Here is a 288358-nt window from a genome sequence, read left to right on the forward strand (position 1 = left end):
AGAACTTTGGAGTGCAGGAAGACCTTAAACGAACAGGGATGTGAAGGCTGGCAGTTGAAATTCCAATAGGTACCAAGCCATGTTAATATATCTGGTAATGAAATGAATGACAAATTGGCAAAGCTGGGAACCTCTCTGCCGCAGCCATCCAGCACTCCTTCTCTTGACTCAGCCAAAGTGCAAATAAACTCTGCAGTCAGTAAATAGATTTGCAAAAACTGCAAAGAATCAGTTGCAGGCAAGAAGTGGGAGAGCCTTGTCACACATGGTCCTATAAGCTATAGCCTTCCTCAAGCAGTTGAGCATTGCTGCATTTAGATTAAAAATCGGACATGACTATCTGGCCTCACACCTATATTGAATTCAAGTTCTGACTTCTCCAGCATGCCAACTCTGCGGCCATGAAACTATGGATGCAATGGATGCTGACCATCTGGGGACCTGCAGAGCTCTGGACCACTCGCAGAGGGATCATGAAGGCCCCATTTACATGGAAGCTCGACTACTGGTCAGTGTGTCACAAAATAGCTCAACACCCAAGAGTGGGCGTTGGCTAGTAAGCAGTATCAAGTATAAACTTATCATTGTGTCTTTTGCTGCTTTAAAACTTGAGTGATAAACTACCTTCCTCACTCATTCTTTTAATGAAAAGATCAGGTTTATAGGGAAAATATGTAAACATTTCTTTCAATGTGGTTTTCATATATAATAAATTTTAGGAAATATTACTCAGGATGCTCCTTGCCATGTGTTTTAAGTTCTACTTTTTCTAATCAATATGTATTCTACAATATAAAAACAAAAGATAACAGTTGAAAAGATGTAAGTGAACTTTAAGTTGAAATTATTTTATGTTTTAGAAAATATTAATAGGAGTTAAAAAATATTTTGTTTGTGCAAGACAACTAAATATGACTTTTTTTAATTCTTAAATAAAAGAATCAAATGTGTTAATGTTTTAAAAATCAAATGTTTATTTATAAAAGTACTTCTTACAATAAATAAATACAATATACATATACCTAAATTATATTAATATTTTATATATATCGTTTTATTGAAGTTTTTCTTGTGTGATTAAATAATTTTAATTCATTTTTTATATCTTACCTTTTACATTGTTCGCTTAATTAATTAAAATAAATGTGCATGAATTTTCTTTTGTTGGTGTTTTAAAAATTACTCTAGTATTGTCCATTATGAAAATAAAGCACATCACTAAACTAAAACTTTATTGGCAGTTCTTTTGCATAAAGGAAATTATATATTACAATATTTTGATTTTCAAATAAAAATGAGTAAAAAAAATCACATAAAAATTAAAAAAAAATTACACTTTGGCTCAGAGGCGGATGCCACGATTTGTAGATGCAATATAATTGAGCAGTTCTTCGCTGTCTTCACAGATGAATGGTTTTTCATGATAACAAGCGACATCATGCCATGCGATACCGTCATTGTATACATTGTTAAGAACACTCAAACAAGATTCATTTGTTCCATTGATGTCAAATTCTGCATTATCAGGTTGACGAATCTTCTTGTGTCCAGTTTGTGACCATGGATTGTATCCCCATCCGGCTGGGACTTGGGTTGTAGGAGACATCTTTACTCTGTTTGCAGACCAAAACCATCCATACACACTCTTTGGTTCCAAATCTTTCCTGTTCTCGCAGCCCTTGAAGTCACACAATCTTCCACTTGTCCAGATGTATGGGACATCATCTGCAACAATAAAAATAAAGATTTAGTTTCATACTTCTACTGATGATTAAAAAAAATCTGAATAAAAAAATGTTTAAATATATCTATATGTAACAATCAAATTAATTTTTCAGTTTCTTGACTATACCACAATGATGCAAAACAATGTTCATCAAAAGGCAGAGAACATTGCTGTGATGTATTTGCTACTTTATAAGTTGTACCTTGGCAAATATTCATTATATTTTAGTACAAGTTTCATGTTTACTTGTGTAAATTATTTCACCATCAAACCTTTTTTATAGCTTAGATAATATTTAGCTGTTTTAGCAGTAACTGAAGCTAACAACTAGGATATAATTTTTTTTTTAATTTAAATAATTATCTAATTATAAATAATACTTTGTAACTATAATAATTCTGTAAGTGAATTAAATAATTTTCACAGATAAAACAACAAATTTAAATCACTTGTGTTTTAATAATCTTAATTTACCGTTACTTGTGATTATATTCTTTACCAATAAAAATTATTTATTTAAATAATAAATCCTATTTTTTATTGTAGTTTATTTCTTGCTAAAATGAAACATTTTATATCCCTTTAAAACTCTAAAAAAAATAATTTTTTTTTAATATTTTTATATTTCTACATGGTAATGATTGTTTCTTCAGTTGTGGAATTTTTACTTTATTCAACTACACTCACTAATAAAAAAGTTGTTTAATATTTGTGAACAATTTATTTAAGCAAAAAATTCAAAGAATAACTTTAATACTGGTTTTACAAAAAAAAAAGAAAAGCTGACAACACAAATGTTGGTTATTTCTAATACATGGCTTACACACGTATACACAGACAGCAATTTAAAATATCATTTTATTTAAATATAATATTTTTTCATTTTTTTACCTTAATGATTATAACTAAAGCACATGCTCATATCTTATTAATACCGCGCGTATGGCGGTACTAGCGGTGACGGTCAGCACTAACTAAATTAATGTAATTTCACAACTTACATAAAACAAATTTCACTTGTAAAATCAGCAGACTGGTGTAGCCACAAGGCTTAACGCACCAGGTACTGAGTCGACCGGGCAATTGAGTTCGAGAACCAGCTAGATCGAGTTACTTTCTTACACTTTAAATATTATTCATTTATTTAATTCTACCGCTCAGCTGTGACATCACTATGTAGCATTAGTTTAGAGCAATTTTTGTGATATGAGTGTGATTTTGCAAAAAAATTTATTTTCAAATATTGTTATTTTTTGAACGTTAACAAATGTGCCTAAGAAAAATATGACCTTAATTAGGCAAAATCTTCAGGTACTGAGGGTGACCTTGCTCTACAACCTAACCCCTAGACCTTTTAAGTTGATAATTTAATGGCATCAATTCTTCATATACAGAAGTAATCTGACGAAATTTGGTCAAAATTGTTCCAGTAGTTCTGAAGGTGATTTAGTAGAGGCCAACACCGAACACATTAACACCTGGAAAATTTGTCATTAGGTTTTTTGGGTTCCTTAGGTGTCAAATTGTCAATATCTGGTGAAAACCACATATGTCCAAATTTGACTGATAACAATATTTTCCCTTGCAGATCTACAGCTCTGCTGTAGCGCTATCTAGATGGGAAAGTAAAAGTAAATAATAAAAACTACATAACAAACAAAATTCATCAAATAAAAAATTAAGGAAAATTATTAAATATGAATAAAAATCAAATTTTTGCCTCTGAACTAACTTTCCTGGCTTTTATTAAGGGGTTGAAGTTTATTGTTGCAAGGATAATTTGCTATTTAAATATCATGCACAAAAAGAATTTTTATGCCGTTTAATTTGCATATGCATAGATTTTTGACAGTAATGTTATGTTTGGTAAAATAGATTATTTTACATGCATTTAGAAAATGGTAAGGTAACAATGGTGAATTACTGTCCACTACTTTCTGGTATATTTTCTTATGAGAAAAATAAATAGGTATAAAATAATAAATTTTTTAATTTATTTCAAGTTATATCAACAGCTACTAATGTTACTAGCAACTACATTGATGATTGTAAATTTCCCATACACTTGCTGGGAATTGTACCAAGGACATTTGGTGTATCAATTGACTGTGCTACGATCATAATTCTTCATTTTCTTGTAATTAATTTAACCACTAAAAATGATAAATAGTATATATACATATATATACTGTTATCATTTTTCTTAAAAATAAATTGAATATGAGTAGGTAATATAAATATTACCTGGACTATTATTGTACAGCATTTATTAATATTATAAAACTGTGTTGATAACTTCATGGTAGAATGGTGTTGTCTATATTATTACCCAGAAGGTTCTGGTTCAAATACCAGCTAGGCTTTTGGCATTTTTCACATGTTACAAAATTCATCTCTAATTATCAGTAATTATATTTGGGTTCTAATACTTGTAGTTAATACTTGAGGAATAATAATAAATTTTACTTTTATTATTATTAGAGTTTGTCTAATAATGTGTATTTGAAACAGAATTGTTTTGTTTGACAAGTATATCTTTTATGTTGTGTAGATCTAGGAAAAATTGATCTAGATCTTTTATTATTAAAAAGAAATATATATATATGGAAGCAACCCAATTTTTACAGGTCTCAGTTGAAAAAATGTTCAAATAAAATTATAATTAATTTAATGAATAAAATAGGTTGTATAAAAATGTAATATATCTTGAATTTTGAATTCTTTAGTGTTTACACCGATAGTTAGATTATTAATCTAAATTATTAAAAACACTTATTGCTACAGCTCTTAGTTGTACTTGATGAACAAAATCATTTCATTCTGGTTATTTGACTATTTTGAATTTTCTAACTTGTGCTACACGTGTTTTTATTAATTTACATTTTTAATGACATTTATAGTTAAAAAATTACCATCTATACAAAGTACAGTAGAAATTTTTTATGGGTGGTGGAATAGCATTGGTAGTAGGGGCTGAATTATTTGGATAGTTATTTTTTTTTTAAATAACTATTATTTTTTTAATAAAGAATGTTTTAATAAAGAATTTTTTAATAATAAATTTTCCTTGTTTGGTTCTTAGATTTATTCATTATATGTTTGCTATTTAATTAAAATGTTATTTATTATTTTTCATTCAATGTAGCATTTGGAGGAAAGCTGAATTCATTTCTTGTTAGATATTGTAAATATTTATGAAAATAATTTTACTGTACTTATAATAGAATGGTGCAGGATAAATAAAAGCCACAGGAGCTGAAATATGATTAACTCCTTAAATGCAGTAAACGAACTGAGTTGTTTGCTGCTGGGGACTGCTTACAATTACTCATAAATGATGTAAAAAAATATATATACATATATTTTGTTTTGTTTTTCCACTCCCTGATTTAAATAAATGAAATTAGTTCAATTCTTGTACTTTTCACAAGCTACATCTGTAGATAATTATCAGAATTTTATTACTTAGAAAAGCAATAATTCAAAAAGAAATATTTTTAATTAAAATGTAACAAATTCAGAAATATTTTTAGCTTAATGAAAGTGTTGTTGTTATGTTCTGACAGTAGCTAATGAATTCATAAAAAAATATTGTTATCATGTGGTAATAAACTTTACTAGTCATCGAATCAGTGATTCATTATTTGAGTTAATTCCAAACTTGTCTTGTCACTATTACACTTATCAAATATTCACTTTATAATCCTGTTTGAATCCATTCTTGTCAGATGTAATTAAAATGCCAGTCTTTGCTTATGTATTGCTTCCATGATTCTAACTCCCGGTGAATTTCCTCATTCTTCCTAAATTCCTAAAAAAAGAAATTATCTAAAAAAAAAATTCCTTACTTTGTTGAATCAACCTGAAGACAAGATTATTTTCTTCTTGTGTCTCCATTGAAACAAGATCCATGCAGAATTCTCTGCATATATTTCTTGCATCTAACCAATCAACTCTTGTGTTTCTAAATTGTGGTAAATGGCCACTGAAGAAATAATTGTGTCCACGATAAAAGAATTCTTTTGGTCCTGAAAAACAAAAAAAGTATATATTAAAAATTAGAGCATTCTAATTTCTTAAAATTATATAAATTTAGAAGAATGTAGGTATAGAAGAAAATGAAAACGTTATTAAAAAATCTGTAAACCTTCTATTTTGAAAATCGTTTGGTAGTTTTCTGTAATATAAATAGAAATGATTTTCTGAATAGAAAGTAAGATGTATAAACTTGCTAATGAATTAGTTATTAATCAGTTTGTACAGCATAGTACTGTTTGAAATTATTTCATATATTTCTGCTATGAAAAAAGGGGTACATTAATACATCACCTAATATTAACTGTCCAAGTGTGTTATGGTTACGACATACATAAATCATCTGAGATACAAGAGACATCAGTTACAGTTGCTTTCTCTGTGGGTAAAGGTATATAATCAATTCTTCTTATGAATAGAGTGAAAATTTGGTTTGTTGAATTGAAAGTAAATTGTAATTTGACAAATTTGATATGTTGATGTCTACAGTATATCTAATTCATTGAGTGAGCCAAAACACCATAAGGAAGCTATTTTATTCATTTTATAACTAGTCAAAATATTAGTACACGTGGCACGGGTTGCTTTTTGTTCTTTAGAATCTATATCCATTTACAGAAATTATTTGTTTCTCATGTTACACCTACATATCTGTGTGTTGTTTTGGTTCCTAAAAGATAAAGTACTATTTTTGTACAATGGCTGTCTTTCATCTGGAAGGAAAGTTTTGAGTTTAAATCTGGTTAGGCTTAATTTTTCTCAAACTACAAAAATTTTACATCATGTTCCTATACTCAAGAGAACATTGTAATCAAATTATAAAAAAGATCGATACTAATTTTATTTAAATGGTTTATAAAGGAATGTTTGACAAAGTTGTTTCTTACAATTCCAAAGATTATAATTATTAATTGAAGTTAATGGATAAAAAGTTTGAGTTACATAAGTACTTACGCTCATCACATGGTAAAAAATTAACCTTTGTATTAATTTAATAGCTGTTTTATTTTTTTTTAATACAAATGTTTTAATATCAATCATATTTGACAGCAAAGTTTTCTTCAAAAATAAATAAAATAAAATTATAATTTAACAATAATAACGTAAAGGAAAATTTGTACAATTAAATTTTTTTCTTGTTTAGCCTCCAGGAATCACCATCAGGTATTACTCGGATGAATGACTGGAGTAATGATTACTTGGAGGATGAATGAGGATGATATGTGAGTGTAAGTGAAGTGTAGTCTTGTGTACTCTCAGGTCGACCATTTCTGAGATGTGTGGTTAATTGAAACCCAACCACCAAAGAACACCGGTATCCGTGATATAGTATTCAAACCCACATAAAGTGTATAATTAAATCTAATTTTATTGAGCCTCATGAAAAACTCATGAATCTTATTATAGTATAACATATATTAGGAGGAAAAAGCAATGTGAGATCAAGTAAGTATTACAAAATGCCTATCTTACTTTTTGAAGGCAGTAAAAGATAATAAGGCAGAAGGGGTTAAAGAATAATAATACAAAAAAATTTTCCAAGTATTTGTTAAATTTCAGTAACGTAATTAACAGATTAACCATCATCGTCTAGTAATAAAACTGGTTATCGTAAATTAGCTGATTTCGAAATCAAGATTTCTCGGGTTCGAATCCTAGTAAAGGATGTATTTTTTTTTTAATAGTCGCATCAGCAATTCATTGTCTGATTCAATATCTGATTCGATCTGATAACGATTCAATATCTGTGTGAATATACTGATAAACGTGTAGACTTGAACAGACTCAGGCTGACCATTTCTAAGATGTGTTAATTGAAACCCAACCAACAAAGAACACCGGTATCCACGATCTAGTATTCAAAACCGAATTAAAAACAATTACCTTTATTAGAATTTAAACCTTAGAACTCTCGCTTCGAAATCAGCTGATTTACGATGACGAGTTTTACTAATAGACCAACCTGGAGAGTTAAAAGTTTGTGCATGGGATTAAAGAAATGAAACTTTGTAGCGTATGAAATATGTAACGCCTGACTGGGATTCGAACCCGGGGCTCCGGATGAAAGGCCGAGACGCTACTACTGTGGTAGCGTCTACACCTCACTCACACGTATGAACAGGGGATGCGGCTGCCTATAGGCCCGAATCCAGAAAGCTTTCTTTAGAAAGCTTTCTGGATTCTAAGCCGGTAGAATCAACTAAGCTGATACTAGGACTTGAACGCTGGAACTCTCGACTTCCAAATCAACTGATTTGGGAAGACGCGTTAACCACTAGACCAACCCGGTGGGTTTGTTCATTATATTTAAATAACATTTAGTATACATTTTTTTTATTTACATAAATAAATAAAATTGATTTCAATTAAACTTAATTGAAATCTGATTGTATGAAAAGAAAATACTGAAATCGGTAATAAAATAACTAATTTCAATAATATTTTTTTCAGATAATGACAATTAATTCTTTTCAAATACTAAAAAAAAATAGTTTTAAAAGAAACGGAAGGACTTTCAGATTATTTGTCATAAGTGAAAATGAAGATAAAAGTTTTTTCGTCCAATTCATTACTTCATCAATCTCCATAAAAAAAATTAATGTGGACATCACATGACTTCCTTGTACGCCTATTAAATTACATGTACACATTTTTTTAAAATGAAAAGTACATAAAATCTTATTTCATTAATAACTTCTTATATTTTTTTTATTTTTATTGCATTATTATTTACTGTAAAAAAAATTTACAATCAGAGGTTAATAATTATTAATAAATCAATATATTTAAATTAAAAAAAAAGGAGATGAAGTCGGATTTGAACCGATGTGCCTTCCTCTTGTAAGATCCAAATATTTCATTAATAAAAATTTTATTTTGGTATAACTCTGGAACCAATGAAAATAAGTATCACTTATGATAGATATATCGTTGAAAATCTCTCAAAGAGGGCTTATTACTACAGTTAAGAAAAAGTTCAAAATCCAAATCTTTTGGAGATACATACGTAAATCTTATGCGAGATACATACGTTTGTACAGACGTCACGCCGAAACTAGTAAAAATGGATATTTCCGTTGAAATCTGAAAACTGAAATTTTTCGCGATCACAATACTTCCTTTACTTCGTACAAGGAAGTAAATAGTAAACTCGTTACTTTTCGTCATTCGATTAAGGGGATCAAAATGACCAAAATTTTTTTTATTATAATTTTTTATCTTTTTCTCAATATTATATTGTAAATATTGCATAGATAAGTCAATAATATTTACAAAAAATCTTGGTTTATTTGAAGTATATATCTGCCTAGGACAAAGCCGAGACCATTTCCCGGTTTTTTAAATTTAATTTTTACTTTCTTGTACGAAGTAAAGGAAGTATTGTGATCGCGAAAAATTTCGGTTTCCAGATTTCAACAGAAATATCCATTTTCACCATCCCTGAATTTGATTCGTTTCGACGTGACGTCTGCACGTATGTATCTCGCATAACTCAAGAAGGATTAGCCGTAGAATGTTGAAATTTTGGATTTAGGACTGTTGTAACAACTAATTGTGCACCTCCCGTTTTGATTGCAATCGACTGAACGAAGAATGTCCAAAAAAGCCCAAAATCCTAAACAATTTTGATTTTGGAGTTTTTTTAATTGCAGTAATATGCCCTTATTGAGAGCTTTTCAACGACATATTATAAGTGGTACTTATTTCATTGGTTCCAGAGTTATAGCCAAATAAAATTTTAATTAATAAAATACTATGATCTTACAAAGGGAAGGCACATCGGTTCGATTTCGATATTTCCTTTTTTTTAACTTAAATATATTGATTTATTAATAATTTTTAACCTGCGATTATAAAAAAAAATAAATTAAATTATAATTTAACGTAAAATTATAAAATTCAATAATCGTAACAATAAAAAAAAAGAAAAAATCAGAATAATAGAAATGTGTATATGTAATTTAATAGGCATACTAGGAAATCATGTGGTGTCCACATTAGAGTTTTTTAATTATTCTCTTTTTAATATTACTGTCAGATATTCTATTGTTTATTATGACTTTATCATTACAGACTTTGTGTCATAAAACAATTAAATATGTAATTATATTACTACTGAGAAAAATATTTATATATTGAAAATAAAATGTAATTTGATCCTATAATTATTTTAAGTAGCAGAACGTTAAAAATAAATTTTTAATTCGCCTCTAATGTAATCTAATCAGTGATATTGTGCAGATATTGCACTGCAATTATGTCTGTTAAAAGAGTATTAGTGAGAGAATTATTTAAAAGTTTTATATCTCACGCTTATTATAATTATTGGCGGCTATATAACTATATATATATATATATATATATATATTGTTTTATTCTAATTACTGTTGTTAGTAATTTTGTATTTTCGCGGAGTTTTAATATTACCTTAAGAAAAGAAGTACAGAAAATAAAAATTCTTTAGTCTTTATTATTGGCTCTTAAGTTTTAGAAAATTTGTGTGATTTAAATGGTATGTATTAAAGTATAACCATTATTTCTGTAAGATTGTGCAGTGGAATAATGTAAAAGTACATTTATAATACGCATTGGAAAATAAATAAGAATTCATTAAATTTATTATTTTTTTTATTGTGTGCTGTACACAGAATAATGTTTTTGATGTAACAAGTGTATGCTGGTATCTCCTATACAGGTTGTCCTTAGATCCCACCTGGTTGGTCTAGTAGTGAACGCGTCTTCCCAAATCAGCTGATTTGGAGAGCCGAGAGTTCCAGCGTTCAAGTCCTAGTAAAGCCAGAGTTATTTTTACACAGATTTGAATAGTAGATCGTAGATACCCCGGTGTTCTTTGGTGGTTGGGTTTCAATTAACCACACATCTCTGAAATGGTCGAACTGAGACTGTACAAGACTACACTTCATTTACACTCATACATTTCATCCTCTGAAGTATTATCTAAACGGTAGTTACCGTAGGCTAAACAGGAAAAGAGAGAGAAAGAGGCTGTCCTTAGAAGTAGCTAATTTCTCGCTCTCTGTTCTAGTTTTTAGCTTCAATAAATCAAATAATCTTAAGGGTTGTTTCAATAAAAAATATTACAACGTAGATATCCCTTTTGGATATAACTTCAAATTTCTAATTTCAAATTTTGTAAAGCAGTATTAAGCTTGATTTAAATTATTTTACGAGAAATAAAATCCTTCATTTATTCATTTAAGAGAATTATTTATGTATTTAATACTTCTTGAAATAAAATTCGTGAAGTATTATTACATTTACTAAGTACAGAAGCTTTTAATTATTTTGATGAGAGATTTTTCTTACAAACTATTTTTAAACGATTACACTGATTATATATCAATTTGAATAGAAGATATTGTGTCAGAGATGGAAATTAATTTAACTTTTTTTCCTCGGGGTGAGAATACCTACAATATAGAGCAGTGTTACCCTATGATGCAAGGCGGTTTTAAAGTCACGAGTGATAGGTCTCACGGTTTCTATGAAGTAACACTCGGTATATCAGTTGACGCAACTTCCGTCTAAATATCTACTCACGCAGAGCCCAAGGACTTAACTTCTTCTATCAGGGCATTCACCTGATTCTACTCTCTTCCTGAATCTTCCTTCCCTTAATTTACATTATATTTTTAATCTAAATGCATTCTAGTGATAAACATTTGTTTACATGAAATTTACGTCTTAATAATTCACGATTATTTTACCGCATAATATCGACGAAGTTCTAAAAAATAAAATTTTCTCTTTTATAAATCCAACAAATATAACATCCAAATATACACACATTTTTATGAAATTATATAACTTAAAGTTCGAAATATTTTTTTACAACACTGATTATTTTTAAAGAAATAGCGTTCACTTATTACACAAAACCTATTTTAGAGATAAACTGTTTCTAAAAGTACATAAAAAGTGTATTTATACATTTTTGACCAAAAATTTTACTACTGCTCTGTTGAAAAGTTTCCTTCAACACCAATTTTACAGCCCAGATTTTTTTTTTAATAATATCATAAGCAGTGCAGGTACTATGGGATCAACGCCGATAAAAAATTATTTTTTACCTGATTAAATTTATGTAGCGACAATGTGATAACAAATATAACAATATAATAATGCTCTATTTTTTTTATAATAAAAAAATAAATAATACGGAATTTATTCCTTATCAGTAAATTTATTCAGAATGTCCTACGAGGAAACTGACATACTTCACACGATTATTTTTCTCATAAAAATAGTGAAAAAACGTTATGTATAAACATTGGGAAAACGCTTTATTAGGAAGTTACGGCTAGCGAAAGATTTCAAAGGAATTCAGCTCACCCGGTGAAATGAGGTCGTACTGAAATTTTAAGTACGTTAATTTAGGTGTGAAATTAATGGCTTCCTATGGTTTTTGACTTGAAAAATTGAAAAAAAAAAAATAGATTTAAAAACGGTATCTTCAGTAGTTTTAATGATATCCGAAGTAAAACTGAAAACCGTTTTTTTTAGGTTTGCAATACAATAACTTTGTTAAGTGACCAATAAATGCGTAAAATTTATCAAAAGCCTCGTAGAGAATTTAATCCTAAAAGTAAATAAGTCCGATAAAAAAAAATAAAGTTTTTAAAAAATCAAATTTTACTGAAGAAGAAACAGAAAAAAATAAATGAAAAGACTTATTCTGGAATTTTTTCCAATCCATTCATTTGTTTGTTTTAAAAAGACAGTTAATAAATAACCAAACACGGTATAATGAAGTATTTAGTTAACTAAATAGTCACAAAAAAGTTTTAAAACATTCTACAAAAACCGGAATAACTATATTAATTGAATACTATATTAATTGGAATTCTTTAACTTTATTGCAAACCTAAAGTTGGCAACACTGATCTTTTCAGAATTTAAATCGAAGTTATTGTACAGCTCTTCAACAATTAACTTCTTAATAATCGTAACTAGCCTCTTATCTGCGATTTGTGAGTGTGTTCGTGCGCTTTTTATGATTTATTTGTAATGTTTAAAGATTCGTGCTTATTTAAAAAAATGTATACCCTATCTAGTGCTAGTCGTTTCATTTCAGTATACCCTCTACATCCTACATCTCTAACAATTTGTTTTACATATTCCAAAACGTGGCCTGCCTACACATTTTTTTCCTTCTACCTGTCCTTCCAATATTAAAGCGACTATTCCAGGATGCCTTAGTATGTGGCCTATAAGTCTGTCTCTTCTTTTAACTGTATTTTTCCAAATGCTTCTTTCTTCATCTATTTGCCGCAATACCTCTTCATTTGTCACTTTATCCACCCGTCTGATTTTTAACATTCTCCTATAGCACCGCATTTCAAAAGCTTCTAATCTTTTCTTCTCAGATACTCCGATCGTCCAAGTTTCACTTCCATATAAAGCGACACTTTAATTAAAATATATGTTCTGTTTACAAGAAAATTACATTATCATAATCGTAATATGATGAATTAATTAAAAATAACGAGTAGACCCTACACGCAAGCATCGAGTACAAACTCGCTTACTAGTGTGGCTCACTGCATAAGCAGTATGAAAAATACTCCATACAAAGTCAATACATAGTCAAAGTCAGCATAACTTCAAATTGAGGTTATGTTGTCTGTTTTGTCCTTAAATTAAACCTAACTCAAGAACGGCTTAACCAATATTCAACAAATTTTCACACACACAACTTCAGAGACACTACTACAGCATGTATAAATTTTAATGAAATTGATCGAGTAGTTTTGGATATTTTCTAGCGTAAAGTTTTACCATATGCTTTTTTTTACCATATGCCTATAAATATATAAGAAATTTAAGTGAATGCATCCCCTCACTCTCACCATGCGACCGAAAGTAATACTATACTTTTCTTCCAAAAGTCGTTAAAAAATAAATAAATAAATGATTTTAATAAATATTTTAACATCGTATTTAAATAAGAAATATTAATTAGTAGCATTTAAATAGTACATCGTATTTTATTTGGTATTACTACAATAAACGAGGTTAGATATGAGTTATGAGCCGGCCTGCTTGGCGCAAGTGGTAGCGTCTTGGCTTTCATCCGGATGTCCCGGGTGTTTGAATCCCAGACAGGAATGGCATTTTCACACGCTAAAAAATTGGCATTTCATTTCATCCTCTAAACCAACACCTAACGGTGATTCCAGAGGTTAAAAAAAAGAAATAGACATGAGTTTTTGTGACCTTTCGAGTCGTGATCTCCCCGAAATAAATAAAATTCAATTTCTATTCGTTTTTAACGCAACTCACAGTTCAGGTCTTACTTTCTATACTGCAATTCATTAATGAATGATAATTATTTACCCATATTTACGTAAAATTGAATATTTATTTACTTTCTTTTGACGTGAAACGTCTTTAAAATCATACCGAAACGTACGGGTACCAGAACAGAAATTTGTACGTAACGAAAAGATCTATATCGTACGAGAACAGAACGGGTACCAGAACAGAAATTTGTACGTAAGGAAAAGATCTATATCGTTCTGCCTTAATAACTCCCTAACTATTAGCTTCAGAGGCGTAAAGTTGGTGTTATCTTATTAATTACGTGGTCAGCTCGCCGATACGACTTTGAGTTTACGTCACTGGTGAGTCGGTTGGTGGGAGGGGGTACAGCGCAGATCGGCCGAAATTGGCGCTCTCGTTCATTTCCATTCGGGTAGCTTACAACTTAGACGTGATAACGCGGTGATTCGTATGTTTGTTTTTAGAATTTGTCGAGATAGATCGATTTAAGTAATAATAAGTGTATTTAGACAATATTTACGTGTAAAAAATTAAAATAAACATTAAAAAGGTATAAAAATTCAATATGTCAGCCTCAGCCCGCGCAAAAGCCAGCCGGAAATATAAATTGCGCATATCGTTGGAATGTGGAGGTACGGTACACACAGGTACCCCAATGTCCGATGCTGACCGAGCGGGAATGTTTCGGGAGCGTCGCAAAGCTGGCAGCACGGCGCGCGCAGTGAACGACTCCGACGGCGCGAACTAACGGACATAATGAGTGAAGATAATACCCGTACATCTGTCGAAGACGTCCCCGGACTGATGAATATTAACATCAGTCGAATTGATGCGATGCAGGATCATTGGCTTGCAGCGGACAAACGCTTCAAAACGGTATTTGAAAACAATCTGTTTAGTCTATCTTGCAGCGTTTGTGATCGACTTTGGTTCGACAAAGAGTTAAAGCAGGCGAAAGCTTGCAGTATTCCTGTTCTTCAGAATAAATTCCCCGGCGAAAATGTAGCGGTATTTCGTTTATGTAGTACTTGTAGCAAAACGAAAAATGATTTTCAATTTTGTTCAAAAAATACGATGGTGGCTCTCCCATCGGTCGGTCTGTAGCTCGGAGGAACTTCATCCAAGGTCTGTAACGTTTCACGTTAAACTAACGGCCGTGAACGAACACAGTTCCACCCGATTTTTTAAAGATATATTTTCTACTAAAGTTATTTAAATAAAATTCTTATTCAATACTCACGTACGGTCATTATTAATTAGTTATGTTAATTATAATTCAACTTATTAATTAAATTAATTAAACATTGTATTTTAAAGTTTTTTTTTGTAATATATATATATATATATATATATATAAATTACACGAATTAAAATAATTATTTTGTGAAATCGTTTTCATAAAATAAAACAGAAAGGATTGATTCACGTAACAAAAATAAAAAAAGCCACAATAAATTAATTGGTTTTTACACACTTTTATTATTATGCTGTTTGATAAATAATTTTATGTTCGTATAATAATAAAATTACGTATTATTTACTGAGTTTCACGTAAAGTTAATAAATTATTGTTTAATAATATTGATGATAGAAGATTATAATATGCAACTTGTTTCAAACCTTTACATGCTGCTTATAATTAATTACAAATGAGAAACTCTTCCATATTAAGATTTAATGTACGTAATGTGCTGTAAAATAATAATTATGTTTTTATTAGAGTTAAATAAATAAATATATATAGTTGTTACTCGTGATTTATTAATAAAATAATATAAAAAAATTACGGTTATTCGTTTGTAATTTTGATCGTTAATAAAATTTTTACTATTGAAGATTGGATTTGCTTAATACATATCACTGAAGTTTGATTTGAGTAATTCAGTGTCACTTATTTTATATTTTTCAGAAGTAATAAGTAAAATAAGTAATTTAATTTTTGAACGTGAAGTATGTTGGTAAATTAAGAGATGAAGAGATCTTAAAATGAATAACTGAAGAAAATATGTTTACGGGTTATAAATTAAGTCATTCTGATTTCGTCAATTTGTTGATAAAGAGATGTGTAGAAGATAAATTTGTAGAGGAAGATAACAGCAGATGGTAATAATAATTTGAGGTTGAAAGATTAGCTTAGTGTAGGAAGAATTAGAGAATACCATCGATCTAATCAAATGACTAAAAAAATTGTTCAGTTTTAGTTTCCTTTAAAATAATAATAATAAAAAAAACAAAACAGCACAGTTGTAGGACTCCCCCGTCACGCGGCTAAAGCTTACACATACAATTTAAAATATTTATAATTTTATTTAAATATAATATTTTTTCGTTTATATAATTCAATGATTCTAACTAAAGCGCTCGCGCATGCTGTATTTAATTCGCGCGGGTGTCGCGGCACTAGCGACGACGGTCGACACTAACTAAAATAATGTAATTTCACAACTTACATAGAATAAATTTCGTTTGTACGGTCGGCAGACTGGTGTAGCCGCGAGGCTTAACGCACTAGGTAACGAACCAACCAGGTGATCGAGTTCGAGACCCAGCCAGACCTAGTTACGTTTTTAAACTTTAAATATAATTCATTTATTTAAGTCTACTGCTCACCCGTGACGTCAAAACATAGCAGACGACTACAAGAGGATTTTTTGGGGTGGGGGTGCGATTTTTTAAAAGTTTTTTTGTAAATATTGCTTTTTTTTTAATTGTTAACAAACGTGCCTAACAAAAATGTGAACTTAATTAGGCGAGATATCGAGATACTGAGGGTGACCTTGCTCTACAGCCTCACTTCCTTGACCTTTTAAGTTGAAAATTTAATGGCATCAACGCTTAAAATACACAAGTAATCTGACCAGGTTTGGTCAAAATCAGTTTAGTAGTTATGGAGATATAAGGTGATTTAGAGGGCAACACCGAACAGACGTAAATACGAATAGTAACATCCGGAAAATTTCCATCCGGTTTGTTGGTTTCCTTGTGTTAAAATGTCAAGATCCGGTGAAAATATCATATGCCCAAATTTGACCGATTATAATACTTTTTATTCTAGAGTTGTGGTTCTGCTATATACCGCTATCTTGACGGAAAATTAAAAATTAAGTATAGAATCTTACAATTATAAATAACAGTAACTGTGTAATGCGTATATAGTATTGTAAAGAGAGAATTTCGAAAAATATAGAAATTAGGTTTTAGGTATTTATATGAAAATTACACACACCAAAATTCAAATCTCATATCTTCATATATTACCTAGAGATTAAAAAAATTATAGTCGGGTTTCAAAAAAAAATTCAAAATCCATTTTAATCTCTTTTAACATGAAATTTCAAAAAATCTAGAAATTAGTTTTTAGATATTCACATGAAGATTACACACACCAAAAATCAAACTGATATCTTTATTTGTTACCCAGCAATTAAGAAAATAGTAAATTTCATTGTTATTCTATTTTCCCCTTTAAACTCGGAATTTCAAAAAATCTTTTCTTAGTGCGCAGTTACATCGTAAGAACATGTACAAATTTCCATCAATTTATTTTCAGTAATATCTGCTGGGCGTTGATGAACCAGTCATTCAGTCAGGACAAGCTGCTTTATAAGTATAGACGTATTTTAGAATAACACTTAAAATAAAAACAAAATATCATTTCAGTATAAAACTTTATTGATTAATTACTTATCTGTTTCTAAATTCTGATAATGTTTAACTATTCTTTTGAACATTTAATGTTGCACGCCTATGCCTATTTTTAGGTATAATGGGTGTTTACATCCACGCATAATAAAATGTGTAAAATATAAAATATACAATGCGATAAAACATTTTATAGAATTTGCAATAAAAATATTTATTACTTTTATTATGGTATTTGGTCGTTAATAGTGTTTGGAATAACACTCGTAAATTTATACAAAAGGAAACCGGAATTTTTTATTATATAATAAAAAAAAACATTTAATAAGATTTTCTTTTTTAAAGTTACTTAAAATATTCTAACACATTATTTTAAAGGTGGGTATTCATAATAAATATTCATTCATAAATAAGTTGTTAGGATATGCAACAAAGATTTAAGTATAATATTTTTGAACGGTTGTTGTTATGATAATTCTGACTGTATTTCTTTTCGAAGAAAGATATTACTTGGGCACTCTTTTTTAATATTAATTAAATTTTGCTGTAGGAAAGTAAATTTATCAACAGATAATTTTCCTCGTTTCATAAAAACACATAAATTCTTAAATTTTATTGTTAATACCAAGGGGATTAAATTTAATAATTTTTTTATAGATTCCATTTTTCTTTTTTTTTAGAGTTCTGTTAATTATAATATTTTGGTTGAAAATTTTTTGTTGTCTACTTCATATATTTATCTGCTACTAACAATCTTTTACAAGTGTCTATTTGTCATTGGAAAATTGAAGCGATTTACCAAATATTGTACGTATGATGAAAAAAATTATTATCAAAGTGTACTAAAATGTTTTTAACCTAAATTTATTATGGTAAGATATTTCATTAGATAATTTTTTTCTTTTTTGATTTATCATATAAGCTGAAAGCATGAGCATGGATACACACACACACACACACACACACACACACACACATACTAGCCGGCCCATCTAGCCAGAACCTGGACCCTTGGGGCTCAGGTCAGTCCAGGCAAATCGCAGAGCCATCTCAGGGGCTTCTCAGGGCCAATTATAAATTACACTTAACACCAGTAGTACAACAGAAAGCAAAGTAAGATATAGTAAGTAGAAGTAAAAAGAACAGGATTAACCACTGAAAAAAAAGAAACTTATACACTCATACGTAACAATTTGAAATTAAAAATTGAATAGATAATGCACAATACTCACATCTGAGTTAACTATGGACATATTAAGACACTATAGGGACACTTAGGTCTAGAATGTGCAGTTGTTTCAACTATCATCATCCTTATTGTCTAATAGGTTTACTGCCAAGTGATTTTACTCTTCATGCATGAACCACCTAAATAACTTTGGATCTCAACTTTCCTTGCAATCCTAGGTGCCTCTGTTATGCACCTCGTTGCTTTTTTCTGAAACTGCTATAAGATGTCAACATTGCTTCTTCTTGCGGTGTCCTGTAGTTTGATCCCATAGGTTCAGAATTGTTGAGTATATCAGCAGCTTACTAGATAAGGACAAATGAGAACATTTGCCCAACGATCAGAACATTTCTTTGAACTTTATCTCAAGTTGACTGCTCTTCTCTTTTGCATGAACTTTCAACATTAGTTGATGGTTGAAGTATAGACCTTAGTACCTCCCGCTCTCAGTTTGCAAAATTAAAATGAACATGGAAATATGGAATGGAAATTTTATATCTTATAAAAAATACTATAACTGACTGGATTCAAATCCAAGACTTTCCTGATGAGATTCTTCAATTCTGTCATGAAGGTCGCGGGGTGGCGGATTGATACAAAAAGTTTATTACATCGCTAATTAATATCTTATTGGAGTTTCTGAACCTAAATTTTACGTTTTATATTAAAATTATCTCATCAAGGAGGTAGCAATAAGATACATGACAACATAATATGGTAAAAAATATTTGGGGAATTAACATCTCAGTTAATTTTTTTATAAATAAATATTACTTTATGTTTAAAATTTAGTAAAATTTTATATTTAAGTTGTATTATTTGAATATAGAGTTTTTAAAGGGTAACAGATATTATATATTAAATAACTAATCAACCGAATTGTTTTTCTGCAGAAAGTTTTACATTCAGGTATAAAATCCACCGGTGGGATACCGGTTACACAATATTTCTAAGGTAGTTGGTTTATCCCAATCAGACATAATTCTGGAGTCGGGAAAAATTTTCATTAACAAAGTCTAAGCCTGTTTTCAATCTTTAATATATGATTTTTCTTTAGGATCTAGAAGAAACATTATTTTTTACATATTTTAAACTGGGCTAAGTAAGATTATTGATTGATATTATAATCGGCTAATACTATACTCAGGCTAAATCTACATAAATCTTTTCCAGAATTGTTTTAAGGTGCTATTGAGTGCATATGTTTTTATCTTTTCATTATCCTTTTTTCTATGGAAATCATCCCTTTATCATCATTCATCTTGTTTTCCTTATCTTTAATTTTTTTCTTTCCTGGTAATGTTTTGTTTGATCCTATTAGATCCACTGTCAAGTTTGTGGAAATTTCTTTGAATTATTAGAATTTGTGTAGTATTTGTTTAGTTGAATGTTGTTAGTCTTAATGGAGTTGAATGGTGGTGTAGTTCTGCCTGTAGACTTTGTCACCAAGGACTTTTTCCTAAAAACTATGAACTAAAGTTTAATATAAACTTTAAAATTATAAACTTTGAAACTGTAAACTAAAGTTTCCTATAAATTAAAGAGGATATGTAAAAGTCTAAATTAAGGTCAAGCCTACTGAGTTTTAAAAAATAAAATCCAATATACTACGTTTTCATATATCTTGATGTATGGAAATTAAACTGTTTTAAATTATACTGAAAGAATCCTGATTTTATATTCAATGATATGTATAAAAATGTAGTTTGCATTATAATTAGCTCGTTTTATTCTTCATTTGTAAATATAAATCCGTTCAGTTGAGTTGGCTGAACTGTTAGCATGGAAAATCTGGCACTTTAATGTTAAATTATCTAGCCCTTTCTCTTTTTCTTCTCCCTCTCTCTCACTCTCTCTCTCTCTCTCTCTCTCACTCTATATATATATATATATATATATATATATATATATTTAAATTAATCTTTTTATAATCCAGTACTGTAATGTACTGTACTGTGTGTTTGTGTGTGACAGTACTATATTAACATTAAATAGAGCAACCATTGATGGAAATTTTAAATAATTTTAGTAAAAAAAAAATGTTAATTTTAATTGCAATTTTAGTAGATGTTTTTAAATTTTTTTACTGAGCAACTGTATGTTCTGTAAATGTTTAAAGTTTTTTCTATTTTTTTCGATAACTAAAGATATATAAAGTAATTAAGTATAAAAATGTTGAATGGTAATTTTACGTCTAGATCGAGATAAAGATAAATCAGAAAACATTACTGAGGATGGCTTATGCCCGAAAGCGCTATAATGAAAAGGAAATAAAGGTAATAATCTTTCTTTAATTCTGTAATTGGCGGATTACTGAAATGCAATATATTACTAATATTATATACTAATTACTATATATATATTATATTACTAATATTACTAACTAGCGGCGACCCGCGACTTCGCGAGCGTTTGTAATGTGTAGCTTGTGCTCTTCGACGCTCGTTTGATTTTCAGTTTTCGGCAGCTCTGGATGCTGCTTGAAATTTAGCTTCCGGGATCTTTTGTAGCCAAACGGTGAGCGAGTGTGGTGAAAACCGTGTAAGAAAGAGGTAGCAGATGAAATGTTGTTATGCACACAACGGTGCAAAGAACAAAACAGCTGTGCACTAATTTTTAACTTTAATTCTTAATAATTCTGGAGATAAGAAAGCTATCAGAGCAGGTAAAATTGAATTTTGTAGCAAATTTTTTGGGCTTTCAAAAACTTACCTACACTTTGGTCGATTTCTTCACCGTTTTTAAGATAACAGTTCGCAACGCGATAATAGTTTTCTTAAGGGGTGGAAAGGAGGGGTGGGGATAGTCTTTTCAAAATGAAATTTCCTTTTATTTGGAACTGTTATTGTGCAAAATTTCATTAAGATCGGAATAAAATTGTAGGTCTGTATGAAAGACACACAAACATTCTTTATAAAGAAAAAGAGTGAGAGAGAGGGTGAGAGAACGTTTGTACATTCTTCAGTTGAAAATAGATAAAATGTTATTGAATAATGTAGGTAAACTATACTTTAATGAGTTTATATGTAATGACTATTGAGTAAGATTAAAATAAAATTCGAGAGTTGTATCATATTAAAATTAGTAGTACAATAATTTAAATTTTAATGGTTTATTAAAAAAAAATGTACCACTAAGGGAAAGTAAATCGACTAATTGTTTTTTTGAAGCGTGTTTGAAGCGAGCGTAGATATAATCTACTTTTAAAGTAGCACTCTTTCTATGCGGGTAATTCAGTAATTAACACGTATTTCATTCTGTTCCCTAGACAGAACAGTTGTTAGATTAAAGCGAGTCCAAAAGAGATAAGCGCAAATTTCCTGTTTTATTTTATCTTTTAAACGGTTAACATACATAAAACTTTATTATATTCTAAACATTTTTTAACTCGTTTTAATGATGACTTTAATTTTTAACCAAATATAATTATGAATAATTTTATTATAAAAATATGGAGTATACATAATAGGGAGCTAAAGTTTTCTCTTGGTTAATAAAAAAATATTTAGCAGAAAAGCCTCGACTGTCTTTCCAAATGTTCTTGAAATACATTTTGAAAACATATTGAATTTATAGACTAAAGCCGTGCTTGATCTAAGCGAAGAAAATATTATGCAGTGAATAGAAGAAATTGGTAAAGTTGCATTTATATAAAAGAAAAATATTATTCAAACTAAAAAAAAATATTAATTTGATAAGTATATCTCATTCTATGTCTTATGTACTATTAAATTTTATATCTAGTTAATATAAATGTAGCAAAAATTTATATTATAAAACTAAACCCATCGGGTTGGTCTAGTGGTGAACTCGTTATCGCAAATCTGTTGATTTCGAAGTCGAGGGTTGTAAGGTTCAAATTCTAGTAAAGGCAGTTTATACGGATTTGAATACTAGAAATTAATTACACATCTCAAGAATGGTCGACCTAAGACTGCATAAGACTAATTTCATTTACATTCATACATATATCATCCTCATTCATCCTCTGAAATTAGACCTTACGGTGGTTCCGGAGTCTAAAAAAAAAAGATATATGGTAAAAAAAAACATCTTTTTTTAATTAATAAATACACTATTTATATTCAGCAGAGGCATCTAAAAATTTCATCACAGTTTTTAACAAAGAATTTTTAGAAAGTTTAATAAAAAAAAATATGTTAATAATATCAAATATAAACAAATCTTAAAAAATCTTTTAGTTATCATAATATTTTATATTAATTCAAATAACTTCTACTTGTCATACATGTAATTTAATCTAAATAGACAAAATTATCTAACTCTCCTGTAAATAATTTAATCTTGTACTAATTTATTATTATATATATATATATTTGTTTTTTTTTTTAGTGACTAACCTACAAAAGTTATTTTTTATAGTTTCTTTTAAAATTTAAATCACACATTTAATGGATCATACACTACATTTAGAGTCACTGAATTAAACTTTCTACATGAATTATCTTATTACAAACCAACTCAACCAGTTTTATTTTCTGGATTGCGGGATATAAATATAATTTAGGGTACAGGAGAATCTAAATTGTAAGCTTTATAGGAAGAAGTGAAAGGTACAAATAAATAAATATTTTTTATTTTTGTTTTTTTTATTTTTATTTCTGTCATTAACTTGATTGGTGGAATTTGGTAGCGTATGAAGAGATGTCCCATGTCTGACCGGGATTCGAACCCGGTACCTCCGCACAGAATGCCGAGACACTCCCTTTTATTGATTTTAAAATATATTGAGGGATTAAAAAACGTAATTATGTAATCTTATATATTTTAGAATATATATATATATAGATGAGAATGACAATGGAATAGAATAATATAACCTAAATAACTGTAATCTGTAATAGATGTGTTCTGTTTTTGCTTATGAGATTGAAGAAGTTTAGTAACGCGATTCATAATTAAGTATAATAAAGGTAAAACAAATCAACGGTGAATTATTTTCTTATACAATCATTTTAATTCTAATTTATATAATTTCATTCTATAACTGAACTTTATCTTTAAAAAAGTGACGAAAAAGAAACAAAATAAATCTGTTTTAACTACTTTAACGTAACTCGATTTTTCATCCTGTAAAACAATGACAAAATTACATTTTTAATTCCAAATATACTCCGATTAAATATTTTATATTTTAAATCTAAAAGTTAAAAATATTATTGTGTATTGTTTCATCACAAAAAATACGAATACATGTATTAATTTGTTATTTTATAAAGCTGTTGAATTAATAAGTAATTTTAATTACTTTACGAATTATCATCCATCATCAATCGCCAGCCTTAGATCCTCATCCGTCCAAGCTATGTTCTGCCGCAGGCCCCCGTCCGGTGTCTGTGAGGCTATATCCGTGGTGATGAAGTAAGTCTGTGTGGCCTCATCCACCATATCCGGTTGTGCAGGCCGCCGTGGCTGAGGTTTCACAGTGTAACGTCAAGTACGTCTTTAAACATTTCCACCATATCGGCAATACCTTCCATATTACAGAAGCGCTCCTTTACTTCCAGCTTAGCGGTCGCGTTTTGGAGGACAAGTAAGCCCAGTTCCTTGATATAACGGAGTATAAAACTCCACCGTTCTGGGCCGGTCATGATTCAAAGCAAATTAAAAGGAACCAAAATTAAAACGAAACTCAACCTAACCGCTATGAAATTTTGTTAACCAAAATCAAGTAAACTTTCCTAGATATATCAATTATTTAATAGAATATTTTATTGTATCGGTAAAATTTAACATATAATGGACAGTAGTTCTACCTGGAGTGTAGTACTGGCATTGCTAATAGTACAGAGGATGGGATGATATAACACGACAGGACTTAGTAGTTAGCAAGAAGCCAGTCACCGATCCTGCAATCCATTCTCTCCCTACGCGTCAATTGAGATTTCTAAATTTTATCGAATAATATCACAATTATCGTAGTTTGATGTTATTTGTATATTATCTATAGAAACCTGAAAATAATTGATAAACTTCGTTTTATTTTTTACTTTTATTTGCGTTCCATACAAAATTAAAGTAAATAGAATTTTACTAAATGTCTGTTTTTACTTAAATGTACGAAGTAAAGGAAATATTGTGATCGGGAAAAATTTCGGTTATCAGATTTCAACGGAAATATCCATTTTGACTATCCATCTCTGAATCCATTTTGACTAGTTTCGGTGTGACGTCTGTACGTACGAACGTATGTATCTCGCATAACTCAAAAACGATTAGCCGTACGATGTTGAAATTTTGGATTTAGGACTGTTGTAACATCTAGTTGTGCACCTCTCGTTTTAATTGCAATCAATTGGGACAAAAGTGTCCAAAAAAGCCCAAAATCCAAAAAATTCAGGTTTTGGACTTTTATTTAATTGCAGTTATAAGCCCTCATTGAGAGATTTTCGACGATATATCATAAGTGGTACTTATTTTCATTGGTTCCAGAGTTATAGCCAAATAAAAATTTAATTAATTGGTTCGAATTTTAATACATTGCTAGAATCCGACTTCTCCTTTTTTTAAATTTAAAAAAAATTAAATATTGATTTATTAATAATTATTAACCTCTGATTATAAAAAAAAATACAATAAATAATAATAATAATAATAATAATAATAATAATTTTTTTTTTTTTTTTTTTTTTTTTTTTTTTTTTTTATTGTGCAACAGAACAGTTACAAAACCTTTGTATGCCACACAATATCACATAAAGAACATCCAAAAACAAAAAGACAACATTACTAATACATTCCAAGTAAAACAAGTTATAAGCAATAATCCTTAAAAAAAACAACAATAATTTTAAAATCATGAAAGTGAGCATCACACCAAGGACAATGATCCATCGCCACGTAACCCTCTCAAATTTTTAACAAAGGCTGCCTCATCTTCCCAAAAGCTTAGCTTATCCTGGAACTCCACTGCAACACTGGTACACCGCTCAATCGGAGACACGGTGGAACCAACCGGCGTCACAAACTGCCTAAAAGACCTCACTGACCTGGCCTGGTTCCGCAAGACAACATGATAACGCGTCGGAAGTCTGTTGTGCAGAGCTTTATAAAAGAAAACCAAGTCAAAGTACGTTCTTCTATCAGATAACCTGGAAAGGCCTAATTGCCTCAACATATCCTCTCTATTAGCACCAACAAAACAATCTCCAAACTTAAAACGCATCCAGTTCAAGAACCTATCCTGAACACCCTCAACCAGATCAGAGGCAAAACGTCGTGTACTATTCCACACCACGGTCGAGTACTCCAAGCGACTCCTCACCAAAGACTTGTACAGCAGGTTACAAGTGGAAATATTGCTAAACCGTCCACAAATCCAAAGGACAAGACCAAGGTCCCGGCGTGCTTTACTGACAATCCGAGCAACGTATTCGTGAAAATACAACTTCGCATCAAATAAAACCCCGAGGTCCTCAACCAATGTCTCAGCGACAATAACGTGCGTACCAATCCTATAGCTGAAAACAGAGCTCGACGTCTTACGAGACAAAGTCAAATGTTTGGTCTTCCGAAAATTCAAGGGCATACAATTGCGGTCAGCCCACTCAACAACCTTGTTAATATTCCATTGTAGCAACAGGTGATCCATACTATTTCTGATCGGACAATATATTTTGACGTCATCCGCAAACATCTGAAAATTGCACGTCAAAAGTTGCCCGATATCATTTATAAAAATAATAAAAAGAAGGGGACCCAAAACCGAGCCTTGCGGCACTCCAGACTTAGCCAAGAAGGATTCCTCAGACATCTGTCCACCAAAACGAACCGAAAAACGCCTGTCACGAAGATAAGAGGATAGCCAATCATTAAAACGATCGCTGAAGCCGAAGCCCTTGGTCTTTGCTAACAACAAATGATGGGGTATCTTGTCAAAAGCTTTGGTAAAATCAAAATATATCACATCCACTTGACCCCTATGCTCAATTGCATTAACTGAATCCTGCAAAAAGGCGGCCAAATTAGAAGCTGGTGAACGACCTTTAATAAATCCATGCTGAAATGACGACAACATCGGGAGAACATGGTCATAAACATGTCTAAATAGAATCCTCTCGAAGACTTTGGAAAAAGTACCGATGATAGAAATAGGCCTGAAATTATCCAGGGAAGGGACACCAGGCTTAGGTATAGGAGTAACAACTGCGTGTTTCCATAGGGACGGAAAAGAAGAAGACGACAAGCTCCAATTAAACAGGGAAGCAAGGATAGGAGAAACAATCTCATTCAAACCCTTGACAACAAACGCAGGAATCCGATCCAAGCCGACCGCCGATCTAGCGTTAAGAATTCCTATAGCACCGGATACGTCAGAAGATGAAACCATCGGAATGTCAAGAATCCGCTGGTTGTTGATACAGGCGCCACCAGACGTAGTCTGCGTAGGAAAGTCCTGGTATACTGATTGAAAAAATTCACCAAAATGCTGACAACTCAACCGAGGATCAGAAATAGTCCGCCCATCGACATATTATAATAATAATAATAATAATAATAATAATAATAATAATAATAATAAAAATGAAAAAAATATCAGAAGTTACGAGTATTAATGAAATAAAGTTTTCTGTACTTTTCATTTAACAAAGTATGTATATGTAATTTAATAGGCGTACAAGGAAGTCATGTGGTGTCCACATCAAATTTTTTCCTTTAATTTTTACGCATTATATTAATTTGTATATATATTATTCTTTATACTGGATTAAGTTTTTCGAGATATCGATTTTAACGAAAATAATTTTACTGGACATAACAATTTATACGATTGAAATCTTAGTAAGATTGCTATTTTGTGTTTTTTTTTACTAGAGATAAAGGTTCTCCTAAAATTAGCTGACAATTTCATTTTTAAACAAAATAAATTTTTTTATTCTATAACTGATAATATTTTTGCTTTGTTAGAAAGTAGTGACATGGTGGTTATGTATGTTAAAAAAACATCTGACAAATGAGTCCCCCAGCTTTGGCTGTACATGATAAAATTTTCTAAAATAAGTTGACATAATTTCCGGGAAATGTCGGCGGTGTTGGTCGAATTTCTTCTTTGAGGTGTTCAAATTGTGACTCCAAATTAAATAATTCAACGGTGTCAAGTCAAATGATCTTGGCGACCAGTTCACATCACCTCACCGAGAGATAACATGACCAATAAATTTTTCTTGCAATAATTGTATGGTTTCAACGACAGTGTGGCATGTTGCAGCGTCTTGTTGAAGGCACACGTCTTCAGATCCATATTATTAATTTTAGGCTATAAAAAGATTAATTTATCTCACGATATCATCTCCATTTTCCATTTTCATTTACCGTGCCGGTAATGATATTTTTTCATTTTTTCTTACAAGAAGTAAGATCCAATCTCCCAGCCCAAAACCTGACCAAATCGTGACTTGTCGAAGATACATAGGAATCCTCCGTGACGCGAGTGGTAACGTCTCGGCCTTTCACCCGGAGGTCCTGGGTTTGAACCCCAGTCAGGCACGGCATTTTTTGATACGCTAAATTTCCATATCCCACGCACAGGCTTCGAACTTATTGTGGGGATGTCATAAAACAACCAAAAAAAAAAATTTGTTCAATATTTTTTTTTTCTGATGCACAAATTTGACAATCTTGTTTATTGACAAAGCCGGCAAGAAGAAAATCTGTTTCATCGCTAAAGATGATTATTTTTTCGAAAACTCATTATCAACTTCTTGATTTCCAAAACTCAATTTGTGAACGTCTGACGACTTGCATGATCTTGTAGATTCAGCACTTGTGTCAACTGAACCTTGTGCAAATCTTTTGTCAAAATTCGTTGAAGAGAGCTTCCAGAAATGCTTAATTGACTGCGATAACGGGTAGATTGGAAGGATTTTCTTCAACACTTTCTTTAACATCGGCTATGATTTCATTCAAACGAGCTGTATGACGGCTACTGCTTTTATTGTTTTGAACTGGACCAGTTGACTCTATCGATTAAATTTACCACGGTTTTATGAGAAGGTGCGTTATGATGTTAAAAACAGTACGTCATTTGCAAAGTTTTCATAAAATTGTGAATTTTTACAATTTTTATTCAAATTTTTTTAAGTGCGTATTTTCCCATAAGTTAACCTCAATGTTTACCGATAACATTATATAAAAATCTCTACTCTGGTTTTACCGCGAAAAGAATGGCGGGAAATTTAAAATATCAATTTATTTTGGGACACCCTTTATTATTAAGCCACCTTCTCCTCTTGAAAAATAGATTATTAGCATTTAATCACGAAGAATTTATAGTTTATAATATTAAAAAATATAAAATAATAGGATAAAAAATTAGACCCGTTCCTTTTTTTTTTAATAAAACATCCTTTTAAATTACAGGCTCTGGTGATTAATTTTAGTAAAATCATTCAAGTCGTGTAAATAAAAGGAATTAAATAATATTCAACTTTCACAAAGCGTTTTTCCGTTTTCAAAAAAGGATAATAAATAAAATTTTATACCTGGAAGTACAATGAAAAACTAAGCTTATAAGAAATATTTTTCGAATTTTTTGCTCGTTTCACGCGGGTTTAAATTCGATTTAAAAAAAATGTATTAAAAGAAGATATATATTTTTATTGCCCTTATTTTTTTTAAAGAAAAATCTAAAAAATAAAATGAAATGATAAGGAAATAAAATAAGATCAACTTTGATTGTTTATCGTTATTAAAAAAGGAACAGTTATTTAGAATTTAACAATTCATCAAGCCCCAATCTTATTAGAATTAAGAAACCTTTATGTACAATTATTCTATTTTCCTTTTATAATATGTAATAAAAATCTATTAGAGAATTTCCTTTCTAGGACATATTTTCAGAATGGAAGAGACCAGACTTAACACACGGATAATCGAACTTTTCTGGAACAAGAAAAGCAGACCGAACTGGTTATACGAAGTACAGAAAGAGATGGAGGAATTAGACATAACCCGTGAAAACCTAAAAACGAAAACCGGAAACTATGAGAAATTAAAAAATAAAGAAACAAGATTCCTATCAAAACCCAAGAAAACAATAAGCCGGGTGTACTCTGAACAAGAAAGGGCAACAAGATCTGAAACCCTTAGAAATTACTGGCAAAAAAGAAAAGCTGAAAAACAACAAATCAGCAGGAAAAGAAAGAACTTGCAAAAAAAAAAAATTAACTAAAAAGTGACCCATTATGGTCTTAAAAGTAAAAAAAAAAATCTATTATATATTCTTTTGTTATGAAAAAAACGAGTATCATCAACAGCTACGGTCATTAGTTCGGTTGAAATTGATAGCTTATAAAAAGATGTCATGACTGACCGGGATTCGAACCCGGGATCTCCGCACGAAATGTCGAGACGCTATCTACTTAGACAAGAAGCTCGGCATAAAGGCATTTTAGCTTTCAATACAAAAAGAAGCCTACAAAATATTATACAGCTAAAGTTATTTTTTTTTTATTACGTATTTTAAAAATTATAGTAAATACCGAATACGCAAAAGAGTGATAAACTAAATGTCAATTGTGAGTTGTGATTTCTTCCTAGTATCAATAACATCATGTTTCTTTTAGGCCATCATCTAACCACTTGCAATATAATCTTTGCCAAGTGAAAGTGTAATAAATATTAACTTATAAAATAAATTTCAAACAAATATAATTATCTTCACTTTTTTTTGCTTATGTTAAGTAATGATTATTACATTTTTATAAAAAAACAATATTATATAATAACAAAAATATAAAAACAAACATGACAGTAATTATATGTACATTAAGGAACATTAAAATAAAATATAAATTAATATATATATATATATATATATAATTTCATTTATTATTATCAATATAAATTGATTTGTTGTAAATATCTGACTGGAATATTTTTGGTATTATACAGAAATACAAGCTATTATATATAAGTAAGTTATTCGAATAACTCCCTAAATCGAATATTTACTTTTCCCCTTGAAAACTCCTTTTTAAATCGAATTAAATCACCTTTATTTGAAAATTTCGAGCACTTGATATACATATTATTTTTCTGATGGAATCGTTTTTCAATAAAAAATTTACATACTGTGCATAATTTTCAAGGAAGCATAGATAGCAGTAAATTCAGTTTAATAGTGTTTAGCGGTCGTAAGGGTGGACTGTGAATTTTATCCGGCAGTATATGCCTAATGTTAATCAACTTGCGACTTTTTAATTTCCGTCGCCGGTCGTCGAAGTAGTCGATAATAAAACTACGTGCACGGTGAGTAATATCTGATCTTATTCCTTACAGCAGGCTATGCGTAACATAACCAGTCAGATTTTACTACAGTACGCGTTGTAATTTTACGTAGTTAACATTAAAATTGTGTTTGCCGATTGTGTTTTACAATTTACATTTACACAGTGCACTAGTTTTTCTCGCGGAATTCAATTTTTATTTCATTTTGAAATTCACAATTCTATTACGTACATTTTTGTGTCTTTTCGTTTAAACTTTGATACGTAGGTTTTCTGTACATTCTTAATAGTCGAGTTTTATAACGAGCGTACAGCGGAAACATAAAGCATTATCTATCGGAGATAAAAATTATAAAAGAGGTAAAAAAGTTAACAAAAAAAAAAGAAGAAAGTCATCGTTCATGAATTTGGAATTACATCAAGTACTTTATCGGTAATTTAAAAAAATGAAAATTCGATCCTTCCACAAGAATATTCTTCGAATGCGGACCGCAAAAGAATGAGAGGTAGAATTCGTCGATATTGATGAACGCGTGATAAAATGGTTCAAACAGTGTAGATATTACTGTAAGTTTACGGAGTCCAATCGTAAAAAAAGAACAGCTGTTTGCAGAGGCGTTTGGGAATAAAGAATTTAAAGCCGGCAACGGATAGTTAGAAAAATTCCAAAAAAAGACATGATTTGCGTTCTATAAAGTTAGAGGTGAAAGTGCTAGTGTTTCTTTTTTTCAAGAAATAATTAAAAGTATTGTACTGAATTTAATTTTTTTATTATTTTTACATAATACACATATTTTATTTTCTAACGTAATTTAATACTGTAGTATATTATATTGTAATTAACGTAAATTTTTGTTAAATTGTGAAATTTTATCGTACGATTTTTGAGTTTCATTATTTTACCCCTCTAAATAGAAAACTCCCTAAATCGAAAAAAATATTGCTCCCTTGAGATTCGAATTAGAGAGGTTTGACTGGCACATGAATTTGCTTCTCAGAGTAAGTTTTAAAATACTGGGAAGAGTATTGTACTATTTTCTATATTCACTTTCTTTTATACAACAGGATGCGTGTAATTATAAATTAATGAAGTCCCATTATGATAATTATAGATAATAAACCTTTTTTTATGCACCGATAAGCTTTTTTTATCTAGATAAATATTTTAAATTTACATTTTCATTGTTATTAATATTGACGTCTTCCTCTACACTCTCTTCATTTAAATTGCCGAATATAACCGATTTGGTTTTAACGGTAACGTTATTAACTTTCTCTATACCAAACTTTTTCATGCTTTCCTCTTTTTTTAAATTTTAACTTTAAGATAGACAACTTCGATAATATTTTTTTCGATTATAAATATAATCGATCGTAAAGTACGCTAAATGTTGTTCAACTAAGATTAGGTTAGTAATAAATGTATTTCACCATTAAGTTGTTTAGAATTAAGTAATAAAGGTAATTTTTACTCCGTAAATTAAATTTAATTAAACTTAAAAAGGATTTCAGTTGTTAAATCAAAAAATTTTAAAATAAAAATAATTTATTAATCTTTAAACGGATCGGGTATAAAAATATATCGAAATTTAAATAACAGAAAATCTATAGTTTTTACTTTACTGGCGCATAAGATCTAAGGCCAAAGACATACAGAAACTTACTGCGACCAAATAATTAAATAAACAAAATCAGAACTAATATTAGTTTTTGATAAGTTATTTTAATTTGTTAAAGGATTATTTAAATTTCGTAATATAATATTACTTTATTTTATGCTCTACATTAAGCAATACTATAATTACATTATTTTACATTTACATTATTATTAAATAATAACAAATAAATAACATAGGTGTTAAATTACTGAAAATACACATACGTTACGTATATAGGATTTGATTTATAATTTAGGAACCCCAAAATACATATATTTAAATTTTATTTTATTATTTAAAGATTTTAGTTTTATCTTTAATCTTTATATATATATATATATATTTAATAAAAACAAATAGTGAATGTATAAATGAAATCAATTCCCAAGAAACATAACGAGGAGAAACTTGTGTTCTGAAAAATTAAAACGAGTGCGTCGGTGCGTGGACACACCACGGAATTGAAGCTTCTTACGCTGTATTATATGAATTATTATAGCACGCGGTAGGCATAGTAGGGGAATCAGCTAGCGCGTGACGAATTTTCGTGACGATAGGGTTTTCTCAGTTGAATCCCCATCTCGAAACCTGCATTAAGAAACTTTACTAAAAAATAAGCGAGTGAAAGCAAGAAGGGACGTAAGAGATCACTACCGAGTGTGAACTAAGGCTTTCTATTGTAATCTGAAAATATATTATATTTTTACCCTTAGTTTTTTCTACAAGTTTTAAAAAAATTTTCATACGAGAATATTTTGAATAATAAAATGATATCAGACTATGTATGTCGTAGAGAAATGATGAAAACGGAGATTTGATCAAATCCCTAAGGTAGATGATCGGGTTCACGGAAGATGTTATCATGACAACTCTGTAGGATAATTTCCCTAAAGAAAGTAAATGATCTGATGAAATCCCTTAACTGTTTTAGTGAAAAGATGAAATAATATTGTTTAGATATTAAAAGTATTTATTTATAAACCGTGCATTAATTACAATCAAAGTTAAGTTAAATTAAGTAATAAGTTTTTTCATACTTTTTTCCGATTAGTTTAAATAATTAATTAAATAATTTGAATTTCAATGACCGTTGTTGTATTAGCTACTCTACATTTAATAATGCACGGTTCACTAAATAAATAAGTCGTGACACCTTCTACCTTTCGTTATTTGAGTCCTGACTTATTTATTTCATCTTTTCACTAAAACAGTTAAGGGATTTGATCAGATCACTTACTTTCTTTAGGGAAATCACTCCACAGAGTTGTAATTTTAACATCTTCCGTGAATCGATCAATCTACCTTAGGGATTTGATCAAATCTTCGGTTTTATCATCTCCCGGCGACATATATAATTACAACAATCCGATATTCATGATTGTAATTACTTGAAATAATAACTGAAACATTATTTATCCAGAACAACTACATTTGAAGACAGAGGAAAAATAAGAAAAAATTGGATATTAAATAGTTAATCAGACTAATTAAAAAATTTTTTTGGCGATTTAATACTGGTGTGAATTTGAGTAAGGTTAAAAAATTTTCAAAAAAACACTTTTCTTTGTTACTTTTTTTTAAAAGAAAAATGTAATAAACTGCACAGCTTAACAAAAAAGTAATCGGAAATAAAATAAGAACATTTTCATTTTTTTACCGATATTATGAAGCGCGTTGTTAAATTTCAAGCTTATCGACAAAGATATATTTCGATTAATATTATTTTATCTACATATTATACAAACGTTTATAAGAGTACTAGTATCCCCCGTTGCGGCTTCGCTAGCGTCATACGGTTATTTGGGTTTCCTGTCGCGTTTAGGAGATGTTTAGTAACCAAAGTTCGCTTCGCTCGCCCTTCCCGTCTAGCTAGGGCCTCTGGTCCCTGGACCCCTGTGTTCATCAAATTTATACTTGTGAGAATAATAATAATAAAAAAAATTAAATCCCGTTCAATTTATTAAAACTATCAGTGCATTGCAATTTCTTCAGAGGAATAATTTGGCCAGTACGGGACCCGAAACGTTTTTAGTCCGCTAACATTAAAGAGTGGGGGAGGGGTTCGGGACTCCCCGATGATGGCATAAAGAACCCTCAAGGTACGAGTGGGTCGCGAAGTGAAGGATGTGTGAAACGCATATCTTGAACTGTTAGAGTAGGGACGGGATGGGTAGCTTTTTAGCGGAAGGGCATATCGGTTATCCGGAAGAGGAAGTCGGTGTATCCTAGTGAAGTTGGGGAGACCCCGGTGGGAATGCCCCAGAAGTGGGCTAGCTGGGGTGAGCAGAGACTGCTTCCACGACACTTCGAGATGACTGTGTTTTGCTTAACGGCGAGGACCGGTTGCCTTGGGGATGTTTAAAGGAAAAAAGATAAAAACAAAAAGAAAGGACCCGAAACTCTGAGTAATCTAAAGAATGCGGGTTTCAAAACGGTTTGTCTTCATCTTAAAAATAATAGTTTATAGCTAGCTGTTTAACCGTCCTTCGAAAAATTAAACATTTATTTTACCAGGTTCTTAGCGTTACCCGACAAACACAACCAGATGACCGTACTTCGTTTCTAATTAAAAAAAAAAAAAGTTTAATTACTTTCATTTTATGTTTTTTATTTAAGTTACCGGAGCCTAAGTGCATCCAATCAAATCCTAGAAAAGATAGTTACTTTTATACCGATTTGAATACTACATCGTGGATTCCGGTATTCTTTGGTAGTTAGATTTCAATTAATCACACTTCATTTACATTCATACATATCATCCTGATTCATCCCCTGAAGTATACCTTACAGCGGTTCCGGAGGCTAAACAGAAAAAGAAAAAGGTGCATCCAATCGCATCGCATGTACAGTAGCAGTGTCTGTCTTGGTTGAGCCTCCAACCCGTACACCGTCAAAAATAAAAACCCCAAAATTGTTTTTTAAATATTTATCTGAAGAGTATTTACAAACCTATATCTAGTTTATTATAGTCGGAAATCGGGAAAATTTGTAATCATTATTATTCAACATTTTTTATCTTTCTTCACGCCTTTGAATGTCGAATTTCGAATTACCTAGAAAGTGGGCTTTAGATATTCATATAAACATTACTCACACAAAAAATCAAGTTGATATCTTCATTTTTTATCGAGAAATTAAAAAAATAATAAATTTCATTATTACTTTATTTTAATCCGTTAAACTTGGAATTTCAAAAATTTATTTGTTAATTAAACTTACACCATAAGAAGAACGTGTATGCAAATTCTCATCAATTTATCTTCAGCAGTTTTTACTGGGCGTTGATTATGAATCACTCACGACACGCTGTTTTATATATATATATATATATATATCTATAGATGTATAGGTTAATGTGTAATTAAATAAAAATATTAAATCTATTACGTAAATACGTCTTGGTGGATTATAATTTAATAACACAATCACGCAATTTGAAATTTAGTTCATTAAAATAAATTCAACTCGAGTTATTTGTTATATAATCTGATATTAGCTTTATTATGAATGAATGTTATTTTATTATTTTAAAATGGCGAATAAAATAAATAATAACATATTGTCAATTAATTAATTGTATAAACATTTTAAATTATAATTATTTCACAGAATCTTGAATTAATTTATTATAATTTATATATCAAGCTTGTTACGTAATATTATTTGGATAATAAATTATGTATTTATTTTCCTTATATGATTTTGCTAATACGTATAGAAAAATAATATATAGTATTGATTTATTAATTAATTAATTTCTCAATAAAAATCTATTAACTTTTTATTTAATTATTACTACAGATGTACCTATTTTTACAAATAATATTTATTATATATACGTATTTATAAATCTGTATAATAGAAAAAATTCAGTGAAGTAGGTTAAAAAAAAAATAAATTTAAAAACAAAAACAAGCAAAACGTACGAACGTTTTTTTTTGTTAACTTGTTTTATGCACCTTGAATTATGCAACAATTCGTTTACTTTTATCATGGCGAAATTCGTAGTTCAATGACAAAAGGCTAAGTAAATTATGTTCATGAAAACATGTCAAAACATAGTATTATAATAAAAAAAAAAAAAATACAAAAAAAAACTGTCATAAATTCAAATTTAATTTTACGTAACGGATGAAGCGTGAGATAACTATTTGTACAAGGTAAAAAAAATCTTTATTTTTATTTTGTATTACTTATCTCATATTTTTTGTATTGTTGTTCATTTCATTAAGAAGTTATCGGTATTTCATCTTTTATGAATTATAAATTTAAATTTTAAGGTTTTTTTAATTTAAATTTTTTTACACCGTTTTTGTTAGATCATGCCATATACATTTATTGAGATCAGGTAAAGAAAAAATACAAGTTTGTGGAGGGAGATGCATAGACTGATGTCTGAAAATCAAATAACTTAACACCATTTGGACGTCCATCTTTGCCGTATTGAAGAAAACATTATTTCTAAAAAAAAAATCACCATGACAAGTAACAGCTTCTAGTTCCTCTGGAGCAGCAAAAGCGTTAAGAATTTTATTGAATCTTCGTAATTTCCAAGGAATTTTTTCAAAAGATTTCGGAGTTATTTCTCTCAGTTAAAAGTATCATTCCTTTGCACACGCAATCTAAACATATCTTTCCAAGTTCTAATGAAATTATCATCCCATTTGCTCAGTTTTTTTTTGTCTTCAGTCATTTGACTGGTTTGATGCAGCTCTCCAAGATTCCCTATCTAGTGCTAGTCGTTTCATTTCAGTATACCCTCTACATCCTACATCCCCCAACAATTTGTTTTACATACTCCAAACGTAGCCTGCCTACACAATTTTTCCCTTCTACCTGTCCTTCCAATATTAAAGCGACTATTCCAGGATGCCTTAGTATGTGGCCTATAAGTCTGTCTCTTCTTTTAACTATATTTTTCCAAATGCTTCTTTCTTCATCTATTTGCCGCAATACCTCTTCATTTGTCACTTTATCCACCCGTCTGATTTTTAACATTCTCCTATAGCACCGCATTTCAAAAGCTTCTAATCTTTTTTTCTCAGATACTCCGATCGTCCAAGTTTCACTTTCATATAAAGCGACACTCCAAACGTACACTTTCAAAAATCTTTTCCTGACATTTAAATTAATTTTTGATGTAAACAAATTATATTTCTTACTGAAGGCTCGTTTAGCTTGTGCTATTCGGCATTTTATATCGCTCCTGCTTCGTCCATCTTTAGTAATTTTACTTCCCAGATAACAAAATTCTTCTACCTCCATAATCTTTTCTCCTCCTATTTTCATATTCAGCGGTCCATCTTTGTTATTTCTACTACATTTCATTACTTTTGTTTTGTTCTTGTTTATTTTCATGCGATAGTTCTTGCGTAGGAGTTCATCTATGCCGTTCATTTCTTCTAAATCCTTTTTACTCTCGGCTAGAATTACTATATCATCAGCAAATCGTAGGATCTTTATCTTTTCACCTTGTACTGTTACTCCGAATCTAAATTGTTCTTTAACATCATTAACTGCTAGTTCCATGTAAAGATTAAAAAGTAACGGAGATAGGGAACATCCTTGTCGGACTCCCTTTCTTATTAGGGCTTCTTTCTTATGTTCTTCAATTGTTATTGTTGCTGTTTGGTTCCTGTACATGTTAGCAATTGTTCTTCTATCTCTGTATTTGAACCCTAATTTTTTTAAAATGCTGAACATTTTATTCCAATCTACGTTATCGAAAGCCTTTTCTAGGTTTATAAACGCCAAGTATATCGGTTTGTTTTTCTTTAATCTTCCTTCTACTATTAATCTGAGGCCTAAATTTACTTCCCTTGTCCCTATACTTTTCCTGAAACCAAATCGGTCTTCTCCTAACACTTCTTCCACTCTCCTCTCAATTCTTTTGTATAAAATTCTAGTTAAGATTTTTGATGCATGACTAGTTAAACTAATTGTTCTATATTCTTCACATTTATCTGCCCCTGCTTTATTTGGTATCATAACTATAACACTTTTTTTGAAGTCTGACGGAAATTCCCCTTTTTCATAAATATTACACACCAGTTTGTATAATCTATCAATCGCTTCCTCACCTGCACTGCGCAGTAATTCTACTGGTATTCCGTCTATTCCAGGAGCCTTTCTGCCATTTAAATCTTTTAATGCTCTCTTAAATTCAGATCTCAGTATTGTTTCTCCCATTTCATCCTCCTCAACTTCCTCTTCTTCCTCTATAACACCATTTTCTAATTCATTTCCTCCGTATAACTCTTCAATATATTCCACCCATCTATCGACTTTACCTTTCGTATTATATATTGGTGTACCATCTTTGTTTAACACATTATTAGATTTTAATTTATGTACCCCAAAATTTTCCTTAACTTTCCTGTATGCTCTATCTACTTTACCAATGTTCATTTCTCTTTCCACTTCTGAACACTTTTCTTTAATCCACTCTTCTTTCACCAGTTTGCACTTCCTGTTTATAGCATTTCTTAATTTCCGATAGTTCCTTTTACTTTCTTCATCACTAGCATTCTTATATTTTCTACGTTCATCCATCAGCTGCAATATATCGTCTGAAACCCAAGGTTTTCTACCGGTTCTCTTTATTCCGCCTAAGTTTGCTTCTGCTGATTTAAGAATTTCCTTTTTAACATTCTCCCATTCTTCTTCTACATTTTCTACCTTATCTTTTTTACTCAGACCTCTTGCGATGTCCTCCTCAAAAATCTTCTTTACCTCCTCTTCCTCAAGCTTCTCTAAATTCCACCGATTCATCTGACAACTTTTCTTCAGGTTTTTAAACCCCTTTTGCTCAGTAATTTACTGATAAAATCATGCTGTTTAGCTTTATAAAGAAAAAGTCATGAAATTTTCCAATAGCTTTCATTGCCAAAGCACAGTGATAGTAATCAAGAAAAACCTTTTCAGAATTAATTTTATAACCCCGGTCATTTAGATTCTCCAGAACAATAAAATCGTTGTCCAAACCGGCTCGGCGACTGTTTCGGAAATGACTAAATAATAATTGCAGCATAATTCTTTTATAATTTCATTTTTTTAATTTTTTAATTTTTTTGAAAGTAGTAGAGGAATGAATAAACATTTTGTGCGCACGTTTTATTTTTTATTTTTCCATTTATCGAGCTTTCCTGAATTAAAAAAATATACTAGGATAAGTTCTGTAATTACAGGTAACAGTGTTCGTGTTGGTTTCTATTTTGTTTAATATTTTTAGAATTTGTGATGGTGCAATCATGAATTATTTTGGTGGCTCATGATATGTTTAATTAATACTATAAAATTTTTAGAAAAACACCAGACACTCATTTTTGAAAAAAACCTTACGCCAGAAAATTTTTTCGATTCAATCATTCCAAACTTTGATTGATCTTTTTGGTAAAAAATCCCTTTTATTAAAAAAACAATAAAAAAAATTATGAAATATTCTTTTCATCACATTTTTATGTAAAAATGATTTATTTATAATTTTATGATATGTAGTTAAATAAATTTAAAAAAATTGATCGATTATTTCTATATTTGTGGAGAATTTAATGAAAGTAGAACGGTGGGACTATTGGTTTGTCTTCTTGTTCTTTTTTTAAGAGGTATAAAAGTTGTACATTTTTTTTATAAAGTATAGAATTACTTGTTTTATTATATTTAAATCTTTCCGTTTTTAATTTTTAAGGTCGAAATGCTTAACAAGATAAAGCAATAACCAACATTTTAATATTACGAGTAGTATATCACAACTTCGAAAAATACGTTTTCAACTTTTTGAAAATTTGAGGGCTGATGTAACAGAGAGCTTTTTTAATTATTAAAATATTCACTAAAATTAATTTTAAGTAAATTAAAGTAGAAATTAAAAAAAAATTGATTTTGATTCTTTTTTTAAATTTGGAACACCCCCATTAAGTTATTTTAGTGACTATTTTTTAACAAAATACTTTTTTTTTGCCGTAGTGTTTAATTTATAATCGGTTCCAATTTACTGCAATCATAAGTAAATTAGAATAAAAAAAACATGATATGCAGAGAGTGGTTTCCATTGAAATCCCTCAAAGAATTGTGCAGTAATCATATCTTATGCAGTAGTATACATAAATATATAATAAATATAAATAATTATATCCAAAGAATATTGATTAAATCCAGAACCCAAAAAATAAAGTAAATACCAAAAAATAGTCTTATTAATCACAATAACTAATCCCTTTTTTGGGGAAAAATTTATTTTTATTTTGGAGGTGGTGATAATAAATTAAAAAAAAAAAAAGAAATCTTTAAAGTTGTTTAAAAAATACAAAGATACAGCTATAATTCTAAATAAAGAAAGTTGTAATTTTTTAGGAAGAGGGTGAAAAGTTTGCATTTGAAATGCGTTTGGTAACTTGCTAGATAGATTTAAATTTGAAATAAATGTTTTTTTTTGATTTTTAAAAATTAAAAAAATATTTTTTGATACCATTGGACTGGGATGGGTAAAAATTTGTATAGTTCTTTAAATACCTATCGATGCAGAAAATATAGATACAAAAAATTCCCATTAAATTCTTTTCTGAAGCAAGATATAGCTATAAATATAGCTAAATACAGTCATTTTTTTAGGGAGGAGTGATTATTAATTAAAAATGTTATGTAATTTGTGATATTGATAAAAAACATCAGATTTTTAAGAAAAGGTTTTTGCTAAAATGCCCCGGTAAAGATTTAAAATTCTATTTCGGTCAAAACACACCCACTTCTTTTCCGATTTTTGATAAAATTTAATACATTCTTTCTTACCCAATGTATGTACTCGTATTTTCACCAATATTTGTTTCGGTTCCACCTGTAAGTTAATGAGTTTTGCGTCTGTGGGGAGGTCCAGTCGAACGAACACATGATGTTCGACTGTCCAGCTCTTGGACGGGGGGGGGGGAGACCAGAACTCAGGCCACTCTGGAACCTTAGAGGTCAAGGGGAAAATTAGCTACTCAAAAGCGGGGAGCGTGGCGTGAGCCGCATTGTCGGACTGTGTGGGAGTTCCTTGATGCCGTTGCTTTGTTCAACCGACATCAGTAGTTTAAGGAATATAAGACTTCTACCGCTTGCTGCAGAAGCTACCCTCGAGAAATGGTTAAATATAGCTCCAAGCGCTATAATATGGTGGACAGGTACTTGCTGGTATTCAGCGAGCTAGGCGTGGCAGCAAATTACTGTTCTTGACGGAATAAATTTTAATTTACTGACAAGTCATATATTTTTGTATGTACACGGGGTGCGCAAGAACTATCGCATGAAAATAAACAAGAACAAAAGAAAAGTAATGAAATGTAGTAGAAATAACAAAGATGGACCGCTGAATGTGAAAATAGGAGGAGAAAAGATTGTGGAGGTAGAAGAATTTTGTTATTTGGGAAGTAGAATTACTAAAGATGGACGAAGCAGGAGCGATATAAAATGCCGAATAGCACAAGCTAAACGAGCCTTCAGTAAGAAATATAAGTTGTTTACATCAGAAATTAATTTAAATGTCAGGAAAAGATTTTTGAAAGTGTATGTTTGGAGTGTCGTTTTATATGGAAGTGAAACTTGGACAATCGGAGTATCTGAGAAGAAAAGGTTAGAAGCTTTTGAAATGTGATGCTGTAGGAGTATGTTAAAAATCAGATGGGTGGATAAAGCGACAAATGAGGAGGTACTGCGGCAAATAGATGAAGAAAGAAGCATTTGGAAAAATATAGTTAAAAGAAGAAAGGTCACATACTAAGGGATCCTGGAATAGTCACTTTAATATTGGAAGGACAGGTAGAAGGAAAAAATTGTGTAGGCAGGCCACGTTTGGAATATGTAAAACAAATTGTTAGGGATGTAGGATGTAGAGGGTATACTGAAATGAAACGACTAGCACTAGATAGGGAATCTTGGAGAGCTGCATCAAACCAGTCAAATGACTGAAGACAAAAAAAAAAAAAGACGGGGTGCGTCTACCCATTTTAGTAATATATATGACAAGTGAGCGGTGGAACACGCAACAGTGGTGTAGGGTACCACGCTTATTCCGCTCACGCAGTTAGGTAAGCTTTAGAAGATAATTAGGATATTGGTCGCTAAACCTTTTTGAGGAACAGTAGCCGTTTGTGGCTCGGACATTCGGTCTTTCCAAATGGGGTGGTGGTGGGAAAAATGCCAGTATTTTCCCGAATGTAATTCGTGTCTACCAAGTTTAAAGAAAATCGATCAACGGTCCAGAGTTATAAACCCAAGTACAGGCTAACATACATACATACGTATATATAAACAACCGTCTGTCCGACAAAAATATTTTTTTTTGGATTTTGGAGCGGTGGATTAACAAAAATTTGTTAATAAATAAAAAAAAGAAAATATTGCTGCTGTAAGTGCAAGTGTTCTTGAAAATCGAAATTTATCATTTTCCTATCGTTCACACGAATTGGGTCTTTCTTCAACAACATGACGAATTTTGGATAAAGATTTCGTTCTATACCCGTAAGTCTGTACCCGTAAAAGATTAAACTAACTTAAAAATTAAAGCCATGGGGCTATTCTTTGCGTTGACGGTTTGCTGACTGGATTCTAGAGCAGCTCAAAGTGGATTCAAATTTTCATCAAAAAAGCAGATGAGTTTGACTATATATTTTTCAGATTATATATTTATGTATAAATATATATATATTTATATATAAATATATAATCATAAATATGTAATATTTATGACCGTATATTTATGTATATATTTCAGATGAGATAAGATTGACTTGACTTTGTAAACAAGTAAAATTACCGTATTTGGGATGATTCCAATTCACAAATGATTCAACAGCGACGATTAAATTCGGAAAAAATCACACTGTTTGGTGTGAATTATAGACTGGTGGCGTTATTGGACCATTTTTTTTCGAAAATGAGCGAGGAGATGTTGTTATAATAAATGATGACGCTAACGAGCGTCATCATTCGTGATTTTTTGTGATCACGTTATTCGTGATTTTTTGTTTGTAAATTTGCGAAAATTTTAATCTGAATGAATGCGGTTTCAACCAGGATGACATATGCTACACAGTTGTTGAAACAATTCAGTTATCGGGTCAAACGTTTGCCGATTGGGTAATTTTACGAAATGGTAATGTCAGTTGGCCACCAAGATCGTGTAATTTAATTCCATTAGACTTTTTTCTCTGGGGTTGTGTTAAGTCACAAGTATAGCGACAAATCACGAACGATTGATATTTCGAAAGCAAATAATCGACGTGTTATTAGTGGAATTCAAGCTGACTTGTCCGAACGAGTCACGCAAAATTTTATTGATACACTTGGCTATTACAAGCAAATTTGGTAAGACCATATGAATTGTATTTTTTTCCGAAGTAATGCGTTGTTATAAGCTTCAAAATAATTAAAAAAATAATTTGATATTACACATTTGATTTGTATTATTGCAATTTTACTTTTTGCGCTGAAAATGAAAGACGCTATATAAATGTTTTGTTTTTTTTTCAGTTGGAATTATCTGTCTGAAAGTATATAAAATATATATGGGTAGGTAATAATTAAGAGATTATTTTACTGTTTTCTTTACAACGCTTAAGTGAGCCATCATATACGTTCATGGTATACAGGCAATTAATTTAAAACCAACCGTAAGTGCATATAAGAATATCATTCATTCCTGAGTGCACTAAAGAAGTTTAATTATACTTCCAAATGAGGTCAGATGTCAAGTTTATTTTATTTACACATTAACTGTAACATTAGATGTCTTTTTATTTCAGAGTTTATTATTTTCTACCGTACGAGTATATTACACAATTTTACAACAAAAAACACATCAAAAAAAATAAAAGTTTTTAAAAAATGTACTAGTAATTATTTAGAAAGAACACGCGCAGTTAAAAGTCAATAATGTCGATACACATTGTCACGGTCATCGTATTAATTATCGATAAATAAGAAAAGAAAAACTTGTCGCTTTACCGTAATTTTTAAATTTTACCATTTTTTTGTTCTAATAATAATGATTGATTTTTTACGTTTTCTTAACGTATGAGAAGGGAATAAAAGTCAATTATGACAAAAACATTAGTATTCAAATAACTGCATACTCAATTATAATGGAAATGACTCGGATATAGCATCAAAAAAAGCGTCAATACGACGTCTTTCCCTCGAGTTACATCCGTCGTAAGTTATACATTACTAGAGATCAGATTATATGCATTTGCATATTTACATGTGCATTCGCATATTAAATCCATTCTCAACGGTTATTGCATATTTTCCTTAAAATCTAGTGATGATAAATACTTTCGCTATATTTATAATTTTTCGGTAGGGTACCTTGTTAATAAATGAAATCTTACATTGTATTAGCTGCACGGCTCTTAGAACGCACTTAGCAGCCGCGGAGCAGTACCTCTGATTTTTTATCTTCACAAAAATAAAAAAATGTTAAATAATTGTTAATTATCGAATTTATCGATCTGTTATTCAACTACTTACTAATAGTATGCTGAATTTGAAACAAAAAACTAAAAATTACGATTTTTTATTGTTTAAATTGCATGTTTGAAATTTTTCATGTATATTTTAAGCATTTTTCATGGATATTTGCATGAATATTTCAAACCTTTTATATTGCATATAATCCGGTCTCTGTACATTACCATCACCAAGAATTTCGTAATTCGTACTGTACTAGTGTAATATACATTATTTTCGGACTAAATAACCGGTTATCGATACTATTATTGTCTCTGCCTATCGATCGGCAAATTTAATACCTACGATTAATTACACGAGGTAACGAGCGAAGCAAGCCTTAGGTTATGTTTGCTGATCGTACTAAGTTCAGAAATTTGTTTAATTCCATTTTTGTTATTTAATCGCGTTAACGTTTCATTATAATCTATCAGTAACTGAAATCGATGGAAATTATTAAATCAAATTTAAATCATTTATATTTTAAGAACGAATAATAAACATTAGATTCTGATATACAAAAAAGGAAAAATATAAACACAAGAGTATTGAAAGAATTCAAAACATTACCTTCGCTGATACGGGAATACGTAATTTTTTTATTTCATTTTAAAATCTTTATAAGACAAAAACTGCAATAAAGCGATACTTTTTTTCTTGTTTATTGATGATTAACATATTACGATAACAATATATGCCAAGATAATTGACTTGTGAATGCGCGTCATTTTACTTAATAATTACCATATGTTTTTAAAGATGTTTTCTAAATTTAGGTTTTGAATGTTACTATGTTGTATTCTATTATTAAAGTATATATAATCAAAAAAAGTTTGAAAGATCACTTTCAGAATTATATTGTTTTAAATTTTGTAACGAAATTATACTTTTGCGCGCGTGTGTATTTGTGGGGAAAATAATTATTCAACTGTTTTAGAAAAAGAATTTGTTATTTAGCTCAGTTAATGTTTAAATATCGTATTAGAAAATTATTTATTTAATAACCAAGGAAATAAATAAAAGTTTAAAAAGTGCTGAGTAGTAACATAAAAAATAAACAAAAAATGTATAAGGAATTTATTCTTTGTATAAAAAACCCGATGGAAATCAATCTAGTCTTTACAATAATCAACATTAGAAAATAATATAAATAATAGTTACAATAATGCGTTAACAGTAAATATTTTTTAGTTTACAGATAATGACTTAGCATAAACATAATTATACATTTACTAATTTTTTCCGGTTATATATTATACCTATATCATAATTACTAGTCACTGTAATGCAATTTTCAGCATGAGAAGATATTTTTAATAAAAAAAAAACTCTCACATATACACGCACGCACACACACACACACACACACACACACACACACACACACACACACACACACACACACACACACACACACACACACACACACACACACACACACACACACACACACACACACACACACACACACGCACAATCGCACACAAATACATACACGCAAGCAGTTTCAGTTGTGATTTTTCATGAGGCACAAATCATTAAAAAAATGACATAGCTATTCTTAAGGCATATAGTACGCTAGGCTTAGAGAAAAAAGTGAGGAATGAAGTGATTTCCCATCGGCTTCTACAGGTAGCCAAATAATACACATATTACTGTACATCAGCTTGACAAGCTCACAAAATATGGAGATAGAAAATACTAAAAACGAGTATGAAATTAAACATTTTTTTAAAAAAACCCTATGTTAAAAAAAATTAAGTAATAAGTTAAAAATTGAAAAGAATAATAGAATTAAAAAATTAAAAATATATGTGACATTTATAGCTCAGAATCTTCGGGGGTAGTATTGTGATCGCGAAAAATGTCGGTTTTCAGATTTCAACGGAAATATCCATTTTGACCATTTCTGAATCCATTTTGACTAGTTTCGGCGTGACGTCTGTTCGTTTGCATGTATCTCGTATAACTAAAAAACGATTAGTCGTAGGATATTGAAATTTTGGATTTAGGACTGATGTAACATCTAGTTCTGCATTTCCCCTTTTGATTGTAATCGACTGAACCAAAAGTGTCAAAAATAGCCTAAAATGAAAAAAAAAAAATGGATTTTGAGTTTTCATATATTATAATAAGCGGTACTTATTTTCATTGTTTACAGAGTTATAACCAAATAAAATTTTATTTAATGAAATATTTGAATCTTACAAGGGCTGAAGGCACATAGTTTCGAATCAGACTTCATCTCCGTTTTTTTTAAAATTTAAATATATTGATTTATTAGCAGTTATTAACCTCCGATTGTAAACAAAGTTTTACGATAAATCATAATTCAATAATAACAATAAAAAAAACAAGATATCAAAAAATATCAGAAGTTATGAATGAAATATTATTACTTTCGCTTATAATGTATTAGCGTTGTATTTTTGTTAATTCTTTAACGTTTTTGTTTATAATTTTATTGTTGTCAATTTTCAACGCTTGATTATTTGTTTGTTTCTACTGATTATTTGTTTGTCGGTTATAATTTGCTTTTTATGTACCATGAAGTGAAGGTAGATATATCATTTTACTAACGAACTTTAAGAACATAGCTTACTGATAACCTGTTATGAATTGACTTATTATGGGAGTTCCTCAAGAATCCTGTATCATGCGCTTATCAAACGATTTACATAGTTCTACTTAAGGAGCCAATTGTAAATGAAATGCTTTATTAATAATTATGGTGATGATTAAAGACAAAAAAAAAAAAAAATGAAAACAACAAATAATAAATTGATTAAATTATTGTATAAGAAATAATATAAATTATTAATAATAAATATAAATCCGGTTCATAGAAAAGGTGGCAAAACTGATATAAATAATTACAGAGGAATTTCACTATTTCCCGTAATTTATAAAATTCGTTAAAAAAATTATTCAGAACAAAATTAAACATTTTATAGAAAAACAGCTTCAGGAAGAATAGATCTTGCTTAGACCAAATCTGTGGTTTTAAATCATACAGAAATGCTAAATAACAGAAAATATGTCTTAACTGTCGATTTCAGCAAAACCTACGACTCGGTAGACATAAATTCCGTATTTAAACAAGATTTGATTAAATTCTAAACTTGTAAATTTAATTAAAGGGGCTTTATAACAAACATATTTTACAAAGTAAAACTCATAGTAGAAATTTTGGTGTGAGACAAAATTTCCGTTCAAATGAATCGGAACAAAACACAAGGGAATATTAACGGATTGTTTTGCTTTTGTAGATGACCTACCGATTTTTGCTAATGACCTAAACATAGCCCAAAAACAATCGAAATTTTGAAGGAAATCGCCGAAAAACTGGACTCCCAATTTCGTTTGAAAAATCGTAAATAATGATAAATCTAATAGAACACCCAAGAGAAACAAAAACAAAATTCGAGAAAATTAAAAGTAGTGGAAAAATTTAAATATCTAAGTGAAGTAATCCATAAAAATATACTAGACAAATGTGTTTAGAAAATCGGGCAAATAAAATAGAAATGGCTTTACAACTAACCAAAAATCATTACGATAAAAAAATCGATTTCTTGCAATGCGAAATTTAGAAGTTAAAAGGCGGTTATAAAATCTGAAAGTATTTAGGCTGCAGAAACATTAAAATTAATCAAGAAATACTAGAGCATATCTTGAAAAAAAGAAAAATTCCGAGAAAAATATTGAGCCAGAAATGTAAAAATAATAAAAATGTTTTAAGATCAAACAACGAAATTAATTGAAAATTTGAAAACACAATCGGCACATTTAAAAAATGAAGAATGTTTTGTGGTCATTCAATAAGTTAAAAAAGGCCAACGTTTACTCCATGTTCAAATAAGGAGGCCGAATATGACGTTTATAAAGAAAAAACATTTATTTTAAATGTAAAATTAGATAGCTATTTCGTTTGATAAAAATTGATGATTACATTTACTCAGAAATTAAAGTATAACAAAATAAATGGTTGATTTTTTTAGTTATTCGTTATTAAATGTTTTTAAAAATATTTATATTTACTAACCCGTAATATTCATATATTTTAAATTAATAAATATTTAAACTTGATGAAGGTTTGCTCCTGAAATACGTCATTAGACATAAAAAAGTAAAACTTTACCGCTGACTTAAATAAGGTACTAAAAAATTAACAACTATATCAAACAGAAAAAATTAATAAAATAAGTGTTTTCCTTTTAATAAAATATGTAAAAAAAAAAAAAAAAATTATAATAGGCAATTATTACAGAAAAGCACTCTTTATTTCCACCTTCAATATATTGAAGCATATATCTAATCTTTTAAACTCATAGGCTAAGAGAAAAAGAAACGGTTCATCTCTACATTTAAGCAATAATATTTTCTTTTTGGATCCTTTGTGCTAACATCTATAATTTACAAAAAAATTTAAATATTGGGGGTCGATATGGTGTTAAAGTTTACCTGATGCAAACACAGAATAAATTGTCAAAACGACTAAAATTTCTTTTTAAAATGGTAGGCCACGAGCCTAAAATACAGAAAGATTTTTTGAAAATTTTCTTTTTCTTATTTTAGCCTTTATCGAAGGAATAATTAAATTTAGAGAAAAATTTACTTAAGAAAATTTGATGTAACTTCGGTTACTACCAATTCTTGGAAAGTGCAAGCCAAAGAAGAACGAAGAGGTCTTCGGAAGAAGAAGAGGGAGAAGAAGAAGGAAGACCAACCACTCGCCTCAACATCACGGACTGGAGTCCGGAACACAGCCCAGCAGAGATGCGTCCTGAAGGGCAGCCATACCAGAAGCGGATGAAGAGCTTCTACACAACCTCTCCTATTTCAAAACTTACAGTAACATAAAATAACCTAGCAATTGCGACTCCTCCGGAAAAGGAGACGCATTGCTCCCTCCTTACAGGTAGTGCCCCGTTGTGGCGTATTCCTGCTAGCCTATTAAAGAGTTAGCACCGAAAGGACTTCAGTGGACGGTCTGAAGGGGAATTACGTCGGGAGGACAGGCTTTATAAGCCTAGCCTTCCGCGGTCGGCCCATGAAATGGGTTCGATAACGCTGGTTTAACAACGGATTGGAATGCAATTAAATCCGTCTTAAATTCACTAAAATAATAATAGACAAAACTTGAAAAATTAGATCCGAGATTAAAAATAACCCTTTTAAAAACAAGCCCGATTAGAATGATCCAGCAGCAAGGGACTCTGTCCAGGTTCTGCGATAAAGTAGGGAGTAATAGACTCCTGCCAACTTTGCATTCCATTCCATTCCAAGAAAATTTGTTAAGCTTAACCTGTATATGAAGATATAAAAAAAAGTATTTCTTAAAATACATTTCCCACTTCTACAAAATGTATAATTATGTTTTTGCTTTTTGACTGTAATTTTTTGTTTAACTTCCGGGACCACCGTAAGGTATTGCTTTAGAGAATGAGATGAATGATTGTAGCGAGTGTGAAAATGCCATGCCTGACCGGGATTCAAACCCGGGACATCAGGACGAAAGGCCGAGACGCTACCACTCGCGCCACGGAGGCCGGTAAGTGCTTAATTTGTATGAAGTGTGCAAAATCAGCTTTGCAAAACATTTTTATTCGTTATCGATATAATAAAATTTCGATTTTATTCATTTCATATTCACGTTTATTGTGAACGTCAGAAGACAAATTAATGTAAGGAAGAAAAAAAGGATAAATAAAACAAAAATACAGTACAAAATAAATTTTTTTTTTTTTTGTAACTATACTATTACATTACGTTGCAGAAAATTTGTATGTAGTTTAATTTAATGGATGGTGTGCTTAAATGGAAGCGGCGAAGTAAATTTATATAGTTGTTTTGTCAGCTGATCGTGAGGACTATGCTATCATGCCAGCCAGGCCTTTGACCCAGTTCCTTTCTTACGTTACCCGGTAACAGCAAAACATAGTTTCTCTTACTTATTTAGAAACAGAAAGAGTAAATTCATTGTTACGTATTGCGTATATATTTAGAATCTTATGGTTTCTTTATTTTTCTGGTTGTCCATTAAATTGTTATGTTATATAATAATAATAATTTTGGTTTCCTTTTTTGTTATAACGCAAAAAAAATAAATATTATCTAAGTCTCATATTACCATTTTTTTTTATTACAGTTATGGAATTAAACAACGCTAGATCCGATTACAACCTTGCATTACGTTCATTTAAACTACATTTAAAAAAAAAAAATTTACGATGAACTTATCCCAGAAATGATAAAACTACATTAAACACTGTACTAGTATAACTATTTTTTTTTTTTTTTTTTTTTTTTTTTTTTTTTTTTTTTAATAAAAAGGTGTATATATATATATATATCTTTATTTTATAAAATTAAAATTATTAGCGTCTCTGTCTTTCATCCGTAAGATTCTGGGTTCGAATCCCTGTCAGATTTGGCATTTTTCCACGGTTCAAAAATTAATTTCTCATCTTAAACCGTAATCGGGGTAAAACCTATAGTTACTTAAACAAATAAATAAGATATCGGTGTCTTTGCCTTTTATCCGGAAGATTCTGGATTCAAATCCTGTTTAGACCTATTATTATTTTTTTAAACTTCACAAGTTTAAATTGTTATTATTATTTTTTTCCAATATTCAAATTTTTTCTTCTTCTTCTTCGCTCCATGGATGGTTTCACCAGGAGGAAACCTGTTCCGATATAAAATTATTTTATTCGATAAGTGACCTTCCTGGTTGCCTTCTCCCTTTGGGTTGATATTTCCATATGTTCATCGGTAGTCGTCCACTATCCATTCTCTGTAAACATTCTAACCGTCTGTTGTGATAACAAGTTCGAACCTTAATGAAGCTTGAAATCTGCAGTTTATTACAAATATCCTCATTTCTAAGGTTGTTCAACCTGGGGCTTCCTTTAACTTCTCTCATGAACCCTCGGGGCATAATGGGGTACCATTCTTCTATCGGGCGCCTTCACAGATGGCGGATGTGAGAATGCTCACAGAATAATAAAATATCCAGGAGGACCAAAAATTGTAGTTGCGACCTTGCAGTATAGAAGTTGCTCTTCAAAGGCTTAGGGAAGAAAAGCCTGATTAAAAATTACTTGTTCCTCCAGCTTAGGGGTTGTGCGATATTATACAATGCAATTCACTAGACATTATAAAAAAATAAATTATTAATTCTGCGAAGAATAGACTTATTTATTTTGAACTTAAGTTAATAAATCGAGTTCTACAACAAAATTGCGTTAAATAAGAATGAAAATTAAAATAAAATACAAATGGGGTTATCGATTGTAATTGACTGTAGAAAATTTATTCAATTCCATAAATAATTTTACTGTATTGGCAAGTTAAGGATTGTTTACATGGATACCGAGCATTACTGACATACCTATCGAGGATGCACTAATGAAGAGGCTGCAAGGGAGAAAAAATAAGAAATGAATTTGTCAATAATCAACGCGAAATTAAATATTAAATAGATGGTCTGCGATAAGAGGTAAACGGTTTCAGAGATAATAGATAGACTTATTTTTTTTTTTTTTTTTGGGGGCGATAAACGTCTGAGCGTTATCATCGCCCGGAATTTTTATTAATAAAAGGGTAAAGGGTAAAAGGGTAAAATAGCTCCAAAATAATAAAACTTATAAGGTGTAAAATTAATATTAATCATATAATAAAAATTTATTAAAACAAGAGTCAAGAAGGCAAAATAAAACAAAACTAATATCGCGGACGAAGTCTTAAAATATAACATTTAAAATTATAGAATAAAGAAACTATATAAAACTTACCTAATTCCGATAGGTTGTGCAAAAGGCTCCCTTCTCGGATAATAAAATTAAAAACGTAGAACCAAAAAAATCAAATTTGAAAGTAAAGGTTAAAAATGATCAAAACCTCTTCTAGCATAAAAATATATATGATAGACTTAATGGTGGAGTACAATGTAAAAAGGTAAAATATCTAAAGCGTAGCCGTTGAGACATATTCAAAATTGAGGGTGATTTCACGAATAAAGAAGATATCACGTTTTAATAGCTTGGTGACGGTAATTTCCCCTCCATACTACTCTCAGATATTCCTTTTTCTAAAGAAAAAACAATATGGAATTGAAAATAGTTGACTGTATGAAAAATCGTAACACAAATCATTCTACAACAATGAACCTTATAACAAAATTTTATAATAAAAAATTGTGTTTGTTTGTAATTGCATCAAAAATATATAAAAAAAGACAAACTGTCAAAAGTTCGAGTTAAATAGGACCGATTTTTGGTCAAATCGGTCCAGTAGTTCTGGATGTATAATGTGATATAGAGGCCAATACCGAACACACAAACACACACACGTACAAACGAACATTAACATCCGGAAAATTTCCAATTTTCAAATTTTCCAATTTTCAAAACACAAAACATGAAGATCCTATGAAAACCGCATTTGACAAATTGGACTGATGACAGTACTTTTTCTTCTACAGCTATAGCTCTGCTATAGCACTATTTAGACGGGAAAGGAAAAGAAAAAGTACAAATTTTCATAGTTCAACCCTCTTTTTAAATATAGAATCTTCTCATTGTCAACCCTTCCTTTTGTCGAAATCTCTTTAAAAATATTAATTAAATCAACATATACACTAGTAAGTATAACAAATTTTCTGTATTGCACATATATTCACTCGTATTTAAGATATTAAACGAAATAGAAACCAGCATATTTAACCTCATATATTATCATTTACATACGCACAAGCACAGCCATACATGTAAAATTGTGTCCTAATTTTTTCGTGCACTTTTTGAGTTATAGGAACTAAAACGTTGATAAATGCAAGAAAACTTTTACCGAGTAGTAAAAATTGCTAGCTATTGCAATACTTACGCAAGTTATAAGGAATCGGTTAGCAATTTCTATTTAATATATTCTGGCCGAAAATGATGCAGATGTAAAATGGCATTTACCGCATAAAATATTTTTCGTACATATGCAATATATTTAAAATTACAAGACATGTAAAATAACGTTGAAGTGATGATATTTTTAAAGAAATAGCCAATGTCCATATGAAAGTACTTTATATTATGTACATAAATATATATATGACCTATATATATGTTTGTTGCACATATAAACGAGATGCGGTAATCTTGTCTTTAGGCAATCTCCTAAATGTCAAATTCGCCTACTTGCAACCCAGATTCTAAGCATCTAACCAGAAAACCAAGCGTGGAAAATTTTATATACGAGTGTTATAAAGAATAAATTTACAATTAACGATTAGTTATTTGTTGAAGTTGAATAAAATTAACATTTTAATTCTTTAAAGTTAACGTTCATTTATTAAGTAATCAAGTATTATTATCGTTATACTATTATTAATTTCTTTATTCATTTAGGTCTGAGTTATGTATTTATTTTTTTAATTAATATTTTTGGTTTTGATTATATTAACAAAATAACATAAATTTCAGCTTGTAATGAAATATTTTTGAATTTATATTATTTAACGTCGGGGTATAAATTAACAGTAAATCATTAAATAATAGTAATAATAATAATTTTTTACGGCTTCTACATCCCCCCTTACAGTCATTTCAACCTTCATGAAGAAACCCTAACAGGGAAGCTGTGTGGTTTACTCTAACGTGAAGAAAGTGCATATAAGGGTAAATAAAACCTTGGTGTATTCAGTAGTTCTCAAGGGAACGTATGTAATAGGGAACGTGAGAACACTAAATTGAATATAAATATGATGAGACTAAATTACAATACATTATAAACTACAAAAGACTTGGTAATGCGACAAACCAAGCACTCTCTATCAGCATCTCTCTAATCAATCAGGCAATCAGAAAAAGCAGTGGTCAGTGGCTGGGATCACAGACCGAGAAACGATGATAATAATAATAAACAAATTGTAATATTTTATTTAAAAATTAGTAAATGAATAGCCTTAACAGCACTTTAACGGTTTTGTAGATCGATGAGTAACAATTCAAAAATGTCCTAAGTTTGTAATTAAATAATAACTTTTATTTTTGGCTAAACACATACAAACTCGAGAATAATATTATATAATCATTATTTCGTCATAAAGTAATTATTTTTTTATCTTCTATCAATATCTAAATTTAAATAAAGGTTTTTTCGATTATTTCGAGAGATCGGGTATATATATATATATAGATCTGATGATGGTATATATATATACCATCATCCGTTAATAGATGATAGTCGTATTACGGTAAATCACCTAGATCGCGGTGAGCGATTTGAAGAAATTCAAGATCTAGAAGTGGCACTAGCATGTCGATATCGAACTGAAGCAAAAAAATCCAAGAGGATAATATGACAACACCATTGATATCAAAATTTATCGGGCGAGCTATTTCATACATATAAGAATTACAAGAATATTTGGTTAATAGTTAAGGCTATTAACCAGGAAAAGATTTTTGAAAGTGTATGTTTGGAGTGTCGCTTTATATGGAAGTGAAACTTGGAGGATCGGAGTATCTGAGAAGAAAAGATTAGAAGCTTTTGAAATGCGGTGCTATAGGAGAATGTTAAAAATCAGACGGGTGGATAAAGTGACAAATGAAGAGGTATTGCGGCAAATAGATGAAGAAAGAAGCATTTGGAAAAATATAGTTAAAAGAAGAGACAGACTTATAGGCCACATATTAAGCATCCTGGAATAGTCGCTTTAATATTGGAAGGACAGGTAGAAGGGAAAAATTGTGTAGGCAGGCCACGTTTGGAGTATGTAAAACAAATTGTTGGGGATGTAGGATGTAGAGGGTATACTGAAATGAAACGACTAGCACTAGATAGGGAATCTTGGAGAGCTGCATCAAACCAGTCAAATGACTGAAGACAAAAAAAAAAAAAAAAAAAGTTAAGGCTGTATGTAAGAATTGTTTGTTGCATATTGTGACATTACAGCACGATCTGGGTAAATCTAGCTTAGCTAGAGCAGTTTTAAAAATCGACAGACAGGAAGTAAATTATCAGTAATAATTCTAATTTCACCTTTGAGGTTTTGTTTTTGACAAAGAAAATCCGATACCTACTAAAAATGTTATAGTTAATGGGATATATATATTCATGAACGCGGTGGGAATATATTTTGCACTGAGAATTTTGATTCACCAATCGACGAGGTGTTCGTAGGCGTAAAGTGCGTTTCCATAGCAACACAACTATCCTTAACAATTATTCTGTTTCCAGTATTTCGCCTGTTTTAATTATGCAGGATATTTTATATACCTCAATCGCCGTATAAAAACAACTAACTTTTATTAGGATTTGAACCTCAGAACCTTCGACTTCGAAAATCAGCTATTAAACAATTGACGTGCGACGACGAATTAATCACTAGACCTGCCCGGTCATCAAGTGAAATGGAGTGTAAAAGAATAAGTTTAGTACAATCAAAGCTACTAATAATAATTAAATTAAAATATTTAATTTAATTTAACAATAACATCTACAAATCGAATAAAGAATGGATCGTACGTTAACTAGAATTTTTTAAAGAAATACCGAATACTAACTATTTTATTGTTTTCATTTTAACTAAAATGTAACAGATTCTGCTAAACAAATTTGAGGATTGGAGATAATCTTGATATCTCCTTTTAATTACGTAGTGTTCCTTTGGAAAATATTCTAAATGTTTCTGTATGTCTATATTTTATAATTATAATATTTGATCGATTAATTTATTTGACTTACTGCTTGAACATTTCTGTGGAACTGGTAAAGATAGAAACCTTCCTGGTTTTTGGCTTGTTGGTCGGATTTCATTTATTGCTGGTTTGGGTTCGGCGGATGTTAATGTTGCAACATACGCAACCACTAAAAACCCTGCTGACACTCTAACCATCTGAAAAATAAATAAAAAAATAACTTATTTACTGTTAAAATTATTTTCTTTTATAAAAATTAATATAATTGAAAATATCATTATGAAAAACATATTTTAAAAGAGCATTATTCAGAATAATAAATTATTTATTAATCCTTATACATAATGTTAAATTATTTTAGATGCCTTATTAAATTAATGAACAATTTTTCTTAAAAAGTACGATCGGAAAGTCACTGTGCAGTATATATTATGCTCGGCAGTGTTGTATTGATGTTGAAGGAGGTCATTTTTACACCTTTTATAAACTATTCCAGTTATTGTAATATCTGTTTCTGTAAAGTAATAAAATAAAAATGCATAGTGATAACTAAAAAGTTTTCTTCATTATACTTCCATAATTCCAGTGCACAAGAACTTTCTGAACGCAATGCGTAACACAAATTATGCGGCAAGTACAAAGAGGGTTTCAAAATGAATATCAGGGTTTTAAAGCTATGTAATATTTCTAAAGTTTCATATACGTTGATTAATTATACGTGAAATAAATGAGAAACTAAAACGGTTTTAGTTCATAAACTGTCTTCTATACCTTTCACTTGAAAGCGCTAGTAACAAAGATGGCGCCTCCACAACTGAAAGCGTTCTGTGTTTTGCAGTTTGGAAAGTACGAATCTGTAATTAACGTTCAACGTGTGTTCTGTTGTGATCCCCCGAGTGACAATAACATTCTTAGATGGTATAAACAATTTGAAACCGCCGACTGTATTTGAAAAGGGAATAAAACAGGACGACCGAGTGTGTCCGAAGAGTCCGAGCGTAGTCCTAAGAATACATCCGGGATTACTTCAAAGAATGAGGTGAATGATAATTTTGTAGCGTGTGAAAATGCCATGCCTGACCGGGATTCGAACCCGGGACCTTCTCTTTTGTGAGTAATCCTAAGAAAGCCTTCCTCAACCGTAATACGAACCAAGGAACTTTATTCGGTAACAAAATGGTGCGCCTCCTCGTTAGCGTAACGCTGTACGGGATTGGTTGAATGAAATTCTTCCCGACCGCTGGGTCGTTCGCCGGGGACCAGAAGACAGGACTTGTTTGCCGAGGCTTCCGCGTTCATACGATCTGATCCCGTGCGATTTTTTCTCTTTTGGAGTTTATAAAGGATCAAGTGTATGTCCAACCGTACCGGGCTGACCTACCTTAACTTAAGATACAGGATTGAAGCAGCTGTCGCATCAATTACTCCAGACTTGTCGATTAAAGTACGGGATGAACACTCCTATCGGCTGGATGTGCCGTGTGACAAATAGTGCTCACATTGAAAATTTACCAAAAAATGTTTAAGTGCTCTTTCATTTTATATATAATTTATGAATATAAGTAAAACTTAATAAATATTACACAATTTTAAAACCCCGATATTCAATTAGAAACATACGGTATATAAGATTAAACGTATCCAAACGAAATTACTTTTATTTAGATTCTTTTATTATTATTATTATTATTATTATTATTTTGAAGAAGAATATGAAAATGAAATAAAATTTGGAACGAGAACTGAAAAGTGATTGAAGAGTAAAATAAGACCACTTTTAACCCGCCGGGTTGATATACTGATAAACTCGTTGTCATAAATCCTATTTTCTAAGTCTAAAGTCCTAAGATATCTAAGTCGGGAGTTCTCAGGTTCAAATCCTAATAAAAGTAGTTGCTTTTATACGGATTTAAATACTAGATTGTCTAAACCGGTCCGGTGTTCTTTGGTAGTTGGATTTCAATTAACAACACGTTCAGGAATGGTCGTCCTATTTGTTTAAGATTACACATTTACCGGTACAGATACATTACAATAAGTCGCTAATGACTTTAATTTTTGATGCGACTACAAATACAAACATTAAAAAACAGACCACCTTTAATTTTTCACCGTTATTATGAAGCGAATTATTATTCTTCAAACGCATTAGAAAAAAATATAACGTGAATGGAGTTATGATATCGAATACTTTTGTAAAAATAATAAATAAGAACTCATAATTTATCGTAAAAGTTGATGTAATTTATATTGAACGTAATATTATTATTTTTCGTTTTTAATTAATCATTGCGATGAATTCGTATCACCACTTTTGTTTCTTAAATGAACATGCTGTTCAATATTTGTGCGGTATAGCTATTGCAATCATTGCGAAGTGTGATTTATCGGTTCATGGAAAGCACGCGTTTGATGCATGAATGCATATACATGCATGCACCACTATTGTTGTATAAAGTTAAAAATAAAAATTTTATTTAGCTCAACAGCATTTTGTACGGTTCGTTTAACTCGACGATCGACTAAATTAGAACGCTAAGTAATTATTTATTATTATCGTAATAATTATTGTCATTAAGCAATTTATTTCTCATGCTCCCTTAATAATATTTAAACCTTCCTTTCTACATTTTAACTTTACGTTTTACGTTTAATTTATTTTGTTTAGTTTTCATCTCCACCTATCTTTTTCATCATACGACCGGTTGATGTTTATTAAATTATGTTATAATAAAGGAATATTACTCGTGTTTATTGTAACAATTCGCACGCGTGCGTTTGTATTTTTGAAGATTGATCGTGCTTTCAGTTTTAATTAATGAATATTATGTAATTTATAAACAGGTCTTGTGTTATTATACACTTTTCGAGCTGTTTCTTTGTCGATTAGTTTAAGCTATAATAAAAAAAAACTTGCTTCATAATAATGTTAAATAATAATGCTTCATAATAATGTTATCGCAGACGAAGCTGCCAGAAAGGCAACAGTCTGCGATGATTTGGATGCATTTCCTGTAAGAGTGGCAGATGTTAAAAACCGTCTAACAAACATAGTAAGAAACAAGTGGAACGCTGAATGGAGGAGTTTAAATACAAAATTAAACTCGGTTAAAACTTCTCCTTATAAATGGAAAAGCGACTTTAAGTTGACTCGCCGTGACCAGACTTAGAATCGGTCACACGCGATTAACAAATTTATATTTGTTAACCGGTGAAGTGAGACCAATGTGCGGTGTTTGTAATAAAACACTGACAATCAAGCATCTAATAGAAGAGTGTACCATATATGAGGACCTCAGAAAGAGGTTCCGTCTTACAAATAATATTAGTGCTGATCTGGATAATGGAAATGAAGAAAATATAGTTGCATTTTTACACGCCAGTGGACTTCTTAAAAGTCTATAAAATGGAAGTTTAAAGCTGTGGTAACAGATATTCTAAGCGGTAGTTTTATATATACATATAAGGGAGTCTCGAAGCGTGGCACGTATAGTGACGGGAGGTAGCTCTCTTGCCTAGGCCATTTTGGCTCACCTGCATTCAAGAGCAGAGACTCGGGGTGTGTCCGATGATGGCATGGGGGACCCTCAAGGGTGGATTGAGGGCGCGAGGCTATGGGTGTACGCCGTGCTTGCCTATGGCCTGATATAAGAAGGATTCAACTGCCACGGCACCCTGGCACGACTGATATACTGCTCAACGGCGGTTCTGGTCGCCCCGAGGGTGCTTAAGCAAACTATAAATGAGACTTCGTAGAAGAAAGAAAGATATGGTATCGATTAGTTTAATTTTAATTTTAAGTTCATGGTCTTTTGAGAACCTATCTCAAATTTTAATATCGGGGCCCTTTACACCCCGTAAGTGTTTGTGATTGTCCTTGTCTTTCATGTTTTAATGTTTATTGTGAAGTTTGTGTTTTTAAATAAAATGTAAGGGCCCTTTACACCCTTACATATGACGATCCTGATGGAGATAATAATTTCTTTTAAAGAATGTGACGAGGGCTAATGACCTTAGCAGTCGATGCCCGTAAAAATTCAGTTAAAAAAAAAAAAAAAAAAAAAAAAAAAAAAAATAATGTTAAAAATAGAGGAAAACAATACTAATTCCCCTAATGACTTCTGTTAAATAAATAAAATGGTATTTAATTATTAAGATTTGTTTAAAAAAAAAATTATTAAAATACTTTTAAAATATAAATAGATTCTAAGAACATGTGATCGACGACAAAATTTTTTATAAAAATGTGTCATATTAACTATTAAAAAATGAACTATTTTTTTTTTTTTTGTTGAAAGAAGTATCTATCTCACCGATGGTTATTTTTAAAAATAGGGAATAAAAAATTGATGTGTTCCTTTTGTTTATCTGAGAAAGAGAATGTTGTGTTGTAATAAAAACTATGATTATTAAGTAGTGAATAAAATAATATTTATAAATAAAACTATAAATTAATATTTTGTTTCTACGTAAAGTAATTTTCGCAATAAAATGATCAGTCCTCTCTTATCTTACGGCTAGCAATACATAATTATAGTAACGATAACGTGATTGTCGTAGTTTTCTCTTCTTGGCAACATTTAATAATATTTATTTTCTTTTTGTTTAATTTTATTCTTGAAACAACAACGCGTTATAGACGCATATTTTTTATGATGCCCGTGAAAGATAAATTTTATTATAAATGAAAAAATTCCTACCCTACCCAAAACTCTCTGAATTGGAACTCAGAAATTTCTGAACGAAGATGAACATGTTGCCATTTCACCATACAAGTTAGCCTCCATGGTGAAATTTTAATAATTATAAAAAGTACGACAGTTTTTATAATCGCTTTTAATGATGAAGTTTATAAATCAGATTATCTAAACGAATATAATTTTTTAAGAAACTACTCCTGATTGAAGGGGTTATTATTTGAAAAATATCAAATAAATGGTCCTAAAAAAACAACAATATTATAATAGAATCACAAAACCGTGCGATAAAACAAAAAAAAACAAAAAAAGTTAGTTTTTATGATTTATATGAGTCAGGACTATTGAGATAATCTTATTTGACTGGTCTTCCATATTCCTTGTCACCTAGACGGGACGGAACGCAAGGATGTCGGGGAACATTCTATCCAACTATTCCAGAGTTTGGACATCAGTCCCTTATTGCTAGGGATTTCTGTCGGGTATCTAATTTTAATGACGGTTATATATTTTATTTAGTTTGTTTTTAAGCCGGGCGGAGTTTGGAATGGCGTTCTTATCCGTTGTAGATTATGCTTGAGCAAAATGTTTATACGTAAGTTATTCTTTGTGAAATTAGCAAAATATCTATCCGCTCTGTCTTTTGATCTAACAGGAATACGCCTGATAGGGCCCTAGTTTTTTAGAGGGTTCATTGCACTCCCTCCGCGGAAGAACTCGAATTTGGTGGCTGTAGGCGGTTGGCTGAATAATTATTGTAAGATCTACTTGTTGCCGTAAAAAATCGAATTTCCAATTAGTGTTTGTTTTCTTGTTAATTATAAAACTGTTTATTTATCGTATAAATAAATATATACAACGTGTGACGTGTGCCTTTACATTGGTTTGTCTCATGTACACCGGTCAGTGTGTTTAACTTGAGTAGCCTAAAACTACTCTTAAGATAGGGGTCCTAAAAAGAATACCACTCAAGACAACTAGAGAAAAAATCGAGGATTTCAATTTTTTTTTTGTTTGTTTTCAGTCATTTGACTGGTTTGATGCAGCTCTCCAAGATTCCCTATCTAGTGCCAGTTGCTTCATTTCATTTTGGTATAGCCCCTATAATCCTACATCCCTAACAATTTGTTTTACATACTCCAAACGTGGCCTGCCTACACAATTTTTCCCTTCTACCTGTCCTTTCAATATTAAAGCGACTATTCCAGGATGCCTTAGTATGTGGCCTATAAGTCTGTCTCTTCTTTTAACTATATTTTTCCAAATGCTACTTTCTTCATCTATTTGCCGCAATACCTCTTCATTTGTCACTTTATCCACCCATCTGATTTTTAACATTCTCCTGTAGCACCGCATTTCAAAAGCTTCTAATCTTTTCTTCTCAGATACTCCGATCGTCCAAGTTTCACTTCCATATAAAGCGACACTCCAAACATACACGTTCAAAAAGGATTTCAATAAAAACACTATACATTGAAAAATACAAAATTTTAATATTTTATCTATTTTTCCAGTAATCGATAAAATAATACCAATAGTAAATGACCGTTAATTTAAAATTCTAAAATTATTAAAAATGATACAAAAGTCACTGAATCACACGACTATCTGGGATTGTCAACGTTGAATAGCAGATACGGCGGCGATTCGATACAAGATAAAAAAATGCGATTTAATAAACTTGTGAACTAGCTTGCGGTTACCTCTTGGAAAACAGCGAGGACTTTAGGTGCCTAAAGCGATTACATATATTAAATCTATATATTCTCAGAGATTTGAGATAAATCAGCTACCCTCGAGTATCGTTCAACGTCAAATTTCCTCATTTCATTTGGCCATTTATTTTTGTTGCTTCTTTGATTTGTTTTACTGTACCTTTGTTTGATAAATTATCCTTTGTGTGATTGATAAGCCTATTGTTTTTGTTTTCCCCTTTTTATGTTCTGAATTTTGTCTTGTTTTTTGGAAACATCTTTGCATTTTCTTTCATGTTTTACGTATTCTGTATAAAAATATGTTTACTATACGGTTCTTTGAGGGATTTCAATGGAAACCCTCTCTGTATGTAATTTTTTTGTAATCAGATTACTTATCGTTTCGGTAAATTGATAATGATTGTAAACTAAACATTCCGGAAAAAAAAGAAATTCGAAATGATGAATGATAGTTACGTAAAAATGGAAAACCCAAATTATTTGGTTAAATTCTTTATTTATATTTTTATCTGGAATCATATATTAAGAGAAGAATTAAAGCTGTCATTTTATCCTTCCACTCTTACACGCACCGTTCGTTTACGCCCAGTAAGTTGAATACAATACGCACAAATACAAAATTATTAAGGATTTAATAAGGCATAATTTCCGAATGGTTTATGCATGTTTTACACGGAGATAAATTCGAAAGATTTAAAATTAATCAAAAATAATGGTACATTTCTTCAAACTAATGAAGAAATATTTTATTAACGGATTGAAATTAGATATATAAAAAAAAAAGTTAAGAGCATGTACTGATCCTCAAATTCATCGGTAAAAATATAACACCAGTTGTATATCTTACACGCAGAAGCTTATAAATAAACTGGTTTCATTTACAGGGAAACCTTGCGTGATACACAAGGACTTTGTAGGGCTAACGTCAAAAGCGAATATGATAAATTTAATGTAAATTATAGAAAGATTGATATTGGTAATGTAGCAGTAATATTGTCATGAAATTGTAAATTATAAATAATTTTTTGGAATCTCCAATTTTTTTTGTCTTAAGTCATTTGACTGGTTTGATGCAGCTCTCCAAGATTCCCTATCTAGTGCTAGTCGTTTCATTTCGATATACCCCCTACATCCTACATCCCTAACAATTTGTTTTACATATTCCAAACGTGGCCTGCCTACCCAATTTTTTCCTTCTACCTGTCCTTCCAATATTAAAGCGACTATTCTAGGATGCCTTAGTATGTGGCCTATAAGTCTGTCTCTTCTTTTAACTATATTTTTCCAAACGCTTCTTTCTTCATCTATTTGCCGCAACACCTCTTCATTTGTCACTTTATCCACCCGTCTGATTTTTAACATTCTCCTATAGCACCGCATTTCAAAAGCGGTGCTACCTTCTACCTCCATAATCTTCTACCTTCATAATCTTTTCTCCTCGTATTTTCACATTCAGATAATCTCCAATTATGAATTTTAATCTCACAACCGATTTAAATTATATAATACTTAGATTGCAAGTCAATATTTCTCCCATTAATCTCTCCAGACCTCTTCTCAGTCAAAAATAATTAAATGAAGAAGGGATTGCTTAGTGTATTTTCCGCATTTCGTCTGCCCGTAATATCTTAATAAGATAAAGATTTTTTATCATCGATAAAATATACTCTGCTTGACATTAATTGCGTCAGTACTCATAATTAGAATTCAGTTATACTGAGAGAAAGATATGTCAGATTGTCCATCAATGCGGAAAACCCCATTTAAACCACCTCTTCATTCTTATAAAAAACTTTCTCTTTGTCATTATAAGATCTCTTTAGCGATGATCAAGACTGTCCTTTTTTTGTTGTTTAATTAGTACCGTACGGCAGATTACAATAATTCCTACTTTAGGCGGTGTTGCATCAATTACGTTAATATATTGCTGTATATTTAAGAATAATTCTTTTTTATACCGGGCGATTCAAAAAGGATTTCACAAATTTAAAAGCATATATAACCTTTTAAGATAAGTTACAGGTTAGGTTGAGGTCTCGTTTGATAGCTTATATATTTATTAATCGTTCGTATCAAGAAGAATAAATTGTTCGAACGAATTAATTATTTGTGCGCTCATTCATAATAAAAATACAGCAAATAAATAAACCATCGTACCATGACTTTTAATGGATATATATATTTATGTAATGTCAGCCTGTTTTTTGGTTAACATCTCCAGACTGGATGGTCCGATTTTGATAAATTTAGTACGATTTTTTCTGTATATGGGTATTAATACCAATTAATTTGATCACAATCGGTCATGGTGTCTGGCTTCTTATGATTTCTATACCTCAAAATTTTATTCAAAGAACAGATAAATTATCCCATGATCTAATGCCCGTTACTACCTATATACTTTCTGATGATGACTGGGCTTATTAAAACCCTCATAAAGAGCTCGGACCAAAAAACTTTTTTATTTTCATTTCTGGTCTCAAAGTCACATTCTTGTACCAATTTGACGATTTCATTATATTAGTATATCAATTTGGTTATGTATTTGAGAGATAATATATAACGTAGAAAATATAAGAATGCTAGTGATAAAGAAAGTAAAAGGAACTATCGGCAATTAAGAAATGCTATAAACAGGAAGTGCAAACTGGTGAAAGAAGAGTGGATTAAAGAAAAGTGTTCAGAAGTGGAAAGAGAAATGAACATTGGTAAAATAGACGGAGCATACAGGAAAGTTAAGGAAAATTTTGGGGTACATAAATTAAAATCTAATAATGTGTTAAACAAAGATGGTACACCGATATATAATACGAAAGGTAAAGTCGATAGATGGGTGGAATATATTGAAGAGTTATACGGAGGAAATGAATTAGAAAATAGTGTTATAGAGGAAGAAGAGGAAGTTGAGGAGGATGAAATGGGAGAAACAATACTGAGAGCTGAATTTAAGAGAGCATTAAAAGATTTAAATGGCAGAAAGGCTCCTGGAATAGACGGAATACCTGTAGAATTACTGCGCAGTGCAGGTGAGGAAGCGATTGATAGATTATACAAACTGGTGTGTAATATTTATGAAAATGGGGAATTTCCATCAGACTTCAAAAAAAGTGTTATAGTTATGATACCAAAGAAAGCAGGGGCAGATAAATGTGAAGAATACAGAACAATTAGTTTAACTAGTCATGCATCAAAAATCTTAACTATAATTTTATACAGAAGAATTGAGAGGAGAGTGGAAGAAGTGTTAGGAGAAGACAAATTTGGTTTCAGGAAAAGTATAGGGACAAGGGAAGCAATTTTAGGCCTCAGATTAATAGTAGAAGGAAGATTAAAGAAAAACAAACCGACATACTTGGCGTTTATAGACCTAGAAAAGGCTTTCGATAACGTAGACTGGAATAAAATGTTCAGCATTTTAAAAAAATTAGGGTTCAAATACAGAGATAGAAGAACAATTGCTAACATGTACAGGAACCAAACAGCAACAATAACAATTGAAGAACATAAGAAAGAAGCCCTAATAAGAAAGGGAGTCCGACAAGGATGTTCCCTATCGCCGTTACTTTTTAATCTTTACATGGAACTAGCAGTTAATGATGTTAAAGAACAATTTAGATTCGGACTAACAGTACAAGGTGAAAAGATAAAGATGCTACGATTTGCTGATGATATAGTAATTCTAGCCGAGAGTAAAAAGGATTTAGAAGAAACAATGAACGGCATAGATGAAGTCCTACGAAAAACTATCGCGTGAAAATAAACAAGAACAAAACAAAAGTAATGAAATGTAGTAGAAATAACAAAGATGGACCACTGAATGTGAAAATAGGAGGAGAAAAGATTATGGAGGTAGAAGAATTTTGTTATTTGGGAAGTAAAATTACTAAAGATGGACGAAGCAGGAGCGATATAAAATGCCGAATAGCACAAGCTAAACGAGCCTTCAGTAAGAAATATAATTTGTTTACATCAAAAAATGAATTTATAGTCAGGAAAAGATTTTTGAAAGTTTATGTTTGGAGTGTCGCTTTATATGGAAGTGAAACTTGGACGATCGGAGTATCTGAGAAGAAAAGATTAGAAGCTTTTGAAATGTGGTGCTATAGGAGAATGTTAAAAATTAGATGGGTGGATAAAGTGACAAATGAAGAGGTATTGCGGCAAATAGATGAAGAAAGTAGCATTTGGAAAAATATAGTTAAAAGAAGAGACAGACTTATAGGCCACATACTAAGGCATCCTGGAATAGTCGCTTTAATATTGGAAGTACAGGTCGAAGGAAAAACTTGGGTAGGCAGGCCACGTTTGGAGTATGTAAAACAAATTGTTAGGGATGTAGGATGTAGAGGGTATACTGAAATGAAACGACTAGCACTAGATAGGGAATCTTGGAGAGCTGCATCAAACCAGTCAAATGACTGAAGACAAAAAAAAAATTTGAGAGATCTCAGATTCATATACAAAATAATAAGTTTGTATTCTCAGGACATACCTATTATCATAACAGAATAAGTATCAATCAGAGGTGGGCACAATTGGTTTTTCTTCAGTCATCCTTTCGCTTGATATATTCAAACTGGACTAATCGATTTTTACGAAATTTGAATACTGAATAAGGGTCAATGATCCCGTTTAATTTTAGTTGGAACTGGCCAAGGATATGAGAAGACACGGTATTATGGGTTCCGTATCTCACAAACCTTTACTTAAAGAGTAGAATAATTCTTCTACGTAATATTTTGCTTGAATATTTACATACTTTAATATTCTACTTAATTTTCTTTCTAAGCAGTATTTTAACGAGGGTGAAGACCTCGATATAAACATATAAAAAAGAGGGGTGTAATATGAGTAAGGTAGAAAGAAGGAAACAAAGATAAAATGTATAACAAAGTAGAGTTTTCACTTCGTAATAAAAAAATAATAACAGTAATAATAATAATAATAATAATAATTTAATTTTGCCTTTCCATAGACATAACGGCTACACTTAAGAACATCCCGTAAAAATAATGTGTTTGTTTTCTGTGGAAATATTGTCTCATCCTTCTTTCTTTCTCATAAAAATTCTTATGTGGACAACACATGACTTCCTTGTACGCTTATTAAATTACACTTACACATTTTTAAAAGTACATAAAATTTTATTTCATTAAAAACTTCTGATATTTTTTTATATATTTTTTTGTTCTTGTTATTAAATTTTGTTTATATTCATCGCAAAAGTTTTCTTACAATGAAAGGTTCATAATTATTAATAAATTAATATATTTAAATTAAAAAACGAGAGATGAAGTCTGATTCGAACCGATGTAGCTTCCCTAAGATTCAAAGATTTTATTAATTAAAAGTTTATTTGGCTATAACTCTAGAACCAATGAAAATAAATACCACTACATACATCGTTAAAAAGCCCCCAATGACAGCTTGTTACAGCAGTTTAAAATAAGTAAAAAACACAAATTGTTTTTGATTTTGGGGTTTTTTGGACACTTGTTGTTCATTTGATTGCAATCAAAAGTGGAGGTGCACAAGTAGATGTTACAATAGTCCTAAATCCAAAATTTCAACATTCTACGCCAATCGTTTTTGAGTTATGTGAGATACATACGGACATACATACGAACGTACAGACGTCGCGCCGAATGTAGTAAAAATGGATTCACGGATAGTCAAAATGGATATTTTCGTTGAAATCTGGAAACCGAAATTTTTCGCGATCACAATACTTCCTTTCCTTCGTACAACGAAATAAAACGGACTGTGCGTGGGTTTGTTCGTTTGTTTGATGTATGCGCTCACATTGTTATTTTAGCTGCTATTGGTGCAGACTACGTGGTGGACCACGTGGTGCGCCGGGCAGCTGTGTGCAGCGCACAAAAGATTTATACTTCTTGTTACGAACGATTTAACTAAAATTATATTTGTCTTTTGGGGATAAAAAATGAAAACATTGGGGTTAGAGCTGTGTTAAAAAATCATAACTCAAGAAACAACTAAAAATGTTCAGAATTTTAAAGTTTTCGTTATAAAAGATTACGTTGTTAGTACGCTAAATTCATGAACTTTGTTTAGATGCAGTTGGCAAAAACATTTAACAGTATCATGCGTAATGAAACATAAATCGTGCAACATTTTTCGGCGGGCTGTAGGCCCGCTTTTTTCCTAGTTAATTAATAAATAATAATAATATTTATTGTTAAATCAAATAATTAAAGCTGAACTATTTTTATGATTAATTTTATCAAAGAATAAGTAAAGAATGTAAAATTATAAAGATTGTATTGAAATGATAAAAAAAGTAATTTTTAATTTGTTAATCCGCAAATCCGTAAAAGGAAATGCTTTTATAATATATTTATTTATTTCTATGCACTTGAATAATAAAATAACTCGATGCTGTGAAAATATTAGATAAAAGTTGGTCTATTTATTATAAGCCTTGATATTAATATAATTGAGAAACGAAACATAGAGGTAATCTGAGTTTAAAATCACTATCTTCAAGAAGTCGTTTGTTTTATCGGTTAAGATAAAGAAGTGAAAATAATATAGCCTTTGGAAGGTAAAGTTTATGTAATGACAAATAGGTTTTAGTAAGCATATGTAAAAATAAAACCTGATATGTAGAAATTTATATAGTATTTACTTTCTACATATACTAGTACCGAGAAACTTGATAAATTATTATAGTATGCAGCATATTACGTTTATTATGAATGAAAATAAATTGGAAAATTATTTATATTATAAGCTTTAGAAAATGTATTTTTTTTTAAAGACGTGTTTCTTGAAAGAGCAATAAGGATATATAATAATCGAGATAAAATATTAAAATAAGTTTTTTATATCAGTACTAACGGTACTATTTTCGCTAAACCTTTTTAACATGATCTTTGTAACAGTCGTCACTGAAAACAAATAGAACCTGACTTCCTCCAATCTAATTAAAGAGAAATTAAAAAATACAGATACAAAATTCATCTAGTGAAGTTTTAAAATGTTGTATTAATGTTACTATTGAACTTTGAAACCGGTTATTTCACGGATGAATGTGAAATTTATCGTTAAATTATAATCATCTACGAGATAATAGTTAAAATACACAACTGAACTTGACTATTTTAACTATATAATGAGCAAAATTCCAGCTGAAGTATTTGTATGTATGTTTTTTCGGAGATAATTATACCGGGTTGTTCAATATTTCAGTAGCACGCTCCTTTCATGTATGTACATCAGGTACCGTAAATAAGAAAGTTATAGGCGACCGGTACGCTATGTACTCATAAAAATGACACAAAACTGGCTACTCCCAAGAAAAATGTATCCTCTCTCATATTTATTAAATAAATACATTTTTTCTGATCATTACGTAATTATACATTATATAATTCACATCAAAAATGGGTAAATATGCTTTTCCACAGATAAGAAAAAAGAAACTGCTTAAGCATTAACCTGGATGGATCAAGCGAAACAGATATTTCCTTCCCATAAAAAATCTGATATGGACACCATGTGACTTCTTTATACGTCTATTAAAGTACATATACACTTCTTTTTTTTTAAATGCAAAGTACATAAAATTTTATTTCATTAATAACGTTTGTTATTTTTTCATATTATTTTTTATTGTTATTGAATTATTATTTATTGTAATTTTTTTTTTTGAAATCAGAGGTTAATAATTATTAATAAATCAATATATTTAAATTTTTAAAAAAGGCAAAAAAAGAAGATGAAATCGGATTGGAACCGATGTGCCTTCCTCTTGTATGATCAAAATAGTTAATTAATTAAAATTTTATTTGGCTAAGCTCTGGAACCGACGAAAATAAGTACCACTTATGATATATCGTTGAAAATCTTTCAATGAGGGCTTATTACTGCAGTTAAGAAAAAGTTCAAAATTAAAATTTTATGGTTTTTGGAATTTTTTGGACACTTTTGGTCCAATCGATTGTAATCAAAAGGGAAGGTTTTGATCACAACTAGATGTTAAAACAATCCTACAGTTTTCAACATCCTACGGCTAATCGCTTTTGAGTTATGCGAGATATATATGTACGTACGTACAGAGGTCACGATGAAACTAGTCAAAATGGATTCAGGGATGGTCAAAATGAATATCACAATACTTCCTTTACTTCGTAAAGGAAGTATTGTGATATTCGGTATCGAAGTAAGTAATATTGGAAGTAAGTATCGTGATATTGGGATGATGCGTGGGTTTGTTTGTTTGATTATTATTTTTATTTTAGCTGCTATTGGCGCAGAGCGGACCAATGATGATGAGCCGGCGGCTGCGCGCAGCGTACAGATTCATTCGTCCGAACAATTTATACGTCTTTATACGTAAGATTTATCTAAAATTGTATTTGTGTTTCCGGAATAAAGAGAAAAACATTGGGGTTAGAGCTGTGTTAAAAAATCACAACTCAAGAAACAGCTAAAAGTGTTCAGGATTCTGAAGCTTTTCCTTGTAAAAATTTGTTATTGTTAGTACACTAAATTCACGAAGGTTATTTAGTTACTACTGGCAAAAACATAAACCATGTAACATTTTCGCGGCGTAATATTTTATAATTAATATATTAATTATAAAAAAAATACATGTGATTAAATTTTATATTAATTTTTTAAAATATAAATAATATTAAAATTAATAGACACTCGAATATTAAAAAAAAATACAAAATAATTCAGAGTTTAGGTGTAAATGAAAATTATTTGAGGATGTATATACAAGTTGATCAGAGATGCAGAAAATTCTGTTTTTTTGTTTTTCAATTTTTTAACTTGTAATGTGCAAAATGCTATCGATAGAGAAATCTTTTATTAAACAAAATCTTTTAATTTTATTTACGGTAAGCTGTTGTATTGTGTTAAACAAAAAAACAATCTTGATATTTGTTAGAAGTTGATTTTGTTATTTTTTAAAGAATAAGTGAGCTTTCATTTTAGCAAAGATTGCCTACGATAATAATATTGTATCCGAGCGCTGATAACGACATTTTTTTGTGCGCCCACGGGAAAAAAGCAAAGATTGCACATGTCGGAACATAAAAACAAGAATAAACATATTAACACATGGTTGGTAAAGTCTGTATGATCTGTCTACACTGACTACTAAGTAAAATTAACAATGAAGTGGTTTTCGATTGAATTTTCACCGAGTCAAGCATATTACCGCACATCTGTATGCCAAAAAGAACACCAAAGTGCAGAACTTCAGAAGTGACAACCTTTCTCTTACCAACATAGTTACTGGTTGAACAATGAGCATCATTATTTTCAAAGAAAGCAACTCCAAAGAATTGTAATTTTTAATTTCCTGGCATCATATCTCTAGAGCTAGGAAAATATGGTAATCAGCCAAAAAATAGGATAGAGAGGGGATATTGGGGGGAAATTTTCTCAAACTTTTGTAAATATAATTCGGTTTATATAATTCAGTGCATGCGTGCACGTTAATCTTATCATTTTTAAAAATTTTGCCTCAAAATTTTCCTTTCCCCAAAAAAATCGAAAAATGCAGTCTTTTTATTTATTGTACATCTTTTAACCGATCTTTTATCTTAATGTCTTCCTAGACATAGCAGTAGTGTAAGCGATTAAAAAAACTACTTTGGGGATAATGTTGGGATTGGAGGAAGTGATCAATGTTTAAAAATATCGATATTTTGAATTTTTTTAAACTTTTTGCGTAGTAAATCTTTAATAATAATATTACAATAGAATTTCATCATAATTCACTTCCCTCCCAAAATAATCTTAGATATCTTTTTGTTGAGATTTTAGTTTCTTCTTATTAACATAGTAAACAAAATAAAAAACCAAAAAATTTTCTTGAAAAGTGATTTTTAAAGTAGGTTAGCAGAAAAAATAAAAATAAAAATACCGATCATTTTAATTTTTAATACTTTTTTGGTTTATTTAAACATTTAATGATAATTTTAGAGTGAAATCACTTTATAAATTATTTCTCCACTCCAAAAAAGAAATCTTAAGTATCCTTTTTTATGTATAATTATTTTTCCGCTATATAAGAATAAATAACCAACGTGTCAACAAAGTATTTAACTTTGTCGTTATATTCTTTTCTAATCGGTAAGTGAAGTTAATTTAATATTATCCTTGAGAAATAAATTACTTAAACCGTAATATGTTTTATTAAAGAAGTCACTCTCAACGTTTTTATAGAATTACAAAAAAAAAAAGAAAAACTTATCGTTTATTTAGACAGTGTGACGTACTATAAAATTAATTACTTTAATGGTAATGAGCTGCATATATTGTGCAATTTAGTCTTAAAATAAGTACAGTATGTTTCCACGTATTTTCTAACTAAACGTTCATTATTACAGCTTGTATAATAATAAAATTACAGTTATCTATGTAACATTGGAAAGCCGTGTTATAATGTACGTAAGTACAGTTGCTATGTACTCCGTTCTAACTCAACAGATAATTTCTTTGAAAGTACTATCGATAAAATTAGTTTCAAGCGTAAATAATACTTCATTTACTTCCTTGTACGAAGTAAAGGAAATATTGTGATTGCGAAAAATTTCGGTTTTCAGATATCAACGAAAATATTCATTTTGACCATCCCTGAATCCATTTTGACTAGTGTCGGCGTGACGTCTGTACGTACGTATGTATCTCGCATAATTCAAAAACGATTAGTCGTAGAAGGTCGAAATTTTACATTTAGGACTGTTGTAATATCTAGTTGTGTACATCCCATTTTGATTGCAATAGATTAACCAAAAGTGTTCAAAACAGCCCAAAATCCAAAACAATTTGGATTTTGGACTTTTTCTTAAATACAATAATAAGCCCTCATTGAGAGCTGTTCAACGATATATCATAAGATCATAAATGGTACTTATTTTCATTGGTTTCAGAGTTATAGTCAAATAAAATTTTAATTAATGAAATATTTGGATTTTACAATTTGCACATCAGTTCGAATTAGACTTCATCTCCTTTTTTTATTTTTATTTTTTATTTAAATATATTGATTTATTAATAATTATTATCCTCAGATTGTAAAAAAAATTGCGATAAATCACAATTCAATAATAACAATAAAAAAAAAAAAAAAAAATGAAAAAATATCAGAAGTTATTAATGAAATAAAATTTTGTGAACTTTTCATTTAAAAAAAAAAAAAATGTATGTATGTAATTTAGGCGTACAAGCAAGTCATGTGAGGTACACATAAGATTTTTTTAATATAAAATATTACTTTAATGTCTATGCAATATATTTTGTATACTTTCTTTAATTTTAAATTTATTTTTAATAAAAATACATAAGTATAGTAATATTTTTTATTACGTAATTTAATGAAATTGCTCTTTATTAAAAATTACAAAGTAAATTTTAACGCAATTAAATATGTTATGTATTATTTATAAATTTAATTTTTTCTATATACTATCTTTGATTTTTATCCACGTTTAACATATTTGTATATATTTCTACGACATTATAACTTAAAAAGTTTAATAAAAAAGAATAATTTTTATTTTTCACTACAATAAAAATAAAATATTTAAAAAAATTACGTCTATATCTCGGATAAATAATAAAGTAACACTCTCAAAAGGTCTAATTCAGAAATAAAAACAAATAAAATGAAAGTAGCCTGTCAACTAATATAAATATACTATTAAATAAAGACGAAGAGGGTCTTTTTTTGTTCGGTATAAACAGAAAACTACTCGATCAATCGCAACCAAACTTTTACTCGTGTTTCTTGGCATAACTGAGAAGGTTTTTAGATATATTTCGTCTCGAAAAAAGGATATATATATGTCGTAGTGGAGATTTACCGGTTGAAGCACAAAATTTAATGAATTGAATTAATGAACTGCGAGTCTCTATCACTGTGTGAACTGGGTTTGAACTGAATGATTAGAATTAGACAAATGAATGATAGTTATTCATTCTTGGGGCCTGGGGTAGGCCCTAAGACCCTAGAGACCCCGAGGAGCTCCTGACTTGGCTTCGGGGTGCTCCTGGGCCGATCTGGGCACTGAAGGAGCAGGTTCTGGCTAGACGGACCGGCTAGTTTATATATATATATATATATATATATGTAAAAAAAATTCCTTTAAAAAATATATAAAAATCCCTTTCTTTTAACTTAAAACGTTAGATACTATAAAAACATTAAACCGGAATCCTATATGCTCCAGAAACAATGATAAATGGAGAGTCAAAGAATTGAGATTGTAAAACTAATTAAGAAAGGAGAATTTAAAAAAAAAATTAACGAAATGTAAAAGTAATCAAAATACGAAAAAAAGAGATCAAGTAAAATAAATTTGAAAAAAATATCGGTCTTTATAAGAAAAAAAGGATTAATTGAAATAATTATATTTGTATTTAAATTTTACGGACATTTAAAATTAATGGAGGACAACCGATTAATAAAAAAAATCATTTATTATCTTTATAGATTAAAAACTAATAATAACTGAATTTGAGAAATCAAAAAATTATCTATAGAAATTAATTATTAAAAAGTAAAAACCCCATCAATACCTTATCACCTAAGCTCAGGAAAAAATGGTTCAAGTAAAGTTCAGAGCTAAGTAGGTAGTTTATTTATAGGCTTATTGGATTTATAATAAGTGAAGGAAAAGTGGCCGTTACAAGGAATATAATTATTTTAAAACATAGGCAAGATAAAGAATAATAGAAAAGAGAAATAAGGAATCACTGGGAGGAAGAACAGGAAATAAGTTTGTATGGCCATCCAATCCAACATAAATATCAGTTAAAAACTTGATTTTGAATCATCAGATTAAACAGTTAATGGAGAGAGTTTAAATTAAAGATACATAAAAAAGGATCAATAAAGATATATATATATGAATGAAAGGAGTTTTAATTTAAGTGATAAAATTATAAAACAAAGGATACGTTTATAGAATCTTTAAAAAGTGATGAATGAATGATATTACAAGAGTCTTAAAGCAGCTATATAAGTAAATAATATATCTTAATAGTAAAATGGCAATTAATTTTATCTAAATTATAATATTTGTTGTATCTATCATATGTTTTTATAAAAAAAAATTAGACTATTTAGAAGTCTACTTATTTGAATATTTAAAGCTGATTAACCTTAACGAAAGAAGTATCATTAAATTTGTTATGCAAATATTTTCCCCAGATATTTATTAAACTAGTAATGTGTACAAATCGTGATAATTATAACAGTAAAAAAAAAGAAATTATTCAGGATTTTCAATAAACGGAATAAGAATTTCACTAAAATGAGTTTATATAATATATAGTCAAGCAAAGAGTTAAGCAACCGTCTTACAACATGTTAACTCGTTTTTCTTTCACCTTCATTTGATGTTTCGTTCTTATCTTCCTCAATTACTTCAATTTCTCTTTGTCATTCATTCGTTTTGTCTCATTACACCGACTAAAACATTGTCCCTTCTTATTAATGACATTTTATTTCCTTGTAATCTGATACCTTTTTTTATATTTTAGATTCTTTTTTAAAACCATTAAGTTGACACTAAAATATATTTTCAACAAGATAGATTTGTTACGCTCGTTGGAATAAGTGGAGTATTATACAACAGTTATAAAATAAGATAAAAAAAACTACAGCATTCAGTGCAGTTTCAAACAAATTTTTTTATCAGAATAAATTAACATAATCACCTAAAATCATTAGGAATTTATTTTATTTTACCATTATTTAAAAATAAATATTTAAATTCTTGTTTTTAATGTTTCTATTATGATAATTCATAGGTATAATTTATTTATAAAATAGTACCTTCTAAATAGTGTGGACTTATAAAAAAACTTTTTTACCGGAAAATAGAATATATTTTTAGGTAGATTTCATAAGAAAGCTAAAAACGGGTACCATGAATCGACTTCCAGAAAATTTAGAAATAAACTTCGGGTTTCACATTCCCCAGACCCCAAAACCACCGTCTCTTCAAAAGTTTATATATATATTTTTACATATATTTCACTTTCTTGTGGACACTATAACCGCCATAATTTTGCGCCAATCACTTTCAAATTGTTCCTTAAAAATAACTCGTCCCAAAATCTCGGTCGAGTACGTTAACGCCCAAAATCGGACCATGAAAGTGTAAATGCAGGGGCTTTTTTGAAAAAAAAAAATAAACAGTCGGTATAAGTTTCTTATTAAATAAATTATCGAATTAGTTTAAAGTGTCTACTATTCTTTGGATAAGGGCCTAAAACTTATCTAAGTAAAGTTTTTTGATATCACCAACCATTGACCCGGCGGGTTGAAAAAATGAGGTTTCGAAGACAAAAAAGAATCATACCTCCCTTAATAAGCACAGGATCTAATCGGTTTTAAGTGGACTTTAGTCCTCTAAACATTACCTAAACCTTTTGCCTGATTATATTTTTGCTGTAACCAACCCTTACGGCAAGGAATGAACAAAATATTGCTGGAATTGTCGTATGCTAAACATGTGAAATTTTTTTCACTTGCAACCATTGTCGTATTGAGTAAGTTTGAAGTTTTTCTTAACTTTAAGGTGAGATGTTTTTTATCCTCTGTTTAGCATCGGTGACATCTGTCATTTCAGTACGCCAGAAGGGGTGCTGAAATGAATTTTTAAATGTTTTAGATATTTAATCGTATCATATCAGTGATAATTTTTATGAACACGAAGAGAAGTGAAAGAAACTAAAAAAAATTTAGAGGGGTCCAAAAAAATTTACTCACCGTTTGCTAGTCCATATCTCGTGACAAATTTGACTTGACAAGTTTCGACACTGAGAGAGGATTAGGGTATTTGTTCGAAATGACCACCAGCAGCTCTTTACAAAGCCCACGGCGCCGAACTACGGCTATTAGTGTATCTGGCGTAATGGCAGCACATGACTACGATTTTTTCACATAGCTCGTCAATTGCTGCAGGTTTTTGTCGATACACGTCATTCTTGACGGTCCTCCAGAGAGGTCTAGAAATGTTAAATCAGGAAATTGAGGTGGGAGGTGGGTACTCAACAGCACCTCTTCGACCCATCGACCCACCCACCTTCCGGGTAGAGTTTTATCGCGGTACAACCTGACATCTCGATGGTAGTGAGGCGGGGATCCGTCTTGTTACACGTAAAAAAGTTCATTACCACACAGGTTTTGGATGGCAGGCAAAATCCTTGTCTGAAACATATAGAGATACGCCTCACCAGTTACGGTACCCTCGAAGAATAAGGGATCGATCAAACCACGCACTGATAGACCGCACAGCAACCCTCAGTAGATTCACTGCTCTGTTCACATTAGCGAGAGGATTTTCAGGAACTCATTAGACACAATTGTGGCGGTTTACAGTACCGTTAAGTTTGAATTACGCCTCGTCAGTCCACATAAATTTCCCTGCAAATTCCTCATCCTCGCCAACCATGTGCTGAAACCATTCACAGTATTACATCCTTCGATCTCATTCACGAGGGTCGTCCTCATTCATCGCGTGTAACGGTCTTAGAATTTATAATTTCCACTTTGCACTTTTCAGAATGCGTCTTTCACTTAACCAACTCACACTATTTTCGCGCACTCCATAGTTCACTGATCTTTGCGCTGATCGGATGAAATGTTGCAACATCGCAGCACTGGACGACAGACTTTTAGCTGTTCGTGGTCGGCCGGATCTTCCCTTGTTCCGAACTTTCTCTGCCACTACCGTTATACCTCGTGAATGTTCTCGTACTTCCAGTACTACTTCAGTACAGCCTTGCGTTCAACAAAAGATAAGCAAACCTCAGCCATTATTGCTACTCGACAGTCTTCTGCTGCACTAACTGCAGCGTATAATAATAAATCGCGGCATAAATTGCTAGCACCACCTACCACGACAAATTTAATAATTTACACTACACTACACGTTAGATTAGTGAGTGTAAGTCTTTTGTTTAGGTATTATTTAATTACAAACAGCGAGTACATATTTTGAACTCCTCTGTGTATATGTTTATTCCCCTAGTCAATTTTGAAATAGTTTTTATTATTCTTTAAAAAAAAATTTGATAATAGTATTCGATATAATTTTTGGAATTGTAAAGAAAGCGGGTGATTTATTTAATATTTTTCCTTGAAAAGGGATGTAGCGCCCCTTGGTTACGCGCGTCTCCAGAGATCGTATACTTACAATCAGGAATTCGTAAACGGGACACAGGTTTTCAGTCTGTTAGAGACCAATTTAAGAACATGGCCAACACGTACACTAGAGGTACATCTACACAGACTGGCCTGTCTCGGCCGATAGATGTGGCTGTTGTATTGTTCTTCCTGACACCGAGATATATAAACTTAATGCCTTTTCTTCTGTGTTCTTTTGCAAGGCCTTTGCGATTTACTCCGTCTTGAAAGTTATCGAAACCCATAGCGACGATAGCTTCCTAGTAATTTAAGACTCTAGGAGTATACTTGAGAGCTTGATCTGCAAACGTTCTGCATCCATCGTTCAGATCGTTCACGATATCTTTTCAAGAATAAATAAGACTGTGGTACTGGTATGGGACCCTGGCCATTGTGGCATCCTCGGAAACGAATAGGCCGATGAGGCTGCCAAGAGAGCTGCAATAAATGGCATCTGAGTACAATCGACATGTGGGAGAGTCTTCACGAGATCGGTCCGTGTAAAATAGCGGGCTCAGTGGAATACATTCTGGCTTCTGAGTTCTCCAACGGCATTACATAACATCCGGGAGAATGTGCTCGAGAAACCTCTTTCACCGAGCAAAAGAAGAGACCAAGTCATCTTAATTCGGCTAAGGATTGGACGCACCAGGCTACCCACGCTCACCTACTTGGCCCTTCTCAGAAGATCTGTGAGGGTTGCAAGGTCAAATGGTCCGTGTACCACCTGCTCTTTGATTGCCCAATCATTGGAACCATCCGACAAAACTTAGACCTGGGTTCGGATATGAAATTTCTATTAAACCAGAACGAAGGTATAAAACGTCTGTTGCAGTTCCTCTAGTACGGTGGAACGAAGAGTACGATTTAGTGATTTTTGTCTGATTTATGTATTTTATTTTGTATTTATTGTTGTCACTTGTCTATTTTTATTATTTATTGTTCCTGTTTCTTTATATTTTATTTTTGTTCTTTATGATTTTTGTTTTTTTTTTATGTAATACTATATGATAATGTTACTGTAGTCGCTAATGACTATAATTGTTGTTGCGACTGTAAATAAAAGCATTAAAAAGAAAAAAAAAAATTTATTAAATGAAAACAGTTTTTTTATTTAATCAACTATTTAAGTGTAATATTAAACAATTTAATATTGTTTTAGAATATTTATTATTATTTTTCTTAATTATTACGCGTACAATATTTATTACATACAACATCAAAAATTATATTAGTAGAATTCTAATTTACTATTATTATTATTTAATGAAAAAGGAATGTAAATAAAATATGTTTCTGATAATTTAGCATTTAGGATGTCCTAAATTTTATTTGTTAAAACCGGTTTTATATAAGCAGGTTTTTTTAGTGTTACTCTCTCGCCGAAGATGTAGATGTGATATAATACAAAAATGTGTGTTAATACAGTAAGATGAATCTAATAATGTTATCAAGTTTTTTCGGAAAGTGTGATCTAATTTTTATTTTTATTTTTGTTTATTTGCTTATTACCTATAGGATATTATGATATTTATGTCCGGATCCTTTAAAATTAACCAAATATTTTTATTTCATTATAAAATAATGTACTACAAACGCATTTGCATTAAAAGCTTAAAAAAATACTCAATTTGTTTACATATATTAAACTAATCAAAAATATTTTAAAAATCAAATATTTCAGAGCCATTAAAAAATGGCTCTGCAGAATTAAAAAATCCATTTTCTCAGGAGAAAACTTTTCTAAATCCCATAACACACAAAAAGTGTATTGAATGGGTTGTTCCAAAGATTGTTAAAAAAATTTGATGTGGACATGATATGACTTCCTTATACGTCTATTAAATTACATTAACATATTTTTTTAAAAAGAAAGACACATAAAATTTTATTTTATTAAAAAGTCAGATTTTTTAATTTTTTTAAATTTATTATTGAATTTTTATTCATTGTAAAAATATTTTTATAATGAGAGGTTAATAATTATTAGTTAATCAATAAATTTAAATAAAAAAAAGTAAAATACTTAAAACAAATTATTCGGCTATAACTCTGGAACCGATGAAAATAAGTACCACTTATGATATATCGTTGAAAAGCTCTCAATGAGGGCTTATTACTGCGATTAAGAAAAATTCTAAAATCCAAAAAATTTAGATTTTGGACATATTTGAAGACTTTTGTTTCCGTCGCTTGCAATCAAATGGGGTGCTGCCCAACTAGATGTTACAACAATCCTAAATTCAAAATTTCAAAATTCTACGGCTAATCATTTTTGAGTTATGCGAGATACGTCTGTACGTACGTACAGATGTCATGCTGAAATTAGTCAAAATGGATTCAAGGATGGTCAAAATGGATATTTCCGTTGAAATCTGGAAACCGAAATTTTTCGCGATCACAATATTTCCTTTACTTCATACAAAAAAGTAAAAAAAATAACTTGAATTAAGTCTTGATAATTTCATCGAAAATATTCATAAAACAAATACTCTCTTTAAAATAGTATATTCAGTTGAAATAATTTTTTTTTCCAATAAAGAAAATTTGGCTTTTTTGATGATCGAATATAACGAACCGGTTAAAAAAAATTTTATATTAAAAGCCAAAATTTTCATCGACAATATACCTAATAAATTAAAATAACCTTTAAAAATGTTATGTCTGTACAAATATTAATTTTAAATTAACAGTCTTGTAACAAAAATCAGCGTTTTTAAAAGATATATTTAAGTAAGAATAAAAAATGCTGATCTATTTTAAGTTAAACAAAAAAAATTTGGTTAATTTATTTAACCAAAAATTGTATGCAGATTATTTGATAAAAAAGCCAGAAAACTAGAAAACTGCTATTATGACTATCAACTGTACTTGTGTAACATTTTATGGTTTGAGATGATAGTTGACGAAAAAACATATTTATGCATACTGAAGGAGGTAACGGTGTGTCTATGACGTCATCACAACGTGTCAAGCTATGATATCCGTTATTGATATTAATAGACTACAGTAGAGTGACTATGCACATCATAAGAATATTTTATTAAAGAAGCAATTTCAGCATTAATTTTTACGTCCTTGTACGAAGTAAAAAAAGTATTGTGATCGTGAAATATTTCGGTTTTCAGATTTCAACGGAGATATCCATTTTGACTATCCCTGAATCCATTTTTACTAGTTTCAACGTGAAGTTTGTACGTACGTTTGTATCTCGCATAACTCAAAAACGATTAGCCGTAGGATTTCGAAATTTTGGATTTACGACTGTTGTAACGTCTAGTTGTGCCCTTTTGATTGCAATCGACTGGACCAAAAGTGTCGAAAAAATCCCAAAATCAAAAAAATTGGAATTTGGACTTTTTCTTAACTGCAGTAATAAGCCCTCATTGAGAATTTTTCAATGATATATCATAAGTGGTACTTATTTTCATTGGCTCCTGAGTTATAGCCAAATGAAATTTTAATTAAAGAAATATTTGGATCATACAAGAGAAGATACATCGGTTCAAATCCGACTTCATCTCCTTTTTTTTAACCCTTTTTTTTAAATTTTAAATATATCAATTTATTAATCAATGTTAACCTAGGATGGTAAACAAATTTTTGCAATAAATTGTAATTCAATAACAATAAAAAAAAGAAAAAAATATCAGAATTTATTAATGAAATAAAGTTTTATGTACTTTTAAAAATGTGTATATGTAATCTAACAGGCGTACAAGGAAGTAATGTAATGTACACATCAAATTTTTTAATAAGATTATTTTTCCTACATAATCAAAATAAGATAAAATGTATTAATACATTAATATTTTTAAATAAAAATTTAATGATACTCTAATCTATGTAATGTACATTGTAGGATTTTTAAAGTGGACATCTAAATATTCAATTATAATTAACCTTGGTAAAAAGGAATGCCTTAATTTCAGAATTGATTTAAATTATTGTAAAACTAATTGTTTAGCCGATTACAAAATAACAAGTTCATTTACAATTACTATCAAGTTAACTGAGGTCTATTTATCGGTACGTGAGACCAGGATGTGTTAATTACAGTACCCATAAATTATGGTAGTGTGATTTAATTGAGTAATCGACATTGTTAAATGGTAATTGGTACGGCTAGACCTCGACCTATCTCGCCTTTCCGTGATTTCATACTTTAAGACTAGCGTTATTGTATTTTGATACAATAATTTGAACATGTGAAGAGCATACAATCAATTCCCAGAATATTGTACTGTGTGAAAGGTTAGGGTTTGTTAGATTTTCCAATTTTTTTTTACTATTAATTGAAAAAAATTATTGTTTGCAATTAATTCATTTTAAACAGCAAATATTTTTATTATTATTACTATTATTGTTATTTTTCTTCTCCCTCGCGTGATTGCGGTCTTAAACTGACGGGCTTTGCCAAGTTAGTTCAAATATTACTATGATTTTGTATTAGCCATTTGAAGATTGCGAAGAGATTGTTCGAGCCGAGCCAGTACCGGAGCGGAACGGTGGTCACAATGCACCCGATTTGAATTTTGTTCAGATGCCCATCTCCTGCCTGCGGAAGAGGCTTCAGAGCCTCGCGATGGAAGCATGGCGGCTGGAATGAGAGGATCTTTACACAGGATCTGGGATGATAGTACGCCTCAAGTTCATTTTTAAGGGCAACGGAAGCCCCGGTGATCCCTAACCATGTTAATTTAAAACAATATCTGTTCAGATTCCGCCTGATTCCAACTGATGAGCTGTGCGTCTGCGGGGAGGTCCAGTCGAATGAACATATGATGTTCGATTGCTCTGCTCTTAGGGGACCAGATATCTGGCCATCCTGGAACTTAGAGGTCAAGGGGAAAATAGGCTACTCACAAGCGGCGAGCCAATGTGGCGTGAGCCGCATTGTCGGAGCGTGTGGGAGTTCCTTGATACGGTTGCATTTTTCAACCGGCATCAGTAGTTCCTTAAGGGAAAGTAGTCCTACTCTTACCACTGCTGTAGGAGGTTACCTTCGACAGACGGCTGGATATCAGCCGATTGGCTGAATATCAGGCGTGGCAGCGAATTGCTGTCTTTGACGAGATATATTTTACATTTATGACTATTTAAATATATTTTATATTTTAGTATAGACAGGGTGCGCCTACCCAATTTTAGTTTTTTTATTTTTTTCCCTGATGAGGGGGAATCCCATTTACGGACAAAGTGACGGACTCGCAACAGGTTTCGCTGGTTGTTATTAAAGTACATGTGTATTCCTGCGCCCTACCGACTAAACCTAATCACCTCATCGACTCCGTATCCTGGGGCCGGATCAGCGATCAAGCACTACACGGCCACAGGAGGTGCCTTTGGGTAAGGGGGAATCCGGAGTCTCCGTGCATTATCACCGCCGCCAACCTGCGCAAGCGCGGACGAACCCAATTTTAGTTAATATATGTTAAGTAAAAAGGATTTAGAAGAAACAATGAACGGCATAGATGAAGTCCTACGCAAGAACTATCGCATGAAAATAAACAAGAACAAAACAAAAGTAATGAAATGTAGTAGAAATAACAAAGATGGACCGCTGAATGTGAAAATAGGAGGAGAAAAGATTATGGAGGTAGAAGAATTTTGTTATTTGGGAAGTAAATTTACTAAAGATGGACGAAGCAGGAGCGATATAAAATGCCGAATAGCACAAGCTAAACGAGCCTTCAGTAAGAAATATAATTTGTTTACATCAAAAATTAATTTAAATGTCAGGAAAAGATTTTTGAAAGTGTATGTTTGGAGTGTCGCTTTATATGGAAGTGAAACTTGGACGATCGGAGTATCTGAGAAGAAAAGATTAGAAGCTTTTGAAATGCGGTGCTATAGGAGAATGTTAAAAATCAGACGGGTGGATAAAGTGACAAATGAAGAGGTATTGCGGCGAATAGATGAAGAAAGAAGCATTTGGAAAAATATAGTTAAAAGAAGAGACAGACTTATAGGCCACATACTAAGGCATCCTGGAATAGTCGCTTTAATATTGGAAGGACAGGTAGAAGGGAAAAATTGTGTAGGCAGGCCACGTTTGGAGTATGTAAAACAAATTGTTGGGGATGTAGGATGTAGGGGGTATATCGAAATGAAACGACTAGCACTAGATAGGGAATCTTGGAGAGCTGCATCAAACCAGTCAAATGACTGAAGACAAAAAAAAAAAAAAAAAAAAAAAAAATGTTAAGTGAACGACGGGACACAAAAGCGAGTGGTGTATTGCTCATTACGTTCACGCTCATTCCGTTCACCGTTCCGGTTACCCACTGATTCATTATTTCTCTTCATTTAATTTTATTACTATTTTTATCTTATTAACTTCATCCCAACCCTTGTAGGGGAAGACTCTCGCCTCGTGACTATTTCGGTCGCCACACCACGACCCCTGATGGGGTTCATAGCCCTGATGGGCTTTAAAGGGAACTTTATTAACGTAAAATTATTTTATGTAATAAAAGTTTTATTTTATTTTTTTCTCTCTCAGTGTTTCATCATTTCTCTTTTTTACTAATCCTTATGTTTTTTTTTTGTTTTTTGTTGAGCTACCAATGATACTGTTCCCCGACCTAACTTTATGTGTGTATTTACATTAATTTTCTGTATAGGAATATTAGTTTTGAAATTTTTGAGGAGCTTCGATTGAAGCCTCTTTACACGTTATTTTTTTATACGGTTATATTTACTTATGGTTTCTTTAATATTGTAAATTTTATTTTAAGACAAAACAAATTTCGCAGTCAAAGAGATGAATATGATCATAGATATGATCATATCTGCAAACTGTTCAGAACCCGAAATAAATATTTCTCAATATCCATATTAACCTCCTCTATGAATCATGAGACCTTGCCGTTGGTGAGGGAGCTTGAGTGCTCAGGGATACAGAGTAGCTGGACCGAAGGTGCAACCATATCGGAGAGGTATCTGTTGAGAGCCAGACTAAGGAATGATTCCTGAAAGAGGGCAGCAGCTCTTTCAGTAGTTGTTAGGGGCGTGAGTCACAATGACTTAAACGGCCGTATCAACATCACTCGGTCCTCTGAGTACTGCGCAGCTGAAAGCAATGGAAAACTACAGCTGCTTTTTTTCCAAGAAAATGTGGCTCTCTGCATTTTCACATAGCAATAAATGCGGTGCTATAGGAGAATGTTAAAAATCAGATGGGTGGATAAAGTGACAAATGAAGAGGTATTGCGGCAAATAGATGAAGAAAGTAGCATTTGGAAAAATATAGTTAAAAGAAGAGACAGACTTATAGGCCACATATTAAGGCATCCTAAGGAATAGTCGCTTTAATATTGGAAGGACAGGTAGAAGGGAAAAATTGTGTAGGCAGGCCACGTTTGGAGTATGTAAAACAAATTGTTGGGGATGTAGGATGTAGAGGGTATACTGAAATGAAACGACTAGCACTAGATAGGGAATCTTGGAGAGCTGCATCAAACCAGTCAAATGACTGAAGACAAAAAAACAAAAAAATCCATATTAAAATACTATATGAATTTTTAAGATCATTTAGAACCTCTAAATCTTATCTTTTTTTGAAATAATAATTTCGTAATAAAATTATAAATGTTTATTGTTTATCGCTTGTAAAATCTATTAAATTTATGAATCCAATTATAATTATTATTATTGAAACCGCATATTTTTGTATTTACCTTCTTACGATATAAACAATAAACGATTAGGTAAGGATAAAAATTACCGATGTAAGTAACGATCTTAAAAAAAGGTTATAAGCTATAATAAATCATTAGCAGTGATATTATAGTGTATTTTAAGAAATTATATTGTGAAATTTTAAAAATATTATACAATTTTTTAACAACTGTTATGTAATATTATACTATGCTTAAACACTCGACATACTACGGCATAAGTATTAAATGAAGCCACCGTTATAGCATCGACATTACCAACCGCCACTTTTAAGTGCGATGGTCCATCTGATGTGTAATATTATTTGTTTAACTACGTACGACCTTGCCTCATCATATATCGGTATGGGGGTCATGGAAGACATGCCAGAAATATCAGCAGCGGCAGCAGAAGCAAACGACGCCGTCGCTACTTGTTGCTTAGGCATACTTAAACAATTTACCGCTTTTATCCACACACTCATCGCTTACTTTAGTTGTCTTATTGGTCAAAGAATGGGACGGGTTACACAATATATCACGAAATTACTAAGTTGACTTTTTCTTACTTAACACTTTTATTCATTACCTAGAACCAAATTTTTCTTATAACCGATATTAGTTTATTATTATTATTATAATTATTATTATAATAACAGAACTGAAATAAAATGTACGAACAAATTTGATACAATCAGCCTAAATGCGAGTATTATAACATTGCAGAAAAAGAAAACAAAATTTATTTAGTAATTTATAATGCTGAAATGCAATAATAAAATAAATTAAATATTTTCAATCAAAATGAATAAATTTATTAATTTATTATTTTGAAATAATCTTTTATAGTAAAATAAAAGTTTGAAATATTTTTTTGTAATAAAATTTTGTTCATTATTCCCAGTTTATAAACGATCATTATCATCTATGATAATAACTTACTTCTTCTTTGATTTATTGAGTTAATTAGTTAAATCATGAAATACCACTTGAATTAAAATTATGAAGTTATCTTTATTATTTTATAAAGTTTTATTTTAATATAATAAAACATTAAATAATTTTTTTGTGGTTTTATTACAATAAAAAAAGATAGAATTTGGTTAGTAGGTGTAGTATACTTTTTTTTTTAAAGAAGAATAATATTAAAAAAAAATTTGATATTTCCTTGATTTCCTTGTACGCCTATTAAATTACATATACACATGTTTTTACAATCAGAGGTTAATAATTATTTATAAATCAGTATATTTAAATTTAAAAAAAAAAAAAGTTAAAAAAAAATGTTTTCAATTAGAGATTAATAAATCAATATATTTAAATTAAAAAAAAAAAGTTAAAAAAAATAAAATGAAGTCGGATTCGAACCGACGTGCCTTCCCCTTGTACGATCCAAATATTTCATTAATTAACATTTTATTTGACTATAACTCTGGATCAAACGAAAATAAGTACCGCTTATAATAAATCTTTCAAAATCTCTCAATGAAGGCTGATTATTGCAGTTAAGGAAAAATCAAAAATTCAAATATTTTTGGCTTTTTTAAACACTTTCCTAAATTCAAAATATCAACATTCTACGGCTAATCGTTTTTGAGTTACGTTCGAGATACATAAGTACGTACATACGTCATGTCGAAACTAGTGAAAATGGATTCAGGGATGATCAAAGTGATATAAAAACCGAAATTTTGCGATCATAATACTTCTTTTACTTCACGGAAGTAAAAACTAAGGGAAATATTCTGATGTATAATTTATAACATTTTTTTTTTTTATTTCAAAATACTATGACTAAATTAAAATAAATTTTACTAAATTGCAGAATCTTTAAATCAAAATTAAACATCTTTCAATAACTATTGTAACTTACTTATTTTCTTATAAGGTTGCGTCACTTTTTAAACACTCTCCAAGGAATTGATTAGTTAATTTAATAAATTGCAACAATTATACTAACATTTTCTCTTTTTTTTTTTTTTTGAAAAAAAAAAATCCCTTAAAAGAGTCGATTAGAATAACCGATGGAATATTCGATAATATTTTCTTACACTGAAAAGATTTTTTTTTTTCAAGAAATGTGACAAAAGTTACAGGATGACAAACAAATTATAGGATGTTATAGAATAATAGTACAGGTTTCCGAATTTTTTTTTCTTGATGATATAGCCACATAAGCTTGAAGTTTTTGTGTGGGATATGGAAATGGAATATGTAACGTATGAAAAAATGCCTGACCACCGGATTCGAACCCGGGTCCTTCGGATGAAAGGCCGAGACGCTACCACTCCGCCGCGGTGATCGGCTAATAATAATAATATAATAGAAAATCTAACAACAAAGTTTTCATACTTTCTTAGCATTGGTTATTTATTTTTATACTCGTATAGAAATAAATAAGTGTATCGTTGTTACATGATAAAAGTTTAACAAATTGAAAAAAACTGATATTTTTACTTTACTAAGATTCCTTTTTTGAAGGTGAAGATTACGATGAAATGATGAGAATTATGATGAAATTTTATTGTAATATTATTATTGAAAGTTTAAATAAACTAAAAAAGTTTTTAAAAATTCCAAATAATCGATATTTTTAAACTTTAGTCGGCTTTCCCATCTCTGATATTTTATCGATAATTGATTTTTTGGAAATGGGTTTCGTCAATTTGTCATTTGAATTTGAATTTAATCTTTGACATAATCTCTATTAAATAAATGACAATTATCACTTATTAAAAAAAAAATCCTTTCCCCGGTTCTTATAGCTGTAAAATTGTTGATGTATGCAGCCAGTCTTTGTAATAAACAGAGCAATGGAAGGGTAAGCGCTTTAATATGCAACCGTATGTAATCTCTAACTGAAAAAGGAAACGGAAACTAGTTCATTCCTCGCATTTTTTAGCAAGCCTGACATAGGATAACTGTTATTTTTGTAAATGGTCATCATTTTCGGTTCTGATTCATGCCAGGTCGCTTACAACCATTACGGTTACTGACTTAGTATGTACATTTTTTTGTCTTTAGTTATTTGACTGGTTTGATGCAGCTCTCCAAGATTTCCTATTTAATGCCAGTCTTTTCATTTCAGTATACTTCCTACATCCTACATCCCTAACAATTTGTTTTACATATTTCAAACGTTGCCTGCCTACACAATTTTTTCCTTCTACCTGTCCCTCCAATATTATGGCAACTATTCCAGAATGCCTTAAGATGTAGCCTACAAGTCTATCTCTTCTTTTAGCTATATTTTCCAAATCTTTCTTTCTTCATTAATTTGCAGCGAAACCTCTTCACTTATGACTTTATCCACCCACTTTATTTGTAACATTCTCCTATAGCACCGCATTTTAAAAGCTTCTAATCTTTTCTTCTCAGGTACTCAGATCGTCCAAGTTTCACTTCCATTTAAAGTTACCCTCCAATCATATACTTTCAAAAATCTTTTCCTGATGTTTAAATAAATTTTTTATGTAAGAAAAATATATTTCTGACTGAAGGCTCGTTTCATCTGTGCTATTCAGCATTTTATATCGCTCCTACTTCGTCCATATTTAGTAATTCTACTTCCCAAATAACAAAATTCTTCTACTTCGGCAGAATTTTCCCGTCCTGTTTTTATATTCAGTAGTCCATCTACCTTACTTCTATTACATCTCATTACTTTCGTATCGTTCTTGTTTATTTTTATGCGGTAGTTCTTTCGTAGGACTTCATCCGTGCGTTTCATTGTTCCTTCTAAATCTTTTTTACTTTCAGCTAGAATTACGATATCATCAGCAAATCATAGCATCTTTATCTTTTCACATTATATTGTTGCTCCGGATCTAAATTGTTCTTTTAACATCATTAACTGATAGTTTTATGTAAAGATTAAAAAACAACGGGGATAAGGAACATCCTTGTCGGACACCCTTTTTTATTACTGCTTCTTTCTTATGCTCTTCAATTATTACTGTTGCAGTTTAGTTTCAGTAATTGTTAGCAATTGTTCTTCTATCTCTATACTTGTACTCTAAACTTTTTAAAATGCTGACTATTTTATTCCAGTCTACGCTATAAAATTCCTTTTGTAAGTCTCTAAATACCATGTATGTCGGTTTGTTTTTCTTTAATCTTCCTTCTACTATTAATCTGAGCGCTAAAATTGCTTCCCTTGTCCCTATACTTTTCCTGAAACCAAATCGGTCTTCTCTTAACACTTCTTTCGCTCTCTTCTCAATTTTTCTGAGTTTGTACGTAATAAATATTAATACACAATGAGAATAAAATCAGTTAATGAACAGGAAGTTTAATTTACTGTAATAACCTTACTTAAATATATTTTTTAAGTATCCTGACTAGAGAAATCAATAAACTTATTGTAATGAACAATCTATTTTCATAATTATGCATGTAGATGTTTTGTTTTCAATTCATTTATTATTATAATTTTTTTTTTAGGAAGCTTGCTCTACTGTATTAATCAGAGATGCCTGTAGAGAACTACATTGATTGAAGCAAATACATAATAGAAATAATGAGTTACCTTGTTATGTAACTTATAATTTTCAACATAGTTAATTTAGTGATTGTCCAGTTAAAATAAACCTTTCCCCCTAAAAAAAAAAACAATTTTATTGCATGACGGTGCACAATGTATAATATTTGATTTCATTTGAATTAAACTTAATTAAATCCCTTTAAGAATTAATAAAAAAAAGCAAAAGAATATAATATTTTGAGCTTTAATATTTATGATCAGAGTTTTGAAACTACAACTATTGTTAATTTTATTAGGAATTATTATTATTATGATTTTCTAGCTTTTGTTTCTTCGTTCTATTGTATATAATCAAACTGTTGTGTTCAAACACTAATTTAATATTTGTTATGAAGTACACTATCTATATAATATAATAATAAAAAAGATGATTGTACATATTTTATAACAACAATAAAAAAAACAAAATTATATAATGAACCCTAATTAAGTGCGTAACTTTCTTTTTATTTTTATTAAACAATATTATATAATTTATGATGATTCATTTAATCAAATTTATATAATAATAAAAAAAATGTTTAACCAATTTCTTCCAGTAATAAAAGAAAAACGAAGTGTCACTATGTATTTTTTAAATTTTATTTTATTTTTTTATTGTACTAGTAATATTTGATTGAGCTTTAATTTAAAAAAAAAATAATTGAAAATTTGAAGTACTTGAGAAATAAAAAAATTAAAAAAAACTTAGTTAATTCTGTAAATTTCGATACATTTTGAAATATGTGTGCCTAATTAAAATTAGCCCTTTATTTGGCACCGAATTATAAAAATCAGCATTTAAAGAACAGTGTATTTTACATGATTTTCTTTAACTTAATGGTTCAACCGTGTCCTCAATCTTGCAACCTTAATCTCATTTCCCGATATCATACAACGGTGAAATTTTACACCGCCATGGATTACACTTTTACAATATTCCACTGTTAATTTCATATATTTCTAAATTTTATATATAAGTTGTCGGAGATACAAGGAGAACGTATTGAGGAAGGAAGATGAATCGTTAAGATGTAGCTATCGATTCGATTGATTTTGAGTATCTATTCTGTGCGAGTGGTTGTTGAAGCGGAATATACTACTGTAAATTTATCTTCTAAAATTTATGTCCGCTAATCATCTGATTTAGTTATAAATAACTGGTTTCATTTATAATAATGGAAACTAATTATCCAGGTTATAATATAGAATAAAACTACACACGAATATTTTTTTGTTTACTAAAGAATTAAAACAAGCAAAAATAAAAAACTTACTTGTCACTTTAAATACTTGTACAATTAAAAAAAATATATTGGTAAAATTAAACTTTCTGAAGAAATTTAATAACTTAATTTAATTTGTTCAAATATGATTTCAAACGACTCAGTTCTGTGGAGGAAATGAAAAAATATTGTATGAATATAATTAATGTAAATTTTTTATCTTTTTTATTTTCCTAATGTGTACGTTGCAATCTGTTCAACCGGTGAACAATAAGCAATCACCCACGGCAAAATGAAATGAGAATTATATGAATGGCATGAAAATAAGTTGTAGTCTTACACAGACTCAGGCCGACCATTTCTGAGACGTGCGGTAAATTGAACTCCAATCATCAAAGTATATCGGTGTCCTCTGTGTAGTATTCAAATCCCTATAAAAGTAACTAATATTTACTGTTATTTCAACCTCAGAACCTTCAACTTCGAAAATCTGCTGTTAAACAACTGATTTGACGACGAGCTAACCACTGGACCGTCCAGCTAGATGGGGGATATAAAATTTGATAAAGACTTCATTTAATTATGACTAAAAGGTAGAAAATCAAAAAAAGGGTTTAAATAGTGCTTTTCTTAAAAAATAAATAAATAATTCGTACTAAAAAGTAAAAAAATAATTTTGTTTTCAAGAAAATTATTTTTAAAAAATATTAAAAGCGTTCGTAGGTTATTCTTGGCGTAAATTTAAACTTATTTGTTTTACAAGGGTTTATCGTAATCTATTTACCTTAGAAATTGGTATCGGGTGATTTTATTATTTTCTAGTTATCGTTGGTGTCCACAGAGGCGGTGGGGGTGCTGGCGGCAGTCCCGCCGATCCGTCACCGGGCTCTACAACTAAAGAGGATGTACGAAGGGATGCAAAAGGTTGACTCTGCATCCCTTCTTCTTCGGGAACGGCAAGAGAACCGGACGTATCACGTACAGGAGCCTGGACCCGGAAGTCGGTTTCCAGACTGGGGCCGTGACTGGTGAGGAGGCACGGGGACTTAGGTTTCTTTGTTTTCCAGTTCCTCTCTGGCCACGGGGACTTTGGGATCTACCTGCACAGGTTTGAGAGGCGGGAGTGTCCTAAATGCATATACTGCGGCCGGTTGGATACTACAGAGTATACATTCTATGATCGCTCTCGGCGGAAGGGAATGAAGGAAGGTCTCATGTACAGTAAATGACGCCGGAGGCCACAGCTTACTATATTCTGCGGGGCGCAGTCGAATGGAGGGCGATAGAGAATCTGGCAGCTGACGTCTTAAAACGGAAGGAGATAGATTACTGTGAATGGGGAGAGGTCATAGAGGTGAGCGACAGCCTCCTGCGGAGCTGCCTTTCGTCCGTGCTCGCACGGATGGGCGGTGGTGATGAGGTATCCGGTTCCCTTTTGAGGTACCCCTATTTGAGGCACGGGCATCAAGACGGAGTCTCGGCTGCGGGGATGGGACCCAGGAACGGCATAGCCTGGCCTGGCAACCCCGCTCCGGCGGGTGGAGGCAAGCAAACAAGAAAGATCCAACCGGCGGGCCGCCTGCCGTGCCGGACGTACTGCCGGTAGGTGGGAAGGTCCGTTAGAGTTTGAAGGATACTGGGCTCGGTGCTTGATTGTAATTCCGGCCCAGGGGAGTAGGAGAAAAAAAAAGAAAACGTTATCGTTTCAATCCGTATCAGAGCTTGTCTGGGTTTGTCGACATATGCCGGCGAAGGTTCGAATGTATAATCGTATAAGAAAATATCTCGATCTTTTACTGTTATTTACGGAATGTGTCAACATTCATCGGAGAATATTGACATTCTCTAATTTTGGTGTTTCACAGTTAACATATATAATATGAATCTAATTGTATTATAATTTTTGTCTTACCGCTCATATTTTATTTGTGTGTTTGTTATGCATAACGCGATAGTAATAATATAAAATATTAAAAATATGGCCGAACTGTTTTTGAGATATTAAAGATTTAAATTTTTTTTATATCGAACTAATAATTAATATATAAATTACGTTTCTGCCGATACTAATAATATATTGTAATAGCTGGTACATATGTCTGTCTTATAATTTTTTTTTTTAATTTAAAAAAATAATGGTTTTTTTTAAACAAAGTATCGGTCGTTCGTATTACACGAAAGTAAAATCTTTTAACATTTGGTTTAAGTTAGTTAACTTTTTAATTCGTTCAAAAAAAAATTAAGTTCTAGTTTTACTGAGAAAGTTTAAGTATCGAAAAGTGAAATTTGAAAGTGTCGGGTTGGTTATAATTTCATTCATATTCAGTGTTTCTTACTTTCACAATGAACTTTAAACAACTATACAAACACATACTCACGCACATACTACATTTGTTAGCTCATTCTAGTTACCTATGAAGATGAGAAAGAAGCAGCGGAAGAAGAAAAAGAGCCGCTACGTAGAAAACCCATTAAGAATTCAAGACGTAAACAAATAGTATGCCTCATTCATTATTCTCTTTCATTTCACGTACAAGTACTATTACCGGTGTATTTATTTCATAAAAACAAACAATTTAACAATTCAAAGAACACTAAAGTACCGGTAATAGAAAATGCAGTTCATCTTTTTATTTATATATATATTTTTTTGAATAATTTTTACTTTTACCCGAATGTTTTGAATGAAATAGAGATAATATTGAGACATAAAAGATTAGAAATCGAGATTTTTTTTTAGTTAACTTTTGAAGTATGTCATCGACAAAATAGTTGAAATAATATATGCTTATATTTTAGTTTTATATTGAAATGAAAATGCACAATAGGCTGTAAGCTCCATTAAACTATAATAATACGGTTTATTATTATTTTTTTTAAGTTTCAACCCTATTCAGTTTTTATGAAGTACCCGTTAATTGAATCTTAGATCAAAGAACAACGCTTACGTTGGATTTCAAATCAAATAAAAAGTAATTATACGGATCCATATATTTTTAACGAATAAACGAAAGATAAATGCGCACTTTAATTATTAATATTTAGAAAAAAATCAGATTTTCACTACATTTCTACTTCCTTGTACAAAGTAAAGGAAGTATTGTAATCGCCCAAAATTTCGGTTTTTAGATTCAACAGAAATATCCATTTTGACCATCCCTGGATCCATTTTGACTTGGTTCGGCGTGACATCTATACGTACGTATGTATCTTGCATAACTCAAAAAGATTAGCCGTAGGATTTTGGCAGTTTGGATTTAGGACTGTTGTAACATCTAGTTGTGTACCTTCCCTTTTGATTGCAATCGACTGAATAAAAAGTATCTAAAAATGCACAAAATCCAAAATAATTGGATTTTCGACTTTTTCTTAACTGCAGTAATAAGCCCTCATCGAGAGCTTTTTAATGATATATCATAAGTGGTACTTATTTTTATCGGTTCCAGAGTTACACCCAAACGAAATTTTAATTAATGAAATATTTGGATCTTACAAGGGGAAGGCACATCGGTTCGAATAAGACTTCATCTTCTTCTTTTTTCAACTTTTTTTTTTATTTAAATATATTGATTTATTAACAATTATTAACCTCTGATTGTAAAATATTTATGATAAATAATAATTCAATAAAAAAAATATGAAAAAATATCAGAAGTTATTTATGAAATAAAATTTTATATACAGAGTTTCCCATATAAAACTTTTTTTTTAAATTTATAAATATTGTAATAATTATTAACCTCTGTTTGTAAAAAATAAAAAATATCATAAATAATTAATGAAATAAAATTTCATGTACTTTTCACTTTAAAAAAATGTGTATATATAATTTAATAGGCGTACAAGGAAGTCATATGATGTCCACATCAGATTTTTTACTTAGGTTGATCATTCAATTTATGAAAAAATTTTATACTCAACTAGCCGGTCGGTCTAGCCAGAAAGTTCCGTTCCTTGGACCCCCGGGATACAAGTCTCTCCAGGCGAACGCCGGAGCCGACCTAAGCGCTCCCCAGGGCTACGGGGTGTACCCCATGATCTAAGAACTCGCTTCGCTACTCATTCCCTTCTGTCCGGAGAGCTTCGCTCCCTGATCCTCCTAGGGTTCATTACCCTAGTATTCAGGCAACAATTAAAGTATTCAGGCTTTATAAAAACCAGAAAAAGAAACTAAATTACAAAAGGCAGAATAGTAATAACTAGTAACTAAAGTACACACATCTTTCACGACGAAAAATTCATAACCTACTTGTATTTCTGTTGCCATGATGACAGAAATGTACTAATGAAGTAAAAGGATTAATCTTTTTTTAATTTATAAATATCTTTAATTCAAAACTTCACCCCTAACGGGTTAGGACCTCAGTCTATGGTTTTAAACTTTCCCTAGGGTAACACGAATGTACCCTGCAAATTTGGAAGCAATCGATCGGTTAGTTCTCGCGTGGTGCAAGAACAAATAAACAAACAAGCAAATAGACAAACTTTCGACTTTATTTATAAGATAAATATAAATAAACAGTTCTAGCAAATTGTACCCTAGCAGAAAAATATAAATATTTTTAAAAATTATTTTTTTCTTTTCCTCTACATTTACGACTTTTTTTTAAATTTCTTTTTCGTTATAATTTAAAAATTTATATACGGAAATTTAAATTAAAAAGACCCTTAAAAAAAAATTAAATATAGAAAAGTAAGCGTATTACTTATCACATCATTGGATTAACTATTTTGTTGATATTACGTGCTGTGGCAAATAATAGAAGATATGTGTATAGTAGTTTATTAGTACGGAACCATATAATTTGAATACAATTTTAATTCAAAATTTTAATAATTGAAACTAATGTATTATTTCCGTAATTCATTTATCATTTTCAAATTTTACTTATTCGTTCATCGTTTAATTATATTTTTCTTGTTTTTTATTAATTATATTTCACGTGATAAAGAATTAAATTTGTTTAGTATTTACATGTTATTTTCACATAATAACGATGTACGTTTATCATTTTTAACATGATCAGTATAATTAGATTTCTGTTTATAACTGTATGCTTGTAAATGTTCCTTTTTTTACATTATGTAGATTGTTTAAAAATAATTTTGCTTCATTTTATAAAATCAAAATTTGTATAAATAATGTAATTAGATTTATTAATTATTTTGTGTAATTTTTTCTCGCTTGTTTTAGACAATTTTATAACTAATTATTGTTGAAATTTTTATACGTGATATTATAATTTAATAATGTATAAAAACTATTTTTTATATTTTTTAATTATAAACTTATTTTATTATAATGTTTAAATTAACTTTTTCTAATTTCCTAATGTCTGTATGCGATAACCATTTCTAGTTACTATATTTTATTAATTAAATTAACTTCTTGATAAATAAAGGATTTAATATATAATATTTAGTTAAAACTCAATATTATATAGAGAATGAATGACGAAGAGTGTAACAAACTTTCAGGACATGTTCTGCTAGTGAAAATAAAGAAGAAAGTTGATATAAACATATGTTCGAAAACGATTCGTTATCGTATCAGTTGGTGAATGATTTCACCCTGATTTCTGAGTCTTCAGTTCTTAAGTTAAATTGAACCAGACTGTAATTCTTGGGACCCAAATTAAGAGGTGAATTTAACGTTTTTTTTTAATGAAATCTGACCTTAAAAATCGAAGTAACTTGGTTTTCACCATCTAAAATTCGACAATTTCGTTTATTCACGAAACCGTTACGGTGGAAATGAGTCTTCCTATTATTAAATTATTTTCCTATGAAATTCATCATCCATTTCCTTACACTTCAACACCTAATTGATGAAGTCTCTTCGTTGTTGGTGGTATATAGAAAGCAGATCTTGCCTCAATGGAATTTTATATGCATGAATGAGAAGGTCTTTGGTCAAAATTCGTTATTCTGTAACCGGTGAAACGTTTAATTATCGTATTCGATGACGTGTTGATATTATACGATTAATTGTTAAGACTCTCACTCATTGCAGCGATATTTTATGCAGAACTATCTGAACGTTGACGCAAGCGCAATGTATCATCTTTTAAGGGAGATGCATGTTCAAATTTTTGAATAAAGTCTTCAACTGTTTATCGAGATGATGCATTGTGTTTACCGAAATAAGTAATTTTCGCATTTACACGATTGCAGGAAAAATCGTACCCAAGTATAAATCAATTTATTATAACTAGGAAACAAGAAAACTTATTCTTACATTATTTAGTAAGTATTAGTAAATTCTCTTACAAATATTATGGCCTAAAATGTTTAATTACTATGATACCTTATATGGGACTCAAATTTTATCCTTTTAAAATTAGATAAATGCTTATAAAACTTTTCTTTTTTAGAACTGGAAAAATGTATAAAAAAATAAAAATATATTAACAAAGTATAGTTATGTTTTAAGCGATATTTTATTAACACAAAAAAATCTGATGTGAGCAGTAGATGACTTCCTTGTAGGCCTATTAAATTATATATACACATTTTTTTTTTTTTAATGAAAAGCACATAAAATTTTATTTCATTAATAACTTCTGATATTTTTTCATTTTTTTATTATTAAATTATTATTTATCATAATTTTTTTTTACAATCAGAAGTACCACTTATGATGGATCGCTGAAAAGCTCTCGATGATGGCTTATTATTATTACAGTTAAGAAAAAGTCCAAAATCCAGATTATTTTTGATTTTGGGCTTTTTTGGACACTTTTGGTTCAGTCGATTACAATCAAAAGGACAGTTGCACAACTAGATGTTACGATAGTCCTAAATTCAAACTTTCAACATCCTACGGCTAATCGTTTTTCAGATATGCGAGATGTATACGTACGTACATACATATATACATATGTACGTACAGATGTCACGCCGAAACTAGTCAAAATGGATTCAGGGATAGTGAAAATGGATATTTCCGTTGAAATCTAAAAATCGAAATTTTTCTCGATCGCAGTACTTTACTTTGTACAAGGAATTAAAAATCGATAAAGAGAATATGGATTCAGTAATTTAGGCGATATTCGTTAGTTGATATTCCAAATAATAAGTATAAACATAATAAATAAAAAAAAAAGTTATAAGTTTTCACAAGTTTGTTAAAACGATGAAAAAATATCAGAAAAAGCTGACAACACAATTGTAGAACGTTCAAATAAGCCGCGTTCCGTGAAAGTCCTACAACTGTGAGTTTTTTCTGATGCACGGCTTATACACACATACCCTCACAACTTAATTAAAAATATTTATCATTTTATTTAAATATAATAAATATTTTTTCGTTATTTAATTCAACGATTCTACCTAAAGGGCGCGCGCATAACGTATTTCATTCTCTTAGTTGGAGCGGTACTAGCGGCTAATGTAATTTTACAACTTGCATAGAATAAATAAGATCGGCAGACTGGTGTAGCCGCGAGGCTTAACACATCAGGTACCGAGTAAACTGAGCGATCGAGTTCGAGGGCCAGCCAGATCGAGTTACTTTTAAAAATAAATATTATTTACTTATTTAATTCTACCGCTCAGGCGTGACGTCACAACATAGCAGTAGTTAAGCGCAATTTTTGGAGAGGTGCGATTTTTCAAAAACTTTTTCTTGCAAATATTGTTTACCCTTTTGTAATCGTTAACAAACGTACCTAATAAAAATGTGATCTTAATTAGGCCAAATCTCTATACACTGAGAGTGACCTTGTTCTACAGCCTCATCCCCTTGACATTTCAAGTTGAAAATCTAATGGCATCAGTGCCTTATATATAGAAGTAATCTAACAAAGTTTGGTCAAAATCGGTCTAGTAGTTCCGAAGATATATGGTGATTTAGAGATCAACACCGAACACACACACACGTACATACGAACATTAACATCCGGAAAATTTCCATCCGGTTTTTTGGGTTCCTTAGGCGTCAAAGTGTCAAGATCTGGTGAAAACCGCATATGCCTAAATTGGACAGATTGCAATACTTTCCGTTGTCGATCTATAGCTCTGCTGTAGCGCTGTTTGGACCGGAAAGTAAAAAAAAAGTAATCCTACCTTTAAAAATTCATTTCATTAAAAAGAAAAGTTTATAGCATTGAAAATTATTAATTTTTACATCGTTAAAAGATAAACATATTAATAAATTAGTCTTTATACTCCTTCCAAGGTCTTCGTTGTATATTATTGTAATTTAAGTTATATATTTATAAAACAATACCGCTATAAGCCTATTAAGATTGTGATAACATCAGATACAATAGTAACAACAATGAAATTGCTCTGATCATCTACCTTGACCGGAATACATGTTATAACATTATAGAGGTATGTATCACAGTACAAATTGCCATTAGCATTGAAAATACGAGTGTATCTATGAATGAAATAATAGTGACTGTGAAGCTTTCAAAATTAAGTATACATATCATTTAAATGCACCCTATAATTACGTATTTATTATTGTTATGTTTAAATAAGTTACACTATCAATTATTTTTGCTATTATATTGTCATATATTGTTACATACAACAAAACAGTTTTAATTTATCTCTGAAGTGTTCACATTTACGATTATCTGCCAGAAATATGTTTAATTTTTTTTTATTATTATAAAAAAAGTTCATTGTATGGGCATCAGGTACCGTGTTTTTTTTTAATTCTATTTTTTTTTTGCATTTTTAGTTATTTAAAATGTTATTTTATGCATATAAAACAATAAAATAAACAAAAAGAAATATTTTTAGTGGCAAAATTGATTTTTTTCTTAACTTTTACTCACCGAAATATCCGCAGTTTGAAGTTTTTTCTAAAGATTATTTGTTTTTCGTTGGCGCTATCTAGTTATTACGAAAGGGAAATTTCGCGTTTATATAGAGAAATTTTGTCGATTACGGTTAAATTTGATATTTTGGTCATATTCAGAAACGGATGGGCTCACGATTGCGAAAACTCTGCGAAGACTTGAAGAATGTAGTGTTAGAAGACGGTAAAAAAAATTTCAGGGACAGATTAACCTCAAGGATTCAATGAGGGCTAGTATAGTGTTGCGATAAGAAAAAAATACAGTTAGTATAGAAGACATGAAACGGCAGATCATGTTAGAAAGCGCGGAAAATTGGACGGCTGTAGCAAGGTTTGCTAGGAAGATCATGGAGGAGCTGTACGTTTAGGAGGAGTCTTTCAGAGGGAAAAGAAGAGGGTACGGAGGCGGACAGGCACGCGGCTGAGAGTCTAGGGGGTTCCTCGTAAGTGTGGAGATCGCCTGGGTGCGATGAGGTCGTGGGCACTCCGCACCCGCGTCCGACGGTGACCCGAGCGGTAAGTATACTAAAGTGTTCGATTGTCTGCGAGGTGATTTTTTATGTGATTGGATGTGGCTGTCTTTGATATGCGAGGAGTGTGCGGCGTGAGGTATGTTTTCTGAGTGATGATTGGATGTTGCGGAGTCTGTGGTGAGATTTAGTCTGATGTTTGGTATCTTGCGGATGTGAGGGTCCGTGTCTGTTGACTGTGGTGTCTGAATGTGTGTGAGGGCGTATTCCCCTCTTCCAAAAGTAATGCACACCAGCCGTACCAGGAAGGGTGGGTAGCCAGGGGTGGAGGTTTAGTCGATAGCGCGCAGGAACACGTACGCATTTAATAACATGTTGCGGAACCTGTTAGCGAGCCAGATACTGCTCAGGCGCTCGTAAATGGGGTTCCTCCACCTCTTAAAAAAAAAAAGAAAAAAAGAAGACATGTAGTAGCTATATGACTGTATAAGCGGTATCGGTTACTTATTTTCATAAAATTTCAACAGATGAATACTGTTCACACGGGCTTTGTTCATGCGAAGGATTTTCATTAGCTAGATTGTATTTACGTGCCGGCCTCCGAGGTGCGAGCGGTAGAGTTTCGGCCTTTCATTCGGAGGTCTCGGGTTCGAATCCCTGTCAGGCATGACATTTTTATACGTTAAAAAATTGTCATTTCATCTAATTCTCTGGAGCAATACCTAAAGGTGGTCCCGGAAGCTAAAAAAATATACGGGTTTTTATGGACAAGACGTTTGTTTTTCTTCTCAGTTTATTACCATAAATAAAATAAATTCTCTTTAAAGAAATAAAAAAATGCATTGTTTTCAAATAAATGAAGAATAAAAAATAAAATAAAAACGATAATAAGAAATCTAATTTTCATGCAGAATTAATCTTTGTAGGTTTCCTTCCACCATTATTTTTATCAACGAAATTCATTATTGTTTTAGTTTCACTTACTATTAACTAATTATTAGAATCCAACTTTTACCAATATATAGCTTTCTTTTCTATCTAAAACGTAATATACGTGATATTAATAATTAATTGAAAATAAATTAAAATTTACCCAAGCAATATATATATATATATATATATAAATATATATATTTGTTAAAAACGAAAGCAATGTATTTAATTACTCACCCAATTTTCTGAAAAATAAGTTCTGATATTTATTTATAAATACTTATTTCTTTTAATAGTAATAGATCCAGGATAGAATTAAAAGAAAATATCCAATGCCTCGTAGCAAATACTTCATTATTTTATTTTATTTATTATCTTTTAACGTTAAATTTTGATTTAAAATAATTAAAATATGTTTTTGTTTAATTGTCGATTTCCGTGGTGGAGTGGTAGCGTCTCGGACTTTATCCGGAATTCCCGGGTTCGAATATCGGTCAAAGATGGAATTTTTCATTCGCTACAAAATTTTATTCCCATATCCCATTGAAACCCTCTGCATATTTGGCAATACCTTCAAGAAAAATATTGTAGATAGATTAAAATGAATATACAGTGAGCTCACAAAGTCGGTTAGGTGTGTAATTTTTTTGGATGGAGGTGATATTAAGATTAAATCAAAAATTAATAAAATTAATTTTTAAATTTTACGACTTAAAAATGTTTAAATTTTTAAACATATGTTATGTATTTTTAAAAAAGTTATGTTTTACGACTTTTTTTTTTTTTTTTGTCTTCAGTCATTTGACTGGTTTGATGCAGCTCTCCAAGATTCCCTATCTAGTGCTAGTCGTTTCATTTCAGTATACCCTCTACATCCTACATCCCCAACAATTTGTTTTACATACTCCAAACGTGGCCTGCCTACACAATTTTTCCCTTCTACCTGTCCTTCCAATATTAAAGCGACTATTCCAGGATGCCTTAGTATGTGGCCTATAAGTCTGTCTCTTCTTTTAACTATATTTTTCCAAATGCTTCTTTCTTCATCTATTTGCCGCAATACCTCTTCATTTGTCACTTTATCCACCCATCTGATTTTTAACATTCTCCTATAGCACCGCATTTCAAAAGCTTCTAATCTTTTCTTCTCAGATATTCCGATCGTCCAAGTTTTACTTCCATATAAAGCGACACACCAAACATACACTTTCAAAAATCTTTTCCTGACATTTAAATTCATTTTTGATGTAAACAAATTATATTTCTTACTGAAGGCTCGTTTAGCTTGTGCTATTCGGCATTTTATATCGCTCCTGCTTCGTCCATCTTTAGTAATTTTACTTCCCAAATAACAAAATTCTGCTACCTCCATAATCTTTTCTCCTCCTATTTTCACATTCAGCGGTCCATCTTTGTTATTTCTACTACATTTCATTACTTTTGTTTTGTTCTTGTTTATTTTCATGCGATAGTTTTTGCGTAGGACTTCATCTATGCCGTTCATTGTTTCTTCCAAATCCTTTTTACTCTCGGCTAGAATTACTATATCATCAGAAAATCGTAGCATCTTTATCTTTTCACCTTGTACTGTTACTCCGAATCTAAATTGTTCTTTAACATCATTAACCGCTAGTTCCATGTAAAGATTAAAAAGTAACGGCGATAGGGAACATCCTTGTCGGACTCCCTTTCTTATTAGGGCTTCTTTCTTATGTTCTTCAATCGTTATTGTTGCTGTTTGGTTCCTGTACATGTTAGCAATTGTTCTTCTATCTCTGTATTTGAATTCTAATTTTTTTTAAATGCTGAACATTTTATTCCAGTCTACGTTATCGAAAGCCTTTTCTAGGTTTTACGACTTAAGATGTTTAAATTTTACGACTTAAAAATATCTTTTCTTTTTGTTTAATGTAACAAATTCATTACAATATATTTATTAATTTTTTCTTTTAATAAAGTAGTTAAATATTTATTTTTTTATTACAAAAGAGCTATGATCATTAACGTTCTGTGGAAACTGGTAGCGTATGAAAAAGATGCCAAACCTGACACCTCCGCAGGAAATGCAGAGATTCTGCTACTTAGCAACGGGGGTCTAAATACTTTATTTAAATAATAATTAATTTAAACGTTTTAGAACAAAAATTTTTAAATTATAAATCAAATTTTGTTTTACTTTGTTTACTTTTCTCCCAGACAATATGAAATAAATATCAGATTTATTTTTAGATTCAAATATTTCAGACATTTTACAACGCTTAGTTTAGTGAATAGATACAAACTATAAAAAAACTATTTACGAATAAAGTAATTTATCTGCATATGTACATTACACAAAAGAGAGCATTTCTTTTTCTCTTCTCTTTGTTAACGGTATCTATTGATGAATTACAAATAATGAACTTATTTTTATCCAGGCCAGAGTTAGGTTCCGATTAATTGAACCGGTTATTAAAATCCTTCCTTTAAGATCATAATGTGTGCAAATATTTATTGGAAAACCATAAATCGCTATTAGAAATGTTAACTAATATTAGAAATTAACATTTTATAACTTTTTATTGCTTAGAAAGCGATCTACAACTGACCTATCATGATGTGTGCCTTTACGTCTTGTTTTGAATAGAATTCAGAATTTTAAATCGTTTATTGTTTGAAGTTAATTTAATATTAAAGATTTATTATTTTACTTAAAAAGTAGTCGTCAGTTAAAATATATATAACATATAAACATATACTCGTCTAATTAGTTAAAGCTAGTTAGAAACGTTCAAATCACAAATTTATCTACGTTGGCCAACCGCAAAAAAAAGACAATACTAAACCTCCTTTTAATATTACATAGTTTATAAGTAAAAAATTATAAAGATATATATGTATAAAACACAAAGAATAACCGACCAAACAAAGAAACAGTGAAACAAATAAAAGAACAAAAAAACGTAAGTAGCGAAAGGAAATGAAGACTATTTTTTGGTCTTTTCTTTGCTTTTTATCTCCTGAACTTGATCAGCGTTCTTTGGACTAATCTTTGTGCATTGTACTTCATCATCATCATCTTTGTACTTATTTATGTTTATTATATTTCTATGTATACTGTTTAAGATATAAGATATGTATATGTTACCATGAAAGATCAAAACTGACAGATGTCGACATTCTCCGGTGAATGTTGACACTTAACAAATACGTTGGTGAAAGACCGAAATATTTGCTTATTCGGACTTTCGCAATACGTCGACAAATACAGATAAGCTCCGGTGAGAGTCGAAACGATTTTTAGAAATTAAAAAAATCACCCGATACCAATATGAAAGGTAAATAGATTACGAGAAACCCTCATAAAAAAAGGAAATTTAAATTTAAGCAAAACATAACCTACGAGAGGTTTGATAACCTCTTTTAATTAATGTTAAATATGAAAACTATATATGTTATTCTCCAACTTTGGAGGAGATTAATCAAATTTTCAATATTTTATATATTGAAAGTACCATCAGGATATACTGCACGGACGAATGATAAAGATGCAAATAAATAGTCAGATGGTTTGCTCTTTGTTCATTTTTTTAATAAAAATATTTAATTCAACTTTCACCATCACTGCACGCTGAATGCAGTGTATTTGATTAATCGCCTCCAATGTTGGAGAATATCATATACAATTTGTATATTTAACGTTAATTAAACGAGATTAGCGAGCGAAGGTTATGTCTTGCTTAAATTTAAACTTCTTTTTTTTACGAGGATTTCTCGTAATCTATTTACCTTACAGACTGGTATGGGGTGGTTTTTTTTAATTTCTAAAAATCGTTTTGACTCCCACCATAGCTTATCTGTGTTTGTAGACATATACCGGCGAAGGTCCGAATATATAATTATAAATATACCAAATATTTCGGTCTTTCACCGACGTAATTGGTATGTATCGGCATTCACCGGAGAATATTTGACAATATTGACATTCTCTAATTTCGGTATTTCATGGTAACGTATATATATGCAGTTCTTTGAAGGAGTTCAATGAAAACTCCTTTCTGCATATCATTTTTTTGTATTAAAATTTACTTACGGCAGTAAATTGCAACGGATTGTAAAAAAAAACACATTCATATAAATAAATTGTTTTAATATTTATTCGTCTATAAATTTAATCTATACAAAATAATCTGTGAAAAAATTGTTTAAAACGTTTATGCGTTCATTATCTGTTTAATAAAGTTATTCAACATCAAACATAAAATATTTTGTTTTTCGATTCCATTATTTTTTTTTTTTTATACCAGATTTATAAAAAAAACTACTAAAAATTCAATTGTGAGATATTTTTTCAGTTTTTCAAGTCGTATAAAAAAACCCGGCCAAAATCTTTCGCCTGCTTACACTCGCTAACAAAGCGTTTCCTTATCTATAATTATATGAATTTTCTTCTCTATTTTCACCAGTAGAACATGTTCTGAAAGTTTGTAATATTTTTCCCAAATTACTCTGTATAACCGGTTTTAAAAAAAAAAAAATTAATATCAGATAATAAATACTTTTATGAGAAAAACAGCTAGATAGCCCCTTTTGATTGCTATTGTTTTAGTACACATCCATTTATTGCAGATTATAGTAATAAAATTTTCTATTTTTCTATTCAAATTTACTTACGGTTCCCGTAAATTGGAACCGATTGTAAATTAAACCGGGGCAAAGAAATACCGTACATATATAAATTCTTATTGTAACATTAGAACAATTCAAACATTCTTTTTTTTTTAAAAAACAATCAGAAAATTGTTAGTTAATAGAATAATGAAACGTATTTTCAATAATTAATTACGATAAAAATTGAGAAAGCAATCGATGAAGAGATTCACCCGGAGTATTTTTCTACATAGCAGTGAAAAATGGACCATAGCGGGAGAAGGAAAAATAATAGATGCATTTGAGCAGCGGTGATACCGACTGATGTTGAAAATTACACGGAACGAGATAACCAACAAAGGAATTACCAATAAAGCAGTGTTACGAAGGATTGGTAAGTTGCCACGTTTTCGAAGCTTATTAAAGAAACAGCGAGACACGAGAACAGGACATGTAGTACGGCATAATAATTTGTTTCACATCATAATAAAGAGCACAGTTGAAGGAAACTATGGAAGAAGCAGACGAAGACTGCGGTATATTGAGAATGTTGGGTGTAAAACGTACATATAAAAAAAGAGATTAGCGCAAGATAAAACTGCCTGGAGGTGAAAGACTGCTGCTAAACAATCCTTGGATTGATTACAACAAGAAGAAGAAGATTTACGGTAAAAATATTAATCAATCTGATTTATATAATAAAATATAATTATTATTTTGAGATATATTATTTATTTATTTTTTTATATTTTATTGAAAAAGAGAACGCGTTTAAATAAATCCATAGGAGTTATCAAAAATAACTCAAGCGCATCTCGTGTGAGGTATAGCGTAAACTCATGTATTACGTCCTAGATAGTAAAACATAAATACCATCAGTTTGATATATAATAAAATTATTAAAAAATGCGGAAAATAATATAATTACAATTGTAATAATGGTAATAATAATAATAAAGTGTGGTATAAATAGATAATATTAGTTGGTTTTAAATTACAATAAACTTCATATCGTGTTTGTTTAATAATAATTCAAATAATCGTGACTCAAGTTACAACATTTAGCTTACAACTGTACTTTACTTCTTTTCTTATGTAAGTTAGTAAAAGATGATTTAAACTGTAAATAGCCTACGTACCATGCTCTTAACATAACAAAACCGTATGTTTTTTATTTTTATTTTTAACGAATTAAGTCGTGCATAAATAAATAATATCAGGAAGAGTAAATGAATGAATTATGTAAAAAGAAAAAAAAATTATATATATATTTTTAAATGTTATTAAGAGAAGATTTTTCATTATAAATGCTAATTTACACAAATGAATTAACAAATATGCACGTACGCGTGCGGACAGACACAAGTACTAAATATACATAATACATACACAGTCGAACCTCTATATAACGAAATCGAGAATCCCGGAAAAAATTCGTTAAATAGTGGTTCTTCTGAAAATCTATTACTGAACTGTATTTGTGCACTGAACAATATAGGGAGTACGTGTTTAATGTTTTTTTTAAAGAGTTCTGTTTGTTATCTCTACTTATTGTAGATAAATGTATCGTTTAGCTAAATGAATAAAAGTTTGCACGGTAATTTTAATGCTGTGCTGCGTTAGTTAATGGGTTTCGGGAAATTTCGTTTCTTTAATGTATAGGCAGACAGTAACTGCAGAACATGTGTTTAAATCTTTTGTTAGAATTTTATTGTTAATGGGTTATGAGAGAACCTTGGGAATTTTCGCTTTATCAGCAATAAAAATAACCTGCCGTCCTTTTTTTTCCTGTTTAGCCTCCGGGAATCACCGTCGGGTATTATTTCAGAGGATGAATGAGGATGATATATGTATGAATGTAAATGAAATTAGTCTTATGCAGTCTTAGGTCGACCATTCTTGAGATGTGTAATTAATTGGAACCCTAGTATTTCTAGTATTTTTTTAATTTTTTTTTTACAATTTTACAATTTTTTTTTTAATTAAAAAAATATTTTTTGTTACCACAGATCATTGGAGTGAAATAAGCAAAAAGATTTTATAGTGTTTTGAAAAAATATACCTTTTCTTTTTCCTGTTTAGCCTCCGGTAATTATCATTCAGATAATACTTCAGAGGATGAATGAAGATGATATGTATGAGTGTAAATGAAGTGTAGTCTTGTACATTCTCAGTTCGACCGTTCCTGAGATGTGTGGTTAATTAAAACCCAACCGCCAAAGAACACCGGTATCCACGATCTAGTATTCAAATCCGTATAAAAGTAACATCCTTTGCTAGGATTTGAACGTTGGAACTCTCGACTTCGAAATCAGCTGATTTGCGAAGACGGGTTCAGACCAACCCGGTGGGTTAATCTGTCATTCTTAACTGTTACGAGAGTACAGAGTGATTACAAATGAAATATACACTTTCAATAGCTTATAAAAAATTAAACTGGTGTATGTGAATGCAGTAAGTGATGTGGTTTAACAGGGAATTTTTTAAAGTTTATGTTGGTATATTTGCTTTACTGCTAATGTCACTGATTGTCGTGTCATGTTACCAGTCTGTTAAGACTAGTAACATGACACTAATGCAGTAGAGAAAGCTTTTTGTGTGCTGGAATAAGCCAAAACAAATTCGGTTATTGTTGTGTAGCGACATTTCAGAAGAAAATATGGTAAATCATACCAAGAAGAAAATCAATCTATGACTTGAATAAACAGTTTCAAAACACAGGGTATCTGTACGGAAAGACCTCCTGTTTCAGAAGAACGAATTGATCATGTCTGTGATGTGTATCGATATAGCCCAGGCAAATCGAGTAGATCAGCAAATTTGGAATTGAAAATTTCTCATCCAATTGTGTGGAAAATTCTACGAGAACATTTGAAAATGACGCTTTATAAATTACACTTAGTACAACATTTAAAAGTCAAGGATAAAGTCTTACGTAAACATTTTTGTGTGACGTTGTAGGAATGTGTTGAAAATGAAGATGGTTTTATCATCGCCTAATTTTCAGTAATGAATGTACGTTTCACATTAGTGGAAAAGTTAATAGACATAATTTAATAATATGGGGTACAGAAAACCCAAGAGAAAGTTTACAACATATACGCGATTCCCCTACAGAGAACGTGTTTTGTGCTGTATCTCGTAAAAGGGTATACAGGCTGTTTTTTGTTTTTCACGAAGTGACAGTAATCGGAGTAATTTATCTGGTCATGTTAAGCGAATGGCGTTAGCCATTCGCTTAACATCCTCCTCGTTAAGCGAATCTTCCTCGTTAATCGAGCCATTCGCTTAACGAGGAAGATAGTGACAACTTCGTTTTTGTACAAGATGGAGCTCTGCCTCACTGGCACTTACAGGTCCGAAATTATCTAGATGAACGCCTTTCCAGACGATGGATTGGCCGTACAAATGAAGAAAACATGGTGTTTAAGCGTTAGCCACTACTTAATGCAGACTTAACGCCTTGCGACAACTTTTTGTGGGGTTATGTAAAAGATAAAGTTTTTGTACCGCCTCTTCCTGTTGATATCGACGACTTAAAACAGCGCATCAGAAATGTTGTTGCTACTGTTGACCGGCATATCCTTGCACGTGTTTGGCACGAATTCGACTACCGTGTAGATATCTGTCGTATTACAAACGATGCGCATATTGAACATTTATAAATAAAAAGTTAAAGAATTCTTCTATATTATCACGTAAGTAATCGACTGTTAAAAAATAAATTTTTAATAAGCTATCGAAAGTGTACATTTTATTTATAATCACTCTGTACTTTGTGTTTATACACAGGTAAAATTTAAGTAGGGAAATCAAAAGAATAACTACCTTATACTCGAAGAGATGTCCAAAATACTAAATTTAATGTCATTATTTAAAAAAAAAAACATTTCGTAAAAATTGCTGTATGTTACTACTTATTGTATTATGCTAATATGCATTTCGTTATATAGAGGTATGAATATGTAATTTTATTAAAGTATTACGGTGCAGTAAATTTTTGTTTTTAAAATCGAGGTTATAGTAATATCGAGGTTCGTTATATAGAGGTTCGACTGTATAAAATTTTCTATGTATACACATACATATATATTTTACAATTATTTTTGCAATAAAATTGGTGAATACTTTATTATAACTAAATAAAATAAAACTTTTTTTCCAGGAATTCAGAATTCGTTTGTTAAAAGTCTAATAAAAAAGTACTAAAGATTAAGGTAGCGCTATAACAGCAGTAGCTTTTGCTTAATAATATAAATGAAAGTAAAAACAAAATCAGTAAAATAGTATATTTTTAATCGATTATTAAAAATTTTTTTTTATCAAATCGGTCGGCGATCTGATTCTCTGCTGAGAATTCGGTGTAGAGTAAAACCTCGTTAATCCGGACCTAATGGGACTCGAGATCATCCGGATTATCACGAATATTTGAGAATTATAGGTTTAAAATATAAAAACACGAACTTTATTTTAAAATTAACTTATTTATTTTGTTTTAGAATATAAAACGCAATAAAGACGCATCCGAATTAAAGAGGTCCGGATTAACTAGGTTTTACTGTATTTAATGATTTTTGATTAACGTATTATATCTGTATACTGAAATGAAACGACTAGCACTAGATAGGGAATCTTGAAGAGCTGCATCAAACCAGTCAAATGACTGAAGAAAAAAAAAGTATTATATCTCTCTTATCTGACTTTAATGGATGATTTTAACGTTTTTTACTTCATTATCATTTGCCTTTATTCGAATTAATTATTTGTTATCTGTTATTGCTTCGTTTATCGTGGTTATAAATTTATTGTGTTTATGCATTCGTCATGAGCGTCATGAGAAGTGATGCATATTATTAATACTGTATTTGGGGTCGGCTATCTTTGGATGGTCTCCTAATATGTTACTCAGCCTAAAACTTTTACTTTTCATCGCCAAACTTTTGGCGACCGTTTGTGAAAATAAATTGTTAAAAAAAAATAAAATGTATATACGAGTATATATACATATTATTATGTTTTAAATTTATATATATATATTTTTTTAAGTGTAACAGAACTAAAAACATGTAATAAAACTCAACGATTTCCCTAAAACTAAAAATTAAATTATTATCAGTGGTTGTTTAAAAAACAAACAAAACTTTACTTAAGCGAGCTTTTAAAGTTCTTTCCAGTACCGATACGGATTGATTATCCGTAAATAAAATAAATGTATTCCAGTGTTAGAAATATTATTGTTTTAAAATACTTATTAAACCGGTTCAAATAAATTTTAAATGTATTCCTTAATTTTGTAATATTAATTTAAAAAAAGTATTAACATGTTATTTTTCTGTGACTGTCATTAGCTGCTTGTAATAGTTAATTAATACCCATATTGCAGACACTCAGGCACATCGATTTGTCAACACTTTCATCTGGCTCTAATAGCAATTTCTATTTGAGTAATAATTGTATATCCTTTGAAGCGAAAGATAATTCCCTAATTAGGATTCGTCAACCCTAAAACTCTTGACCTAGTACTCATATAAAGTATTGCTTCGTGTAAAATCGGATTAAAATAATTAAAAATTAATTATGTAATTGTTAAATAATTAACTATAAATTTTATTAATTAATATCGAATAGATGATAATTGAAGAAAAAATAGAATTTGCAATTTAAACAGGTTTTTTGTTGTTAAATTATATTCTTAGTTACATAAGAATAAGACTTAAAACAAAATATATTTTACGCAATTAAGTGAATAAATTATAATATATATATATATATATATATATATATATATATATATATATATATATATATATATATATATATATATATATGTATATTAGCATTAAATAAAAAGAATTACTAAGATATTTAACCGCATTAGTGTGAATTAATTATCTGTGTGAAAGAAGAATTTGTTTTGTTTAATAAGAGAAACTTTTTTCTTTTATTTCTGGTATACCAATACCGTATACTATATTATCAAATAATTTTACAAACAATTTTGATTTACGTTATTAGTTTCTCTATCTTGTAATAAATATTTATTTTTTTGTATTTATCATATGATTAACTAAACTTTAAGGAATTTTTCTTAGGTTTACTAAGAGGTACGATGAAGGAATGATCATATTTCATAAATATTATAATGAGTAGGATTATGATAAATTTAGCATAAGCATGCAGTAATAGAATATGATGAGATCTTTGATAACATATGTTTTGAAAAAGATAACATGTGCAATTACCAGAAGGAAAAGGTTGCAACTTTAACCATAAAGAGAAGAGAATAACTTATAATTTTCTACAGATAAACTCAACGTAACGAAAAATTTTATTATTATTATTATTATTAGGTGGAAGAGTGTGGCCCGATTCGTCGGAAGCATTCTCAGGACCAAGAAGAGCGACCTGGAGAGTCATTTGTCAGGTGAAAATTAAGTAGCGGCCTTTTCATGTTAGGATAGGAAGACTCGGCCTGAAGTAATGTGTTAAAACGGTTCCGGGTCAAGTTCTGATAGAAAGGGAGGGGGTCTTTAGTCGGTAGTCTGCTGATGGCGTTTGGATAAGACCCCCAATAGGAGCCCTACATTCGGTTCGAAAAATAAATTTTTACCTCTCTCCCTCCACCAAAAAAAAATATTTTTAATTTCTCGGCATTTATAGTATAATGTATCCTAAAGTATGGCAATCATGCCAAAAGAAATCTTTTCAATTTTTTTTTTAATATTTTGGACGCATGGTGGGTCATTAAAGTGTAGAGAAATACAAAACAAACGGGACATTCTGTCCGTATGTATGTATGTATCGGCATATATTCAGGTTAATAATTTAGGGATGGGTAGAAAATAAAAATCTTCAAATGTCTTTAGAGATTACCATAGTATACATGGTAGTGTCCAAATATAGGGTATTAATACTGTTAAGTATAAAATTTACTTATTTAATTTTATTTATCGAATCTCAAATGGGTGGAGAGGCAAAAGATAAAGGAAGTTGAGGGGATGATATCTCGACTGGTGTTGAACTTACTGAAAATTTTATCTATACAGGTTTAAAAGGATAAAAATGTTGTTTAATAAAATTTTCCCAAATTAAAAAAAAATCTGATGTGGACACCACATCAATTTCTTGTACGCCTATTAAATTACATACACACATTTTTTTAAAATGAAAGGTACAGGGTGTCCCATATAAAATGCAACCCATCAATTACTCATCCATGAAATTTCAAAAGTCAAGCGTACTCCCTTACTCGTTACTGAAATGGACTCGTCCAACATCTGAACATCGCGGCGTCGCAGTAGAACACTACCGATAGTAACAACAATGCAATAATAACGTTCAATGTATTCCTAGAGACAAGATGGTGTTTTCGCTAGATGAACGTGTTTTCATTGTTGGTCGTACTTCAGTACGAAATCAGCGGTCGCAGTGCAAGATTTGTTTCGCCATAAGTACCCAGATAAACCGGCTCCTAACAAAACATCAGTATTAAGGTTAGTCGCAAAATTTAGAGAGACCGGTTCTGTTAATAACAAGGAACACAAAAGATCTGCGTCAGTGTTGAATACAGATACAGTCGCTGAAATCAAAGACCGATTACTCGCCTCGTCAAATAAATCGAAGATTGTCTGCTGAAATTAATTTATCTAAATCGACTGTTCATCGGGCGACCAAACAATTACAATTACGACCTTATCGCATTCAAACGGTTCATCGACTTCTTGAGCCCGACAAAGAAAAACGGCTACAATATTGTCAACGGTTCCGTCGATTTCTGCGCGAGGGAATTAATGTTGTGGATTCGTTATTTTTCACAGATGAAGCACGGTTTCATTCGGACGGCTACGTAAACAGCCAAAACAGTAGAATTTGGAGAGCTGAAAATCCCCACGTTTATCACGAAACAATTACACCCGCAGAGGTTGTGCGTGTGGTGCTCGATATCGCGGAAGAAAATAATCGGTCCTATTTTTTTCGAGTACACCATTAATGCAGAACGATATCAGGATATTTTATTTCGGTTCATCGCACTCTTGGAAGAGGTAGACAGACACTGCCGGCTACAACATGACGGTGCGACATCGCACTACGCAGGTTCAACTTCTGATTTCGTCAAGGAATTCTTTGGTAATCGTGTTATCGGTCGAGGTTTGTTGCCACCAAGATCTCCAGATTTGACTGCGGCGGATTTTTTTCTACGGGGTCACCTCAAAGAAAAAGCCTACAGCAACAAACCACGAACACTTGAACGATTGAAAGTCAATATTGAACAAGTTGTATTAAATATCCAGCCGCAAACTTTGAAAAAAGTTGCAAGAAACGCTGTAAAAAGTATTGAAGCTTGTATTCAAAAAGATGGCGGCCACTTCCAACATTTGCTATAAATGTAAGGTAATGGATGGTAATAACAAAAATTACATCTACATTTACACATGTTTTTTTTATTATTTTAATACCTACCAATATAAGGTTGGGTTGCGTTTTATATGGGACACTCTGTATATAAAATTTTATTTCATAAATAACTTCTGATATTTTTCATATTTTTTTTTAATTGAATTATTATTCATCATAAATATTTTACAATCAGAGGTTAATAATTGTTAATAAATCAATATTTTTAATTTAAAAAAAAACCAGTTGAAAAAAGAAGAAGATGAAATCTGATTCGAACCGATGAGCCTTCCCCTTGTAAGATTCAAATATTTCATAAACTAAAATTTGGCCATAACACTAGAAATTTTTGTATTATCGATTTTCAGCGATATATCATAAGTACCACTTACGATATATCGCTGAAAATCTCTCAACGAGGGCTGATTACTGCAGTTAAGAAATAGTCCAAAATTCAAACCTTTTTGGATTTCGGGCTTTTTAGGACACTTCTGGTTCAGTCGATTGTAATCAAAAGGGGAGGAGCGAAACTAGATGTTACAAAAGTCCTAAATCCAAAATACCAACATTCTACGGCTAATCGTTATTTAGTTATACGTACGTACGTACAGACGCCCCGTCGAAACTAGTAAAAATGGATTCAAGGATGGTCAAAATGGATATTTCCGTTGAAATCTGAAAACTTAAATTTTTCCCGATCACAATACTTTTTTTACTTCGTAAAAGGAAGTAAAAAGAAATTTCTATTCAAAATATTCATAATCAATCAGTTTAAACGATAAAATATTTTTAATTTTTTAATTATAGATTTTGGATCCTCCAAAGTATAAATTGGAGCGAAATCTTTAAAATTTTTAGTAAGTTATATCTTTCTTTTTCCTGTTTAGCCTCCGGTATTTACCGTTCAGATAATACTTCAGAGGATGATATGTATGAGTGTAAATGAAATGTAGTGGTCTTGTACAGTCTCAGTTCAACCCTTCCTGAGATGCGTGGTTAATTGAAATCCAACCACCAAAGAACACCGATATCCACGATCTGGTATTCGTATAAAAATAATTGACTTTACTAGGACTTGAACGTTGGAACTCTCGACTTCCAAATCAGCTGATTTGGGAAGCCGCGTTTACCACTAGACCAACCCGATGGATTACCAAGTTATATTTAACTTCAGTTAGATTTACACATTAAATTTTTTTAAATTTAATACTTAATAATCCAAAACTATTAATTTTGAGATATAACTTTATATTTAAAAAGATTGTTCTGTTAATACAGATAAACTTTTGTAGGTGATGGAAGTATTTTAACCCTACGCTTGCGAACCGATCCTTGGTGTACGGCAACACGAGTATGTATTTGTGATTTTTGAGGTCTATTGAATGGTATGATTAAATATTTTCAAATTTGGTACGATAACTTTTAAATATGGGACATTTATATTATTAAAATTTAAAATTTACATCTAAAATGAGATGAAGAGATATAGGGAATTTATAGCTCATCTCTAGATCGGGGCTGGACTTACGAAAAATTTTACTGGTACGACTTTTGACTTTTTTTTGCAGAAAATGAATTTTAACAAATAATATTTTTCCAAAAATGGATTCAAATAAAAAATAACGAATTTTTTTAGACATTTGTTCGTTATGAAAGAGCTGGTCATTACCCCGGTGGAGATTGTAGCGTATAAAATATTATTTCTGACCGAGATTCGAACAGGGGACCACCACACGAAATGCCGAGACGGTAACTATTCAGCCACGGTTGTCGGCTGAGTAAGTAGACACGATTTATTTCCTTGAAATTATCGACTTTTTTCCCTTTAAATTTGATACACGTATGTATGTATAATGTATTATACATAATGGTATGTATGTATAATATATTAATATTGGTATTTGGGTCTGAAAATAGTAAATAATAAAACAACGGGTTAAATGTATAAAAATATACATGGGGTGTATTTTAATATTTTGAGGGTTAGTAATCTATTGTGTTTAAACTTGGTGTTTGTTTTTAGAGGTGAGCTCATGAAGACGTCAGAGTTGATGCGCGCCGTCTGCTGCGTTCACGGAGCTGTTTCAACAGTTACGCTACGTTCCGTTACTACATTGTGCGCTGCTTTTTACTGTAACTTGAAGAAAACTGTTCGTTGCAAGATTTTATGATTATTTAATTACGAACTCTTTGTTTTAATGTGTGTAGAAATAAAGTAATAGTTATTTATCAGGTAAGACGTTTCATTATTATTTAATATTGAATATCTCTATTTGTATTTGTTTCGCTTCCGATATTCATAAAGGAGCTTTCTAGTGTAAAATGATATAATCGTTTAGTAAGAACTGGTATTGTGAAATCGGGTAAACATTTAAAGCCAAGAAGTTCAAACCTAAATACGAATATTATTGCTATTATAATCTATGTTTCTTGGTAGATAGTAAAATTTGACAAAAATATTAAACAAAAAGATATTCCATTCTAATAATTTCACTAAAATGAAAATTTACTTACATATATTCAATAAGTGTCGGGTTCGATAACCAACATTTTACATTACATCATATTAGTATTTATCTATTTCAGGTATTACAGGCTCAAACCTAATTAAAATTAATATAAATATTGCTTATTTATGATGAGAAAGAGATTAATTTTATTATATATTAAATATTCAAATCCTGACCAAGAATCGAACCCAGAATATTCAGATTAAAATAGAGACACTATCACTCTATAGTGATAGTGTCTCTACTATAGAATATAGTAATTCCTTTTATCAAATTCCTGTACTATTACAAAAACTTTCATTCAGGCTACTCTCCTCAAAAAAAAGATACGGTCATCATAGTAGATTAAAAATCAGAATTTTTTCAAATATTAAGAGGTACGTACACATATTCATAGGATATGGAAGTACTACGGTAAACTTCATCGTCGTATTTCACTCGTTAAAGTAATTAAAAAAGTTCATATAAATATGGATCTGAAAACATTTCGTTAACGAATTACAGCTAGTAAAAGATTTCGCCCCGATTTCTGCTCCTCTGCTGAAATGAAGTTCTACTGAAATTCTTGGAAGGTAAATTAAGAAGCGAATTTAGTGTTTTGTTATGGTTTCCTTGAATAAAATAGGTTTCAGAACCATATCTGCTGTAGTTTTTGAGAAATCTGGTGTGACAAACCAATAAATTGGGGTAAAAAACCCTGTTTTTTTATGTTTTACGTACAATATCTTTGTTAAATGGGGAATAAACACATAAAACGTTTAAACAAAACTTGTAGAAAATTGAATTCTGAACAAAATGGTGTAAGATAATTTGAATAAAACAAAAAAAATCCCTTTCGGCACGCCGAAAGGCGGAGGTAGATTTCACCGCTAAGTAGAGGATAAAAAAGATTTCCAACTTAAAATTAAGAAAAACTTCAAATTTACTCAATACGATGGTTGCACGTGAAAAAAATGTCTCATATTTAGCGTACGACAAGCTCCATTTTCTTACAATTCTAGTAATATTTTGCTGTAAGGGTTGATCATATCGAAAATTATTATCATATCAAAAAACGACTGCAGATAAGGTTCTGAAACCTATTTTATTCCATTTTCAGGTCAAAAACTATAAGAAATCACTAATTCTGCCCCTTAATTAACGTCCTAAAAATTTCAGTATGATCTCATTTAACCGAGTAGCTGAAATCCGAGCGAAATCTTTTACCAGCCGTTACTCGCAAACGAAACATTTTTGAACATATGTTTATTGAACATTTTACGTTATTTTTCATAGTAGAATAGGTTATGAAAGTTCCGGGAGAACTTCGCGATACACTCTATATATTTCTAGTTTGAGGTAATATTTATACAGTTTGAGGTAATTTGCATATTTTTAGTTTGAGATAATACGATTTGTTTTTTAATTTAAAAAAACTTTAATGTTTGAATTTTAATTTATAAAATAATTTTTTTAACATTTTTCATGAAAATTAATTTATTTTCTATTTATTAATTATTTTTTGTATTATTAATAATTTTTTTGAGATAACGGGCACGGACTGTTTTCCCCTATAAAAATTTGTAAGCGTACGAAAAATGCTATGGCTAACCGGGATCCGAACCCGGGACCGCCCAGCTGAAAGGCTGAAACGTTACCACTCCGCCACGGAGGTCGGTATTATTATTTTCAATAAAATTATCATTTTAACAAAAAACATGGCCAAAAAGTTGAAATGACAAAGCCAAGGATTCTGACCAAGATATATATAAAAAAATACTTTTACAGTATGTTTTAATCAGGGTGAAGAAAATTTCATTATCAACGGATAAGTCGTTCAGAACCTGCATAGGTATACAAAGAGACTTTCTTTTTTATACTGACCTATATAAACGTGTGTGTGTGTGTGTGTGTGTGTGTGTATATATATATATATATATATGAACGAAGTGTTGATAAAACCCTATTCTTTAAAATTTAAAAAAAAAATACTATTCACAATTTACTATTAATAATAATATAAAAAAAATTTTTCTACAATTTTTAAATAATATATACTTATGTAATAAAATATGAGTAGAAAAAGAATCAAAGAGATTAGAGAAAAAGGAAAAGAAAAAATAGAGATGAAGTAAGAAAAAGGTGAAGTAATAGACCGATTTTCTCATTCTTACACGTGAATAGTTTGACGGAAAAGGAAGGCTATTTGCAGTGAATAAAATTACCAGTGTGTAAATATAATCGGGGAAGTGTACGCGTAATACATGATAATGACAACAGGAAAAAGCGTATGAATAGATTGCGTAATGATAATAATGAATACGTGAAAAACTATACGTTTCTTTTAATTTCTGTTTCATTAATTATTATTTTTATTTATTTCTTTTAAATCTTTGAAAATTATGTTCATATAAAAATTTGGTTTTCGATTTTATATTTTATTAGGAGTAATTTTACTTTCCAGCCGTAGTAATGTTAAAAAACATTACGTAAGTTTCTCAAAATGTTTAATTAATATTTGCTTTTTTTTAAATAAACTGAAATTTTCAATTAAATATATTAAATTAATAAAAAGTAATTAAAATATTTGTTTTATATAATTAAGATATTACTTGCAGATTTTACTTCACTAAGGAGTTAAACAGAATAAGTAGCGACTATACTTCATCTGGAAAGTTCTGAGTTCGAATCCTGATCATAATTTTTCGTTTATCATATGCTAAAAAATTAATACTATGAAATAAAAATCCGATGTGTACACCACATGACTTTCTTGTACGCCTTCTAAATTACGTATACACATTTTTTTTAAACGATAAAATTTTATTTCACTAATACCTTCTGATATTTTTTCATATTTTTTTTTGTTATTTTTGAATTATTTTTATTGTAAAAACTGTACGATCAGAGGTTGATCATTATTAATAAATCAGTATAGTTAAATTAAAAAAAAGGAAATGAAGTCTGATTCGAACCGATGTATCCTTGTAAGATGCAAATATTTCATTAATTAAAATTTTATTCTCCCCTGTGTTCATTAAAGTCGTGCTTCTGATAATAATAAATAAATAAAGATTAAAGTTTGTTGAATTTATAAAAAAATATAAGCCTCTTATAATTTATTCAGACTGCATTAATTTATTGATAATTTGGTCAGTAAAAGACCCGAAACTTTGAGTGATCTAAAGAATGAGGGTTTCAAAATAGTCGACCTCCATCTTAAAAATAGTAGTTATAGACGATTACGCGTCCTTCGTACAGATAAAAATATTTTTTGCCCGAATCTTAGTGTTATACGATAAACAGCACTAGGTGGTGAAAGTATTTCGTTACTCATTTTTTTTTTTTTTAATTTTTAATTTATTCTATTTTATATTTTTTAGCCAAGTAATGAATAGAGGTGCAACTAATCGCGTCGCACATACGATAACAGTTACAGTGTCTGTGTTGGTTGAGCCGCCGCGTCCTAGACCATCACATCCCTTAAAAAATTGAAATAAAAATAAAACCAGAAATAGTTTTTAATTATTTATCTGAAGACTGTTTGTAAGCCCAAAATCTAGTGAATATGTCGTTTAATATGAGAATTTATAATCATCATTCAAAATTTTTTTAACTTTCTTAATTTTTTAAAGTCAAATTTTGAATATGTTAAAATTGTTTTTAAATATTCACTTCAAGATTACACAGATCAAAAATGAAGTATATATCTTCATTTGTTATTGAGAAATTCAGAACTACCCAGGTTTCAAAAAAAAAAAAAACAATTCTAAAATTCAATTTAACCCTTTAAATTCAAATTTCAAAAAATCCTTTCTTACTATGCTATTAACCGCAAGAAGAACGTGTATACAAATTTTCATCGATTTATCTTCAGTAGCTTTTGCTGAATGTTGATTAAGAATCACTCATGACATGTTCTTTTATACGTATAGATATATTGATTAATATAATGGTGATTTTGTGACTGGTAGCAGGAATTAATTTGTCTGTTTAAATACTTTTAATTAACATTTGTTAGAAGTTATTGTGGGGAAATAATTAATAATTTTCATATTTATAAAATTTATTTCAATATGATTTGCTTTAAACTTTAAATAATTTAAAACTATGAATATTTTTATATTACGCATTTTAATATTATTTTTTTTTTTTTTAGTATGATTACATAAATAATAAAATAGACTTAAAAATTGAAAATTAATTATTTTTCATTATTTACTTCCTTGTACAAAGTAAAGAAAGTATTGTGATAGTGAAAAATTTCAGTTTTTAGATTTCAACAGAAGTTTCAATTTTGACCATTTCTGAATCTATTTTGACTAGTTTCGGCATGACGTCTGTACGTACATACAGATACTGATACATACAGACGTCTGACGTCTGTATGTATCTCACATAACTCTTTCTTTCTTTTTCTGTTTAGTCTCCGGAACCACCGTAAGGTATTACTTCAGAGGAGGAATAAGAATAATATGTATGAATGTAAACGATTGTAAAGACTACAGCTTTACAATCTCAGGTCAACCATTCCTGAGATGTGTGGTTAATTGAAACCCAATCACCAAAGAATACCGGTATCACGATGTAGTAATCTCGCATAACTCAAAAACGATTAGCCGTAGGGTATTAAAATTTTGGATTTAGGATTGTTGTAACATCTAGTTGTGCACCTCCACTTTTGATTGCAATCGAGTGAAACAAAAGAGTTCAAAAAAGCTCAAAATCCAAAAAAATTTGGATTTTGGACTTTTTATTTACTGCAGTGAGAGCTCATCAATCCTTCATTGGGAGCTTTTCAACGATATTTCATAAGTGGTACTTATTTTCACTGGTTCCAGACTTATAGCCAAATAAAATTTTCGTTAATGAAATATGGATCTTATAGGGGAGGGGAAGGCACATTGGTTCGAATCAGACTTCATCTCCTTTTTTTTTTTTTAATTTAAATATATTGATTTATTAATAATTTTTTTAACCTCTGATTGTAAAAAAAATTACATAAAATTACGTTAAATTCAGTAACAATAAAAAAAAAAAATCAGCATTTATTAATAAAATAAAATTTGACGTACTTTTCAGTTTAATAATTTAAACTTTTGAAGCTGTTGCCAAATTAAAACTACAATTAAAAACTTATTTATCTTTAATCTGGAGACGACTTCAAAAAATTAAAATTTAAAGAATTGAAAAAAGTATTGTTTTGGGATTTTTAGTTTAATTTTTCGATTATTTTTATGTATAATCTTTTAATTAGTTTTAAACTTTTATTAAAAATATAAGTAGGGCTACTTAGGTATTAGTAGTCCATTTATATAAAAAAAAAAAATAGTATTTCCAGAAACGATGTCTAGAAAATTTGGAATAGCTAAGGCTAAATGGAATGTGGAAATAATATGTTATTAAAGTTATAACTTTTTTAATCTAAATTTTCCAGTTGGACATAAAATCATTACGTGTAATTACTGTTTATTAAGCAGTGAAAACGGTATAAAATTCTTCAAGTCGGTTATATATACCAAGTAATTTTTTGTTAAAAATATTAATTTTGAAACTTCATATTCGGTTCATAATGTAAGGAATACCTTTTTAAATTTTTATTTGAGATAAAATGAAAACAAAATCTAAAAAATAAAACAAATAAATAGGTTGAAATGAGAAACGTTGTACTTATAAGTTAGTTTATAATTTGCTGAATTGTTTTGATTAATTTGTATAATTTATTGTTGTACTGTATATAGTCTTTTAAGCGCGTTAATAATTGTCGTTATAACAACTGAGATACCGAGGCTATAGGTAACAATCTATTTATTATATTTTTAATTAAAAATGTAAGAAAAACATTTTGTAAATTTCAGATAAGCTGAAGGAAATTAGATTTATACATTTACGTACCTGTTACAAAGTATAAAAATTGTAACCTAATTTTCTGGTAACAAGAATATATAATTATGGAAAAATATACAAAAATAAGTTTTATTTAAAAAAAGTTTTTTTAAAATTAATATTAAAAATAATTCCATCTAAAATAAAAATAAAAAATAAAAAAATAAAACATTAACGTAAATGGAAAAAAAATTATTTCAAAAAATATATAAAAATGTAGAAAAAAATTTAATTTAAGTGGTAAAAGAAGTTTAATTGTAATTAATATATATTCGTATGTTTAGTTTTATGTTAAAACTAATGGACACTCACCTTGTATGTATCTTGCATGGGTAGAGAGGAACAACGACCCGTTGTCTAAGCACAATTAGTAAAATTCGCGGTTCAGGTAGTGGGTCATATATATAGCGTGGGGGCTAGCAAATAGGGAGGGGGTTGTATGACCTTACCCCCACTTTCTGACCTTGTGATCCATTACTTTCACTCTCGCTATAGAATCTTCTTCACTTTCAATGTCATCTGTAACATCAACAGCTGTAATAAAAGAAAAGAAACACGGGATGTAAGAATGTTTATTTTAAGGAATATCCAGGAATGTTACGTCTTATTGCTAATAATCTTTCATTATCTTCTATGTAATGAATACGATTTATAACAATTGTCTTTCAACAATTAAAATAAAACAAATTGTTTATTTTTTAACACAGTCTATAATTATATATTACTAATAATGACCTATTGGAATTTTTTAAAAAAAGTTATTGTTTTTTTTCAAATCATATCGTACGGATGATCTTGTACTATTAACCACATGTTCCTATCTAGCATGACTTTTGCATTCGATTTCCTGTTAGAAATCTTGTTATTGATTAATGTTTTGTAAACTTGTAAATCATTACAATTAAATAAGCACATAAAGTTATATTCCAAATTATCCGATAGAGGTCACATTACATTAGTTAAAAAATATATATTTTTTATCATTAGTTTTGAGCGTCCATTTTGTGTTTAGTTTTATTTATTAACAAATAAACATAAAATTCTATTTAAACATGTAAATTCCACAATCAGATAAATCTAAATACATCTATAATTTACCGAGAAAACTTTAACGATGATCAAACGGAAACTGTTAAACCATAATTATAAAAAAATTACTGAATATTCAATAAAAAATCAAAATTATCAATTATTAACAAAACAATTAATTATAAACAAAAAAGCTGACAACACAATTACCGCCACGCGGCTTTTTTATGATGTACAGCTTACACACACACCTTAATATTAAATATTTCCATTTTATTTTAATATAATATTTATCGTTTATTTAATTCAATGATTCTAACTAAAGCGCGCGCGTACGCCGCATTTAATTCGCGGAGATACCCCGGTATTCTTTATTGGTGGGTTTCAATTAACCACACATCTCAGGAACGGTCGACCTGAGACTGTACAAGACTATACTTTATTTACATTCATACATATCATCGTCATTCATCTTGTGAAGAAATATCTTACGGTGGTTCCGGAGGCTAAACAGAAAAAAAGAGGGTGTGATGGTACTAGTTGCCACTTTAAATACTTTTTTACCCTTTACATATTATTCATTTATTTAATTATACAGCTCATGTGTGGCGTTACAACATAGAAGAGGACTATAGCAGCTGTACGTCAGTGCTACACTAGCGCTACTTGTAGTGAGAGGGGGTACTAATGACGTACTATACTTGCTTAGCCGCTAGTTTATTTAGAGAATTATTTTCGGGGCGGTAGTGCGATTTTGCAAAACTTTTTTTTGGAAATATGTTCTTTTAAATGTAAAAAAATGTACCTAAGAAAAATACGACCTGAAATTTTGAGATACTGAGGGTGTCCATGCTCTACGCCTCACCCCCTTGACCTTTTAAGTTGAAAATTTAATGGCGTCAGTGCGCCATACATAGAAGTAATCTGACCAAGTTGGATCAAAATCGGTCGAGTAGTTCTGGAGATATAAGGTGATTGAGGTTGCGACACCCACACACACACACGTTCACACGAACATACGAACACATACGTACATACGAACATTAACATCTGGAAAATTTCTATCCGGATTTTTTAGGTTCCTTAGGTGTCAAAACGTCAAGATCCGGTGAAAACCGCATCTGTCCAAATTGGACTGATTACCAAACTTTTCCTTCTATAGCTATAGCTCTACTATAGCGCTAGGCGGGAATGTAAAAATCCTTAAAAGCGGTCCGAACAAACAACGTAAAACTTTACGTGAAACTGGTATGAAATAATGTGAAATTTCTTTGTATCTTTTTAAATAACACACTCTCATGAAACAATCAGACTGATTTCATTTAAAACAAGTCAAAAGATATTCTTTCACTTTGAACTGCTTTAATGATGTCGTAAGCTTGTATCATTATAAAATAAATCTTTATTCAGATCGATACATAAAGATTCATTCTATACATTAGATCAATATAAGATAAATTATAAATAAAAAAATAAATTTTAAACTAAAATATAGAAATGTGTTTAAACTTCATATTTTTTTTTTTTTTGTTTTCAGTCATTTGACTGGTTTGATGCACCTCTCCAAGATTCCCTATCTAGTGCTAGTCGTTTCATTTCAGTATACCCTCTACATCCTACATCCCCAACAATTTGTTTTACATACTCCAAACGTGGCCTGCCTACACAATTTTTCCCTTCTACCTGTCCTTCCAATATTAAAGCGACTATTCCAGGATGCCTTAGTATGTGGCCTATAAGTCTGTCTCTTCTTTTAACTATATTTTTCCAAATGCTTCTTTCTTCATCTATTTGCCGTAATACCTCTTCATTTGTCACTTTATCCGCCCATCTGATTTTTAACATTCTCCTATAGCACCGCATTTCAAAAGCTCCTAATCTTTTCTTCTCAGATACTCCGATCGTCCAAGTTTCACTTCCATATAAAGCGACACTCCAAACATACACTTTAAAAAATCTTTTCCTGACATTTAAATTCATTTTTGATGTAAACAAATTATATTTCTTACTGAAGGCTCGTTTAGCTTGTGCTATTCGGCATTTTATATCGCTCCAGCTTCGTCCATCTTTAGTAATGTTACTTCCCAAATAACAAAATTCTTCTACCTCCATAATCTTTTCTCCTCCTATTTTCACATTCAGCGGTCCATCTTTGTTATTTCTACTACATTTCATTACTTTTGTTTTGTTCTTGTTTATTTTCACGCGATAGTTCTTGCGTAGGACTTCATCTATGCCGTTCATTGTTTCTTCTAAATCTTTTTTACTCTCGGCTAGAATTACTATATCATCAGCAAATCGTAGCATCTTTATCTTTTCACCTTGTACTGTTACTCCGAATCTAAATTGTTCTTTAACATCATTAACCGCTAGTTCCATGTAAAGATTAAAAAGTAACGGAGATAGGGAATATCCTTGTCGGACTCCCTTTCTTATTAGGGCTTCTTTCTTATGTTCTTCGATTGTTATTGTTGCTGTTTGGTTCCTGTACATGTTAGCAATTGTTCTTCTATCTCTGTATTTGAACCCTAATTTTTTTAAAATGCTGAACATTTTATTCCAGTTTACGTTATCGAATGCCTTTTCTAGGTCTATAAACGCCAAATATGTTGGTTTGTTTTTTTTAAATCTTCCTTCTACTATTAATCTGAGGCCTAAAATTGCTTCCCTTGTCCCTATACTTTTCCTGAAACCAAATCGGTCTTCTCCTAACACTTCTTCCACTCTCCTCTCAATTCTTCTGTATAAAATTCTAGTTAAGATTTTTGATGCATGACTAGTTAAACTAATTGTTCTGTATTCTTCACATTTATCTGCCCCTGCTTTCTTTGGTATCATAACTATAACACTTTTTTTCAAGTCTGATGGAAATTCCCCCTTTTCATAAATATTACACACCAGTTTGTATAATCTATCAATCGCTTCCTCACCTGCACTGCGCAGTAATTCTACAGGTATTCCGTCTATTCCAGGAGCCTTTCTGCCATTTAAATCTGTTAATGCTGTCTTAAATTCAGATCTCAGTATTGTTTCTCCCATTTAATCCTCTTCAACTTCCTCTTCTTCCTCTATAACACCATTTTCTAATTCATTTCCTCCGTATAACTCTTCAATATAGCATTTCTTAATTTCCGATAGTTCCTTTTACTTTCTTCATCACTAGCATTCTTATATTTTCTACGTTCATCCATCAGCTGCAATATATCGTCTGAAACCCAAGGTTTTCTACCGGTTCTCTTTATTCCGCCGAAGTTTGCTTCTGCTGATTTAAGAATTTCCTTTTTAACATTCTCCCATTCTTCTTCTACATTTTCTACCTTATCTTTTTTACTCAGACCTCTTGCGATGTCCTCCTCAAAAGTCTTCTTTACCTCCTCTTCCTCAAGCTTCTCTAAATTCCACCGATTCATCTGACACCTTTTCTTCAGGTTTTTAAACCCCAATGTACATTTCATTATCACCAAATTATGGTCGCTATCAATGTCTGCTCCAGGGTAAGTTTTGCAGTCAACGAGTTGATTTCTAAATCTTTGCTTAACCATGATATAATCTATCTGATACCTTCCAGTATCGCCTGGCTTTTTCCAAGTGTATATTCTTCTATTAACTTCATATTAATTTTTTAATAATATAAACACATGAAATCATGAAAAGGTAAAATATATTAAACACGCGGCTAAAGCTGAGTTCCGGGAAAGTCCTACAACTGTGGTTTGTTTCTGATGCACGGCTTACACGCACAACTTAATTTAAAATATTTATAATTTTATTTAAATATAGTAAATATGTTTTCGTTTATTTAATTCAATGATTCTAACTAAAGCGCGCGCGCATACCATATTTAATTCGCACGGGTGTGGCGGTACTAGCGGCGACAGTCGGCACTAACTAAACTAATGTAATTAATTACACAACTTGCTTGTACCTTTGGCAGACTGGTGTATCCGCGAGGTTCAACGCACTAGGTACCGGGAGAACCGGGCGGTCCATTTCGAGTCCTAGCCAGACCGAGTTACTTTTTTACACTTTGAAATATAATACATTTATTTAATTCTACCGTTCAAGTGTGACGTTACAACATAACAGTAGTTTAGAGCATTTTTTGGGGTTATGGTGCGATTTTAAAAAAAAAATTCTTGAAAATATTTTTAAATCGGACCGATTACAATATTTTCCCTTCTAGAGCTGCTGCTCTGTTATAGCGGGAAAGACAAAAAGTAGAAAATTACTATAAAATAATTCACGATTAAGAAGAGCTATTGGAAATTAATTTGATCACACGTTTAAATGTTGAATGGGATGCAGATAAAGCGAGTTTTTTTGTTTTGTTATTAATTAGTATTATTTAAAAATTCATCGACGTAGTTCCCTTAAAAGAAAATGTTTTAATTTTGTTAACGGGAAGATTGTTCAAACTATACAGTAATTTATTAAAAATGGCAGCGGTAGCAAAATAAGGCATTTCCTCATAAGCCAAAGTTTGTGTTGAGATATACGAAAACAGTTCCGTTGTCTGGTTCGGTAAAGATAGATATTATCACCTTTTAAGTATGTGATCATCCTTTTTATTAAAGAATCCACATTTATAAATATAACTAAGAGTAACTTAACATATTTAATATTCTAACCGTAGATCTACACCGCTGTATCTCAACCGGTGGTCTGCGAACCATTGGTTGTCCGGAGAAAAATCGTAGTACTCCGTGAACTTCTTTATATTTATTACATTGTTTTACAACCTTTAAATGCAATGTTATTCATTTTTTTAACGGCAATAATAATGCACACAACTGAAAAAACCGAACGCTTGCCTACCTTACAACTGCAAGCTTACAGTACTGTCTGAACGTTTTAGGTAAAACGAATTACTAAAAAGAAAAACCTACACTTTCTTCTACACTTTCTTCAATTTAGTATGTAATTTTTTGCGCGATCCGCAATACATGCTTAAAATTTTTATTGGTCCGCAGTATCAGTTCTGTTGAGAAACACTGGTCTACAGGATATTACTCATGGACAACAGATAATGATCTGACCAATAAACAAAATGTTCTTACCTAGCCTGACTTGTATTCAATTTATTGTTTGAAATATTGTTATTAATTAACGTTTTCTAAAGTTTTAAATCTTCTAATTAAATAAATACATTAATTTCCGATTTTCGTGGCTGAGTGGTAGCGTCTCGACCTTTTATCCGGAGGTCCTAGGTTCGAATCCCGGTTAGGCATGTCATTTTTCATACTCTACAAAAATTCCATTTCCGTATCCCATGATTCAAGCTTATGTGGTGATATTATCAGGTAAAAAAAAAAAATTATATTCAAATTATCCGAAAAGTGGTCACTTACATAAATTGCAAAATATATATTTGGTTGTCATCAGTCTTTAGTTTTATGTATAATAATTAATCTAATACTTATAACGAGTATAGGATTCATTTATATTAAGAAGAATATTATAAGAAATATTGTTAATTATGTTAATTAATAATTAATATAGTTATTGCATTTTTGTATAACAGTTAATATTTTTGTATCTTAAGAACTCGTTCTGGACTTTTTGAGGGAGCCCCAAGAGATGAATTATATTTTAGTAACTAAAATTAAATTACTAATAAGAGAATTTATGTGGTCACAATAAATTATAATGATGAGAAGATCAGCGTTTATTAAATATTTACTTTGTCTAGGTACAGTACCGTCTGAAATATACTCGTAAAATTAGTATATCTGTAAACAGCAGTCTTCATTAATTTCTTACTGAATTTAAAAAAAGTATGCATCAGAATTTAATTAATAAAATTAAATACAAAAAGGAATTTTCGATTGTAATATAATTTGTAAGATTTAACCGGCGCTAAAGAACTGTTAACACTAAAATCGGGTATTACTGATTGATGAATAATGAAGAGACACGTCCACTAAATCCAGTTCTTTTCCTGTTTTATAATACCGATCTCTATAATGAAAAAGAGTGTTCAAGAGGGAAACTATAAAAAATAAAATAACTTCTTTCTTATTCCAGTCCCTTCCCTATTTCTCAAAGTACAAGATGACTTCATTTAATCTCCTTTGAGGAAGATAGAATTTAGAGGATGAGAATCCGGATGGGATCCAAATTCAGTTCCAGAGATGATCCAGAAGCGACTATTTGATACCGTTCAAAGAACTATGAAGTTAAATTTATGTTCCGTATAAAATCTTTCTAAAAGCACAATTTGATGTATTAACTGTAGCAGAATTTTGACCTCCCGAATTCCAGTAGAATTTAAAATATATATTTTTTGTTTAGTTACTAAAATGAATTATTTTGATAATTTTTACTTTCCCGTCTAGAGTTATAGCTGTAGAAGGGAAAGTATTGTAATAGGTCCCGGTTTGGGCATATGCGGTTTTCACCGGATCTTGACGTTTTGAACCCAAAAAAACACGATGGAAATTTTCCGAATGTTCATATGTACGTGCATGAGTTCAGTGTATCACACCTTAGATCTCCAGAACTACTGAACCGATTTTGACCAAACGCGATCAGATTATTTCTGCATATGGGGCAGTGATGCCATTAAATTTTCAACTTAAAAGGTCATGGGGGTGAGGCTGTAGAGCAAGGTCATCCTCAGTATCTCGAGATTTCGTCTAATTAAAGTCTTATTTGTCTTAGGTACATTGGGTTGACAATTAAATAATATTTAATAATAATATTAAATAATATTTGCAAAAAAACATTCAATATCATACCGTTATCCCAAAAAATGCTCTAAACTAGTAGCTAATTGGGTATATTGCGTCAATAGTATCTCTTGTCACCATTAGGAGCGCTAGTGTAGCACTGACGGACAGCTGTTGTAGAACAATATTATATTTAAATAAAATGATTAATTTAAATTAAGTTGTGTGTGTGTGTAAGCCGTGCATCAGTAAAAAGCTGAGAGAGTGAAGCAGTCTTCCAACTGTGTTGTCAGATTTGTTTGATTGCTAAACCAAAATAAATTTATATTAAAAAAAAACCGTAAAATTAAGCATTCAGAAGGTACTAAATAAGACACGACGCTTCACAAAAGTAGGAAAACCGTTTTAGATAAAAACTTTAGACTTAATGATGAATAAAATGTGAAAAAGTGAAATGCTCAATACGTATCCGCCGTGATTAGAATAGAAATTGTATTTCTATTCTATATTAGGAATCTAGAGGAAACCACGTGTTCAGTCGGAAACAGCGGTGACATGGCAACAGAAACATGCCATCCACCATACCTCTCCATTAACTCATATTTAAGAAAGGTAGCAGTTTGAAACCGATAATTTTACGAAAATTCGTTATACACCCATCATTACGCCTAATGATTATGCAAAAAACCTCGAGTGAAAAAATTTCATATAATTGGAAAAATCGTTGGCGATAACTATTTCACAAATACGCAAACGTATTAAATAGAAAAAATATTATTTTTAATTCACTACTTTCGATCAGTTATATCTTGGGGCGAGTAGAGATTAAGAACGAGTTTCGGACGTGAAAATGGTTTAGTGCCCGTAAATATGAATCAAGTAAACCGTTGTTTAAATAAAAATACAATATCTTATTCTATTAAGTCAGATAATAAGATTATTTTCACGTGAATCAATATGCATACAAGAAAAGGCCTTATTTTGTTTCCGTTGCCATCTTTAATAAATTATCAACCCATTAAACATTTTTTTCCTAATGTCTACGTTAAAATCTGTTCAAATACTAGTAAAGGTTTTACATTTTTTACGAATTTGAATACTAGGTCGTGGATACCTGTGGAATAAAATTTGTGCCCATTTCTATTGTGATTTATATGTTTATAAGTATTTTATGAATAAAATTGTTATTTATTATAATTTAAGGTAAATGTTGAGATAATTAAAAATTATACTTGCAAATACTTTAAATAATCATAACCTCATTCTAGTAGATACCCAAAATTGTTATAATAAACTTTGTGAAAATATTAAACAGTTATAAATTAAAAGACGCTAGGGGGAAAAAAGCAAAAACCTAAAAGTAACACCCATAAATCATCAATATTAGACGCGAAATATTTTTTCTGATGTGTTTGAAGCTTAAAATTTGCTTAATAATGTTGTACTGATTAAAGGTTTGCCTAATAACCTTTTTCTTAACCGATTCAATTTTATTTTATTAAAAAAATTTGACAAAAATTTCTTCTTTATTTGAATTTTTCAGCATATATATCATACGCGTAAATCATATATATATTTAGAACGACTGTTTATTTTATCTACATGAAAAAGCGCTTTCATTTCGAGAAAATTTTGCATTGATTTCACCCGACAAAAATATTCAACACTTTAGATTTTTTGACTACAAAATTATATTTGATTTCTACGAAAGACTTTGTAATTGTACGATGACAAATTATTTAAAGAATAAAACTGGGTCTTGGTCGTTAATAATGATATAATAGAAAATAGAATAAATCGCACAATACTTATGCGATCATATCATTATGTTACATATACAATAAATGACTCATTCAGTATTTTAATTCGAATCGTAAATTCTAGATGAATTAACTGGCCTCCGGCCTCCCTGGCACGAGTGATAGCGTCTCGGCCTTTCATCGAATCCCGGTCAGATATGGCATTTTTACACACGCTACAAGTCGTCCATCTTATCCTCTGAAGCAATACCTAACGGTGGTCCCGGAGGTTAAACAGGAGAAAAAGAAAGATGAATTAACTGTCGACTCCATAACTATAATCTTAAATCAAAAAATTAATCATACTATATCTAAAATTGATATTATTATTCAAAATTAAATAATTTTTATTTCTGTGATATGTTTAAAATTTTATTGGCTATTTATAGTAAAAATAGAGTTAAAATAAAATGCCCAGTTCTCTACTTCCTATTGAACACAGATGAATTTTAACTATAAAGTTTAATTTTTTTATTTAAGAGTTTTATTTTTCATATGTACGTTACAATAATCACTCCTCCCAGGGTCCAATGAGATAAGGATGATATGTGTGAAATGTAAATGAGAGGTGAATTCTTGTACTCAGGCCTGAGCGGTATGGTTAATTAAACCCCAACCACCAAAGTCCACTGGTATTCACTGTATAGTTTACAAATCCGTATAAAATAATTAACCTTTATTAGGATTTGAACCTTAGAACCTTCGACTTCGAAAATCAGCTATTAAATAAGTGATTTACGACGAGTTTAACACTTAGACCGGCCTGGGTTAGGGAATGAATACTAGATCGTGGATACCGGTGTTCTTTGGTGGTCGGGTTTCAATTAACCACACATCTCAGGAATAGTCGAACTGAGAACGTACAAGACTACACTTCATTTACACTCATACATATCATCCTCATTCATCGTCTGAAGTATTATCTAAACGGTAGTTACCGGAGGCTAAACAGGAAAAGAGAGAGAGGTTAGGGAATGAAACAGATCGTTTTTCAGTCGTTTCATATGTCGATTATTTTAATTTCCTTCTCTAAAATGGTTATTTCATTATAATCAGACGGCTGTATGTTCTATTTTGGTTGTCGTTCTTGTATGAGACTAAACTTAAGTTACACCTTCAAATTGTTCTGTTTAAGATAAATTCATTACCGATAAATAAATTTTAATTTATTTGTAAATGCATCCATAAAAATGTAGGTAACTAAGAAGACCAGGTTATAAATAAATTACAAGTATATTATAAATTAGGAATTACAAGAAACACTAAGGGATTTTCTAGAACAAAAGAAAAAGAGGATAAATATTTATCCTCTTCCAATGAAGTTACTAGAAAACATGATTTATTTACCACCAAATCCTGTAAAAGAATGGGGCAAATATAAAAAGGTAAAGCTTCAAAATAAATATCTCGTAAAAAATCCTGTGTCAATTTAACTAAGAGGTTTTGTTTGTTATTGAAAATTGACCAAAGTTATTTTACACCAAAGCTAAGAAACTGTGTTTTTCAATTCAATATTTTTGTTTATTACAACCGATTTCGTAGAAATTAATGGGCCTACAGTTCTGGGATCCATTTTTAAAAGCTTTTCAGCTCAAAAACCATAAGAAACTAATAAATTCGTTCCTTAATTTACCTTCTCAGAATTTCACTAGGGCTTCATTTTAGCAGAGAAACAGAAATCGGATGAAATGTCTCACTAGCTGTAACTCGTTAATAAAGCGTTTTTAGACACATGTTTATATGAAGTTTTTTCATTATTTTAATAAAAGAAATTCGCCTTTAAATTTTAGCAGAATCCTTACCAGACACCTTGTATTTTATCTTTGAGAGTCAGAAGACCACGTGAAGCAACATTTTACATTCATTTCTCTTTTTCCTGGTATTCTATTAGTTCTGTTTTTTGTTATTTATTTTTGGTTTCGCTTTTATGATCAAACGAAACTGATTTTTCCTCTCTCTTGGAAACCCTTGACCTTGTACCAATTTTCTGAAGCTTGTTCTATTTTGTACTCTTTATTCAGATATTTTTATTTCTTTTAGGCTTTTTTGAATCACTGAGATTCATTAATTTTTTTTTCTTTGAAAAAGTGGTTGAAAATTTGTTTTCTGAGCCTATTGTCATTCATTTTCATAAGATGGTTGAAGAATTTTTTAAAATTTATTTTATTTTCCTAATACGTACGTTGAAATTTGTTCAACTAGTGAACAATAGTAACTACTTTCCCACGGCCCAATGAGACGGTATGTATAACAAGTAAATAAGGTCTAGTCTTAAATTCAGGCTGACCATTCCTGAGATATTTGGTTAATTGAATCCCAATCATCAAAATATACCGGTATCCACTCACTGTATAGTGTTCAAATCCGTATAAAATCAACTAATTTTTACTAGGATTTGAACCTCAGAATCTTCGACTTCAAAAATCAGCTGTTAAACAACCGATTTGCGATGACAAGTTAACCGGCAGACTAGCCCATTAGTCTAAGAAGAATTTGGCTCTTTTTTTCTGATCGAATCTGACATTTTCTCAATCATATTATTTTTGTAACGATATATATTACTTCTGCATCTGCATTCGTATTAACCTATTTTTATTGATCGTAGGGCTTATATTTTATATAAATTTTACGTTCGTTTCTAGCGCTATAGCACAGCTACATCTCTAGAAAGGAGAGTATAATCTCTTATAATTGGTCCAATTTGGGCATATGCGGTTTGGGCAAACCGAATGGAAATTTTCCGGATCTTCGTATGCACGTGTGTATTCGATGTCTCACACCTTTTATCTCAATAACTATTCGACCGATTTCTACCAAACTTCGTCAGATTATTTCTATGTATGGTGCATTGATGCCATTAAATTTTTAACTTAAAAGGCCAAGGGGGTGTGGCTGTAGAGCAAGGACACGCTCAATATCTTGAGATTTTGCCTAATTAAGGTCATATTTTTCTTAGGCACATTTGTTAACAATTAAAAAAACAACAATATTTGCAAAAAAAACTTTTTGCAAAATCGCACCCCCACCTCAAAAAATTTTCTATATAAACTAGTGGCAAAGAAGGTATACTGCGTCAATAGTACCCTCTGTCATAACAAGAAGCGCTAGTGTAGCACTGACGTACCAAATTACGTTGTGTGTGTAAGCCGCGTGACGGGAAAGTCCTACAACTATTTTGTCAGCTTTTTTTATTACTTTACGAAAATATGATGTAAAATTTGGAATGAAATGACTACAAATATTTCTTTTTTATAATCTTTTATTCTTATTACACATATTTTTAATTTTATTCACAATCAAGTTTTGTTCTATTTTTTAAAATATATTTATTAAATCCATTCTATATAAGATGGATTTCATATATAAAAAATAATAATCACATATAATGGATTTTAGTAAATATCCATTAACCTGATTCAGGAAGAACGGTATCTCATAATTTACTTTTGTTAATAAGAAACTGACTTGGTCTAAAATATTATTTTGACATCTCTTTCAACGAAACGGTTAAACCGCAGGTATAAACTAATTTCATAATTATCAGTGTGGGCATTTTAACCAATTCACGACTTATTCAAACATCGTGTGGTTGACCGAACCGGGTTAATGTAAAATCTTAAATAAAGTACTTAACACATAAATGTTGCTGTTACATTAATAATAATAGTAGTAATAATATAATTTATGCACTTTTACGTTTGATATCCATTATATAATCTGTTAATCTTTTTTAACTTTTTTTTTTAATTCTAAACTTCTTACGCAATTTTCAACAAAGGATGTCTAATGTGCTTCGATTACTTCAGTTAATTTCGTAAAATCTTCATATTCGAAAGCAGTGTAACTTTTTATAAAAATAATAATATTTATGAAATAATTATATTATTTAAAGGAAAACAAAATTTGTACTCGTTTAATACAAACTTGTCTGTTTTCAAGTTTTTTATTTTAAATATTAAAACTAAAATAAGTTTTAAATAATAATGTGCCGCTTCTATACAAATACATTAAATACTAAAAAGTAATAATTTTAAATTGTTTAAATTTCAACTTTATAATTCCACTCCCAACTAAAATATATTTTATTTTATTAATTTGGCTCCAGTTAAATAGTTAAAATAAAATAAAAATATAAAGATTATTATTTTTTCTTTAGATTTTAGTTCTGAGCATTTTTAAATACAGTTTTATTTTTCTTTCGATTAGACCTTTTTAGATCACTTTGCGTTTTCTCTCTTTTTTTCCGTTGCTTCTAGTATTTTTTCACTCTTTCCGAGAGTTCTTTTTGTTTTGCTCTTCTATAAATTTTCTGGAGCTGTTCTTTAGTTTTTCCTTTTCATCTAGTTTGAAATTCTCATTATTTTTTTTCAAAACTTTATTCTATCTGTTATTATTTTTTCACAATATTTATTTAGTTTTTCTAGGTCTTAGTTTACTTTCTGGTGCCACCCTATTTTTGTTTTTATTTTTTTTATTTTTGTTAAACTGGAATATGAAAATAGGAGGAAAAAAGATTATGGAGGTAGAAGAATTTTGTTATTTGGGAAGTAGAATTACTAAAGATGGACGAAGCAGGAGCGATATAAAATGAAGAATAGCACAAGCGAAACGAGCCTTCAGTAAGAAATATAATTTGTTTACATCAAAAATTAATTTAAATGTCAGGAAAAGATTTTTGAAATTGTATGTTTGGAGCGTCGCTTTATATGGAAGTGGAACTTGGACGATCTGAGTACCTGAGAAGAAAAGATTAGAAGCTTTTAAAATGTGGTGCTATAGGAGAATGTTACAAATAAAGTGGGTGGATAAAGTCATAAGTGAAGAGGTTTCGCTGCAAATTAATGAAGAAAGAAAGATTTGGAAAATATAGCTAAAAGAAGAGATAGACTTGTAGGCCACATCTTAAGGCATTCTGGAATAGTTGCCATAATATTGGAGGGACAGGTAGAAGGAAAATATTGTGTAGGCAGGCAACGTTTGAAATATGTAAAACAAATTGTTAGGGATATAGGACGTAGGGGGTATACCGAAATGAAACGACTGGTACATACGGAATCTTGGAGAGCTGCATCAAACCAGTCAAATGACTGAAGACGAAAAAAAAAAATTATTAAAGTTAGCTAATTATTTTGGAAAGTCTTATTGTTACTCATTCTACAAATACGAACAAAAAAATCTTGTTCCTCTTTTCCGCATCACCGTTTCAAAATTTTTAATTTCTTGGTAAATTTATTTGTTAGCTTTTAGCCTACAATCTTTCACTGTTTTTTTTTTTGGGCCCAAAGATCTTACTAAGATTCTTCTTCCCTCTTTTAAAAGATTAGTTACATTAAGCTTTCCAAAACGCTCGTTTGTAAGTAAGGCTTCTGGGTAAATTATTGTTTTGCAGTTCGTAATTTAGCTTAAGAACTTAAGATTTTTCTTATTTTAAACATCCGCTGTCAGTTTATAAGTTGTTTTTGTGTTACGGATTTTACTTTTAATGCCTTCTTTTCCGAGTAAATTTGATGTTATAATAAATGCAGCTTTATTATTAAAAAAAAAAACAAAAAAAAAATGACAACACAGTTGTAGGACTTTCCTGTCACGACAATTTTTTCTGATGCACGACTTACATACAAAACTTAATTTAAAGTATTTATTATTTTATTTAAATATAATATTTTCCGTTTATTTAATTCAATGATTCTAACTAAAACGCGCGCGCATATCGTATTTAATTCGCGCGGGTGTAGCGGTACTAGTGACCACATTAAATACTTTTTTACATTTTAAATATTATTCATTTACTTAATTCCACCGTTCACCTATGAGGTTACAACATAGTAGGCAACTACAGCATGGTTCAAATCTTAGTAAAGGCAGTTACGTTTATATAGATTTGAATACTAGTTCGTGGATACCGGTGTTCTTTGGCGGTTGGGTTTCAATTAACCACACGTCTCAGGAATGGTCGACCTGAGATTGTAGAAGACTACACTTCATTTACATTCATACGTGTCATTCTCATTCATCCTCTGAAGTAATATCTTACGGTGGTTTAAGAGTAAAAAGAAAAAAGACGACTACAGCAGCTGTAAGTCAGAACACTAGTGCTCCTTGTGGTGAGAGGTGGTACTGATGATACACTATATCCACTTAGCCACTAGTTTATTTAGAGCATTTTTGAAGGTGGGGGTGCGATTCTGCAAAAGTTTTTTCGGAAATATTATTATTTTTTAATGGTAACAAATGTGCCTAAGAAAAATATGATGTTAATTTGGTGAAATCTCGAGATACTGAGGGTGACCTTGCTCTACAGCCTCACTCCCTAGACCTTTTAGGTTGAAAATTTAGTGGCTTCAATTGGCCATATATAGAAGTAATCTGTCCAAGTTTGATCAAAGTCGATTGAGTAGCTCTGTAGATATAAGGTGATTTAGAGGGTGAAATCTAACACACACACACACACACACACACACACACACACACACACACACACACACACACACACACACACACACACACGTTCGTATGTACGTACGAACATCCGGAAAATTTTCATCCGGTTTTTAGGTTCCTTAGGTATCAAAACGTAAAACTTCGGTGAAAAACGCATATCCCAAAATTGGCCCCATCTCCAAAATTTCCCTTCTATAGCTACAACTCTGCTATTTCACTAGGCGGGAAAGGAAATTTTTTATTTTTTTTTCTATTTTTATCTAAAATTTGGATTAGCCTATAAAAATGCTGCTTGCACAAGAAATATAAAATACTTTCAAGAAAATCAAAAGCAAGGAAACCTGCTTTTGATAAAAATAAGAAAAATATGAGAAAAAAGTCAAATTAAAAGACTGAGCGTGGTTATTATACTTTGGAATGTAAAGATATGTATAATTTTCTCATGTTAAATTTTCCAAATTATTTTGGAATAATTTGTCAATGTCAATTTTCTTGTAAAAATGCTTTATTTATGATTATTTATGATTTTGGTAATCTTCTTTTGTTAATATTAATTTTTTGTTTATCGTTTTTAATATTAAACAACAGAAGGCGGTAAATAAGTATGTTTAATTCGTCTGTGTAGGCAGGCAGTATAATTTTTTCCTTTAAAAGTTTTTTCAATGGATTTAAAAAATATTGGGAGAACCGTGTACGAGACCAACACCGAACATTTTCTACAGAATAAAAAAAAAATTATCGAAATCGGGCAATTTGGTAAAAATTTAGGCTTAATATGGTGTACTTGAAACAAGTCAGGGAATTTATAGTTTATTTTACGTGAAAATACTTTAAATATTTTTACGTTATTTTTGATTTTGATTAAAGCAGTTTTGTTTCAGTTTAATGACCTCCTTTCGTTTAAAGTATGTCGTATTTCATGTCAGACGAGGCACAGTTTCATTTATCCGGCCATGTTAATTCGCAAAACACCGGTTATTGGATGGCGAGGAAACCTCACGAGATATTCGAGCGTCCGCTTCACGATGAGAAAATTGGTGTTTGGTATGCCGTTTCCGGTAGTCGTATAGTGGGATCAATATATTTTGTCAAGTTTACCTCACAATTTTCGAAGAATTCTATGCGCAATTAACTGATAATGAAAAAGAGTACAGCTTCTTCCAACAAGACGGACCAACCTGTCGCACATCAAACGTTTTACTGAATCGCGTTCACGCAGTTTTCACAAATGAACGAGCTGTCAGCAGAGGACGGTGGCCTCCACGTTTCCCAGGGTTGTCTACTTGCGATTTTTTCCTTTGGGGATATTTAAAGAAGAGAGTTTACGCATCTAATCCTCACAATATTGATGAACTGAATCTGAATGTGAACATTTAACGAGTAATCAACGCAATTGGCAACAACGTTTTGCGTCAGACGATTCTCAATATGATCAGCCGAGCAAATAAGTGCATTGATTCCCAGGGTGGTCATTTTGAACATTTTTTATAACAGTAAGGTAAATAAATGCAACATTTAAATTACGGATTACATTTTTCTTATTTAATTTAACCGTATCATTCATAAAATTCCATTCCCGCAGAACCTACCGATTCTGCAGCGGTTACGTTATGGGTTCGAGTTTACGTCGCTCACCTGTATATATATATATATATATATATATATATATATATATATATAACCCCGCTGGGTTAGTCTAGCGGTTAAACTTGTCCTCGCAAAATCAGCTGATTTTCGAAGTCGAGAGTTCTAAGGTTCAAATCCTTGTAAAGGCAATTGCTTTTATATGGAATATTAGACTGCGGATACAGGTTTTGTTTGGTTGTTGGGTTTCAATTAACCACACATCTCAGGAGTGGTCGACCTGAGTCAACATTTTTATCGATACATTTACACTTAACATTGCACTACATCTACATTGTCAGGCCTGGCAAGCCGGTAAAAGCCTGGCACACCTTTACACAAACAAACAGACCCAGCAGTAGCTGGAAAACTGGTTGGAGAAATATACAGGATAATTCAGAAGGGCAATACTTTGACAACTCATTCTAGAGCCTAAAAATAAGAAAAAAAATTCGTATAAACATAGGTTTGAAAACGCTTCGTTAGAGAGTTATACTGGGTGAAATATTTCGCCCGAGTTTCAGTTCCTCCGGGTAAATTAAGGCTTCCTGAAATTCTGGGAAAGTTAATTAAGGGGCAAATTCAATTGTTTCTTATGGCTTTTGAGGTGAGAAATCGAAAAATATAGGTCCCAGAACTGTATCTCTCTTAGTTTCTAAGAAATCCATCCCATGTAAAACGCCAAAAATATGGTCAAAAAACACATTTTTTTTTACGTTTGATGTACAATAACGTTGTTAAATTGGCAATAAATCATACATTTTTTAAACATAAATTGTAGAGAATTTAATTATAAGAAGATTGATGTAAATAATGCCAACAGAAAACAAATAAAATTTTAAACATGTCGACTCTTATTAACAATAAAACCGACGAAAACTTAGAAGAAAATGTTACAAAAAAAAAACAGATGTGTCTAGTAGGTAAAAGTTTTATTTGTTTTCTGTTGACATTATTTGAAAATAGTGAATAAATTAATATCTAACCGCACATTAAACTTTCGTAAAGAAATAATATAAAATAAAACATAATTATAAAAATAAAACTGTTTACTACTATTAAAAACTTATTCGATACGATTACTAGAGTTAGAGATGTAATATGTTTAACGCCCACTATCACTGAAATAAGGTTATTGAAATATATTACATACTCGTACATTGATGTTGTATTCACAGACTTTTTTTGTTGAAGTTATATTGAGTTGTATAATGCATATACCACAGAAGTAGTTAAAACTGCGATTTTGTTAGTGTTTTTTTTTAAATCTAAAAGACGCCTTTTTGATATTTAAACAGTTTTTAATAAAACAATGTAAAAAAGAACTGACTTTAATCTGGTATCTTTGAGTTTGTTCTTAACTGTTGGCTTTAAAATTGTAACAACTCAAATTCAGATATCATTTTTCGTTAGCCAGAACGACCATCAAAGAACACTGGTATCCGCGATCTAGTATTCAAATTCGTATAAAAGTAACTGCCTTTACTAGGATTTAAACCTTAGAACTATCGACTTTGAAATCAGCTGACTTGCGAAGACGCGTTCACCACTAGATCAAAACCGGTGGGTTCGCAGTAAAACATTTTTTTTTTTTGTTTAAGGTCCGGGACCACCGTTACGTATTCGCTTCAGAGAATGAGATGAATGATTTGTAGCGTGTGTGAAAATGTCATGCCTGACCGGGATTCGAACCCGGGATCTCCGGACGAAAGGCCGAGACGCTACCATTCGCACCGCGGAGGCCGGCTGACAGTAAAACATTGCTATAATACAAACGCACGCAATTGTTACTTTAATGACTCACCTTTTGCTTTCCTACTTTTCACAACTTACAGTCAAGCGGTACTAATGTTCCGCTTTCTTGTTGAATTTACATATTTAATCTACGAATAATAATTTTGTGAAGTACCTTAGCTACATGTTCGTTAATAAAAATATATTTCTAACATTTATCTATAAGGTTAATGATAAAGATCAATAATTAAAATACGGAATACATTGTAAAACAAAAGTGAGAAATACATTAAAAAGAATACTTGTATTTTAAAATACAAGTATTCTTTTATTTAAATTTAAAACAAAAAATAGAGCCGGTATTATCATAAAATATGTGGAAAATATGAAACCGATTGATGCAGAAGTTAGGTAAACAACTATTTTTAATAGATTTAAAAAATTGCTCAAGAGTTGAAGGGGAAAATGTCCTTTCGATCTCAGACTGCTTCGCCAGGTACTACGTCTGTCGGTTCCGAGGCTTCTCGAAAGGAAATCGGATGTGGTGCTCCTTGGCTGCGCGCACCTCTAAAGAGTGAATATTTACCCTCAAATATGACCCACACATTACCGACCTATTAGGGGACAATTTTGGGGAAGTATTATTTTAAATAATTAATATGGTTGTTAATCACCTTTTTAATTTTTACCCACGACTGAACGGAGACGTTATATGCGTTTGGGGTGACAGGTTTTGTGTGTGTGTTTTTGTTTGCAACCATTTTCCTTAAAAAATATTGGGTCGATTTCGATGCGGTTTTTTGTATTACATAAGTATCACTTCAGAGCAGGTACTTAGATAAGTTTTACGGTTATAAGCCGCCAGGAGGGGTTGCAGTAGATATATATTTCTTTCAAACGGTTTCACGGGTTTTTAAAATTATTAATTTTATCACTTGTTTAATTAATCGTCTATTATGTGATGCTGCGTCGATGAAGGTTTAATCATTGTTTTCTTGATCGATCCAGGCAAATAATAGAGCAGTACTTTTTTATCCATAAAGTCGTACATCTTCCCATTTCTGATATAATTATATATTTTTTCGATAAATATTACCGTTAAACAGTTTTTAATGTTATATAATATCCTGTAATATTAAAATATAAAAATCCATAAATCTACGTCACTGTAGATTTGTTGCAAATAAATTTAATCGTAATTAAAAAATGTTCATACCTAAATAAAATCTGACAAAAAAGTTGTTATACTTTCTGGTCATTGGTTATTTGTTTTTATATAGTGAAAAAAATAATGATAGATTACAAAATTAAAGAATTAGTATTTTTAAACTTTTATCGGCTCCCCCACCACCAATATTGCCCCCACAGTATCTTTTTGGGCCCCTTGCACTACTACTCTGCTTAGGAAGACATAAAACATTCCGTTAAAAATATTAATTATGTAAAAGGATAACTTTTTCCAATTTTGTGGAAGGGAAGAATTTTGGGGAAGAGTTTTTTTATAAACGATTAGATTAGTATAAAGTGGTATTATGTTTGTAAAACTTTGATAAAATTGACTCCAAAGAAACTATCAACCCTTACTTCCTGGAGATATTGATCTCAAACTTTTATTAACAAATTTCTCTATATATACGAGTCCCTGTGCCAAATTTCATCAAAATCGGTTTATCTGAAGAAAAATTATTAAACTTCAAACACACCAACACACACACATACGTTCGTACGTAAGAATATAAGAACATTATATTCCCCCCCCCTATTTATTTTATATTTTTTGGGATCCCTGGGTCTTGAAACGTTGTAAGATGAAAAAAAATCTATATCCCATTTTTTGATTGATTACCATACTTCCCTTCTTGCGAAGCATAGCTTTTGAGCAGCTATCTTCTAACATTTTTGTTCGCCTACCCCTAAGACAAAAATAATTATAAGTTGTTCCCCATATAATATAATATATATATATGTGTGTGTGTGTGTGTGTGTTTGTTGCGCGAGCGCGGGTGCGCGTGTGTGAGTAGTCATAAATCATATTATTTGTTATTTAAACTACTTCCTTGGCGAATCCGAAAGAACCAAAAATTAGCTAATCCCAGGGGATACTTTGCGTACCCCACTTTGGAGATCATGCTATACAGCTATCATGACAGGAATGCAAAAAAAAACAAAAAAAAACTATTACCCTAAGTTACTTACAAAAAAATCTGATGTGGACATCACATGACTTCCTTGTACGTCTATTAAATTATATATACAAATCTATTTAAAATAAAAAGTACATGAAATTTTATTTCAATTATAACTTCTAATATTTTTTCATTTATTTTTTTATTGTTATTATTGAATTACTATTTATTGTAAAAGTTGTTTTTATAATCAGAGTTTAATAATTCAATACATTCAAATTAAAAAAAAAAAATTAAAATAGCAGATAAAGTCGGATTGAACCGATATGCCTTCCCCTTGTAAGATCCAAATATTTCATTAATTAAAACTTTATTTGGGTATAACACTCGAACCGATGAAAATAAATACCACTTATGATATATAGTTTAAAAGCTCTCAGTTAGGGCTTATTATTGCAATTATGAAGAAGTCGGAAATTCTTTTTTTTTAATTTTGGGCTTTTTTGACAATTTTGGTCCAGTCAATTGCAATCAAAAAGGAAGGTGCACAACTAGATGTTACAACAGTCCTAAATACAAAATTTCAACATCATACGGCTAATAATTTTTGAGTTATGCGAGGTACGTAAGTACGACGTATAGACGCGCCCAAACTAGTCAAATTGGATTCACGGATGCTCAAAATGGATATTTCCGTTGAAATCTGTAAACCGAAATTTTTTGCGGTTATAATACTTCCTTTACTTCGTACAAGGAAGTAAAAATATTTATAACATTTGTTTTGTATCGTATTTGCATAATTATTGGAATATGCCATGTCGATGATTTTTTGTGGTTCAACGAAGCCAAGTGTGGTTAGTAACCAAGTGAATGAGCGTTTGTTTATATCTGTCAAACCGTAAGTAGAACGGACTTAAGGGTTATTTAAATACGTTATCGTAAATTCTATTCTGCTTTCTATATAAGGCATTGAATGTTTTTAATAGTCTATTAAAAGACTGACTATGTTATTTGAATTATTATTTAAAAAATAAAACCATTAACAACAGTTTTATTTTCTTTACGAATTAAAAGTACAAGAGAAAACATTTAAATTAACTTATTTTATAAGTCATAATAAGTGTTTTGTTTCACTGATCTGTTGGATTTATTGTAAGGAACTAATTATATAATACTTGTTTATTATACGTCTAATAAAACTTTAAGTATAATATGAAATAATATATTATTGTAACCCAGTTTAAAATACCTATGTGGTTAATTTAATTCAATATAAATAAGGAAATGAAAAGATATAAATAAATTTTATATATATATATATATATATATATATATATATATATATATAATAACACAAGTAAGTGGAGATTCATTAGATTTATTTCTGGCCTTTTCGTTCATAGATCATGTGTCACCAGCTTTCAATAAATTTAATGATCCTTGAGATCACCTTGAGTATTAACCGTAGGAAGAAACATAACATGAATAATCTTCTTTATAAAAGTAATAACGTAAATGTTGCAAAATTAATAGCTGCTTTTATTGTTTATTATATAATTTATGTTACAAAAAAAGGTAAATAAATAATAAAAAGGATTTGTTATATTTTTCACCGACATCTTTATGTTATTATGAATGTGTTAAGTAGAAATATAAATTAAATTTTGTTTAAAAATTAAAATATAAAGTTCTTGTAGTATTTAAATTATTCGCGGAGAGCTATGATTAAGAATAATCTGACGCTGAAAAAAACGCTTTTTTGAATTCCAATGAAAGTTATTACTAGCAAGCTAGGTGTCCTTTAATTAAAAACTTTTAAATCATGATTATTAAGATAAGTTTTTGTCTCTGAAGAAGGGAAGGGGTTTACGATTAGAATTTTTAAAACTTTTTATACTGCTATTAGTTTAAAAATTTCTAAATCTTGTCTCACGAAACCATGTAACAAACCGAAAACGTTACAGTACGATGACTCTAATTTAAGAGTAATTTAATTTAGCGCAATCCATCCGAGAATGAATAATTCTCTTTACTTTTAATATAAAAATCTGATGTGGACACCATATGACTTCCTTGTACACCTATTAAATTACATAAAAACGTTTTTAAACGTACATAAAGTTTTATTTCACTAATAAGGAATGCAAAGTTGGCGGGAGTTTTACAATTTCTCCCTACAGATCGCAGAACCTGGACAGTGTCCCTTGCTGCTGGATGATTCTTCGGGCGTGTTTTTAAAGGTTTATTTTTTTATATGACTGGTCTAATTTTTCAATTTTTGTCACTAATAACTTCTGATTTATTTTTATGGAATTTTTATTTATCGTATTTTTTTTACAATCAGAGGTTAATAATTATTAATAAATCAATATATTTAAATTAAAAGAAAAATAAAGTTGGATTCGAACTGATGTGCCTTCCCCTTGTATGATATAAATATTTCATTAATTAAAATTCATTCTGCTATAACTCTGGAACCAATGAAAATAAGTACCACTTATGATACATCGTTGAAACTCTCAGTGAGGGCTTATTACTGCAGTTAAGAATAAGTCCAAAATCAAAACTTTTTGGATTTTGAGTTTTTTGGACACTTTTCGTTCAGTCGATTGCAATCAAAAGCGGAGGTGTACAACTAGATGTTTAATTTACATTAGCCCTAAATAAAAAATTTCAACATTCTACGGCTAGTCGTTTTTGAGTTATGCGAGATACATAACGTACAAACGTATGCGATACGTACGTACAAACGTCACGCCGAAACTGATCAAACTGGATTCAGGGTTGGTTAAAATGGATATTTCTGTTGAATCTGAAAAAGTAAAGTAAAAATAACTTGTAATACAAAAATTAAAAAATTGTGATAAAATGATTCATTTACCTAAAAAATAAACATTTTAAGAAAATACGTTATCTCCATATTTACATTTCAGTAATAAAACAGAAAAAAATTGTTTCTTATCTCAGTGTATTTCTTTGATACCCGATAAGTTGCTATCTGTTTAACTATTGTCGTCGTTTCCTAAATTTATCACAATAAGTTCAATAATATTTTCACACAAACAGTTCGCTTTCAAATTTTTTCATCTATAATCTCATGCTGAATACCATTTTTCCAGGCGTTTGTAACCGGACTATTAAATTTTCTATTAATACATTTTTTATATAATTTAACTTAAACGTTGCGTGTTTACTCCCAATATAGTCTTTGACTTCTGCCCTATCTATTCTATCGGGTTAAAAGTGCAATAATATGGAGTAAGTCGCAACACGATACTATTATTTGGATTTTGCGATTTCATTTAGTTGATAATGAATGTAATGTATTTTTGTTTAACCGATTTTACTATTTTTTAAATTCTACTTTTAACATTCTTCGGTGTACGCTATTTTCTTCGATTCTTTCGGGTCGAAGCGTTTAGAATTTTTTCAGTTTTCAGGCAACGGTACGGCGCATTATCCATTACTATGACGGATCCTTCAGCAACAATTTCGACAATTTTTTGAACCGTTGCATAAAATTGTCAATATTCATTTCATCGTGATTCTCTCGGGTAGATGTAAATTCGAATACCCGTAAACCATCGTTCAAAAACCCATTTTCACTTCCTATGTGCGTTAACATTAACGGTTTATCTCTTTCAGCTTTTCTAGCCGGGGTTTTCACCCCGGTTAACAAATCTTTAATAAAATGATCTTTAGTGCTCTTCATATCTTTATCCACCCGATCTTTTCCCGTACTTCTCCTGCATTAACCGAAGTTTCATTTAGAAAATAAATTGTCTTACCCTCTTCATGAAATCTCCTAGTTTCTCTTAAATATTCCTTACGCCATGAAATAATATCTTAACGTTAAAAAAGTAAATATGAACATAAAAAATGCTTTTCTGGACGTATACGAAAATTCATTAATTTTAAAACTTTTTTTCAACGTGCTTCTAGAAAAAGTCTGCAATTCAGAATCGGTATTCACGACATTTTATTTTTTTTTCAGGTCGGGATGTTCGTTATTGAAATAAAACGATTAAATTTTTTTTTTTGATATTGGTTTTCGTATATCGTCTAACGTTTCAGTCGTTTACGCACGCTTTCGAGTTATTTTAGGGCTAACATTTTTACCATCAATTTTATATTTCCTATTATATTAAAAATTGTTTTATCGCTAACGCCTGTTGCACTACTTGAACAATACCCTGAAACTACACTACCTACCACTACACTACCCTGAAACTGCAGTTTGAGACAATATTCTTTCAGAATAACGTCTCAAACTGCAGTTTCAGGGTTATCTTGATTTATGTTATATATAAGTTACTGATTAATTTTTTCGGAGCAACTTAAGGATTTTTCCAATTTATGTTTCACAAAAGAATCACTCATCGTTAAAATCCGAACGGTACAAAAACACAGGGTAAATTAAAATTAATGCAAATAATACTGATTAAAATTGTCATAAAAATGAACTGTAAAACTGTATCGTAACGTAGAGTAACACGGTAGCATAGACTGAAATAGTCTCTGTCACTGAACTGAATAACGGTACGAAGCATTACAAATGATGTTATCGTTATAGATTCAACAAAAGCTTTAATTGCTTATCATCGGCATACACCCGCGTCAGACAAGTGATAGCTTACAGCGTGTTATTATTTGCATAAATCAATAATTACATTTGCACCAGGGAGTGACAGAATTATTCAGCGTAAACTAATGAGATATTACTCGTATATTCTGAATTCATATTTTTATCTACTGCACGGTTTCACGGTAAAAGGTTTAGTTAACTTTTCATTAAACTTTACTGGGATCGAGATATCTATCACGGTTAACAAAAGAATTCTCCTCCCATTATTTTGTACAATGTATTAACTGATTTTTTTTTGGTAAGTGTGAGGTAGATATAATGAATAAAACAAATTACACAACTATTATAATCTTCCAAACAACCAAGATAAAATTTTTACCGAAATGCAACAATTCGAGATAGTAGTCTTAGTGAAAGGGGAAATACCAACGCATTGCCCAATTTTTATTAAAAATTAATAGCGTCAATGTACGGGTACACGTACCATATACATACCATAAATTATTAACGAAAATAATCTCCCAAGACACATACACACACACACACAAACAAACACACACACACATACATATATATATATATATATATATATATATACACAGAGAGAGACAGAGAGACAAATACACACACAGACGCAATACAGTATCGAGTAATCGAAAAAGACAGACACAATCATATTTCGTATGTGAGTGTTTAAATATGTACTTCAATAACCGTGTGAAAAATATTGCGTTAATTAGGAGTAAAGGTATAAAAATGTAATACTATGTACAGAATCAAAGATAATAAAAATTTAATAAAACATCACACGAACATCTATGAGAAATTGTATTTTTAGATTTAGGTAATCAATAAATAGATTTTTTTTAAAAACAAATATATAATAATCTTTTTGAAAAATTCAGGTTTGAAATTTTGCCAATATTGGTCATTTACTTTCGTAAAATGTAACTTTTGGATTTGGTTTAGACCGGTTTATGAATTTGGATATTAAGTTTATCTCGTTATACATGTAGCAATCAAAGTTACTTTTGACAACGATTAATTATTATATAATTGAATTAAAAAGAAACTTAGTTGTTCAGAAAAAAAAGATAATTAATTAAGAGGAAGGAAACTAAATTAAGAATGTTACAAAAGCGGAATGTTTAATGAACTTTTTATTTTTTTAAATGTAGATCGGTACTTAACTCTAACTGTATAATATCTTTGCTAATAAATTTGCTTCATAATTTATGAAATTTAGAATAATTTAATTTTATTCCCCGATTAATTTTCAATAAACTTACAAAACGTTATTCAGATATTTCTTTAAAAACTGAGGAGAATTTATAGAAATTTATCCTTTTTGATTAACTTTTAATAGTTCTTGTTTTTACACACGTGTAAAACGGAAAAATAATTCTAAAAATTACTGCTTTATTAACTGCCTGAAAAATAATTTACTGTCACAGTCTTCACTCAATTTGAGTGTTTTTTAATAGTTGGGTTTCTTTAATGGTACATCTTCTACATAATAATTATAACAGTCAGGAATAGGCGTATTAAAGTTTGAAAAACATACTTTTGTTTTAATAACCTGTATATGAAACTATATCTTTTCATTTCAATGTAACGGTTAGTTAAAAATTGTCTATTCACTTCATTTCACATAATTGTTATCTCTGACGAGTTGTCTAAAAATTGTAATTTAAACCTTTCTTTAGCCCATTATCAAGGAATTACTCTGTCTAGAATATAAAGCATAAAAATTATTGTACCTCAAATATACGCTCTATCTAAGTATTCCTTTTAATTTCCTCATAATTCCGCTAGGCATCAGAGCTCAGCGCCTTTTCTTTGCTCTAAGTATAAAATTACCTTCAGTTCTTAAGTTCTTCGTGGTATTATTCCTCTTGGGGGCCTTCAATCATTAATTACTGCTTCGGTCTTTGTCTATAACTATTAACTATTTATGTATTAACTATTAAAATATTAACTATTTTATGTAAGATTCAGTGTTGAACTCAAATGACCAACAGAATACAACTAATAATGCGGCAAAGATGCTTCTTTCCAGCCTCCTTTCACCAATCACGTTGTCTCGAACGATCTTATCTGTTTTCTGAAGAGGGTGGTTCATGATGAGCGGCGAAGAGAATGAAATGCTACCGCCAATAATAAAATTCATCCGGTTATGAACACCGTGTCACTGTGGAGCTCCTCATACAGAAGTAACTGTCGAGGGGAGGTTATTATTTGCCGATTGCGAATAGGGCACACTAGGTTCACTCATGGGTACCTGATAACACAAACAGATGCACCCGTTTGTGTTCGCTCAAATGCCAATTAACTGTACACCGCATGCTTGTGGATTGTATGTGTTATGCGGCATTGCGTTGCAAGTTTAAACTAAGGACTGACATGCGATTGGGAACATCATATTCATTCTGCGGAGGAGGTTTTACAGCCTCGCGATGGAAGCATGGCAGCAATAATTGCACGTTACGACTAAGGGTAGCTCCTTGTATAGATTTATACAGGACTTGGGGGGATGGTACTCCTCTAGTTCGTTTTTAAGGGCAACGGGAGCCCTTAAAAGTGCTTTCAAACCACGCAAATTTGAACCAATATTTGTTTCGGTTCCACCTGGCTGCTGATGAGCTGTGCGTCAGCGGGGGAGGTCCAGTCGAACGAACATATGATGTTCGACTGCCCAGCTCTTGGGAGGGGGAAGGGGGAACTCAGGTCACCCTGTAATTTAGAGGTCAAGGGGGAAATTGGCCACTCATAAGCGGCGAGTCGATGTGGCGTGAGCCACATTGTCGGACTGTGTGGGAGTTGCTTGACGCCGTTGCTTTGTTTAACCGGCATCAGTAGTTTAAGGGTATATGACTCCTACCGCTTGCTGTAGGAAGCAATCCTCGAGAAGTGGCTGGCTATCGGTCAAATATAGCTCCAAGCGCTGTAATGTGGTGGACAGGTACTTGTTGGCATTCAGTGACCTAGGCGTGGCAGCGAATTGCTGTCCTTGACGGAATAAATTTTAATTTATTGACAAGTCATATATATTTTAGTATGTAGACGGGGTGCGGCTACCCGTTTTAGTATTATATGACAAGTGAGCGGTGGGACACGCAAGCGATTGGTGTAGGGCACCACGCTTATTCCGCTCACGCAGTTAGGTAAGTTCTAGAAGCTAATTAGAATATTGGTCGCTAAACTGTTTTGAAGCAAAATAGCACAGTAGTTTTGCGGTACGTACATTCGGTCTAATGCTTTAGGACGACCGAATGAGCTGGTGGCGGGAGAAATGCCAGAGAAACCAATGCGATTGGGAACAATGAAACAATGGTATTTATCGATACGATTTCTCAGGGCCGTCCGTTTATATTCAAATATTAGAGTATTCAAGATTAGCTTTCAGCTATTTACACCATTTGGGGTTTAACAGACGGTAATTTTATTGTTTTAAGTTGGATTATTGATGTAATATTTCATTATAGTTTTATTTCACTTTTTATGTTTTTAGTTTTGTTATTTTTTTATATTTATTTGTGAACTATATAAATATTGCATACGGCCGCTGATAATTACACTTAGTTGAGCACACAGGAAAAAAGTTTAGGACTTTTTTGCCCAATTTATCCTTATAATTCTTTTCGAAAATCATATTTCTAAAAACTTATTTGAGATTCTTTTCTCATTTCTTCCTAAGACCAAGTTTAAAAGCCGTGAGGAGTAGTACTCCAAATATAACGGATTATTAATTTGTTTTTTATATGCAATCTGAGGTACATCTAAATGAATCGCTCTTTCTTACTATATGAAACGTGACCTTAGATTCCCAAATTTGCTACCTCATATCACTCTTACTTTTCCTCAGTAAATAAACCGATCAGACATTTAAAAATGTAGTACTGGTTTGAGGTCACACTATTTGAGTTTTTTATACTATTTTTATACTAATCGTTTTAGGAGCTTAAAACAAATCATTACTTCAGTTTTATACTAAAAAAAAAAAAAAAAAAAACCTATACAATAATGAAAAACAACTCTTATTACATCACGTCATGGACGAATTGGTATTTATAAATAAAGTGTGACTAAATATTTTATACCAAAGTGATCGATAATGACTCAGAGAAGCAAAAAACTGATATCTTTTTTAGCATTAGTATAAGATTAAAAGTTGAGATACGTTAAAATAGTAAATGATTGCACTTTATTTTTTTCTTAAGTTTTTACTTCCTTGTACGAAATAAAGGAAGTATTGTGATCACGAAAAATTTCGGTTTTCAGATTTCAACGGAAATATCCATTTTGACCATCCCTGTATCCATTTTGATTACTTTCGGCGAGATATCTGTCCTTACGTATTTATCTCGCATAACTCAAAAACGATTAGCAGTAGAATGTTGAAATTTTGGATTTAGGAATACTGTAACATCTAGTTGTGCACCTCCCCTTTTGATTGCAATCTATTGGACCAAAAGTGTCAAAAAATGCCCAAAATATAAAAAAAAAATGGATATTGAACTTTTGCTTAACTGCAGTAAGCAGCACTCATTGAGAGCTTTTCGATATATCATATGTAGTACTTTTAATCGGTTCCAGAGTTATAGGCAAATAACATTTTAATTAATGAAATATTTAGATTTAAAATTTGTACATCGTTTCGAATCAGGCTTCATCTCCTCTTTTTTTTAACTTTTTTTAATTAATCTCTGATTGTAAACAAATTTTTTTAACTTTTTTAATTAATTTTTTTTAAAACTCTTTTTTGATTTAAATATATTGTTTTATTTATAATTATTAACCTATCATTCTAAAAAAAAAAATTATATGTAACTTAATAGTCGTACAAGGAAATCATGTGGTGTCCACATCAGATTTTTTTTAAACAAAATTCTCAATAACAAAATTATATTTTGTAGGTTATTACATAAATGATTGACCAATAAAAAACATGATCCTTGATTTTTTTTCGTTCTTATGAAGTGAATTATTAAGTTGCAAACTCATCGGGAAAAATAAAAGTAAATACTTCGAAAGTTATAAATTTATCAAAAAATATTAAATACAAAATATTTAAGTTAAATATTAAAAAGTTTTATAATTATGCATTTTTAAAAATATTTGTATAATCTTTTTTTTTTTTAAATGTCGAAACAGATCTTCAGTGGGAGAGAATAATTCTTAAGTTGGAGACTATGTGATCATCTGTCTATCGGACGATAATTCCTCGTGCTTCATAATGAATGCCTTGACCTACTGAGAATTTGTTATTATAACCGCAACTTATGTACATCTAATGTAATAGTATTCTCATGACTACTGCTGCTATTATGTACATTTATCAACAATTTGAATTCTAAGCAATAAATATTTCATCACTTACTTAAAATAATTTTATTTCTAAATTTAAATTGTTCTTAAATATATGCATCTTTATAAACGTTTAATTTTAGATTAAAAAATTTGATATTTTTCATATTAAAAAAAAAATTGTTTAAATAAAAATTAATTATACAGGTGATTCAAAGAAACGGGAAATTTAAAAAATTAAATAACGTTAACGAACAATCTTTTTTAGAAAATGAATTTTATTTCATGTAATTGTACAAATGTTGCCATTTTAGGATACATACATTTTAGTTTATTCTTTAAAGATGACATCTTGCAGGTGACCTCCTCTTCTACGTAAACACTCACGAAGTCTCTTCGTTAAATTCTTCATGATTTGACGTAACATCTCATCTGGAATTTCCGCAATTGCTTCTCGGATCTTTGCCTTCAGTTCTTCCGTTGTAGCAGATCTACTGCGGAACACTTTGCTTTTAAGGTGACCCCGCAAAAAGTAATCGCAAGCTGAGAGATCAGGCGATCTGGGAGGCCATCTAATGTCACCGTTTCGTGAAATGACACGTTGTCCAAACAATCGGCGTACAGCTGCCATCGATATTCGTGCAGTATGTGACGTTCCTCCGTCTTGTTGAAACCAGGTTGTGTTAAGAATCGGTGGAAATCTCTTTCGTTGTTCCACAACAAAGGTTTCAAGCACGGCTACGTAACGAGCCGACGTCACTGTAATCGCAAGACCGTTGTCATCCTCAAAAAAATAAGGGCCTATAATACCGTAAGATGACATAGCACACCACACGGTCACTTTCTGGCTGTGCAACGGACGCTGGTGTAGCTGCATAATTTTCTCGTGCCCGGTATCTGAAATTTTGCTTGTTAACAAATCCACTGAGGTGGAAATGCGCTTCGTCTGACATCCACAGTTCGTGAACAAACTCTTCGTTATCATTTATCTTCTGAAGCATTACATTACAGAATTGTACTCGCCCGACTGCATCGTTCGGTTTCAGTTCCTGGACGATCTGCAACTTGTATAGATGGAATTGCAAGCAATTCCTTCACTAACATTCTTCGAACACTTGAACTATGCAATTGTAAAGATGCTGAGGGACGACGGATTGACCGATGTGGTCTTCGTGTGACAGCATCTTGTAAAGCTTGAACATTCTGTAGTGTACGGACGGTTCGCTCACGGCCTGGAGGTTTCTTTTTCATTGCCGAACCGGTTTCCTCAAAATTAGATATCCATGTTTTAATTGCATGTGCTGATGGAACACGGTCGTGCCGTCCTAGATTAAAATGACGGCAAAATTCTCTACGCGCTCCCTCCACAGTCACTGTTTTTGTAAAACGCTTTGATAGCAAATGCACGTTGCGCACCACTCCAAGGATTCATGACAACTAAATGGCAGGTTAGGTTAGAGAGGCTGGGGCCACTTATCAAGCGGTACCAATCGCCCACGGCTACCAACACAACTTTCAAAGTTTCCCGTTTCTTTGAATCACTCTGTATTTAAAAATAGTTTAACTTTCCGGATAATGGTTCTGTTGGTGCTACAACAGCAAAATTATAAAGGGCTAGAATAGCAAAAAGAAAAACAAAAAAGTGATTTTTATAATAGGCCTGTATTTTGATTAATATCTCCAGACTGGTTCAACATAATTTTTATGAGAATAACTCAAAACGTTTATGTGTATAGGATTTTGATGGCTTTAAATTTTATATAAAATTAAAAAAGACGCATGGATAGTTTTCACGTATCTCTTCTACTAATTTATAACCCCTATAAGGAAAAACTCTTAATAATTTTTAGTAGAAAATTGAGCATTAGTAAGTTGTTAAAATTCCAAAGTTTTAAGTGGTTCGGATTGATGGTGGGGTTATTCAATATTGTTTTTAAACAGTTTTTGTCTCATATCTCGAAAATTAGTTGACCAAAAAAAAAAAGAAATTTAGCACAAATATTTGACTCTCTCTCTCTCTCTCTCTCTCTCTCTCTCTCTCTCTCTCTATATATATATATATATATATATATATATATATATATATACAAACTTGAAAATTAAATGTTCAATTATTAAAGAAGCTGCGGGTAACACAAATAAATATGGAGTTACCTAAAGGGATAAAAAGACCTGTAAACGGATCAGAGAACAGACGAAAGTATATGATATCATCATAAAAATTAAAGAATTAAAATGACGGTGAGCAGGCCATGTAGCAAGAAGAACTGATGGTAACACTTGAATAAATACCACTAGATGTTGAATGCCCACAGAAAAGACTAAAGGTTTGTTAGATTGAAGATATCATCGCGTACATTGGACCGAAGTGACAGAAGATCACACAAGACCGTATGTATTTGTTGAAACGTGCTGAAGAGGCCGCCATCCTGAAGTGGATCGATAACGGCTGAAATGATGATTTTATATATATATATATCCCGGCTTTAGCCTTTTTTTTGTTTACGTCATCACTAGGGGGAATAACAGCACCCAAATTCTTTTTTTTGTAGCTATATTTATTTTAAATTTTATTGAATAACATTGAAGCGAATTGATTTACTTATTAAAATAAATAATTACTCAATAAATAAACTTTTACGCCCCCAAAAAATAACGGGGACTGAAAGGGACCCGTACTTAAAGTATCAGTTTTTTAAACTTTAATTTTAAATATTAAAAATCCAACTGTTTACTATTAATGTAGACGAAATGGGAACTCTTTTTTTTAAAAAAGGGTTTTAATGTGAACCATCTTAACAATATAAAATTTATTTTTAAATTTTTTTATAATTTCTGATGCTTTGTTTTTCAAGTTGTGGGTGATATTAAAAATGATTGCTTTATGAGGTAGTTTTCGATCAAGGTGGGCAATTGACATCAAATTTCTTTATTAAAAGATTTTCATTTTTTGTTCCTTTTACTTCCTTGTACGAATTAAAGGAAGTATTGTGATCGCAAAAAATTTCGATTTTCAGATCTCAACGGAAATATCCATTTTGACCATCCCTGAATCAATTTTTATTAGTTTCGGCGTGATGTCTGTACGTACGTATGTATCAATGAATGTATCTCGTATAACTCAAAAACGATTAGCCGTAGGATATTGAAATTTTGGATTTAGGACTACTGTAACATCTAGTTGTACACCTTCCCTTTTGATTGAAATCAGACTGAACCAAAAGTGTCCAAAATTCAAACAAAATTGCATTTTGGACTTTTTCTTAATTGCAGTAATAAGCCCTAATTGAGGGCTTTTCAACGATATATCATAAGCGGTACTTATTTTCATTGGTTTCGGAGTTATAGCCAAATGAAATGTTAATTAATAAAATATTTGGATCTTACAAGGGGAAGGCACATCGGTTCGAAGTCAAATTGGTTCAGACTTCACACGAACGATTCATTCGTTCGAACGATTTATACATTTTGACACAAACGATTTACCTAAAATGATATTTGTGTTTTAGGGAAAAAAGTAAAACACTGGTTAGAGCAGTGTTAAAAAATCACAACTCAAGAAACAACTAAAATATTCAGGATTTTGATGCTTTTCGTTGTAAAAGTTTTTGTTGTAGTTTGTACGTTAACTAATTTATGAACTTTATTCAGTTAGAATTGGCAAAAACATTTAACAAAATCATGTGCAATATAACAAACCATGTAACATTTTCCTGCTGTTTTCCTATTCTTAAACAAAACTAGGGTTTATCTTGAATTAATAAATAGATATTTAGTGAATAGTCACGACGGTGTTAAATATCAATTTTTTTTTTGTTTGAAATTATTTCTTTATTTATTTATTAAAATAATAATGAACACAGAGGAAATGAGACTCATCGAACATAATGTGATGGTAAATTAACCCGTTTTCTTCCGTTGTCAATTTTTGATATTGGACTTCATAATTTAGCTGTCGCTTATAATCTGCAGGTTTTATTTTCTATACAAGTTGAATTTTGTACAGGAAAAGGTGTACACCGTGTAAAATGCGCTGCAGCGATGTACGAGAGATTCGAAGGTTGAGTAGCTCGTCTCGGGTCGTCTTTACTTTTTTTAACACTTTCTCACACGCGTTCCATATTCGTCTCTATCCTAGCTAATCGTGATCTTCCGACTGTGGAAGGTCAGTTTCAGAACCGTATTGTTGGAAACGATCCATTAAGCGACGAATCATTGATACCGAGGGTGCAAATCTGAAGTTAAAATGCTAACATTATGCACAGTGCGTTCTAACAATTGAATGCTTGATTTAAAAGTAAACATGAAACGATTTTGGTGCGTTGTAGGGTTATTAATTTTTCAGTGGTGAATTTTCAGACTACTTACCTCTTACCTCTTTCTAAAAGAAAAACATTGTTACCGGCACAAACCCCTTCGTGACTTACGGGTCACTCGTTAATACGTAACTAATTATCCTGAAACCTAATCTACACGCATTTTTCGGTATAAATCTTTCTTACATATAAACCTTCTTCTGAAGATGTTGAAATATCCGACTCGAATTTCACGTTGTGAAAGGAAGATTTAAGCTGCAGAAATTTGAAGTCTTTCTTTTTATTTATATTGAGTTAAAACATGCAGAAAATGGAGCACATTCATATAAATTTATTCTTTTTAGTTTATAAAAAGTTAGTAAATCTCAGTTATAATAAAATAAAATCTATTATTTAAAATGATACACAAAATTGAATGATCGTTTAAAGTACGAGTGTTAAATAAAGAAAGTAAAAATTCCTCTTTCAATAACTTGCAAACTCTCTCACTTTTTTACTCCTCTCTCTTTTCACATTCCTTGCTCGGAATTCACATAAAATATAAAACTATTTATAATAATAAACGTGTATAATTTTTCATTTACCTATCATCAAAATATTTTATAGTATAAATTAATTAGTAATAATTTAATTAATATTTTTATAATTCTTTTTCTAAGCTTAGCAACCTCTATTATAATTAGAGTATAAAACTTAAAATTTAAATGAAATTAAAACAAAATTTATTAATAACAGAATACGTAACGAAATAATATGAATAATAGATTAGGACAGTATATTGTTTGTCATATGATATGTTAAAAACAAAATTTTAAAACAGCCATGCGGTCAGTTAATTTCTCCATTTCTGTTGGGGTCAGTGATGTAGTTATGCCTATGAAATAGTTCTTCCAAGACTGTATCTAGTTACCAAACAAGTTACACCCACGTTATATTGCTTAAAATATGTTATATCTACTAAAAGAATAATAGGTCGTCATATTTTATTTATTTCTTACAAAAAAAAAACCGTAATCTAAGATTTCATTGTACTGGTTTCTTTTTGATTAAACAAAAATAAACCAAATTTCTTTATTTTTTTATTTTATTTTCTATTCATAGTAAATACACTTTCACATGACACGAATACCTACTTTTTCATTTATTTTTTACTTCCTTGTACATAGTAAAGGAAATATTGTGATCGCGATAAATTTCGGTTTTCAGATTTCAATGGAAATATTCATTTTGACCATCCCTGAATCCATTTTGACCAGTTTGGCGTGCCGTATGTATCTCGCATAACTCAAAACGATTAGCCGCAGGATGTTGAAATTTTGGATTTAGGACTGTTGTAACATCTGTACAACTCCCCTTTTAATTGCAATTGACTTGATCAAAAATATCAAAAAAAAAACAAAAATCCAAAAAAGTTTGGATTTTGGAACTTTTCTTAACTGAAGTAATAAGCCCTCACTGGGAGCTTTTCAACGATAACTGTTACTTATTTTCATTGGTTCCAGAAATATAGCAAATAAAATTTGAATTAAGAAGTATTTTGATCTTACAAGTGGAAGGCACATCGGTTCAAATTCGACTTCATTTCTTTTTTTTTTAACTTTTTTTTAAAATTTAAATATATCGATTTATTAATAATTATTATTAACCTGTGTTTGTAAAATAATTTTTTCAATAAATAATAAATCAATAACCATAAAAAAAAAGAAGTTATTAGCGAAATAAAATTTTATATACTTTTAAAAATTTGTATGTGTTATTTAATAGGCGTACAAGTAAGTCATGTAGTGTTGACATCTAACCCACCGGGTTGGTCTAGTGGTGAACGCGTCTTCCCAAATCAGCTGATTTGGAAGTCGAGAGTTCCAGCATTCTTCAAGTCCTAGTAAAGCTAGCTATTTTTACACGGATTTGAATACTAGATCGTAGATACCGGTGTTCTTTGGTGGTTGGGTTTCAATTAACCACACATCTCTGAGACTGTACAAGACTACACTTCATTCACACTCATACATATCATCCTCATTCATCCTCTGAAGAATTATCTAAACGGTAGTTACCGGAGGCTAAACAGGAAACAGAAAGACTAAGTGTTCACATCAGATTTTTGTTTGTTAAATATAAATTTATGTATTTTACATTATAAATTTTGTTTATTTTTTATTATTAAAGTTACACTATGGAACCACATTTGATCAATTATGTTCCGTCTTCTGGTAGGTCCTCAAACAACATGTTTTGTATGTTCTCCATGGTTCAACATTCTATATCAAGTCTCTTAATATTATCATATCTTTCTCCGATTTTTATTGAATATATCATCTGATATCTTCTTCTTCCTCTTTTCTTCTCCCCATCCATTATTCCTTCAAATGCACTCTTAAGCAGAAATGCTCCTCTAAATTAGTATTCTAGCAGATTATCTTTCTTCTTTTATTTTTAAGCCTTTGCCACGATACTTCATAATATTTCTTTCTTAATTTTCCTCACACGTTTGATTTTCTTCATATCAAGCCTCTAATCTTCTTTCATCCTCTTTCCTTATTGTCTACGTTTCACGGACAATAAAAAATTATAAAAGAAAAATTATATAATTTCTGAAAGATGTATGTACATACATTTTACTATCTGTCTACGACAATTGACATTATGATCTGTTGATATTATGATCTGAAGTATCTGTCGGATTGAATCTTACCTGAATGAATTATCTGTTGATATTATTTTCTGTCTACGACAGTCGGTCAATATTTTGATTTATATCTCTGGAATGGCATAACATAAATTATTTGAAAACGATTCAAAAAAATTCTATAAATGAGGTATTACTCGCATTACACCTTTGACAAAATTAAAAAAGAGGATTTTAGTTTTTAACATTTTTATTTTTTAACTTTTGTACAGTGGTTGTAGAAAGTTGAGCTTTACTACCACGAAAACGGATGAATTTTATTAAGTTATTTAGAATTCTCAAGATTTAGTGGTGGAGGATATTCAACATTATTTTTTAATTTTTAAACAGACTTTGCTTCATATCTCGATTGCTTTTTGACAAAAATAAGTGAAATTTGGCTTAAATATAATTTGGCTATACATATCCCAGTTTTGGCCTGATTTTTAATCCTGTAAAACATACATATTTTATATGTATTTTACATATTTTTTCTTTTTTTTTTACTTTTAGTAAATTATCCTTTTTTTATTCTTAATGAATAATACTACACCTTGTCGCCAAATCGGGTAAATAATTGAAGTGAATAATTTTTCAAATAAATCAATTTTCAAGCCTCAAAAAACAATGAGGTTGAATGAGATACATACTTAAAAAATTAATTTTTTAAAACCACTTTTTATATAAACGCTGGTTGTTTAAATTCGGGAATAAATTGTATTAAAGAAACAGTATTTATTTGTTAAATTTCAAGTATCATAGCGTTGTAACTACTCCAACTGAGTTACTACAGAAGAAATACAATGATATTTTATACGTATTCAAAGATTTGTGTACCAGAAAAAAAAAGAAGTGTTTTCAGTCGCTATCATTTCTTAATTTTAAACAAGAAAAGCTGACAACACAGTTGTAGGACTATCCCGTCACGCGGCTTTTGTTCTGATGTAAGGCTTACATACGCATACACACACAACTTAATTTAAAATATTCATAATTTTATTTAAATATAATATATTTTGTTTATTCAGTGATATAACGTATTTAATTTGTGAGGGTGTGGTGGTACTAGCGGCCCTAGCTTAATTGCATACTAGCTTAATTGCATTTTTGTACTTTAAATATTATTCATTTATTTAATTCTACCGGACCACCTGTGACGTCAAAACATAGCAGTCGATTACAACAGCTGTACGTCAGTGCTGCACTAGCGCTCCTTGTGGCGAGAGGGGGTACTAATGACACTCTATACCCGCTTAGCCATTAGTTTAATTAGAACATTTTTTGAGGTAGGAGTGTGATTATTTTTTAATTCTTAACGAATGTGCCTAAGAAAAATATGACCTTACTTAGGCGAAATCTCGATATACTGATGGTAACCTTGCTCTACAGCCTCACCTCCTTAACTTTTTAAGTTGAAAATTTAATGGCATCAATGCCCCATATATATAAGTAATCTGACCAAGTTTGGTTAAAATCGGTCGAGTAGTTCTGGAGATATAAGGTAACTTACGGTACGACATCGAACACACACACCCATGTACATACAAACATCCGGAAAATTTCCATCCGGTTTTTTGAGTTACATAGGTGTCAAAACGTAAAGATCCTGTGAAAACCGCATATTGTCAAATTGGACCGATTACAATACTTTCCCATTCTAAAGCTATAGCGCTAGACGGGAAAGTAAAAAAATAATTTTACATTACCACATATAACGTTTATTTTTGTATTCCTTAATGATTTTTTTATAGGAGGTCGCCTTTCAAATTTTTAGAAACAACCACTAGATGACGCTATTGAGATGTGACATTTCTATTGTAATGTGAAAAAATGGGAATTTCACATGAAGGTTTTTGTTTACGATTTTAGTAAGGGCCTAACTCAAAAACAATGCCTTAAATCGGTTCGTTTAATCTTTAGTAATGAAACGCAATCAGAAAAGACTATTTACAATTGGTTTGCAGAATTTCATTGCGGTCATGCTTCCGTCAGCGATGAATTTCCTGAAGCTTGTCAAAATCGGTTGTCGTTCCAAAAAAACATCGATGCTGTGCGCAACATGGTTGGAGAGAATCGGCATATGATTTACCATGAGGTAGAGGCATCCTTAGGAATATCGAAGACTACACTACATTCGATTTTGCATGAAAATTTAGCCGTGAAAAAGATCTGTTCCCGATGGATTCCGCATAATTTGACCGAAGATTAAAAACAGGCTCCATCAATCGGTATAAGGAAATGCTCAAAAAATTCTGCTGAGGAAATGCAAAATTCGTATACTTCGTAACAGGAGAAAAATCTTGGATATATTCGTACGAGCCAGAAACTAAGCAACAGTGAACCGTTTTGGTATTCCAAGATGAACCGAATCCAATAAAAGTGGTTCGTTCACGAAGCACATCCAAGAAAATGATCGCTTGTTTCTTCGGTTATACTGAACATTTAACAATTGCTATAGAGATCGAAGAACAGTTAATGCTTAATGGTATACAACAATTTTTCTGCTAAAATTCATCGATTAAATCAGAAATAATAACAGAAAACATCGCATCATTCTTTATAATGACAGTGCAAGCTCTCACACAGCACATCAAACAATCGATTATTATTTGACGGAGAAAAAGATTAAATTAATGTCTCATTGCCCGTATTCACTTGATTTATCGTCTAACGACTTTTTTTTCCTGAATATCAAACAAAAAATGCACGAACAGCGATTTTCATCATCTCAAGAAGCTGTTGAATCCTTCCAAAACCATGTTTTTGAGGTATCAACTTCAGAATGGAGAAAATGTTTCGGGAATTGGTTAGAAAGCATACAGAAATGTATATAAATCTTAAACGGGAATATTTTTAGAGACAATAAAACAATTTGTACCAAAATTCTTTTTTCTTTTATTGTTTTTGTAAAAACTTAAAAGGCGGACCTTAGTTTGAATTTTTATCACTCGTTATAAATTTAAAAACTTTTCTTTATGCAAATAGGCCAACTTAGAACCACGCCACCAAAAAGAGTGATAAATAATTATCACTAATTTCTAGCCTCTTTTCTTTTTTTACATGCGTTTCTCATTTTTTTCGGCATAGCTTCGCTTTTCCTCATCTGTCCACTTCCTTCCTGTTTTCCTTGCGTTGTAAATTATTCTTCGGAAGTTATTTCTATCGTAACAGTCCTCTTCCATCTATTTAAGGTAATTCGCTTTACTTTTCATGTTTCACAGCTTGTCAAAAATTTGTTTATTTAACCTGTTTGGATTCGTCCTGATCATACGTCCCAAGAAATTTAAACTTCTCTTCCTTACCGCTGTTTCTAGGTCTTCTTGATTCTGGTAGATCTCCTTGTTATATTTCAGTCTGTATCCTTCTTCTGTTACTCTCGGCGACTAAATTTGTTTCTTTCAATCCTGATTCTTTCGATCGAGATTGGTTAGGTGTAATGTTTCAGTCCCGTACAGGATTACTGATCTTACTACAGTTGTATAATGTACAGTTTCGCGGCTTTGAAGAGGTTCTTCTTATTTTGAAATCTTTTGTTATTAAAATATTTCAAAATAAAATTAAAATTTGTAACAAAATTTTTATATTAATAAATTTATATTAAGTTAGTAAAATTATTTTTATAAATTTTTCATTTTTTTATTTTTATTTTATAAAATATATTGCATTTACTGAAAGTGTAAATTTAATCAGGAAAAGGTGTTAAGTCCACAGTTTAGAGCTAATCTCTTTTTTTTAAAGCTAATTTTGTATCTAAGTTACAAAAATAATTGTTTATTTTACGTTACGTTATTTGTATATTAAGAAAGCAATCATTAGAAAATATATTTTAAATACCTTTAAATTTTAAACAGTACATTGTTTAGGAATGGAATGCAAAGTTGGCAGGAGTTTATTACTCCCTACTTTATCGCAGAACCTGGACAGAGTCCCTTGCTGCTGGATCAGTCTAATCGGGCTTGGTTTTAAAAGGGTTATTTTTAATCTCGGATCTAGTTTTTTCAAGTTTTGTCTATTATTAATTTAGTGAATTTAAGACGGATTTAATTGCATTCCAATCCGTTGTTAAACCAGCGTTATCGAACCCATTTCATGGGCCGACCGCGGAAGGCTAGGCTTATAAAGGCTGTCCTCCCGAAGTAATTCCCCTTCAGACCGTCCACTGAAGTCCTTTCGGTGCTAACTCTTAATAGGCTAGCAGGAATACGCCACAACGGGGCACTAGCTATAAGGAGGGAGCAATGCGTCCCCTTTTCCGGAGGAGTCGCAATTGCTGGGTTATTTTGTCTTACTGTAAGTTTTTTAAAAAGGAGAGGTTGTGTAGAAGCTCTTCATCCGCTTCTGGTATGGCTGCTACATTGTTTAACAATTAAGAAAGGTTTCATAAGAAAAACAATTCTGCAGAATTGAGAAAAAAATGATTAAATTCCTTTTTCCCCTAAACCTTCCATATATCTCTGCAGAAGAACCGGTTTAACATTACTAAAATATTTTATAGTTTTATGAACTTTTGATAACAATACTAAGTAGTTTGAACTAATAACATGATTGTAAATTATTGATTGTTTTTCTGTTACAAATTTTGAAATAAATTGATTAATTCATCTGATTAAAAACATAATTAAATTTTCAAATTACTTTTACAGTTATATAAAAACTAATAATTTTCGTTATATATATTTAATAATAATATAAATCTTATCTTTCACTCGATCAAATTGATCATCAATTTATAGAATTAAACTTTCTCTAAGTTTCCGCATCTTATCTTTTGTTGCAGTAACAAGTTTGACATCCCATTGACTAGAATTAATCAACACCGATTAATTTTGTATTTATAAATCGGATTACAAATTGGTTTACGAAATAATTTATATTACCTAATAGCGCACATAAAGAAATAGAAAGGAAAAATTATAAAGGGAAATATTAATGAGAGGATATAGCTACGTAATTAAATAATTGATAAAGTCGAACATCTCCTGTGCTTTGTCGTTTTATAATTTATTAAAAGAAAACAAAATCAGTTTGAATTAATTATATCACTTAACGAGATAATTTCTATAAAATGTTTTCATATCGATTTATATTTTCATTTTTTTATCTCTCTGAAATCACGTTTAAGTTATTTCTGTACGTAATGTTTGATAATACCCACACTTACATGTACATTTTCAAAATAAGCATCACAAATGAAGTAGCTTGTTTTTATAATTTACATTGTACGAATCGCTTGAAAAAAATCTAATGTGGAACTACATGACTTCCTTGTACGCCTATTAAATTACATATACGCATTTTATTAAATTGAAAATAAAAAATAATTTATTTCATTAATAAACTTCTGATATTTTTTCATAATTTCTTTTTTTTATTGTTATTATTGAATTATTATTAGTTGTAATTTTTTTTTTACAATCAGAAGTTAATAATTATTAATAAATCAATATGTTTAAATTAAAAAAAATAAAATAAAAAAGGAGATGAAGTCGGATTTGAATCGATTTGCTTTCCCGTTGTAAAATCCAAATATTTCATTAATTAAAATTCTATTTGGCTATAACTCTGGAACCAATGAAAATAGTACCACTTATGATATATCCTTGAAATGCTCTCAATGACGGCTTTTTTCTGCAGTTAAGAAAAAGTCAAAAATTTAAATTTTTGGAATTTTGGGCTTTTTTTGACACTTTTGGTCTAGTCGATTGGAATAAAAAGTGGAGGTGCACAAGTAGATGTTACAACAGTCCTAAACCCGAAATTTTAACATTCTACGGCTAATCGTTTTTGAGTTACGCAAGATATATACGTACATACGTACGTACAGAGGTCACGCCAAAACTAGTAAAAATGGATTCAGGGATGGTCAAAATGAATATTTCCGTTGACATGTGAAAACCGAAATTTTTCGAGATCAAAATACTTCCTTTACTTCGTACAAGGAAGTAAAAAAGAAAATAATATTTTATACTATATTAAAGTTTACTATTTTCTGCGTTAATCATGAGAATTTTAATTTATTAGAAAGAAAACTGGTAGAGATTAGCCGGACAAACTTTTTATAACTCCGCCGATCGCCGTGGCGGAGTGGTAGCATCTCGATCTTTCATCGGATGTCCCGGGTTCGTATCCCGATCAAGCATGGCATATCTTTTACGCTAAAAAATTCCATTTTTATACCAAACGCACAAGCTGCAAGCTTATGTGGCAATATAAAAGAAATACATATATAAAAAATATACCTTTTTTTCCAGATAAAGTTATTCAATGTTCCATTTTAAGAGATTTTGTTTTTATTCTTCTTCTTGAATTGGCCACCTTTGAACTACAATAAATATCTTTATTATTTTTTCCTTTTCGATTTCCTTTTTTTTAATATTCCTTTTTTTTGTTCATTCTTTCTCCATGTTTTCTTCATTGCGTCTGTAGTCATTTCTTTTTCGCTTTTTCCTGGAAACGCTTGTTCTTTAAAATAATATTTCTAAATTTAATTCTATTTAAGATTATTTCTTTCGTGATATTTAATTTTCTCATATCCTTTAAAGCTTAATAAAACCAGTGTTTTTAGTTTTCTAATTATAGACAAAATTAAAAGTTCTTTTAGTTAATCTTGGACATCTTTCATTCTGAAAAGATGTCCAAAAATATCAGTCTTCTTTTCCTTATAACATCGGAAAGTTTGTCATTAAATTTATAAGCTCTTCATTTTTTCTAACCCTTCACTTATTTTCTTCAATTTTAAACGGCCCTAATACTTTTCTTAAATATTTTCCTCTCTTCTTTTCTAATTCATCAATTTCGCCTATTTTATTCATAATAATCACTCCGAAACATACAAACATTCAGTTTTATTAACTGTATTATAATGCCTATCTTTTCTTTCCTGGGAATTGATTTTCTTATTGTATAAAATTATTTAAATATACTTACAAAAACCAATTTTATCCGTCGTATAAAAGTTTTCCAAAGGACAGTTTTTAGGAAAAAGCGAAAAAGAAATGAACTACAGATGGAATAAAGAGAGAAAGCGAAAACACGAAGATAGAATGAAGAAATATTATGAAGAGAGGAAGTTAAAAGAGAAATAACGATCAAGATATTTATTGTGGGTCTAAAGGTGGCCAATTCAAGAAGAAGAAGAAAGTCTGGACTTACTGAGAAACAAGAGATGAAAACAGATATCAAATTGAATATATAAATGCTTTATAAATAGAAATCTTACTTTTAGAAACAGAAATAAAAGTAACGTTATAAGGGAGTTAAAACAACGAAGAAAGTAACTAAATGGAATCTAGGGAAAATAACTGGAAAAAAGTAATTATAGGGAAGTTTGCTCAATATTAAAGAAAAGAAATACATAAGCAATAGTGCAAACTAATTTTGAATGAGCATAAAAGTTAGATGACTCATGAAAAACAGCAGCGGAGCAAACAATTGACTTTATTAAGGAAAGTAGAATAAAGCCATAGATTATCAGAGAGATAACTGAAAAATAAAACACAAGAATTTGAAAAATTGGAGTTCTTTATCAGTTTATCAGATAGCAAAATGATCTTCTCCAAAAATATCAGATTGAAATGAAATGGATGAAGTAGGAGCGATAAAAGAAAAGCTGTTAAAATAGGTAAGCTACAAATTTGTTTGTAGCTTCTGAGCATTTAATCACTTCTGAGTGATTAAATGTCTTAATGAAGGAGGATTACAAGAGAAGATGAAACTGCATAATACAATCTACATCCATGCTCTACTATTAAAATAGTACACGGGAAGACTTTCTAACCATGATTGCATCCCCAAAAAGTATTATGTAGTAAGGTACCAAGATTATAGTAACTAGAAAATTAAATACGTTTTCGAATGCTAACTTTTACTTTATGTTTAGAAAAGAAAATTAAGTAGAGATTACTTAAATAAAGTCACTAACATAAGTGTATTTCCCACTAACATAACTGTTTTTAAATAAATAAAAATCTTTTATCTGTTCCCTCCCGGCATTTCCCATCTTGATTAGAACTTATCTATTTTTGCGCGCGCTTACATATATATATATATATATATATATATATATATATATATGAGAGAAATAAAATCGGATACCAAATTAGAAAAATTAAGTTTCTTAACCAAAGAAGTTTACATCAAAAAGAATCTATTAATAAACGCAAAGTTGAGACATACTTTTTATTCTTCTTTCTTAACGAAAGTATGGGCAAGGGTGGGCTCGGAGCCAGTACGTTGTTGTGGATTCCGCCGGAAAACGAGCATTACGTACGATATTTGTCCATTATTTCCGAACAGTAGCTGCGAGTTTTGCATCAGCTACATTTACTCTCTGGTGGGTTAGGTCGTCCTCAATTTGCTTGACTCATGTTTTCTTTGGTGTAGTTCGTTCGATCTTCCATTGTGCAGGTTGTTGTCTTCATAGGAGAAATCTATATTCATGCATTCGGCATACGTGCCCAAACCATCGCAGCCTGTGTTTTTGTATTTCAAATTCAATTGCAGGTTGTTCATTACATCTGAGCCTGATTGTGTGATTTCGCAGACGATCACACAATGATACACCTAGTATTCGCCGTAGGCATCGCATTTGGAACACTTCCAATTTGTTTAGGTCTTCTTTCAGTAGCTTTGTGTTTCCGATTCATATAGAAAGACTGTAATATGAGTGCCCGGAACAGTCGGACCCCCTAAAAAGCGAAAGGAAAAGACCGTCAACTGGGTAGAGAAAAGAAGGAAAAAAAGATGGCCTAAAGGAAAACCTAAGCGATAAAGTTAATTACAAAGACGACAGATTTTTATGCTTTTGTACGTTCTGTAATTTTTAAATATAAAAATCTTATTTTTAAGTAGCTGTTTTAAATAATTACGGGTCCTTGCACCCGATTTGATGAGTTAACATTTCTTTAGAAATGAATGTGTGTTTTCAACTAACATATAACCTTGCTAGATGTGTTATTTTGGGTTTTAATTTATTGTTACATGTTAGTTTTTTTTATTTATTGAAGATTTGTTGAAACCGCATTTAAAAAAAGAAGATTAAAATTTTTCTGACAAATCATCCGAATGAATCCAAAAAGGCTAAATAAACAAATTTTCAAAAAAATTTGTAAACTAAAAAGCCAAACAAAATGCATAAAACAGATGATACTTCAACTTCAAAACCTAAGGATAAAAGAAGACTGTTTGTATAGAATGAAGTTTATATAAATAACTAGTCGGCCTTTCTTGTAGAACTTGGACCCTCAGGACTCACTTGGGCCAGGCAAACGCTGGAGCCAACTAAGGGGCTCCTCGGTACCTTACAGGTCCTACCCCAGAGCCGCAGAACTCGCCCCCTCGTCATTCCAGTGTTTCAGGGGACCGCGCCTTGGACACACGCAGAGCTCGTTTTGGTTGCCATTCCCATCTACCCTCAGGGTTCCGCTCCTGCACCCCCGCACTGTTCGTTATCATCATGATTGTGAGAATAATACTGATAAATAGCAATTGAGGTATTCAGACTTTATAGAAATCTGAAAAAAAAACTAAATTACAAAAGACAGAATAATAGTATCTATGGTAACTAATATACATACACCTTTGGCGACGAAAAATTCATTACTTATTTCTTTGCCGTGGAGGCAGAAATACAATAATTAAGTAAAAGGATTAATCTTTCTTTTTCTTAATAACTTTCTTTCTTTCTTTTTCCTGTTTAGCCTCCGGTAACTACCGTTTAGATAATACTTCAGAGGATGAATGAGGATGATATGTGTGAGTGTGAATGAAGTGTACATTCTCAGACCACTCCTGAGATGTGTGGTTAATTGAAACCCAACCACCAAAGAACACCGGTATCCACGATCTAGTATTCAAGTCCGTGTAAAAATAGCTGGCATTACTAGGACTTGAACGCTGGAACTCTCGACTTCCAAATCAGCTGATTTGGGAAGACGCTTTCACCACTAGACCAACCCGGTGGGTTAGATGTCAACACTACATGACTTATTTGTACGCCTATTAAATAACACATACAAATTTTTAAAAGTATATAAAATTTTATTTCGCTAATAACTTCTTTTTTTTTTTTATGGTTATTGATTTATTATTTATTGAAAAAATTCTTTTACAAACACAGGTTAATAATAATTATTAATAAATCGATATATTTAAATTTAAAAAAAAGTTAAAAAAAAAAGAAATGAAGTCGAATTTGAACCGATGTGCCTTCCACTTATAAGATCAAAATACTTCTTAATGACTATCTTTCATTTACTTCACCTTTCTTAGGGAGTAAGAATAATGAAAATTTTTAATGTTTTAACCTTCAAGGGTCTCGGTCTGGGGCTCAAATTCTTCCATGATATAATACGAATGCATTCTGAAAGTTTAATACCAATCAGTTAATTCTTGGAGAATTTTCGAGATGAAATATATCTAAACCTTCTCAGTTATTCAAGAAACATTGGTAAAAATTTTGTTACGTTGATCGAGTAGTATTTTTGTTTGTCACGAACAAACAAAACCCCTTTTCTTCTTTATAGTAATAGTATAGATAGATAGATAGATATAGATTTTATTTAACGTAAATTTAATTGTAATATTATTTATTCGATTGATTCGAATCATTCAGTTCAAACTCAGCTCTCAAAGAGATAGAGACTCACAGTTTATTAATTCAATTCATTAAAGTTTGTGCTTGAACCCGTAAATCTCCACTTTTACATCTCTATATACTAGAAATTAAAAATGTTAAAAACCACGATGAAAATACCTTAAAAAAACGTGAAAAATTAAATAACTGTATTTTTATCTTATAATCCTGTTACATTGTGATATTGTTTTTAAGACAATAAATTATAAGATTTTGATTAATCGTCTTGCGTGACTATGATGATAACTATAGCTTATCTATGCCGGCCTCCGTGGCATTCTGAAAGGCAGCCATAATAGAAGTGGATGAAGAACTTCTACCCAACCCCTCCTTTAAAACTTACATGTAAATCAACTTAAATCAGCAATTGCGACTCCTCCGGAGAAGGGGGCTCATTGCTCCCTCCATATAGCTAGTGCCCCGTTGTGGCGTATTTCTGCTAGCTTATGAAGCGTTAGCACCGAAAGGACTTCAGTGGACGGTCTGAAGGGGAATTACGTCGGGAGGACAGATTTCATAAGCCTAGCCTTCCGGGGTCGGCCCATAAAATGGGTTTTTATAACGCTAGTTTAACAACGGATTGGAATGCAATCAAATCCGTCCTTAAAAACACTAAATATTAAATAAGACAAAACTTGAAAAATTAGATCCGTCATATAAAGTAAACCTTTAAAAACACGCCCGATAGAATTACCCAGCAGCAAGGGACACTGTCCAGGCTCTGCAATCCGTAGGGAGAATCTATAAACTCTCGCCAACTTTGCATTCCATTCCATTCCTCCGTGGCGCGATTGGTAGCGCCTTTCATCCGGAGTTCCCAGGTTCGAATCCCGGTCAGGCATGGCATTTTCACACGCTACAAATCATTCATTTCATAACGGTGGTCCCGGAGGTTAAAAAAACCTTCTCTATGGGTTACGCACGACGGTTAATCAAAGTCTTACATTTGATTGTCTTAAAACCAGTATCAAAATGTCACAGAGTATAATAAGGTAAAAATACAATTATTTAATTATTTCACGTTTTTTAAGGTCTTATTCGTCGTGGGTTTTATAAAAATTTTAATGTTATTTTTTATTTATTACTTTTTAGAGATTAGTAGGCCTGTGCCCAACAATGGGGAACGTTTGATGATGATGATGATGTAAGTTTAGTATACTTGACCGGCACAAATTATTTAATAATCCACACAATTATGTAGCCTTGCTGGTGCTAGAAACACTTAGAAACGTTTAAAAGCTGTTTTGAAAAAAACATATCTACTGCAGTCCCCCCTGACGACTTATAACCGTAAAACTAATCTAGGAACCTGTCCTTAGGTGATAACTACGTAATGCAAAAAACCGCACCGAAATCGGTCCAGTAGTTTTTGAGGAAAATGGTAACAGACATACACACAACCTCTTACTCTAAACGCATATACTGTCTCCGTTCTGTCGTGGGTAAAAAGGCGGGTCTATGGCTCACCTGCCGTTTATGTTTCATCAAACATGATTTTGATAAATGTTTTTGCCAACTGTAACTAAATAACTGCAATGAATTTAGCGTACTTACAACAACAAAAAATGTACAAACGAAAAACTTCCTGAATATTTTTAACTATTTCTTGAGTTATTGATTTTTTAACACGGCTTTACCTGCAATATTTTCCTTTTTTATCCCCAAAACACAAATATAACTTAGATAAATCGTTCGTATAAAGAAGTATAAGTCGTTCGGACGAATGAATGCGCAGCTGCCGGGCGTACCAAATGGACCGCTCAGCGCCAGTTGAGGCAAAAATAAAAATGTCAGCACATACATGAAATAAACTAACAAACAAAACCATGCACCATCCTTTTTTATGGGAAAGGTATATATATATATATATATATATATATATATTCTTTTTTTTTTTTTTTTGAGACTCTTCGAGATGAAATATATCTAAAAACCTTCTCAGTTATGCCAAGAAACATGGGTAAAGATTTGGTTGCGTTTGATCGATAGGTTTTTGTTTATCCCGAACATACAAAAATCCTTTTCTTCCTTATATATAATAGTATAGATTTACAGCGCAAAGATTCTTGAGGATGGTGGAAGATAGAACAATATTTTTTATTTAGAAGAAAATGGACAGAAGTATAAAAAGGAAAATTAAATCTAGGAAAGAAGAAAAGAAGGAAAAAAGATATTGGCGTGGTTCCTTGTAGGCTGCTTCGAAATTTAATAAAAAAATGTAGACTTTTTTAAAAGTTAATAATCCATTGTCTGTTTAAATTTGATAAACTCTGGAGTTAATATCGGATAATAAATAAATATATTTAAACAGAAAATGGCTTCCTAAGTTGGAGAAATTTATTTTATCGTTAAGAGTTTTAAAAGTAAATTACTTTTAAAGAAATAATGAAATCGTAGAACTAATATAAATGATTCTTATGCACTTTATATTGTTACATACAAATGAAAGCAAATTCGTACTTTATTTTTAATTAAAAATTAAAAGAAGAATATGCTTATTCTGCATCCATATTACATTATGTAACTTTGGTAAAATGTTATATGAAAATTTAAAAGATGTCGGATAACTGTTTGAAGAAATAATAATACCGAAGCCAAAGTTAATTAAAATAATCACTAAGTCGTTCTATAATCTACTATCTTAATTAACCTGGTAAGTACTGGGTTATTTTACGGGCAAAATTTAATCTTATTTTTTTATAAAATTTCATCATAATATTCGTAACTGACTCATCGTAATTAGGCATCAGCATATTCCGTTATATGCATGATAATAAGTAAATATACAAAAAATAATAATAAACATAAAACTCATTTTAGTAATCATTTGATATTATTAATACATTTTATTATTCTATGAATGAAATAAGGAAAAAACATAATAAGAAAAAGAATTATAATAAATGGAAATATAAACTCAATTAAATACTATATTCTGTAATAATGAAAGTATAAAAATTATTCTTTTTCGTCGATTTTACAAAATATTTCGCTTAATTTATTTTTTTTAAATGAAATTCAGTAAAACTAATATAATTTAATTAAATTAATAAAGGATTTTAAAATAAATATTTCAGCACCTGAAGAAATATTTATATTATAAAAAATTATGCTTGTTAAAATTTGATAAAATCGGTTGTGATCTTTTTATACTCGTTCAAGTAGAACCGAAAGGATATTATGATCGCTATATTAGATCTCAGTTAGTTGATATTGACTTATGTGATAGGTCAACGCAATTATACAATTATACGCTTTGCCCGATCGATATTAAAATAAAGGCATTCCTACTCATCAAGGTTATGAATTCTTGGAAACAGTTATCTTTAATACACTCAATATAGATTAGCGAATACAATTAATTTTTTTTCTTAAACGTGTTATTTAACAATTCTATCTTCAACTCTGTGCAAAAAATGGAATCAAAACACATCTTGTCAAGTATTTTTCATGATTTATTAATATTTATATTAAACATTGTTCACGCATACAACCGTGCTTTTTCAATGCAGAAATTGTTTCCGAATTCATTTCCAAAATTAGTGATCATTTTCTTTTTTTACTTGCTTTTCTTTAATTCACTGTTTTTTAAGTTATACTTCTAAAGTAATGAAATGTAGTAGAAATAACAAAGATGGACCACTGAATGTGAAAATAGGAGGAGAAAAGATTATGGAGGTAGAAGAATTTTGTTATTTGGGAAGTAGAATTACTAAAGATGGACGAGGCAGGAGCGATATAAAATGCCGAATAGCACAAGCGAAACGAGCCTTCAGTAAGAAATATAATTTGTTTACATCATAAATTAATTTAAATGTCAGGAGAAGAGTTTTGAAAGTACATGTTTGGAGTGTCGCTTTATATGGAAGTGAAACTTGGACGATCGGAGTATCTGAGAAGAAAAGATTAGAAGCTTTTGAAATGCGGTGCTATAGGAGAATGTTAAAAATCAGACGGGTGGATAAAGTGACAAATGAAGAGGTATTGCGGCAAATAGATGAAGAAAGAAGCGTTTGGAAAAATATGGTTAAAAGAAGAGACAGACTTATAGGCCACATAGTAAGGCATCCTGGAATAGTCGCTTTAATATTGGAAGGACAGGTAGAAGGGAAAAATTGTGTAGGCAGGCCACGTTTGGAGTATGTAAAACAAATTGTTGGGGATGTAGGATGTAGAGGGTATACTGAAATGAAACGACTAGCACTAGATAGGGAATCTTGGAGAGCTGCATCAAACCAGTCAAATGACTGAAGACACAAAAAAAAAAACTTCTTTAGTCACGATAAGAGAAACTGATCAGAGTGTATTCTCAGCAAGTTACGCAAGTTGCGCGCGCCGATGTAACACACCATGAAGATTTGCGCAGGCCCCAGTGGATCAGTTTGCACGCACATGCGTGTAGTGTATAATTCAGTCAATCGTTCAATGTAATTAAGTGATTAGCACGTGCTGTAAACGTAACAGATATTGTGAGTCGTAGTAAATATATGTTTGTATATGTATTTACATACACGAATTTCTGAAGACGGATATTTTAAACTGTGAATATTGTTGCTCATATTCATAAAAATTTATTTATGTTGCAGCGTATATTTATTATTATTATTCTTTTTGTGAAAATTGTGTATATAGATTTGAGGTTATATTTATGTAAGTATTATTTTTTATGAGTAAAATTATCTTTTTTAATGACACAGAAAATAGCACACATCAGATAAATTATTGATTTTGCATAAATAATTATAAATTTACCAAAACCAGAAGTTTTGATAAAATTAACTATTATAAAATAAAATTATTTGTATCATATTTTTCATATCATAACTCTCGTGTCTGTTTAATCGTCATCCGAAGAATTAATGGACTAAACTTATCGAAATATATTCGACGAAATTTGTTTTATATAACAACAAATACTTCAATACTTTTTAAACTGATAAAATAAATATTATTTTATTTAATTTAAGTGTTATTTATCCAAACTTTTATTCATAGTATTTAATGTCGTCTATCGATCGTTTGACTCCGTTCAAATTTGTTTGAATGATAAAAAAATTCTTTTTTAGTCACGCCAAAGAAGTATATCTTCTTACGTGCGTACATAAGTACACACGAGCTGTTTTTTTTCATGTTTGTCCTCAAATCTTGCATCCTTAATCTAACATACTTCCTGACATTGCCGATCGATGAAATTTTGCAGTGTTACTAAGGTCATTGACGACAATAAAATATTCCACCATTACTTTTGCAAACATCCTAACGTACGGGGGTAAATTAAGGGTGCGGGAGTAAAAATTGCCAAACGGATGTTATCTTTTGAAATCCAATTTAACCTACTAATAAACTCATGAAATGTATGATAATAATTTGATTAAAGTATGACTAAAAAACATTTTGAAAATTTTTGTAATATTATTACACCATTGTTCAAAAAGGAGTGTAATGAATTTAGAGTGTATGTAAGATGTACGTATGCTCCACCGTAGCATCTTAACGGCTGAACCGATTTATATTATGACCCCGCGAATATATTTAATATTAAATAAATTAAAAAATTTATGTTAAATAAAAATTTCTGTTTAATAATTATAAGCTTTCCGTGGGAACTATATGTGCTGTATTCGTTGCAAAGAACTTATTTGACCCACCGGTCTGTCTATCGGCCAAGTAAGGTCAAAGTCCTGTGTGTTTTCCATTAAAAATAAATCGAGTAATCGAGTATCTCGGTCGATTCCATTTTTGCTATAGAAATCCCATTTTAATACGAGACATATTGATTTTATCCTACAATGAATTCTAAAGAATGAATTCATTAAGGTACGAAACACTGTTAACAATACTATTTAAAAATAAGTTATCATACATTTTGTTCATCATATCTCTTTCGTTGAGATCTAGTATATAAGTGGTTTGCTTTAAAAAACATTAGCTCAACATAAACAAGTTTAGGCACAAAAGTTGTAACTAGAAAAAAAATGCGATATTGAAATATAAAAGAAATTTCATAGTAAGAAAACGATCGAATGAAAGTTTAAGCTTATTTCATTTTCTGCGTAGAGGAAGATGAAATTGTCCATTGAGAGTCATGTAAAGTCATACTTGCTCCTAAATAATATTTTTTGTAAAAAAAAGCACGTTCACTAATTTTGAAAATAAATTTGGAGACAAATTTCTGTTTTGAAAAAGCGTAGTTGTATGTGTGAACAGTGTTCAGTATAAATATTAAATAAATAATGAATAATATTTGACGGGATGTGTTTTACATAAATAGGACTACGTATAAAATTTTGAAGCTTAAAAATCTCCAAACTACTGCATCAGTTTCATTGAAATTTAGATATGTATATTAAACTTTGGCGTAAATTGGTCGAGTCGTTCTTGACCGATCAGTATCATCTGATCTCGGTCGGACCGCTTCTGAAGTGTGAATATTTTTATAGCAGTTACTGTGGGAGTTAAAAACAGTCTTTCATAAGCACATCATTATTATTTACTTAATAAAATGAATTTGAAGATACGAAAAGTGTCGAAAAAACGTATTTTAAAGACTATAAAGATAACGTTACCACTTCTCTGTCAAGTTCTCATACTTGTCAGAGGGGGCGCTAGCGACGCCCCTCGATTATATTTACTTCCTTGTACGAAGTAAAGGAAATATTGTGATCGCGAAAAATTTTGATTTTCAAATTTCAACGGAAATATCCACTTTGACCATTCCTGAATCCATTTTGAATAGTTTCGGCGTGACGTCTACACGTACGTATGTATCTCGCATAACTCAAAAACGATTAGCCGTAGCATGTTGAAATTTTGCACCTCCCATTTTAATTGCAATAGACTAGACCAAAAGTGTCCAAAAAGCCCAAAATCAAAAACATTTGGATTTTGGACTGTTTTTTAATTGAAATAATAAACTCTCTTTGAGAGCTTTTCAAAAATATATCATAAGTGGTACTTATTTTCATTGGTTCCAGAGTTATAGCTAAATAAAATCTTAATTAATGAAATATTTGGATCTTGCAAGGGGAAGGCATATCGGTTCAAATGAGACTTTATCTCCTTTTTATTTTTTTACCTTTTTTTGTATTTTAAATATATTGATTTATTAATAATTATTAACATGTAATAGTAAAAAAAAATTATGGTAAATAATAATTCAATAATATAATTTAAAAAAATATTACAAGTATTAATGAAATAAAATTTTATCTACTTTTAAAAATGTGTATGTGTAATTTAATAGGCGTACAAGGAAGTGATGTGGTGTCCACATCAGCTCTTTTTATTACATGTCTGTCTCCATTCACTTACATATTTTCTGCTAAACTTTTTGTTTTCTAACACATTTTATTTCCTTTAGATGTCCATCAATTTTACTCTTCTCCATCCTCTTTTCTGCTCCTTCAACAAACCCTTCTCCACTATTTTAATCAATACATCTCTCCTGTTACATCTCATTCAGTTAGTTTTCTTATCCTAAGTAGTTCTGTTTAAGCTTCTATTCCCGGTCAGATTTCAGATTTTATCATTTTTTGCTTCATTCATTTAATTTTTTCTAATCTCTTCCATATTCACTTTTGAAATACTTCCAGCCTTTATTTTCGTTATAGTTTATGTTTCATACTCATACAGAAGCACACTACAAACTTAATACCCGTCACATCATGCTTCTTTACCTCAAAATCCATTATATAACTGATTTTTTTCTAATGAATGCTTCCGTAGCGATAGCTATTTTGGTTTTGTTCATTCTTAGAATATCCTTTTGTCCAGATATTCATAATTTTGTCTCCTGTTTTCATTACTTTTATTTTCCTAATATTCATTTTAATTTTATATTCTGTCATATTTTTTTCTTAGTTTGAAATGATCTGTTGAATATCCTGTGATACCTTTCTTAAAAAAAAAAAAAACTTATGTTACGTGCAAACCTAAAAAAATTCTTTTCTTCCTCCTACTTTTACTGATTCTTTCATCTTCTAGGGTATTTTTAAATATATCTTCGAGATATATATATTAAACAAGGTTGGAATATATAAACAGAAACCTTGATTTACTCCTCTTTCTAGGACAAAGCAAGTATCCTTTTTTCATATTTGTTTTCTGATTCACGTACAAATGATTAATTTAACTTTTATTTTTCCAGCTCATTCTTTGGCTATTTAATAGTTTAATTCATCTCACTGAACTAGAGTAAAATGACTTTTTCATATCTATAAAAAACGGGTACTTATCTGTACATCTTTAATCGTTTCTTACACTAATTTTTCATATAGTCGATTACATCCCTTGTCTTCTTTGCCTTTCTGAATCCATAATATTCTTCTGTAACCATTTCTTCCCTTATTACTCAGTCTTCTTTTCGGAATTTGCAGAAGAATTTTTGCTAAATATGAAGTTAATAATTCTCAATAGTTTTTAAGATGAGAGTAACACAAATTCCAATTTGTGATATAAATTTCAAGGCAGAACACATTTAATATTTCTTTTAGCGTTAAATTTAAAAGAAATTAATATGTAATATTGTATAAATACATTGTTCGACAATTTTTCCTAGCATTATTAATATTTTAGTATTCTTTTTGGTTGCAGGATAATTGTATCCTTGCTATCTTAATTGTAACCCGGACTTAGGGAATGGTGTTCAAATCTTACCACGAGCTCCCTTATCGTATCTTCCCTACTACCTTTTACGTTAGATAGCCTTCCTTTCTGAGAAAATATCTTTTCTTTAATTGTTAGACCGTGTAGGCTGATTTTAGGCAGAACTCCCAGTCTGTAACCAGATACACACAACAAAGAGGAAAAATTCACTTGCAGTTAGATAAAGACAGAGATGAATTCAGTAAAGGCGTCATCGAAGTTCCACAGTACATACAGTCATTAAAATCGGTACCTACAGTCATAAAAATAAAAAAATCTGATGTGGGCACCACATGAGTTCCTTGCACGCCTATTAAATTACATATACACTTTTTTTTTTAAATGAATAGTAGATAAAACTTTATTTCATTAATAACTTCTGATATTTTTTCATATTTTTTTTTATTGTTATTATTCAATTAATATTTATTGTAAAAATTTTTTTACAATCAGTGGTTGATAATTATTAATAAAGCAATATAGATAAATTAAAAAAACAGGAGTTGAAGTCGGATTTAAGCCGATGTTCCTTCCTCTTTAAGATCCAAACATTTCATTAATTAAAATTTTATTTGCCTGTAACTCTGGAACCGATGAAAATAAGTACCACTTATGATATGTCGTTGAAAGGTTCTCAAAGAGGGCTTACTACTGCAGTTAAAAAAAAGTCCAAACTTCAAATTGTATGAATTTTGGGCTTTTCTGGACACTTTTGGTCTAGTCGATTGCAGTCAAAGGGGAGATGCGCAACTAGATGTTACAACTGTCCTAAATCCAAAATTTCAACATCCTACAGCTAATCGTTTTTGAGTTATGCGAGGTACATACGTATGTACAGACATCACGCCAAAACTAGTCAAAATGGATTCAGGAATGGTCAAAATGGATATTTCCGTTGAAATCTGAAAACCGAAATTTTTCGCGATCACAATACTTCCTTGTACTTCGTACAAGGAAGTAAATAGTTAACCCGTTACTTTTCGTCAATTTTATAAAGTCCATCGATCCTTTCTTAGATGCGATATCTAGCCATAGATCTGAAGATTTCTGCTATAAAATTTAATTAAATTATATGTCAGCCGATTTCAAGCTCAGAAATCATGCAAAATGTTAAATATTTTCCCACCATTGATACATTTTATTTTGTTTAACGTGCATTTCTCATAACCACATTCAAACAAATTCTCTTTTGCAAATCTTCAACCTGTAGATATACGTATCAAAATAGCTTAGCATAATTCTCACAATTTCCACTTAATCGATAACAGTCGGTTAATGTTAACGATGTTGATCGGGGACAAGTGGTGGAGGGTTAGGGCCAGCGTCACGTGACCAAAATACTGCAATCCTATTGAAGTTTTTATGACCCGTTAGCACACGTGCCAACTAATATTCCACTTCTTTTGATATTATCTGAGAAATAGACCATACCGCTGGATTTATGCGTAATTGCTGAGGACCTTGTAGCAGCATATCACGTTTTTGAAAGGTAACGTAAATAACGTCGATAATTACACTATTATTACTGATGTTCTCTATTTTTCATAAACAAGATCGAATAAAATATTATGATTTTATCCACTTACTTTTAATATTGCAAAATAGATGGAATAGAAAGATTTCATCCTGAAGTGGTCAGAAATAGTCACAGATGGTTCTGAGGTTATTGATCCGATAGGGTCTTGAATATACGAGGTCTACCTGAGATAACTTCCTACTTGTTTAAGACGTAGTTTTACTAAACTATTATATAATGGTATATTTTACAACATACACGCACACACACACACAGACACACACACACACACACACAAATGTATAACAAAATATCTCTAAGTATATATTCTGGTACTTTTAGTTTTATCTAATTTCCAACCTATATCGCAAAAAAGATTTCAGATATATTTAATTTGTTATATATCACTACATGATTTTCCTTTTTAAAATGACATATTCATGAATTTTAAGAGAGGTAATCTAAAATTGACATATCTTTTCTCTCAATTCGAAACACTTATTTGCTGGTTAATGTAAAAATTTCTTCTATGCCCAAAATATGAAATAAATTTTTTTTTACGTTGAGTTGTGGGTTAAATAGTATTAAATATTATCATAGCTTATGATAGCGTTTTTTTTTTATTATATAAAATATCCCTGCGCCGGTTCTTGACCCCTTTGAGGAATATGTGACGTCATACTTTCACACTGCGGAAGATCGAAAAAATTCCGATTGTAGTATTCATTTAAAAAACATTAGACTGCCATATGTTACCCTGTTGTTTCTTCCTAAACATAATTGTGTCTTATCTTAACATATTTCATTCGCTTTCTACAATTTTTCTAATTATTCTGTAATAAGAATACGATACATATTATTTTAAAACTTAGATAATTTAAATTTGTTGACGTACGCTTTAAAATATCAACTTAAATCGTTTTCCCTGGAGTATTAAATATTGTAGAAAATCTCTCAACGCTTTTTATTTTCTCTTTCGAACTGTCGATAAGTAAACACCGGAGTAATGTGCTGACCTTTCTGTAGCTCATTTAACGAGATACTCCTTTTCTCGGCTCTTAATCATACTTTATAATAACTGAAACAATTATTCACAACCTAAAGAACGAATTACTTATTACATCTTTGAAGATATTTTAAATTAAAATAAAGAAATAAACTTCAAACAAAATTGTAATACTTTCCAGGAATGGGTTATTTATTCTTATACTCGTTTAGCGGAAAAGTAATTATACAGGAAAAAGTTACCAAAAAATCTATTTTTTAGGGTGGTAGTATTAGTATGTATCTCCCCACTTTTGTTTGAGGGTTACCTGAGTCACGAAAAGTCAAGAAAAAACCCTTACGTCATTTTTTGACTGATTACCATATTTTTCTTCTTGCAGCATAGCAATAGAGCGGCGTTTCTCAATCTAGGGGTTGCAACCCTCACGGGGGTTGTGGTAATGTGAAAGGGGATCGCGAAATTTGTGCACAATTTTATATGTAAACAATAATTAAATCATTCTACGAGAAAAAAAATTATTATAAACGTTTTACTTACATTTATAAGTAATCATGTAAAGAAAATAGATTAATGAGATGGTTGCGTTTGCTTTTCATTTAAAAGTTTCTCCATACGTAGATCTGTGTTAGAAACACACAAAAACAAATTGTTTTCAAGTGATAAAGGGCGATTCCTATGTCCTCTTTCAACCACCGCTACATACTGCAATATATTTTGTCCAATTTATGTTATACTTTTTAGTAGCTTCATACAAAAACATCAAAAAGACATTTGCCTGTTGCATTAAGAGGTATTGATTTCAAAAACAACATATTTTCTTTGACTGATCTGTTCCTATCACATTCATATCTCTCTAAACATAAGAACCGAGAAATGTTTGCCACATTAGTTGATTCATCAGATTGGATACTAAAAAATTCACTTAAACTTGCTTGCTGAATTATCTAATCGTGAACATCGGCAGCCATATCAACAATTCGTCTTGATACTGTGTCGTTAGAAAGCGGAATTATGTGATCGTGAACATCGGCAGCCACGTCAACGATTCGTCTTGATACTGTGTCGTTACAAAGGAGAAATTTTTTTCCATTTTTTGGCTTTTTCCACCCTTATTAAAACGCTGACCATATCATTTGCACCAAGCAATATGAAGTTTTCTGCGATTGTGTAGCGTTTGGACATCTTTTTTTTTTTTTCTTTTTTTTTTTTTTAGTTTTTTTTTTATATTCCCACCTACTCCTCTGGAACGGATCTACAATCAAGTTTGACTCGCGCCAGAGGAGTGTCCTTTACTCTAACTCGCCTCCCCGCCCGCCGGCTGTATGTCCGGCACGGCAGGTCAGTTCACCGGTTAGCTCTTTTATTTCGTAGGTGGAAATTCCACCTACGACAAGCCGTCATCAGCGAGCGGTTTCTTCTTGACGAGCTTCCTCATCTTTCTTCTTTATAACTGCGGTTATAAACGACGTGATCACATTAAAGTTATCCTCGTTAAGTAGCATTTTATCCACCACATTCTCCGTAGATAATGGCCCTATACGTCTTACACAGGATTGCCTGCTTTCAGTCCAACGGTTACATTCAAATACTACATGTTCAGGGGAATCATAAGCCCCACAGTAAGGACAGTTGTTGTTATCTACCCTTAGTCTCGCACATAAATAGGACCTGAACGACCCATGCCCTGTAAAAAATTGCGTTATCCAGTAATTTATGTCCCCGAACTTCCTTTCTATCCACGGTCGGATCAAAGGTATCAAACGATGTGTCCATCGTCCCGTGTTGGCTACATCCCAACGATGTTGCCAATTACGCAGCATCTCTTCATATGCTTCTTTAGAAGGTTGTCCACATGCTATACTCACTCGCATCTCCGCCAGTTGTTTAAGCGGAGGAACTCCTGCAATTACGAGTACTGCCTCGGTGGAGACTGAAGAATATGCGCATATCACTCTTAAGCCCATGCGCCGTTGAATTCCTTCAAGGGCTCTTCTGTTCTTGTCGGCACGCAGAGCTCTTTCCCAGACTTGTATACCGTAAAGTAAGATGGAATTAACTACGTGAGCGTAAATCTTACGCTTCGCAGTTCTGGATCCTGTCATATTACCGAGTAATCTGCTAAGATTTTTGACCGTGCATTCAGCTCGTTACGTATTTCATTCACGTGTGCCGTAAAACTCCTCCTCTTGTCAAGCCAGATCCCTAAATATTTGGCTGAAGTCTGTTGCTGGACAAGATTACCCCCTACTCGAATTAGGATGTCAGATATTCTCCTACGACCTGTCATGACTACGTATTTTGTTTTACCGTGCGAAAGTTTTAAGCCTTTAATAGACATCCAGACTTCTGCCATTCGTATCGCTGCGTTTGCCTTCTCCGATACCTCTACTTCAGTTTTTCCAGTAACAACCAAGGCCAGGTCGTCAGCAAAAGCCACTGGGAAAACACCCAGAGGATAACTCAGCCCGAGAATTCCGTCATAGACCAGATTCCAAAGGAGTGGCCCCAAGACAGAGCCTTGAGGCACTCCACACGTCACTTTGAAGCGGAAGCAGGATCTACCCTGGTGACAAACAACAAACCTATCCTGCAGGTAATTCTGGATAATTCTTCTTAGGTATCCAGGAATATCCTTATCTCTCAACGCTGGTAGGATCGCATCCCATTTCAGCGAATTAAAAGCATTGCTCACATCAAGCAATATCACAATTGGTATCTTCCTGGTGCGCCAAGTACCCGATGCCGCTTCGTCCACCAGACGCATAACTGTCTTAACAGCACCCACCGTAGAACGCCCCTTACGGAAACCAAATTGTGCGTTAGAAAGGCCACCGTGTTCTTCAATCGCATTTTTCAGCCGCAATTCCAACAATCTCTCTAGGAGTTTGCAGATGTTATTAATCATGCATATAGATCTATATGCTACTTGTAAGTCATCGGTCCCCGGTTTCTTGATAAGGGCCAACCTGGACTCTTTCCATTGCATTGGAATACAACCATCTCTCAGGATCTTATTCATGACATTAAGAAGCTCTGTTTGGACATCTAAAGCTCTGCGTTTGGACATCTTAACTACTCTTAATAGTACGAGATAAGATGCTTCAAGTGTACTTTTATCAGTAAAGCTTAATTGACAAATAGAAACTTGCTGATTTCTCAAGGTATGTAATTTTCTGTAGAAATATTCCAAGGGATTGCTTTTATGATTCGGACGTTTAGTTTCCAAGTGTCGAATTAATTTTGATGGCTTCATGCTTTCATCGGATAGGACTTCAAAGCAAACTATGGACACTGGCTTTCCTTCCAATGAGGTAAAACCATAATTTAAATAACTGTGTCATTGTACCTAATAATTGCCACTGAATGTGGATGGCTCGCTTAGTTTTTCATAAATTTATCCATTTTGCATAAGAATCTAATTGAAAAAAAAACAAAAAAAAAAAAACAGTTACACCGTTTTACCAAACACTAAAAAACCGAAACCTCCATTATTATTATGTTCGATGAAACTACCCTTTGGGAAGTCGTGAAATATTCATTGTATATATAATTCTTTAATATTTCGGGGATCTTGGAGCTAAAAAGATTGTGAGATTCGCTGCTGTAGAGTTACGATGCCATGAATGTAAAAATTTAAGTTTTAAAACATGCAATTTAAGTAAAAAAAATTCTTCGTATAAAATCAATAATAATAATTTTATAAAACACGGCCCCTTGTATGATTATATAATTAATAATTTAAAAAAACCACTTACCAACAATTCTTTTATATATACGTTTAAGCCCTTTCAGAATAAAATTCCATCATCAGGGACATAAAAAATGTATGTTATAATCTTAATAAAACTAAAACTTTTTCGTCGTGTAAATTTGTTTATGTAATTTTATACAATAAACGGTGGAGACATTCATAATGACAGGACGTTAAGTCGACGTAATTTTAAACATTTGACGACCACTGTTATGTTATATTACGTTACATGACGAATAAGTTTTAGTTTTATTAAGATTATAACATACATTTTTTAAGTTCTTGATGATGGAATTTTATTCTGAAAGCACTTGAACGTATATATAAAAGAATTGTTGGTAACTGGGTTTTTTAATTATTAAATCAATAATCTAATGAAAGAATAACGTAAAAGCATTAAAACACGAATCAACATATCATAAAAATCCTGATATACTGCTGATAACTAATTTTTTTAGGAATTAAAATTCGCTAAACCATTACCAGTTGTACGAGTCAACATACTTTCCCGATTTGTCAGGCGACAGAGCTCAAGATATTGCGTAGATATGGTAATAAGTATTTTCAATATTATAGTACGTACCTGGTTTCAGATAAACGGTATGCGAATGCAGTTATGATTTCAAAATTGTGTATAAATTACACAAATTTTGCCATGCTTACATAGATTACAAAATTGAATTCCAAAAACGTCATAATTTGTTGTACTCGATCATTTTCCGAATAAGAGAAAGAAATGCGTGCTAATATGACATGGAAATATCAAAAATAAGAAAATAAATTATTGTACTGTTGTCTATTCCCACGGTTCCAGACCTCGGTTGGCGAGTATAGTAATCTTATACTACGTCACAATTACGAATGAAAATTCCTAAATGATCAATTGAAACATCTCAGACGATAAGCTATGATATTTTCTGAACGCCGCTGGGCTGATTATTGTATTCTCATTCTACGTCTACGTCACTCTATCTCACTCTATATTTAGTTGTAAGGATGATTGTCTTCTATTTCTGATGATCGATTAAATTTTATTACCGTCTATTATTGCTTTCTATTGCTGTTTATTTTGTAAGCGTACCTGTTTCACAGCAAAAACTTAATGCCTGGTTTGTATGTCAGACGCTATTTACAACCTCGCATCAATAAATTAATATATGTAGCTATTATTTTTACATGTTTTTCTTTAACTTACGATTGTTCAACAGTGTCCTTAAATCTTGCAACCTTAATTAAATTGCTTTCTTGACGTCATGCGATGGTAAAGTTTTACACAGCGGAGTAAATCGGGTCACAACAAAATATTCCATTCTTAATTTCATATATTTCTATATTTTATATGTAATATATCTGTGTATAATACAGGGGGTACATCTTGAGGAAGGCAGCTGAATAATATGATAATATGTATCTATCGATCCGATTGTGACTGTCGATTCAGTACGAGTAGATCAGGTGGCTGTTGATGTTGATTTTTAAAATAACTAGTGTGCATTTATCTTCTAAAATTTATATTTGCTGATTAAATGATTTAGTTTTACAACGACTTTATAATTAGATATACTTTATAATTGCGCCCACGCTTTTATTTTAGTCATACATAAATAGAATCTTTTTTAAAAAGTAATTTTCTTAAAAACAAATTTTTTTTTTTTAATTTTCAGTACGAATTGTTTTTATTTATTTTTTTTGAAGAAAAACAAGTTTCAAAAATTAAATAAAAAATCCCAACCCCTTCCCGGACACACGTGTGTCTGGAGATTAATAATTATGTGCAGTAAATAATTTCAGTTTGCTTCTAATAAGGCAATCGCCGCCCCAAAACCGCGATCGCGAATAGGTATCACCAATTTGTAAGTTGGCTATTACCTTTCCTTTCAAGAAAGAAGAAAGAGGGAACGAGCCCAGCAGACATCAGCCCAGCAGTCACCTGCCCAGCAGCCACTGACAGCACGGAAGAAGGAAGAAACCTGCACTTTCCTCCGATCAGCCTTTCGGGGCCTCGGGAATTTTAAAGTTAACGGTATGTAACTTCGGTTACTACCAATTCTCGGAAAGTACAGGCCAAAGAAGAATGAAGAGGTCATCGGAAGAAGAAGAGGGAGAAAGAAGAAGAAGATGAAGAAGAAGGAAGACCCTCTACTCGTCCCAACATCACGGACTGGAGTCCGGAACAGAGCCCAGCAGAGATGAGTCCTGGAAGGCAGCCATAACAGAAGCGGATGAAGAGCTTCTACACAACCTCTCCTTTCTAAAACTTACTAGTTAGATAAAATAAACCAGAAATTGCGACTCCTCCGGAGTAGGGGTCGCATTGCTCCCTCCTTATAGTTAGTGCCCCGTTGTGGCGTATTCCTGCTAGCCTATGAAGCGTTAGCACCGAAAGGACTTCAGTAGACGGTCTGAAGGGGAATTACGTCGGGTGGACAGGTTTCATAAGCCTAGCCTTCTGCGGTCGGCCCATAAAATGGGTTCGATAACGCTGGTTTAACAACGGATTGGAATGCAATTAAATCCGTCCTTAAAATACAAAATAAAAAAAATAAAACTTGAAAAATTAGACCCGCCATTTAAAAATAAACCTTTTAAAAACACGCCCGATTAGAATCAGCAAGGGACTCTGTCCAGGTTCTGCGATTTGTAGGGAGAAATAAACTCCCGTCAACTTTGCATTCCATTCCATTCCAATAAAAAATATTTTTCTTAAAATTAGCAAACATACAACGACCTCCATGAATATTCGAAAATGTCACAATTTCATACATGATAGAAAAGAATTTGTTTCATTTCTATCCACATTAAAAAGAATTTTAATGGAATATTTCTCTAATTTTTTAATTATAATTTTTCATTAAAAAAATATTTTTTCATAGAAATTGTTTTATTCGAAGAAAATTATAAGAAATGAAATTGATATTGATAAAAAAATAATATTTAGAAAAATAGTTTCTTTATACATGGAATATTTTCGTTCAGAGTGAATCACTTCCACAGAAATTTATTTTTTTCAAAGAATTCTTTTTATTAAATATTTATTGCTTTTTTTTTACGAAATTGGTTATGTTGCCTTTTATACGAGGGTTAGTCAATTATTATCCGCAATGTAGTTATAAATTTTATTGCAATACAAATAGGAAACTTACATGTACATCATTTTTCAACATAGTCCCCTTGCATTTCAACGCACTTGGTCCTTCGTTGCACAAGCTTCCTGATGCGCTTATAAAAGAAGGTTTTCGGTTGATCTGCGAGCCAGGAATGCACCGCTTCTTTCAGTGTTTCGTCCGAGGTAAATCGACGGCCCCTTAATGCCTCCTTGAGTGGACCAAACAAGTGGTTGTCAGAAGGGGCAAGATCAGGACTATACGGAGGATAAGCCAGTTCTTCAAAGTTGAGTTTCTGGAGCGTTTCAGCAGTGCGGGCAGCAGTATGTGGACGGGCACTGTCGTGCAACAACACAACACTTTTCGACAGCAGTCCTCGGCATTTGCTTCGAATTCCAGGCTTCAGGTTGGCAGTAAGCATCTCACTGTAACGCGCACTGTTTATTGTCGTGCCCCTTTCCTCAATAGTTCCAGTACTGGGCTTTGTGAGTCCCAAAAAACCGTAAGCATCAGTTTTCCTGCGGATGGTTGGATCTTGAAATTTTTTTGCAGGGCGAATTTGGATGTTTCCATTTCATACTCAGCCGTTTACTCTCCGGCTCGTAATGATGGATCCATGTTTCGTCACCGGTGATGATTGTCTAAGAAGATGTCCCGTTCGTTACCACAGCGATCCAAATATTTTTGGCAGATGTCCAAGCGCGTTTGTTTATGCAACTGTATGAGTTGTTTTGGGTCCCATCTTGCAGAGACTTTATGAAACCCAAGTCTGTTGTGGATGATTTCGTAGGCAGAACTGTGACTAATTTGGAGATGATGTGCCACTTCATCGATAGTTACTCGTCTGTCTAAGAAAACCATGTCACGTGCACGCTCAACAATGTTTTCCTCATTTGTGGCGGTAAACGGTCGTCCGGCTCCTTCGTCGTGCGTAACACTTGTGCGACCAATTTTTCAATCCATTCGTAGACACTCCGTTGCGGCAACACACTGTTTCCGTACTGCACCGAAAGTCTTCGATGAATTTCGGCCCCTGATACACCTTTCGACCTCAAAAAACGGATCGCTGAACGTTGCTCTTCTTTGGTGCAAACATGGATAACGGCAGCGATAATGGAACTAACCTAGCAGCATCAAACCTACACAGATATAACAACAATTAAACACGCATGCGTCACTACGCAACAGGACAGTACTACCAACATAAACAAAAATATAACTAAATTGCGGATAATAATTGACTTACCCTCGTGTGTATATATGATTTCAGTAAAAGCCAGTCAATTTGGATTAAAATTTGTAAATTTCATCGAAAATAAAAATTATTTAGAAACATGGATTCTTTGGAAATACAGAATTTTTTTAACAGAAAAATTGGGTTTATATGAAACAAAATTAAGATTTGTATACACATAGATTTTATTGAATTATTTATATCAATTGTAATGTAGGTATTGAAAGAATAGATCCGGATAGATGCGGCGGGTAGAATAGATACGGAAAAAAAGATTTTAATTCACTGCAACTTAGTCTTATTTACATAAAATGACAAAAAAAGTTACTTTACTATAAAAAATAGAAATGCTTTCATCCTAAAAATTTTTAGTATCTTTTTTAACACAATTTTTTCTTGTTAAATGTTTAACAGAAAGATAAACTTTTTGTTGTAGCGAATTTGTAGTTTGGTTTTGTGTAACGGTGTATTTTGTAACGGAAGGGTGGTCAGGATGTGTTTAGACGGAATTTGTCACAGGTCTAATTTTCGTAATTAATTGTAATGTAAATATTTTCTTCTTAGTGCTAAGATGCGGGCTATTAATTAATTTTATTGGTACCCCAATGCAAAAATTTTCAAATTTTTCTTGAAATTAATCATATCAATTTTCATTGTTTTCGGATAGATTTGACTTTGAAATAAAATTTTTAAATCTTTATTGACATATCTACTTTAAGAAAATAGAAAGTCGTAAGAAGGTAAATCTCACTACCCCTCAGTTATATTTGAAAATTTTTAGGTAGATTTCATAAGAAAGGTATCTTTCTTTTTCTTATTTAGCCTCCGGGAATTACCGTTCAGGTATTACTTCAGAGGATGATATGTATGGTGTAAGTGAAGTGTAGTCATATAGAGTCTCAGTTTGACCATTCCTGAGAAACCCAACCACCAAAGAACACCGATATATCCACAATCCACTATTCAAATCCGTATAAAAGTAACTGCCTTTAGCAGGATTTGAGCGCTGGACTTTCGACTTCCAAATCAGCTAATTTGGGAAGACGCGTTCACCACTAGACCAACCCGGCGGGTTTTCATAAGAAAGCTACCTATTGTTATGGGTACCATGATTGAAAATTTCCATATATCTTTGCGTTTCACATCCCCCAGACCCCAAAACCACCGTCAGTTCAAACGTTTATATATATATATATATATATATATATATATTTCACTTTGTTGTAAACACGATAACTGCCGTAATTTTGCGTCAATCGCTTTCAAATTGATATATAAAATATAACGACTCAAAACCTCAGTTGAGTTTGTTAATGGACAAAATCAGGCCATGGGGGCTTTTTTGAAGAAACAAAATATCGCTATAAGTTTCTTATGAGTAAAATATAGAATTCGTTTAAATTCGTACTATTTTTTGGATAAGAGCCTAAAACTTATATAATTAATTTTTTTTATATCACCAACTATTGGCCCAAGGGGTGGAAAAAATGGGGTTTCGAAGATAAAAAAATCATACCTCCCTAATAGGTATAGAATCGAATCGGTTTAAAGCGGTCGTTAGTCCTCTAAACATTACATAAAACTTTTGTCTAAAATAATTTTTGATGTGACCAGCCCTTACGGCAAGGGCTGATCAAAATGTTGCTGGAGTTGTAAGAAGATCGGGTGAAATTTGAAGTTTTTCTTAACTTTAAGGTGGAAATATTTTTCATACCCTATTTAGCACTGGTGAATTCTACCTTCGCCTTCCGGCGTGCCAAAAGGGATGTTTTTAAATTGCTGTTGATATATAAAATTTATTGTAATTTTAGACTATGTTAGTTTCTAATAAAAAAAAAAATACAATTTTAGCATTTTAAAAATCAGTAATGTTGTATGTATTTATCTATATTAGCCCGTATTTTCTTTTATACTTACAGACTGGATGGATAGATGTGGGTGAATTTTGGCATGTTGTTACTGTATATGGGGCATTGATAGCATTTAATTTCTAAATAATCGATTGATGAAACCGTTACTTGATGAAAAAATTACATTTTTTTTTTTGTGTGCCCTAATAATACAGAAACCGATTTCGCTAAACATTTCATATTTCGTTAAACATTTTTTTTTATTATTATTTGTCTCGGGAGTGTTTACATGTTATTTTTTTTTATTAACCTCCGGATCCACCGTTAGGCATTCTTCAGAGGATGAAGATGAACGATTTGTAGCGTATATGAAAATGCCATGCCTAACCGGCATTCGAACCCGGGACATTTTACATGTTTATTAGTTCCCCGCATAATAACTCTCTGACGAAGTCGTTTTTGACATAAACAACGATTGATATACACAATGATAATCGATTTACAAGATATCATTCGATATATACGACATTGAATTTTTAGTAAAGAAAGTTTTAGATTTTTATTTAAACTTTTTTTTAAGGTTTATATAGTGGTGAGATTGGTGAGGTTTGAACTGTGGTAAAAATTCTGGAAATAGCGAAGCATTGCTCGGGTCCGCTAGTAATTAATTAATAAATAATAATCTTAAGAAAAAAAGAAAAGTTATAATTTTCACTAAAAGTATATAAAAAAAACTTAAATGAAAATGTTGTTTCTATAGAAATGCAGATTTTGACAATACTTTCTTATATATAAAAACGAAAAAGGGGAATTTCTGTCAGACTTCAAAAAAAGTGTTATAGTTATGATACCAAAGAAAGCAGGGGCAGATAAATGTGAAGAATACAGAACAATTAGTTTAACTAGTCATGCATCAAAAATCTTAACTAGAATTTTATACAGAAGAATTGAGAGGAGAGTGGAAGAAGTGTTAGGAGAAGACCAATTTGGTTTCAGGAAAAGTATAGGGACAAGGGAAGCAATTTTAGGCCTCAGATTAATAGTAGAAGGAAGATTAAAGAAAAACAAACCAACATACTTGGCGTTTATAGACCTAGAAAAGGCTTTCGATAACGTAGATTGGAATAAAATGTTCAGGGTTTTAAAAAAATTAGGGTTCAAATACAGAGATAGAAGAACAATTGCTAACATGTACAGGAACCAAACAGCAACAATAACAATCGAAGAACATAAGAAAGAAGCCGTAATAAGAAAGGGAGTCCGACAAGGATGTTCCCTATCTCCGTTACTTTTTAATCTTTACATGGAACTAGCAGTTAATGATGTGAAAGAACAATTTAGATTCGGAGTAACAGTACAAGGTGAAAAGATAAAGATGCTACGATTTGCTGATGATATAGTAATTCTAGCCGAGAGTAAAAAGGATTTAGAAGAAACAATGAACGGCATAGATGAAGTCCTACGCAAGAACTATCGCATGAAAATAAACAAGAACAAAACAAAAGTAATGAAATGTAGTAGAAATAACAAAGATGGACCGCTGAATGTGAAAATAGGAGGAGAAAAGATTATGGAGGTAGAAGAATTTTGTTATTTGGGAAGTAAAATTACTAAAGATGGACGAAGCAGGAGCGATATAAAATGCCGAATAGCACAAGCTAAACGAGCCTTCAGTAAGAAATATAATTTGTTTACATCAAAAATTAATTTAAATCTCAGGAAAAGATTTTTGAAAGTGTATGTTTGGAGTGTCGCTTTATATGGAAGTGAAACTTGGACGATCGGAGTATCTGAGAAGAAAAGATTAGAAGCTTTTGAAATGTGGGCTATAGGAGAATGTTAAAAATCAGATGGGTGGATAAAGTGACAAATGAAGAGGTATTGCAGCAAATAGATGAAGAAAGAAGCATTTGGAAAAATATAGTTAAAAGAAGAGACAGACTTATAGGCCACATACTAAGGCATCCTGGAATAGTCGCTTTAATATTGGAAGGACAGGTAGAAGGGAATAATTGTGTAGGCAGGCCACGTTTGGAGTATGTAAAACAAATTGTTGGGGATGTAGGATGTAGAGGGTATACTGAAATGAAACGACTAGCACTAGATAGGGAATCTTGGAGAGCTGCATCAAACCGGTCAAATGACTGAACACAAAAAAAAAAAAAAAAATATAAAAACAATTTTTTTTTAATGAATAAATTAAAAGCCTGTCAAAAATATTTTTTTTTCAACGAAAAAATTAATTGCGTTTTTAACCCCTTGAGCCTCACGATAACGATATATCGTACATGAGTGCTTGTGCTAAAAGTCTCACCCGTACGATATATCGGTATGTAGTTTTTATGTTCATATATTTCTTTACGTTACTGCTAGATCGCTCATATAGTATCTTTTATTAAAGCTTACAATTCGTAGATGATAGTGCAGGTTGTTTTCATTTTACGATACGTATTTTAGAGAATAATCGATTTCAAAATTCCGATAATCTCAGATGTAAATAGAAGTTTGTTCCGTGCATTCACGGTTATGTTTTGGTTACTCCGTGCGTTTATAAGGGATTTTTATAGATATTATAACATTATTTTATGAAATTAGAGTTTCAATTATAGTGTTAGTTGTAGTTTTAGTTACCGTGATCCGTAAAATATTCAGATTTATTCGTTAGTTCGGTGTTTTTCTTTCTACAATGTCCGGGCCTAATAGACGTCTTACCGATGCAGAAATTAATAAACTTTTGTTGATGATACTGATAGCTATTTCGAATTATCTAGTGACAGTGGGGCTGAAGAAGATGATGAATTAATCACAAGCGATAGTGATGGGGATTCAGAAGAAGATGAGGCATACAGAAACATCATTGAACCCGAAGATAATGTCCCTCTTCCACATCAATTTTTGGAACTCGCCGGCCCAAAACATATGCCTAATCCAGGTTCCACACCTGTAATTTATTTATATTTATTATTTACACTTATTTGAACCGATTGGAATGGAATGGAATGCAAAGTTGGCGGGAGTTTATTTCTCCCTACTTATCGTAGAACCTGGACAGAGTCCCTTGCTGCTGGGTGATTCTAATCGGGCGTGTTTTTTAAAAGAGTTATTTTAAATGGCGGGTCTAATTTTCCAAGTTTTGTTTATTATTTAGTGATTTTTAAGACGGATTTAGTTGCATTCCAATCCGTTGTTGAACCGGCGTTATCGAACCCATTTTATGGGCCGACCGCGGAAGGCTTATGCAACCTGCCCTCCCGACGTAATTCCCCTTCAGACCGTCCACTGAAGTCCTTTCGGTGCTAACGCTTAATAGGCTAGCAGGAATACGCCACAACGGGGCACTAACTATCAGGAGGCAGCAATGCGACTCCTACTCCGGAGGAGTCGCAATTGCTGGTTTATTTTACTTAACTTGTAAGTTTTAAAAAGAAGAGGTTGTGTAGAAGTTCTTCATCCACTTCTGTTATGGCTGCCTTCCAGGAGTCATCTCTGCTGGGCTCTGTTCCGGACTCCAGTCCGTGATGTTGGGGCGGGAACTGATTGTGAAAGAAACCATCAGCCAATCAATATTTAAATGCAAATAGAGATAGGCTGTCTGAACCATACCGAAAATTGAAAAGTATTACCATTTCTGAAATGAAAGGTTTTATAGCTTGCATACAGAATGTGGGGATAATTAATAAGATTAGAATTACTGGAGTAACTAGAGTTACTGGAGTACAGTTCATCACAGGCAACCCCTTGGTTTGGTAAAATGTTTTCAGCGCACCATTTTAGAATTATTTTGAAATTTAAAAGCATAAATGTAACAAAAAAATGGTAACACAAAAATTTCAATAACTCTGTAAATAATATGAATTTTTAAGTGAATTTTTTTTTATTTTGTTCACAAATAAGTTTAGTTTTTAGAAACAGTGATAGATATAAATAGCAAGGATTTTTTTCAAATAAAGAACAAATTCAGTATTTTTTTTTTTTAAATGAAAAAAAGTTGAATTTTATTTTTTAAATATTTAATCAAGGGCGTAACACCATTTTGGATTGCAGCACCACAATCTACATAGTTTACTGAGTAATTACGATTTTTTTTTAATAATTTTATCGTGTATATTGTTATTTCTGTGGCATTTCTACCCAACATCTACTTTTTCTGAAAAACGTGCTTGAGGCTTTTAACTGGTACTTAAAAAATAGGTTTGTGGCCGGAAGGGTTAAAAGAGATCTCTCCATTATACTTTCATAACGAAATCAAACTTTTTTATAGAAAAAAATAGCCTTTAACTTTTTTTTTTACTTTCTTGTACGAAGTAAAGGAAGTATTGTGATCGCGAAAAATTTCGGTTTTCCAGATTTCAACGGAAATATCCATTTTGACCTTCTCTGAATTTATTTTGAGTAGTTTCGGCGTGACATCTGTACGTACGTAAGTATTTCGCATAAAATCATTAGATCATCTTTCTTTTTATCTGTTTAGCCTCCGGAACCACCGTAAGGTATTACTTCAGAGAATAAATGAGGATGATATGTATGAATGTTAATGAAGTGTAGTCTTGTACAGTCTCAGGTCAACCATTCCTGAGATGTGTGGTTAATTAAAACCAACCATCAATGAACAACGGTATCCGCGATCTAGTATTTAAATCCGTATAAAAGTAACTGCCTTTACTAGGATTTGAATCTTAGAACTCTCAATGTCGAAATCAGCTGATTTGCCATGACGAGCTAACCACTATACCAGCCCGGTGGGCACATTAAATCATCTGCAAAAGTAAAACAATCCGTTGATATTACTTTGTATTTTGTACCGATTCTTGTGATTGGAGGTTTTAGGTTTTTAACTTCTTTTCGACATTCACAAATTATTCAAATACATTAAATAGGAATTGAGAGAGAAAATACATACATTTCTATTAAAAAGATTTCAATAGGAAAATTCAATTTAAATTTCAAACGGGCTTAATTTATTATAGCTTTTTATTATAATATTTTTTACTTTTAGAGTAATAATTTTTATTAAAACTATCAAAAATAAAATTTCACAGCGATATTTTACTCCCTTGCACGAAGTTAAGGAAGGATTGAGATCACGAAAAATTTTGGTTTCCAAATTTCAACTGAAATATCACCTTTGACCATCCCTGAGTTCATTTTGAATAGTTTCGACATGACGTCTGTACATACATATGTATCTCGCATAGCACAAAAAAGTTAGCATGATGTTGTAACTTTGGATTTAGGACTGTTGTAACATCTAGTTTTGCTCCTTACCTTTTGATTGTTGCAATCGACTGAACCAAAAATGTCCAAAAAGAACCAATATCTTTGGAATTTTTGGATTTTACTTTATTTTTAAATCCAAAATTCCAAATATATTAGATTTTGGACTTTTTCTTAATCGCATCAATAATCCCTCATTGACAGCTTTTCAACGACATGTCATAAGTGGTACTTATTTTCATTGGTTCCAAAGTTATAGCCAAATAAAATTTTAATGAAGTATTTGGATCTTAGGTGAAGGGACAATGGTTCGAATCGGACTTTATCTTCTTTTTTTTTAACTATTTTTTTAATTTAAATATATTGATGTTGATATAATTATTAACCTCTCATTGTAAAAAAAAAAATTGACGAATAATAATTCATTAATAATAAAACAAATTTGAAAAAATATCAGAAGTTATTAAAGAAATAAAATTTTATGTACTTTTACAAATGTGTATATGTAGTTTAATAGGTGTACAAGGAAGTCATGTGTTATCTACATCAGACTTTTTTACTTAAATTATCCCACACAATAAATATTAAAAAAAACCCTCTCCTTATAAACCAAATTCCATCACTCAAACAAACCAATATTATCACAAAAAACAGTTTTCGATGAAACCAAAAACAAATTACACAGATTACATACTTTTCACGAGCTCCCAAAAAACATATTAAATTAACTATTAACTATTAAATAATTCATTAACATCCTCCATGCTTTTCAAAATTTAGAAAAAATCTCTCCTGAAAAATGAATTTTTTTCGTTCTACAAAACCTTCATACCCTCATCCAGACAAATCATCTTTCTAAAGATATTTTTTAGTTTACTATCTGGATGCTAACAAAAATATAATAAATTTTGTTTTTTGTATGTTTCATTTTATTACTGGATAGAACAGAACTTTAATTTTTAAAGTTCCTTTCCCTTTAATTTTTAAAGTTAACTTTCTTGTCTAGCGCTATAACAGAGCTATAGGTCTAGAAGGGAAAGTATTGTAATCGGTCCAATTTGAGTATATGAGGTTTTCACCCGATCTTTACGTTTTGACGCCTAAGGAACTCAAAAAACCGGATGAAAAATTTTCCGGGTATTCGTATGCAGGTGTGTGTGTGTTCGGTTTTTCCTTTTAATCACGTTGTATGTCCAGAAATACTGAACCGATTTTGACCAAACCTGGTCAGAATACGTCTATATATATATATATATATATATATATATATATAAAGCAGTGATGCCATTAAAATTTCAACTTAAAATGTGAATGGTCAAGTGGGTGAGGCTGTAGAGTAAGGTCACCCTCAATATCTCGAGATTTCGGCTAATTAAGTTCATATTTTTCTTAGCGCATTTTTTAACAATTAAAAAATAATATTATTGGCAAAAAATATTTTTGCAGAATCGCACCCCATCCAAAAAAAAAAAAAAAAAAAAAAAATACTAGCTCTAAACTAGCGGTTAAGTGGGCATACTGCGTCAATAGTACCCCTTGTCTCCACAATGAACGCTAGTGTAGCACTACAATTGCTGTACAATTGACGTACAATTGCTGTAGTCTCCTCCGATGTTGTGATATCAAAGAGAGCGGTAGAATTAAATAAATGAATATTATTTAAAGTATAAAAAAGTAGCTTGTCTGGCTAGGTCTAGAACTCAATCTTTTGACTGACTCGGTGTACCTAGTGGATTAAGCCTTGCGGCTACACCTGTCCGCCTATCACACAAGCGAAATTTGTTGTATGTAAGTTGTAAAAATATATTAGTTTAGTTAGTGCGAACCGTCGCGGCTAATACCACTACACCCACGCGAATTAAATACAATATATGCGCGCGCTTTAGTTAGAAAATATTATATTTATATAAATTGATAAATATTTTTAATTAAGTTCTGCGTTTTATGTGTGTGTAAACCGTGCATCAGCTCACCCACAGTTGCACGACTTTCCCGGAAAGCGGTTTTAGCCGCGTGACGGCAAAGTCCTACAACTGCGCTGTCAGCTTTTTTTTTTAACTGTTTGTAATCTTACAATATGCAGTGTAGTTGATTTAATGTTTTATAGTATAAGCTTATGAAAAAGGCCTAAATTGTATAGATTATTGTTTGTTTCGTCGAAAATATTCATTGAACAAATATTCTTTTCATAAGTAATTTATTGAAATAATTTTGGTTTGGTATCTATTCAAAAAATTCATTTTTGAATCCATTAGCAAGCAAAAAAATTGCTTTCCATATATAAAAAAAAGACACGAAAAAATATAGTGTAAAAAGGACTGTTTAAAAAAAAAAACAAAAAAAACAAAGTTTAACCGTTAACTTTATAAAAGTCAGAATGTAAATAAATCCAATTGTCAAAACAACACTACCTATCGAATTTAGTTCAAACTACTCACTAAACACAGTAGTCGGTTCAAAATATCCCTAACTTTCTTTCTACTGGTCAGGTCAAGGATTTCAATAGCTTTAAATCTTCTCCAGACAACGCAGACCATTTTGCAAAAAACCGTGCGTAAATCGATCCAATAATTTTTTAGTATAGCGGACATATACGAACATTGTCTTTTATATATATATATATATATATATAGAGAGAGAGAGAGAGAGAGAGAGAGATACAGTATTGAAAATTCAACGAATGTTACACAGCTACAATTTGTTAGTAAATACCTTTAAAAGTGCAATAGAAAACTGGTCTCCAGATAATTACATAGCGGTCATTCATGGTGATCGGACTCCACGTGGCGAACATGAGAGGCGATATAATGTGCCGGTGATCAATGAAGTTGCTGTTTTGGTTACCGGTGACCCATGTTCTTCACGAAACATAATGTTACGGGCACATTATAATACGCTGAAACGCGTAGCCGATACTCATAAATTTTATGATGCTTTGCAGTACCCGTTAATTTTCAGTAAAGGTGAGCCAGGATATCGTTTCAATATTCCAGTCATTAATGCAACAACAAGACAGCCAATTTCCAATAAAAAAGTTTCCTGCATGGATTTTTACGCGTATCACAGGATGCTTCGAGAGCACGACTTCAATCTTCTTTCGCGGTCAAGGCAACTCTTTAATCAATTCTTGGTAGATATGTATATTAAAGTACAGAGCGAACGCCTTCGTTACATTTCTATAAACCAGATGAAATTACGAGCCGAAAATTACATTCATCTACAAGATGCGATTAGCGCAAATGGTAAAATTAGACCTAATGACATAGGTAAGATGGTTATTCTGCCTTCTACTTTTGTGAACAGTCCCCGTTATCTGCGTGAATACACTCAAGACGCTTTCGCTTATGTGCGAACTTACGGCAGGCCTGACGTTTTTGTAACTTTTACTTGTAATCCTTCGTGGCAGGATGTAACTAAAAAGCTAATGCCCGGGCAAAAAGCCACTGATCCACATGACATAATTGCTCGCGTATTTCGTTTAAAGGTTCACCGCGAGCGAAGCCGCGGGTAAAAGCTAGTATATATATATAAGAAGAATGCATTTTATATATTTGTTTGCTTCGTACAAATCTTGACACCGGCGCTACTTAACGGGTATAGTTTTTGAAAAAATTTTTCTTTTCACGTAACTAATATATATTCTGAATATGAGGGAAATCAGGCCATAAATACCATGGGCGTGCGCACAACTCACCAAAATTTCATCGCAATCGGATGAATGGTATAGGAACGCATACGGGACAAACAAACAAACATTCATTATTATATATATAGAAGATTTTAATGAATTATTAGAAAATAAACACACAATTAATTTGTTTATTTGGAGAATTAAGAATAATGAAAAAACAAACAAAAACAACAACAATCTGTCGAGAGAGTTGCTAAAAAAGACAACCTGATAATCTTAATTCTCTATTTAATATTCAACTGTTATATCTAAACTAGGACATAAAACTAGATATGTATAACCCACATCTAGGATGGCATAGAATTTCTGATCTTCCTATTTATATCATTAAACAAACAAATTTTTTTATAAGATTAAAATATTATGAATTAAAATCTTCACTTATTTATAAATTCCAAAACTACTTTCTCTTGTATAATTTATCGCTTTATTTTTATTTGTATATATATATAATTTGTTTTTGCTAAAAAAAAATTGTTATTAACGAAGAATCAAGTCCACTTCTCATTAATATATTCAAAAAGATTATATTATAAATTAATTTTTAATATTTTTTTGATAGCATCCCAGAATGTTTAAAATTAACTATTTGTCCACTGTTTGTAATTTTAATTTGTTTAAAATTTTCAAAATAATAAAATTATTTTTACTCTAACCCATAAAAAAAGAAGAATATTCAGAGTATATAATTGCAATAAATCCCTGGAAAGACTTGATTTTTTCAAATTTTTGATTCATTAATTTTTATTATTTAGTAAAATAAAATCCCTAAATTTAAAAATATATACTCTACTAGCTTTTACCCGCGACTTCGCTCGTGGTGAACCTTTAAACGAAATACGCGAGCAATTGTCATGTGGATCAGTGGCTTTTTGCCCGGGCATTAGCTCTTTAGTTTCATCCTGCCACAAAGGATTACAGGTAAAAGTTACAAAGAGGTCAGGCCTGCCGTAAATTCGTACATAAGCGAATGCGTCTAGAGTGTATTCATGCAGATAACGGGACTGTTCACAAAAGTAGAAGGCAGAATAACCATCTTGCCTATGTCGTTAGGTCTAATATTACCATCTGCGCTAATCCATCTTGTAGATGAATGTAATTTTCAGCTCGTAATTTCATCTGGTTTATAGAAATGTAATGAAGGCGTTCGTTCTCTACTTTTTTGCTTGTAGATATGTATATTATCTACCATGAATTGATGATAGAGTTGCCTTGACCGCGAAAGGAGATTGAAGTCGTGCTCTCGCAGCATCATGTGATACGCGTAAAATTCCATTCAGGAAACCTTTTTATTGGAAATTGGCTGTCTTGTTGTTGCATTAATGACTGGAATATTGAAACGATATCCTGGCTCACATTTACTGAAAATTAACGGGTACTGCAAAGCATCATAAAATTTATGAGTATCGGCTACGCGTTTCAGCGTATTATAATGTGCCCGTAACATTATGTTTCGTGGAGAACATGGGTCACCGGTAACCAAAACAGCAACTTCATTGATCATCGGCGCATTATAACGCCTCTCATGTTCGCCACGTGGAATCCGATCAGCATGAATGACCGCTATGTAATTATCTGGAGACCAGTTTTCTGTTGCACTTTTAAAGGTATTTACCAACAAGTTGTGGCTGTGTAACGTTCGTTGAATTTTCAATACTGTATCTCTTTCGACTCCTTCAATATACTGACAACGACGGTTTACTTCATTTTCTTCGTCACCCGTAAAATACACCTGCAAAAATTTATGCTGTTCACTATCTTCTGGAAAAAGTGATCCAATTTGATGATATATCTGTCCTTGTACAGTAAAAGTTGGTGAAAATCCGGGCATTCTTATCACTTTATCTACTCGAAAAGATGTCATTTGAAAGCAAGAGTTATAGTTTCTGATTTTACTTCAAAATTGGTTTGAATCATCTGCAACACTTAAATATAGAGTTTTCAAAGGCTCCTCTGGTTCACCAAGTAAAGGAAGCGAAACTTTACCGCTAGAACAGCACATTCCAGCAGTTTCATCTTTCCATTTCAAAGCATCGCAATGCTGACATTTTCTATTCATCGAGCCGATACCGATTAAAGAATGCTTATGGTATTCAAGTGAAGGATCATATTGAAATCCAGAATTATTAAGTACAGACCGATTGTTACGCCTTAAATTTTCGACGGCACGCGATTTTCATTTCTGCATGAACGATTCTTCTCGCCTGCGATTGTTCTGGCTGTTCTCTCGCTCTTATAGCTGCCTGCTGTTCAGCTTGTCTTTCTAAACGAATTTGTGTTTGAATTGGCGTCTCAGCTGCTCTTAAGGTAGCTTGGCGTTCAGCTTGCTCATCTAACCTTTGTTGTCTCTGAGAAGTTGTTTCACCAGCCCTCAAAGCACATTGTCGCCTCGCTTGTTGTTGTCGTCTTAGTTCTGCGTGAGCGGAAGTTTCTCGAGTTCGAGCAACTTTTGCCGCCCGAGCTCGTGATGAATCTCTGGAAAGGTTAGATTTGCGCTTCCGAGGCATTTTATAAAAAAAAAAAAAAGAGTAAAAACTGAAAATAGCGTTAGAAGTAAAACAATAAACTGGCACCTAACCTTAAAAACCGGAAACGTTTTAGTATTGCTTAGAAGTGACAGAAGAATAACAATAAATGTAAAAGGATTCGAAACAGCAGAAGCACTATACTCAATTGAATAGTGATTTGACCGTCGGTATTACAGTGTGGGATTGACACTTAATTTCATTTACTTACTGGAACGCCAGATGGCGTTGAATTTGGTCGAAGTTTTTTGTCGGACGACCAATATAAATTTTTTTACCCTCCCGAAAAAATAGTGTTTTTTTTTTTTTTTACTAATAAATGTCCTATATCCTACGCAATACCTTTGAGAATATGTGTACGAAGTTTCATGATGATCGGTTGAGTAGTTTCTGCGTGAAAGCGTAACAAACAAACACATTCACATTCACATTTATAATATTAGTAAGGATAGTAAACATCATTACCCTCAGAGAAAAAAAACTGTGATTTGAATCTAATTTATCTCTGATTTTTAACATATTTTCTAAGTAAAAAGAGGCGGGAAAGATTAAAATGGTTATGAAACGTTTTGGGTAACTCTATCTCCTTCTGTGTCGTTTTCGTAATGTCATTCTATCTTTCTACCATAATATTCTTCTATATCGTTTTCAGATTGTTTTAAAAAGTATCGAATATTATTAATTTCAGCCCACCGAGACTACGAGATATCGTTAAATAACAAACTGTTGTTGTCAAGCAGATGATTAGCGTATACAAATTTTGGAAGGTAAATCTAAACTAGTTTTTTTTTTAACCTCCGGGTACACCGGTGGGTTATACCAAACGGATGAGATGAATGTCTTTTAGCGTGTGTGAAAATGCCATGCCTGACCGGGATTCGAACCCGAAACCTGTAGATGAAAGGCCGAGACACTTACCACTTCAACATCCAACTGATCTAATCATACTGAATCGACAGTCAAAATCAGACGGATCGATACCTACATCTTATCGATTCGGATCCCTTCCTTAAGATTTTTCCCTTGTATCTCCGAAAACTTATATATAAAAGTATTATATATAAAATATATGAAATTAATATTGAAATATTGTACTGTCACCCGACTTACGTTGCTGTGTAAAATTTAACTATTGTATGATGTCGGAAAATAAGTTTAATTAATGTTACAAGATTTGAGGACACGGTTGAACGAGTAAGTTAAAGAAAAGCATTTAGAAATTAAAAAAAAAAAAAAAATATATATTTCAATATAGTAAACATTAATTTAAAAAAAAAATAAATAAATTTTTTATAACAGTTTAATTAATTTTAACTTTTACGTAAACTATATTTTTTATATTTTTGAATTCTACGATTATTAATTTTTATATTTTGAATAACATTAAATTACGTGAAAAAATATTTACATAAATTATTAAAAAAGAATATGTTTTATACAATCATTTATTAACGGAAGGTTTCAAGTTAAATATGAATTTTACATTTACATCGGGCGTATCATCAATTCCGATTAATTATATTAAAATACAACCAATTATTTATACAAGTGTATGTACCTATTTATTAAAAACCACTAAAAATATTTATTTACTATTGATTTATTTTAATTATAGATTTAAAAAAAAATCTTCATATGTGCGTTTATATTGAATAATTAATGAATTAACAAACTATTTGTTTAATATACTTAAGTGTTTATTTATAATAAAATGCAGTTAATTTATATAAATAACTGAGCTAGAGGCGTTGGCCTTGAAGTGTAACATTTGTATGATGCGGTCGTGATGCAACATACAGCAAGTTGCAACGTATCTGATTATTAAAATGTTGTTTTGTTTGTTAGACGGTTTTGCTTTCTCAGTTTCATCTCAATTTTAGAATGAGATGAAAATTTAACTGAATGTCACATAGTTCAGTGACATTATAAACACCGGTTTGTTGAATGTATAATTAATTTATAGCAATTCACTGGTTATAGGTTTCCTCATATGAAAAGTTACAAATGATTGTTAAAAAAAAAAAAAAACCAATAAATGAAAGTTTCGTAAAATCGTGTAGTACATTTATTCAAAAACGTTTAATTTTATCGGTTAGATTTCTATCAGGGTCTTGTAGAAACTACGGTTAAAAAAAACTGTTTTTATTAATGATGAGTTATTTAACATTTGGTTAAATATTATTGTCTCATACGGAAAAAAATTCCCAGTCAAAATTCAAAAAAACTTATTCCCCGTTTAAAAAAATTATTTCCATCAAAATGTTTCAGGGCAAACTCGATTTTGAAAATTAAAAAATCTGATGTGGACACAACATGACTTCCTTGTACGCCTATTACATTACACATACACATTTTTTTTTTTTTTAATGCAAAGAACATACCATTTTTTTTGATTAATAATTTCTGATATTTTTTTATACTTATTGTGAATTATTATTTATCGTAAAAAATATTAGAGTCACAGGTTAATATTTATTAATAAATCTATATCTTACAATTAAAGAAAAAGGTTAAAAAAAAAGTAGAAGCAAATGAAGTCTTGATTCGAACCGATGTGCTTGTAAGATCCAACCATTTCATTAATTCAACTTTTATTTGCCTGTAATTCTGGAACCGATGAATTATGATATAACATTAAAAGCTCTCAATGAGGGCTTATTACTGCAGTTAAGAAAAAGTTCAAAATCCAATTTCTTTTAATTTTAGGCTTTTTTCGACACTTTGGTTCAGTCGATTGCAATCAAAAGAGGAGGTACGCAACTACATTTTACAACAATCCTAAATCCAAAATTTCAACATCCTACGGCTAATAGTTTTTGAGTTATGCGAGATACATATGTACGTACAGACGTCACGTCGAAACTATACAAAATGAATTCAGGGATGGTCAAAGGTGATATTTCAGTTGAAATGTGAAAACCGAAATTTTTCATGATCACAATTCTTCCTTTACTTCGTGCAAGGAAGTAAAAAATCTCTGTGAAATTTTATTTTTGATAGTTTTAATAAAAATTATTACTCATAAGTAGAAAACTATTATAAAGAAAGCTATAATAGATTAAGCCCGTTTGAAATTTAAATTGAATTTTCCTATTGAAATCTTTTTAATAAAAATGTATGTATTTTCTCTCTCAATTTCTGTTTAATATATTTGAATAATTTGTGAATGTCGAAAAGAAGTTAAAAACCTAAAACTTCCAATCACATGAATCGGTACAAAATACAAAGTAATATCAACGGATTGTTTTACTTTTGCAGATGATTTAATGTGCCCACCGGGCTGGTCTAGTGGTTAGCTCGTCATGGCAAATCAGCTGATTTCGAAATTGAGAGTTCTAAGAGTCAAATCCTAGTAAAGGCAGATACTTTTATACGGATTTAAATACTAGATCGTGGATACCGGTATTCTTTGGTGGCTGGGTTTCAATTAACCACACATTACGAATTGTCGACCTGAGACTGTACAAGACTACACTTCATTAACATTCATACATATCATCCTCATTTATTCTCTGAAGTAATACCTTACGGTGGTTCCGGAGGCTAAACAGAAAAAAAGAAAGATGATCTAATGATTTTCACTGACGACCTAAACCAAAAAAAATTAAAATTTTAAAGAAAATTGCCAAAAAAACTGGACTGGAAATTTTATTTGGAAAAAACCGAATTAATGGCAAATTTAAAAGAACACCCAAGAGAAATAAAAACAAAATTTGAAAATATTAAAGTCGTGGAAAATCTAAATATGTAAACGAAGTAAAAAATGGAACTAGACAAACTACGTTTAGAAAATCTGGCAAATTAAATGGAAATTCCTAAAAATGGTTTTCCAACTAACCAAATATTTATACAATAAAAAATTTATTTCTTATAATCCGAGATTCGGACATTAGTTATCTAACGGTAGTCTTCAGAACTACGGTAAGGTATTACTTCAGAGGATGAATGAGGGTATGTATGAATGTAAATGAAGTGCAGTACAGTCTCAGGTCGACCGTTCCTGAGTTGTGTGATTAATTGAAACCCAGCCATCAAAGAACACCGGAATCCACGGTCTGGTATTTAAATCCGTATAAAAAAACTGCCTTTACTAGGATTTGAACCTTAGAACTCTCGACTACGAAATCAACTGTCTTGCGATGACGAGTTCGTCACTAGACTAACCCGGTGGGTACTTACAAAACCTGAAAGTTTTTTTGGCTAGTAAAAATATTAGACCCAAAGTGCGGAAATAATAAATTTCTTAAAAATTTGAAATCGTAATCTTCACAATTAAAAAAACGGAGAATAATGTTTTTACGGTCATTTAAAGAGAATGAATGAAGAAAGGCTGACAAGAACGATTTTCAACCTCTTTGATAATCTCAAAAGAAGAAACAATTGGCTTCTAAATGTATGAAAGGATCTCCAAGAGATAGAAATAAGAGAAGAAGGAATTTTAAATAGGGAAATTTTCAAGAAAAAAGTACATGAAAAGTCACAAAAGAATGAAAAGAAAGATAAAGAAAAATTACGAGTAAGAAATATTGAAAAATTGTCTCAAAGGAAAAATAAAATTTGTTCAAGCGGGTCAATTCGAAAAAATTGTATTTACATCTTAATATAAAATTTAAAAGAGAAAATTTAAGAAAATGTTTAAAACTGTTCCTCCTGAACTATTTTATGGATTTTAAGTGTGGGTCTATTTATTTTCACTGAAGTGGCAAGAAATTATTTCTTTAAAGGCAGGCGGGCTTCTATTAATTTTTTTTTTAAAAAGATATTACTAAGAATTTCATTAGGGTTAATATAATTTTATCCGGCAAGTTTCAGTAGAACTGGATCGGTCATTATTATTACGTAATACCCGGACAAAGAGATTCAAATCGAAACCGTTCTTAGATTTGTGTTTTGCAAATATGAAAAACCGTATTCTGAGCAATCTTTATATGATACTTTATACTCTGGTTGATCTCAGATATATAGTCGATTCAATTATCGATCTGAATACTTATTTTTTACACTGATAATTAGTTATTTTTTCCCGAAAATTATATTTTTTAACAGCATACCACTTTGCTAGTTCTGTATTTAATCCCCTCTTAAGTAGCAGAAGTATTTTTTGAACATGTTATGGTTAATGCAAAAATCTATTAGATTGTTAATGTTCTTTTAAGTTGTATCTCATACCTACTTATGTATGCAACGAGCAGCTGTCTTTTCATTCTATATTCATCTAATAAAATCTCTCACATCATTTTCTTACAGTTCTCCATTTATGAACTTCCTTGAGCAAATTCTCGGAGAATTCATCTTTATGTTTGAGTAAAATACCATTGTATTAAACCATGTATTTGTAAGATTGTTTTTTTTCTGTAGCAGGTGTATTTCCAGTCTTACTATTCTAGAATTGATAAATTTCCAATCCCTAACAGGCATTTCGGTATTTGGAACCACTATAATTCCCAACAGTAGCGGCTCACGTATAGGCACTATGGAAGTGCAGCACTCCCTATTTCCATTTGATATTATCGATAAAATTTATTATACAGAGTATCCCATATAAAACGCAACCCAACCTTATATTGGTAGGTATTGAAATAATAAAAAGGCATGTGTAATTGTAAATGTAATTTTTATTATTACCATCCATTACCTTACATTTAGAGTAAATGGTGGAAGTGGCCGCCATCTTTTTGAATACAAGCTTCAATTCTTTTTACAGCGTTTCTTGCAACTTTTTTCAAAGTTTGTGGCTGGATATTTAATACAGCTTGTTCAATATTGACTTTCAATCGTTCAAGTGTTCGCGGTTTGTTGCTGTAGGCTTTTTCTTTCAGGTAACCCCATAGAAAAATATCCGCCGCAGTCAAATCTGGAGATTTTGGTGGCCACAAACCTTGACTGATAACACGATTACCAAAGAATTCCTCGACGAAATCAGAAGTTGAACCTGCGTAGTGCGATGTCGCACCGTCATGTTGTAGCCAGCAGTGTCTGTCTTCCTCTTCCAAGAGTGCGATGAACTGAAATAAAATATCCTGATATCGTTCTGCATTAAAGGTGTACTCGAAAAAAATAGAACCGATTATTTTCTTCCGCGATATCGCGAACCACACGCCCAACTTCTGCGGGTGTAATTGTTTTTCGTGATAAACGTGGGATTTTCAGCGCTCCAAATTCTACTGTTTTGGCTGTTTACGTAGCCATCCGAATGAAACCGTGCTTCATCTGTGAAAAATAACGAATCCACAACATTAATTCCCTCGCGCAGAAATCGACGGAACCGTTGACAATATTGTAGCCATTTTTCTTTGTCGGGCTCAAGAAGTCGATGAACCGTTTGAATGCGATAAGGTCGAAATTATAATTGTTTGGTCGCCCGATGAACAGTCGATTTAGATAAATTAATTTCAGCAGACAAACGTCTGATCGATTTATTTGGCGAAGCGAGTAATCGGTCTTTGATTTCAGTGACCGTATCTGTATTCAACACTGACGCAGATCTTTTGTGTTCCTTGTTATTAACAGAACCGGTCTCTCTAAATTTTGCGACTAACCTTAATACTGATGTTTTGTTTGGAGCCGGTTTATCTGGGTACTTAAGACGAAACAAATCTTGCACTGCAACCGCTGATTTCGTACTGGAGTACAACTCGACAATGAAAACACGTTCATCTAGCGAAAACAAAACATGTTGTCTCTATTAATTCACTGAACGTTATGATTGCATTGTTGTTACTATCGGTAGTGTTCTACTGCGTCGCCGCGATGTTCAGATGTTGGACGAGTCCATTTCAGTAACGAGTAGGGGAGTAGGCTTGACTTTTGAAATTTCATGGATGAGTGATTGATGGGTTGCGTTTTATATGGGACACTCTGTATAATGAGTCCTTTTTTCTTTAATTCTTTCTTTATACTTGTACAATATATAATCCTTAAGCTTAATTTCAGTAGCCATTCACTGGTTTATGAAAAAAATACAAAAATCTTTATATGAGCTGTTGTGCTCATGCGCACATAGGAAGCTGCACGCGAGGCTGCGAAGGAGAGAGACCACTGTCGCTCCCGCAGTGCCGACTCTGGCGTACAGGTGGAAGATAGTTTTTTTTTCTCCTCGTGTGTATGGAAGGTTCCTTGTTCGTTCTTTTTTCTAGTTTTGTCGGTGGAAAGAATATGAAAGCTGTTTAGTTGTTTTTCAGTAGTGATCAGAAAATGGCAGTAAACACGGGCTGTTTGGTTGCTAAATCTGTTCAAAAACACGCTAGAAGAGCGAAAGAGAAGGTAATTATTAAAAACTAATCATATATTTGTTTCTGTGAACATAGAAATTTAAATTAAGCACTGTTGGACAATAATGTTTGAAGCGAACATTTAATTAAGTTAATATCTAATGATATTAAAAAATATTATCTGTATTGACATTTTATTATTTATTAGGTTAAACCGAATACGGTTTTTAAGCACAACATCCTTAAAAACCGTGTACCGTATTCTTGAATGTAGTAAAGTGTAGAATTAGATTATTATCCTACTTCCAGCTATTCTATTTGATTCTTTTTTTTCGGTTCTTTTATTTTACAGAAAACTTTAACCACGGCCTTGAGAAGGCGTAGAAAAATTTTCTGGAGCAGAACCCCCACTAATTTTAGCTACAATCCGCCACTGTTCCGAAAGAATATTTAATTGTAAGTTGATAAAGAAAAAGTGATTCGAGAATAAAACAAAACAGCGCGCGACACATTTAAACTTTTACAATAAAGCGAATTATTCAGTGGCAAAAATAATTAAAATATACATCATCAGTTAGTATCAGATACACCTTTGATCGTGTTAAGAAAGTTTTACAGTCCAGAAATAACTTTATTTCAATGGATTCAGCGATTTATAAATTACATGGAGATAAAAAATTACCTTGATGAACTGATATAACTAGAAACCTTTACTAACATTTTAAAGCAAACATATTTGGTCTCGTAAATCAATAAAAATTTTAACTGATGTAAATAAAATTTATGTGACAAAGTAAGTTTTTTTAATATATAATTTTCTTTTTAATGTTAATACTTTAATTATTGTTTTAATTTTTAAAATTTCAAAACTACATAACCTTTTGGTTTGTAATAAATAATTACTAATTTCAGCCTTAACTAAGAAGGTCTAAATTAACGAGTATAAAGCAGTATTTATAGCATTTCTTAAGAAATAACAGAAGAAATGTTAAAATAATTTTATTTATTTATAATGAAATAAAATTTAATTTTAATTATAATTTATAAAATATTATTTATTTTATATTATTTTAATGTTAATAAATGGATTGGATACTAGTAGATATTTCCTTCTGTTTTATTAATAACTATATCCGTGAACAGTTTTCATTTAAAATCAAACATCAGCTACTGTTATTGTGTCAAGGCTAAAATAATCATGATTCCTTTCATTAACTAACTATCCTAAGAAGAAGGGAGTTTCCTTTTCTTAAAGGATACAACTTAATAAAATCATCCTGCATTTTTATATTTTGTCCATAATATTATGTACAAATATATATAACCGAAAAGAAATTTATGAAAAAGATTATTTAATTATCAGATTTACAATTATACTGTTTCAATTAATATTTTAATAAAAAAAAACTCGTAATAAGTCCGATAAATCAAGTTTTATGGTTTAAACCTTTGTTTAAACCATTTGTAGATAAATGTTTAGATGTGTGATTCAAAATCATATTATATGCCAAATTAAATTCTTTACTTTCTTCATTATCTTTTTTAAGAACTCATTTAAAAACAAGAAATATTTGTCGTTAATATTCCCATACTACGAGGGATATCTCTAAAGTAAAGACCGCTCGGAAATTTCTCTCCTTAAGGTTGGCAAACCTGTGTCGTTCATGGCCACGCTAGCAATGTACACAATGCATTGTTGTCTGTAAGTTATCGTGTTGTAGTATCTTTGATTCCGTGTGAGTTATTACGTTACAAAATGATTAGGGATGTCCCCGCCGACTGTGAAATACGTGGAGTCGTACATTTTTAAGCCATCAAAACATTAAGCCGGCTGAAATTCATAGGCAGCTGATTGCTGTGTACGGCGATAATGTAATGATTGAAAGAAAGGTCCGAAAATGGTGTGAAAGATTTAGAAATAACAGAATTGATGTGCATGATGAAGAACGTTCAGGGAGGCCCTCGATAATCGCCGAGGACTTGTTAAAACGCGTCGATGATGAAATCAGAAAAAGATCGTCGCTCAAAGATTTCGGACCTGGCCCTTCTTTTTCCTGATGTTTCAAGAACTGTTATCGGTCCATTTTTCATGACTATTTAGGCTTCAGAAAAGATTTGTGCACATCTTAACGGAACGTCACAAAAAAATCCGAATGGAATTTGTTTTGGAATTTTTGATGCGCTAGGGAGAAAAAGGCGATAAGTTCCTTAATCGGATTGTTACCGGCGATGAAACACGGATTTCGTATTACACGCCATAGAGAAAACGACAGTCAAGTGAATGGCGTCATCTGTAATCACCAACCACACCAAAAAAGGTCAAGCCACAGCCATTTGGACACAATCTGATTGCCACAGTCTTCTGGGATTTGCTGATTGATTTCATGCCGTGTGGAAGGACTATAAATGCAGAAATTCTCTGCGAAACTCTACGTAAGTTACGGCGCACCATTCAAAACGTGAGCGGCTGAACGAGGGCGTCCCTGCTGCAAGATAATACATGTCCACATGTTGCGGGTCCGGCACTTGATTTACTGAGAACATTTGGATGGGAAATTTACGATCACCCACCGTATAGTCCGGATTTAGCTCCTTCTGATTACCACTTGTTCGGGAAATTGGAAGAATTTTTGAGCGGTAAGCGATTCACAGGTGACGATGAACTTAAAAATGCTGTTAATCAGTGGATAAATGGAATGGCGGCAGAAGAATACGGCGACGGTATATTGAAGCTGGTGTATCGCTACGATAAATGTCTTAATTCATGTGGCGATTATATAGAGGAGTAGTATAAGGTGCATAGTTTAAGAGAAATAAAAAAAATTTAAAAGTTTTCAGAATAAATGTTTTTACAATAAAACGAACTTTACTTTAGAGATAACCTCTCGTATATCTTTAAAAAACAAATAAAAAAAATGATATTTTTACGTGAGATCTGTTTATGCGTCAGAATTAACCAAGTAATTCAAGTTAAAGAACAAACATGAGTCCTTTTACGAGAATTTAGTAGTCCGTGTTCGTATGTAATGCGTAATATTTTTATTACTGGACAGCGGATTCACTGTTGTAAGGGCGTTAATAGCTGTTGAAGTTGTAGACGTTGCAGTTGAATGCAAGTTTTTAATTAATCTCTTTTTCCATTGATTTATTTCTTTTTTTTCAGTCTTAATTCCAAATTTATAAAAAGTATTTTTTTAATTATAATAGTAAAACAGCTAAGTACAATTCATCCCGATTCGATGTGATGCGATACCGAAGAGGAAATATACCTAAACATTTTTATGCCGACTTCAGTGAAATTATATAAAAACGTTAAATGAAAGTTAAAAGACGTTAAATTTGATGGGTAGAGAAAAAACCCATACTATCTTAATTTTTATAATTTTTTTATTAAATTATTATTTTTTTTAAAGTTGCGGGGTTTGGAAATAGAACAAAGCAGAAAGGGCATTTGAGTTATAAAAATATAAACGACACGTTTAGTTGTTTACAAAGTTTTTTATAGTATAATATAGAAATTAAATTATTTAGTTTTAATGAAATTATTTAGTAATTTTTTTTTTGAATATGCTCCCTAGTTAGTTCTTCATTCACTAATTTGAACATGATAATTTGTGAATAAGTTTTTTTGCATTTCCATCTTCTTGTTCAATGAACGGGTTAAAAAAGAAATATGTATGATGACTACTAAATTTTGTTTATGTAATTTATGTAAATTATGTAATTTAGCGATAGAATCATTGTAATAAGGATAAAATCAAAACCTAAACCGACAACGATTGTTAACGTCTATATGCCTACAAGCGCCCATGATGATGATGAGGTAGAGTGTGTATACGAAGAGATTGATGAAGCAATTAAACACGTAAAAGGAGATGAAAATTTAATAATAGTTGGAGATTGGAATGCAAGCATTGGAAAAGGCAAGGAAGGAAATATAGTGGGTGAATACGGGCTGGGCAAAAGGAATGAAAGAGGGGACCGACTTATAGAATTTTGCACGAAGTATAATTTAGTAATTGCCAACACCCGATTTAAAAATCATAATAGAAGAATATACACTTGGAAAAAGCCAGGCGATACTGGAAGGTATCAGATAGATTATATCATGGTTAAGCAAAGATTTAGAAATCAACTCGTTGACTGCAAAACTTACCCTGGAACAGACATTGATAGCGACCATAATTTGGTGATAATGAAATGTAGATTGGGGTTTAAAAACCTGAAGAAAAGGTGTCAGATGAATCGGTGGAATTTAGAGAAGCTTGAGGAAGAGGAGGTAAAGAAGATTTTTGAGGAGGACATCGCAAGAGGTCTGAGTAAAAAAGATAAGGTAGAAAATGTAGAAGAAGAATGGGAGAATGTTAAAAAGGAAATTCTTAAATCAGCAGAAGCAAACTTAGGCGGAATAAAGAGAACCGGTAGAAAACCTTGGGTTTCAGACGATATATTGCAGCTGATGGATGAACGTAGAAAATATAAGAATGCTAATGATGAAGAAAGTAAAAGGAACTATCGGCAATTAAGAAATGCTATAAACAGGAAGTGCAAACTGGCGAAAGAAGAGTGGATTAAAGAAAAGTGTTCAGAAGTGGAAAGAGAAATAAACATTGGTAAAATAGACGGAGCATACAGGAAAGTTAAGGAAAATTTTGGGGTACATAAATTAAAATCTAATAATGTGTTAAACAAAGATGGTACACCGATATATATAATACGAAAAGTAAAGTCGATAGATGGGTGGAATATATTGAAGAGTTATACGGAGGAAATGAATTAGAAAATGGTGTTATAGAGGAAGAAGAGGAAGTTGAGGAGGATGAAATGGGAGAAACAATACTGAGATCTGAATTTAAGAGAGCATTAAAAGATTTAAATGGAAGAAAGGCTCCTGCAATAGACGGAATACCTGTAGAATTACTGCGCAGTGCAGGTGAGGAAGCGATTGATAGATTATACAAACTGGTGTGTAATATTTATGAAAATGGGGAATTTCCATCAGACTTCAAAAAAAGTGTTATAGTTATGATACCAAAGAAAGCAGGGGCAGATAAATGTGAAGAATACAGAACAATTAGTTTAACTAGTCATGCATCAAAAATCTTAACTAGAATTTTATACAGAAGAATTGAGAGGAGAGTGGAAGAAGTGTTAGGAGAAGACCAATTTGGTTTCAGGAAAAGTATAGGGACAAGGGAAGCAATTTTAGGCCTCAGATTAATAGTAGAAGGAAGATTAAAGAAAAACAAACCGACATACTTGGCGTTTATAGACCTAGAAAAGGCTTTCGATAACGTAGACTGGAATAAAATGTTCAGCATTTTAAAAAAATTAGGGTTCAAATACAGAGATAGAAGAACAATTGCTAACATGTACAGGAACCAAACAGCAACAATAACAATTGAAGAACATAAGAAAGAAGCCCTAATAAGAAAGGGAGTCCGACAAGGATGTTCCCTATCTCCGTTACTTTTTAATCTTTACATGGAACTAGCAGTTAATGATGTTAAAGAACAATTTAGATTCGGAGTAACAGTACAAGGTGAAAAGATAAAGATGCTACGATTTGCTGATGATATAGTAATTTTATCCGAGAGTAAAAAGGATTTAGAAGAAACAATGAACGGCATAGATGAAGTCCTACGCAAGAACTATCGCATGAAAATAAACAAGAACAAAACAAAAGTAATGAAATGTAGTAGAAATAACAAAGATGGACCGCTGAATGTGAAAATAGGAGGAGAAAAGATTATGGAGGTAGAAGAATTTTGTTATTTGGGAAGTAAAATTACTAAAGATGGACGAAGCAGGAGCGATATAAAATGCCGAATAGCACAAGCTAAACGAGCCTTCAGTAAGAAATATAATTTGTTTACATCAAAAATTAATTTAAATGTCAGGAAAAGATTTTTGAAAGTGTATGTTTGGAGCGTCGCTTTATATGGAAGTGAAACTTGGACAATCGGAGTATCTGAGAAGAAAAGATTAGAAGCTTTTGAAATGTGGTGCTATAGGAGAATGTTAAAAATCAGACTGGTGGATAAAGTGACAAATGAAGAGGTATTGCGGCAAATAGATGAAGAAAGAAGCGTTTGGAAAAATATAGTTAAAAGAAGAGACAGACTAAGGCACACATACATATAGGCCACATACTAAGGCATCCTGGAATAGTCGCTTTAATATTGGAAGGACAGGTAGAAGGGAAAAATTGTGTAGGCAGGCCACGTTTGGAGTATGTAAAACAAATTGTTGGGGATGTAGGATGTAGAGGGTATACTGAAATGAAACGACTAGCACTAGATAGGGAATCTTGGAGAGCTGCATCAAACCAGTCAAATGACTGAAGACAAAAAAAAAAATGTAATTTATCGAAATAAAATAATCGAACAATTTTTTTCAACAATAAAAAAATAAAAGTGGATATATTTAGTTATTATAGAAACATACCAGTTAATTCATTTTCATTTCTGAAAATCATTTTAAGATTATATACACACTATTAGTCTTGTATTGGGAATGAATTTTTTGCTGACTTTACTGCGGGAACCTCCGCTCCAATCCTGTTATCACGCCAGGAAGTTACACACGCATGATAGGATTGTGATAAGTCGGGTGGAGATTAACCGCTTTACACTAATTATCTTCCACGGAGTGGTAGATAATTATATTTTTAAAAAGTGTACGAACATGGTGGTAGCGGGAGGGTAGGTAAGATATATAGCATAGACAGTCTTTTTATTTTAGGACCGTCAGTACAACATTTTTTCTTCTAAAATAATATAGGCTCGCGGTAAGACGAATGAGTTTTAAATCATAGTTAATATATTGATAGACCAGACGTACACTTCAGTAGGGAAGGGAGATAAAGAAATAGGTTCAAAGACACTACACACACATGCTACACACGGTAGGCTCGGAAACCCGCATCCTTACCGAAGTTTGACACATTACTTACCGCGAAGAAATCTTTCGTTACAGATACACATATATACTATAGGCTCGCGGAGGCAGGTAAGTATTTGGTGAATATATACACTTTCACTTAACTTGTGTATCTGAAAGTGTACATACTTTTCCACAATTTACACTTATATGGAGATAATGTAACACTATCACATACATAATGTGTACATATCTTCTGCGTGTGAAAGTGTTACTGTATCCCACTATAGAACTGTAAAATGTAAATGTACACCTTCACATACACGTGTACGTAAAATTGTACATACTCATCCACAATTTACAGTTCTATAGCAGGATACAATAACACTTTCACATACACAAGATATGTACACCTTGTGCATGTGAAAGTGCTAATTTATCACCATGTAAGTGTAAATTCTGGACGAGTATGTACACTTTCACATATACAAAGTATGTAAAAGTGTAATGGACGTTTTCCTCAAAATATTATTTTTTTAATTACTTATATACTACACAATTAAAAGCAGAGAATATGTTTCATTTATTATTAACAAATAAACTATAAATAAATCTTATAATAAAAGGTTACTTTTTTTATTGTGAAGAATTCACTTTATTTTTTAAGTTACCTCGACATAAAATTTTGGCTTTTGGAAGGGGGAAAACTTCAAAACTTTAGTTATAAGCATTCATATATATATAAGCAAAACTAAATTATTTATTTTTTCAAAGCGTACTAAAACCTGACTTAGTTTGATCATAAAAATACTGTGTTATTAAAGTTAGCAAATCGAGAATGTATGGAGAAAATATTCTAGCTAAACGTGTGTATTTAATTAAAATCTTTTACTTTTACTCAAGAATTCTTACTGGGGAGTATGAGGATTAAATATTTTCATATTTTCTTGTGTACTCAAGGACTCAAACTTGTTGTAGCCTTAATTTTAACAAAATTCATGTTTTATTATTAATCGTGGCCCGTTGGTATTGATATAAATTAATTATATAATAATTTCCACTTACCAACTATTTTTATTATTATATCCGAGCGATGTCGAATATTAAACCATCATCAGGAACATTTATGTGTTATGCATTATAATTATTTTCTTCACAAATCAATATATTAAATGAATTTTGAATTTTAAAAATAAAGATTATATATGTAGCTCTCAATTGTTAAATAGTTGAGAGCTTCATATTGACATGACGGTCAACGTCGGCATTATTTTTTACATTTTAACGATCAGTTGATGTATTTATAATCATTATTTTTTAAATTCAAAATTCATTTAATATATTAATTTGTAAAGAAAACAATTATAATGCATAACACAGCAATGTTCCTGATGATGGATTAATATACGAAAGCGCTCGGATTAATAATAAAAATAGTTGGTAAGTGGAAATTATTATATAATTAACAACCATGTTACATACACAAAATTTAAACATATTTTGTCCAGTACAAAATGAAGTACTTTTAATTTATTAATTTGAATATATGTAATTTTTCCATATTCTACATCATCTATTCAGAATATATTAACATATTCTTAATTTTATACTGAACAGTTACAAAAATTGGTTTGTATGTAATATTTTATTTTTACAGTAAAAAGAAAGCGCTATAGATATGCATTCGTATGGTTTTTGTATTTATTAAAATCCTGATTTTTATTTTTTTCGAATCCTGCAACAAGAACAAAAAAAATAAACAAAAGAGTAATATTGCATGTATTTTTGTATTAGAGCACGGATTGTACACATAAGTTGAAATATATGAATATCTTGATACAAGAGCGGATCGAAAGACATGGTGACACTGACAGAGCAGAGGTGTCGGAGAATACGCTGCGCATTTCGTGTGACAGATCGACGACTGGAGAATAGGTAGCGTGGACAAGGAGAGTAATCTCAAACCTAGAGACGTGGTGCAATATGCGGTATGTTGAGGTTACTTTTTGTTCTGCGAAAGTCCTGTTCGGATACGGCTGCTTTGAGACCTACTTTCATCGTTTTGGCCGTCGGGAATCACCAATGTGCATGTATTGTTATCCAGAGTAATCAGTTGAGCATACGGTGTTTCATTGTCCAAAGTGGATCAACTAAAGAGCCAGAGCGGATATCGTTGGACTAGCACCGGAAGACCTTTGGCCCGCATGTTGAGCTTTGTTGATAACTGGAATGCGATGGAGGCATTTGCCCGTGAGGTGCTTCGGACAAAGGACACGGAGGGAAGAAATCGGGGTTTTAAGAGTAAAGGAAGGACGGACAGCCCCAGTCGCGAGGGCCGGCATATCGAGGTGTGACGGTTCCGATGAACGGCTGGGAGTTAGGGTGGGTGTAAATTAAAAGACCGAGTCCCGACCGCTGGGTGGGGGCCCGAGAACGACACAGTCGGGTCCGGCTCCCCCTCCCTTGCAGTTAGAGGCAGGCGCTAAGAGTATAGACCTAGTCCCGGATCCTGGAGAAGGGGGCCGGGAACGACTAAGTCGGACCTGGTTAACCCGTCTCGGGGATTAGAAACAGGCGATAAAAGATCCAACCGGCGGGCCGACCTGTCATGCCGGACGTAATGCCGGTAGGCGGGAAGGTCCGTTGAGTTTTAGGGACACTCTCCTGGGTTGAGCTTTACTTAGTTGTTTGTCCAGCCTATGGGACTAGTGGAGAGGTAAGGTGAGAGAGGAAAACGATGAATATTAAAATTTCTCCTTGAAAAATATTTTTCGATTTAAAAACATAAAAAAATGAGACTAGAATCAAAACAAAGTTAGAGGTAATAGGCATGTATTTTATTATTTTCTATGCAAAAGCTTGAAAAAATTCACAGACTACGACCATTTATAGGATTATATCTTATTTGTAGTATCATAAAAGCTTTTATGTTTTGTTAAAACATTTTATAGTTTTCTTGAGCCTTCGTTCTTTTATATTGCCATTTCTAATTTAAATAAATTCACGGTTAATTTACCTATTAACGTCTCAAAAAATTGCTATATAATAAATTAATCTGTATAAATAACGTTACCTGCAATTTAATGTTTTTATAATTTTTGCAGTATTCGTAAAAATCAAACGGTTAAATAAATTTAGAAAATTTCATTATTACTCTTCCAGTATATATTTTTTACTTTGGTAAAAGAATCATCCAGATCGGTACAATTGTTCTTGAATTCTTTATATATATATATATATTACTTTTAAATGTACTTGACAAATTAAATGTTGAAATTTTTCTCTTAAGTTTATTACTTTCACAAAAAACAAAATGTTATAATCTCTTCACAGATATACATTTTCTATTAAGTGTTTCTAGTAGGGTTTTTTTTCTAGATTTAGATTATTTGAGAAACTACCATCTTTATTCCTTAATTTAGATCCCAAATATTAGAGTAGGGTTTCTTATTAGAAGAGCTGAAATCCGGGCGAAATCTTTCGCTGGCCGTTACATAAAAACAGAACTTTTCTATACCTGTACGTTTATATGAAATTTTTTCATAATTTTTTCCAGTAGAACATGTTCTGAAAGTTTCTTCGAAACTTGTCTCTGAAGTTATTTATTGTAGTAATAATTACGAGTATTATTTCAAATTCTAATAAATTAAACTAAAATACTATTAAGCCTAATAATTTAGGCCAGTCTAGTCTCGGCAGCCGCAGTATGCGCTCCGCTCGAAGGTCGTGTGTTATCTTTGCGACACGTGTACGCCTGTCCATCTAGCCTGTATAGCCCTGTTTTTTTAATAACGTTATAATTTTAATTTTATACTTTTTCGAAATAATTTCAAAATATCAGCAATCTGCGGCGTTTGTGGTGCGCAATGTGCGGATAAAGTATTGAGCGCTAAATGCATTGGTTTATGTTGAGAAAGTGTGCATCTGAAATGTATTAAAGGCGACCTAGTCCAAACCCAAACCGGCAACAAGAAGTGGAAGTGTGATGATTGCTCCTCAAAGAACGAATCAACCACAGCGAGCGACAAGGCCACTATTTCCTCTATTGTCCTCACCAAGGAGTGAGTGGCCTAGAGGAGTTTAAAGAGGAGGTTTTCAATGAACTAAAAGCGCACTCAAACCAATTGAATGAATTCAGAATACCTGTAAAATTCTTGTCAATAGTGGCGGCTCGTAACTAAAATTAGTGGGGATGCCGCTCCAGAAAATTTTTTTCTAGGGCTTTTCTAGGCCACGGTTAAAGTTTTCTGTAAAATAAAAGAACCGAAAAAATGAATACAATAAAATAGCTGGAAGCAGGATAACAATCTAATTGTACACTTTATCACATTCAAAAATATGGCACACTGTTTTTAAGCAGGTTATGCTTAAAAACCGTATTCGGTTTTACCGAATAAATAATAAAATGTCAATAGAGATAATATTTTTAGTATTATTAAAAAAGAAATTTATAAAATATCTGCTTAAAAACACTATAGACCGATGGTATTTAAATATATAAATTTCTATGTACATAGAAACAAATACATAATTAGTTTTTATTAATTACCTTCTCTTTCGCCTTCCAGCGTGTTCTTGGACAGAATTAGCAATCAAAGAGTCCTCAATTGCTTTCCGCCATCTTCTGATTACTACTGAAAACCAACTAAACCGCTTTCATATTCCTTCCACCGACTAAACTAGAAAAGGGAACGAAGAAGGAACATTCTATACATACGCGGAGTAAAAAAAATCACTACCTTCTACCAGCACGCCAGAGTCGGAACTGTGGGAGCAACAGTGCTCTCTATTTCTCGCAACCTCACGTGAATCTTTCTATGTGCGCATCCGCACAACAGCCAAACACCACGCCGCTGAAACTGTGAAGCGCACAGTTCCATACAATGTTTTTTATATCTTTTTCATAAACTGGGGGATGACATTAAGCTTAAGGATTATGTATTGTACAAGTGTAAAGAAAGAATTAAAGAAAAAAGGAATCATTATATCAAATGTTATCGATAATGTGAAGTAGAAGTAGGGGGTGCTGCAGTTCCGCAGTGCCTACACGTGAGTGGTTGGGATCTTATTTAATGGTTTAATATGAAATCATATCTGAAAAGAAATAGTTCTCAGAACTGTAGCTTTCGGGAAATCTGGGGAAAAAGTAAAAAATTTGGTTCGATAAACATTTTATTTTATAAAACAGCTTAGTTAAAATAATTTTTTTAAATTGATAATAAACAATCAAAGTTTTAAACAAGAATAAGAGAATTTTATTTTGAGAAAAACGGTATGAATAAAGACCAAAAAACTAAATGAAAACGTAACAATTTTGAACTTTATTAAAAACAAAATATATCAAAATATATGACAGAAAAAATGGTAATATTACGCAACAAAAGAACTAAATATGTTAGAAAAATATAAAATTCAAACAATTAAACTTCGAAAATGTCTTCCGTTACAATGGATAGCACTCTGCCCGACGAACAATGTTTTTGGTGGCTTTTCGTATTTCAACAGGGTAGTTTTTTTATTAATTGTATTCCCCTGAGAATTGTAGTAACTAACTCTTCTCTTGTATTACACTTTCAATATGCTATCAGAAAGACTTGTTCTGCTTTTTTCGGTGTTCGGAGAGCAGTGCTCCTCGATTGGGGGCTTAATTTCAGAACCATGCCTGTTCTTTATAAGCGTGTATACCAAGTTATGATACTTTACGCTGCACTTGTCTTGGCTCATCGAATGAGGTACAAATGTTATAGGAATATTTCACGAGAGCCCAGCGTTATTGGCATCTGTGATTAGTGCCTATAGAACTGTCTCTCGAGAGGCGATCCTTGTTGTTTCTGGTATTGTCCATTGATATTCTTGCGTCTGAGCGCCAATTACGTTATGATGCTAGAGGGTAGGCCAGCTTACCTCCGAGCGTTTTTTTTTTTTTTTTTTTGTCTTCAGTCATTTGACTGGTTTGATGCAGCTCTCCAAGATTCCCTATCTAGTGCTAGTCGTTTCATTTCAGTATACCCTCTACATCCTACATCCCCAACAATTTGTTTTACATACTCCAAACGTGGCCTGCCTACACAATTTTTCCCTTCTACCTGTCCTTCCAATATTAAAGCGACTATTCCAGGATGCCTTAGTATGTGGCCTATAAGTCTGTCTCTTCTTTTAACTATATTTTTCCAAATGCTACTTTCTTCATCTATTTGCCGCAATACCTCTTCATTTGTCACTTTATCCACCCGTCTGATTTTTAACATTCTCCTATAGCACCGCATTTCAAAATCTTCTAATCTTTTCTTCTCAGATACTCCGATTGTCCAAGTTTCACTTCCATATAAAGCGACACTCCAAACATACACTTTCAAAAATCTTTTCCTGACATTTAAATTCATTTTTGATGTAAACAAATTATATTTCTTACTGAAGGCTCGTTTAGCTTGTGCTATTCGGCATTTTATATCGCTCCTGCTTCGTCCATCTTTAGTAATTTTACTTCCCAAATAACAAAATTCTTCTACCTCCATAATCTTTTCTCCTCCTATTTTCACATTCAGCGGTCCATCTTTGTTATTTCTACTACATTTCATTACTTTTGTTTTGTTCTTGTTTATTTTCATGCGATAGTTTTTGCGTTGGACTTCATCTATGCCGTTCATTGTTTCTTCTAAATCCTTTTTACTCTCGGCTAGAATTACTATATCATCAGCAAATCGTAGCATCTTTATCTTTTCACCTTGTACTGTTACTCCGAATCTAAATTATTCTTTAACATCATTAACTGCTAGTTCCATGTAAAGATTAAAAAGTAACGGCGATAGGGAACATCCTTGTCGGACTCCCTTTCTTATTAGGGCTTCTTTCTTATGTTCTTCAATTGTTATTGTTGCTGTTTGGTTCCTGTACATGTTAGCAATTGTTCTTCTATCTCTGTATTTGAACCCTAATTTTTTTAAAATGCTGAACATTTTATTCCAGTCTACGTTATCGAAAGCCTTTTCTAGGTCTATAAACGCCAAGTATGTCGGTTTGTTTTTCTTTAATCTTCCTTCTACTATTAATCTGAGGCCTAAAATTGCTTCCCTTGTCCCTATACTTTTCCTGAAACCAAATTGGTCTTCTCCTAACACTTCTTCCACTCTCCTCTCAATTCTTCTGTATAAAATTCTAGTTAAGATTTTTGATGCATGACTAGTTAAACTAATTGTTCTGTATTCTTCACATTTATCTGCCCCTGCTTTCTTTGGTATCATAACTATAACACTTTTTTTGAAGTCTGATGGAAATTCCCCATTTTCATAAATATTACACACCAGTTTGTATAATCTATCAATCGCTTCCTCACCTGCACTGCGCAGTAATTCTACAGGTATTCCGTCTATTCCAGGAGCCTTTCTGCCATTTAAATCTTTTAATGCTCTCTTAAATTCAGATCTCAGTATTGTTTCTCCCATTTCATCCTCCTCAACTTCCTCTTCTTCCTCTATAACACCATTTTCTAATTCATTTCCTCCGTATAACTCTTCAATATATTCCACCCATCTATCGACTTTACCTTTTGTATTATATATTGGTGTACCATCTTTATTTAACACATTATTACATTTTAATTTATGTACCCCAAAATTTTCCTTAACTTTCCTGTATGCTCCGTCTATTTTACCAATGTTCATTTCTCTTTCCACTTCTGAACACTTTTCTTTAATCCACTCTTCTTTCACCAGTTTGCACTTCCTGTTTATAGCATTTCTTAATTGCCGATAGTTCCTTTTACTTTCTTCATCACTAGCATTCTTATATTTTCTACGTTCATCCATCAGCTGCAATATATCGTCTGAAACCCAAGGTTTTCTACCAGTTCTCTTTATTCCGCCTAAGTTTGCTTCTGCTGATTTAAGAATTTCCTTTTTAACATTCTCCCATTCTTCTTCTACATTTTCTACCTTATCTTTTTCACTGAGACCTCTTGCGATGTCCTCCTCAAAAATCTTCTTTACCTCCTCTTCCTCAAGCTTCTCTAAATTCCACCGATTCATCTGACACCTTTTCTTCAGGTTTTTAAACCCCAATCTACATTTCATTATCACCAAATTATGGTCGCTATCAATGTCTGCTCCAGGGTAAGTTTTGCAGTCAACGAGTTGATTTCTAAATCTTTGCTTAACCATGATAAAATCTATCTGATACCTTCCAGTATCGCCTGGCTTTTTCCAAGTGTATATTCTTCTATTATGATTTTTAAATTGGGTGTTGGCAATTACTAAATTATACTTCGTGCAAAACTCTATAAGTCGGTCCCCTCTTTCATTCCTTTTGCCCAGCCCGTATTCACCCACTATATTTCCTTCCTTGCCTTTTCCAATGCTTGCATTCCAATCTCCAACTATTATTAAATTTTCATCTCCTTTTACGTGTTTAATTGCTTCATCACTTGCTTCTCCGGGCGTATAGAAAAAAAATAGACAATCAAGGTTTCCGTTTATGGCAGCTCAGGTGGGACTGAATCGTCTGATGACCGTTACACGTATGATATTTTTCCTGATGTGAGAAGTATGTAGGTAGTTAGATGGGTTTCCCCCGATCGTCATATTAATCAATTTATTTCTGAACATGGTGTTTTTCGTGATAGGTTTGTCAGATTTTGTTTGATTAATTCAGGCTTGTGTCCGGAGTGTAAGATCATCGATGATATGCGCCAAGTCTTATACGTCTGCCCCAGGTACGAAGCTGAACGTATCAAAGTAGTTAGAGAGCTCACAAGGATCAATTCTGGTTTTGATCTGCAAGTTAGCAGGAAAACCGAAAGGGAATGGAACATAGTTGCTGGCTTCCTTAGATTCTTAGCCCTGCGGAGGATGGCTGATGGGTCTGATGCTGTTATACTCGTAGATGTTCATATACTAACGATTTGAAGTGGTCCCACAAGTAGTAGTCCAGAGGTATTAAATCAGGCGAACTTGTAGTTCAGTTGATGGTCCGCCACGTCTTATCCACTGTTTAAAAAAATAGCATTTAAGTGTTGTTCAACTGCTAGAAGAAAGTGTGGATTTGCCCCATCGTACTGGTGAAAATCATCTGCCTTCTTGGAATTAGAGGCAAATAATTCTCAAAACGTTTAATTAAGTTTAAGTTTAAACTTGATATTTCCAGATGCAACAAAACGTTTGATCATAAACCGTAACTGGAAAAATATCGTAGTTACTTAGAAATATAAATAAGGCTACTTATGACCAACGATACTTTTTTAGTTTATTTTGTAGTTGATTGCCTGGTAAGTTCTTCCATTAGTAGAATATTTTAAAGAAGTTTTAAAATAATATATTATTCAGTTATTTTGTTGAGATAAATAGTCTAAAGTTATTCTGATATTCACAGAATTGTCACGAAAAATTTATAAAAATTAATTGCAAAATTAAACTTTAATATTATATTCTCCAGCCTTAGCTCACGCTCGGTAAATAATTACTAAAATTTTCATAAAAATACAAAAGGAATATAAGTTGCTTTGTATGTATTATTTACAGATCAACTCATATTTAAGATAAAAAAGAACTGAAAGGTTTTTGATAAAAAAAGTAAAGAATATTAAATTCTTCACTAAATTCCAAAGCATTGAAATCGGGCAAAAATAAGTCTCAATTAATTGTTCATAATTGTTTTTAATTAAGTTTCGTCTTCAAAGATTTGATTATTATGTATTTTTTAACTTTAAATATGTATATTTTTTTGAGAATACGTTAAAAACTATTAGCCAGAAATTATTTCACATTATTCAACCTCTGAGTGAAGCCTTTCATCTAATTTCCAAATGAGTCATTATCATCTGACTTGAAGGTGACCCATCTGGGTGAAGTCTTTTGCTAGTTGTAACTAGAAAAAAAAGTGTTTCCAAATCATATTTGTATAAACTTTTTCATTATTTTTATGAGAGGAATAGGTCTGTAAAGTACGACAGGAACTTCTCTAAACGCTCTGTTTATACGAGAGATTCAAGAAATCAATATATTTATTTTTACTTACATTAATGATACATGCATTATTTTTCAACATAATCCCGTCCTACTTCTCTGCACTTAGTCTATCTTTTAACGAGCTTTTGGATTTCTTTTTGGAAGAAAGTTTTTTCTGGTGTGCAGAAAATTTTCCACCGCTTCTCTGGCCTCTTCATCAGATCGATAATGATTTTCTCGCAACTCTTCTTTTAACGGGCCAAAAAGAAGATAATCGCTTGGAGCCAGATCCGGAGTGTATGGAGGTGTTCCAGCAGCTCAAAACCGAGTTGTTGAAGGCAAAGGACTCTTTTTTGGCAGTATGAGATCGAGCGTTATCCTGAAGCAAAATCACGCCTTCAGAAAGTTTACCACCTCTTTTGGATTTGATCTTTTGCATCAGTAAACGCAGTAGCTCACAGTAGTTGTCAGTGTTTACTGATTGACCTTTAGGCGTGAAGTAAACCAAAAGTTAACTTTCCATATCACATCATCATCACCTTTCCGACAGACATCTGAGTTTTGAAGTTTTTTGCTGTGGGAGACGAAGGGTGTTTCCACACTAAACTTCATCACTTACTCTCGAATTCAAAGTGATGGACCCGTGACTCATCAACGGTTACTATTCGCTTAAGAAATGGGTTTCTTTCATCTTCGTAAACGTTTCAAAAGCTTCTGGGAAATTTTCAAACGATTCTCTGTGTGGGCGCTGGTCAAATAAGGTGAAACCCAGCAAGCACAGAATTTTCGAAAGTTTAAAGAATCATGGATGATTGAAAATTCTGAGCCATGGCTTATATATCCAACTCACTTGCAATGTCATCAACTGTAATTCGTCGATTACCGAGAATAATTTGTTTAACCGCTTAAATATTGTCGGAAAGCCTACCTTGCCGCAGTTCATCACAGAGAGAAATCCTATCATTTTTAAAGCGATCAATCCATTCGTAGATTCTGCTTTCATTCAAACAACTCTCTCCATATTGCTTCTGAATTTGACGAATAATCTCTGCTGGTTTCACCCCTTCTCAACTGAGGAAACGTATCACTACTCGCGTTTCTTTCTTGGTGGAATCAGACAAAGGAGCACTCATTTTAAACACACTTTTAAACATAATCACAAATAGATAACAATGAAACAATATTTTCAATAAACAGCTGATAGAGGTTATGGGTTAAAGCAGAACAATCATTGTTGCCATATATGTGATTGGGAATGAAATCAATATTTCCCTTTACGTTTTGTCTTAAACTCGTATATAATCCGCTGATTTTGTTAAAGTTGTGACATCTTTTCATACGAAAAGTTTTGGTTTTGAATTCTGGTCAGGTTTGGATTGACGTTTTTACACGTATCAGAATACAGAATTTCGTTTCTCATTATTAAACTGGATTTAATATTAAGTAACTTAATTCAAATTAAATAGTATGGATTATTTTTCGTTCCTTGTACGAATGCAAGGAAGTATTGTAATCGCGAAAAATTTTGGTTTCCAGATTTCAACGGAAATATCCATTTTGACCATCCCTGAATTAATTTTCACTAGTTTTGGCGTGACGTCTGTACGTACGTATGTATGCACGTATATCGCATAATTCAAAAACGATTAGCCTTAGAATGTTGAAATTTTGGATTTAGGACTGTTGTAACATCTAGCTCACAGCTAGATATTACCTAGATATTGCACCTTCCCTTTTGATTGCAATCGGCTCAGTCGATTGCAATCAAAAGGGTCCAAAAGTGTCCAAAATAGCCCAAAATCCAAAAAAAAATTTAATTTTTTACTTCATAATTGCAGTAATAAGCTCTTATTGAAGCTCTCATTGAGAGCTTTTCAACAATATATCAAAAGTGGTATTTGTATTAATTGGTTCCAGAGTTATAGCCAAATAAAATATTAATTAATGACATATTTGGATCTTATGGGAGGCCGATCGGTTCGAATCAGACTTATCTCGTATTTTTGTTGTTTTTTTTAATTTAAACATATTGATTTATTAATATACTAACCTCTCATTGTAAAAAAAATTTTACGATGAATAATAATTAAAAAAAAATAACTAAATAAAAATATGAAAAAATATCTGAAATTTTTAATGAAATAAAATTTTATGTACTTTTCATTAAAAAAAAAAAAAAATGTGTAAATGTAATTTAATAGGCGTACAAGTCATGTTTGTCTAAATAAATTATATTTAAAAGCATGAAAATATTGTCCGATTTCAAGATATTATTTGAAATTCTTTTATAATTCGATCTCGACTATTTATGTTACAAAACCCATTTAATTTCTTCATTAAATTAATTTTTTTTTTCTATTTTATACGTAAATATATCTTAATAAATAAAACTAAAGACGTTCTTGTTATTTGTTTTCTTTTTCATTTGACCTTAACCTTCATAAAATAATTAAATCCTGATAGTAAATTTTATTAAAACAAATCACGTAGCGCTACAGAAAAGAATTCAATATAAGATCTGTATATAGATGTTTTCTACATAAAAGGCAAACTAGCGGAATTATTTTAAATTAACGTTAAATGGAAAAAAAAAGTTTATTTATGAAAATATTTTTTTATTTTACCTTATTATTTCTGTAGTTATATAATATACATAAAAAACCATATCGGCATATTAAATTACATAATTAAGCTAATTAATTAATTTAATTAAGTTAATTTTTTTTTAAAATTACATAATAAGCATAACATTGCATTATTTACTTGTATAATGCCACAGATAAGTGATTGGTAGGTATTATTAAGGTAAAAAATTTCATCTACTAACGTGTTACAGGTTTTCCCAATCTCTTGAACAGTGCATTTTAAATTTTGTTAAATGTTTCCCTAAGATCCTAGAAAATAAAATTTAAAAAAAATTAGCTTCGAAAGACTAATTTAGGGTAAAACAAATACTGACTGATTGATTAATCTAAATTATCTCTTTTGCTAATAAAAATTATCTCTTTGCTAAGCAGCCAATAAACAGAATTATATTATTTTGAAATATGTTTTGTTTAAACAGAATATTTCTTAATTACTATTAGAGCGTTAAAGGGTTCTACCAATAAAATCTTTCAAAAAGTTGTATTTAGTTGAATTCTAAAATCCAGCTAGACGACATAGAAAAGCTACTCCCAAGGGCTTAAAATAAATATAACGGTTTAATAAACAGGAAAAGAACAAAAAAAGAATTACTAAAAAAATTCCCAATATTAAAGAAAACTGTTTTTGCCCAGATTTGTATCTACCTATTTCAATCAAAACTAATTAAGAAATAATTTTACGTTACTGGCAGAGCCGGCAATGCTTTGCTGTTGCTAGATTTGAGTATTTATATAGATTAAATGAACACAATTGAATGTTTGATAAAACATTAAAAAAATGAATATTACGAAACTTCACAAAATTTAACATTTCTCTTTTCCTCTTCTTCCCTTTTCCCTTTTTTTATTTTCCCTTTTTTCCCTATTTCCTTTTCCGATTTTTACCTTACTCCCTTTTCCTTATTTCCCCGTTCATAAAACGGTCCAGTGTTTTTTAGTCTGTAGCGGAAACACATACGAACATTGCCTTTTATATATATATATATATATATATATATATATATATAGAAGAAGGAAAGTCTATTTATATATTTGTTTGTTTCGTAAATATCTCAACACCGGCGCCACCTAGCGGGTATAGTTTTTGAAAAACTTTTTTTTTCACGTAACTAATATATATTCAGAATACGAGCCAGATCGGTTAATAAATATAATTTTTCTAAATACCCAACCCCAGCGCCACCTAGCAGGTCCATTTGTCGCAAAAATATTTCGTTTCACGTAACTAATATATATTCTGAATATGAGCCATTATCGGGCCATAAATACAATTTTTCGAAATATCTCGATCTCCAGCGCCACCTAGCGGGTCCAAAATAATTCAGAAACCTCGCGAGCGTGCGCATAACAACTCAACAAAGTTTCATCGCAATCCGGATAAATGGTACAAGAACGCGTACGGCACAAACAAACATTCATTTATATATATATACTAGCTGACCAGGCAATGCTTCGCCATTGCTAAATTTGAGTTTATATATAGATTAACTTTAACCAATACCCAGTCCAGAGTGAAATTCAGAGGTGAACTCTCTCAACCCTTCTACATAAAAACTGGATTGAGGCAAGGAGACGGCCTCTCACCACTCCTTTTTAACTGCGCCCTTGAATTTGTCATGAGAAAATGGTATGAAATAAATCCCAAAAATATAAAAATGAGTACTAAGAAAAACTCCATCACACTAAATCGCCTAGGATTTGCAGATGACCTCGCTCTTTTAGCAAATAATATTCAAGAAGCCAAAACACAAATCATGAGCCTTCAAAACCTAGCACAAAAGATAGGGCTTCATATCTCTTTCGAAAAAACTGAACTAACGGCCATAGATCCTCTGGTAATAGAGCACATTACGGTAAACGATCAGAAAATTAAAATAGTAAAACAATTTAAATATCTAGGGGAAATAATAACTTATAATTTAAATGAAAAAGTGGCATGGCAAAACAGGACAAATAAAATGATTAAATCCCAAAAATTAACTCGGTCAACATATAACAAAAAATGCCTTCCTGCTAAAACAAAACTTAAACATTATAAAACTGTAGTACAGCCAGAAGTCACCTACGGAAGCGAGACCCTTTTCAAAATCACTCAGAAAAACCGAATTGAAAAAATTCTGAAAATAGAGAGGAGAATTGTCAGAACGTGTATCAATAAAAAACACCAAAAAGAAGGCCGATGGTGGATTGTGCCAAATGAGGTGGTGTATCGAGAAATAGAGCCTGTTACTGATACTATGCGGAAAAAAAGAATCTCTTTCTTCGGTCATATCATAAGGACACCGCAAACAAGACCGTCAAGAAATATCATTGAAAAGCTCTGGTTCCAAAAGCTAGAAGTAGGATGGATCAAAGAAATTAGAGAAGATATAAAAGAATTGGGAATTTCCCTGACCGACCTACAGAATAAAACTGGAAAAATTACAAAGCTAAAAGATAAAAGCATTAGATTTAAACAAAAGACAGACAAACGACAAAATACAACGAAGAGGGTGTTTACGGATGAAGAAAAGAAAGCAAGATCTGAACGGATGAAGAAATACTGGGCAGCTCGAAAGAGTAAAATAACACGCTTTTCTCAGAAAAGATCCAACTAAAATTGACTTAAGTGGTCCCATGTTGGCCGTAAAAGCATAAAAATAATAATAATATAGATTAAATGAACACAAATGAAAGTTTGATAAAACATTAAAAAACTGAACATTAAGGAAGTTCACAAAATTTTACCTTTCACTTACTTTATCCCTTTCCCCCTTTCTTTATTTCCTCATTTCCTCGTCCCCTATTTACCTTTCCCCCTTTACTCTTTTCCCCCTTATTTACTATTTCCTTTTTTTTCTTTTCCCCTGTTTTATCTTTTCCATTCCCCCTTTTTCCCTATTTACCTTTCTCCTTTTTTCCCGTGCGTATATCGGTCCAGTAGTCTTTTAGTCTGTAGCGGACACACAATCAAACATTGCCTTCTATATATAGAGAAGAAGAAAGTCTGTTTGTATATTTGTTGGTTTGTTTCGTAAATATCTCGATACCGGCGCCACTTAGCGGTTTTTCAAAAATTTTTATTTTCACATAACTTATATACTTTCTGAATATGAGTCAGATCGGTTCATAAATACAATTTTTCCAAATATCTCGATCCAACGCCACTTAGCGGGTCCAAACTAATTTAGAAACTTCGCGAACGTGTGCATAAGAACTCACCAAAGTTTCATCGCAATCGGATGAATGGTGTAGGAACGCATACGTGACAAACAAACAAACGTTAATTTTTATAATATATATAAGATTTATGAAAATTTAAATTTTTATACGTTATAAAAATCAGCATTTAAAAACATACCTAGGACTGTATATTGATAGCAGAGGAGTCATGTCAGAGAGAAAAGGACGCAACTTAACATTAAATTGTGGGAATTGTACTGGTTACCAGGCAGAGGGGTTGCAACTATCAATATATAACAAGCAATTGCTGTACTCAGCGGTCCTGAAACCGATTTGGAGTTACGGAATCTAACTGTGGGGTACGACAAGTGAGAGTATCATCGATGTACACCGATTCCGGAACAGACTATTGAGAAATGTAACAGAAGCGCCGTGGTTTGCGAAAAATACTGAAATACACGATTATCTGGGATTGCCAACCGTTTGAGAGCAGATACACGTTGATTCGATACAAAATGACACTGAGCAAACAAGTGAATTGGCTCGGGGTTAACCTTCTAGATAACAGCGAGGACGTCAGGCGCCGAAAGCGATCGCATATATTAGATTTATAAGATCTCTAAAATTTTAGCTGTGCACATCGTCAAAGTTCTTCATTTTGTTTCGCCACTTACTTTTGTCGGCTCTTTGAATCATTGTTTTACTATTTCTTTGGTTAGTTATTCTTTGTGTGATTGATAAGACTATTTTTTGATGTTTTAGCTTTGTTTGTACTAATTTATTATCAGTGGCGGCTCGTAGTTAAATTAGTGGTGATGCTACTCCTAAAAATTTCTTTTTGGGCCTTTTCAAGGCCACGGTTAAAGTTTTCTGTAAAATAAAAGAACCGAAAAAATATGAATCAAATATAATAACTGGAAGCAGGATAATAATCGAATTCTACATTTTACCGCGTTCAAGAATATGGTAAACGGTTTTTAAGCACAACGTTCTTAAAAATTCGGTTTAACCAAATGAATAATAAAATGTTAATATTTTTTAATATTATTAAATAGTAACTTAACAAAATATCTGCTTAAAAACACTAGAGTCCAACGGTGCTTAATTTAAATTTCTATGTACACAGAAACAAATACATATTAGTTTTCACTTAATTAATTTTAACTTTTTAGTTAATTTATAATTAACAATAATAATTATTATTACATTAATAATATAATTATATTATATATATATATATATATATAATATTATTATATCATTAATAATTTTGAGTTAATTAATTTTTTTAGTTTTACTTTATTAGTTTTACCTTCTCTTTCGCCCTTTCACTGTGTTTTTGGACCATATGGGTTACAAAAATTACCACAGTAAATGGTAATTATGAAGGATAGGTGGTAAATGGGAAAATTTTTCAATATTTAGTTAAGAAAGTCTACTCATTTTATTCATCGCCAAAGAATTTACAAACAAATAAACAAGCAAAAGATGATGTTTATTAATGATGTTTAATTAAAAGATGATTTTATTAAAGATAAAAACAAACAAATAATGACGTTCCATCGCTTTAAAAATTAATATTTTACATTATTAAATGTAAAGTAATTTATTATATACTTTAATATATTTTACGCAAAATAATTTTACACTATTCTTGATCAATAATTAATTACACATAGAAAACTAATCTTAAATTTTGTTAAGCGGTCTTGAAGTTTGCTAAACGTGTAAAATGATGCGTAAAAGAAAAAATTGAAAGTACCGCACGGTTCTTCGCTTATATGCATAAATGTTAGCATATGATTTTATGATATTCTTTTAATTTTAATATTACTTGTTTTTTGTTTAAAAAAAAGACAAACATCGGAGAAAGTATTATTCGTATTTCAAGAATGTTAATCTGTTTTTCCCTCCTTTTTTTTGTAGAAAATGATATAACTAGATATAACTGGAAAGTATATACATATACTTGTTGTAAAAATGACAGAGCTTTGCTCAATTATTCTAATGTAGGAAAAATCTAAAAGCAAAGAAAATAAATTTTAAATCTGAATATTGCTCGTGAATTCTAACGGGCTCATCGGTTGACATTTTTAAACTTTTATCATTTATTATAATTTAAGCGTACGAAAATAATCCGCGAAAAAATTGCATAAATTTTCTAGGAAAGTTAATCAGAGATATACTTAATTTTCTTTAGGAAGGAAATTAAATGGAACATTAAAATATGTTAGAAAGCAAGTAAAGAATTATGTAAAAAAAAAGGATATAGGAACTACGGTTGCTGTAATTCACCACCCTTAGATGAATTATACCAGATCGATGACCCCTATTTAGAAAAAAATATAGAATGTTCAAAAAGTGACGAAAACTTATGGAAAAATTAGTAAGTTACAAAAGTTGTTGAAAGTGGCCTCTATTATTCGATTTCAAAATTCAATATGACGTTACACGCTCTTAAACACATGTTGTAACGTTTTCTGTGGAATTGCAGCGACACATCGTTCAATTTTGCTCTGCAGTTCAGGAACGGTGTGAGGATCAGTTTTGTAAGCAGCATCCTTCAGGTATATCCACAAGAAAACGTCAGGAGGAGATAAATCAGGAGATTGAGGGAGCCACAATCCTTTCTAAATCACTTATCCACGAAAAAACCGATACAAGAAATTCATAGTATTGGCTATACGATTCATAATCCTGCTGAAACCACATGCACTCTAGCCGGTCTGCAGGTATAGTGTTTGCAAATTGTTGCACCATCTTTATGTAGCGTTCACTGTTCACTTTGTCACAAAAGAATGTCATGAAGATTCACCTATGTGATATTGCGCACAAAAGACCCACTTTTTGTCCGCGCAGTGGAGACTCGTGCAGCCGATGTAGATTTTTCGTACACTAAATGCGTGAATTCTGCGCATTCACGTATCCGTCATTGTGGAACCGTGCCTCGTTAGACCGAAACCGATCATCGAATTCGCCCCATCTGAAGTTACAGATGGCATCATCCACTGAAGAAAGCTACACGTTTTCCGGTAACAACTCGTGAACAACAGGAATTCTGTGCGGTCAAACCATGAATGCGTACGGATGCATCTTTACACATTTGCGCGATATCGTGCCCTTACGCTATAGCGCAAGTGTTTATTTATTGTGTTTTATAAATTTGGTTGTTTTATTAATATATATATTATTATTAATGATAACTGGAGTATTAGTCTTGTCTGATTTGACTATAAATGCGTTATTATTTTTTAATTTTGTTTTTTACTTCTATAAATATCATTTTTATTAGAATCTTTATTTTTGATATCCAAATTTTTATTATTTCTAATATTATAAAGTACATTAATGAAAATTATTATTGTAATTGATAATTTATAATTCACAATATAAATTATAATGCGAATTATAAATTATAAATTTACATTTATAAATAAGACATTTGTTTTAAGACATTAAAATTTACAGAAATAAAGGACCCGCAATAAAGTAAATACTTAATCAAGAATGAATACACCAAAAAATATTTTAAAATAACCCATACTAATGCTCCAATATTAATAGCACTACCCAAAATACATAAAGAAAACATATCTATAAGACCCCTTATAAATTATGTTAATACTCCAACATATCAGTTAAGTAAATTGTTATCTAATAAATTAAAAGAATGTATTAAAATTGAGAATAAATACAGTTTAAAGAATAGTTAGGAATTAATAAATATAATCAATTATATAAATATAAATAATACGACCAAATTTATTATTAGATATAAAAGATAAACATCGACACAATACCATAAATATAATTAATAATACTCTGAATTAAAAATAGATAACAATTCTATTAGAATTATGTATTAAGTACAAATATTTTAAATTTAATTATAAATACTATAAACAAGAAAAGGGTCTAGGTATGGGATCTCCACTTTCAGCTATTTTAGCAGGAATCTTTAAGAAGGAACTAGAAAACACCCTAATATCCAATACTATTAATAAAACATCAAATTAATTTATATAAAAAGTATGTGGATGATATCTTGATAATATATAACCAACAATTTAACGACGAAGAAAATACAATAATTACAGAAATGAATTCTTTAAATAATAATAATAAATTCACTTTAAACAGAGAAAATAATAACAGTATTGATTACCTAGACATCAAATTTAATAAAAAATTTATTACTAATAAAATCGATATAGACATTTATAGAAAGCCAACAAAACAGTATACTATAATATATTCTAATTTTTAATCCTTGGAGTCAAAAAAATGGCAACCTTTAATTCATTAATTTATAGAGCATTAAAATACTTAAAATATGATAACATAAAATTGAGTAATGAAATGGATAACATTAAATATATAACTTTAAATAATTGATAAGATACTAAATTAATAAATAAATTATACACCAGAATAAAGAATAAAATATACATAAAAGATAAAATAAAGCTAACGAACAATAATATAATAAATGAATACGCTAAAATTGAATATAATATAAATTATAATAAAATATTTGAAACTTTTAAATTAAAAACAACGTATACAACAAATAATAAAATACATAAATAATAAAGACCCTTTTATTACAATAAATCAAAATAATAATTATAATTTAGAAAAACAAGGAGCATATAATCTTAGCTGCAAAATTGTGACTTAAAATATATTAGAATAACAAATCCTTCAATTCGCCAGAAGAATTAAAGAACATATTAATTGTATTATTATAAAATAATAGAGAAAAATCTAATTTCGATAAACACATTTTAGAAACTGGACATAATTATAACCTCAACGAATATATTAAAATATTAGAATACGATAATAATTATTATAAAACCAGTATCTTAGAAAAATTTCATATGTATTTAAATAATAATAAATTAATGAATCAACCGATTCAATAACGATATCCTTTATAAACAAGTTATATAATAATTAATTATTATATTAATAAGTTGGTAATATTTCATTTAATATAAAATCTATTTCATAATAGTCGCAAACGTCTTACAAACATGAAATTACCGTCTTATTGACGTACGAATTAATTTTATTCTTGATGAGAGACTATTATGAACATAACACTTTAATTTAAAAACTTAATTTAAATTAACAGCTTCGAAAGTACTAGGATTTACACTTTTTAAATTGTTGGTAAGTGGATATTTAATTTATACAACTGTATTAATAGCAACGGTGCCAAATGCTTAGTAAATTAAATCGAAATAGATAGTTTGCATATACACGGAGAAATTTTCAAGACATATTCTACTAATGAAAATAATGAAAAGGTTCATATAAACATAGGTCTTTTTTTCTTTTTTGTTATAGATGAGTCTGAAAAATGTCATTTACGCACCCTCTCCCCCATAAATGGGGTAGTGTCAGACTCGCACGGGTTCGGCTAGATGTTATTAAGAGCCTATGTGTACCCGCATCCTACCGACTAAAACTCATATCTCACCGTTTCTCCTCCTCCGGGGTCGGTCCTGCAGTTTAAGCATTGCGCTGGCCCAGGAGGTGCCTTTATGGTCCAGGGGTTCAGAGTCCCCGTGGTTCATCACCGTCGCCCATCCGCACAAGTGCACACGCACGACGGCTCCACAGGGGGCTATCCTTCGTCCCTTCACCTTCAAATCAATTTCTTCGCCTGAGTCTCAGGTCTTTTGTATGGAATTCTGATTCCTTGCTGGATGATCTTCAGTCATCTTACTGATCTGGGTCCTAATCAGGCTTTATCCCGTTCTCTAGCGTCTCTCGCTTTATTTTTCAGGATACTAGTCGCTAGGTGTACTACTCCGCTCTTCCTGTCAACATGTATGGAACTGTTTCTTCCGGAGAAAGCCAGCTTAACCCGACATCTTGTCTGACCACATCCCACCGCTGGCATTGATAGATGGTGTGCTCAACGGTATCCTCAAGATCGCAGTACCTGCATATAGGAGACGCTCTCCTGCCAAATCGATGCAGGTAGGCTTCAAATTCGCCATGTCCAGAAAGGGTGGAGACGCTTTGTTTACGAGTTACGGCTAGCGAAAGTTTCGTCCGGATTTCAGCTCTTCTAATAAAAAGAAGGCCTACTGTAATTTCTGAGACCCAAATTAAGGATCAACGTTGGTGATCCTTAATTTCTTACGTAATTTGAGCTGGAAAATAGTATAAAGTAGGTCCCAGAACTGTATCTCTAGTATTTTTTAAGATATCCGAAATAAAACCTAAAATCCGATGTCGAAAAGCAAGTTTTATTTAGGCTTATAGTACAATAGCTTTGTTAAATGATTAATAAAACTTGTAGAGAATTTAATTGCGAGAAAATTTATGTAAATACAGACAATAAAAAGTAAATAAAAACTATTAAAGATCGGTATTTTGTTGAAGCAAAACAGAAGAAAAATAGTTGTCTTTACACTTATTTCTTCAGAATTAAATTTTCCCGCTTAATCTTCCGCATTTACTATAAAAAAACTTGTTTTTTGACACCGAATTTTACGTTTCATGTCGGATATCTTAGAAACTACTGCATTTAAAGTTCTGGGACCTATTTTATCCTATTTTCCAGCTCAAATTACATAAGAAATCACCAACTTTGTCCCAAAAACTACAGTACAGCTTATTTTTATTAGAAGAGCTGAAATCCGAGCGAAATCTTTCGCTAACCGTAACTCGTAAACATAGCATCTCCAGACCTATGTTTATATGATTATTATTTTTTCATTATTTTCACCAGTAGAACATGTCCTGAAAGTTTCTCCGTTTCTTCGTGGGAAACCTGTATGGTAAAAACGAATTACAGGTTTTTTTGTTTTACAAACGAATTAGGTGGGTTAACCATGACCACCGGGTTTAGTAAATTTGGTAATAGATGGATAAATTAGCAGCATAAGATAAATACTGAGTACATAAGAATAGTTGTTATTTTTAGATTAAAAGTTTATTACAGAACTGAAAAAGTAGAGAATAATATAGAATTAATCAAATGAGAAATAATTTTATAAATAAAGCCGATGGTTTGTTTGTTGTCTCTCTGCGTGTTCTCGCATCACGCTAGAACCAACCGACCGATTAATCAAATTTTCAGGATACATTAGTTTTATCCCAAGGAAGGTTTTAAGCCTAGCTCCCTTGGGAATGGAGTTCTCAATTCAAGCTATTTATTAAAGAAGAAAAAAATTAATTAATAATTAAATTAATTTCTGTCAGCATGGCATCATAAATAAGTTGCGGTTTTCCTCGTCAAAGGTGTGTGTACTTTAGTGACCGTAATTACTTCTTTTCTGTTTTTGTAATTTAGTCTCTTTTTGAGGTTTATATAAATCCTGAATACATTAATTGTTATTTATCAGTATTCTTCTTACAACCATGAAGGTAAATCCTGGATAGATGGACGGGCGTGCGAAGCGAGCCCCGATTTTATTGTATAAAATCATTCATATGTAGTCTATTCTGTATTCTTATCCTTCTTTAAAATTATTTTCATCTATAATAATGGTTAAAAATGAGTTCAGTTAAAATTAAAATTTTAGAATGTAAAATTAATTAGAAAGAGGCATATTTTATTTAATGAGAAATTAAAGATTTAAACTATTTTGTATTTAATTAATTGTTATGTATCATATTTTATATAATTAACATTTAATAAATATATATTTTTTAAATTAACGGTTTTATATTACAGAAAGAACTCACAGTAATTTAATTGAAGTTAATTTTTTTCTTGGAATCAAAAAATTTAATTAGTTTTATGTTAGTTTGAAGAATAAAATCTAATATTTTTTTTATAAACTTTCTCATCTTTTGCGGACATGTGTACTGCCATAAAAACAATGGGTTTTTATTACAAAATTATTTTTTAAAAGTTGAATAAATACTTAATTTTTATAGTCATTTAATATTTAGAGAAATTAGGTATTTTTAATTCAATATTTATAATAATTAGTAATTAAAGTTAATTGCAGTAATTAAAACAGGTTTCACAATATTATATTTTATTATGATAGTCATTTTAGATTATTTTGAGCAACTAAAATCATTTTTGTTTCTATTAATAATAATTAAAGTTATTTTTTTTTTTGTTGAATAAAACTGGTACGTAAATACCAAGGTATAAAAGGAATAAATTTCTTGCAGGTATGATTCTATGAAAGGAATCTCACAACATCACACTTTACTTTAATGTTTAGAGGTTATAACATTAAATATGGTAATCCCATAAATAGATATTGTAACAAAGCCAACACATCTTAACGATCAGTAACGAAGATATCACGTCTTCATTAAAAATACGTAAAGAAAGACAGAAAATCATAAAAAATAGTAATTTGAAATTCAGGAGATCCATTTTTTCAGTTTATGTACAGAACTGGAGTTTTAAAATCAGGGTCTTTTTGAGATATATCTAAAAATAATTCTGAAATAAAATATCTGTAAAATTATTTAAAGACAACCAATAGATGTAAAAATTAAAAAGCAAAAGTTTGTATTTACTCGGCAAATAACTAATCATTCATTTCTCCTTCTTTAAAAAAAAAACTTACTTCAACATAAAACTGGAAAAGAATTTTTAACTGTCAAATTACTCACCCAGATTTTGATTTTTCACAGAATGATTGAGTCCTCCGTTTAAAAGAAAAATGTCTAGTTTTCTTTTCTAGTTTTTCTTTTATCTAGTTTTTCTTGCTTAAAAATTTTTGCACGTATATTTAAATTACATTATTCAACATACAACCATAATATTTGACGGGGAAACTTTTGTATTAAGGCGATGAAAATATGCTAGACCATATCACTCAGAGATTGGATTTCCTAAAAGCGACCTCTCATCTAAAAATCTGATTTTTATAATTTTTATTTTTTTAACATTTGACCACTTTAACCTATTGTTTTAAATTATTATTTTTTATAATACTATTCAATCGCTACCACATTGTAAAATGGAGACATAAACTTGGTGAATTACTGGGAATTGATTCGGTATTGAGAAACATAGACTTACTGAATCACGGGGAATTTATTCGATAATGACAGTGACACAGAGATGAATATCATAGTTTACTCTCGATTTAATTATTAGTCATTGAGAATACGTTTTTTTTAATATTATACGACCTTGGACATGTACTTGGCGCGTACTTTATTGTAGATGATGAATGAAATAGTGCCAAACCCATACCAAGAATTTAATCCAAAACTACACGATTTAGAAGCCACCAAACTACCACTACACCATCTGGTCGGCATTATATTCTAGTACTACTATTTTTATTAATATTAATTAAATTATTAGGTAAATTATTTATGAAAATGATTATAAGGAAATTAAAATAATAAAAAAATACAGACAATAAACCAATGAAAGTCCGACCAGAAAATGAAGAATAAAACAACATAATTATGTATCGCATTAATAGAAGATTGCAAAAGTGAAAACGAAATAAAAATAATAATAGGAATGACTAGGGAGAAATTAACAAAAACAAACCACTATTATATAGTAAAATAGATTTTGACATGAAGTACCTTTTAAAGTATTATGATTAGAATGTACATTTGTATGGATATGAAATATTAATATTAAGACAAAGAGAAAAAGAGTATTTGAAATTTGGGTGTGAAGGAGATTGAAGAAAATTTAATAGATAGAAAAAATGAAAAATGAAGTAATGAGTAAACGGAGAATAGCAGCTTTAACAAAAAAAAAACCTTCAGAATAGGAAATCTAACTTACTGGGATATATCATGATAGGAGAACAATCGATTAAAATACGAGTACTAGATGCATCAAAAAGTTAACTAGAATCCTGTACAGAATAAATAAGAGTTGAAGCAGTGTTAGGAGAAGACCAATTTGAATTTAGGAAAATATAGGGACAAGGAAAGGAATTTTATCGCTCAGATTAATAGAAGAAGAAAAATTAAAGAAAAATAAACCAACATAAATGTGATTTATAGACTTAGAAAAGGTTTGATAACGTACACTGGAATAAAATGTTCAGCACTTTAAAAATTTACGCTTCAAGTATAGTGACAGAAGAACAATCGCTAACATTTACGGGAACCAAACTGCATCAGTAATAATCGAAGAGCATAAAAAAGAAACAGTAATAAAAAAAGTAGTCGGACAAAGATGCTCCCTAACTCCGTTACTTTTTAATCGTAAAAAACATTTAGAAGGAACAATATATGGCATAGATGAAGTCCTACGCTAGAATTACCGCATGAAGATAAACAAGAACAAAACAAAACTAGTGAATTGTTGTAGAAATAAAGTAAATGAACCATTGGATATAAAAATAGGACGAGAAAAGATTATGGAGATACAATAATTTTGTTATTTGGGAAGTAGAATTACTAAAGATGGACGAAACAGGAGCGATATAAAATATCGAATAGCACAGGAGAAACAAACTTTCAGTCAGAGATATAATTGCTTACGTCAAAAATAAATTTAAAGAACAGGAAAACATCTGTGAATGTATATGTTTGGAGCGTAGCTTTATGTGAAAGTGAAACTTGGATGATCGGAATACCCGAGAAGAAAAGATTAAAAGCTTTTGAAATTCGATGCTATAGAAGAATGTTAAAAATCAGATAGGTGGATAAAGTGACAAATGAAGAAGTGTTGCGGTAAATTGATGAATAAGAAGCATTTGGAAAAATATAGCTAAAAGAAGAGACAGACTTATAAGGCCACATCTTAAGGCATCCTGGTATAGTCGCTTTGATATTGGAAGGACAGGTAGATGGGAAAAATTGTGCAGGCAGGCTACGTTTGGAATACGTAAAACAAATTGTTAGGGATGTAGGATGTAGAGGGTATACTGAAATTGCTGTTTGGTTCCTGTACATGTTAGCAATTGTTCTTCTATCTCTGTATTTGAACCCTAATTTTTTTAAAGTGCTGAACATTTCATTCCAGTCTACGTTATCGAATGCCTTTTCTAGATATATAAAGGCCAAGTATGTTGGTTTGTTTTTCTTTAATCTTCCTTCTACTATTAATCTGAGGCCTAAAATTTTTTCCCTTGTCCCTATACTTTTCCTGAAACCAAATTGGTCTTCTCCTAACACTTCCTCCACTCTCCTCTCAATTCTTCTGTATAGAATGCTAGTTAAGATTTTTGATGCATGACTAATCGTTCTGTATTCTTCACATTTATCTGCCCCTGCTTTCATTTGGTATCATTCTTTTCGGGGTAACACTACCAAAACTTATCCTACGCACAAACATTACTGCCGTAGCTTGTCTAAAAAGTCAATTGGAAACTGCTCTTTGCTTGCATTTTACATTGGCTAAGAAATTCAGAGAATGATTAAAAAAGAAATTATTGTTACACAGAGTCCAGAAATGCCTTTCAGAAAATCTTGCTCTCTCCTTCCTAGCGTTCACATTTGAAAAATTTTCTAAAAAAAAATGGTAACTGGACCCTCACTTCAGCGGGTTAGATGAATGCTATTTTACAGGTTGTTTTAAAAATATCGTATGTTTTTTATACATATTATTAACTACATATTTTTTCATTTCTTTATCCTAACCAGTTCTTAATTAATTAATTGCTGTATATAATATTTAATTTGGTATTTAAACATTTGTAATACGAGTATAAAAGTGGGATTGTTAATTTGTTTAAACGTTGTTTGTTAATTTCTTTTGTGGCAGAAAGTAATAATGTATATAGGTTTTTTTTTTGTTTTGTATGTAGTTTAATAAAACAAATTAACAAAAATTTTCTTAATTACTTTTTCTTAACAATTATAGGTTAAGTAAATTTCAAGGTCAAAATATTGTAGAATTTAAAGTTTTTTTCACTAAATGATTTGATTTTATTACGATAATAAAATAAACTAAAATTATGAATTAAAATTTAAAACGAAAAAATAAAGTCTTATTAAAGTATAATTTTTTATTTAAACAATATAAACAGTATAAAATCATACACATGTGGATACGTATGAAAATATGGTTTTTAAATTTTATACTACTGGATTATTTAATAAAATAAAATAATGCAGTTTTAATATACAGTAAGCTACCGAATATCATTATGTTATTATTTATGGTTTATGTTGGATATAATTTTTACTTATCAAATGCCAATGAAATCTAATTAAAATTAATATACAATCACGCTTTTAGAGATAGAGAACATCTGATATCCTTCTTCAGCGTTTTTCTTATTATTATAAATCATACTTAGTTGAAATATCGAGAAAATAAAATTAAATATCCTATACGGTATTTGATAATAATAATTTATTTAAGCATTTGTTCTGTAATAATAATAATTATAACACATCTGTACGGTAAAGAAATACTAATATTATTACAGGTAATTTATAATGCTAAAATATATCATCATATGTTACGTTCATTTACTCATATCAACTTGACCGACTTTATTCAAGAGTAAGTATAATATCTATGAATAAGTAAATAAATATATTCCAATTATTTTTAACCTTTGCGGTTATTGCGTCAATCTCGAGTAAGATGTACACTTAATCACATATCTTGCATTTGCATTCTCCCTAATTAGCTAACCTTATCTTTCAAGGTTTCAAAAGCAATGATTTAATTTTAATGATCATTTTTTTCTTTCTTCTTCATCTATTCATTTCTTATTCTTTTTCTTACTACTTTCGTAATTTTCATTCATCTATTTTTGGTCTGTTAATATAATAAAAAACAAATACATTTTGTCATGTGTTTGGAATTAACCTGTTAAAATTTGTATGGAAACATACAGAAAAATGCCAATCTCCGTGGCGGAGTGGTAGCGTCTCGCCTTTCATCCTAGTTTGGTCCTGGTTCGAATCCAAGTCAGGTATGGCATTTTTCCTGCGCTACAAAAATTCCATTTACATATCTCACGGACAAGCTTTAAGCATGTTTGGCGAAATCATCAAAAAAAAAAAAAAACACTTTCATATATTTTGTGATAAAAAAATTATCAACCGCAATGGAACTTGCTATTTTGGACGCGACAAATTAATAATCATCTCAATATCCTGGACCAGTGGCGGTTTGCGTAGAGGTAATGTGGACTGCAGCACCCCCCCCCCCCCATTTCCACTTGATATTATCGATTACATTTAATATAATGAATCCTTTTTTCTTTAATTCCTTCTTTATATTTGTATAATATATAATCCTTAAGCTTAATATCATCCCCCAGTTTATGAAAAAAATATAAAAAACTTTGTGTGGAACTGTGCGCTTCACAGTTCCAGCGGTCTAATGTTTGGCTGTTGTGAGCATGCGCAATAGGAAGCTGCAGGCGAGGCTGCGAGGGAGAGAGAGCACTGTCGTTCCCACAGTACCGACCCTGGCGTGGTGGTAGAAGGTAGTTTTTTTTACTCCGCGTGTGTATGGAAAGTTTATTGTTCGTTCCCTTTTCTAGTTTAGTTGGTGAAAGGAATATGAAAGCGGTTTCGTTGTTTTTTCAGATGCGATCAGAAAATGGTGAAAAGCAAGGGCTCTTTGATCGCTAAATCTGTCCAAAAACACATTGGAAGGGCGAAAGAGAAGGTAATTAATAAAAAATAATTATATATTTGTTTATGTGTACATAGAAATTTAAATTAAGCACCGTTGGACTATAGTGTTTTAAAGCGGACATTTTATTAAATTATTATCTAATAATACTAAAAAATATTATGTGTATTGACATTTTATTTATTCGGTTTTAAGCAAAATGTGCTTAAAAACCGTGTACCATATTCTTGAATGTGGTAAAGTGTAGAATTAGATTATTATCCTTCTTCCAGTTATTCTATTTGATTCATTTTTTTCCGTTCTTTTATTTTACAAAAAAATAACCATGGTTTTGAAAATGCCCAGAAAAAAAGGTTTCTGCAGCAGCACCACCACTAATGTTAGCTACGAGCCGCCACTTTGGAAAAAAGTTTCCTTCTAATTCTGTTTAAGTAAAGATTACTGAATAAAATTAAACTAACATAAACATTTCATTCTTAACATAGAGAGAAAAAAATACGTAAGCTAAAATACATATAGTTACGTTTCGAATTACCCGTTAGTCAAACGGACTTTGGTTCTGAAACACGTAATTTATGCTTTGTGACTCAAACGCACATTTTATGTAATATAATGACAACATAATAAGACTCAATTTTAGTAATAATATAAAATATTATCTACCATTTCTGACAGATGACAAAAACTTCTGTTTTATATTTTCTGTTTAAAAAAGAACAATGAACTTGTAAATGAATCTCAAGGATGGGGAAACTGAGGCATTACACAACTGTGATAAGATCGGAGGTACTATACGGGCCTGAATGTGCAACTTTAGACAATTGGTTTGTCTGGCATTTCTGCCGACACCACCGCATTCGGTCGCCCTAAAGTACAAGACCGAACGTCCGTACCACAAACGGCAACTGGGCATCGAAACAGTTTAGCGATTAGTATCCTAAATAGCTCTTATAGCCTACCTAACAGCGTGAGCGGACTAAGCGCGGTGCCATACACCACCGGCTTGCGTGACCCACCACTCGCTTGTCATATATTACTAAAATGGGTAGGCGCATCCCGTCAGCTACTAAAAGATATATGACATTAATAAATAAAAATCTATTTCGTCTAGACAGCAATTCGCTGCCACACCTAGGTCGCTGAATGGGGCAGAAAGTACCAGTCCACCATTTTACAACGCTTGGAGCCATAATTGGCTGGTGATCAGCCATAGTCGGGGTTAACTTCCCCTAGCAAAGAGGTAAGTCTTTCCTTTTCCAGTGCCGCTTGAAGATAGTAACCGCATCAAGGAACTCCCAAACGGTCCGACAATGCGGCTCCCGCCACATTGACTCGCCGCTTGCGAGTGGCAATTTTCCCCTTGACCTCTTAGTTCCAGGGTGGCCCGGTCTCTTGCCTTCCCCAAGAGCAGGGCAGTTAAACATCACGTGTTCGTTCGACTGGACCTCCCCGCCAGGCAAGGGAAAAATAAACTTAAAAATATAGAAAGGAGAGTAGTAGGATTCAAGAAAACAAAACAATAGTTTGAAATTATGAAAAAACTATGCGCTTTACACGAAGGTAAATCAGACGCGATTAAGAAACGCAGTCGATCAGAAAACAGATTAACCAAGGACATCTTTGATAAAGGAAACAGCAGAAAGACCAGTTAGTATACCGCTTGGTCGAAACAGGTCAAAGAAGATCCAAAAATAACAACGATAGAAAAACACGAAATCACAGACAGTCACATTCGGACAAAACCTCAAAACATGTCAAAGATTTCAAAAGAAAATAACAAGAACAGAATGGACTTAATAAAAGAGAAACACTCTCGTAAAAATGAAAAGTATAGGAACAAGAAAAAACATTGTCAATAAGTAAAACTGTTTACCGTTGTCTTAGACTACGTGGTCAGAGACCGATAACGATTAAAAAAAAAGTAATATCTCGGTTGGCACCGGATTTGTTAAGTATGATTAATCACGTTTACGTATATCTTTTAATAACCATTGTATAGAATAACGGTAACAAAAATGTTTTTAAAATGTAATTACAACATTTTTTAATTAAGTCCGTAATTATAAAAAATGTATACAAAATAGTAAAGTTAGATAAAAATAATTAAATTTTAATGAAATTAAATGTTGTTGTTATAAACTCAATCTAAACACTTAATTATCTAATATTTACGCTTTAACCACGATATGACCATGTTAGTCTTCAGTAATCCTGTATTTTCAAAGTAATTGCCAAAAAATGTCAAAATATTGATAACAATGACTAAAAATTTATAATAATATCGGGATATAAAATTTAAATCTAAATTTCCTTTAAAAATAAATGTAATATTACTGTGAGAATGGAAATTTTTAAAGGTTCAGAAACAGTTGAAATATTTTTTTATTTGCTTTTTTGGTTCATTTAAACGACACGTATTGCAGTTAGTGAATTAGATAAGTTTTGTATCGACGTTTTTACATTATTTACTACTAGGATAAGATCTATTTTCAATATTGCATTGAAACAATAGTAATTTAAAAACTACAGTAAGATAAATAATGAAAAAGAAAAGTAATTATTATCTTTACATTAAAAAAAAAAAAAATTTATTCTTATACACTTTCGTTCGAAAATGTGTATATTTCACTACTTTGTAATGTTTCTCCTTTTCAAATCTGGATAAGCGAGAAATGTATCTGTATTTTGGCAAAATAATACATCTGCTGGTCTCCGTGGCGGGAGTGGTATCATCTCGAACTTTCATCTGGAGGTCCCGGGTACAAATCCAGGTTAGACATGGCATTTTTACACTATAAAATTTAAAAAAAATAATATTTTTGGCTATAAAATTGCCATTTTATCTCATCCTTTGAAGTAATACTTAACGGTGGTCCCGGAGGCTAAAAAAAAAAAAATTATAATACATCATAATGTAAAATTTAAATAAAATGATTCTTTTGTTAGCTAACTTCCATGTAACCAGATTCGATCAAACTTCCTTGGAGTTATGTGAGAAGCGATGAGACAATCGTAACGAGAAAATTTGAGGATAAACCAAATAACATAATTTTTATTGCTCCTCTCCTTCACAATTAAAGAGAAATATAACGGAATGCAAATATGTTACAGAATGTCCTACCCTGATACTAATTGTAGAACTTGAGCGTTGGTATTTTGCTGCTGAATCTTTCTAATTAATTAATTAGCCAATCTCCTTGGCGCGGTAGCATCTCGGCCTTTCATTTGGAGGTCCTGAAATTAATTTATATAAAATTATAACAAAAACAAAATTGCTTAAATTATTTTACCTTAAAAAAAAATTTTTTAAATACTTAGAATTTCTAAACGGTTCATATTTTGGTATCGGTATTTTTTAACTAAGATAAATAACCATATTAATATAAAACTTAAAAATTAAAAAATTGAAAAACACGGCTATCAAAAAAAGCATTGGTTTTTAATGTAGGATAATTACTAATATAAGGTAATTAAAGAGCGGTACAGTTGACAATTTTGCATATAATATATTTTTGTCCCGGTAACGTAAGGATTCCAACGCGGCGTCGTACATCTACATCGGTTCAGACGTTGAGCCGCTACGGTGGAACAAACATACATACATATATAAACAATAGCAATTACACTTATTTTTTGGCAGTTGTATAAAAAAGAGTACTTCACACGTATTAAATAAGAGATTTCCAAATAATTCAGAATAAATGGTTGAGAAGCAAGTTATTCAAAAACGACTCGTTCATCTGATAGATTTTTCAAATTTTTACTTCCTTGTATGAAGTTAAGGAAGTGTTGTGATTTCAACGGAAATACCCATTTCGACCATCCCTGAATCCATTTTGACTAGTTCGGCGTGACGTCTGTACGTAGTACGTACGTACGTATCTCGTGTAACTCAAAAACAATTAGTCGTAGGATGTTGAAATTTTGGATTTAGGACTGTTATAACATCTAGTTGTGCAGTTCCCTTTTTGATTGCAATCGATTGCCAAAAGGGTCCAAAAAAACCCAAAATCCAAAAAAAAAATTTTGGACTTTTTCTTAACTACAGTAATAAGCACTCGCTGAGAGCTTTTCAACGATATTTAATAAGCGGTACTTATTTTCATTGGTTCCAGAGTTATAGCCAAATAAAATTTAAATTAATAAAATATTTCGATATTAGGGAAAAGCACATCGGTTCAAACGAGACTTCATCTTCATTTTTTTTTTAATTGAAATATCTTGATTTATTAATAATTATTAACTTCTGATAGTAAAAAAAAATGTTTACGATGAATAATAATTCAATAACAAAAAAAAAAGAAAAAATATCAGGAGTTATTAATGAAATAATTTTTTTGTACTTTTCATTAAAAAAAAAAATGTATATGTAATTTAATAGGCGTAAATGAAGTCATGTGGTGTTCACATCAAATTTTTTTAAGATTAAGAAAAAAAAATTATACATATATATATATATATATTCATACGTATTTATATAGCTATGACACTCCATGTACCGTAAAGATTCCAACACGCAGTTATACATCTAAATCGGTTCACCCGTAGAGCTGTTACGGTGGAATAAACATACATACATACCTACATCCTAAATACATTACACTCCTTTTTGGGCAGTCGTTTGAAAACAAATCTATCATAAAGCGTTGAATTATATGTATATTATTTCAATTAGGAAAGTACAGACCGACTATTGTTAATTATCAGAAAAAGAGAGAAAAATTTATGTTAAAATTATAAAGAATAATATACATATATTTTATTTTTAATAAATGAAAAGATTACAATAAGAAATGAAAAAATTTCCAAGAAATTTAAAAAAAATGTAATTTAAACGCTAATAGAATTTGGAATCATTTGTTTTTTATCTTTATGTGCGAGCGTTTTTATTAGGTGTGGTTAAATAGGTGATAGTTTTGTAGTTTATAACGTGAGGTAACAGTAAAAACAATTTATTTTGTTGAAATAATGTTAACACGATTGTTTTTATGGAGAAACTCAGCTAATTCGTGTGTTGCGGTAGAAAAAAGTGATTCACATTCTGGTATCCTATTGTATTTTAATGTAAACTCTATATAAATGTAAACGTAATATTAAGTAAGTAAATGAATTATTTAATACAAGTCATTGTGTAAGTAAAATTACTCTCTTACAATATATTATCAATTTCGCTTAAATTATTTTTTAAATTTTATTTTAGAAGCTATTTATTGTAAATGCCACCAGATGTTGGTAAAACGTGGTTTTCTCATGAAATAGCAAATAATTATTATTAAATCTCAATAATTCGAGTTCGTTGATCCTAATAGTAATTTATTCAATTATCCGATATTTTTAGAAAAAATAAAAATAAAATACCTAACAAAAATTTTATGTACTATTAATTTTATCCTGGTCTAGCAGTCTTTAATTTTATTTACTAAGGTCACGACCTGAGTAAAGAAATAATAATAGGAGTAAAAAAAAACAAAAAAACGATGACCAGTTCTCACGCCGGTCGTCAAGGTGACAAAGTAAACAAAATTATCAATTAATTGTTAAGTACAAAAAAAATAAAAATCCATTACTGTTACGTCTTACACTATTATTAATTTTATTTTCGGTCGTCAATTTTAATTTCACAAGATGTACAGTTATGTAATATACACGGCGTAGAAATGAAATTTATGAATATGTGATTTAATTTATATTTGACATCATATTATCAAGGTTTTTTACAATAAAAATTAAAAAAAAAAATCTGTTAACATTGACCACACGGCTAAAGCCGCGTTCCAGCAAAGCGGGTTGTTTCTGATGCACGATTTACACACACAAATTAATTAAAAATATTTATTATTTTATTTAAATACAATATTTTTTCGTTTATTTAATTCAGTGATTCGAACTAAAGCGGGCGCCCATATCGTATCTAATTAACGCGGGTGTGGCGGTACTAACGGCGACGGTCGGCACTAACCAAACTAAATGTAATTTTACAAATTAAATATAACAAATTTTGCTTGTACGGCTGGTAAACTGGTGTAGCCGTGAGGCTTAAAGCACGAAGTATCGAATCTACCAGGCGATCGAGTCCGAGACCCAGCCGAACCGAGTTAGTTTTTTTACTCTTTAAATATATTATTCATTTATTTAACTACCATTCATCTGTGACGTCACAATATATTAATTAGTAGTTTAGAGCATATTTTCGGGTGGGAGTGGGAATTTGCAAAACCTTTTTTTTTTTTGCAAATATTGTTATTTTTTAATTTTTAACAAATGTGTTTAAGAAAAATATAACCTTAATTAGGCGAAATCTCGAGTTGTTGAGAGTGATTTTTCTCTACAGCCTCACTTCCTTGACATTTAAGTTGAAAATTTAATGGTATAAATGTATATTTAGAAGTAATCTATTAGTAGTAGTAAACCCTATACGTAGAAGTAATGTGACCAAGTTTGGTCAAAACCGGTCCAGTAGTTCTGGAGATATAAATTGATTTAGAGGCCAACACCGAACCGATGTACATACGTACATTAATATCCGGAAAATTTCCATCCGGTTTTTTGGGCTCCATAAGTGTGAAAACGACAAGATCCGGTGAAAACCACATATGTCCAAACCGGACTGATTACAATACTTTCCCTTCTAGAGCTATAGCGCTGTCTAGACGGGAAAGTAATATCGAATATTTAAGATCTAATTTTTTCAGTAGAATAATATTAGGTAATTTTAAACATTTACTTCTACAATGTTTTTTAATAAGAGTATGTATAAATAAAGAAAAATTGCTACTGAAGGTTATATATTACATTCATTAATAGTGCATTGATAAAATTAACGATCATTCATAAAATTGTTTTTTCCCATTTGAGGCATAACAGGTATATTAAAATATTCAATGTCTATATAAAACTGCATATATACATTACGTACGGTAAGATTTACATTAATGATATTTAATCACTTATATTCTTACAGGTTTTCTATTTTTTTCATATTATTTATTTCTTGAATAAAGTTTATATTTAGAATTCTTGCTCCTTGTTCATCTTCATTTCAACCTGATTTTATCATCTTTAAAGGAGATTGATGAATTTCCTTTAAAGGGTTATCTTCCCCTTAGATGTTAAACTGCTTTTTTTACCTCTGGGACCACCGTTAGGTATTACTCCAGAGGATGAGATGAATGACAGTTTTTGTAGCGTGTGAAAATGCCATGCCTGACCGGGATTCGAACCCGGATGAAAAGCCGAGATGCTACCACTCGCGCCACGGAGGCTGGCTAAACTGCTAGTTGGTCTTTTATAAACTTCACCATCTAGTTGTCTAGTGATCGGGTGGTCTAGCGGTCATCATCACAAATAAGCTGATTTAGCAGTTCAGAGTTCTAAGCTTCAAAATCTAGTAAAGGCAGAATTACTTTTATATGGATTTGAACACTAGATTATGGATACTGATGCTATTTGGTGATTGGGTTCCAATTAACTACATATCTCAGGAACGGTCGACCTGAGACTGTACAAGACTACACATTTACATTAATACGTATTATCCTCATTCATCCTCTGAAGTAATATCTTATGGTGGTTCCAGAGGCTAAACAGAAAAAGAGAGATGGTTGTCTATAGGCAGATGGTTATCTCCCCTTAAGCAGAGCTCTTGAACAATATCTCTCTCCTTTCTCCTTTATTTCAAGCTAAATCCTTATAGCTGCTATTTCTTTTTAAATCTTTAATACTTGAAAAGACCCTTTAAGACAAAATCTATTTTACTACGTAACTGTTTCTTTCTGTTAAATGCTTCTTCAGGAAAGACTAACAAAGTATTTAATTTCTTTTTATTTTGTTTTTACTTTTGTGATTTTCTGTTGTTACAGTACGTAAGCATGTGTATAACTGTACTTCCTAAATTCTTCCATATTTTGTGCAGACTACTCACTTTTTTTTTTTTTTGGATATTCACTTATATCTTCAGTTTTGAAAATTTTCTGATGTACATTTCCCTTACATATACTTCACTGTCATCTAATTTTTGAACACCTTGTGTTACCTGTTTTAAAAAGAACATGTCATCTATGAATCTTACAGATGACGATTTATTTTCCTTTCTTATATACCGACTCCTTTATCATTTTCTAGAGGATTTATGATCATATGTTCAGTATAAATATTAAAAAACGCTGGTAATATTTGCTAATTAAAAAATGAAGCAACATGCCTTTTCCTCTTACTACTATTTCATACTTACTTTTTATCTCCAGTCTACTATTGGCTTCTTAATTTTTCCATTATTTTACATCATTTGACACAGTTGAATGTGTTTTCCATATCTATAAAACGTTCATTTATATCTGTATTTCTTAATACATACCTCTGACTGGTAGTTATTATCTCAATTACATCACTTGTTCCTCTGACCTTACTGAATCTATAGTACACTTTTCTGTGTTAGCTATACTAGGGTGTTCAGAAAATGATGCAACCTTTTGGAAGAATATTTCCTTCTTTTGTTGCAGGTTTAATTAAGGAAAATTGAGGAAAAATGGGTTACACAATGCTGCAGAGAATATTCATTGTCTACTAACCAATACATTAGATATGCTAATTATACCCAGACCCAGAATGCCCTCACAGGAACATATGGCATGCATGTAGTGAGCAGGGACTAAGGGAGCTACAGCGCCCACTGCAATTTTCATTTATTAGACTTTAATGTTCAGGGGTTAAATCTAGTAAGTTGGGTCCAAAAATCCATTTTTAGCACTTTAAATTTTCATTATGTACATTATCTGCAAAAGTATTTTCACAAAATATAATATAAATTGGTATATAATCATCTTCCTAGTCATTAATCCCCTTCTATATACCTTAACCCACCGTTACTTGCCCTGCAAGAGTAATGCCATTTCTCGATATGTGAGCGCTACACTCACTCTGACACAGTACTAATAAAAAGAATTGATTACTGGGGATTTCCTGCAAGTCAGAAATGCAACACTTGCTTATCACATTCCAAACACTTGCGTAGGCAGGTGATGTTGAAGATTCCAAGAATCTTCAAAAAGTTTTTAAGTTCTTTTGCCAGGTTCAGCTAGTCCTGGAAAAGTGAACGAACTAAAAATCTTAGTGATGTTATGATAATAATTGTTCTGAATCCCTCCAAGTGGAGTATCTTATTTGGTGCAAGGAGATAAAGTCATTAAATTTAAAATGCAATCTAGAAGTGATTGAAGTGTTGAATCACTGCAATAAAGAATATTTGCCGAATATCCATTATGTCTTGCAAGTTTTAGCAACTCTTCTGGTATCAACAGCTAATGAACATTCATTCTTTGGAAGAGTCAAAATAATTGCACGTATTGAGTAGAGGGATGGAAGATTAAGTTATAGTTTCTTTGTCAGTGCATTGAGATATAATCAGTTAATCCTGATGGAGTTTTAGACATTATGGCAAGAAAGAAAAATCGACAACTAGCTTTCTAGTAATTTACAACCTTTATTGGGGTGTAAATGTGTGAATGTGAAGTATAAATGTGGATTATGGAAAAAATTATATATGTCGAACAAACATTATGATTCTTATATGTATAGAAATGATGTGTTAAATCTAAGCATATGTTTTCTATTTTTCAAATACAACTAAGTATAAAAAACCGTTTCAATATAAAATGATTTTCATTATTATTATTTATATTTTATCGTCATCATTATCATCATCTTCATCAGTCCCTTAGCTCCCCTCCCCTGAAAAGTAATCCTAGCTATATGCCTGTATGGTGTGGATGCACCAAACAACTCCTCCAACAAGTGGCTGTTCAACAGTTTCCAAGAGACTGGGAATGTGGCAGTTGCAGCCAAAAGTGGTCAACTGAAAGTGCTAACACTAGAAAAGTTGATGGACATGCAAACTGCATATTCTGTTAGTCTCAAGAAATTTGTGTGACGCCAATCTAGCCAGTCTGTTCTCTCTGTTGACTGTTGGTAAAGCTCACACGTCATTGCGCAAATGTTTAAAGATGCATCCGTACAGAATTCATATTTTTCACGAATTATTAACTGCAGACACTGGAAAGTGTATAGCTTTCTATCAGTGGTCCATGTCATCTGTAACACCTGATGAGAAAGAACTCGATCATTGGTTTCAATCTGACGAAGCACAGTTCCACCTTGTTGGATATGTGAATGCACAGAATTTGCACATTTGCCGTGTGGAAAATCCACATAAACTGCACGAGTCTCCTCTGCATAGACAAAAGTGGGTGTTCTGTGTGCAATTCTTCATGACATTCTTTCATGGCACAGTGAACAGTGAGCACTACATATAGATAGTTGTTACAGCAGGACAATGCTATGGCTCATACAGGCAACAACAAATTATTCCATTTTTTTGGCTCAGTGTTTTCATGGACAAGTGATTTTGAAGAAATTGTGGGCCCCTCGGTTTCCTGATTTATCTCCCCCTGACTTTTTTTATGGGAATACCTTAAGGATGCTGCTTACAAAACTCATCCGTACACCATTCCAGAATTGCAGAGTAAAATTGAATTATGTGTCGCTGCAATTCTTCAACAAAGTTACAACATGTGTTTAAGAGCAGGTAACGTTGTATTCAATTATGTATATCACATAATGTAGGCCAATTTCAACAACTTATTCATTTTTCCATAAGGTTGTATCACTTTTTGAACACTCATTACTTTTCTGTAACCACTTCTCCCTGAATTTACTCATTTTGTATAGTAATCGTGCCACTTAACTGCTTTTAGGCGTTTGAATCATATTTGTTTTAGGAGGGACTTCTTGCCTCCTTACATTATTACATAAATTCACTATAACTTGTAATCTTTCTACATTAAGATACATAGCAACTTTTATTCCTATAGCTGTTCTATTAAACAGCTATCTTTTATTGATTGAATATTGTCTGTATTTAATATTGTTACTCTTACTTCATCTTTTTTCATTCCAATCTGATCTTTATGGGAAGATCATGTCTTTTTTTGACAGGTCCATATAATATTCCAATTTTTTCATTTTCATATTTCAATCTCTTTTGGTAATGCTTCTTTAATCTTCTTCCCTTAATGATGCAAATTGTTGTTTTTGCTGCTCATTTTATGGTATCTTTCTTATTCTACCAAAATTCATTTGTATTATTGTTTTTTGAATTTCTTCAATTCAGTAACTGTATTAGCTTATTTCTTACTACCTCCTTTCCAAATGTTATTTTTTTCTGTTTCCATTTTCTTTACTGTCTTAACTCTCTTCAGTATTACTTTTATTTATATTTCTAGAAGTACATAATTGCTATTTATGTCGGTTCCTGGGTAACCTATATACATTTTACTGTATTTTTTTAGATATTTTTACTGCAATTAAACACTCAATTTGACATCTAATTTCATTGTTTGGTGATTTCCCATGAGTATCGCCTTCTTTTATTATTTTTTAAAACAAGTATTTATTATGAAAATTTTATTTCCTTGCAAGACTGTCAATAATCTTTTCACACATTTCTTTTTGTGTGGCCAGTCCATACTTTCCCACTTCTTGTTCATTTCAGTCTTTCCCTACCACAGAATTCCAATCCATTATTATTCTCCCTCTTTCACAATTATCTCATATCTGTTCATACAATTTTTCAACCTCAATAAATTATTGGATTAGTTGGCATGTTCACTTGCATTAAAAGCAAAACGTTTGGGTTCATTTCTATTTTATTATGATATTGGGAAGAATTATTATTGTACCATTATATACAGATTTAGTACATTTCCTTCATATGCATTGCTTTTATGTATCATCTAAGATTTTACAATATGTCAATTTTACCCCCACTTTTAAAAATTCATTTTTTTTTCTTTGTCATCTAGGATAATAATATATATTTTTAAGTTGAATTAATTTACCATATATATTTTTTATGAAATCAAAAAAAATTCTTTTCAGTCTCATAATGTAGTTTTCATTACAAAATAAGTGTTTTTATCTGGTGATTTGTTTTTAAAGTACTACATCTAAAGTAGTTCTTAAATTAGTAATTTATTTGTATGGTCAGGTGGTGAACTTGTCATTGTAAATCAACTGATTTCAAAGTCGAGAGTTATAAGGTACAAATCCTAGTAAAGGCAGTTACTTTTATTACGAATTTGAATACTAGATCGTGGATACCGGGGTTCTTTGGTGGTTGGTAAATTAACCACACATCTCAGGAATGGTCGATCTGAGACTGTATAAGGCTGTACTTCATTTACATTCATACATACCATCCTCATTGATCCTCTAAGTAATACCTTATGGTGGTTCTGGAGGCTAAACATAAAAAACAGTATACTTTAATATAACTTGGATAAAAAAAAAGCAATTTAGGATGAGAATTTATCCTTGTATTACAGTTATAATTTATGGAGATATCCAACAGTTATGCTACTATTATTAAAGTTAACAGTTCTTTTGGAAGTTTTAAGTAGAAGTACCTGAAATGTGTTTATTCAATTTTATTTTATTTTGTTATAATCAATGAATGCTGTTATAGATGTATAGGTGATGAAAGAATTGGGAATTTCCCTGACTGACCTACAGAATAAAACTGGAAAAATTACAAAGCTAAAAGATAAAAGCATTAGATTTAAACAAAAGACAGACAAACGACAAAATACAACGAAGAGGGTGTTTACGGATGAAGAAAAGAAAGCAAGATCTGAACGGATGAAGAAATACTGGGCAGCTCGAAAGAGTAAAATAACACGCTTTTCTCAGAAAAGATCCAACTAAAATTGACTTAAGTGGTCCCATGTTGGCCGTAAAAGCATAATAATAATAATAGATGTATAGGTAGAATAGCAACTCGGGTGGCTAGTGGCTTGTCTGGGTGTTTACTTCTCCAAGATAGGTGTTTTCACATTGAGCCCGGTAAGCAGAGATATTCACTACTAGGATGAGAATGGATGTGTGGAGAACTCTGTGATGGAGCTGAGGTGAGCCTTGCTCCTTGGACCAGAAAGAAAGAGATTGGGTATATTTTCATTAGAAACTTATTAAATTTGTATCTTGATTTTTAAATAAATCAAGGTGACTTTGAGTAAACTGAATTGTAGGACAAAATTGTTGTTGTTGCAATCAACAATTGTTTTGTTGATTTGAGGGTATTATTTTTGGTGTTTAAAAACTCAATCAAATCTTTTCAAACAAGTCTAACTGAAGTTAGGTGAAGAGTTTTTGTGTGAAATGTTCGGTGTTAGAGGTAGGCACAGGAATCGTACTTCCATGAATTGGTTAATTTGATAGTTTGAGGGTTGTAAGTTAAGGAAGAAGGACGTAGTTGGAAGAGACCATACAAAAGCAGTAGTAAGTTGTGTAAATATACTAATGGAAATGTCTGCCAAGGTATTTGCATCGATGGCATCCTGATGGAGGCCAAACTGATGACTTTGTTGCATTAGCAAGTTTAGAGGATCTAAAAGACAACCTTCGGTGTAGCCCATTAGGGCTAGGAATGGAGAGAATGGTGTGGCAACCAGGATTGTCAAGGCAGGTGTATTCCCCTATGGGGGGTCAAGATGTAATCAATAGATAGAAAAATAGAGTCAGCATTTTTTATTTAGGTGAATAATCAAAGAGGTTATGGTTCAAGTATAGAAAAAAGAATACTGCACTAGTGTTTTCATTACAATTAACTTTTTTTAAGCTTTCTTCTGCATTCATATAGTCAATTTAACAATTCTTTTCAATGCTTGTTGATTTCCATGTGTATAGTCTTATTACACAATTTCATGCTATATACACAATTTCGTATAAAAACTGAAAAAGAAATATAAATCAAAATATATGAATTACGACTGACTTACATATGATTGAGATTTAAATAAATTATCAAACTGATCTATAAAATTAAATATTATGAGTGGTCAATTTTGAATATAAATATCTTGGAAATGTCAGTCAGAGCTTTAAAAATAAAAAAAAATTTTAGCCTGTCAAGTTTTCAGTTTGTTGATTGGATTAAAAAAATTTTCAAGCAGTTTGTTGTAAGAAAAATAATTTGAGGGAAGTAATCAGAATGAGTAAAATGATACATATAAGTTAGTTGTCTGGAAGCTTACAATTATTACATCTACTTATACATTTTCTATGAGATTTCTTTGTAGCTAGAAACTCAACAAAAATAATAATATGTATCACGGTTTCTATGATTAGAGATATCATTAAATTCAGTGAATTATTCTGTTGAATAAAATTTGATTAATGAGTAATATATTAGATTGAATGAATGTGATAAGAGAAGAACATTTATGTAACTAACAAATGAAACTGGTTTCAGTTGTTTTATTTTTTACAGTTTTAAATAATTTGATTAATTACATTGCATCCTTAGGCATATGTTTTTGAAATGTAAGAAAGTCATTAACAAAATGATGAGACTCAGTAGTAACTCATTAAACGTTGATGAAAGTGCTTAGCTAGTTAACGTCTATTAAATTTAAATTTTGATCAGTTTGTTATTAAAAAAATAATCATTCTGTTATAATTCTCAACAATCATAGAAAATAACAGAACAATTATTCAAGAATATATATAGAGTGTAAATTTTTTATCCTTCATGTTATTGTTATTAAATACTACAGTGATGTACTTATCTTTTATTCTTTGTAGAACTAAAAATTACACCTCTCTAATAGTGTAATTTTTTACATGTAATATAAAAATATAGCACATTCTTGTTTATACAAAAATTATTCTTCCACACATATAAAAATTTAAAAATTATTTAATGTTTAAAATTTTAAATATTCTCAGATATAAGAAACTTGTATAATTCTTTTTTTTTTTATATGAGATGGGTTCCACCACCCTACTTCACTTTACCACAACTAGCCTCAGAAACGAAAATTTTACTTAATCACACATCCGCATAGATGAAAATGCACTTCATCGCTCATGGTGATTTTGAGTGAAATATTCTCATTTTCGTGAGCGAGGTTTAAGAAAAAAACTTGGCCAATTGCACACGTGCCTGGCGTTCTGCAGGTAATAACTAGTTTGTTTGTACTTTTTAATGGTAAAATTTGTAAGTCTTGCACTAAAATTCTCTGTAACGACCGTCTGTTGATACCCAGTTGCATGGCCCGTCGACTGGTTGATACTTGGGTGTCACTTTGGACATCTGCAACCACAGAAGCGATATTCTTTGTTCTTTGATGTGCGGACGCTACGTGGCCGGGCACTTCTCCTGCTGACCGTGTTGAGCCAGTTTCCTACAGGCAAGTGACAAGACGTCGCACTGTTTAAGCAGTTGGTGCCGCACGCCCAGGAAATCGACGACGAAATTCGCTCGGAGCCAAAATCACCGACCCATTATTTTTCAAAAACAATGACTTAATTATTCCGTGGTCCTGGGTAGTATAGCGATCCATCGCTCATCCACGTGTATTTTGGATCTGTGAAGAATAAAAATAAATTAATACATAAATAACAACTATTTGCCGACATAAGCGCATCTTACAATAGGGTAACGACTTTTACACCATTGATTATGTAGAATATCCCACAAAGAAACTTTCAAGACATGTTCCACCGATGAAAATAATGAAAAAGGTTCACGTAGACATCGGTCTGGAAACTTTTTGTTTTCAAGTTATGGCTAGCGAAATATTTCGCCCGAATTTCAGCTCTTCTAATAAAAAAAACCCCTACTGTAATTTTTGGGACCTAAATTAAGAGTAAAGTTGGTGGTTTCTTATATAATTTGAGTTGGGAAATAGGATAAAAAAGGTCCGATAACTGTAACTTCAGTAGTTTTTAAGATATCTGGCGTAAAACACAAAATTCGGTGTCGAAAAACAAGTTTTCTTTCAGGTTTATAGTACAATAGCTTTGTTAAATGACTTATAAATGCGAAAGATTTAGTAATAAAACTTGTAGAGAATATAATTCTGAAAAAAATTATGTAAATACAGCCAATAAAAAGTAAAAAAAAAAAAAGTTTAAAAATCGGTATTTTACGTCGAATATCTAAAAAGCTATTTTAGTTACAGTTTTATTGGCTTTTAGTTACTATTTTATCCAATTTACAGCTCAAATTACATAAGAAACCATCAACTTTGCTCCTTAATTTGGCTCTCAAAAATTACAGTAGGGTTTCTTTGTATAAGAAAAGCTGAAATCCGGGCAGATTTTGCAGCAGTTGACCTTTTTCTTAAATTAGTGATAAGCATCAAAAAGAGGTGGAAAGGTGCTTTTAAAACACCTTTCAAGACATTTATCTGTGTCGTGTTCAACAATTCATGGAGCCGATAATTCTGCCTCACAATAATGTTCAGTCAATCACATCGCAGTGCAACTACCAGGGGTCTTGTGAAGTTAAAATTTGAACCTATTCCACATTCTCTGTACTTATCAGATTTGACTGCAATTCTCACTTCTTTCCATAAGTAAAGAAGGAAATTCATTTCGCAAAGAATGATGAACGGAAGGATACAGTAAAGTTGTGGGTCAAGGAAAGACTGCCAGCATTCTTCATCGACGAAATGAGAAAGCCGGTTCACAGTTGGGAGAATTGTGTATCTGTAAATAATAACTAATGGAAAAATAAATCTAAGTTTTTGAAGTAAATTAAGTTAAATTTTATTCCATATTTATTTCTTTTAACTATCGCTTTCCATTTGCGAGTTATCTGCGGCTAAGCACTGCATTTCAGCCACCCCTTCTACTTATTAAGAAGTAATAATAAGTTTTTACTAAACGCAGTTTCACAGATGAAAATTTTTCTTTAAAGATTATAAAAATTTGTACAGGAATATAGACCGGTAATACAACTAGATATGATTTAATATGAATGTTTATCTATCTCTGTTATATGAATAACATATCTACTAGTTCTAGGTATATATAATATTACTAAATTAATTATACCAAAGTAACCTTTAATAATGAAAAAAGTAGATACAAAAGTGTTTGATACAGAACTGAACACAATATATCATTTTAGTTTCATTTACAAATGTTCAATATGGCTATATTTTGTAACACGCAGATCTCACATCTGTAATCAATTTCTTGTCAAATCCTATGAAGCATGTCTTGATCTACGGTGAAAATTATTTGTGTTATCCAGTGCCACAGATTTTCCACAATTCCTGGAAACGAATAAACAAACACTCTTGTTTTTAATGTAACGCATTACAGAGAAGTCCACTGGAGTTAAATCAGGTGATCACAGTGGCCAGGAAATTATTCCACCACGTCCAATCAAAGTCGGTACCTTGATGTTGACATGTGTGACTGCACGATGATAATATGGTGGCGCGACATCTTACTGGAAAATGAATTTTGTACTCATATCTGTTACAATTGTGGCATTAGATAATGTTTAATCATACCGAGGTACGATATGCCCGTTACAGTTGACTCGGTAAAAAAGGACCGTAAATTTTGTGACAGTTTACAGCACAAAAATATTTACCTTCGACGAGTCCTGTACATGCTCGATTGCGTGACAAGGATTCTGCTCATTCCACATCCAAACATTATTTTGATTCGCTTTACCTCTGGAACGGAAGGTTGCTTCGTCACTGAACACAATTTTAATAAGATAATTATCTTCAGTTTCAATTTCTTTTATCATATTTACAGAAAACTCAGTTCCTTTTTTTTACCACCTTCACTCAAAGCTTGTATCAGTTGCAATTTGTAGGGTTTATTTGACAGTCGATTATGCAATAACCTCCATACTAGGGTTACAACCCTAGGAATATTAAATTCTAAGCTGCCTCGTTCCGTTTATTTACCTGGATTACGAATGAATGGTCTGCCGCACTTGTTCAATTGTCACTTCAGTAACTGAAGGTCTTGCCGTCCTTTATGATACACAAATAAAACGATTATCCTATTAAATAACAGGCCGTCTTTATGGTGGTTGCTTGCGATATCTAATATTAATGGCCGATTTGGATTCATCAAATCATAAACAACACTGAGCACGCTCTTGCACCGGTATAAGATTCCATGATGATTGATGGAATTACTCATTCATGCGTGCCACCTAGTGAGAATGTTGGGAAGTAACGGTGTTAGCTGGGAATGAAACTTGAAGATATTTTGTATTCAGTGATGTATCAAATAATGCTGTAAATTATTTGCTTTTTTCATTATTAAAGGTTAGTTTTGTATAACTAATTTAGAAATATTCTGTGTGTACAGTAGCCGCTACGTAACGGCGAGCTTGGATGATCAGCCCGCATGTAACTGATATACTACTGTTCTCTGAAATATAGGCACACCATAATCAGTCATCTCTTAGCATAAAAATGCCATGATACGTTGGGTAACAATTGTCGTTACTGTCCCCTGTTACTTGGCGCCAACTGTAAATATATATATTTACTGGGTGTCCCAAGATGTACCATATCTGATGTATAAAAATATTTAATTTATTATATTCTAATAGCCAAAGAAAAGGAGGAATAATATTTACAACAAATTTTCAACTTCGGAAGATTCTCAAAATGGCCACTATTTACCTCTAGACATGCCTAAACACTTTTCAAAATGTTTGAAAATATAGGCTGAAGTACCAAAGGAATGATTGCATTTACAAATTCAGTTTACAGTATTTTATTTTTCAGTTCATCTAGTGTTCTTTTTCATTGCAATCATTCCTTTGAAAAAGACTGACATTCAGTCAATCTTTTCAATTGGACCCCATAAATTATAATCATTACGTATAAAATCTATGACCAAATCACCTGTGGCCAGATATGCTTTAAAATAAGCCTTTTTTCTGTCTACTCTTCTGGGCCGGTCCGATTGTGTGGTATTACGCCACCCAGAGCACCCAGAGAAGTGTCTGTTTACTCTCACGAGCCTCTCCACCTACCGGGTCCAATTTAAAATAAGCCTATCCCACAAAATCTTCACGCAGTAAATTTAGAGAAATACTGATGGTGTACGCTACGCTATTACTATTTTGTGGCAGTAGCTCCAGAAATTTCTTCCTCACTTAGACAGCTAATAAGAGGCTAAATGATTTAGAGGTTGGTGTTTCTGTTGTTTCTGCCAAATGAAAACAAACTGTTTGTCTAAACTGTTGGGAAAAAATTGATTGAATTATTAATTTGTTAATGTTCATGATTTTTCCCATTATATTGCTAAAAATTGCTTGTTTTTGCATTTAAAAACGACAGTTTTATTTTAATATTTTTCTCAACGCATTGGTTGTAGGCTGCAGGATTTTCTGATTGGCGCCAATGAATACCTTGTATCATTTTATCAAAAGATTTAACAGTTTTATATCAAGGGTCAGTTTTTTGACCCATTTATTCTACATTTTAATATTACAGTATTTTCGGGTATTAGATTTATTTGATTTTTGAAACTTTTCGATCTTACCAGTTACTTTCCTGCGTATTTAATATTGATAAAACAACAATTTGCCGGTCCAATGATCTGTTCTCATAAACGGCAAACAGTTTATTCACTTTAACTCATTTCATTAACTTAACCTTGGTTAAAGTGAACTGATAATCCCCCGAGTTGGTGTAGTGGTGAACTGCTCATCATAAATCAGCTGATTTCGAAATCGAAAGTTTTAAAGTTCAAATCCTAGTAAAGGCAGTTACTTTTATACGGATTTGAAAACTAGATCGTGGTTACCGGTGATCTTTGGTGGTTGGGTTTCAATTAATCACACATCTCAAGGAATGGTCAAACTGAGACTGTACAAGACTACACTTCATTTACATTCATACATATCATCCTCATTCATCCTATGAAGTAATATCTTACGGCGGTTTCGGAGGCTAAATAGTAAAAGAAACAGTGAGATGACAGCTCTGTTTGGTGATTCAAAGTGTGCTATACAATATTGCTATGGGGCGTAAAACAAACAGCTTTTACTGAATTTAAACAATGTTTCTCTTTTTTTCTGAGAAACAACAGTTTAGTCAAACTGTTTGATATTTTCCGACATATCACCAAAATGATTTTATTCCAATAACGTACGGGTTTACTGTATTATGATAAAACTGAATAATTATCTGCTTTTGTGATATAGTATACCAAACTTAAAAATTTTCGTCTGTAATAGTTGTTCCAAGATATGAGAAATATTCACAGACTACACCTGAGATATGGAAGCTCTGAACAAATTCTGCTGTTAGTTTCACCGCTGACTATATACCCAAAGCCACCGGGTTGGTCTAGTGGTGAACGCGTCTTCCCAAATCAGCTGATTTGGAAGTCGAGAGTTCCAGTGTTCAAGTCCTAATAAAGCCAGCTATTTTTACACGAATTTGAATACTAGATCGTGGATACCGGTGTTCTTTGGTGGTTGGGTTTCAATTAACCACTCATCTCAGGTATGGTCGAACTGAGAATGTACAAGACTATACTTCATTCACACTCATACACATCATCCTCATTCATTCTCTGAAGTATTATCTAAACGGTAGTTACCGGAGGCTAAACAGGTAAAAGAAAGAAAAAGATATATATACCAATTCAATCGTATTTTATTGATTGAGGTGCAGATTTTTTGTTTAGATTCACAATTACATTTGGTAAATCCGTTTTATACATACATTTCATAAAAAGTATCAGCACATAAATAGGTTGTAAAATTGTTAACAGCGCCGTTCTGAACATGCCCACATGCGCCTCCGGACATACATCTTCAGTACATTGTGTTTAATATTAAAAAATAAACTATAAAAATGTTTGATAATGTATTATTGCATACATTATTAGTATCACATATAACACATTAAAAATTTATGAAAAATTTCTATATTTATACACAGCAAAATTAAATTTTGCTGTGTGATCATTACAATAACAAAAATATTCGTTTAAGTAAATTCCTAAGCAGAAAGATAAAAATAATAGTACGTTTAAATGTAGAAATTTGTATTTCAAATTTTGGAATTTACTTTTTAATATTTATTCTGTATTTGGGAATATTGGTTTTTATTATGCAGTACATTACTTACATTGCAATACAAAAAAAAAAAAAAACGCTGCAAAATATTTTTAATGATTCATAACAATATTAAATAATATTTAAAATTATACAACGATAAATCACATTTATTAATAGCACAGGTAATTTATGCAATATGGAATAAAGTAGCTTCAAAGGGCCTATCACATTCTTAACCTTACAATCCGTCTTACGTGTACCGACTTAAGAATGAAGGAAAGATGGAGACTATATAGTGGACTCGATTGCGTTCCGCCAGGAACAAACAGGAACGAATCAAACTCCTGAATTTCTTCTTTTCATATATTCTTAAAATCTTATACATCGCTGCACGTGTAATTGGATAATAACACTTAGTGCTTGAATCTCAGTAGGAAATCTTAAATTTTTTAACTTCGTCCGGTTGCTAGAAAGTACAATTTTGTAATAAGCATTTTGTGAGGAGATTTAGACTTTCTCCTTTCTGGCGTCACTATTTTTAGCAATTCGTTTTAATTTTTGTCATCCATCCTTAAGTAATTATAACAGTCGTCAGATTCTAATCTTAATTCAGACAAGTTAATGTGGTTTAGTTTTTATAAATTTAGTCTTAATAAACTAATTTTTTTTTCACCTTTTTACTTTCTTGTACAAAGTACAAGTATTTGTACTTTGGACAAAGGAAGTATTGTGATCGTGAAAAATTTCGGTTTTCAGATTTCAACGGAAATATCAATTTTTGCCATCACTGAATCCATTTTTGACTAGTTTCGGCCTGACGTCTGTACGCACGTATGAATTTGCCATAACTCAAATTAGCCGTAGGATGTTGAAATTTTGGATTAAGAACTGTTGTGGCATCTAGTTTATATACCTCCCCTTTTGATTGCAATCGACTGAACCAAAGGTGTCCAAAAAAGCCCAAAATCCAAGACAAATTGGTCTTTAGGCTTTATTGGACACTTCGGACTTCTTACCTGCAGTAATATTCCCCTCATTGAGACCATTTCAATGATATATCATAAGTGGTACTTATTTTCATTGGTTACAGAATTATAGCCAAATAAAATATTAATTAATGAAATATTTGGATCTTACAAGGGAAGGCACATCGGTTCGAATCAAATTTCATCTCCTTTTTAAAAGCTTTTATTTAACTCGCTTTAGAAATAATCAAATCTTGCAACTGCTATATCTTTTGACCTATCGTATGAAAATCAATGAAATTTTTTACACGTATGTAACTTCGATGACAATACAGCACTACGGTGTCGGAATTTGATGTGACCCACCCCCACTCCACCACGCGCTACCCCTACGCTAAATTCTTGCATTTACTTGAAAATTTTCATTTCTCAACTATCGTATGAAAATGATTGAAATTTGGTACATGTATGTAACTTCGATGTATAAAAATAAATATTTTTTACTTTTTTTAGTCTTAAAAAAAATACAAAAAATTACAAAAATATATTTGATTACATATAAAAAATATTTTTTAAAAAAGCTTTTATTTAACTAATATTAATATTAACATTAATAAAAAAAGGAAACAGATCAGAAAAACCCACTAAAAAGTAAAAAATAAGAATTAAATCAAATTGAGAAATTTAAATATAAAAAAAATATAATATATTAACAAATATAAAAATGCACTGAAAAGTAAAACATAAATTATATAAATATCTAATAGATAACCAATAAATAAAGAATAAATAAATGTAATAATTATTAAATTTTAAAATTAAAAGTAATGAAAATATTTAGTTAAATAAAAGCGTGGCGCAGTTTTATAACAATGTTTTCGAATAAATATTTATAGACATTTGCTGTATTTTAAAATATATTTTTTGTTTAATGAGGTTGTTTAGTATATGTATATTATTTATTTATCTGTAATAAAATAACTCAAGGTTTAATTCTTTGATGGTTCAAATTTGCACCGAGATGACCTTTAAAGGTTAATAAGATTAAAAATAAAAATTAAATTTAGAAATCTTGCACTAAGTTATTATATTTTGACGATAATCTGAAAAATTATCATTTATTATCATTATTGTAATTGTAATCGTAATTATGAAACTTTTAGCGGAAAGAGTGCGTTCAATTTGGCTTAGATTACAAGCAGAATTTGAAAATGAACTTCACATGTTTGAGAACACGTACAAAGAAAGCGAGTGGGTGCACTTTCCCAGATTGTTAGTTGTAGCTAGTCAGTTTCAACTGGAGAGGTTCCAGCAGACCTTTCCGCCTCCTCGCGTCGTCATTGAAAATGAAAATGAAGATTAATTGTTGTAAAAATAAATGTTGTGTTGTTTTAAATAAATTATAAAAGCTGTACCACGCTTTTATTTAACTAAATATTTTCATTACTTTTAATTTTACAATTTAATAATTAATACACTTATTATTTTTTTTATTTATTGGTTATTTATTAGATATTTATATAATTTATTTTTTACTTTTCAGTGCATTTTTATATTTGTTAATATATTATATTTTTTTGTAAATTCTCAATTTGATTTAATTCTTATTTTTTACTTTTTAGAGGGTTTTTTCTAATTTGTTTCCTTTTTTTATTAATGTTAATATATTAGTTAAATAAAGGATTTTTTAAAAAAATAATTTTTTGTATGCAATCAAATATATTTTTGCAATTTTTTTTGTTTTTAACTTATCTTTTAATTTATTTTTTAACTTTTTTTTTAAATTTAAATATATTGATTTATTAATAATTTATTAACCCATGACTGTAAAAAAAATTTACAATAAATAATTCATTAATAAGAATAAAAAAATATATTATATATATACATATATATATATATATAAATCAGAAGTTGTCAGTGAAATAAACTTTATGAATTTTTAAAAATGTGTATTTGTAATTTAATAGGCATTATTACATATGTGTATTTGTAATAGATTTGGTGAAACAAAAAGCCGGCCTCCATGGCGTGAGTAGTAGCATCTCGGCCTTTCATCCCGAGGTCCCGGGTTCGAATCCCGGTGAGGCATGGCATTTCACACAAATCAATTATCTCATCCTCTGAAGAAAAACCTAAAGGTGGTGCCGGAGGTTAAACTCACAAACAATTGGTGAAACAACTGATTATTTAATATTAATTGAAAATTATATTTTAGAATCGTATTTTTGGATTTTCTACTTTAATTTCTGATTAATTTAATTTAATTATTGTAGAATTTCTGTTTAATCTTAGGTATTAATTAAATTTTTTAACCAGTATACAGTTCACTGAACAGGATAGGTTAATTATTAACTCTTATTAATACTACACACCAGAAATCTGAAACACTTTAGTCAATCAGCAACTCACAAACATACGAATAATACTGATCTAGTAATACGAATAGAAATGCCGAATAGCACAAGCTAAACGAGCCTTCAGTAAGAAATATAATTTGTTTACATCAAAAATTAATTTAAATGTCAGGAAAAGATTTTTGAAAGTATATGTTTGGAGTGTCGCTTTATATGGAAGTGAAACTTGGACGATCGGAGTATCTGAGAAGAAAAGATTAGAAGCTTTTGAAATGCGGTGCTATAGGAGAATGTTAAAAATCAGACGGGTGGATAAAGTGACAAATGAAGAGGTATTGCGGCAAATAGATGAAGAAAGAAGCGTTTGGAAAAATATAGTTAAAAGAAGAGACAGACTTATAGGCCACATACTAAGGCATCCTCGAATAGTCGCTTTAATATTCGAAGGACAGGTAGAAGGGAAAAATTGTGTAGGCAGGGCACGTTTGGAGTATGTAAAACAAATTGTTGGGGATGTAGGATGTAGAGGGTATACTGAAATGAAACGACTGGCACTAGATAGGGAATCTTGGAGAGCTGCATCAAACCAGTCAAAAGATTGAAGACAAAAAAAAAAAAAAAAGTAATACGAGTAATAAAGGAGTTTTGCTTTATCCTAATATTTCATTTAAGATTGTTGAATTAATAATTGTATAAATATTTGATGTTAATAAAAACGAATATTTCAGCAATTGTGTAACTGTCCACTTTATTAAAGAATTGGAGGACCGTATCTCACTTTCTGTTGATTATTTGAAGTATTTATTTAGTATTATTTGAAGTATTATATGTAGTATTTATTCATTTGTAGAATACATTTTTGATTAGATATATTTGGTAGTCTTGTTTGTTGTAATTGATTTCGGTTTAGTAATAACACATAGAATATTAATAATACATATAATATTTTGAGTATTTGAAGTATATTGAATAGAATTAATGTAAACGATCGATTGAATCGCTTAATGCATTGTATGTTACCGTCCCGCTACATATATCTTGTGTACCGAGTCTAGTATCGAATCAGTTGAGCTTTAGCGTTGAGAAAAAGAATTACAACAATCAAGGCTGCCATTACAATATTTTAAACAAGAAGAAAACATGATATTAAAACTTAACACTTTCAAATGAGATAAGTTTAAATGAAGTGCAGCAAAAAATGCGTATATGTAATTTAATCGGTGTATAAGGAAGTCATATGGTCTGAACATCAATTTTTTTTTTGTAGAAATAGTTAAAAGCAGAATTAGTGTTATAACTTTTTTCACAGCTGTTTGTTAACATTTTTACATCAGGAAGGAAATTAGAAATGTAAATTTCAATTTATCTGAAGTAAATTAATATTTTTAAATAAATATATTTAATTTTAATTATAATAATAAGCAAAATGGAAATTTTAGTTTATTATATTAGCAGGTAATTAATTAAATAAATATTAAACAGATAGAAAGAGACGATATTATTTCTGACATCAAATAAATGAAGTCCGTAAGCAACAATAGTTTAATCTCCGGAACTGGAAATCAACATATGATATCTCTGTAAAAAATCTCCTTATACAAGGACACCTTCATCTTCCGTTCTTTGTCTGTTTTTGTTTACTATTATAGTAATAATGGTTGTAATCATTAGCGACAAAACCTACTTCGATTACGGGTTAACGGCCTCACATTTTATAAAAGTCCTTTGCTAACAAAGGACTTTTTCTTTAATTCTTTCACAGGCATCTTTGTTTCGTGAAATGTGATGTTAAACAAGGACGTATTTTATGTATACTTTTATTTCAAGGATTAAACATTTTTCTTTATTTATTTTTTTTCTTTATCGACTAAATGCAGTATTATATATAAGGGAAAGTACGGTCAAAACGCACCGACCTCGATCTTTAAACAGCAAAGAGATAAAAAAAAAAAATACAAACAATTTTCAGGATGTACGTATGTATATAAGTATATCGTATTGATTTTGGTTAAATATATTCAGTCCAGATAAGCCAAATTTGCTCAAATTTATTTAGTTTTTATGCTATCGTGAAAGACCGATATCTGACAAATGTTGATATTCTTTGGTGAATGTGGACACGTACGTAATACGTCGGTGAAAGACCAAAATATTTTCTTATTCAGACGTTCGTCCGTATATGTCGACAAACATAGAAAAGCTCTGATGGGGGTCGAAACGATAATTAGATTATCGTTTATAATTAGATTAAAAAATCTGATGCGGAAACCACATGACTTCCTTGTACCCTTATTAAATTACATATACACATTTTTGCTAAACATCATTTATAAACTTATTTCATTTGAACGTTAGATACGATCCTCCAGTTCTTAAACAAAAGTGGAAAATTACACGATTCCTAAAATATTAGTTTTTATTAACATCAAATACTTATACGATTATTAATTCGACAATCTTACCTGAAATATCAGGTTAGAGTAAAAGTTGCTTTATTACTCTTTAAATAAATGTAAGTCTTATATGCGTCTAATACTATATTTTTTAAATTATTATGATGTAACCATTAACAAAGTGAAAAAAAAACGAAACAGGTGAGCGTTACTAAATTTCATAGCGATGTTTATTATCAAGTAGACTGAAACAAATGCATAAATAAAAAGAAAAATCTGATATGGATAACACATGCCTTCCTTGTACGCCTATTAAATTATATATACACATATTTTTAAAATGTAAAGTACATAAAATTTTATTTCATTAATCGCATCTGATATATTTTTTTATTGTTATTATTAGATTATTGAATTTATTGTAAATTTTTTTTACAATCAGAGGTTGATAATTATGAATAAATAAATGTATTTAAATTAAAAACAAAAGAATTAAAAATTTGGAGATGAAGTAGAATTCGACAAAATGTGGGTTCTCCTTGTAAGATCTAAATATTTCATTAATAAAAATTTTATTTGCTATAATTCTGAAACCGATGAAAATAATTACAGTGATTTACAAAATCATGATAATTATTTTTGGATATTTTTGGTCAAGTCGATTGCAATCAAAAGGGAAGGTGCGCAACTAGATGTTACAATAGTTCTAAATTCAAAATTTCAATATTCTATGGCTAATCGTCTTTGAGCTATGCGAGATACATACAGACGTCACGCCGAAACTATTCAATACAATACTTCGTACAAGAAAGTAAAAATGATTTTAAAAAATTCCCCGACATCAATCTTTAAAGTAGTACGAGAAACCCTCGTAAATAAAAAAGGAAGTTTAAATTTAAGTCAAACTTAGCCTACGTTCGCTAACCTCGTTATATAAACTTAAATATACAAATTACATATGTTATGCTCCAACGGTGGAGGCGATTAATCAAATTCGCCGCATTTACAAAAAAAATTTAATCAAATTTTCAGAATTTTATTAATTAAATTGTCCAATCAGGATATATAGAATATGTTAACTACATAGATGAACAATAACGATGAAAATAAATGATCAGATGGTTTGCCCTTTTGTCAATTTAAAAAAAAAAAAAGTACTTTTATTCAACTTTCACCATCAATGCACGCTGAATGCGGTGAATCTGATTAATCGCCGCCAATGTTGGAGAAAAAAAAACAATTTGTATATTTAATGTTAATTAGATGAGGTTAGCTAGCGAAGCGAACGTGGGTTATGTTTGGCTTAAATTTAAACTTCCTTTTTCTTTACGAGGATTTAGAGATTGGTGCTGGGTGATTTTTTTTTTTTCATTTTTAGATATCGTTTTCGACTCCCACCAAAGCTTATCTGAGTTTGTATATATATATATATATATATATACAATGTATATATGTACAATGTATATATGTACAATATATATATATATATACATACATATACACTTCACCGGTATATATATATATACCGGTATAAATGAATTATAATATAAGCAAATATTTCGGTTTTTCATATTTGGTATGTGTCGACATTCGCCGGTGAATATTGACATTCTCTAATTTCTGTCTTTCACACACGCGCGCACACACACACACATGTATATATATATATATATATATATATAGAGAGAGAGAGAGAGAGAAAGAGAATTTAATTTATGGAAATTTTATTACGCTGGAGGGGAGTTTGGGAATCCTTCATTTTACACTTTTACTTACGCGGTTTAGAACTGTTTTTAGCAAAAAATATAGCGCATAAAATATTGCATAAACTTTCAGCAAAAAAAATTATCAAAATATTTATCCCTCTCAAAAATTACAAGAGCTCAGCCAGAAGTAAAAATTAAAAATAATCACGCAGCGATATTCTTAGTATGATTGGTTACCTGTCTTTTATGTTTGGAAATTTTGTTTAACTTTCGACTACTTGACCTGACCCGTTATTAGCAAATATTTTGTAATTTAATGTTATTCTCTATCTTTTCTAGCAGTGTCACACTAACATTTGTATTTGACGCGTTTCATTCGTATTTGACCTCCATTCTAAAAACTACTTTTAGCACTGAGTCTTCTTGAGTTGGATCGTCGAATTCCATTCGCTTATTACTAAAAAATGTTTTGTGGTTCTTTATATTTTCATCTTTTTCTTATAAACTAATTTAAATTCCAAATGAAAAATTTAAAGTTCAATAATGAACCGATACAAAAAAATGGTACCGATTGTAGGCGATGGAGCGGTTGTCTGTGCCGGAAGCTGTCGTACGCTATCTTTGGAACTCATGTACTATCTATTGAGGTAAGCGAAGAAATAGTTAATCACATCATTAATCAACGGGTTGAACCCTCTACGATGTTTCACATCAGTAATTGTGACAACTATGCGACAGACTACAAAGTCTGTCGTATAGTACATGCATAGACATACATATGTCTATGCATATATTGATGATAAATCGCGACCTCAAAAAAAAAATCTGATGTAGAACCACATGACTTCCTTGTACGCCTATTAAATTACATACACAATTTTTTTAAATGAAAAGTACATAACATTTTATTTCATTAATAACTTTTGATATTTTATCATATTTTATTTTTATTATTATTGAAATATTATTTATCGTAAAAATTTTTTTACAACTAGAGGTTAATAATTATTTATAAATCAATATATTTAAATTAAAAAAAAAAGTTAAAAAGAGTCCCTTTCTGCACGCCGGAAGGCGGAGGTAGATTTTACCGATCTAAGTAAGGGATAAAAAAGATTCCCACCTTAAAGTTTAGAAAAACTTCAAATTTACTCAATACGACAATGGTTGCATGTGAAAAAAGTTTCTTTTGTTTAGCATACGACAAGCCCTATCTTCTTACAATTCCAGCAATATTTTGGTCATCCCTTGCCGTAAGAGTTGATCATATCAACAGTTGTTGCAGACAAACCTCTTAGGTAATGTTTAGAGGACTAATGATCACTTTAAACCGATTAGATACTGTGCCTATTAAGGAAGGTATGATATTTTGTCTTCGAAAATCCATTTTTTCCACCCCCTAGGCCAATGGTTGGTGATATCAAAAAACTTAACTGTGATTAGTTTTAGGCCCTTATCCAAAGAATTGTAGGAACTTTAAACGAATTCAATATTTTACTTAATAAGAAAGTTATAACAATTTTTTTTCGAAAAAGTTCTCCTCTATTTCCAATCCAATGGTTTGATTTTTCCCAAAAACGAACTCGACAAAGAATTTTGGTCGGTATATTTTATTTATCAATTTCAAAGTGATTACAGAAAAATTGCGGCAGTTGTCACAAGAAAATGATATATATATATATATATATATATATACATATTTAAGCTTTTGAACTGACGGTGGTTTTGGGATCTGGAGATGTGAAATGCGAAGATATGTCGAAATTTTTCCGGAAGTCACATGATGGTACCCATTACAATAGGTAGCTTTCTTATGAAATCTACCTAAAAGGAGATGAAGTCTGATTCGAACCGATGTGCCTTCCTCTCATAAGATCCAAATATTTCATTAATTAAAATTTTATTTCGCTATAACTCTGGAACCAGTGAAAATAAGCACCACTTATGATATAACGTTGAAAAGCTCTCAATGAGGGCGTATCACTGCAGTTAAGATTAAGTCAAAAATTCAAATCTTTTGGATTTTGGACTATTTTGAACATTTATGCTCTAGTCGATTGCAATTAAAAGGCGAGGTAAACAACCAGATATTACAACAGCTCTAAATTCAAAATTTCAACATCTTTTTTTTTAAATCCAAAAAAAAAGATTTTGGACTTTTTCTTAATTGCTGTAATAAGCCCTAATTGAGAGCTTTTTCACGATTATCATAATTGGTACTTATTTTCATCGGTTCCAGAATTATAGCCAAATGAAATTTTAATTAATGAAATATATGGATCTTACAAGGGGAGACACATCGGTTCGAATAAGACATCTCCTTTTTTTTAATTTAAATATATTGATTTATTAATAATTATTAATCTCTAATTAAAAAAAAAAAAATTACAGTAAATAATAATTCAATAATAACAATAAAAAAAGTATGATAAAATATCAGAAGTTATTAATGAAATAAAACTTTATGTACTTTTCGTTAAAAAAAAAATGTGTATATGCAATTCAATAGGCGTACAAGGAAGTCATGTGGTGTCCACCTTAGATTTTTTATGATTTACATAGTAGTGAGACTGGTGATTTGAACTGTGGTAAACATTCCGCGGGTCAGAAGAAGAAAGAAAGAAAATTAATAGTGAATTAATATTGTACACTTTATTGTTTTCGTAATACAATTTGTCAAATATAACACATTTTTTTTTTTAAATTCATCCACTCGAATTTAGCAGTAGCGAAAAAAATTATAACCGTCGATAAAAAACTGTGTTGAAGTAATAATCTTTGAAAAACGACACAAAGTAGACAAATTTAAGTTTCTTGGGGAAATAACAATAATTGTACTCGAATAAGAAGAAATTAAAAGTAGGGTTTGTAAAATGGAAACCGCTTATGGAGTGATAGCGGATGTTTACAAAAAGAAATTCTTAATCCGTAAAGCTAAACTAGAGACGGTACAAAACAGTAATTTGCCCAGAAGCCTTATGCAAGCGAATGTTTTGGAAAGTTTAATATAAGAAGAAGAAGAGAAATCTTCAGCAAGATTTTAGGGCCCAAAAGAACAGAGAATTATTATAGTCTGAAATCTAACAAAGAAATTAAGCAAGAATTAAAATATTTAGAAACCGAAATGCGGAAAAGAAGAATAAGATATTTTTGGCCATATTATTTGGATTAGTAACAATAGACTTGCAAAACGATTATTTAACTTTTACAAAAATATAAAAAAAAAGTAGGCGAAACTGGGAAATAAGTCAAGAGCTAGGAAAACTAAATAAAAATTCGGGAAAAAATAATTACAGGTAGATTAGAGCTTTGAAAAACAATCGATTTCAAACTAGATGAAAAGGAAGTATCAAAGAACAGCTCCAGAAAATTTACAGAAGAGCAAAAACAAGTACTCTTGGAAAGAATGAAAAAGTAGTCGAAACAAAGGAAAGAAGAAAGGAAGTGCCAGGAGATGTAGAAAGGTCTAATCGAAAGAAAAATAAAAAGAAACCGTAATAAAATTCTTTTAACATTTTCAAAGTATGTAGATTTATAGCGATTTATCCGTCAACACTATTAGCTTATAAGCATTATGAAAATAGATATACGTAATATATAATAAAAAGTGCATTAACAAAACAACAAGGTTTGTTCGAAGAACTCAAAAAAGCAAGATCTGACAGAATGAAGAAGTACTGGAAGCAATCAAGAAAGAAAGAAACAGAAAAGATGAACTAGAGTTGACTAAGGTCCACTGTGATCTCAGAATCTTCAAAAAAAAAGTACATCATTAGGTGATTTTGAATTAAAACTGTTTCCTTGTATTTTATTTTTTTAGATGCATAACTTTGTCTTATACGTTTTGGGATACATTTTTTATTTCCTCCAAATCTTATTTGCATTTATCTGTCTTTTATTTATTTATTTATTTTTATTAACATACAATCTACTTATAAAATTGTATTTTTGGTTCATTTTTTCCTTATACAAACACCAACTGAGTCGTTTGGGATTTTTATTAAATATATCTTAATTGTGTTTTCAGTAACATGCATATTTCAGTAAAATAATGAAAAATACTCAGCAATTATATGTTAAATTTAAAAAATTTGGAAGAAAGTGTTAAGTGTGCATTTAAAAAAAAAAATCTGTTATTGCCGACTACAGGAGGCGATGGGCAGGCGAAGACCGGGAAACCGTCGCTAAGGAGGAACGGAGTACATGTTATTCGCACGGCAAGAGACCTGGACCACGAGACCAAAGGACGATGGACCGCAAGGCTTATCTCTCTGGTCATACCGTGGATAGAGCAGCAGCATGGAGACGTGGAGTACTACGTGACCCAGTTTTTAACGGGTCATGGGTATTTCCGCGCTTATCTTCATGTCATAGGGAAAGCGCCGTTCCCTGATATCCTCTATTTTGCTTCGGAGTACGGCACGACGCCGAGCACATCTTTTTCAAATGTGCTCGGTGGACGGCAGATCGAGGGACACTGAGCTCCCACAACCTGGTTGCGATGATGCTCCGTGACCTGAGCAGCTGGGAGACTGTGACCCGATTCGTCGGCAGCATTCTCAGGACAAAGAAGGGTGACCTGGATAGTCGTGAAAATTAAGTAGCGGCCTTCTCAGGGTAGGATAGGAGGACTTGGCCCGAAGTAATGTGTTAAACGGTTCTGGGTCGAGTACTGGCAGAAGGGGGATGGTTTTAGTCGGTAGTCTGGTGATAGGAGTTGGATAATACCCTCCCCAGTTGGAGCCCGACAATTCATGCGTAATTCACTGCCCTCCCCTCCCACAAAAAAATAAAAAATAAAAATATGTTAATGATAACTGCATCATCATACATTAATAAAACAAAGTAATATTGAATGACCTAGTATATAACAACTATGCTTTCTAGTATTCATTTATAAGAAAGCAATCGCTAATCTAACAATTATATTAATGAATTACTGTAAATCTTGTTGATTTCCTGAAGCCTTTTTAGTATTAACCGAGATAGAATTACTCATAAACAATTGACGAAAGTACCATTTTATAGTAATGCGTTCTGCCAAAGGGCACCTTGTTTCACAAATTCTCTTTTTAATTTGTGTTAATGATCCAGCTAATTTAAATATAGACTTCTATTACTTTTTTAAGCGACTTTAATAATCTGATATGGGCACCACATAACTTCCTTGTACGCCTGTTAAATTACATATACACATTTTTAAAAGTACATAAAATGTTATTTCACTAATAACTTCTGATTTTTTTCATATTTTTTTTTTTTATTGTTATTATTGAATTGTTATTTATTGTACATTTTTTTTACAATTAAAGGTTAATAATTATTAATAAATAAATATATTTAAATTAAAAAAAAAGGAAAATGAAAAAAGGAAGAAAATGTTGCAAACAAAGAAAGAATAGAAAAATTAATAAAAGATGTTAATTATAAAGAGGAAGAAAATATTAAAACCGAAGAAAGAATAACAAGATTAAGAGATGATAAATATAAACAGGAAGAAAATGTTAAGACCAAGGAAAGAATAAAAAGGTTAACAGAGGATGATGAATATAAAGAGAGAGAAAATTTGAAAACTAGAGAACGTGTACACAAATTAAGAACAGAAGAATTATATCAAACCAAGGAGCGATTAAATGATTGGCAAAAAAAAAAAATAAAAATAAACGAAATGATGATAACTCCGACTTACGGAGAATATTGTCCGACAATACCAGACGAGTAATGAACTAAAAGATAAGAATTTTTTGCATGTATGCTCCAGTGTATATGTTTTCGTTGTGAGGGTCTATTTTTCAGTCATTCTGTAATTAAATTTCATGTAGATAAAATTAAACAGAGATTACAAAATAATTAAATAAAATTGAACAGACATTAAACTAGAGAATCCAAAAATAAAACAGTTCTAAATTATAATTTACAATTAATATTAAATAATCAGATGTTTCCCCAAATCTATTACATTTACACATATTACACATGCGTATATAATGCCTATTAAATTATATATACACATTTTTAAAAGTACATCAAATTTTACTTCCCTAATAACTTTTTTTCATATTTTTTTTATTGTTACTGAATTTTTATCTATTAAATTTTTTTTTACAGTCAGGTGTTAATAATTATTAATAAATCAATATATTTAAATTAAAAAAAAGTTAAAAATAAACAAAAGAAGATGAAGTCAGATTCGAACCGATATGCCTTCCCCCTGTAAGATCCAAATATTTCATTAATTAAAATTTTATTTGGCTGTAACTCTGGAACCGATGAAAATAAGTACCACTTATGATATCGTTGAAAAGCTCACAATGAGAGCTTATTACTGCATTTAGGAAAAAACCCAAAATCCAATTTATTTTTAATTTTGGCCTTTTTGTACATTTTTGGTCCAGTCTATTCAATAAAAAGGGGGAGGTGCACAACTAGATGTTACAACAGTCGTAAATCCAAAATTTCAACATTTTACAACTAAACCTTTATGAGTTATGCAAGATATATGCAAGAAATATGTATGTACAGACGTCACGCCGAAACTAGTCAAAATTTATTAAGGGATGGTCAAAATGGATATTTCCGTTGAAATCTGAAAACCGACATTTTTTGCGATCACAATACTTTCTTCGTAATAGGAGGTAAAAAGGAGGTATATATTTAACCCATTTTTTTTGCGTTTGTTAACGCGTAACGTTTTTCTTTGAATCCGATTGAAAAAAAATCTTATTACAATCACCGTAGTTGCTTTTCACGGTGGTAATGTTGAAAGATTTTTGAGTCACAAAAAATCGGTTTGAAAATTTACAAAAACAAAAAACATTTTTCGCCGTCCGGCTTTTTATGTTTTTTCGTGCATAACGTTTTTCCTATTAATGCAACTAAAATAAATTTTGTTGCAATTGACGCAGCTGCTTTTCGCGGTGGTATCGTTATGTTGAAAAAATTGTTTAGATCCAGAAGATCGGTCTGAAAATTGACAAAAACCTTTTTTACCGTCCGGCAGGTAGGTAGGGACAATGGGAATTCTGGTATTCTAATGTATGCGTCGCGTTAGACGATGTTATATGATCTTTTGTAGGGCAGATAATGTGAATTTCTGCACAAGATATGCGTAAAACCGTTAATAAGAATCATAAAAAATCGAGATATCTCGTCTTAAACCTTTCAGTCTTACACCATCGGTATGGACAGTGGGATTCTTATAATTCTATATATGTGCATCACACTACATGGCCTTTTGCCGTCTCTCGCAAGGTCGGACAAGTAAATTTCTTCTTAGTACTCGTAAAACTGTTGATATATCATTACTAATCAACGTATCGAAGCCTTGAGCGAAGTGTAGCACAATATTCAATTCTGCGCCAGGTCCCAAACTTTCCGTCCCCGTAAATGTATTTTTATAGCGTGGGCTATTTGGTACTTTACGTGGATCTAAATTACTCATTCATTCATTAGAGCAACATAAACTTGTCCTCTTGCAAATACGTTTTTCCACAAATCTACTGTAGCTCTATTTAATGTTGTACCTTGCGGTTTGTCCACTGTTAAAGCTCAACTAAAAATTAAAAGTAGGTTTCGTCTTTCTACATCTTCATATCCTGTAGTAGCTTGAAATATTGTATTACTGGTGTAATAGGTACACAGCCGACTTAATCTTTCATTTTTGTACCTATATTTCATCATCGAATTTTATTAATCCAGTTTTTGGTAACTCACCCCTTTCCAGGTGGTCCCATCGTAGGGCAGGCCATTTGAATTTCTTTACAATTGCCGTAGAGCAATTAAACCATTGGAAATCGATATATTACACCTTAACATAACTCTTGAACCCTCTGCCAACTGTACATTATGCAGCAGACCATCGCAGTTATTGACGTCTACCGAAATAACATTCTCGAAGGAGTTTTCCCTTATGTTGCAACATGATTGATCAATTATGTTAATAATATAAACTCTATTTTTTTTTTTTATATCATACTAGTCATACGACGATTATATTCATTAATTAATTTAATAGTTGCGAAAATTCTTACAGCATTTCTGTCTGCGAATTCGTATGTTAAAAGCACCCACTTTCTTTCGCAAAGCATTTCCAATCGACCGATTTTAACTTCGTCCAAACGCAGGGAATTTCATAAATAATGAACTCCATGTTATTTCTTTGTCTCATGTTTATTGTTAGCTCACAAAATGAAAACCGATATCACAAATTTATTTCTTCTTCAAAATACTAGGTTGAACATAACACCGCTGATCGATTGGGGGCATCTACATTATATCACCAAAAATGACCGCATTAACTCTTCCGAATAACTTATCGTTATTAATCAGACGCATACAATTATGAAATAATTATTAAAAAAAAGATAATGAAAATGACATCAAAATGCGCTAGAATGTAAGAAATAATTTCGTCCAAATACTTAATTCCATAGATACATTTTTGAATAGACCCCAAAATTCATGTTCATACTTATATGGCACTTGAATGCACATGTAGATGGCGTATATTAAAAAAAATTTAATCGCAAACAGAAAAGCAATCGAAGCTTATAAATACTAATTCCACTGATGTAATATCGGTATTCGTTTTTATTAAGTATACATATATTGTATTATAGAACAAATTTATGTTATATTTAGAAATTAATTTTGTAGAAGCAGGCGCCTATTCAAAAAGTGTCTAAGTAATTAATTATTTTCCAGAACGAAATGGTCTTTTATTTATGAGAGAGGTATGTGGGATCGGTATTTCGATCGACCTAGATTAGTGTTTAAGCTTAGTTCTAATGAAAATTTATATTAAATGTTAAATTATTTTAAAATAAAATAAATTAGTTTCACACATAATATACTAGATTAGTCGTTCTATAACCGGAAATAAAAAACCTGCTCCCATTGTTGAATTGATCAAAGTAATGATAAAAGTAGTACTTTCTCCTAAACGAATAAAATATATTAAACAATCAACTGTGATAATGGATGCAAATATTTAATGGAACCGAAGATTAATTATTTTAATAAAATATATTATTTATAATTAAATTATCGATTAAAAATAACAAAATAAATGATTTGGATACAATATTAACTCCGTAATACAGGACGTGCGTCTTTAAGGAATCTGAATAAAATATGATTTTTATTCAAGGTAATCCATTAATGTATGTAACGCTTATTAATGACGATTTTCGATGAACAAGCTTGAAGCTTTCTATAATTTTTTTTTCTCTTTAAAACGTTTTTTGATAACAATACAGCAATTAAATAGTCCTTTTTTCTAAATTTTTAACGATTAGACAAGTGTATAAGACGAAACGCGAGGATAATGGGAGATAAACATTTTTGTAAGCAGTCATTGATTTCGGCGTTCTGAACGAATCATGGCGCCTGCGTTATGAATCTCGCAAATTAAAGAGAATAGTCTCCGTATTCTGGTACTTGCCGTACCCCAATTTGGATTCCGTATATCCAAATCGGTTTTATGATCACTTTGTATAATAGTAACTTGTTAGATACGAGCAATTCCGATTTCCTGCTAATTAACCAGTACAGCTTCCTAAATTTCATATCAACCTGCTTCCTTTTACCTTCTCATTTAGCGCTATAGCAGAGCTATTGCTCCACAAGGGAAAGTATTGTAATCGGTCTAGTTTCGGCATATGCGGTTTTCACCGGATCTTGATGTTTTGGTATAACCCAAAATACCAAAAAAATTTCCAGATGGAAAATTCCAGATGTTCGTATGTATGTGTGTGTGTGTGTGTTCAGTGTCGCACTCCTTGTATCTCCAGAACTACCGGACCGATTTTTACCAAACTTGGTCAGATTACTTCTATATATCGGGGATTGATACCATTAAATTTTCAACTTAAAAGGTTAAGAGGATGAGGTTGTACAGCAAGTTCACTCTCAGTATCTCGAGATTTCGCCTAATTAACGTTTCATTTTTGTTAACAATTAAAAAATAATAATACTTCCAAAAATTTGCAAAATCGCACCCCTATCCAAAAAAAAAATGCTTTGAATAAACTAGTGGCTAAGTGGATATACTGCGTCAATAGTACCTCTTCTCACCACAATGAGCGCTAGTGTAGCACTGACTGTTGTAGTCGTCAACTATATTGTGACGTCAAAGGTGAGCGGTAGAATTAAATAAATAATAATATTTAAAGTATAAAAAAGTATTTAAACTGACCGCTAGTACCGCCACACCCGCGCGAATTAAATACGGTATGCGCGCACGCTTTAGTTAGAATCATTAAATTAAATAAACAAAAAATATATTTAAATAAAACGATAAATATTTTTAATTAAGTTGTGTGTGTAAGCCGTGCATCAGAAAAAATCCTCGTAACGGGAAAGTCCTACAACTGCGTTGTCAACTCTTTTTTCCATAATTTGAATCTTCCGTGTTAAACAATGATCTAGATGAATACCTAAATATTGTACACTCTCAGGTCGCGGGATGTTACACCATTCCAAATTAATTCCTGGATAGTCCCCCCTTCTGTTTGAGAAAGTTATATGAGTCGATTTCACTTGATTTACCTGTATTTTCCATTTTCTCAACCGTTCGGCTAGAAT

General features: G+C 31.2%; 1 protein-coding gene across 1 annotated transcript; it reads right to left on the bottom strand.

Annotated features, from left to right (window-relative positions):
• Positions 1-950: 950 nt before the first annotated feature.
• LOC142319757 (uncharacterized) lies at positions 951-125021 on the bottom strand. The gene is made up of 4 exons (XM_075357392.1): positions 124953-125021; positions 57070-57220; positions 5575-5754; positions 951-1725 (listed from the first exon to the last, which is right to left on the bottom strand). Exons 1-4 carry the CDS (start codon positions 124968-124970, stop codon positions 1343-1345), a joined length of 732 nt encoding a protein of 243 aa, XP_075213507.1. The 5' UTR covers positions 124971-125021; the 3' UTR covers positions 951-1342.
• Between the last annotated feature and the right edge of the window lie 163337 nt (positions 125022-288358).

Source organism: Lycorma delicatula, chromosome 2 (genome assembly GCF_047948215.1).
Source record: "Lycorma delicatula isolate Av1 chromosome 2, ASM4794821v1, whole genome shotgun sequence".
In the NCBI taxonomy this organism is placed as follows: Eukaryota; Metazoa; Arthropoda; class Insecta; order Hemiptera; family Fulgoridae; genus Lycorma; species Lycorma delicatula.

Excerpts from the sequence above, each read along its gene's own strand:
- LOC142319757 (XM_075357392.1), bottom strand. Across the intron at positions 5,755-57,069 it reads TCCACAGAAATGTTCAAGCA|GACCAAAAGAATTCTTTTAT; the intron begins GTAAGTCAAATA and ends TTTGTTTTTCAG. Across the intron at positions 1,726-5,574 it reads CTTCAGGTTGATTCAACAAA|ATGATGTCCCATACATCTGG; the intron begins GTAAGGAATTTT and ends TTATTGTTGCAG.